General features: G+C 39.4%; 11 protein-coding genes across 22 annotated transcripts; 6 read left to right on the forward strand and 5 right to left on the reverse strand.

The window, feature by feature from the left end:
• Positions 1 to 10,379: 10,379 nt before the first annotated feature.
• Gabarapl1 (GABA type A receptor associated protein like 1) lies at positions 10,380 to 19,258 on the reverse strand. The gene is made up of 4 exons (XM_038320124.2): positions 18,912 to 19,258; positions 14,949 to 15,027; positions 13,828 to 13,946; positions 10,380 to 11,618 (listed from the first exon to the last, which is right to left on the reverse strand). The coding sequence occupies exons 1-4, from the start codon at positions 18,999 to 19,001 to the stop codon at positions 11,553 to 11,555; spliced, it is 354 nt and encodes a 117-aa protein (XP_038176052.1). The 5' UTR covers positions 19,002 to 19,258; the 3' UTR covers positions 10,380 to 11,552.
• A 12,051-nt stretch (positions 19,259 to 31,309) lies between these two features.
• On the reverse strand, positions 31,310 to 53,040 carry Tmem52b (transmembrane protein 52B). Of its 5 annotated transcripts, XM_038320755.1 has the most exons (9): positions 52,692 to 53,040; positions 50,196 to 50,326; positions 49,067 to 49,146; positions 38,363 to 38,511; positions 37,105 to 37,148; positions 35,328 to 35,366; positions 34,692 to 34,858; positions 32,685 to 32,943; positions 31,310 to 31,844 (listed from the first exon to the last, which is right to left on the reverse strand). In XM_038320755.1, exons 4-8 carry the CDS (start codon positions 38,444 to 38,446, stop codon positions 32,699 to 32,701), a joined length of 579 nt encoding a protein of 192 aa, XP_038176683.1. In that variant the 5' UTR covers positions 38,447 to 38,511; positions 49,067 to 49,146; positions 50,196 to 50,326; positions 52,692 to 53,040; the 3' UTR covers positions 31,310 to 31,844; positions 32,685 to 32,698. The 5 variants fall into 5 exon arrangements, with proteins under 5 accessions (XP_038176683.1, XP_038176686.1, XP_038176684.1 ...); XM_038320758.1 differs by lacking the exon at positions 31,310 to 31,844 and having other exon boundaries at positions 32,011 to 32,943; positions 37,105 to 37,242; XM_038320756.1 differs by lacking the exons at positions 31,310 to 31,844; positions 50,196 to 50,326 and having other exon boundaries at positions 32,011 to 32,943.
• On the forward strand, positions 46,149 to 64,892 carry Olr1 (oxidized low density lipoprotein receptor 1). The gene is made up of 7 exons (XM_038320753.1): positions 46,149 to 46,439; positions 49,424 to 49,525; positions 52,550 to 52,786; positions 55,903 to 56,139; positions 63,293 to 63,432; positions 64,040 to 64,155; positions 64,430 to 64,892. Exons 1-7 carry the CDS (start codon positions 46,355 to 46,357, stop codon positions 64,572 to 64,574), a joined length of 1,062 nt encoding a protein of 353 aa, XP_038176681.1. The 5' UTR covers positions 46,149 to 46,354; the 3' UTR covers positions 64,575 to 64,892.
• Positions 64,893 to 78,610: 13,718 nt separating this feature from the next.
• Clec7a (C-type lectin domain containing 7A) lies at positions 78,611 to 88,431 on the forward strand. Of its 2 annotated transcripts, XM_038320134.1 has the most exons (6): positions 78,611 to 78,774; positions 80,480 to 80,578; positions 81,540 to 81,674; positions 82,912 to 83,063; positions 85,231 to 85,349; positions 87,438 to 88,431. In XM_038320134.1, exons 1-6 carry the CDS (start codon positions 78,672 to 78,674, stop codon positions 87,562 to 87,564), a joined length of 735 nt encoding a protein of 244 aa, XP_038176062.1. In that variant the 5' UTR covers positions 78,611 to 78,671; the 3' UTR covers positions 87,565 to 88,431. The 2 variants fall into 2 exon arrangements, with proteins under 2 accessions (XP_038176062.1, XP_038176061.1); XM_038320133.1 differs by lacking the exon at positions 81,540 to 81,674.
• Positions 88,432 to 94,172: 5,741 nt separating this feature from the next.
• Positions 94,173 to 122,507, forward strand: Clec1a (C-type lectin domain family 1 member A). 2 transcript variants are annotated; one of them, XM_038318213.1, is made up of 6 exons: positions 94,173 to 94,397; positions 109,579 to 109,677; positions 110,988 to 111,164; positions 116,530 to 116,681; positions 118,578 to 118,696; positions 119,556 to 122,507. In XM_038318213.1, exons 1-6 carry the CDS (start codon positions 94,286 to 94,288, stop codon positions 119,704 to 119,706), a joined length of 810 nt encoding a protein of 269 aa, XP_038174141.1. In that variant the 5' UTR covers positions 94,173 to 94,285; the 3' UTR covers positions 119,707 to 122,507. The 2 variants fall into 2 exon arrangements, with proteins under 2 accessions (XP_038174141.1, XP_038174142.1); XM_038318214.1 differs by having other exon boundaries at positions 118,630 to 118,696; positions 119,556 to 119,705.
• A 2,978-nt stretch (positions 122,508 to 125,485) lies between these two features.
• On the reverse strand, positions 125,486 to 143,027 carry Clec9a (C-type lectin domain containing 9A). The gene is made up of 6 exons (XM_038318215.1): positions 139,450 to 143,027; positions 137,923 to 138,003; positions 130,977 to 131,123; positions 128,307 to 128,458; positions 127,039 to 127,160; positions 125,486 to 125,976 (listed from the first exon to the last, which is right to left on the reverse strand). Exons 1-6 carry the CDS (start codon positions 139,538 to 139,540, stop codon positions 125,844 to 125,846), a joined length of 726 nt encoding a protein of 241 aa, XP_038174143.1. The 5' UTR covers positions 139,541 to 143,027; the 3' UTR covers positions 125,486 to 125,843.
• Positions 143,028 to 143,486: 459 nt separating this feature from the next.
• On the reverse strand, positions 143,487 to 150,397 carry Clec1b (C-type lectin domain family 1 member B). The gene is made up of 6 exons (XM_038318217.1): positions 150,188 to 150,397; positions 148,815 to 148,910; positions 147,648 to 147,773; positions 147,352 to 147,503; positions 145,540 to 145,646; positions 143,487 to 143,713 (listed from the first exon to the last, which is right to left on the reverse strand). Exons 1-6 carry the CDS (start codon positions 150,249 to 150,251, stop codon positions 143,569 to 143,571), a joined length of 690 nt encoding a protein of 229 aa, XP_038174145.1. The 5' UTR covers positions 150,252 to 150,397; the 3' UTR covers positions 143,487 to 143,568.
• A 9,393-nt stretch (positions 150,398 to 159,790) lies between these two features.
• On the forward strand, positions 159,791 to 174,381 carry Clec12b (C-type lectin domain family 12 member B). 2 transcript variants are annotated; one of them, XM_038320759.1, is made up of 6 exons: positions 159,791 to 159,881; positions 161,066 to 161,164; positions 163,226 to 163,441; positions 163,879 to 164,033; positions 164,296 to 164,411; positions 174,231 to 174,381. In XM_038320759.1, exons 1-6 carry the CDS (start codon positions 159,791 to 159,793, stop codon positions 174,379 to 174,381), a joined length of 828 nt encoding a protein of 275 aa, XP_038176687.1. The 2 variants fall into 2 exon arrangements, with proteins under 2 accessions (XP_038176687.1, XP_038176688.1); XM_038320760.1 differs by having other exon boundaries at positions 174,318 to 174,381.
• A 12,418-nt stretch (positions 174,382 to 186,799) lies between these two features.
• Clec12a (C-type lectin domain family 12 member A) lies at positions 186,800 to 198,164 on the reverse strand. Of its 4 annotated transcripts, XR_005284340.1 has the most exons (8): positions 198,133 to 198,164; positions 197,627 to 197,751; positions 194,209 to 194,307; positions 193,484 to 193,672; positions 192,250 to 192,401; positions 189,459 to 189,565; positions 189,151 to 189,315; positions 187,187 to 187,324 (listed from the first exon to the last, which is right to left on the reverse strand). XR_005284340.1 is itself a non-coding variant. In XM_038319813.1 (7 exons), the coding sequence occupies exons 2-7, from the start codon at positions 197,715 to 197,717 to the stop codon at positions 187,156 to 187,158; spliced, it is 807 nt and encodes a 268-aa protein (XP_038175741.1). In that variant the 5' UTR covers positions 197,718 to 197,751; positions 198,133 to 198,164; the 3' UTR covers positions 186,800 to 187,155. The 4 variants fall into 4 exon arrangements, 3 of the variants coding, with proteins under 3 accessions (XP_038175741.1, XP_038175743.1, XP_038175742.1); XM_038319813.1 differs by lacking the exon at positions 189,151 to 189,315 and having other exon boundaries at positions 186,800 to 187,324; XM_038319815.1 differs by lacking the exons at positions 189,151 to 189,315; positions 198,133 to 198,164 and adding an exon at positions 198,097 to 198,127 and having other exon boundaries at positions 186,800 to 187,324; positions 197,627 to 197,678.
• Positions 198,165 to 204,497: 6,333 nt separating this feature from the next.
• On the forward strand, positions 204,498 to 213,456 carry LOC119807704 (C-type lectin domain family 2 member E-like). 2 transcript variants are annotated; one of them, XM_042054583.1, is made up of 5 exons: positions 204,498 to 204,831; positions 205,332 to 205,418; positions 209,782 to 209,969; positions 210,608 to 210,631; positions 212,546 to 213,456. In XM_042054583.1, the coding sequence occupies exons 1-5, from the start codon at positions 204,762 to 204,764 to the stop codon at positions 212,558 to 212,560; spliced, it is 384 nt and encodes a 127-aa protein (XP_041910517.1). In that variant the 5' UTR covers positions 204,498 to 204,761; the 3' UTR covers positions 212,561 to 213,456. The 2 variants fall into 2 exon arrangements, with proteins under 2 accessions (XP_041910517.1, XP_038175731.1); XM_038319803.2 differs by having other exon boundaries at positions 204,499 to 204,831; positions 210,608 to 210,717.
• Positions 213,457 to 260,298: 46,842 nt separating this feature from the next.
• Positions 260,299 to 266,705, forward strand: LOC119808068 (early activation antigen CD69-like). The gene is made up of 5 exons (XM_038320396.1): positions 260,299 to 260,426; positions 262,879 to 263,001; positions 263,955 to 264,154; positions 264,487 to 264,590; positions 265,773 to 266,705. The coding sequence occupies exons 1-5, from the start codon at positions 260,363 to 260,365 to the stop codon at positions 265,879 to 265,881; spliced, it is 600 nt and encodes a 199-aa protein (XP_038176324.1). The 5' UTR covers positions 260,299 to 260,362; the 3' UTR covers positions 265,882 to 266,705.
• Positions 266,706 to 288,358: the final 21,653 nt, after the last annotated feature.

Consider the following 288,358-nt stretch of genomic DNA (forward strand, 5'->3'; position numbering starts at 1 on the left):
CAACTCTTCCCCACCAGGCTTCAGTGGATTTGCAAAGTTAGGGGGAAAGTCTCTGTGGAAGGACCGGGCAGGGCTACATTAATGAGAAGGATGCTGTGACACAAGGGAGTAGCTGGTGATGCCCGCAACCCTACTGGGTTCCGAATAAAGACTAAACCAAGTCACCATGACCATGAGCGGGTATGAGAGAGACAGTGCGGGATTCTACCAGGAGGCGGTCTCAGACTGCTCCCCTGGACCTCAGGCATTTTATGTTCTAAAGAATGTCTTTCCCTGGGATTCCTCACAAAGCCCCCACCATTCCCCAGACCTCTTTGCCCTTGAGCTTTCTTTCCCACCTTCCCACCATATTTTACCCCCAGATCAAAACAGATGTTTCCAATGACAAGACAATCACAACTACCCACGTACTCACTTTTTTTTCTTTTCCTTCTTTATTGTTGTTGTATTTTAAGGCAGGAGTTTGTAACTGGAGAGAGCTTGTTCATTTCCCGGCCGCACAGAGACCCAAATAATCAAACGTAAACTACATTAATAACAGCATTGCTTGACCTATTAGCTCAGACTTCTTATTAACTAAGTCTTACATCTTAAATTAACCCATTTCTATTAGTCTGGGTATCACCTGATGAGGTTGTGGCCCATCGGTAAGGTTCCGGTGTCTTGAGTTACATGGCATCCATTGACTCTGCCTACTCCCCCTATATATCTCTTCCAACCTCGTTGTATTCTGCCCTGTCATAGACCAAAGCAGCTTTATTCATTAACCAATAAGAGCAACGCATACACAGAAAGACATCCCACGTCAGGATTTCACACTTTAACCCACATTAGAGAATCTGCAGTACTCCCTTCTCTCCCTTTCCTATCCACAAAGTGCTTTTAACCCCTCTCCCACAAGGTGCTCATCTGTGCTCATGGTTGAAAATGCCTCAGCTAATCAGGGGCTGCACACTATGGTGGACCCTGGTAACGGTACTGGGTGGTGACCTGCGGAAGCTTCTGCCTTTGACTCTCAGACCCATGTTGTCTACCTCCCGGTGAGATGACATCAGATAATGGAATCTTTTAGCAAGGAGTGGGTTCATTTTGTTTTCCAGTAATGGCAGGTACTAAATATATTCAACCTGGCAGGACACACTACATCTGCCCCTGTGTCAGATATTCAATTCTGCATTTAGTGTGACAGCAGCAGAAGGCAAAAAGCTGATGAATGAAACACATGATTTGTCCTCTGTCCAGTCTTCAGACCACAGATAAGAGTATAACCCATGTGCTGGTATTGGTGCCCATCCCCGAGAGTGTATTCCTCAAGTATTATTAAAGCTGTATATTTCCAAGTCAGCAGTGGGTTCTATGCTGTCTGTGGCTTCTCAGTCAGCCCGAATGGCAAGTAGATGTAAAAATTAGCCAATAAGAGGCTAAAACTATGGGCCAGACAGTGTTTTAAAAAAATACAGTTTCCATATAATTATTTCGGGTGTAAAGCTAGCCGGTGGCCGGGTGGCGGGACGCAGCCCCGCCGCTTCACACTACACCCTGAGGCTGGTTAGGCCTTCTGATAGCCTAGAACCAGAGGTCACTCTCTCCCAGGACTGAGAACCATGCCAGGAGTCCCTTTGAAGGGCAGGCTACTGCTTCCATCTGAGTTGCTTAGAACAGACAAGCTGGGGCACGGACAATCATACCCACAGCTGTGCGCCACTCTCAGGTGTTGAGAGGCTGTAAAAGAAGTAAGGGGTGGTCTGCAACCCACTCAAATCCTGGATAATCAGAATCTAGGTCCCTTCTGGTTAGTGGTCCTCTCAACACCTCCAACTCCTCCTATCAGACCCTGAGTCAGGGAGCAGAGTTCATCATTACTACTTTATTCTAAATTTCCATGGTCCACAAAAGGGCCTGGGACTGACTCTGTAACATGGAAAAGGAGGTAGGAACACGATAGAGACTCTAGGGAAGTGTAGGAACCAGGATTGGTGGGAGGCAAGAGGTGGGAAGCAAGAACTGAAAGACTCATAGTGAGGGCGGTTATAGGGTGGTGATGACTGGTACAGAGCACCCAGAAGAACAGACACAGGCTTTCCTTAAGCCCTTCTAAAGATATGTTTCCTTGCTGTAGGGTGAAGATATTTCCAGAGGAAGTCATGAGAATTCATCTGCACAGCTACCCTTTCTTTTCATAAGCCTCCTTTCTAACATTTTCTTTTTATCTCCTGGAGTTTTCATCTTGGACTAGATCCAGTAGGGATCTGTGAACATTTCATGTCCTTTTCATTCTGTGTTAATTGATTTGAGCCCTGTCTTAACACCATGTGCTCTTTCTATTGGTGATGGCTGATGGGATTTTGTACCTAACAGACAATGTGGCTATGTACTAATATCAAGTAGTGAGTAGGGAATGGCATAACCACATCTTTGTTACTGAGGATGTAAAGTTTTTACTCCTTTGTATATAACTTACCAATATCTGGGTCAGTGTGAGACAGACTAGACCAACAGAACTTTCTCTGTATTTGGTTAGGAGGTTTCTGTTTGTTTGTTTGTTTGTTTTTGTGACAGGGTTTCTCTGTATAGCCCTGGCTGTCCTGGAACTCATTCTATAGTCCAGGCTGTTCTCAAACTCAGAGATCTGTTTGCCTCTGCCTCCTGAGTGCTGGGATTAAAGGTGTGCACCAACACCATCAGTTTGGTTAGGAGTTTTAAGTACTCTTAATAATGTTAATTTTGTTCCCTGTCCATGACACTTCCTAGACATTCAGTGTGTCAAGATGAAGCTGAGTATTTCCATTCTAGACACTGGCTGTCAGAAATTCATTGACCTGGATGATGAACACAAACTTTGTTTTGTATGGGAAGCTTATGAGCACAGATTCTCACTACATGTTAAAGGAGTTTCCTTATACCCCAACCTTTGTGAAATATTGGGTGGGCTTTGGGAATATATATATATATATATGTGTGTGTGTGTGTGTGTGTGTGTGTGTGTGTGTGTGTGTATGCAGTCTCTTTAAACAAAATAATTAAATAATTCTTTGGAAAAAATCCCTACCAATGTGGAACAATAGAGCACAATAATTCTGCTTACCCCACACACAGGATTCTCATTGGTCTCCCCACACCCCATTGTACCAGGGAAAGAGAAGTTAAAGATTTACTAACTGGGCATACCTTGTCTCAGGAATAAAAAACCATACAATGGAAACAATCCAGATCCAGAGCCTGAGGTCATTTAAGGTAAGAGTTCTGTTAATGTTTTTTTTTTTTTTTTTTTTTTTCTTTTTTCTTTTTTTGGTTTTTCGAGACAGGGTTTCTCTGCAGCTTTTTTAGAGCCTGGCCTGGAACTAGCTCTTGTAGACCAGGCTGGCCTCGAACTCACAGAGATCCGCCTGCCTCTGCCTCCCGAGTGCTGGGATTAAAGGCGTGCGCCACCACCGCCCGGCTCTGTTAATGTTAATAAGTATAGAATAGTGCCTAACTGGATGGTTGGCAAGATCTGATCTGCCCCACTGGAACAGATTCTGTTAAGAAGTTAGACTGGCTTGATCCTGTCTGCCATATATAAGAGCATACATTGTGGGAATTAGAATGGTATGATATAATGGAAAACGAGTAAGATATCAGGACCTTCCCTTTTGAGAACATTTGAGGAGAATGGGCTCATATTATAAGGCAAAGTCACAGAGAAATGCAGATAGAAAACACTCAGTGTCTGTTGTGCCACATGGCATAAGCACCATATTAAGCCCCTCGAAGAAAGAAATTTGCTCTTATGGGTTTGTTTCTCAGTACTCAATGTCTGTTACCTCCAGACCACAAAGGCTGAGGCCCCGTAGGAGGAAGCATAAGAGGGCACCTGGTGGGGTTACTGAAACTTAGAGAACAATAGGCATTTAGATTCTTGATGAACTTACTGCTTTTTGCTTCAAGAAAAATGCAGTAATGATGTTTATAACTGCTCTCACACAAAACACATTAAGTATGCTTTCAATATCGCTTGTGGTTAAACTATAATGCAATTATAGAATACAGAAGCTGTAGTCAAATTTTAATAAACAGCCATCCTGATTTACCTTCAGATCTTATCAGTCTCCTTTCCTTTCCAACTCCACACATTTTCCTTGGGACCTGACCCCCGCTGCAGCTGGACTCCAGTATTTAGTAGCAGAATTATTTAATAAACTTGCTAACTTAATTAATAACTTGCTCTGCTTTAGGTGCTTATCATTTTTACCCAAAAGTCTCCAGAAAGCACCGTAAAAAGCAGGACTAAATCCTCAGTAGTGATAGGTAGATTAGGAACATACCCAACTGACATGGTCAAAAAAAAATTATAAGTAATTGAATGTACATTATTTGAGAAGTTTTAAGCTGAGAAGATGATAGTGAATTTGTTGTTGAGTAATAATATACCCTAAATAATTACGTGGTGACTGTTGTTGTATTTTATCTGGAGCTATGTTTAAATGTTGCTCTTCTTAAGTTATTTACCATGAAAGTTAAGCACTCATTTACGGATTGGTTAGATAACCAGGAGAAGAGATTCTCCCCATATAATAAATGAACAATACCTCAGGAGATTTAATGAGCACAGACTTAAGTACTTTATCTACATAATATTGGCAAACAGTGAGTCTATGTTCATCCCCTGTAGTAAAATTTTCCACTACTATTGGGTCATTGGTTGTTGACTAATTAAAGCAGGAACAGAGAATACAGAACATTCCTTATCAGAATATAAAGAAATAGAGCAGGGGCTGGAGAGATGGCTCAGAGGTTAGGAGCACTGACTGCTCTTCCAGAAGTCCTGAGTTCAATTCTCAGCAACTACATGGTGGCTCACAACCACTTGTAATGAGATCTGGTGTTCTCTTCTGGCCAGCAAGCATACATGGAGGCCGAACACTGTGTACATAATAAATAAATGTTTAAAAAATTAAAAAATAGAGCATAAACAATCTTTTAAGTCAAGGATAATAGTGTAATGTCCCTACAGAATCAGAGTAGGAGCAGGTGTCCCTGGATAGAGAGGCTCCCATTATATTGTTTTCATAGCTGCATATGCCCCTAAGATCATGTAACAGTAAAATTTTATTTTTCGATCTTTTATGGATTACAAAAATAGGAGAGTTTTAGGTATTAACTGAAGGTTCTATATATCCTAATTTCAGTTGTTTATGTATAAAAGTTGAGCCTGTTTTAATTTTTTTTCATGTAGTGTGAAGCGGCGGGGCTGCGTCCCGCCACCCGGCCGCCGGCTAGCTTTACACCTGAAATAATTACACGGAAACTGTATTCATTTAAAACACTGTCTGGCCCATTATCTGTAGCCTCTTATTGGTTAATTTTTACAGCTTTTTTTAACCCATATTTAGTAATCTGGGTAGCACCACGAGGTGTGGCTTACCAGGAGAGATCTTAACCTGCGTCCATCTCCATCTCGGAGAGGAGCAGCATGGAGACTCCCTATGGAGACTGCCTGAAGCGTCTCCACAACTCTACTTCCTTGTTCCCACAATTCTGTTCTGTCTACTCCACCTACCTAATTTTCTGTCTCTTAAAGGACCAAGGCAGTTTTCTTTATTAATTAACCAATAAAAAAAACATAGACAGATAGCTCTCCTCCATCATTTTCATAAAGGGCCCATTGATCATTCTATACTGGGTTATTTCTGGTGTGAGAAAAAACAATAATCTAAGCTCTGGGGCAGTAGGGCCCTAGTACTCATGCAGAGGCAGAGCCCACCTGCTATTCCTTGGAAGTTAGATGTTGAGTCAGACACCACACCACGCTTAAACTGGGAAGCAGAATGGTCCACATGGCTGTACAGAGCACTGATGGGACTCTTCAGTTCCCATCAGATCACAAGCAAGGGAGAGCCCCGTGCAAATGGCTAAGTGACCACAGGGAAGCTGGAACAGTCCTGGAGTCCACCTGGCCCACCATGCCAAAGCCTGCCAAGATGTATCCTACAGAGAGTTTCTCTCCCTTTTTCAATGATCCTCTTAAGAGAGTCAAAGCAATGTTACTACAGTAATAGGCTCTATTTACATTAGTTCCTATGCTCTTACAATTACCAACATCAAGGGTTCCTTGTTTAGAAATCCAAAGAATAAATTCTATAGTTACTTGGGCAGGTTGAGTTCCTCTGGATCTTAACAAATATCTCAGTGACTGGATACTATTCTTTGTCTCAGAGGACTAAGAAGAACCCATGATTGTATAAAATTCTTTGTCTCAGAGGACTGAGAAGAACCCATGCTCACTTTGCTCTCGGAGCTGTAACCTGTTAGGTGAGAGATCCAATCTCCTACCCACTGTTTCTATTTAAAGAAAAAAACTTTTATCTTCTCTGAGAGTTGAATATTTCAGGGTGGACACCAGTTGTTGGGGAGTTGCCACAAACACCACAGCCAGTAGAATGCCAACCCAGGTGAGGCAAGAAGGAAATTTGGATCAACATGACTCCATAGCCACTGCTGGCTCAAACTTCAAGAGTCTGACAGCAAGTAGTTTATTTTAGGTATATTTAAGCATAGCAAAATTTGGAGGGGGGGGGGGGAAGTTTCCTAGTGATAATTAACTAAATTCCAAGTGTCTTGGAAAGGAAGTGGTTTACTGGCCATCCTAAACATTAATGGATGGGAGTTGATGTGCACACAGTGTGTTTGTCTGGAAAATACTAGGAAGACAGTACAACGTCTGAAAAGATTTATGATATTCCGTCCTAGTGGGGGTGAAACAATACCAGTTTAGTCCCTCTCAGAGCTAACTTGCTGATGATCCTCCTGTGGCACCTCTAAGGACAAGCAGCTGTTATTGGTGCAGAGAATCAGCAGTAAATAGGGGGTCTAACTAAGAGTGTGTACTGCTGAGCTTCATATCAGGTCTTTCTAGGTGTCTGCTTCAGCAAACTCTGCCTCAGTTTCCCTGATCTTGCCACACCCTGCATTTTTCATCAGTAATGACTCTAAAAGGTTTCTGAGAGCTAAATTGTTGACATCAGTCATGGGCAAGCTTTTTTGTTTGTATAAGGATGTGCATAATGTGGATTCTAGGGCAGGGTGTGGGTATGAAGGGGAAAGGGGGAGTACAAGGATGTAAGAGGAAAGAGGAGTGTATAGCGACAGGAGGTAAATTTGACTGATGTATATGGAATTTAAGTGTGGAAGCGTCACAGAGAAAGCTGTTAAAATTAATGTATTCCAAGAAGGAAAACAATGTGTTTCGATCCAGAAATTAGCTATCCATGGATTCTCAGAATCATTTTATGATTTTAGGAGCTAAGTGTGTGTGAGAGCAGGCGCACACTGTCAGTTCTCTCCCTCCACCGTATGAGACCTGGAGATGGAACTCAGATTACAAAGCTTGGCAGGATGCACCTCTACTCACTGAGCCATACTGCTGGTCATGGAGTAACTTTAAAGAAATGTCTTCAGTACCATAAATGCACTATGGTTACAAACAGGACTGCAGTGCAGACGGCCCTGTAATGCTGATCATGCACAATACCGTAGGACATCAGTCACTGATGAAGACTGCATGCCAGCCAAAGGCATGGTAAAATGCATCATGCGATTACTTCTCAGGGTGACCACTTCCTGCTACTTCATCCATGGATACTGCTTTGGTCATGTGGTGTGCTTACCAAGGTCTGAAGTGCCCAGAACCAAAAAACTATTAGAGGTAGGGAATATAACACGACAGGGCAATCAAGTTCACACACACACACACACACACACACACACAAAGTCTTCTAGTTTGGGGGTAGAGACTATTGTGTTCGCATCATTCTTAGATTAGTTAGCTAGCCGGACATCTTATTAGGCTGAGAAAAACGAGCTGTTTTCTAGATGTTCCCAAGAGAACAAGCTACAGGCTGGACTTGGTCATATAACTTGCATTGAAAAAAAAATCTTGAGGCAAAGAGGGGGTAACAGGCAGGCAACAAGTACCACCAAAGAAGAAAATAATTACTCAGGATGCACTGAGGAAACAACTCACTCAGAACCATTTAAGGGAGAAACAAACCAGCTTCTGAAAATACTGAGTGGGTTCACACATCTGAAAAAAATAATGAAAACCAGCACCTGCTACTTATTTAAGTCTGCCGAGTGAGACAGACTTAACACAGAGGGCTGGGGATACATCCAAGTGACAGAACACTTACCTAGCACATGTGGGGTAATAAGTTCATGCCCAACACTGAAAAACAAATCACAAAGGGAAAACTAGATTAAAAATAAAAGAATTATCAATCGGGTTGTTTTCCAGAATGCCTGGCTATTTTCACTGTTGAGGTTGACTAGATGTTATCTCCCCGGACATGTACATCCACACTCCTGTACCACATAGCATGGCTACTTTATATGGAGTGATAATCTTCATGCTAATATTCTCAAGGGGTAGTGTCTCAAGGGTCAGGGCAGTGCCCAGGAAACAGCACATGACCCTGGAGAGTCACCTGGAGGCTGCTGTTAGCACGCCAGGAAGTACACTCATCAGCACATTACTTAACATCTTGTTTTATTATTTTGTAATCTTTATCTCTGAATAGGCAATACAGTCTATACCTTTAAATTGGTACAGAATGCTTGGAAGGAAGCAAGCAATTCAGCATTAGAAGAAAAGTAAACTACTCCTGGTATTCAGAAATGAGATTCCTCATGTGGGGCTGTGGTCCCACTGGGATACACAACCTAAATGTATCACCACTGAGCATCTCACGGTGGAGACTTCTAAGGATAAGAAGACCGACCAACTATTTTATCCACTAGGGAATCTGCAGCAGTGAAGGAACCAGTCATAAGAAAGGATTGCCCTTGGCAAATGTCAAAGCTTACCCTTGCATACAGTCAGACATTTCCAGGAAATACAGAACTAGACTTGTCTCTGATGATGTCACATGGCGTCTAAGGGAAAGAATTTGTTGGATGTATCATTTAAACTCCCATCCTGACACAGAAGATCTGGAGTCAGCCAATTAATGTGACATGGAACAGAGTCCAGGTTACCAGGACATTTCCCATGCTGCTTTCAGCTCAGGGAAAGCCAGCAAGGCCTTAAAGGCATTAAGCAGACAGAAAGTATGAGGTGCTAAGACCCTATGCTCAGGAAACAGGACCTAAACAGGACAATGGAGTCAAACTTAGTTAAGTAAAATTATGCATATATAAAATGGCACTGGTCTAAAATAGCAATGACACATCCAATAATTTTATTTTTATCTGAAAAAATCTAGCAAAAAAAAAAAAAAAGTGGAACTAGAAGAAGCTAGGGCCTTCCGGGAGACAGTCCCTGAATTTGAAGGTCCAGTTCAGCAAAGGCCTGCTGTGTTTCAGATGAACCTGGAGGGTGCAGGCTCTGCTGTGTGTGTGTCCTTCAAAACACTCAAGTTTTATTCCCAGGTAGTAGGTAATAGTTTCAAAAATAGTATTCATCTCAACAGCCCAAGCACTGGCCTCCTGTGGCTTGTCCAGTAATAGCACACTGCCATTTCTGTAACCACAGGCATCTATTTTTAAGGTCCTGATGGAAAACTTCAAACAACTTCCAACTTCTAAATTTTTTTTGTTTCCTGCTTCAGGCTTCCCTCTCCTTTCAATGCTAACTGAATTTTCTCCATCACTCTGGTGGGCAGGTTGGTAGAATCCTGGCATAGACCTATGACTTCCTAATTCCTTTCTAGTGACTCACTCATAGTTCTTAAAGATAAAGAGGAAGCCACCACCTAGGTGTGGAGTTCCCAAGAAATCAGAGGGAACCAAAAGGGACTGAGGGTTCTTCTGGCTGATTGTTCTGATTTTCAAACCCACAGCCTAGCCACACAGGCTTCCTGACTTGCTGAAAGACCTAGCCAGAAGACAATGAACTTGTTCTTGACCCCACAAGCCAAATTACTTCCTGCTCTGAAAGGTGTTAGCTTCTTGTGAAGTATAAAGGAGAGAGTAAGTTGTGTTTGGGACTAGCAGTGATGCCCGGAGCAGACTTGAAGGCTCAGCACAATCTTCTGAGGCACTTGTTCATAATTAGCAGCAGACACAGCTGCCAGCCAAATCTGGGATGAGGCCTAGACAGTTGCATCCCTAATTAGCACAGCACACAGCGCGCACCAGCCCTTCACTGTGAGGTAGGCAGACTTTAGCTTTGAGAAACACATGAAGCAGCGGCTGTGCACTTACTTGAGACACACCAGGCAGGCTACACTAACATTCACCCCTGGACAACAACTAAATGAACACATATACATCTGACTCTTACGTAAGTGTGCACTACCAACCCCACACCCACTCCCATCTCTTTGGAAACTCAGGTATCCACGCAATCCTCATTCACATGCAAACCAAAAGAAAAAAGGAAGCGACAATCCTGAACTCAGGTGGACTTTTAAGGTAAGCAATTATTTTATTTTCCTGGCCTGACATCATTGACTTCAAAGAATCGGAACCTGCAGCTGACAGAGCAGACGTACACATTGCTCCCAACAGGGAGGACGCTCTTCATGTGTTGAGATGAATTGAAATGTCATGTGTGAGCGCAATTCCTGCTCCCACCCCCCCCCCCACATAGCCCCTAAATGAAAATGAATAAAACTCCCCAAGAAACCCTGGAGTCGTCACTCCATCTTTCCTGAAGAGCAGATGGCATGGAGGCAAACCGCTGGCCAATCACTTAGCGTTCCAGTGTGTGTGAGACTGAAGAGCCCGCAGCAGGGGGAGGATAAGTGGCAGGTGGGTAATCTTGCTTACCTTGTGCCCTGAACCTTCCACATGTACACACACTGACCTGGCACATAAGAAAGCTAAAGGAAATGCTAGAGGACTGATCCTGAGGCTCCTGAAATTCTAAGGTTCTTATGGGATGAGGAACAGAGATGCCCAACCCCGAACTCCAGTTTAATGCCATTCAATCGACTGGCAATCGTAACCACGTTTCTGCACAACTCTATTTCCAAAAAAAACTCCATCTAAACATTTGTGCGAATGTCCACTGCCACAACTGGGGTGGTGCTATGACACCTGCGTGGGAGGAAGAAAAGGACCAGGAGAGGGAGGAATTGGAGACAGAGGTCAGGGGTCACAATGCTTCAATGACAGTATTTTTTTTTTTGGTCCCTTAGTATGGTCCCCTACAGCTCCTAAAGCATTTTCCCCCTTTCCCTATGTGGCTTGTTCAAATGCCAAAAATCAAACCTCTGCCCAAAGAGACAGGAGTTGCTGCTGAACTGTATTCTTCTCTAGTGGCCACCTTCCCTCCTCCCAACCCTCTGATGAAACTGCATGAAAACTCACAGCCAGCAAGGCTGTGAACGATGTCGTCCCCATCTGGCTCTGACAGCCAATCCAATCCAAGTTCTTCCTGGGCCGAGGAAGCAAAGAAAACTAACAATGGAGCTTATGAAAAAAAGACGACAGTGTGTGCGGGATGATGTTTTCCGAGGTCTTCACCTTGCGTCTCTTCCATGGTTGGGAGCCCTCCCTCTGGTTCCCCAAGTCCCACACGCACCCCACCCCTACCCCCAAGTCCAGGCTCTCCCATCTGCTGGGCTTCTGCCTCATTTTCCATAGACACTTTCATCACTGTAGGCCACATACAGAAAATAGTCTTCCTCGTGGTTGTCCTAAAAGGAGACAAGACAGTAGAAAATACTAAACATTCATGTTCATTGTCTCTATGATTCTGAGTCTTGCACGAACTTGTGGAGGAGACATATAGGTCATCATTAGCCCCCATTAAAAGAATGGAGGTACAGCCCAGGGGTAGAACACTCTCCTAGCATGTGTGAGGCTCTGGGTTCAAGTTCTAGGTCAGGGAAAAAGGAAAAATTTTTTAAAAAAAAGGAACAAAGAATTAAGAAGAGGTGTCAACTACATGCTGAGCTCTGGCTTCACAAAAGCAAGATTTATAGAGAACATATTATATTATCAACAGCAGAAAAATAACCATATTAAGCAAAAACATTCATTTTATAGTCATGGACATTTCCTTTTTTTCCCTTTTTTTTTGGGGGGGGGGGGTCTTGAGACAAGGGTTTCTCTGTAGCTTTGAAGGCTGTCCTGGAACTAGCTCTAGTAGACCAGGCTGGTCTTGAACTCACAGAAACCTGCCTGCCATTGCTTCCTGAGTGCTGGGATTAAATGCGTGCGCCACCACAGTCCGGCAACATTTCCTTTTGCAGTGGTCAGCAGTGACTACTGAGCCTAATACTGGTCAAAGTGCAATAATAAGCGATTGTTTGTCCACATATGGTTTATCTAAACTGCCCCCTCCAAAGTTTAGGGAATACTGTGGAAGAAGAGGAAGAATTTAATGGGGGCAGGAAGTCACTGGTAAGGTGACCATATTTCCATAAACACTCTTCCCATTGGCCTGGAAATGACCCTGGCTATAAGAGGTCTAGCTGACAAGAGAAGCAGCAGTAGGAGGGAAGAGAGAGGGTAAGGGGCAGGGACGAATGTGATTGAAATACGACATGTACAAGTATGAAAATCTAAAAAGCAAGTACAGTTCAGTGTGAGTAATAGAACCCTGAAAGCTGGTCTACATTTTCAGTAAAATTCTTTCAACTTGATTTTCTTTTTTGTTGTTGTTGTTGTTATGTTTTCAAAGCTTTAACAAACAAAATATTGGGAAATAATTCTTAACTTGGGAAGAAATATTATTTTATGGCTGGAGTAGGGGTGAGGCTAGTCAGTCAATAAAGTACTTGCTTTGCAAGTCAAGAGGACCTGAGCTCAATGTCAAGAACCTGGATAAAAATGGCATGATCAGTGTTGTGTGTTTGTAACCCCAGCTCTTGGGAAAGAGAAAGAGGAAGATCCCTGGTGCTCAATGGCTAGATAGGCCAGCATATTGGTACACCCTAAGCCCATGAGAGACCTTGTCTCAGATGGGGCACAGAGTGTTCTTGAGGATGACACCCTAAATTATCCTCCGACTTCCACCTGTGTGTACACACATGCGAGAAAAAAATAACAACAACAAAAAACAAAAAACAAAGAAACAAAACCCCTTCACTTCTAGCAAGGAGAGCATAGATATCACAAAATACAAACTGACATGCACAGTCACAGGGAATAAATGCTGTGGAATACAGGCTAGACCAGGGGCTCCTAGATGTGCATGTGACTCACTAATGGGGCACAATGGGAAGGCAGCACCTTGTGTGACAGTGTTCAAGGAGAAGTACAGTTGCAATCTTAGATCACATCATTTATATATGAAGTCCTAACTACAGCTTCTCCCCACTCAAATTCTCCCTTAATTTTACACTTTAACTCATTCACTTTATGTACTTAGACAATTGGAACTCTTTGTGGTCTTAGGTTTATTCTACAAAGAAGCGTATCTGGATGTGGTTTATATAAACCAGATCTGCAGAGTTTACGTGGGAACTAACTGTGATGGCAGAGCTCCCGGTTCAGACTGAAAAGGGGTCAAGTGTAGCTGGTGTTTCCTTTCTCAAGTCTACCGCTAGATGGGAATGACCGACAAACAGGTGGAGTGCACAGTTCACTAACAAATTATGCTTCCACATATAGAACGATGAGCTCCCAGGAATCCCTTGCTACCAAGAACTGCTCAAGCCAGAAATAAAGCACTATAGTCAGACAAGACTGAAAGAAGGAGATTTCAAAAGATTAAACCGAGAGGGTGCTCCATCCTGAAAGGACAAGGAAGGGGTATCTAATCTCCCAGCTTCACACTGATGTGTGTAAGAGGATCCCCATTAAAAACACCTCCTGCCCTACTTCCCAGGTGTGTTAACAAACCCTGGAACCAGAGCTAGGGGAGGCCGGGCTGCTTGGTATTGTGACCAAAACCATTACCTCATACAGCTGGCCCATGGTAGCACTCGTGGGAGGGATAGTGTTGTTGACAAAGAAGAATAAGGCGTCCTCAGGTCTCAGGTGGATCCTCTTCCGGATTAAGAAGTAGAACTGGCCAACTACATGAAGGAAACAGAGAGCAGGGCAAGAAAAGAAAAAGGACAAGGAAAGAGAAAATCTCAGGAAAACAAAAATCTACTGTGTCTATCCCCCGCTTTAGGCTAAATACAAGCTTTTCAGACCCAAATGCTATCTAAGATCCTTAGTGGCAAAATAGAAACTGAGGCCTGTATAGCCCCTGAAACAGCACAGTGGTACTGCTTCCCTTCCCCCTTATTCAGCCTCAGACACAAAGTCAGCACAGCAGCCCAGCCTAATGACTACTGTGAAGGAGTATGAAGTAGATTGAAGCATTCCTGTCAAACATGGACCCCCGAGGCCTTCCAGCTCCATTCCCACCCCAAGAGCTAACAATACGAAGAAGAGATCCACGGACTCTGGATATCCCAGCACAATGAGGCAAGTGTCAGGGTGATGAGTGTATTCAATGGTTAGCCTTTTCCTGCAAACAATGTAAAGGTTCTGGAAGGCTAATGGACAAATGCATGAAGTCCTGGGCAAATGTCTAAAAGAATCTGTCTAGAGTATCCTGAAAGTACCAGGCATTTCATTAAGAACAAGGTAAAGTCTAAATACCTGTAATTGAAAATAGAAGATATGCTAGGGTCTGCAGTTTTTAATCTCACAAACAGACCTACATTTAAGAGATAAAGCATTTAGATAGGAATCTCTAAAATGTGACCCTCCCAAGACACTGGGCTGGCTTTGGAACAAAACGACCTCAGGATCACCTTGGCTAATGTTTAATGTTATGTAAATTACAGACAATTGTGCCTTTACTCCACAGTGCTGCTTTGCTGAGTAGGAATAGGGCATGTGGGTAAGACGTTGGGAAATACCAAACAGCTGGAAACAAGGACAGGGTGTGCTCGTCTGCACAGGTCCGCTCCCTGAAGAACCCAGGCATGGTCACAACCCATTCGTTCACTAACTTGGATTTGAAATAAAGATCAAGAAAGCTTTGCCCGGAATGGAAGGTCAGAAGAGGAAAAAACCATTACCGGTGAGGTCAGAGGGCACAAGGTACTTCCTCTTGTCCAGATCAGGGACCCTGGCTTTGGGAGCCTTTTCCACAATGACCTAGAAGGAGAACAGGAGAGGGGATGAAAACTGAAGACCCTATTGTCTTTTTCTTTCCACACCTTAAATTTGCTCACACTATCTAGGTTCAATGTAATTTTTCAGCCCTTGCTTCCAATGTTCCTTGACTTTACACAACTACAAATTACCTATAAAGAACAGTAAAAGACATTTACCTTATGGCATTTTATTTAAGAATCAAACAGTTGTTCTGTGATTCTAGGATAGTCTAATGATCTGTTTGCTTTTTGTTTTTGTTTGTTTTTTTTTCCCCTAAAATACCACTTATGGACTGGGGCGATGACGTGGTGATCAAAGCACTGTATCTGAAGTCTGATGACTGACTTTAGATCCCTCAAATCCCCGTGAATGCCGGGAGGATCTGTCTGGCTGAAGTGGGAGGCTCGGGTTCGAGTGAGTAATGTGAAGAGCAACCAAGAACTGTACGAGACATCAACCTCTGTCCTCCACGTGCACGCATATCTGCACACCCTTACACACAAGCACACAGAAGGGGAAATGGCATTTATACACACACAAGATTACAGCTTCGATCTTCACTGCCTGCCAAAGGCCCCCGTGTTAAAAAAAGTGTTCCTACCTACCTTGGCTGTGCACAAGTAGTGGAAAGTTTGAGGGGTGGGACCTCATGGGAGGTTTAGGTTATTGAGCCCGCTGTGCTTCCATTATGATAGGTTGACTCGACTCACCACGGGCCCAAAGAAAGGGGCCAAGTGAGCGCAGACAGTTGCCTTCTTACCTTCTAGAAGTTTACTGTCTTAGACATTGCTACAGTGATAGCTAAGCCACACAGGCAACGTGGCTCAGGTTTTAATCTTTGTGAAAAAAATGTTCACTGCTATGTGAAAACTACTATGAATTTTTTAGAATAATGAGGGACACTTTCATAAAGCACTGTACCATTCAGCATTATTAACTATGTTAGGAGTTTAAGGGATTTTTCAATATCTACATTAAATATTTTATAACATTTTTAAAGATTATACATTTTGTAATGAAGAAAAAGACATAAAATCTTAGATGTTTATGTATTTACTTAGAAAACAAAATATATTGTAAGGATATTAACATTGGATTTTTTTGTTTTGAAAAACTCATCTTAGATGTGAGAAATGGGAAATACCAAAAAGCGAAGAAGCAGAAATAGACGCTGGACGAGTATCCCTAAATGCTATGTGGCCTTCAGGATGACTGTGACCTCTCTAGGCTTCTGCACAAGCTGTATCCCCCACCCCGAAATGCCTGGGTAGACAGGTGAATCCAAAGCTTCAAATTAAATAGAAAAGAGCTTGGAAAAGGAGACTAGAAATGGACCAAAAACAAGGAAGGAAAGAAGGCAGGCTACATAAGACAGAGCACAGGAAGCAGGGGGAGCCCTGGTATTTACCATAGGGACTCTGAAACCTGGCAGCTCCCACCAAGAGAGGAACTGTTTTCTCCATCTGTGGCAGGTGGCTCTACACCACAGGGCTGTTTACAAATGTTTAAAAATACTGTGTCCAGCAGTTCCTGCTATTACAGGTTCCTAGCACTCTGTTATTTTGAGATCCCATGACCCCCTCTTCCAAGGCCCACGTCTTCTGAGGCCAAGCTTAAGTTGTGAGTCAGACTGCCTCAGAAACTTAATGGCTTTTCTGTAAACACCTGAACGTAGCAAGATTTGAGTTCTGTGCCCAAGGTACAGGAACTCTGGTTACAACCCTGAAACAAAACCACATCTCTTGCCGGGTGGTGGTGGCGCATGCCTTTAATCCCAGCACTCGGGAGGCAGAGGCAGGCGGATCTCTGAGTTCAAGGCCAGCATGGTCTACAAGAGCTAGTTCCAGGACAGGTACTAGAAACTACAGGGAAACCCTGTCTTGAAAAACCAAAAAACCAAAACCACATCTCTGAAGCTAAGGGTATATACCCAGTGATACAGAGGCCCACCAGGCAAAAGGTTCTATCCCCAGTGCTGCGCCCTCCCCCACCCTAAACCAAATCTCTGGCATTTAGCAGAGTTCTTCTGTCACAACCCATTTCAGAGCCATGGGTTGAGAATCTCTCAGGATGAGGATCCATGAGATCTGAGTGAACTTTCCTTTGTTTATAAATTATCACTGAAATAAAACATTCAACATCAAGTCATAAGCAGGAGAATAAGGAACTAAAATATTCTGGGTGAGTGCAGTAACCAAATGAATGTGAAAGGCTTCTGGTTCGAGGAAATAGAGGGGCTTCAAATGAATTTGGAGACGGGTAGGTACACTTCACAGCTTGTATTTCTCTTAAAGTTCTGAATAACCGGGCATAGACATTTGCTTAAGTTTCCCGGCTGGCACTGGCCTACCAGCTGAACTCCAGATGGCACCAAGACTTAACCTACTTCCAGGACTCAACCAATTTGAGTTGACACTCAATTCTGGTTAATCAAACTGTACTACAAACTGGGGAAAGGCAGTAACCTGAAGGTCAAGGACCAGGAATGTCAGATCTTTGGGTGGTGACTTCACTTCCCTGTGCTTCAGGCTAACGTCTGTAGCACAGGGATTTTAGCTGTGTGATGTGAGCCAGTGACTACGCAGACAAGGCATTCAGAGTGCTGCCTGCTATGTGGTCCACGTGTCGTTTTAAAATACTAAGGGGGTGGGATTGACAAATTCAGAGAAAATTTTAAAGCAAATGAGGGTTTCTGTGGAGGCACAGAAATAACATGTGAAGGGCTCCATACTACGGAGACAAGGCTAGTGTGTTTCCAGCTTTTCCCTTAAGAACGTTGTGTGTAATTCTTGGAGAATGGTGAAATATTTAACTTCCTCCCTTCCTAATAGGAAATGGGGTTGAGGACTTTTTCCAGTTGGGCCTACGTTTCTTCTAGTAGCCATAGCTGAGAGTAGGACTGAGGAAGAAGCGCCCCAAAAGTACTTATGCATCCAGCTCTTTACCCTTTAAAGTTATGAGCGATGCAAATCTAACATCATTGCCCGTACATAAATAGAGAACGATTTTAAAGTCCCCTGCTCCTCTATCCACGTATCTAACAGTAATGTCGCCCTCGGCTTCCAATTCTGCTGCGCAGCCTTCAAAAGAGGAAAAAAAGCAGGCAAGTGGGCGGGGGAGGGAGAAAAGGAAAAACACCCGGATGCTGAGGGCTCCCTTAATATTTTTCTCCTTACTGCATGAATTAGGTTTTGGCTGTTTAAATCGAGGTATAATTCGTGGCGGAAATAGCCTCAGTCCTTGCTCTGGGGGCCCAAGGACCCAACCCATCAGCAGTGCAAGGCAAGGCCTTCTTTAGCATCGCGTGGCCAGGGAGACAGCAATGATGATGAGGCAAGCTGACTGTGGCGCAGAGAGCGTGACCTTGTTTGCAGGGCCCGCCTGGTGGAGCTCCCCGCCTCCTAATTCTAGGAAAAGGCAAGGCAGAATCTACTGACTTCTCAATTTTTTTCTCCTACGCTCAAGGAAATGAGGACGAAACTCGGATTCATGGAGAACCACGAAAGGCAGACATGGATGGGCACAAGGTTCACCGCACCTGCCACTCCAGGGTTGCGCCACGTTCTCTACAAACGCATCCGATCTGGGGGCTCCCAACCAGTGGCTCCCGCACACAGAGGCCACGCCACCTTCACATTCCCCACCTCCAAGAGAGCTGAATTCTGCTGAGTCACCCACCTCGCAGGTTGCGCTTTTGAGATGCCAAAGGTGTGCACAGGCCGCTTAGGATTGATTATGTAATTCCGGGGACCCTCCTGTGCCAGGGCCACCCGCTAGTACCAGGCTACTCTCCTGCCACAGGCCAGCGCCCGGCTAACCTCCAGCTCTAGGGCAACCAGCTCCCCAATTCCCCAGCTCGCCGGCCCCTACCCGCCCCCACTCACCGGCACCCGGTCCGGGTATTTCTTCCTAATCTTTTCACCTTCCTTTTTCCGATACTCGAAGGGATGGTCTTCCTTATACTGGAACTTCATGATGGACCGCAGGTTTGGGGGGGGCTCCCCGGACGGGGCAAGCTCCGCGCGCTGGTGAGTGTGTCTCGCGTCTGGCCACCCCTGGTCAATGTCAACCTTATCACAATCGCTCCACACGCGTCAGCTACCACGCGTTCGTCGCCACACTACGTGACTAAACGTCTGGATATCTCCCGGCCCGAAGGTAAAGGACCACCAGGTAAAGAAATCGAGAGGCTTTTCCAAGAGCTGGGAACACAAAAACACCAGGGCGGTGTTGTGACATCACGGAGCCCCGCCCCTATCCCGCCCCCGGCGCAAAGGATTTGCTCGATAGGGGTGGACAGAAACCTTGATTATTAGTTTGTGTGACCTTCACCCCTAAGTTTTTCTAAATCACTCTAACAAAAATCAAATATCATTTTTCTGTTTTTATTGTTCCTATTTTACATAGAAAATATTTTTAACCCAAATAATGCTCTAACAAATGTCTTCTTTCCTCCCCTTCATGTTTCTTGCTTGGTGCCCAAAACAAACACGCAGGAAGAAAATCCAGCTGTTTCCAGAGCAATGAGGGGCCCGTAGTCTAGTGGAGGAAAAGCGCCAGGCGTCACGAGATCTGTAGCCCGGAAAGAAACGTCCTGTGCTTGCGTTTTGACCTTTGCCTGGCACCCGTGGCTGGCCTGGGTTCTCCACCCCATCTCCTCCTCTCCACTCTGGCGTCCTTTCGTTTGGATCTGTGCCGGAACTGGTACTGAGACAACATAAACCGAGCGTGACTCAGGGATTTGAAGAACCCGTCAGGGTGAAGAGCATGATGTCATCATGGTTACAAGCCATGCCAGCGATGAACATCGGGCTTCGTGCACATTCAAAGGAGAGTTGAATCCATTCACTTTATCCTGTTCACCCATAAGTCTGGTCCTGGGTTCTTGAAAATACAGAGGTCAAGCAGTTTAGGTGACTGTGGTCTCCCCAACAGTACTTTCCTGGGGGCGGGGGGTATAACCTGCAGGACAGTTGTCCTGATGGAAAAACCTCGTGGGAACCAAAATCTCTAGTGTACAGAGAGGATCAGACTGCCCAGGCCTGGCACACCAGGAATCTTTGGATGCTGGGTCAGCCCTCTGATCCTACTGGTAGTGACTCTCCAAACCTATATTTGGGGAGCATTAGAAATGGTAAAGATAGAGGTCGGGGATGCTTTGTGTTGTTCAAATAAAATGACTTCTAAGTGGTACCAGGCAGCACTTGCGGCCAGACTTTTTACCCCTTTCAAATTACTCTCAGTGACTTGGCCTTCAAAAGCCCACAAAATAAAATGAGCTAAATTTAACTACCAAAACAAGAAAATGAAATGCATAGCCCCCTTCTGGTTTTTCTTCCAGGAATCTTTGAATTGTCCCTACATATAAAGACCAATGAGTTAATGCACCACATTGTTATGTTTATATTAATAATTTTCAGGTGTTTTTCCAATTGAAAATAGTTTAATACCCAGTTAGTCATTTTACGTTTGACTCAAATACAATTAAGTCTTTCAGAAGAAAACGTTCCAACCAGTTGAGATAAACCTGAGGATTAAAACAGTAATACTGTTGTTTTCTGAGTGACCTTCAGTGTTTTTTAATAAATGTACAATCTCAGTTAATTGAAGGGCAGTTTCTTCAGTCCAGTGACAATGTCTGCAGTGCATGAAAAATAAAAGGTGAAATATTGGTTAATCGTCTAAGGGTTTTCTGAATGTTAGTAGTTTACATTAGAATACAAAATGTATTGGGAGCAGGAGATATGGTTCAGTGGTTAAGATCACTGGCTGCTTTTCTACAGGATCAGGGTTTGATTTCCAGCAACCCCATGACAGCTCAAGACTGTAACTCCAGTTCCAGGGATCTGATGCCCTTTTCTTGCATCTGCTGTGCACTGCTTGCTCATGGTGCATACACATACAAGTAGGCAGAGCACCTACACAAATAAAACAAAAATCACTTGAGAAAGACAAAATGTATCTATTTCTACAATTTTACTATTTATCTCAGAAAGTGTTTAAAAAACTTTAAAGTGTTGTATAGACATAGTTTTAGAAATTAACAATCAAATAGATAAAAATTGTTTAAAATTCCTTTCTTCAACCAGACAAAACACAAGGTTAAAAAGATCACATTTTTCTCAGGTAGCCACTCCAAAGGCTTCTTGTACTGTTCTGGATTTTATGTTTATGAGATTGAAACTTTTTTAACTTCTTATGCATATTCCGTCATACAGAGGATTTCAGACTAGTACAAGCAATACCATCGTGCCCACTGCTTCAATTGTTTTCTTTCTATTTGAAAGTAAATTGGATTTCACATCTGACCATGAACATGTGGTTCATCATACTACATCTTAAAAATTGCTGGTACCTCCACAATTAGGTGACACTGCACAGAGTTCGTATCCAGAGTTATATGCCTCTCATCGAATGCATTTCATAATCCTCCTCAGTCACACACTGCAACTTGAAACTGAATATAAAGTTAAGCTTTATTTCTTCATTTATGATAATTTGTGTTATCATATATGTCTACAAATAAAAACCAGAATTAGGGTACTGACCTAGATGTAACTAGACATAAGTTAATGCAAATCATCAGAAAACATTCTTGTTAAAGACTTTTAAAAAGAAGCTTTGTTTTTGTTTTAAGTTTTAAGTAAATGGTTACCTACAAATTAAATTCTGAAGATCATGTGGCTGAGACTTGTTGATTCCCATGCCAGGAACCTTTCTTGCCCTTAATGTCTCCTTCCTAGACACAGTGAGCGCTCTGCTATCTCCCAGATGTGTTTAACACCATGAGGTAATGGCTTCCTCATTTTACACAGGGTTCTGCTTAGATTCGGGGAAGTATCTCAGTACAGGGGAGATGTTAACAACTCATGGACCTGCTTTAAAGTCACGATTGTCACCCACACTCATTCCTAATGGCATTCAATCTTGTTTTCATCACTTGTGGGTGGTGCAAAGACAGACTCAAATGCCAAAAACACGTGTTAAAGCTGCGTTTTCCCTGTGTCACACATTTTGCCTTATCCAGTTATCAGCCTGCAGACTTATGAAGAAAGTCTAAGTCCTTAGAAGTTCAATTCTCTGCTCTTCCACAGACAAACTTCAGAATTCCCTCCAAGATTGCCTATCCTCACAGGTCCCTGTGTACTTAGTTCACACTGGCGATGCTGCCTTCAAAAGCTAAAGGACATCCTGAAATTTAGGAGTTGGGGCCCAAAGAAAGGCTGAGGTCTCTGTGAGGTCTCTTTTTCATAAGGACACCAATCCCTGTTATAAGGTCTTTGCCCTCATGACTTGATCATCTCCCAAAGGCCTCACCTCTCAGTAACACTATTTTGATGAATGATGGGAATGGGGTCGGGTGGGGAAATTAATCAGTAAATGGATTTGGAGGGACATTACCAAATGGCCAACGTTCAGGTAGTCTCAGGTAGACACTAGATAAGGAAGACAAACTTGACACCCAGATAAAGTAAACAGATAGTTTGAGAGAGTCTTAACAGCATTCAGGGTCCTGGTTTCAGGTAGCACCCCTTTTGGAAAAGCTGTCCCTCACAGGCTTAAATAATCTCCAGTCATAGTAAAAGTCTTAGTCAGACCAGACTGGTACCCTGACTAACCAAACCAGCATTCTCTTCCTTTAATGGCTTGAATACCCCAGGAGGCAGCACCCCTCTGCCTTGATCTCCTCAGAGCAACCAGAGACCACCTGAGAACACACTGGAAAGCTTCTGGCGGATATGAAGAAATAAAGAGACACATGCTTCTCAATCTATGAGTCTATTGAAATAATGGATTCCCAAAATGGAGGTTTCCCCAGGAAACTCATGCTGAGAGCAAGAAAAGCCACCAACTAGAAGAGGAATTTGTAAGGCGAAGAGATTTCAAACAGTTCTAGCAACTTGTTGCATGACCTTCCAGGATGAGACTGAAACCAGATAACGGTGGTGGTGGGACCACACTTCAACTGGGATTCATTAGCTATACATATCTTGGCCCTCTATTTATACTTTGATCCTGAATAAGCACTTGAGGGATTTGTTGGAGCTCTTTGTCCCTCTTTCTTAATGTCTCCTCTCTGATTTCCAGTACTGATTTGACTCTTTTTATTGGCTTTTGAGGATGGATGCACAGACCAAAATTGGGACAGAGGCTATGACGCAAGTTTGAAGGAACAAGACACAATTTTGGGTTACCTGTCACTCAAAATGAGCTGACCCCAGGTAGAGAGGAAAGATGGATGTTCCCAGCAGTTGTTGGAGTAATTTCCCCCAGAACCGTTTTCATCTTCCAAGTCAGCTTCCTCTACTTTTTAATCTCCATTTGGTGAAACTAAAAAAGCAACTTGGGACTGTGTTTAGGATTTTCAGGCAAGTCTGACCCTTGGTAGTCCTGTCTTGATCACTTCAGGCACTTCAAAACACACTTCAGGCTTTGCTTCCCTGCTTCCCTTTCGATCCTTTTGAGTATTTTGGGGTTCTTTTAAACTATTTGGGGAGTTGCCATTTGGTGCTCTTCTGTTGAAAAGTGCTGGGGTACAATAAAACAGAAACACAGTTGTGGCTGAGGCAGCAGCCTTCCCCCGTCCATGGAAAAAAAACAGGTATTCTACGGAGACAGTGTCTATGAGTCCCTCTCCAGCATCAAGATGACAGGATCTCACTTCCTGCTCCACCACCCCTTCCTTGCCTCAGGTCTGTAGGGCCCGGGGCTACCCCTGCTGTTGGGGTTCATCTTGAGGACAATTTCTGGTCAGCCAGCTAAAACATCCTGTTTGTTCCTGTGCTCCCTCTGCCCTGCCTGGTGATTAGCTGTAGGGCATTGTTTACTCCATCTTGAGTGTGGCAATTTCCCACCTGCCTGGGGGAATCCCTTATGCAGCAGCTAGATATTTAAGGATTTCCCCAAGGTTGAATAAGCGGCCTTCGGCTGACCTCCTTTCGAATGACCCCGGTCTCTTGTGTGTTCTTTTAGTCTCCAGGCCCTTGCCCAGCTCAAGTATGGTACAGTGGCTTGCTAACTGTACCGAGAGGGTAATACAGAATCAGGCGTTACACATGTCTGGGAATCAGAGAGTTTGGCCAAGGGTTTATGCTATGAAACTTCCAAGATCCACAGAAAGCTATAAGCACCAACTCTCATATCACATAGGAAGTGTCTCAGAAAGAGCAAAGCAAATAAATGGTAGAGTCCATAGTTCATCTAAATCTTACTGTGCCTTTAAAATCTAAAGGAAATAGTTTTATTCCTAGAGTTTCACATCAAGCTAAACTAGTCTTTAAGTGTGGACATAGGTCAGGACACTGGTGATGGGGGGGCATCCAAGCATTTATTTCTCATGTACACATTTTCAGGAAATGGTGCCAGTGTACAGAAACCAACCAAGAGAGGAAAAGTCATCAGATAAAGGAAATAAAATGTAAGACAATGGAGGTGGTGTCTATAAGATAACACAAGTGACTAATTAAGGATATGTTAATACTCATACTCATGCACTACTGTAAGTTTGATTTGATTTATGTTCCTGTGGTAACGAGATGCAGGCATATGCCTTGTGTCACTATTTAATCATCAATGAAGTAATGAGAGCCCTGAACAATCAAGTGTCTATCCCAACACTGGGGCTGAGATTAAAGGATAGAGTCTGAATTTTAACACTCAGACCCTGGTTTCAGAATTTTAACCACTGACGATATTTCTCTGCTCTCCACTAAACTGTTCTGATCGAAATTATTTGTCTCGATATAAAATTTGTCTCCCTCAAATTGGACCTGGATTTATTGCTGTCTGGAGGAAAGGATAATTTACTTTACTACTTACACAGTCATTATGGAGAGAGGACCAGTAGTCAAGTGTAAGGAAGACTCTGGTTGAGATAATTTGTGTGTAAAGTGGAAATCGTGAGAAGTCTAGATTTCTGGAATGCCAGAGCCATTAAGCAGGAAGGATTAAGGACAGCATTCGCATTCAAAGGTTAACACCCAGAAACTGAAATGTAGAGAAAGGCCATTAATTTATGGCTACATTTAATATCTTAAAACAATTCCAGCTTCTCTTCCAGGATCCATTCTACTTACACCATTCTCAGAATTTCTATTATTTTCTGTAATTCAAACTTTCTTTCTGTTACCTATTTCTTATTGTTATTAATTTTCTTTTAGCCCTTACTTGTCACAGAAACTGTCCTTCTATTGCCCATTTGGTATTTAAATTTTTATTACTTCTCATTTTTGAAATTTGGATACTCATTTCCTGGTACTCTTTCCAAACATTAAAATTGTGAGGAATTCTGGGGTAGGAAGTGGTGCAATTCTGGATTGTCTAAGGTGTGTATGCCAATGCAAGGATGGTGGCCAACATTACTCACACAGAGCAAGTCAAATATTTTCCAGAGTTAACACTTGATACTTCTGGAACAACCCAGAAATCAATGAAGCTATTTTCCCATTCTGCTTGCTCAAGGACAGATTCTCCATTCTGGCTTTTTTTTTTTATTACCTTCTAGCTGATTGTATTTTAACCAAAGAATGGTAAAGCAAAACTCATGATCTCCAAACTTTGCTAAACAATGCATTGTTTGCTCTCTTTCCAAAGTCTGATCTATAACTGTTGTTTCAATGAAGCTGATCCTCTAATAAGGACCATAGAGCCAGCCACATGCATATGATAAACTAAATAAGAATCTATAGTACAGTTCCTAGCCTAGACCTGGACCAGTGGCAGGCCACAGCAGAGTAACTTGTGGTTCTGTTTGCTCCCCCTCCAAAGAGAGCTACTCCCTACAGTCCAATTCACCTCTCATACTCTCACTCTTCACAAAGCAGAGACTGTTGTCTTCATGGGAAAGATTATATACCTGTTTTAGGAATTCCCACACATAAATGCAAACTTCCTTGTAGGAATTAAGCTATTCTAAGCAAGCACTGTGTACCCCTCTTTGACAGCCAAACTATTGACCATGTACCCCCAAGAATTTGGACAGTTTCCTGGAACCTCATTATGGGAGACGAAAAGGTTAAAGAAGCCTAGCTCCAACCAGAAGGGGAACTGATCTTCAGTTTTGAAAACATACCAGACCACCACATAGGAAAGACAGGAATCCGGTGAGTAAAGGTAGGCCCTGATTACTTAGGTTCCAAATTGAACCTCTGGCCCTTTATTTAAACCTAAACTACATGTTAGAACCTGGAAGGTGGACTTGGGGTAGAAATTGGCTTATGAATGTCAAATGTTATAGCCTTCAAAGCCTAGGTTCTCACTGTTGGACCCTAGTATCCTATCACCGAGGAGGAGGAGTCGCCCCAAGAGACCATCTCTCATCACAGCTGATGTAAAAACATGAGGATTTTATTAATTCTGTCATGACAGGGTCTTCCAGCAGTCGGGAGGCTAGAAGACCCTGAATGTCTGGTACAGGCTATTTTTAAAGGGAAAAACCACAGAAGGAAGGGGTGTCTGGGGTTTGTTCTTTAACTATTATGATTTGCTTATTCAAAAAGACTATTACATAAGAAGGTGAACCCCCCCCCAAAAAAAGACATAGTAATCCTCCTGGATATTGGAAGTAGACACGATCGCCAGGCAAAAATTGGGAACTTGAGGGTGGGGCGAGACAGGGCCAAGGGAAGATGGGGAGAGAAAAGCGTGAAGGGGAGAATGGGGGGAGCTCGGAGGAATGGGATGCTTGGGATACAGGAAGGGTGGATATGGGAGCAGGGAAGCATATATCTTAATTTAGGGAGCCATCTGAGGGTTGTCAAGAGACTTGACCCTAGAGGGGTTCCCAGGTTTCCAGGGAGACGTTCCTTGGGCAGCTGAGGAGAGGGAGCCTGAAAAGGCCAGTTCCTATAGCCATACTGATGAATTTCTTGCATATCACCATAGAACCTCCACCTGGCGATAGATGAAGAAAATGACTGAGCCCCACATTGGAGCACCGGACTGAGCTCCCAAGTTCCTGATGAGGAGCAGGAGAGAGAACATGAGAAAGAAAGTCAGGACCATGAGGGGTGCGTTCACCCATGGAAACGGTGAGACAGAACTAATGGGAGATCACCAACTCCAGTTGGATTGGGACTGATGGAACATGAGACCAAACCAGACTCTGAATGTGGCCGATGGTGGAAGCTGACTGAGAAGCCAAGGACAAAGGCGCTGAGCTTTGACTCCTCTGCATTGACAGGCTCTGTGGGAGCCTTCTCAGCTTGGTTGATCACCTTCCTGGACCTGGGGGGAGTTGGGAGGACCTTGGTCTTAACATAGAGTAGGGAACCCCGATGGCTATTACAATAATTGGCTGGAGAGTGGTTGCCAGATCAGATGAGGTAAAGGGAAACTTCTGAGGGCCACTTTGCCCCTTCCCAGGGACTAAGTCAAAACATCAGTAACTGAGTCAACACTTAAGGGTTATCTTGCCTCTATTCAGGGAGATGGAAAGTTCCCAACATCTCAGTACGTGCATGCATAGCTGTTATGTCCTTGGTTCCCAGGGGAGAAGGGGGAAGTACTGAGAGTTGCCAGAAATGGCTTCAGAATTGTATTAAAGTTCTACACTCACCTACTGATGACTCCAGTAACAAGAGGAGCCTTGCACTGTCAGCCTCTCTTGGTCCGACTGTGTAGATAGGGACACTTTCACAATCAAGCATCACACTAGATTCAGTTCGGACTGTTTGGAGGAGCTGTATTTCGGATCAATGTGAAAGGAAGAAACATCACTGTGGTCACCTCAAGAAACTCCAGAGTAAGCAGTAGAGGATGCGGAGTAAATCTGTGATGTATTTGTGTGGGTTGGGAAAGCAAAGCCAGTGAATCTTCACTGATTCAAATTAGAGGGCAGAGTCTGAGAACAATCAGCCAACGTCCTTGTTTCCTGACTGATTACAACTTGAGCACAGCTAAGAATGTGGTTAAAAAAGAGAGATAATTACCATCATTTTACACACACCCCGTATTCTTTTTCACCCTCTCATCATTTTTATCTTACATTTTATGCTGCCTGATAGAATGAAAATCCTCTTTCCTCATACTTCATGCAAGGACTCAGTGGTGCATTACAATTTCTTTGTAAAACAGTGATCATGTCATGGTGCTCCCCTGCCAAAGAGATATTAACTAGTTCCTCATTGTTATCAAGTTCAATGTCCAGCGGGTCAACAGTGGCACACACCTTTAATCCAAGCACTGAGGAGGCAGAGCCAGGCAAATCTCTGTGAGTTCAAGGCCAGCTCAGTCTACAGAGTGAGTTCTAGGACATGTTCCAAAGCTATAGAGAGAAACCCTGCTTCGAAAAATAAAAAAAAAAAAACAAACAAAAATAATTAAAAAGAAAACAAAAGAAAAGAAAAATTTCAATGTTCAAATTGCTTAGCACTAATCCACACAATATGCCCTTTCTCTTCTACAATTCAATGCTTCCTGCCTCCCTTTCACTATGGCATAAATACCCTACATGGAAGAAGCTGCAAAGAAAGCAAGTGTGGCCAGGCGGTGGTGGCACACGCCTTTAATCCCAACACCTGGGAGACAGAAGCAGGCGGATCTCTGTGAGTTCAAGGCTAGCCTGGTCTACAATAGCTAGTTCCAGGATAGACTCCAAAGCTACACTGTCTCGGAAAACAAAGAGAGAGAGAGAGAGAGAGAGAGAGAGAGAGAGAGAGAGAGAGAGATCAGGTTGCTTTTTTGAGAAATTCCCAAATAATCAATAAAAATACTATGTTGAAAAAAAAAGAAATAATCAATAAAAATACTATGTTGAAAAAAAAAGAAAAAAGAAAGCAAGAGCAAAACGAAAGAAGACAATGTTATGGTTTTGGTCCCTGTCCCTTTAAGAGACAAGCCACGCCCATTCCCTCCCTGTCCGCTGAGGCAGGCTGATCTTCAGCTTCCGGTCTGAGCTTGCTCTCTTTTCCATCTTCCTCTCAGAGAGGCAGCTTCGCTTCTGCCTCTCTCCCCACTTCTCTGCTTCCCCTTCTCTGTCTCTCTCTGTCTCTCTCTATCTCTCTGTCTCTCTCTCTCTCCCCCCTCCCCCTTCCCCCTTCATAACTCCCCTGAATAAATATTCAACTTCACCATGACTCTGTCTTCTGCCAGCCCGCCATGTGTCTCCCTGCCTGGGACCAGCCACTGCTCAGGGACCGGCAGCCATCTCTGCCTGGGAATGGCTGCTCGCAGGGCCTGCTGTCTGCCGCCACATGGACTGCTACCACCATTTGGGACTTCATAGCATTTGCTGCTTGCCTACAGTTGCCACCTGGGACTCCGTAGCATTTTTAAAAGAACACAACAGACAGTAAAGCCGGGGAATGGTCACCTTGCATATGGTTCCAACTAATCGGCTCGCTGTGATGTGATGATCCTGTTCCCAGTACAACTCAAATCCCTGCATTTCTCTACATTCCCACCTGTGTCACAACGGAAAGCAGTTTTAATTCACTCTATTCCTCTCGAAGATTTGGTGATTTTAGTCTCTAACAAAACAAACTATTTTACAGACTATTATGGTTGGTCTTAGTTGCCAGTTTGACTTGATTGAGACATGTCTAGAGCTGTGTCTGTGTGTGTGTGTGTGGGGGGGGTGATTCAAGACAGGCCTGATGAGTGGCACAGTGACTGTATGGCTGGGGAAGACGCACTCGGAACGTGGGCAACACCTTCCAGTGGGCTGGTGGCCTGGATGAAAGCAAATCAAGAAGGGCAGCAGAGTGAACAAGCCTCTTCCTTTCCTGCTGTCTTCATGAGGCTGCCATCACCTGCTGACATTAACTCCAGCTTCTTCAGCCTTTAAACTCAAGTTCTTGTGTTCAGGCCTTCAGGAAAGTCTCATCATAGTCTCCAAAGACCTGAAGGATACTACGAATCATCAATTTATTTAAGGATGTAACATAATATAGTGTAAGCCGGGTGTGGTTGCTCATATCTGTAAGCTCCGATGTTTGAGAGGTTGAAGCCAGAGGATCTTATGTTTAATGCCTTCCTGACCTACAGAATAAATTCAAGGTTATTCTGGTCAACTTTATGAGACCATTTCTCAAAATAAAATTTTTAAAAAAAATGTGAGAGATGAGAATCAAAGTTTTCGTCGTACACATTCTTCTTCCCTGGCAGGCTCTTTGCTATTCTTGGCATGGTATTCCTTGAATAACACTTCTTGTTTTGAAAGATCCTGCTGTATTTTGCTTCTTTTGCAATGCAAAACACCATAGTAGTAGTCTTTCTAGGGAGGAGAAAGTACACTTTTATCAATGGGAATAAAAAAACAAACAAACAAAAAACACAGGAACAGGATGTGTAGTTGCTTGGGGCTGCAGGTTAGAAAGTTACCCAAAGGTTTTCATTCCCTTCTGAACCAAGCCAAGAGCCTACCTAGAATTAGTAGATTGACTGTGGGGCATGGGAAATGACATTTGAATCTATATCAAAAGGAATACAAAAGTTACCATAAAAATGGCATTAATGCTAGATGGCCCAGGAGGTATTAAAGACTGTGAACTTTGCTTTGATGAGCAGGGCTGTAAGATCTTTTTCCAGCATTGTTCAGTAGTGTAGGCATTGGAAAGAAATCATATAATTTCATTGAACTAAGACTTAAATTTTTAAAATGGTATATGAAACTGATTAAAAGGAATTAAGAACTTGAAACAATAATGAAAATGACTGAGGTGATTGGCATATGTCTTATGTTTAACAGAGAAATGAGTTGCAGGAATTTTAATGCCAGTCAAACTCTTAATGTGTTTAAATCTGTATCATATTGAACAATGAAAAAACCAAGGATATTGAATGGGGCATAGTGGTATACTTCTGCAATCCCAGCATTTGATCCTGGCTCTTAAGAGGCAGAGTTCAGCAGAAAATTGGCCTGCATAGGAACTTTGAAACGACCCTAGATTACACAACAAAGGACTATCTCAAAAGAAAAGATAAAAAAAAAAGAAAGTGAATATTTTGTGGACTGCATGATGACCGGATGGCTTGCCTGGTGATTTTGGGTAAAATAAGGCCTCCTTTGGTGCTACTAACAAGTTACACATGTCAACAGCTTCCCCAGGCACTCTGATTAGTGATTGAGGAGTTCTGATCACTAGCAGGTTACACTCATATACGATGCTTTTCTCTCCAGGCTTCAGTGAACATTGCAAGAATGTATTTAATGAGGTGCAGCTGCTTCCCTGGGTCTGCTCCTCTCCCCCAGAGAACCCCAGCTCATCACTACAAAAAAAGGAGGTTTTTCAAATACCCCTCTGCTGAGCATGTTACAAAGAATAACTTAGATTTTTGGCTGTTTATCTCAATCAAGGCATGTTTATTGATAAAATAAAATCACGTTAGGTATGACTTTACAATAACATAGCATACAGGCAAAAGGACAAACCAGAACGTAATACTCAATGGAGTCACCACAAGCTGCTGAAGAGCAAATGACAACAGAAAGAACAGTAAGAAGTAACTGACGCACACATACTTTACAAATCATGCCTTGGGTATTTGTGTTCTTGGTTGTGCACAATGATGTCTAATTTATAGATGAGAAAATCCCTCTTTCAAGATTTCAGTAACTTTCCTAGGTAGTTTTTGCCAGGGTACATCTCACTTTTTTTATTGTAATGACAGTATTATAGAAGGTAGTATGTGGCCAACATTGCTTGGCACTACTCACTCATCAGAGTGGTACCTTGGAAGGTTCTAGGCTTAGGGTAGCATTTAAGTACTTTGAGCACTGGAGAGGTGCAGAGGAAATCAATGGAGGAAGTGCATTCTCTGCTATAGCTCCACTAGATGGCAGTAAGGCCCAGTAGGAGTTGCTCTAGACTTAAATCCTAAAACAGAAAGAAGCAAAGCAATGCTTTTTTTTTTTGGAGTCTAAAAGGAAACACAAGCCTCTCTCTCTCTCTCTCTCTCTCTCTCTCTCTCTCTCTCTCTCTCTCTCTCTCTCTCTCTCTCTCTCCTCTCTCTCTCTCTCCCTCTCCCTCCCCCCCCTCTCTCTGTGTGTGTGTGTGTGTGTGTTTGTATGTGTGTATGTGTGTATACGTTTGCAGGACAAGGCTCTGAAGAGTTTCTAGGACCATTTCTGTTCTCTATACCATGTGTCACATTTGTGTGTAGGACCAAAGTGATAGAAAGGTTTTGACATGTGGCACAGGCTATTCTATAGTCTCTCCTCTTATTAGCACCCCCAGCCCTGCAATCTACAATGTCCAGGTGGCCATTGTTGTTCAGTATATTGGTGGTCATTTCCTAGAAGGAAAGATGCATGTGTTTGGTGTACTGATATCAATGACTGTGCCTGCACTGTGTTTCCCTTCAACGTTACTGCAGTCAAGCAGAGAGAAGAGCAATTTACAGTATCATTTGGTTAAAGGAACTGTACATGAATGCCATAGTTGAAGGATTTCAAGACACCTTAATATTCCCCTGCTTTGGTAGTAATCTACATAGCTAGAGGTGAGTTGCAAACTTTGACCATTGGATAAGGAGTTAGAATTCCAATTAGAAAATTGTGTCTCAAAAAAGCACATTGTTGAAATAAACAATGTCCTATTTGTGGACAGAACAATGTCTAGATGGTATCTTGAACCTTTCTGGGTGGTACAAAAGAAGGCATTCTATTTATCTGGGGATCGTTCTCAACTCCAGGATGTCTTAGATATTAGGAATACCATCAACATGCCCATCAGTGTGACGGGAGTTCCAGCTGAGGAGGGTCCTTCCCTGGGGGAGGCAGCTGCTTTTCCTCTGGCACTGAGGGTAAGTCAGGAGCTTTCGGCCCGCACCTTGCCACTGTGAAGCGGCTCATGCCAAGAGCTTCCTCATAGCCTGGGAGTGTGTCAAGGGAGGACGGCAGCTGGCCCAGGGAGCTGTGTGCATGAGTCACCGCCAGTATTCTCCGAGCTGCAGGGCCAAACACAGACTGAAGTGCTGTGAGGGAAGAAGACAATCTATATAGAGATGATGACATACAAAGGTAATGTCCTTAGACATGGGGGAATTTACATCAGACCTAACTTTTCTTTGTCTTTAACCTATTTCCAAATTCATTGTCACAACTTTGGACAAAGATTACAAAAATCCTTCAAAGATTCTTTATGACTAACTTTATACCCTGCAGGAGAGCCTGCTTTCCCACTATCTGAATAATCTGAGTTGCATTTTTATCATTCATCCCTTTTTTCAGGTTTTGCCTGTTTTGCTATGCTAGGAAGCAAGGCCACATCTTCACACAAGCTAGGCAGCACTATTCTCTTGAGTTCCACCCAGCTCCACCTTCAGATTTAAATCCCTTTGTACTAGCCTCCCAATACTACAATCTCAATTTTTTATTTTTTATTTTTCCTTTCCTTTTCTTCTTTCTTTCTTTCTTTCTTTCTTTCTTTCTTTCTTTCTTTCTTTCTTTCTTTTCTTTCTGACAGGGCTTCTTCGTGAAGTCCTGGCTATCCTGGAACTAGTTCTGTAGACCAAGTTGGTCTAGAACTCAGAGGTCTCCCAAGTGCTGTAATTAAAGGTGTGAACCACCACCACAGGGCACAAAAACCTCTTTCAAATTCGTATTCCTGCCATATTTGTCAATTTTTAGTCACAGGTTATGTTGCTCTTATGATAAGTGCCACAGTGTCTTATCCTCTGTCGTTCTATCTTGACTTTGCTCTTCACTTTTAGGGAAGAATAATTTCATAAAGAACAGACCAAGTAATGCAGGTCTGTAATCACAACTGTTTGAGAGGCTGAGTCAGGAGGATTATATCTTAAGACCTGCCTGACCTACAGTTGAATTCAAGGATAACCTGGTCAATTTACCAGTACTATTTCTTGAAATAAAAACAATCTAAGAGTCTGGGAGTTCACATAAGTAACATACTTTTCCAGTCTGTGTGCAATCCTGGTTTCTACTCCCAGCCTCACAAAAAATATAAGAAAAGCAAAGAAAAAGAATGCATCTAGGTGATGGTTCGCAATTGAATGTCAACATTTCTGAGGAGAAGGGGGGAAAGTAGGAGAATCAGAAGTCAGTCTTGGTTATATGAGACTCTACTTGGAAAGAAAGAGAGGAAGGAGAGAGAGAGAGAGACAGAGAGAGAGACAGAGACACAGAGAGAGACAGAGACAGAGACACAGAGAGAGACAGAGAGAGACAGAAACAGAGGGAGAGAGGGAAGGGAGGGAGGGAGAAGAGAAGAGAAGAGAAGAGAAGAGAAGAGAAGAGAAGGAGAGAGAAAGAAAGAAAGAAAGAAAGAAGAAGAAGAAGAAGAAGAAGAAGAAGAAGAAGAAGAAGAAGAAGAAGAAAGAAAGAAGAAAGGAAGGAAGGAAGGAAGGAAGGAAGGAAGGAAGGAAGGAAGGAAGGACAGAAGGAAGGAAGGAAGGAAGGAAGAAAGGAAGGAAGGAAGGCAGGCAGAGGACAAAAGAAGGAGGAAGGGAGGGAACAATAAAGGAAGGAAGGTGAACTTGGCTCTAACATTTTACTTTGTTCATCAATTTATTATCAGACAAAAAACTTGAGAATACAAGCATCAGAGATAGCCCAGGTTACACAATATGTTTCTGGCAATTAAAGTTGCTCTGAATTCCCAAACACACAATGCTAGCTGGCAGTTCTCCCTACACCTCCATACCTTTAGTACTTCTTTGAATCTGAGCCCCCTTTCTTGGTCATCTAAGTTGAGTGCACTCACATGTGATGGTACTCTGGAGAGTGCTGTCATGGTCAAAAGCAATGACGGTCACTTCATAGGGTGGTGGGGCCCCATCTTCCCCATTTTCTGGACGGCTTAGACAGCAGCGGAAGCATACTGAAGTCAGGCCGCACAGGAGAAGCAACGCACCAACTACCACCAGCAACCTGCAAGAGCCCACCTGTTAAGTCCAAGCTGTGATAAGCTTCTTTCCTGGCTCCGACATAATTAACCCTTAATGTATGATCTTGATCGCTATTCATCTTTTTTATGGTCTTAATCTTTGAATTTCATTTTGCATATATCAGTCATTAATTTTCAGCAAGACTGTCAGTCATGAGGGCAAAGTACTGAAGATAGTTTGAAGTAACTGCTTCTCACTTCATTGTGCAAAAGTATTTCTTAAGCGCATGCTGGTGGAAAGACACTATAACCCCTCAATGTTGATGAAGAGAGTATATTGAAATAGGAAACTATGGTGTATTGTCACATAGGTTAGAGGTGAACTAAGAAAACTTTACTGTGAAATACAGCTACACTTATATTCATACTAATACTTAGCATATTTAAAAACTGAAAAAATAACGCACCTGAAAAAGGAAGTCGCTTTGAGGGTATTATATAGCTAATACTTACCATATATACCAGAGATGCACCCAGTCAGTGGACAAGCAACTGTGGAGAAAGAATGAAGTTTATTATATTAAAAACCAATAGTGTGAGCTGAAATAATCATGTTGTTACATTAAATACTATGTTATAATCAAAAACATCAAGACAAGTTTCTTCTTCTTCTTCTTCTTCTTCTTCTTCTTCTTCTTCTTCTTCTTCTTCTTCTTCTTCTTCTTCTTCTTCTTGATTCACTTTGTAGCTTTGGGTGATCTGAAACTCATTTTGTAGATCAGACTGACCTGGAACTCACAGAGATCCTCCTGCCTTTCCTAGTGCTGGGATTAAAAGTATGTGCCACCATGCTCAGCAAAGACAATTTTTTTTTAAAAGTCCAATGTAACTAGTTGAATAGAGTTTAGTATAAAAAAGTGGCATTGCTGTGCAAATTATTTTCTGGCCCATAAATACTGTGTTAAAAAGAGTGGCTATGAAAAGATTAAGGAGCCTGAGGAAGGAAAAGAAGAGAAGAGAAAAAATTATAACAAATTTTATTTGAAAAATGGCATGATGAAACTTAATTCTTTCTAAACTAACATAAAGGAAAGGGAAAAGAAAATGTCCACATGGCTACTGTGAGCAGCTCTGTTGGAAATTGTCAAAGAATTTCGCATACACATTTCTAAGAAATAACTTGGAAAACAGACAGGAACATTAAATTTATATGAACGTGTGGCCAATGAAATGAACATACCAGGAAAATGTCAGTTGAAGGCATGAAAGAAGTCACATTTGTAATTTATATTTCACAAGTTCTTGCAACATCCTCCCCCTATGAAGGGCCTACCCTTTCACATCTAAGATCAGATGGGCACATGCACTGAAACGAAACAGGAAGGGAGACAGGGGAGAGGCCGGATTCACACTAGGAGAGCTAACTAGCTTGGGAGGTTGTAAACTTTTCTGTAGGGATGACAAGGAGGACAGCGTGGGAGAGACTAAAACCGAGAGTCAGAGGCAGAGAGAAGGAACATGTGTATCTTTAAAGATGTACCAGTTTTGTCATTAAAATAATAATTTAAAGAAACACTGTCCACTAAATGTGTATTTAGATCTATTCTTGCATTCCATCTTTGGCCACAGTTCCATAGAAAATGCAGTTTGTGTTTCCCCTGGAATAGTATATCATCTTGCTCCTTACAGTCATTATTTGTTCAAACCTTTCACTTCTATGTTAGACTCCACAAAGTGGCAGATGTCCAAATCCTCAAATGTCTCATAGCCAATAACAAATATACACATGTCAAGTAGTCACGGTGATCCTTATGCCTCATACCCCTCGCATCTGAGAGAGTTGGCTTCAGGGAAATGGTTCTACAGTGAATGTGTGTTTTTTCCTTAGCATGAACAGGATTGTTACATCTGGCCTCATTTGAAGTTAAGGATTTGAAGTGGATCTGCTACTATGGGAATCACCCTAAGATAAGCCAGCGACTGGCTGTTGAACTCAGTCTGCCCTGATGAATCATTGGAAAGCACAGTTAAGGAAGCCATTTGCAGGTCTCCTTGACTACATGTATCTAAACTACTTGTCCTACGCTGATGGGAAGACGGTCTCACAAAAAAGTGCTATTGGCCGGGTTATTCTGAGCACTTCGGATGACATACACGTCTGTGCGGGTGGGTGGTGTCCACTTAAGTAGAAGGGGAAGTCAGAGCTGTGTACTGACGTGTTAGCCTATGTTTCCGTGTTGGTGCTTTGTCTGTCTTTCCTTGCTCCCAGCTTGAACTCTCAGACACTTACTGTTCAGCGTTGACACAATTCTCCTCACATCTGGCTCCAGAAAGCTGTGGGAAGGAAATAATCACAGACAGGAAAATGGTCACATCTGCAGCCTTCAGCAGCCTGACAATCATCTCTTAGGGCTGTGCTCTCTCAGACCTAGTTGTAAAGACAAGGACATTGCCATAGGGTTGGTCTGCAATAGCCTGTGACATTGTTCATTCATTTGCCTATGGCTACTTCTCACAAGGCACAAGCTCCTTGCGAGGGCAGGGATCTGATATGTGGCTTGGATAGTGGCTGAGCATCACTGCCTTTGGGAATGATGGACAGCCCTTTATTTCTGTTTGTCACCCTAGAAATCGCCTGGCCCATCCCCTGGGACATTGTGATTGTCTTTCTTGTCCTTGCCCAGTTGAAACTTGGGAACAGTCTTTAATATATCAGTAACTCATCACACAAGAAGAGCAATAGAGGGACAACATGTTACAAAGAAAGAAGGGGAAAGATGAGAAAAAAAAGAGAAAGCCGAGAGAACATACAAGAAACAAAAAGTACTTTCATATATCAGTTAAGTTGTGTGGGAAACCAAGCAGACAGGCAGCTTCCTGCATGGGAATGTGATCCAGCTTAGTTTCTGCACTGTTTCTGTCCCTGCTAGATTTCCTACTGTGTGAACTTGGCCCTGGTGTTTGTCCAGAAACTGCATCTATCTAGCCTTTTCTCAGCGAACAGATGATTCACGGGCTTCTCTTTCACCATGGGGGTAAAATAAAGTGTTTAAAATATTAAAATAGTATTAAGGAGTCTTCTGGGGCTAATGAGATGGTTCAATGGGTAAGAGATTGCTGTTCAAGCAAGAGGACCTGAGTTTGAATCTTACCAGCTTTGTTAAAGCAGGATGAAGCAGCATGTTCCATCTCTGACTGTCCTAACTTCTGTGGCTCTTTCCATGGGCATTGTTCATTCTCTCTCTCTCTCTCTCTCTCTCTCTCTCTCTCTCTCTCTCTCTCTCTCTCTCTCTTCTCTCTCTCTCCCTCTGTCTCTCTCTTTCTGTCTCTCTCTGTCTGTCTGTCTCTCTCTGTCACACACACACACATAGACACACACACACACACACACACACCTTTGAGACTCCTCAGTACTAAGGGATCAATGTGTGATACTCTTTTCTCATTACATCTGTTTATTATCCCATCCATCTCCTCCCAGAATAAGTATAACTTAAAAATAATAAGCAAAAGAAAGGTTCTTCTCACCTTTTCATAGCTGAACTCACCTGGATGAAGTAAACCAGGACAGAGGTCATCACCACTCGGGCGCGGACTGCCATTAGGTTGAACACCTGGTCCAGAAGTGTCATGCTGGGTGCATCTGCTGTATCCTATCCATGCTCAGTGCCATGTGGATCTTTGTGGTCCAGAATGCCTAAAGAGAGAACTTTTCTCAGCAATAAATCAATATCCCTCTCCCTCTATTCCTCCTGCCTTCAAATTCCAGTATTCCACTCTCCTTTTCCCTTTTAGTTTCCTCTGCTTTCTCTAGTTTTCTTCACATGGTCTCCCCATTTGTTTCTTCTTCCTTTCCTTTTGGTTATCAAGCCTTTCTATGTATTTACTCTTTCCCCCTCTGCCCCTAACGGAAAGGCATTAAAGGACACATTTGTCCTCTGAATTAGACTTTTTTCCAGTCCATAATGAGAAACTTAGATTTGAAAAAAGGTCAAAGGCAGATTGCGAGTGACCAAATGCGTTCTTGTGTTCATCAGGGAACTGGTTACAATCTTGGCTCCTGGATGACCGCTAAAGTCTGAAAGTCATGCTGCCAGTCTCCCTCTGCCTCCTCTCCGTGTGATTGGCATCCCCCTTCTTGATCCTTGAAAACTCCCTCACTATGTTGATCATCAACCCTGCTAGTTCTGGGTCATTTATTGTAACCACTCAGCAGGACTGAGGGATTCCAAATGAGCCAGAAAGCCACCTGATCTTTAGAGTTGGAAACGGATTTAAAAACTAGACTCTCCGGTGCTATCAATCTTCTCAGTCCCCACTCTATACCAGTTTCAATCCATTGAAACAAACTGGACACACAGGCATCATTTATAAAACTGATTTCCAAGAAAACCCCCTCTGTTTCTGTTTTTCGTGACACCCAACCCTCTCAAAGCAGTACTGTGATGTTGTGACTTGAGAACCAGGCACAATATGTACAACTGTGGTTTCATCAACTCAGGAAGCTGAGGCAAGGGGATCATTTGAGTCTAGTTCAGTAAAATGAGGCTTTCTAAGGAAACAGTAAGACCTCTATCTCAAAAAACATACTATCCACAATAAAATAAAACTTAAAGTCATATTTAAAAATAAGTGCACCACAATGGAAAAGATAGAAAATGGTTATAAAGAAAATTCTTGTATGGAAACAGTGAATATCATGTGAATGCTTGACATTTAAGCAGGAATTCTTAAGCAGTGCAGAGTGCTAAGTAAGAACACGCAGGCTTAATTTACAATGATATGTCCATTTCAAAAGACTGAACAAAACCACATCTCAACTGTTTTCTAATTAATGAGGGGAGGCTGCAGGGTGGCATCCTGTTGAGGGGAGGCTGCGGGGTGGGCTCCTTCACACTCCGAGCCTCACAAACCCTATGATTACACTGTGACTATGTGATACAGGAATGTAGAATTTAAACAGTTTCCTTTTCACAGCTAAGGAAAGCAAACAGCGAGGGAACTCCCTGGTACAATGTTGGTCTTCCCAAGCCTATTTGTCTCTTTTTAAAACATAGGCTATTGAATGAAAAGTGTGTTCCAGATTTCCACAGAAGTTTCTGTGAGATGGAAGGACTTTTGAAGGGACCAGAAAGCGAGGCATTAGTTACAACCTTTTACTAGGCCTGGACCTACTGCTCCTAGTCATACAGTAGGGAGCACAATGGATGTTAATTAAACTTGCATTTGCTTTTGTTTAATAGAGAAAGGACAATCCGGGACAAGGAAGCCTCTTGCATAGAATATTTCTGTTCAGACACCATGTAGTGGAAAACCCCACGGATCCCTCCCTTTTCCTCTTCTTCTGGGAAAAAGCATAAACAACCATAGCTAAAAGCATAGCTCAGGGGGTTGAGGCAGCTGCTTGTTTAACCCCTTGTTAGCTGTTGGATTATGGACAAGGTCTTCCATTCTCTGTCAACTCAGTTTGATTTGATACAGAAAGTAATTTAGTTCTCAGCACCCACATAGTAGCTCATGAGCTGCAGTGGTTCCAGTTCCAGAAGGCTCTGACATTTTCTTTCCTTCTTGGGAATCAGGCAGATATGTAGTGAGTATATATACACAAAAGCAAAATACTCATAAAGATAAACTAAAAAATGGATGTTTATGATGCATACCACAGTTCTGGTAGCAAGCATTTGATATTAGTTAAGGTGTTTTAAATTTAGCTCTGTTTTATATGCGATGGTTCCTTCCAGTATGCTGGATCATTAATATCTACCCTGCCTATCCCATTTTTCTACCAGCCCTCTCTAGATTGCACTATTCCTTTCCTTGAACAGTTTCCATGGTTAACCCCACTATTATGTCTACCCATACCAGCCTTCACCTGCATAAACAGGTTTCCCAATTACTTTGACTTTCTCCCGGTGGCAATTTCTGACCACATGATTGTAATCATCTTTCTTGCCCCCAAGCTTCTTAACAGGCCTGAACAAAATAGGCTTCTGTTAATCACTGCCTTGTTTTTCTTTTTCAGAATTACTGGTACCATTTTTTTCCTATCCCCCAAGGAGATAAAACTTAATTTATTTTAATGTGTCATGCCCTGTGACACATTAGAATCACATCCTTTAAGTGGGAAACAATGGTAAAGGAAAGACCAGTCAGAGAAGAAAACTGAAGGTCTCCATGGCATAAGGATGGGGAGGGCATGGAGCTAGAGAAAATGGAAATATTCTTATTACCAACCTACATTACCCCATCCCATTAAGCTTGTGAATCATTACCTTGTACTCATGTTATAAAGAGCTGGGACCAGGGCCAGTGGGAGGTACCCATACACAGACCTCTTCACCCCTGCTTCAGGGAATTGTTATACAACCACTCTAACAAGTGTAGCCAAATAATTGCGAACTTGTGGTTCCTTTGATTATTCACCTTTGGCCTTGGCTGTCAGGTGCACCCTCCATGCTCTCCTTTCTTTCTATGCCTCAATTAAACAGAGGTTGGGACTATGGATACTTAGAGACACTAACATCAAGATGCATATGGCTGAGCAGTGGTTTGGCTCACAAACATGATTTCAGGAATAGAGGAGGCAGAAGTCAGTTTCATTCTAAAACCCCTGGGTGTTTCACTAGGAAGTGTCTCTGCTTTAGGAGCCAAGATCACAGCATAGGTACTGAATTCCAAGCTCAGAGGCATTGAAAATTAGTGACAGGATTAAACAGAAAGTGTTTCCACCCTTGAGACAGAGATTCATGTCTGACCTCAAACTTTTTATGTAGCTAAGAGTGACCTTGGCTTCTGATCTTGTCTTTACCTTCTCAGTGCTGGGATTACAAGCATGTGCCACCACTCCCCCTTAGCGCAGTATTGGTGATCAAACTCAGAGCTTTGTGCTAAACTTAGAGAAGTTAAACAACACAGAAAAATTTGGATGTCTAGTTAAGATGTCATGAAGCTCATTACTATAAATCGTGTGAGCAACAGTATAAGACAACACACACACACACACACACACACACACACACACACACACACACACACACTGAGTAGCGTTCCCAGCAGGGCAAGAAGTCTGTATACAGTTTAGCTGAGTTTATTGCTTGGGATTCTATAAGCTGACATCAAGGTGTCTGGTTAACAGCATTCTCGTCAGAAGGCTGTCATGGCAGAGGGCCCACTTGCAAGCTCTCTTAAGCAGAATGTATTTCTTAGTGGCTATGGGATTAGTGTAATCATACTTCAAAAAATTTAGTTGAGCCGGGCGGAGGTGGCGCACGCCTTTAATCCCAGCACTCGGGAGGCAGAGGCAGGCGGATCTCTGTGAGTTCGAGACCAGCCTGGTCTACAAGAGCTAGTTCCAGGACAGGCTCCAAAGCCACAGAGAAACCCTGTCTCGAAAAACAAAAACAAAAACAAAACAAACAAACAAAAAAAATTTAGTTGAAATATAATTACATAATTTCCCGCTCATTCCATTTAGTATTACTTGTATGAACATGTTTGACTGAATTCAGGACTGACCACTTCGTGTTGGATAATCAGTGAGGGAGCTCATCCATGGAGAAGTTTATTTCTCTCTCTCTCAACATTAGTATCACTCATGGAACCTTGAAAACACAGTGCCTAAACTAGACCTCAACAAGGACAATAGATGTGAAAGTGGGAAGCCTCAAAGGATCCCATTTATGGACAAAGAACTTTAGGCAACTAAGAAATGTTTCTTTACATTCTAATGATGAGTGTGGAGACAGACACAGGAGAAGAGAGGCTTCAGCACACTCATCATGCGCCTGAAGTAATTCCTTCTGCATGACCACCTGCATTCTTTGACCTTTGCTACATTTTAAGTTAGAGCACTGAGAATACATCCTCAAAGAGAAGCTGTGACACCAGGAGTTAGGGGTCATGGAGCATCCTGTATTCGTTTAAGTCTTTACAGTTTCTTGGAAACTTATCTCTGCAGATGTTTGGGAGCGAGAGAAAAGGTCGAGTGTGGTGGTGTGGCATCACCTTAATTCTAGCACTTGGGAGGCAGAGACAAGAGGGTCTCTGTGAGTTTGAACCAGGACTTCATAGTGAGACCCTGTATCAAGAGCAAGACACATGCACACACACACACACACACACACACACACAGAGAGAGAGAGAGAGAGAGAGAGAGAGAGAGAGAGAGAGAGAGAGAGAGAGAGAGAGAGAGAGAGAGAGAGAGAGAGAGAGAGGGAGAGAGAGAGAGAGAACAAGATAAACACATCAACAAGTGAAAAGATAAAATACAGTATTCTACATAAAGAAGGGATTCTAAGCTGTGCTGTAGTATGGATAAAACTTGAAGACACAATTTTCAGCAAACTAACTCAAACATGAAAAGAAAACTGACAGGTTCTTTTACTAACATGAGGTAATAGAGATTGAATGTCCTCCAAAGGCTCAAGTGTTGAAGGACTGGTTGCCAGTCTGTGCCCACTGTTAGGAGACTGTGGGACCAAAGAGAGGTTCTAGATCAGATCCTTGAATGAGACTGCCTACTTTCCTAGATCCACAAGTTGAGCATCTTTTCATGCTGATTTTCTGTCTCACCACAGGTTCAAAACCACTGGAGATAATTGACTATTGATTGATGATGTCTCTGAAACCAAAAGCCAATATTAACCCTTTCTCCTTGTGTATTCATTACCTCCGATACTTTGTTCAAGAATTAGAAATCTGGCACAAAGTACAGTATCAAAATTCAAAGGACAGAACATACAAGCTTGATTTCAAGGAGAAAGAGGGAGTGGTCAATTGAATGTTTCAGAGAAGAAGAATTGATGGAATGTGTGGATATGAAGACAGAAGTTTCTAAGATGAGATTGTTTCATGTGACTATAGGGGTTGCCTAGTCGAAACCTGCAGAGCTACCGAGAAAAATGAGGATGCAGAAGAATCAAGGGAGGGTCTAATTCCAGTTCAAAGACCAGTATGAAAACCAGAAGGAGCAGGTGGTGAAACTGAAGCCCAAAGGTCATATGTTAGAAAATATTTCATTACATGGAGGGGGATAGTTGCTTCTGTTCTTTTGGCCTTCATATTTTGAATGAATCCCTTTCAAAATATAAATAGGCCATCTATCTCTACTGATTGATTGATTGATCTGGTGTGTGAATTTTCATGGCAAGATGTGAACAAATTCTGTTCACCACAGATAGGGAAACAAGGACGGACCAAAGAATCCATCCCACCCTTCCCTCATCCACAAAGAAATGTTTGAATTCAGAGGAAATAGGTATATGGTATTAACCTCTATTCCCAAACATTTTGCTGAGCTATCAAGTGATCCAGACAAGGCAGGAAGTAGAATGAACCATCACAGGAACTGTGAGAACATTTTCAGCTAGAAAAGATGGGAACATTGTGCAGGTGGGTGGTGGTGACAGCTGTATGACAATGTGAATGGACTTAGCGTGACCTTAAGTGGTACATCTACAGTAGCTAAAATATCAGTCATTGTGTAGTTTATATTCTTCGTTATTGATAGTGTCTGAGATAAATGAGTCCCTGTGGGAATAATAAAGCGTCCTTCTCATTGCACTGCCATTTTAGGGTTTATTAATTCATCACTATAAGAAATGTCCTCAGATTCTCCTGAATCTTAGTGAAAGTGGAACTGAAAAGGCCACTTTGGAAACTGAGGAGTACAGTCAATTCCTGGCATTCACTCCCCAGCTAGGAAACAGGGGTAGGGAGTAGGTAAGGGAGGCATTGTTTTTTGTTTTTTTTTTGTTTTTTTGTTTTTCAAATGCAGATCTTGGATAAGGTTGTGTTGGCTCTGTTGGCTGTTTTGTGAACTGTGTGACAGAAGAAAACTTTAAACAGCAGAAAAGCTGTTGTCAGCTTATGCTGGATATCCTACACAGGAAGAGGGAAACCAAAACGCTTGGCGTGGAGGAAGGATACAGAATCATATACACTGTTAGGATTGGTGGTTTTTCCTGTGTAATTTCCTAGACGCCTTACCCATTCTCCTTTTATCCCTTTCCCTACTCCACTTTTTCTCTAAGTGGTTTAAAACAAAATTTAGCTACTGTAGAACTGTATATACACAAACTCCAGAAAATGTGTTTAGTAGGTAAGGGATTCTTTTTTTTTAACAAAGGCTCACACAAGGACTGGACTTAAGATAGGATCTCCAGAACTCAGTTAATGCCCATTACAGACTCCCCTGTCTGCAATCTCAACACTCCTACTGTGAGATGGAGGGCAGAGATAGGAGAGGATCATGGAATCTCTCAGATCAGCTAGCCTAGGGCATGCATCAGCAAATAAGAGACCTTTGCTTAATTAGTGGGTGACCAGGGCCTATCAACACCTGTGTTGTCCTCTGACCTCCATATATACCTGTGTTGTGCATGCATACAAGCAAATGTGTACACAAACACACACACATACACACATGTTAAAAAATATAAATTATTTCAAAAAGATATATCATTTCATGATGGGAAAACAAGTGAAGATTCCCTCTATGGACAGGTATAGCGGTTAAAATCCCAGGAAGTATTGGTCCGACTAAAACATATTCTATTCTGGCCAATGTAACTTTCCTGGATATAAGGATTAATAGTAGTTTTACCTATTATTTCTGAGATTTATGACTCACCTACATTTCTCACAATATCTTTTAAGTTCCTATTGAAAAATTATAATTCCTTTCTTTTGAGACAAGACTCACTATAATAACTTTGCTGTCCTGGAACTCAGTATTATAAACCAGGTTGGCCTTGGACTCGTGTAAATTCATTTGGCTCTGTACCTCCCACACTAAGTGCTGGAATCAAAGGTTTATGCCACTACAGCTGGCTATTGAAACACTATCAAAATATACATTATCCTCAAATCACAGACAAATATATAAATTCAATATAAGTATTTTTCCAAGATGACAGATTCAGGAGAAGATACAAAATCTTACTCTATTTAGTACCAAAGGGTTCATGCTGTTGTTGAGAGTCGCTGTGGTCAAGACTGTCCTTACTGAGCCCTATACCTATGATACTATGGCTAGAAATGGGAATCTTTCATGATTCATATTACATTTCTAATTGCCAATCAAAACAATGAAAAGTAAAATGTACTACTTATGAAAAGACAGCAAACAGCGACAATCTGCTTGAGTGAATCAGCAAACAGATAAATGTAGAAAATTAAGTCACATTCCTTTCTACAAACCTGGCTTGAAGCATGTGCTTCTTTGAGCTTCAAAGAAGCTTATCTGATAACTCTACAGTGTCTTTCCTATAATTGTCGTGAATGCTGCATTTTTGCCTGCTGTCTGTTTCTTAGGGAAAGGTCACGAAACAGGACTGGAATTACCATTCTCCCCACCCACAACAGACACAACCTAAGAATTCGTGTTAGCCAACTTTCCAATATGAAGCAAAGTCTCCCCTTCCTCCTGCGACGGTTGAGTCATCCCCTGCTAGATAAGAACAGCTACTTAAACTGGGCCAGAAGCTCACTCACTGGCAGTTGTTTGAGGTCCTTGACTGCTTCAGCTTCTCATTTTTGGCATGAATTTGGAAATGACTTTTGATGGCAAGATGAAGTCTGTGAACGAGCAGCCTGACCAGAAGTCATGTCATAAGAAGGCTAAAGGTACCAGGGATGGGTGGATGCTTAAGAATGCCTGCTTAGCTTAGAAATTCAAATTAAGTGTACGGGGGAAGGACTTTAAGAAGCAAAAGCATTAGAATATCAGGAAATACATGGGGCTAATAGCACTTATTTAGAAGAGCAACAAGTAGAACTCAAGCTAATAACTTGCCTTTTCTACATCTTCACTGTAAGCTGTTATTATCCATGCTATCTCTTTAGTGACTTCTCTGAATCATTATCCTGAAGGCTTCAAGAGTGCTGCTGACTATCTCCTTCCACAGAATGCGAGCCCAGAATCAGGATTAATGAAGTCACTTACTTTTTGTGGAACCTTATAAAGTAGAGCCAAAATCGTACCACAGATTCCCTTCTCTGCAGAATCCAGTTCATGAAAAACTGTAGGGAACGCTTTCATTCAGAGAACACAGTGATGATTTTTATATGTGTTGTTAAAGTACTGTAAAAATCTGAAGTGCTTTATGAACTATCTAAAACGATTCCGTATATTCAGTATGGCTGAGCACACAGTAGACTTGCTTTGAAAAGTTATAGTTTATGTTTGGCCGATACGGTAAATTGAACCACTCAGGTTTAATTGATAATCTCAAATATGTAGACAACTACAGATAAAATGCCTATTATCTTATAAAATTAAGAGAAAAAAAGCTGGGAAGTGGTGGTGCACACCTTTAATCCCAGCACTCTGGAGGCTAGAGGCAGGAGCAGGCCAGCCTGGTCTACAGAGTGAGTTCCAGGACAGCCAGGACTACACAGAGAAAGCACGTGTGTGTGTGTGTGTGTGTGTGTGTGTGTGTGTGTGTGCGGGAGTTGGTGTGGGTACGAAACATAAGAAGGGGAAGAAAGATAGACTGTGTCTGTAAACAAGACTGGAATCTTTCCGTGGGTAGACTAAGTGTGAGTATGGTGTAATTTAATATATGAGTGGCTGAACTAGCTCAGAGTGAAGACAGTACTGGGGGTTAGTAGTAGACCGAAGAACAGTTACACTAGCTTTTTGTGAAGAATTGCAAGTGTTTAATAGTAGATTCAGGAGATAATGTCAGTAAGTGATTTGTTCAACCCTTCATTCATTATTTGTGCAATAACTATTGCTTGCCTGACTTTTGCGATAAATATGACTAATTCCTTAAGGTCCCTGGTTAGATTAGAGACCTACTGTGAACTGTATGTATTAGGTACTAAATTTAGTAAGGAAGTATTTGTTTGTTTCTTTATTGATTGACTAAGGGTTGTTTTCTGACGAAAATCCATAAGTCAGGTGAATTAGACCACGAAAATTCATGTCGCTGAGATGGGGTGAAGGTTTCTTGTAGATAAAAGGAACACGTGTCTTCTTTTCACATGGGTGGCTCACGGGATTGGTGTTTTCATTTGAGCTGTGGGCATACAATGTTGAATGAGTCCTGGAGCGTGTGAAAGATAAAGGTGTTCTTACACACAGCTACATGGTACCAGGTGCCAGGATTAGGGAACCATTTGTAAAAGTTATTACTCCTTTCTATTGTCTCCCAGCTCACCACAAGTACAGAGACAGAAATCGTTGAGGCAGTGAATAAGCTGTGTTTCCTCCAGTCACAATTCCTATCTTTTAAGAAAAGTATCTATAGAGTCTAACAGAGATTATTAAAACATGAGAACTCTGTGAATATATTTGACCCTTGATATTCTTGAACATTTTCCACATTTATACTGAAATCTTGGTAATGCAATACTCCAAGCCTTGTGGTTTATTAGCATTACATTAAAGGCTTGTGTTTGGAGTCAGATCTAGTACTGCACTAGGGAGGCTGAGGCAAGAAAATTCACCAGCCTAAGGCCATCCTGGTCTACTAAGTGAGTTCCAAGGCAATGTGGACTACAAAGTAAACATTGTCTCAAGCAAGAACAACATAAAACCCAAAAATCTACCTTCTGAGTTTTATTGCATGTGTGCTCTCAAGCTAGTGACTGAAGCTTCTGGTTTCTTCTTTACATGGAAAGGAGAACATTATCAGTGTTCTGTTTGTCTTACAGGGGAGGAAGCCTAATACATTGTGTGTGATGTTTTTCTCTTGTGTCTGTAATGTCTGTGGGACACATAACTGTACATTCTCATGTCAGAGTTATGTCTGACATCAGAGCTGCATGGCTCGTTTTCATAAATAAGGTAACTTTTTCTCTGGAGATAATAGGCCTAGATACCTGAGCTTACTTCACGTCAGCCACCATCATTATCAGAATCCCAGCTGGAATAGCGTTTTTAGCTGACTTGCTACACTTCATGGAAGAAACATGATCCCCTGCCATACTGAGCACTTGGTTTTATTTTTCTACTTAATGTAGGGGGTTTGCCACACTTAACCTAAGCACAAGGCCAGCTATTGCTATCAGTCAAGTGCATACCAAGGCTTCGTTCCTAGTTTCCTTTGGTTAATAACTCTAGTTTCAAGAGGTAATTTTGTTAGAATGAAAATTGAATGGTATGATATCAGGCATAAAATTTCTTGAGGAAATCTCAGGTGACTGATTAAAATATTTTGCTTGATATCTGACAGCAGTTTGCACTATATTACTTAAGAGTACCCATACACATGTGTGTGTAAAGGTCAGATGTTACTTAGAAATACCTGTGTCCACGTGTATGCAAAGGTCAGTCTTTCTGCACCGTAGATGGAGTTAGGCTACACTGAGAGTTCTTCCAAGGGCACTGTGCATAGAACAGATGAAGTTAAAGCTTTAGAATCAAATATTTTGTGTTGGATGCCCCACTGAACCCCAGCTGTTATTTTTTCCCATGTCAGCCCATGAGTAATTTGCTTCAGTTCCACAACCATCCATTGGTCCACCTGCACATATGCAGGTCCTGTGAGGTTGGGCAGGGGGCTAAGACGTGCAGAGCACAGAGCAAAGACAGGATCCAGAGCCTAGCTTGATTATCTATCTGCCTTTGCTCTTTTCAATTTTCTGGTTCTTCTTCCCTGCAGGTTTGCTTTTTCTTTTGTCCCCATGGTGGTGCCCTGCTGCTATGGTTCTCATCATCGTTTGCCTGGGGTTATCAGTGACCCTTATTATACAGTGGATGCAATGTAAGTGTTAAAGTAAGGAACTGGGGGTGGGGGATGGGGGTGATGAACACATCTGGTAATAACTATAAGTGAGTCTAGGTTTAGACTTATTTTGGGCAAAATGCTTTGAAAAGAAGCCAGGAGTTTAATGTATATATTGTGTTCTTCCCTTTACTAGAGAGGAACATGGAATAGAGATTATTCACAGTAGAGTGTTTTTGTTTTGCTTCATAATTTCTCGGATGAGCCTATATGCATTCTAGAATAATTTGATAATAACTTGAAGGTTATAATACATAGGGTTATCTGAGCAGTCCAAGCGGAAAAGAAAACACATGTAGCCTCGTTTGGATGGATCTGATAAAATGTTAAAAATCGTAATTGCCTCCTTAAAGTAAGTAAAACATTAACAGCAAAATGTACTTTGAGTTTATAACATGTAGGAAACCGGAGATACTAAGAGGGAAAAAGAAGACACCAGAAAAAAGACCAGAGTGGCCAAGAAGGAAAGATAAGGTTGCTTCTGCATTAGCCTGCAGCTTTCAGGACTGAGTTACTCTGCCAGTCAGATTGGAAACATCAGGCCCCAGGAGCGCCACTTGTTTCCTGTGTGTCTACGTCTGTGCGATGTTTTGTTTTGTTTTTGTTTGCTTGTTTGTTTTAAATTGTCTGTGGGCGCCTGAGGCCTTACCTAATGAGGTGCAGGGGATCCCACTTGATGGCAGCAGTCTGAAGTGAGGTGTCCATCCCTATCCAGCAGACTCAGATCAGGCCTTGAAGCAGAGGATCAGCAGCCAGTTGCACTAGAACTGAGCTGAGTTCCTAAAACAGAGTTCATTTCTGCCTGGTTACACAGCGTTTGTTTCGTCCCCACCACCCCAAACTGTTCTATGGCTCAAATGAAATTTACTCTCAATGATACCATACAGAAATTCACAAATGTTTCATGCGTGGGTGCCTTAAAAATGAAAGCAAATGTCAGAGTTCCTAAATAAAATTAGGAAGTATGTGGTATAGACAGAGTGGGAGGAGCTAAAGAGGAAATAAGCAAATAAATTGCTAATGGCATTTCCTCCTGTGAATCAGAGTCTAAGGGAGAGGTGACTATTATAGATTGCCAATATTATATCTGTTCCATTATACTATTTTTTAACTTACTTTTTAAAATATTTATTTATTATGTATACAATATTCTCTCTGCATGTATGCCTGAAGGCCAGAAGAGGGCACCAGAACTCATTACAGATGGTTGTGAGCCACCATGTGGTTGCTGGGAATTGAACTCAGAACCTTTGGAAGAGCAGGCAATGCTCTTAACCGCTGAGCCATCTCTCCAGCCCCTTTAACTTACTTTTTTAAAATATATTTTTTTTCATTATACACACCAACCCCATTTCCCCTTTCTCCCCTCCTATGACTCTCCACATCCCGCACCCCACACTGCATCTACTCCTCAGAGGGGGTAAGGCCTCCCTTGGGGAGTCAATGAAGTTTGGCATACCAAATTGAGGCAGGACCAAGCTTCTCCCTCCTGTATCAATGCTGAGCAAAGTATCCATTGTAGGAAATGGGATTCCAAAAACCAGTTCATACATCCAGGATAAGTCCTAGTCCTATTGCCAGCACAACTCCCACCCCCAAACAGATCAAACAACATAACTGCCATCCACATTCAGAGGGCCTAGTTCAGTCCCATTCAGTTTCCCCAGATGTCAGTCCAGTATCTGTGAACTCAGGTAGACTGCTGTCTGTGTGGTTCTCCATCAAGATCTTGACTCCCATTGTTCATGTGATCCTTCCTCCCTCTCTTCAGAAGCTCAGTCCAGTGCTTGACTGTGAATCCCTGCATCTGCTTCCATAAGTTTTACTGGATGTAGGTTCTATAATAACACTTAAGGTAGTCACCAATCTAAGTATAGAGGAAGGCCAGTTCAGGCACCTTCTCCACTGTTGCTGGGAGTCTTAACTGGGGTCACCCTTGTGGATTCTTGAGATTTCCCTAGCACCAGGTTTCTCCCTAGCCCCATAATGCCTCTTTCTATCAAGTTATCTCTTTCATTGTTCTCCCTCTCCATCTCTCCCCCAACTCAGCCATCTCGATCCCTCATGTTTCTATTCCCCATCCCCCTCCCAGTCTATCCAAGAGATCTTAACTATTTCCCCTTCCTGGGGCCCTCTATGGGCATACTTTTTAGGGTCTTCTTTTTTATTTCTCTCCTTGTCATTACTTTAAAAAAATTATTTTACTTCCTTATTGTTTGAGAATTTTGTATATATATATATATATATATATATATATATATATATATATATATATAATCCATTTTGATCAAGCACTTCCCCATTCTTCTCCCAAAACCCTCCTTTTTCTCTGAATTTCATGTCTTCTGCTTTTAACTTTTAAACCACTTACTGCTGCCTGTCTGGGCATGGGTATAGGGCCATCTGCTGGAGCATAGGGAGTCTCACAGGAGTAACATCCGTGAAGAAAACTGACTCTCCCTTTCCAGCAGCAACCAGTTGCCAACAGCTCCTCAAGTAGGGGTGGAATCTGCGAAGCCCTTTATTTTTTTTTCTCCAAACTAAACACAGAACCCAGGGGCTTTAGCATGCTAACTAAGCTCTCCCCCATTGAGTTATAACCCTACCTGTCACCCCTTTGCCACACCGCTTTGTACCTTAATACCACTCCAACCATTACATTTTTTTTTGTGTATAAATCTCAACAAAACAAAAATAAAGCTGTTGAATTTTTTATTAAGAAATATCTGCATGGTTATAATGAAAATTGCAATGGATTTTCAGTTACAAAAACGCAATTGAATAGCTTCTAAGTCCATAAGTTCTGAATAAATTTCGGTAGTTGCCCACAGACTTTCAAGTACATTTGTTCTTCCATTGCTGTTCAGATTTATAAAGCATTTCTGTCAACACTTTCATGCTGTCAAAAGAGATTATTTGGGTCTGTGTTTTAATGTTCTGGGCATTCAGTAACAGTGTTTCTACTAGAGAGGAGAGACTGAGTTTTAATTCTCTGTGGTTTAGTATTCCAGGTATCCAACCTTCTAAAGCAATACCAAGCAAACCTTACTCACCAAGAACATATCCTGGAGGGACAGCTCTTAGCCCAGCAGCAGGCAACAAATGCTTCAGAGAAGAAATTCAAGGAAACTATAGACACCCTTACCTGGCAGCTGAAGGAGAAATCCAAAGAGCAGGAAGAACTTCTGCAACAGAACGTGAACCTCCAAGAAGCCCTGCAGAGAGCTGAAAACTTTTCAGGTACAGGACAGAGGCAGTGAGGAGGGGTGGTGGTGGATGTTCTGCTCAGTCTTAAATAGGTTTCACAGCTAGCGCCCCACGTATAAGTCATGCCTTCAGAATGCTCTACACAAGCTCTCTGCCACTGCCAATTATATCCTAGTCTGTGTTAAGTCTTGCAAACATCCGATTTGACGGAGCCCTCCTTTTCTTCCTTTTTTCTTTTCAATTTTCACTTTGAGATTTGTGTGCCATCCTGTCCCGTCATTGCCTTTGCCAGAGATGTGTTATTATTTCCATCCAAATACATCTTAATCGCTGGATCCCCTGTCCTTGAGAGTCTTCCTGTCATTGTAATTCCTTATCACAGCTCCTGTGTTTGCTCCATTCTGAGATACTGTTTCTTAAAAGGGCACTACGGTCTGTCTGAGTACAACCCATGGAGGTCATTTGACTTGGAAGGTTTAGGTAGGTACTTCAGGTTGAGCAAAAATAAGAGGTCTGGAAAGTAAGTTTGTATAGGAATCGAGATGACTCCAAGTGTCTAAAGGGATTTGGAATCTAGGGAACAGACCATGTAGGCAGAAAATGAACAGATTATGCTGTTAAGTTTTGTGCTAGTACAGGAACTTTCTACATTATTGAGTTGTTTGCACTCTGTAATCAAGCAAGGAATGTGCTTCTAACTACAGAGACAGGTGTGCAGAGTCAGACAACACTTTCTTGGGGAGTGCACGAATGAGAATGCTTTTTTCAGGATTAGAACTTAAGTGCCATTCAAAAGCACACTTCCCTACCTTTTTGCTTGTATGACTAACAGTTTAATTGTGCAGTTTTGTTAAGTAAAGATTATATAATCATGTATAGATAGCTACTTTATTTTGTATAGACAAAAACTATTGAGAGCAGGATAGATTTTAACAATAATGATAATGTGTGGTTTGATGTAAAGTTACTCAGTTTGTAAGTCTTTTCAGGTCCAGCATGGTGGATCATGCCTTTAATCCTAACATTGGGGAGACAGAGTTAAGTAGATCCCTGAGTTCAAGACTAGCATTATCTACATAGTGAGTTCCTGTCAGGGCTACATAAAGAGAATAAACAAATAAAAAGACAAATAAATCCTTTCAGTATTAACGGGGCAATTTAACTTTGCAAAAATAATCAGAAAATTTTAGAAAAACCGACTTTTGACTAGTGTCATGCTGGTGGCCATGTCAGAGAAGCAGTAGGTGGCAATTGACTTCAGGATGTTAACCCACCAGAAGGAGCATCCTTGATGGTGAATCTTGGATAGACAAGATCATAGACCACAGAGTGACTTTTCTTTTGCTGTTCCTTTACATATTTGCCCCTGCCCTCTTCCTCTGGTATCTGGCATGTGCTAATGGGTGTGGCAAGATGACCACTGCCTGTAATGTAGTATGTTTATCTCATGGAAACACCCTACTCTATTGCTGTTTTTTAACCTGTGGATCATTATGAAGATAATTCCTTCCTAAATTATACTGTCTAATTGATAATAGTAGTATTAGTTTATACAGAGTTCTGGTGATTAAAAATAGATACAAGCAATTGTCACACAGCTAGAGACTATGAAATTCACCTATGGAGCTGAATAGATTGCAGTTCAGGTTAATGATTAAGGAAAATAATTGAGTCCCCAGGAGCCAGACTGTCTCTTAATACTGAATGATGTATTTACAGGGTTTTTTTTTTTTTTTTTTTTTTTTTTTTTTTTTTTGGTGTGCATCATGAGTTGAAACAAAACCTTAAAATAACTTCAGAATAGATCAAAGGTTTTGGTAATAGCTTTGAGATAAAAAAAAAAACAGAAAACAATCTGAAGTTCACAAGGACACACAGCTGAATTATAGGTTCAACAACACAAAGCAACTTTCAATTGTTGCTAGTTGATGCATTTTCTTTGCTGGGTCTGCTTGGTAACCAAAGGATATGATTACTTCTTTGTGCCCATTTTTGCCCTCAGTCTCCTGATATAAGAAACTAAAGATGAGCAGGTGCATACCCCAAAGACTTAAAGTAGAACTGACTGATTCTTTTTCATATATAAAAGTTTACGTTTGTGATTCCTTTAAGTTTCCTCATAAGATTACCTTTCAAGGCCTGGAGAGATGGCTCAGAGGTTAAGAGCATGGCCTGCTCTTCCAAAGGTCCTGAGTTCAATTCCCAGCAACCACATGGTGGCTCACAACCATCTGTAATGGAGTCTGGTGCCCTCTTCTGGCCTGAAGGCATATACACAGACAGAATTTTGTATACATAATAAATAAATAAATAAATATTTAAAAAAGATTACCTTTCAAGATAAGTAATAAAGTAACTGGTCCTTTCTTTTTAACTGCAAAACTGCAGCCTGCCAGTAAGGACCTGACAGAGAATATCTTGCTTGCCTAAATGGTAATCTATAGGAAGTTGACTGGGTATGAATGTAAGTGGATTCTTGGATAATTTGCTTTTCTCCTGTTATATATAAAATGTTTACTCTTGTAAGGGATGTGGAAAACATGCTATTTTTACTTGTATCCATTCACTTGAAAAACATGATGCAAGCACATGGTAATTTTTATATATAAAATTTATATTTATATTAGTTTGTAAGATTTTGTTGCAATATTTAAGTTAAAAGAAAAAGAATAAAGATAGAGTTAAAGTGGGCTAGAAGGAAGACATCAAGATTGAGAGTTAGAAGTGCAACATCAAGAATGGTAGAGTTAAAAGGAACTAGAAAGGAAATATCAAGAAAAAGAGTTAGAAGGAAAGTTTCAAGAAGGAGAGAAGAAAGTCACCAGGAAAACAAAAAGTAGAGATGTAAAAGAAGAATAAAGGAAAGGTCTGAAAGCAACCATCAAGAGACTTGTGACTGTCTTTTTAGCTAATCCCTCAAAAATGTCTAGTACGTGCTAACACTGTGGATTTTCTTTTGAGCCCTATGCTGCAGCAGCCTATCAAGTACATTTATTCCTCCATTGCTGTTCAAATTCATAAAGCATTTCTGTCAACACTTTCATGCTGTCAAGATAGGTTATTTAAGTCTGTGTTTTAATGTTCTGGGTATTCGGTAACAGCATTTGTAATAGAGAGGGCAGGCTGAGTTTTAATTCTCTGTGGTTTAGTACTCCAGGTATCTGATCTCCTAAAGCAATACCAAGCAAACCTTACTCACCAAGAACATATCCTGGAGGGACAGCTCTTAGCCCAGCAGCAAGCAGCGAATGCTTCAGAGAAGAAACTCAAGGAAACTATAGATACCCTTACTTGGGAGCTGAAGGAGAAATCCAAAGAGCAGGAAGAACTTCTGCAACAGAACGTGAACCTCCAAGAAGCCCTGCAGAGAGCTGAAAACTTTTCAGGTACAGGACAGAGGCAGTGAGGAGGGGTAGTGGTGGATGTTCTGCTCAGTCTTAAATAGGTTTCACACAGCTAGCACCCCACGTATAGGTCATGCCTTCAGAATGCCCTACACAAGCTCTCTGTCAGTGCCATTTCTACGCTAGTCTGTGTTAAGTCTTGTAAACATCTAATCTGATGAAGCCCTCCTTCTTTTCTTCCTTTTTTCTCTTCAATTTTAGCTTTGAAATTTGTTTGCCATCCTGTCCCATCATTGTCTTTGCCAGAGATGTATTATTATTTCCATCCGAATGCATCTTAGTCATTGGCTTCCCTGTCATTGAGAGTCTTCCTGTCATTGCAATTCTTTTTTTTTTTTTTTTTTTTTTTTTTTTTTTGGTTTTTCGAGACAGACTTTCCCTGTAGTTTCTAGAGCCTATCCTGGAACTAGCTCTTGTAGACCAGGCTGGCCTCCAACTCAGAGATCCGCCTGCCTCTGCCTCCCGAGTGCTGGGATTAAAGGCATGCGCCACCACCGCCCGGCTTCATTGCAATTCTTTATACCAGCTCTCATGTTACCTTCATTCTGGTACACCATTTTTTAAATGAGCACTACATCTGTTTAAGTACAATCCATGGAAGTCATTTGACTTGGAAGGTTTAGGTAGGTACGTCAGGTTAAGCAAAAGTAAGAGGTCCAGAAAATGAGTTTATACAGGAATTGAAATGCTTCCATCTGTCTAAAAGGATTCGGAATCTAGGAAGCAGACAATGAACAGATTATGCTGTCAAGTTTTGTGCTAGTACAAAAGCTTTCTACATTATTGAGTTTTTTGCACTCTGTAATCAAGCGAGGTATGTGCTTCTAACTGCGGAGTTAGGCATGCAGAGTCAGACAACTGTTTCTTGGGGAGTGCATGAATGAGGATGCTCTTTTCAGGATTAGAACTTAAGTGCCATTCAAAAGCACACTTCCCTACCTTTTTGCTTATGTGACTAACAGTTCAATTGTGCAGTTTTGTTAAGTAAAGATTATATAATAATATAATAGATAGCCACCTCTTCATTTTCAGGCCCAGTATGGTAGAACATGACTTTAATCCTAACATTGGGGAGAGAGAGGCAGGCAGATCTCTGAGTTCAAGACCAGCACTGTGTACATAATGAGTTCCTACCAGGGCTATGTGAACATATCAAACAAACAAATAAATTCTTTCAGTCCTTTTAGTATGAAAGGAGTCATTTAACTTGTCAAAAATAAGCAGAAAGTTTTAAACAAACTGGCTGTTGACAAATGTCAAATATATATTTAAACCTTTTAGGGAGGTACCTTTCAATAAAATAAGGGATGCAACTCTTCAAACCAGGTTCAAGGGAAGGAGGCTTAAATATCAAAGAAGGGAGTGTTTACATATTCAGACAGTCAAAATCCCAAACAACAGATACAGCCATGAAACAGTTTTGCATTTATCAACTTTAAACTGTATGGAATTCAATCTATATAAGGACAATGAAGAATCTTCTCTTAGAGATGCCAGTCATAAACAATGAATTAGACACAGAACTCACATGCTTTTTTTCTGGCATATATTTTAGGCCTTTTGTTCCATTTTTTAAAATGTTAGATAGGACCAATTTAGTAAAGATGATGAATGTCTTTCTGATGATGAATCCAGATGAATGTCTGCCTTACTCATATTGCTTCAAGGAGAGTCTCTTGAAAATGTCTAATTCCTTGCAATAAACTTTCTCAGTCTCAGAAAAAAAAGAAAGAAAATACTGTAGTACTGAAATCTCAAGTGAAAAAAGTGATGCTACTTTTCTCAAATTTGAGGCAGCTTCTTTCTGTCTTACAAACAGATCAATAGAATGATTTGCTTAGAAGATTAGGAGAAGCAGAGTCTTCAAAAAGATAGATCTCTGCATTTTGCATCAGAATTGATGCTTGTTTTTTTTTTTTTAGCAACTATGCAAATGCAAATAGATTGATAAAATGGCAGGTTCCATGTAGGTCCCCAAACCTGGGCTCACAGCAGACTATTTCCTCAATTAGTTCATCCTCGGAGAAGTTTGAAAGGGTGTGGGCTACTGTGGCTGTAATAGGTTCTCAAGAGGAACAGGACCATCAGGATGAGTATTTACTAAGAACAGATTTTTTAGATTGGTTTGCATAATATGTCTGGGGAACAAATAATGGTTATCTCTCACTGGGTGGGTGGAGAATTTGGCAGCTGTTTGGTCTGTGAGGCTGGATGTCTTAACTGTTGCTGTCTGGCAGTGAAGGCCTGGAGTATTCATGGTGGTACTATTTTGTTCGTGCTATAATAAATAAAGCTTGCCTGAAGATCAGGGTGCAGAGTGAGCCACTAGTTAGCCATAGAGACCAGGCAGATGGATCTCTGTGACTTCAAGGTCACACTGGGCTACATTAAATTGTTCGAGTCCCAAAGTGAAACAGAGCCAAACAGTGGTGGATCATACCTTTATTCCCAGTATTTGGGAGCCACACAACTTTAATCCCAACACCACAAGGGAGGTAGTGTAAATTGAGACCTTGCTTATGTTTCTCAGTTGTACAGACCCAAATAATCACACAGAAACTATATTAATTACAACACTGTTTGACCAACAGTAATACTCCTAGCTAGCTCTTATATCTTAAATTAACCAATTTCTATTAATCTGTGTATTGCCACAAGGCTTTTGGTTTACAAGTAAGGTTCTGACATCTTTCTTCTTCAGCGTCTGCCTGACTTTGCCTTCTTTCTCCCTGCATTCAGTTTAGGTTTCCCACCTACCTATATTCTGCCCTGCTATAGTCCAAAGCAGATTCTTTATTAACCAATGGTAATAAAATATAATCAAAGCGTACAAACGAGAATTCCACACCAACTCCCCTTTACTGTCTAAATACAAAGAAAGGTTTTAACTTTAACATAATAAAATTATATATAACAAATCAGGTATCAAGCAATAATTACAGATACAGTATTTTTTGTGTCTAATATTTTATATCTAATTTATCTTTTATCATAACTAAGGGAAACTGGAACTGTACAAACCACATTAGCCTGGAAGGATTCCATAGGTTCTCATCTTCTGTGGAAACAAAAGTAGAACCTCTTTTCCAAAGTAACATATCCATGGACTCAATTTTTGAAGTCAAGATACCTTTGTGTTGGTTTAGCTTTGCAGCCACCATAACCAATTATCTCTCAGCAGTTATCTAACTAACAGTCAAAAAAGTCAAAGAAAGCATGATAATATAAATAATCAAGACTTTCTGTGTCTATTCCATCTTTATGTGGCTTATTTGTTTTATATTATTTTTACTGTCTCTTTAAAAGCTTTGTTTCATTATTTAAAACTATTTCTTTCTATAGGTGCCTATACTCATTTCCTTTTTATTTTTCTTAGGCCTACATACATTTTCTGAGGATGTTATGACCCTTCCAGAGGTTTATTTCTGTAAAAATCTATCTTCATTGCATATCTGTAATCCTTTTTTGATCATTGTTGTAAACTGTAAAGAAAGCATGGCTAGAACCAGAGCAGCTGCTTTGGTTGTTGGTTCTACTCTGCTCAGCTTTCCAGCCTGACAGAGGTTCTTTTACCACCAGCTCTGGGAGCCATGTTTACCACCCCAACTCTGGGAAGTAGTTGGCTCATGCTTCCACCAAATAACTTGCAGCATGCTTCCCACAAACCCCATTCAAGTGCTTGTAACAGGACCTCCTGAAAGATCCAGAGCCATTTGTGTTACAAACAGGAACCAGGAAGCTGTTTCTTAAAGGAGCCACACAGTTTTTGCTGCTAAAGCTGTCAGGAAGCCTTCTCTTAAAGGAGCTGTGCCTCTGCTCCCCAACAACAAACTGAGTCTGTTTAAAACCTTCAGCTACCAAGAAGCTCCAATTGACTCCCATTCTTGTGGGTCTAGAAGCCCCCCCTTTTTAGCCTTTATGTGGATATTCTAGCCAAATGTTGGGGTTTGATTATGTGAATAGAAACTGCACTTATGTTTCCTGGCTGCCCAGAACTGAATAATCATATAGAAATGAGATTAATTACAACACTGTTTGGCCAACAGCTCAAGCATATTCCTAAATAACTTTTGTATCTTAAATTAACCCATTTCTATTCATCTGTGCATTGTCACAATGTTATGGCTTACTGGTAAGATTCTGGTGTCTTTCTCCTTCAATAGGTACAAGGCATCTTTCTGACTCTGCCTTCTTTCTCCCTGCATTCAGTTGAGATTTCTCACCTACCTATATTCTGCCCTGCCACAGGCCAAAGCAGCTTCTTTATTAACCATTGGCATTAAAATATATTCATAGCATACAAAGGGGAATCCCACTTCAAGGTGGAGACAGGAGTGATATGGCTGGGCAGAAAGAGAAATATAAGGCAGAGGAGACAGGAGCTCAAGGCATTCAGTCTGAGGACTTGTAGAGACAGGATACCCCATTCAGTCTAAGGATTTCATAGAGGTAAGAACTAGTGGCTGGCTGCTCTGCTTCTCTGATTTTTCAATTATCACCCCCTAATATCTGACTCTGGGTTTTCATTACTAGGATTGGTAAGAATTTTTTTTCTACAAGCTACTGAGCTTCACTCTATTTTTGAAGCTAGAAAAAGCTTGTTATAATACCAGGGAACGAATGCCACCATGGAATCAATGAACTTTCCTGCAGAATAAATGCACACAGGCACAAAGGAAAATGTCCTTCTTTCTCTGTCTCTGTGCTGACACAGGAAAGGGTCACCCATATTTAGGGATGTCCCACTTCAGGTAATCTGATCAAGAAAATCCTTCACAGGCAGGTTGGCTTTTAGTTCATTTCAGACCCAGACAAGTTGACAACCAAGGTAATGAAGAGCTCTATCACAGATATTAAATACATGGTCAACATCAGTTTCAAATCCCTGATTTCTTCATCGTCAAATGAAGACATTAGTGGAGTCAATCTCTGAGTTTCACAAAGCTTAAATGAGTTTACATATTTGAAGGACTTCCAGCAGTTTGTGCATGTGATAAATAATATCTACATTTATTAAACTTTAAATGTAATGGTAGATGCAATATGATGTTACACACACACACACACACACACACACACACACACACACAGAGAGAGAGAGAGAGAGAGAGAGAGAGAGAGAGAGAGAGAGAGAGAGAGAGAGAGAGAGAGAGAGAGAGAAATATAGTTGATTTTAATACCACATAGAGAGGCATGCCTTTCCCATTTTGTTATAATATAGGCAAGTTGTCTAGACCTTTTCTTTAGTCCACAAAACCTGATTAATTCACATTTACTTACTGTGATGGGGTTAGACAAATTATGAAGGAAGTTTCACACTCTGCTTTAAACTCATACATGCCTTTTCTATTTTACTTTCTGCTTTCATTTTTCCAAAAACTTCCTCTTCTATCCTTTATGTACACATTTTTGTTGTGCTATATAGATTCTCACTCTGTAGCCCAGATTGGCTTAGAACTTAGTATTTAGACCAGATTCGCCTTACACTCAAGGAATTCTTCCTGCCTTATTCTCCTGTATGCTGGAGTTGAAGGCAAGAACTACTCTATTAGGTCTACATTTGCCTTTCTGGTAAAGCTTTCTAGTATAAATTTATCAGGTGTATTTGTGTTACAATGAAAATTGAAATTATAGTTTAACTTTTGTAAGGACTTTCCCCCATTTTGGTTACACTATAGAGCAAAAGGCAGTTCCTTATGTGTCACCACCACAGTGAGGCTGGTGGTGACCATGCTGATAATCCGGGAGCTGTCAACACACAGATGTTGATAACTTTGCCTACTAGCTTCTCCCAGAGGTGGGTTTGCTGGACTCCCTAGCAGATTTGCTGCTGAGAAAATCTTATTTACTGAAATCGAGAATGCTCATTTTATACCAATACAACATTCTACCTGAATCAAACTTGTCCAAACAAATGTGAGTTTCTACATGACAGTAAATTTTCTAGCATGAACATGTTTAAAGAAAGAAAAAGAAACAGAGAGAATTAACTGTAGTTAAACATTTTACTTAGCCGAAGCATGTGAAATATTAACTATAATTAAATTATATTAAATTATTATATAAAATATATAATTAAATTATATTAAATTATTATAATTAAATTAACTATAAGGTTCTCAACAGGCTAGTCTGTTCTGATGCATGGTTCTGATGAAGCTCTCTAAATCACATGTGTACTTTAAATGCAAACACAGGTGACTGCAAACTTACCTCATTTCAGAAACTAGTTTTTTAAATGCATGTCTAGCTTCGTAATAACAAAATGGCCAAAGAAACATCCATTTCTTTAACTCTTATTTTCCTAATTTCAAAAAATTTTAAAAAAATATCAAATTCCAAACTTGCATACAAATTTATTCCTTAAGAAGGGAAATAAAGCTGGGTGATGGTGGTGCACACCTTAGGAGACAGAGGCAGGTAGATTTCTGTGAGTTCAAGGCCAACCTGGTCCAAGAGAACTAGTTTCCAAGACATGCTCCAAAGCTACAAAGAAACTCTGCCTCAAAAGAAGAAGAAGAAAAAGAAGAAGAAGAAGAAGAAGAAGAAGAAGAAGAAGAAGAAGAAGAAGAAGAAGAAGAAATAATGAAATGCTAAATAGGAAGTCAACCCAGTTTACTAAAATCAGCATGTTTTAGCACTTCTTCTGAAGCACCCTCTTCTTCCTTTATAAACATAAAAGACAGAAAGAGGAAGTGGGAGAAGTCGGAGGAGGGGAAATCATAATCAAAATACCTTGTATGAAAAATATATTCAATAAAAGAAAAATGTATAAAGGGAAATAAGGATTGGAAAGTTGGCTCAATTTTTAAGAGCACTGACAGGTCTTTCAGAGAACTTAGGTTTGTTTTTCTGCATCCACATAGCATCTCATCACTGTTTGCTACTCCAATTCTAGTGGATTTGATGCTTTTTTTCTGGCCTCTGAGAGTATTACATACATGTGTTGCACATATATGCATGCAGGCAAAATACCCATACACATAAAAGAAAAATAAAATGTAAAAAATGATTTAACAAAATGGAAACAAAGATTCTGACCATTCTGGTATCTGTAGAATGTGGGTATCATTCTAAGGAAGGACTGAAGAAATGCTTTTACTCAGAAATCATCTGTTCTATTAATACTTCCTAGGTCCTTGCCCAGAAGACTGGTTATGGCATAAAGAAACCTGTTACCTGTTCTCTTCAGAGTCATCTTACTGGACAAAGAGCCAAGAAACTTGCCTGTCTTTGGATGCTCAGATGCTACAAATTAATACCGTAGATGATCTGGTGAGTCATTTGCGGTGATGATGATCAGGCTTAGGTTCCTGGGAAAGTGTCTTAGAATTTTATTGCCCTTCATGGATGCCATGATCATGGCTGTGGCTCTGGCCCCCGGCAAATGGCAACTTTTAGAAGGACAAATATTTAATTGGAGCTGGCTCACATTTCAGAGGTTTAGTTCATTATCAGCATGCAGGAAGCATGGTGACACACAGGCAAGTATGGTGCTGGAGAGGAGCTGAGAGTTCTACATCTAGATCCACAAACAGCAAGTAGAGAGTAACACTGGGCCGACTTGAGCTTTTGAAACTTCAAAGTCCGCCCTTTGTGACACACTTCTTCCAACAGAGCCACACCTACTCCAACAAAACTCCACTTCCACTCTCTATGAGTCTCTGGGGACATTTTCATTCTAACCACGACAGGGAGGAACACTTGTTTAAGAGGGAAAATAGCTGTTTTTCTGTCTGATTGCATACTTGGCCTTAGGCATATAGGATGTGTGGTCTCAGTAGGCTTCTGAAAACACTGTCATTAAACCACCAAGGGATGCAGAAGATTTTTTTAATAATTAGTTTGATGAATCTAAGGTCAGAGTTGTATCTTTCCACAGAACTTCATCTCGCAAGCAACTTCCCATTCCACCTCGCCATTTTGGATGGGATTGCACCGGAAGAAACAAAACGAACCCTGGCTGTGGGAGAATGGTTCTCCTTTGCGTCCTCACCTGTAAGTCCATTTTTCCTCTTGGTGCACATTGTGAGTGTTCTATTCCTGACTAGACCTGTTTTGAAGCCACTGTCACATGCGACATATGTACTCTTCCTGTCAGAATGAAGAGTAGGGAATCAATGAAAGTTCCAAGAGGATTTGCTATTTTCCCCTTCAGACCTTTGCTGGCATTTCCTCTCACATTATTGCTGATTTCAAACTCTGAGACAGGATTGGTTTCTAACACAATGATGCTATATGTCATTTCCCCCCCTTTTCTCCCCACCTGCAGATTTAAGATCAGGGGGATTCCTGCCCAGACGCATCCATCAGGCACCTGTGTGTATATGCAAGAGGGAGCTGTTTTTGCTGACAACTGCATATTAACTGCATTCAGCATTTGCCAGAAGCAGGCAAAGCTATTGCTAATGCACTGAATTTAAAGATCATGGAAGAACAGGAGAAGACCTTGGACTGTTGTTATGAAATTTAAGCTATTCTTGCTTACTTGAATGCAAATCATGATTTCCCTGACAGCTGTCAGCAAGCTACTACCTTCAGTTTACCTCAGCAGAGGCAAGGACCAGAAGCCAAGACTGGGGATCCAGTTGGTTGACATCTTTGTTTCAAACGTTGTGAGTTCAATTGTTTATCCACAGCTTTGCTCTTTCAAAGCCTCCCAGTCAACTTGCAATCCTTCATCCCTTTCCTGTTTTAAATGATGACTCCTGCTTGACCTGAAAAATCAGTGTCCTATACCTCAGAGTGACTTTTGGAGCTGCATGGAAGGCAGAATATAGAGACCCTGCTAAAGTGCATTCAGAAGGCTCAAGAGGAAAGTGTGTCTGAGAAGCAGCATGCAAAGAAATAGAACAGAGGAAAAGCAACACTACAAGCAGGGACTTATGTCCCTGTCGAAACCCCAGCTCGATCTTTGTAACTGTGGTCCATCTCCAAACTGCACCATTTACATGTTTGCATTTTTAAATTTTATTTTATGCTTGTAGGGGTTTGTCTACATGTATTTCTGTGTGCCACATGAGTACCTGATATCATTGGAGATCAGAAGTGAGCATACTGTCCCCTTATAACTGGAATTTACAGATGGTTGTGAGACATTATGTAGGTCCTAGGAATTGAACTTGTGTCCTCTGTAAGAACAGCCAGTGCTCTTAATCATGAACTACCTCTCCAGTCGCTGTGATAAGTTCTTGCATAAGTTATTTCTTCATCTTTTCTTTATCAAACAAGAGTATTGTGAATTTAGCCCTGTGAAATAGTATTGGTTAGAATGATATATGTTGGCCCAAAGCAAAACCAGACTCTTTTTTTTCCTTTTAAATTACACATCCTTTGTAGACAACTTCTCCTTGATCGCTATGCTATGATTCAGAAACGTACATGACCAAAATGGAAGAAACTAAGTTTTGGGACAAGTTCTTAGAGCAATATGAGTTGGATATAAAAAGCGTTCTTTTGGAACAGATGAACTTAAAAGCTTCTATTTTCAAAGCTTCCATTCTCCACACACTTCACAGACCCTTCTACTTCAATGAAAGCGTTCCGTTGTTTTAGGCCAGCAATCGTGTGTGTGTGTGTGTGTGTGTGTGTGTGCGCGCACGTGTGCATGTGCGTGTGCGTGTGTGTGTGTTTATATGATGGCTGCATCCTTGGGAAGATGAGACGTATAATTTTTCACTGGCAGCTTTGCTGTGTAATGAACTTACACTAAACTGAATTTGTAAATAACATAAACTGTGGTGATCATATCACCAGAGCCAAGGTGATGAACATATCTGTCACTTCCCAATGCCTCCTCCCTAAAGCAAACACTGATCTGTTTTCAGCTTGCATTTCATAGAGTTTATTTTAATGTCAGGGTCTCACTATGTAGCTCTGGCTGGCCTGGAACTCACTATGTAGACCAGGATGATCTCTGACTCAGAGTTTCTCCTGCCTCTGACTCCCAAGGGCTAAGATTAAAGGAGTACACTGCCACCCATAACTCGTACAGTTTATGTGAATGGAATTACCTGTTATGTGTTTTTGGTCCAGGTTTTTTATTCACTTGATGCTATTATTTTGGTAGGCATATATTTCCATCTCAGTGTTTTCATCAGTTTCTCATTTATTTCCAATGTTGAGCATTCCACTATGGGTACATACTGTTCATTGTTTATCTTTGTGCTTGTTGATGTCATCTGGGTTGTTTAAGGTTGGGTTCCCTTACTAATAAAGCTACTACGAATGTCCATGAGCAAGTCTTTGTGTAAACCCAGGATCTGATTTCTCACATAAGCACCCACAAGTGTCATGTTCAGTTCATGCAGTACATAGATAAATGGTTAGTGATTTGAGAAACTGCTGAACATCTTTCCAAAGTTAAGGCACTTCACATTCCCACCAGGAGTGTAGAAGTGAACCAGTTCCTTTTCGTCTGCACCATAACTCAGTATGGTCAATATCATCACTTTAACCAATCTGCTTGAAAATTTTAATTTTTAGATTTTATTTTGTCTGTAATAGTTCTTTCCTTGCATGTATGTTTATGAACCACATGCATGCCTGCCACCAGAGGAGGTCAGAAGGGGGCACTGTATCTTCGAGAACTGGAGTAACTGATGATTGTGAGCCATCCTCATGGTCATGGGAACTGTGTCCAGGTCCTCTGGAAGCACAGTCAGCTTTCTTTCCTCCTGAGGCATGTCTCCAGCCTTTTAGCTACTCTTATAGGCATACCACCATGTATAGTTGTGGTTTTAATTTGAAGTTCTTAAGTTGCAAATAATCTTGTATTTATTTTCATGTTATTATTTAACTAGCTGTACATTTTCTATGATAAAATAACTGGGTACATATTTTGAGAATTTTGTTTTCTTGGGTTTTTAATCTGAGGTATTCACATATTGAGAATAAAAACAGCCTGATATGAAACAAAAGATTTTGTTCGTTTCTTAGTTAGGGTTTCTATTTCTGGGAAGAGGCACCCTGAACACAGTAACTCTTATAAAGGAAAGCATTCAATTAGGTGGCTTATAGTTTCAGAGGTATAGTTCGTTATTATTATGGCAGGACATGGTTGCAAACAGGCAGACATAGTGTTGGAAAAGGAGCTGAGAGTGGAGAAGGAGCTACATCTTGACTGGCAGGCAACAGGAAAAGGTTTAAGACACTAGGCATGGCTTGAGCATATATGGGACCTTAAACAAAGCCTGCCTGCACAGTGGCACACTTCCTCCAACACGGCCAAACCTACCCCAACAAAGGTACACCTCCTAGTAGTACCACTCACTATAAGCTTATGGGGGCAAATATGTTCAACTACCACAGTTTGTTTATTTGTTCTTTTAGTTACAGGCTGTCTTTTGTTGTTTTTTGAAATAGACGTCGCAAAACAGACATTTTTAATTTTAATAAAGTCTGTTTCGTAGTGATATTTTATTTGTAATTTAATAAGTAAAGGTTGCCCAAAGATCAGAGAGTAAAGCATCCACACTCAACTGCCATACCGATGAGGCAGTGGTGGCACACATCTTTAATCCCTGTAGCTACATTATTTGCCATAGAAACGGGGCAGTAGTGGTGCATCACTTTAATCCCAGCACTGGAGAGAAATTTAAAATGGGAGGAGACAGGTTTCATTGTCAGTCTTATTCTGAGGATTTCTAGAGGCAGGATCACCATTTTCAGACTGAGGTAGAGTTAAGAGTCAGTGGTTGGCTGCTTTGCTATTCTGGTCTTCAGATTGAACCCCAATATCTGTCTCTGGGATTTTATTAATAATACATCATAGTTTTCATATTTCAGCCATTATTTCTACATACTCCCTGCCTAATTCAACACTATAAAACTTTCTCTTATGCCTTTTGGTCAAGAAAGTTTTCGGTTCCAGGTTTTATACCTTGAGGTCTATGACTATTTTGGATTCTTTGCAGGCTGTGCAGTAAACTTCCTAGTTTGGCATGTGGACATCCAATTGGTTCAACAGCTTACATATAGGGTTGCTTTTGTCCCTTAACAGTGCTTTACTCTTTTCACATGTTCTGTCCCACTGGCTTCTCCATGTGTTTTCCTACCATGACCTCTACACTGTTTTGAATACTATACTTTCATAATAAACTTTGAAATCATGCAGTGATGAAATTTGAACTATATTCTTATCCAAAACAGTTCCAGCTGATTTGTGCTACTGTATTTCCATATTCAGTTTTGAACTGGTTCATCAACTCCATAAAAACTTTTTTGGTTTTTTGAATCTATAATTTTAGGAGAGCTAAAACCTTAAAATAGCTAATTCATAGCCAGACATGGTGATATACACCTTTTAATCCAGCACTTGTAGGCTGAAGCAAGTAACTCAATCACTATGAATCTAAGGCCATTCAGGACTGCAAAGTGAGATCCTATCTCAAAATAAAATAAAATAAGTGAAATAAAAAGAACATTGATATCCAAACAAAGCACGTGTATCCACACATTCTACACATTCTTTGAGCTCTCTGGACAATGTTTTGTATTTTCTGTACAGATTTTTGCACATTATAGACTGCCATTATGTATTTTATACTTCTCAAATTACTGTAGGTAAAATTGTCACGTACAATTTTGATTTATAAGTATTTGTTGTTAGTGTTCGAAAGCAATGGAATTTATATTAGTGTACTCTGAGGCCTTGGTAAACTCGTTCCATTGTTCTCAAAACTTTCCTTCATATGCTGCTGGAATTTCAGCACAGGTAATAAACATACTCAGTACTTCATGCTTTCACAAACATCTACATTTTGACCTTCACCTTAGGTCACTAAACCTTAAGCATGGTGTCAACTATATGGTTTTTCCTAAATGGTTTTTGTCAATTTAAGAAGTAAGTTACTTCTTAAATAGTTTTATTTTATAATAATTTGTGTGTTTCTGTATGTGTACATGTGAGTACATGTATACTTGTGTGTGTGTGTTATGTGTCTGTCCGTCTGTCTGTGTGAGTGTGTGCATTATACATTTGTTTGTGTGAGTAGATGCATGTTGTGTGGGTATGCTGGTACATTCAGATGCCCACAGAGACACTCTCTAGTTCATGAGACAGAGTCTCTAGCTGAACATAGAGTTTACAGATTAAGTTGGCAGGCCATAAAACCTAGATATACTCTTATCTCTGCTCCCTACCCTGCCACAGCCAGTTACAGGCACATGCTAGCACACCTAGTCTTTACACAAGTGCTGGGGATCTCAACTCTGGCAGTCATTTTCTGTGCTATTCATTTTTATCTCAAGATAAAGTTTTTCATCATGTGGTATATTTTCTAAAGATTTTTTTTCTATTATTCATTATAAGCATGGTGTGTGTGTGTGTGTCTGTGTGTATGGATGTGTGTGTGTGTGTGTGTGTGTGTGTGTGCATGTGTGTTTGTGTCTATGTTGAGAGCAGGAGGTACTCACCCGTGCAGATGCAGGAGGATGCAGACCTGATGGTGAGACTCTTCATTCACTTCCCTTTCTTACTCTTGGAAAGGTTCTCCCATTGGACATGGACCTTCAGTTTTATCTAGACTGCCTGCCCCGGGGAGGCTCCAGGGATCCTCTTGCTTCTGCCCTCCTATACTGGAGTTACAGGCCAGTGACATCTGCTGGGGATCCAAACTCAATTCCCTAGGTTTTCATAGAAACACTTTACCCCCATAGCTACCACCCAGCCTTCACTGATACAGTTTTTGTGACAAATAATTTACCATTGCCACCCCCTCCTAAGATTACTTCTTTACTGGGGAATGATAAGACAAAACCAAAAGATCAAGCATGCAAAAAACAAAAACAGAACAAAACAGCAGTAACAGGGTGCTAGCACTATACAACTCAGTTTGGATTCAAGCTCACTTAGACCATGGTCACAATCCCTAGTGAGGTGCCTGAGAGCACCAAGTCTGGGAAGGGGATAGTAGTGAGTCCAAGCCAAAAGGAAAAAAAGGTAGAAAGGGATCCCCTAGGTTTCCAGATGTTGGTACTTGCATTTCTACAGTGACTGTGAAGATTGACAGACCATTAGCTCCCTCTGTTTTCTCCCTCCCTTCCTCACTCCTCTCCCCCTTCCCTTTATCTTCTCTTTTCCCTTTCCTTCCTTCCCCTTCCTTGACCTTGGTCTGTATTACTAATGAACTATGCTGGTCCTGCACAGATCTCTCAGCCTTTGTGTTCTTCCTTCTCTCGTACTAGCCTGGGAACTTTTGGTGTCTTTGTGTCTCCAAAGCCCTGAGTTCAGGGAGTTTCACAAAATCATCTTACAGTCCTGCCCTCTCGGTGACCTGGCCACATTCTAAGCCTTCTAAGTTGTATAATCACAGAGCCTACTTTGTTTCTTTTCCATCTTTCTTACTGTTCATCCTACCTTGCTATTCACCGTTTTGAAAATGCCTACTCCATGTACTGTGTCTATTTTCGTTTTGAATGGAAGGCATACACAATACTCACCGCGCCATCCTGACTTTTGGCAGAAGTCCAAGGTAAATATATATTTATGTTGGGGAGTGAGCACTGAACAAATGTATCCAGTTGAAAACATAAATAAGCTGAAAAAATAAACTAGCGTCTAAGACTGATGGATGAATTTCTTAACTGTCTGGTGCAGTTACTGTTCCAAAGCTAATGATGGAGCTATCTTCGGGAGCCACGCTGCTGCCATATAAATCCTCACTGCTGTTCACACAATCTTCATAGACCCTTTCCAATCATTGCTAGAGCCTCTTTTCTGAAGTGGTTTCTCTGATCTAGGATATCCTGGCTTTCTCTCTCAGTTCATACACTGAATACTGATCCCAATTCTTGGCTTTGCTCCTGTTCTTAAGATTATTTAAATCAGGTTTCAGCTACAGTTCTTTCCCTGTGGCCCGTTTATGCCCCAGGGTTGAGATTCTTCTTTTACATTTTTAAAGTGGAACTAAAAACACATACTTGGTGGAGTGTAAGCAGCTTGCAACTTTTTAAACATTTATCCTTTTTCAGAGAATGTTTGCAGACTGCTGGTGCAAATTTGTTGTTGTTTCCTCATTTATTTCTTTAATGAAAAAGTAAAAAGAGCATGCTGGCTTAGCACTGGCTCTGACGTCAGCCTGAGTTCAGATTCAGCTGCTGACTTCCTCAGTTATAAAGGGAACTTACTGACCATCGTGATGCTTTCACTTCTTCAGGTGAAAAACAAGACTAACATCCCTTGCTACCTCATAGCTATCTGAGAATCTCTAAAGTTTATGGAGTGCTTTTAGTGCCTAGAATTTGATGAGTTCAAGAGATCTCAGCTCTCTCTACTATTTCTTTGCTGGTTTTGTCTTTATAGCATCCTACAGATGTTCTTTTTTTTAGGAGATTCTGAAACTTTTATGCATGGTGAGCAAATAACCTAAAGATATTTACTTGGGCTTAGCACTATGTATAAATGTTATTTTGGAGTCTTGTATTGCAGTGTATGCTATCTTACACAGTGCACGCACACACACACACACACACACACACGCACGCACACACTAATGGGAAGCATCGCTTATTTTTTATTGTAGCTTACGCTGGGATTTCTTAGGACTTTACAGGACATTTGGCTCAATAGAGGAACAGATGGTATACAAGTACGCATGTCTTCAAAGACTGAATTGCCTCAGAGGATTTCACCCAGCAAAGCTGAGTTGCTCTGGCTAGTAACATGAGCAGAACAAATGCACTTTCCTGGATCTACCACTAGTTTATTTTCATAACTTTCAAGTAAGTTGAATACATTGTACATTTTAATCTTGAAGCTATTCTTGGGAGGCTGAGGGAGAATGATTGCTGTGAATTTACCGACAGCTTGGACTACCTAATGAATTCTAGGCCAGCCTGGGCTACAGAGTCAGACTCTGTCTCAACAAACCATATTAAATAAAAATAAAGTATTGAATGTCTATATTTTAGTATAAGGCTACTTATTTTTTTAAATTAGCTTTATTTACTTTCTCTGCATTTTTGGTTCTGTGTGGGCACGTGCCGCAGCACACATGGAGGTCTGAAGACAACCTGTGGGAGTCTGTCCTCCTCTTCCTCTCTAGAATGAAATTCAGGTCATCAGACTCGGCAGTTGAGTCACCTCACTGCTTCTCAAAGGCACTATCTTTGTACCCGAACCTACGTTGTAAATCCTCTCAAACTTTCCCCTTCATGTCAGCGTCACCCCATGAGGGGCAAAGTATTAAGAAGTGGATGACGTCGTCAACCACAAAACTGACAGCGTTCCGGTTTTCCTGGAACAAGTAAGGAAAAAAAAAATGAGAGTGGAGTGAGGGTTTGGCTTGTAAGGAATGATGCAGTTTTGTTATCCATTGACTTGTGTGTGGGCTTGGAGTAATCTGGGCTTCTACAGTTATTAAGCTGCCTTTGGTTATAACATATTGAAACTTAATGGTCTGTGTTAAGGTTCAGCCAACAGCTGCATGCCTCAGCACTGCCTAAGTTGTCTAGCCTCATTATGAGCACTCCCTGCAGTTCATTTATAATTTAACATTGACAGAATAAGCAAATCAATAGCTCTATGAATAATTTAAGCCCCAATAAAACATCCCATAACACTGGCAACAGGAATCTATCTCAATATAGTCATATGTGTCAAATCATCTGATTTTGCTAAGCTGTTTGTTAAGATTGCACCTAAAGCACTATCTCGCTTGGCTTCATTTTCAAAGTTAAATGGTTTTAATTTAAAAAAAAATCATTATTATGTTTTAGAAATTATACAGAATGCTTAATATGTGATTTTAAAGCCCTGCCTGGAGCACCATATGGGAACACATACCTCCAATGTCTAAATTCTGGACGAAGAAGCAGCATGAGAGCTCTGAGTTCAAGGCTAACCTGGGCTACGTGTCCGTGTGTCCTGGCTAGTTTGAACTGTCAATTTGACATATCCAAAAGTTATTTGGGAAGAAAAATTTTGCTGAGGAATTGCTAGATCAGATTGGCCTAGCAAGGCAGCTTGTAGGAGGGCTCAGCCCACAGTGGGCAGCACCTTCCCTAGGCATGGGCTCCTGAACTGCATAAGAAAGCTAGTAAGCAAACAGACAGCAAGATGCATTTGTTTCTCTCTGCCCATCTATAGCTGAGATATGACTAGTTGCCTAATTTTCTGCCTTAACTCCAAATCAGTGATGGACAGTAGCCTGAAACTCTAAACCAAATAAACCCTTTCCTCTGCTAAGCCACCCTAATAGCAACAGAAAGAAGACTAGAATATTGGGCTACAGTGTAAGACCCTGTCTCAACAACAGAAATAGCATTTGGGATGGAGAGGCTGGAAAACTGTGAGCTTGAATCTGTCATGGTCTATACAGTGAGTACCAGTGTCATGGTCTATACAGTGAGGACAGCCAAGGCTGTATAGCAAGACCCTGCCTGAAAAGCAAAACAAACAAAATCTGACTATATATTTCAGTAACTTAGATAACAAAGTAATTGTATCAAATATTTTGCTTTTCTTTTATTCAAATCAGCCTTGAAAAAAAATATGGATCAGAATTCTTTCATTCGTAGTTAATTTATTCATTCACTCACTCACCAAATGATTGTTTAGTGAGAATTAATTCTAAAGAGAACCTTCTATAACATGAACAGTGTAGACAGCAATAGAGATACACAGAGACTATTTCCATGTTTCTCAGAACTAGTGCTGAGGAAGAGAAATAATTTAAAATAACTACATTGATATAATTGTATTCAATTAACAAAGGGAAATAATTACTTTAGATCTTTGGAACTGATAATAAATAAGACAATTACAGACAAATATTTTTCAGCATCAAAACTTGTAAATTGATAGCAGAGATTAAAAATTAGAAATAAAATAGGCATACACAGGTATGGCAAAGAAAGCCACATACGTCTAAAACAAACAAAACCTTCTAAAACCCATGACTGTGAAGAGGAAACAGCAGCCGTTCACCCCAATTCCGGTTCTACATGCTTAAATTCTGCAACTTTACTCTCCCCGCCCCCTTCCACCACCACCACCACTCCCATAGCTGATGAGGTTTAGTTTCTATTTTGGCTTGAAATTCCTAAAACAAGGCTGTAGATGGAGCCATCACTTTAACTGTTGCTGTGAGATTTTGCTAAACATTTTGGTTTATTCCTTTCAGCCTGGCTTAGACCACATTTCATAGGCAATCTACTCTCGTTCATCAGTTTTCTCTCTTTTTTTCAGCGTACAAGGATCTTGATAGATATTTTTTTTGCAGGAGGAATCCAGCACAGAAACCGAAACACTTGAAAGTCACTCAGTCTCTCTACAGCAGGTGCAGAAAGGATACTACCACCCGCTGTGTCTCTGGATCCTGAATTTAGAAGCTGCACCAGGGATTTATTTACACTGTGATTCGATGCCTGCTCCTGTCTCTAAGAACACCAAGTGAATCTCTGCCAATATTTTAAGCTCAGTTACTTTCTTCTAAATAAAACTGTGTATGAAATCCCTACATAAAGGGCAAAAGGCTCCCGGGGTGCTGCTGTTGACTCAACTAGGACAGTCCAGAGACCTTCCTGGGGGCTATCTGGCACTACATCCTTCTTTACTATGAAATTAAGAGCACAGGAAGTGAAAACCAAGCATCTGCCTGATCAATGGACTGTTAATGATATATTGAAAAAGTGATTGCAATGGGTGGGTGCGGGAGATGCACCGTGAGCAGAAGGATGAAGGACAAAGTACAGGTCAGCCAAATCCCAAAAATAAATATGCAGGAAAAACCCACTCCACATCGTCCATGGATACCCAAACATCACACCATATTCGAAAACCGTGACACAGTTATGACTTTTAATTAAATGTAAGACAAAAGTTAAAACTAAATGAATTACATACATATTACCACTAAGAATACAAAAGTTAAACAAAAATTATATAAATAAAATGCTTTCTAGTGTTTGGTATTCTTTCTTCAATCCCACCTACCTTCCCCAGGCAGTTTAGAGACACCCAGCTATAATATTAATATGCATATAGAAGCAGGAATTGTTGAGAATTCAGCATGATGACTTCTAGGAGCAGGATGATTGTTTTCCTGTCTGGCTCCAAACACTGTGCTGGACATTGAACTTAGAATACATGGAAAGACAGAATGTTCTTCCTTTTCAGGGTTATAGACTGAACCATACAATGCCATTAACTGGACCAGACTACGGAGTTCACGTGACAACAGAGGAGATTATATGTTATTGCTTTTGGAGCATTATCATTTATCTTTATATCAGGTATAGATAAATGATTTTTTTTAGAAGTGTCTCTCAATGTGTAGCCCAGGCTGGTCTTGAAATTGCATTCCTCTCACCTCAGTCTGTCAGTTGCTGAGGTTACAAGTATGTGACACCAAGCTTAAGTTAGTGGCGGATTCTACAGAGTGAAGTAGGAAAAGTAATAAGGGAGAATAAAGTGTAATGACACCTATGTATGGAGGCTTCATGAAGTCCACTATTTTGTATGCCAGCCTAAAAATGAGAAAAAAGAGAATTATCAACTGAAGAATAGTAACTGTTACTGATATTTTAAAGTATCTAACTGTTACTGATATTTTAAAGTATCTTTTCTTTGATATTTATAGACATATAAAGTATAAATATGTTTATACATTAAGTCAACATGTATTCATTGAAAACCTATGATGAATAAAAAATTCTTATTTTCTTAGGAAATATTACTGTGACTAACACGAGTAAGGTTCTTAATTTTTTTTCTTAATCTGTGTCTGGTTGTGTGGCTGGCCCCTGGCATCCTCCTCTTCTTCCCCTTTTCTCACTCCTCATTACTCTCTTTCTCTCAAGCCTGGATTTCTCCTCCTGTTTATTCTCTCTGCCTGGCAGCTCTGCCTATCATTTCTTTTGCCTATCTATTGACCATTCAGCTCTTTAGTAGACCAATTAGGTGTTTTAAGCAGGGAAAAAACCACAGCTTTACAGAGTTAAAAAATGCAACATAAAGAATGCAGCACACCTTTGCGTTTTCAAACAAAAATTCCACAGCACAAACAAATGTAACACTGTTGTGGTATCTTGTTTGTACAAGATAAAGCTTACCTGAAGATTAGAGGGCGGAGCTATCCAGTAGTTAACCATGGAGGTTTGGAGGTCTGTACAGACAGACAGGAAGTGATATGGATGGGCAGAGAGATGAATATAAGGAGATAGGAGACAGGATGTCTGCCTCTTGTCAGCTGAGGAGATAGCAAAGGTAAGAGTTGATCGTGATTTGCCCCTCTGTCTCTCTGATCTTTCAGCATTAAGCCCAGTATCTGGCTCTGGATTTTTACTATTAAGATCAATTAGAACTAGTGCAGCAATTACACATATTAAATCAATGCTCCACAGCACTCGCTGAGTTTAATTAATTAGTGACAACTGAAGAGAACTGGGCAGGGGCTAGTAGCTTACATTCTCTTTTCTGCGTTTCGTGGAAAATGAGGATGTTCCTTCCCTCTAGACACTGAAAGAGGATCTCCGTCTCCCTCTTTCTCATATGAAGATCTTATGGCCTGTGTCAGGGGTGATCTTCCTCTTTGTATTGTTTCTCAGATGTCAACATGCCTTATCTTGGGGTACAATGTTCTACATCTCATCACACTGCTTCACAAAGATTGTAGAATGAATTGAATGGCTAAGAGGTATTGGAAATAGAAAAGACCCCTATACAACAACTTTATAAACAGACAGTAAGACTGTTGTAGCAGACAAGGAAAAGGGCAGAATCTCACCTAATTACTGTCCACTAAGTGCTCTATCATCTCCATCCTTGTTAGACCTTGAGAAGTACTTGCTCGTTATTATATAACGACTGCTCCTAACTTCACTGGTACACCTGGAAAACCCACAAGTAACTTTAGAAGGCTTTATTCCTAGGAAGGATGGGTCCAATAGGTTCAGGTACCTATACATTCAAGCTTGATGCTGGTAGTGTTGCTAGCTTTTCAAGTCGAGCTGACTTTGCTATTTTGTGGTGAGGAAGACTGATGAATGTTTGAAATCCTGCCTCAAAACGCAAAACTAAACAACAACCAACTTGTCAGTTGGTGGAAGGTGAACCCACTCTTACAGCAGTTAAGTATGGAGTTTGTAATACAGTATCTTTTCTCTGACCTTGCTGTAACAAGTCCACTGCTCTGAACAGTTCCTCAAGGGCAAGCATTCAGGGACATCATCTTTGCTCTCCCACCTAGTGTCTGTGAGTTGGAGGTGCATACATTGCTTCAAGGTGTACCACTGCCTCGTGTCATAAAGATGAGAAGTTCCTGAGTTTAACAAGTGCCATGGACAAGCCCTGGTGAAGACTCATTTTGTCTACCCCTTCACCCTACAACTTCTTCTCATTAGCACCCTCCAGCCTTGAAATGGCTTCGGATTTTGTTTTGTGGACTCTGACTTCAGTTAATATTAGACCTTCTTCTCCATTGCAAATAGTAATTCTTCAATTAATCTATCCTCATTACTTTGATGTCCTCCTTGTTTACCTATGGCATTAATCAAACGATGGAAATCAAACCTTTTCCAAATTGAACTAATTTGATCACTTTGCATTAACCTGTGAATTGAAAGAAAGAGAAAAATTTCCAGACATGTAGCCTTAGGTTTCAGACTTAGATTGTCTGAAACTATCATAAACTATGCCTTGCATTATAAGAATCCAGATGTGCAAGGGCAGTGCCACAGAAAGCAATGGCAAACCTTAAAGAGAGAGGAGACATTGTTCCAGTTCCTTGTTCTAGTTTTAAAATTCCCATTGTCTGAGTATCCATGTCTTTTTCTTTTCATTTGAGAATAGTAGAACTAACACACATTCTTACACAGAATTCTTAGAGGTCTGAGATGAAATGAGAAAGCACATGTGCTGAATAGTACCTAAGACAGAGTAATTATCAATAAGTATTTGCTACTATATATTGATAATCCATGGCAAGCCTCAGAGAGAATCATTTGTTGTCTGTTGCTGGAATAATTTCCTTTTTATCCTTGCCTATGGTTTCCTTCATTAAGCAATGAGTTTTTGTGGATAACCCTTCTGCAAGCATTGCTGGTTCCTCAAGTTATTAAGTATTTAATATATATTTAAGGAATGCACACATCCAAAGATGTGTGCACACATCCATAGATGTGTGCATGTAAGCAGAATTCTAAGAAACCAATGATGAACTCAAGGAACCAAATTTCTTAACAGTTTACATAGGCCATACCAATTAATTGTGTCAACTTGATGGGGAATGTAGTTAAACACTTTAAGATACCAATCTATGTATCAGTCGTAGTATGTATCAGCTTTCTTTAGAATTTACAGCCTCAAAAACAGGATCTAGAGGCAAAAAATGGGAAATTACTCCAACGTGGTTTTCATTTCCTGCTTTGGGCACTGGCTAGACTTCTTATGCTGAACTCCATAAACCTCAGCAAAAAGCTGTTTCAGGGTTTGGTTAAGAGATCCTCATCCTGGAAGTTATTTAATTGGAAAGAACATTCAAGTGCTGTGCCCACTGAAGCCATACGAAACAATGAAATATCACTCTCATCCAGAGAATCTAGATGAAGATGGATATACTCAATTAGACTTCAGGACTCGAGGCATCCACAAAAGACCCGAGGGATCAGAGAAAGGTATTCATTTTTTTTTCTGCTTATAGAACCTTCATTCTTATCAAAAGAAGTAGAGATGTGGAGAGACTTCTGATTTGAAGGTCTTCTTACTGATACACAGACACACAGACACATGCACACACACACACAAACACACACACACATTGATATGTAGTTTTTAAGATTGCTGGAAGTCATCGGAAGATCCTTTGCATGATCATCAAACTGATTTTTCTGGAAACTACTCAACAATGCCCACAGATTGCCTTTGATTTCTGGCAGGAAACAGGACTATTCTATTCTACAGTCACGGAGGCTCTATCAGTGGGAAGTGGGGCTGGCAACATGATAGATAAACAGAGACAAAGGAATTTTAGTGAGTTGTTTGGTGCTTGTCTTATAGTAAGTTGTAAGGGGGCCAAGAAACTCAAAATAGTGTAAACGAACCTGTACAATTTTACAATATATAGTGCCAAAGGGGTGGGGGATTAAATCACAGGGGATCGCATGGCAAATAAAAATTAAATGCATCTTTAGTTAAATCCAAAGAGTAGCCAGGAGTCACAGAGTTTTAGATCACAAATCTGATATACTTTTATGGGAATAAACTTATTTGATTTTTTAAAAACTAGTTGTTGGTATATCAGTGATGAAAATCTTACGCTAGATGAAAATGTTCCATTAGCAGGAGGGTAGATCTTAAAATGGGAACAGTACAAGATATAAGGATGCTAAGGGATCTATCTCCTCACAGGGTGGGTGCTTTACTCTCTTTCTGGGTCTCCTATTGGGCATCTCTGTGACTTGAGCTACTGCTGTTGGTGTGGTAAGTGTAATACAAAATCAGTTCACTGTTGTCATTAAGGAAGAAGTGACTCACAGATTCTGACATCACAATTTGCTTTCTTCTGCTTTTGGGTGCTCACATTATGCAATTATTTTCCACTTATAACCACTTACACAATTCCTTTCTTGTGCAATTTGCTTAGAAGATGGTAGAAAAAAATTGGGTAACGAAAGAGGAAAGGCTTATGTGCTTGTGCTGTGCAAACTACGAAGTGCTCACAATCGCTGAAAAGAGTGTTTCTGTGCGTGCTGAAAAGGGTATTTCTGTGCATTTTTACATAACTTACCTCCAACAATAGTATTTTAAGTTGTTATTGATCCAATTTCACAAGTAGAAATAAAAAAATTAAAAAGAAGGGGATGGAGAAAATAATTTGTCCAAATGGTGTACCAAATAAATGAAAAAGGAAAGCTACCCTTAATAATTGGTTCTGTTTCTCCTATAGAAAGTGGTTCACTCAATGAGCAAGTAGGATTTCAGGGAATGAATAATGTGCAGATATACAGAGTAGCATGTGAACCTGTGATTGAGGACTATACAGATGGCAAGGCATAGACACAGAGTTTAAATCCTGTGGGAAGAGGTTAATTTTAATTTTTAAAAGCTAGCTGCTGGTATATCAGTGATGGAAAACATATGCTAGATAAAAATGTTCCATTAGCAGGAGATAGATCTTTAAATGGAAATAGTATAAGATATACAGGATGCTAAAGGATGATAACACAGCTGAAGCAATTGAAGAAAGAGATATCCTTAAGCTGGGGGACTAGACTATACTGGCTGATGATTCCTTTAGCACTGTCCCCATTTCGGTGTGCTGAGCAATAAAAGGGCTCCATGGACTTTCCTTATTTTCTTTCTCATCTCTCTGCCTTGTAGGAAGCCAGGCTTCATCTCCTCCTTGGCGGCCTATTGTGGTGGCTTTGGGAATCCTGTGCTTGGTTGCACTAGTGGTTGCTTCAGTCCTGGGTTTCCTAGGTGAGTATGGATGAGGGAGATTAATGACAGTCACAGACAATTAATCTGTACATTATTCCCATTGAGTTCTTGCTATTCATTTCCATTTCACATATAGGGGAATGGAGAAACTGGAAGATTGACTATTTCATTGTTATAAATTAGTGGTGGTATCATGAGTAGAAATGTAGATAATCTGCTTAATAAAACATATGCTCTTAGCTATATTGCTCTACTATTATACATGAATAGCTTAATTTTTAAACAGGAATTTAAAGAATAAGTTAATGGAGGGAATTTGCAGAGCTGAAGAAAGAAACACAGTATGCTGTTATTTTTCCTAGGACATAATTATATTAAAGGAGCTGTGTGTAAGGTTATGAGCCTTGTGATATATGGAAATTATCTTACAGATGATCTTTACTAAAAAATTCTTGACTCTACCAAGTTTTGCCTGAGGCACTTAAAAAGAACTAGAGTTATTTTGTGAAAGATGAATAAACCTCTTTAGGTTTCTATATCACATGAATCCTGTGTCAATACAGTTGTATGATACCTTCCAAAAGTTTTCATTGCTCATAATTAGTCAAATGCTTATTAAGTGCAAAAAAATCTATGTGTTATATGTTGGGTAATTCTTAAAGAGCTTCCCATTTTAATAATAGAATAAAAAGGGAGTATTATTGTCATTGAATTATTATTATTTCAAAACTTTTATAATTCCACTTAGATCTATGTAATTTTCTTCTTGCTACCTTTTTCATAGAAGTTACTAATTTCTTTCTATATATAAGATCAATCATCCATGAATCAACCATCAGACTCATATTTTATCAGAAACATATCAGTAACATTGATTTATCCTTAATCATAGATATCCCCTATGATCTTTCATAAAATTTGACTGCTGGAATTTCAATTTTCAAACACAGCAGAATGACTTTCTTTTTTCTGTTACTATTATTGTTCGTGAAATATGAAGCATTTTGGAGATTCAATTCAGGGAGAAATCCAGAGGAGAAAGAAAACTTCCCGTCAAGAAATAAAGAGAACCACAAACCCACAAAATCATCTTTAGATGAGAAGGTGGCTCCCTCCAAGGCATCCCAGACTACAGGCAAGGCCTGAACTAATGGAGCAATGGAATCCTGGATTCCAGAGGTTCATTTCCTGGTGCTGAGACATGGGGGTGGGGAAGATGTTTGCATCCAATAACAGTTTATTCAAACCAAACATGAACAAATATCATTCCTTAGCATAACACATATCCTGTCAGATGCCTGTTATCACAAGTCCACAGCTCTTGCAAAAAGGATCAGTAACTGTTTTTTGTCTCTGGCTATGTGTCGAGACCTACTGGATATAATATAATTTTACGCAAAGGAAGATACAGTGTTCAGTGCCTGTAGGGAACTGATATTTTTACAGTGACATTGTTATAATAAGATAGACATAAAGGAAAAAGAATGTCAGGGGGAAAGTGAGGAAGGGACACTGAAGACAAGAGTGTGAACACTAATAAGAATATACAGAACAAATGGACCTGATGCATACATCACTGAAAACTCTGGTTAAATGCATTCAATTATATCTTTGAATTGATTTTTTTTCTAGCAATTTTTCTGCACTCTGCCTGTGTTTCTGATTAGGTCACAATTGATTGACAATATTTTTCCTTGAGTATTCCATCTCTGGACTTACCTACTCACCATTTTTAGTTAATGAAACATAAAAGAGTCTTCTAAATATAAATAATTACATTTATGCCCCTTCATAACGTGAATTGGGTGAACTGGAGCTGCTGTGTACAGCAATTGATTTGGAATATATTTGCTTTAGGGAGGAACAGTAGAGAAAAGGAGTCTAGTCTAGGACGGGATTTGAAGTAATGGAAGAGATAAGTTTGGTTGTCAACTTAAACACAGTAATTACTCGATTGATTTTAGATTAAAATTTTGTTATGTGTATGAGTGTTTTGCTTGCATGTACTTCTGTGTACTTCTTGGATGCCTGGTTCCCTCAGAGGACAGAAGACTGTGTCAAATCTCCTGGAACTGGAATTGTAATTGGTTGTGAAATGTCGTGTGGGTGCTAGGAATTAAACTCAGGTTGTCTGGAAGAGCAGTCAGTACTGTTAACCACTGAACCAACCCTTCAGTCCCTAATTTCAATTTTTTAATCAACAAAAGGATTTTCATAAATTTTGTAAAACTACAGTCTAATTTGAGTAAAAAATTAGATATGTGTTAATGATGTATATGTTGATGAAAACTCATTATTAGGTAATCATGAAAATGCACTAAAAGAATTAGTTGGTACACAGTGGACATTATGATATTATCTTTTCTTTCCAGGACATTTTTCTGGGCCTTGCCCCCATAACTGGGTCATACATGAGAAGAGCTGTTATCTATTTAAGATGTCACAAAACTCCTGGGCTGGAAGTAAGAGACATTGCTCCCAGTTAGGTGCTCATCTACTGAAGATAGACAACTCAAAAGAATTTGTAAGCACAAACTTCTGCTATAACTACCTGTGGTCTACGTTCAGCAGAGCAAGAGAGATTCTTGGAAGATCAATGTTAATATCAATGTTCTATGTAATCACACAATTATGCAGTAGGCATGGAAAGTACATAATACATTAATTTTAATTAATTAATTTAAAAAGGGATCAAATTTTACTTTAAAATAAACAATTTCAAGTCTTGCAAGGTAGCAGTTGCTGCCAAAGTTGACCTGATTTTGATCCCCAGCATGCATATAATGGAAGGGAAAAAAACGACTTCCAAAAATTGCCCTCTGACCTCCACATGAGCACTGTGGCATGCCACACAACACACATGCACAAAACAAGTAAATGTAAAAATATTAAAACAAATAATTTATAATAAATTTTTATGGTTGCTTGAATATAATAATATGAGTTCTTAATTTTTGTATATTTACACTTCAATTTTCAAAGTTGAAGTACAGGTGAAAAAATTCCCCACTTGTCATTTGAATTATCAAGAAAGAAATCAACAATGATAATATACATTTATGAATTGTTTGTTCTTTGCAAAATACTAAGAAAGGCAAAGAGGGGTTTTTTGTTTTTTTTTGTTATTTTTTTTTTTGAGACATGATTTCCATCTTAGCCCAGACAGACCTGGAATTCACTATGTAGCCAATATTGACTTCAAATTCCTTCTAAGTGACAAAGAGGTTTAAAAGCTAATACTACTATACATAGTTGAAAAGAGAAGCAAGAGTTGTTAATAGTTGAACATCATGTAGTAATAACAAATAACCTGAGAGTTGAGAGGTTGCCCTGTTAACAAGAAATTGTGTAGAAACAGAAGGACTTACCATGCATGTTGTAGAAACAGGAAGAGTTATCATGCATGTTGTAGAACTAGGAGGACTTATCATGCATGTTGTAGAAACAGGAGACGAACCATACATGTTGTAGAAACAGGAGGACGTACCATACATGTTGTAAAATCAAGAGGATGTACAATGCATGTTGTAGATAGAAATGGGATGATTTACATGTGTGTTGTAGAAACAGGAGGATGTACCATGCATGTTGTAGAAGCAGATTTACCATCCAGAAGACTTTGATTCAGAAGAACTGTGAAAAGGGAACAATGCAAAGCATCCCACAACACAGTCCATCTGTACACTCGATCTTCACCACTCCATTTTTATCAGTCTATAATGCTATATCCAATAACTGCAGTTCTTGCTAAAGTTAACAAAAGCAGGAATATAGCCAAGGAAGAGAATCATAGTAGAAATCCACGTGGCCTCTAATACAAATCTGTAATTGGCAAAGAATCATCTCATCTCTGTGACCAATTCAAGCCTTCAATGAAACCTGAATTATTTATTCATAAAATGTGTAGTTTATGCAGTTCTGGGGATGTGATCTGTGGTAGAGTGCTTACATGGCAATTTCCAGGCTCTGGGTCTTACTCCCAGCACGGTGTTTCTTGACAAAGCTAGTATGAATTTATATTTGCAACTTGTGCAAAAATTAATGGCCTATTTCCCATGAAATTTTCAGGGAGCTGGACCTCATTTGATGTTGTGAGGTTTGTTGATTGGGGTGGAATATTGATATAATAAGCCTGTTTTTCCCTCTTGGTTTATAAAAGAACTTATATGTATGTGCACATGTGTGTGCAAATGTGTGTGATGTATGTGTGTGATGTATGCATATGTGTGTGCACATATGTGTGTTGTGTGTATATATGTGTGTGTGTGTGTACTGAACCTACAGAGCTAGGCTCACAACCAGCTAGCCTCAGGATTATTCTGTCCTCACCCCAAATAGTACAAGAGCTAAAGACATGCATGAATACCTCTGGTTTTTAACATGGATATTGAGAATTCAAACCCATGTCCTTGTGTGTTTTCAGCATACACTCTTTCCCACTGAATGATTTCCTTAGCCCATATTATTTATGAATATTATGAATCTATTCTTAATGGGAAGATTGACAATGGCTTTAAAATGAGGAAGTACATCTTTCTGGACATTCAATGATATACAAAGATTGACAGTCCTCTCTCAATTGTCATCTTACATTACATCCCTTTTTAAAAGGACTCATTTGTCTCTAAATGCCTAGAGCATTGTCTTGGGTTTCCCCTGATGTGTGTGTATGTATTTTTGTTTTATTACAGGAGTTCATTGAAAGCCAAACATCTTCTCACCATATTAATTCATTTTGGATTGGCCTTTCCCGTAACCAGACCAAAGGGCCTTGGCTCTGGGAGGATGGCTCACCATTCATTCCCAACTCGTAAGTTTCTGTGTAGGCACATGGAAGTCTACCATGCAATTAATAACATGTTCCTCTGGTCATACATGAGAAAAAGGACAAGTTATGGTGGAGGGGGAGGGAGAAAGGGAGCTGGGAATGGAAAGAAAAAGGTGGAGGAAGGATGTAGAGAATGGTCACCTGATGCTGCTGACTCAGGTCCAGGTGAGGAGAAGCGCTGCTGTTAAGAACATGCATGGGCTTTGAGGTCAGACCTCACTCTGAGGTAAAAACTAACCTACTCACCAGACATGTGACATTAGAAAAATCTCCATACTTCTTTGTGTGCCACTTTCTTTATCCAAAATTGAGGATAGAAAGAGTAACTCTCTTAATTCAATTCAATTTAATTAATTTTTAAAAGATATTTTGATTTACTGATGCTCCCTTTTCTTTTTTATCACTTCTTGGTTAATGTCAATTCTCATATTATTTTTTGTCACCTTCCGTTTGATTTCTTTGAACCAAATTGAATTCTCTCTCTAACTTCTTACATTGGATACTTATTATCTCCAGTCTTTCATTGTTTCATGGTCATTCAATTCAAAATGCTTTCTCATTTCCATTGTAAATTGTTCTTTGATCAATGAGTTACTTAGAAATAAGTTTCTCAATTTACAAATATACCTGTGCTTCTAACATTCTTACTTGTCCTTTAGACTTCATACTTAGTTCCTCTGTGATCAGAGAGCATACTTCACGTGTGGACAATTTCCTCTTCCAGTGCAGGATTTGTGTTGGGAACACCCACATGGGTCCTCCTACATTCCTTTGAGAATTTCACTTGACATTTTGAAGCCATATTAATAGGTATATGTAGACTTAAAATTGTTGTATCTTTCTATTAAATAACACGTCTCTTCTCTTCCTTTCTTCCTTCCTCCCTCCCTCTCTTCCTTCCTCCACCCTCTTTCTTCACTTCTTATTATGATATTGAATTTTGTTTTGACCTTTGTGTTTATTTCTCATAGTTTTCCAGTTTACCTGTTGCTATTTGACACGTGATTTATTTAAATTTTGTTGTCTATAATTTAGCTTGGTTCTTTTGCAAATCAACTCCTGCCACTAATTTGCAACTCTTATTTTGCTTAGAATAATGTCAGTACTAATTATTCCCCCCAAGAATCCACTTAGCACAGTTATTTTAAGATCTGTACCTGCTAACTCTGTGTGCAGTTTATTTTCTCCTGTGCTTCATTCATGTTGGTTTTTTTTCTTAAATACCTAATTGTGTTTGACAAGTGTTTATTAACATTGCATGTTGAACTCCTTAGAGTTTTCTGTATCAATCTAAATTTCACAAAGTAGCATTTAATTTGCTTCCTGTAGGTACTGGTGAGAAGGCAAAGCCTACTCCCCATCCCCGGTGTCACATCAACAGTACTTAGCTACCTCACTTCTACTGATCCAAAGAGATTCATGAACAATCCACAGAACGTGCTTCTTCCTCGTCTGCAGTCTTTATTCATCTTGATTTGTTTTCCAGCTATAAGCATGGAATTAGATGATTCTCTGCAAATTCACAAAATGGACTTAACATTTTAAAATATTACTGCTTCTTAGATTCCAGCGTGGCAGTGACTTAATCTGTGCTTCCAAACTATCTGAATGTCAGGGATTTTTTTTTTCAGAAAATCCTGATTAAAATTCTCCCCAAGGCCTGAGTCAAGGTGGTGGATCTTAGCCTCCATCATTTGCAGAGCAGAATTTCTCAGTCTACCAATCCCAGGGTCTAGAAGAAGCAGGCAGCAAAGGGAAAGGGCATCAGGTGGTGACTTTTGCACTACGGCCCAATGATGTTCCTTGAGTGTGACTAATTGGCATGGCTCTTTATTTTAAGCACCTATTAAGAGTAGCATTCCTTAGGGTAAAATCATTTTCTTACCTTAATTATAGAGACAAGTCAATTACCATTTAAAGATAAATACAACCTAAATTACAGATTCCCTTTCTAAGAATTTAGATGCCTCAGAAGTGTTTTTAGCAATGTCCTTAAACTTTCTGGCTCCAATAAAGATTTTTCTGGGTCTCTGGTTATTTTAACTGCCTCATTATATTTTCTTTTAACAGGTTTCAAGTCAGAGATACAGCTTCCCAGGAAAGCTTACTGCACAACTGTGTATGGATTCATGGGTCAGAGGTTTTCAACCAAATCTGTAATATTTCCACATTCAGTATTTGTGAGAAGCAACTATAAATGTAAGAATGGAGATGAAGAAGAGATAAGAATGTGAGAATGTAGGGATGGCACACACACACACACACACACACACACACACACACACACACACTTTGACCACCACCACCACCATGACCACCACCACCACCAACAACAACCACAACAGAACAAGAGAGACAAATATTGAAAATCAGAGTGAATAATGAAATACTATGAGATCTTGGTAAATTTTGCCTTCAGCTGAGAACTTGGATGAAGAAGCTGAGGCTTCTGTACTTGCCAGATGCATAAAGAGAATAGTATTATCTTCCAGTTAGTAAGCCACAAGACGTGGAGTGAGGCAGCTAAGAAATACAGAGAATCAGTGAACATGAGGTTCCAAGACCCAAATAGAACAATCACAACAAAGCCCCTATATCTGTCAAGGAATATTGCAGTGGAGGGGTAGTTGAAGACTTTAACAGCGAGAGGACAAGGATGCCTACTGCTAGTGTTAAACAAGATTTGTGTGATGATAACTTTAGTTGATATGCCAACATTGATTTAGAAATTTCACAAGGTCCCACCTTCCACATAAAAGAACTAGAGGTGATTTATGATGCAGAAAAGGGTGAAGAGATCTTTCCAGGAACAAGCTTCCTGATGAGATACTGAACCTCAAGAAGTCAACACTAAACACATGTACAAACCAGTAACACTAAATGGACTAGTAGGCTATATCATATACCTACATGTATACACACACACATATGTTACTCAAAATTGTTACTATAGTGTACACTGTGTTTGTGTGATTTGCTCAATGTCTAGCAGTACATCAGACATGGGTAGAAGGTAAAATGTACTTCTAATTTGATAAGTAAAGAAATGAGGGAAGAAAATCTTCACTATAAATAGAGCTGTTATTTCATCCACTTTATCATGATTAAAGTGATCATCACCCAAAAACAGAGACTCTGACTTCTCCCTTGACTCGATAACCCCAGAGAGACTGCCCACCATATCTCTGACAGCAGAACCTGGTGCAACGTGCTATCATAGAGAGGCTGCACTTACAGGAAACATTCTCCTTAAATATTATATTTTGAAAGATAAATTGTATCTGATAGTGGATATTTAAAAAGCATGCAATCAAGATTAGTGTCTTGGAGCACAGAACATGTTTTGTCTTTTTCATGACATGCTATTTTGCAGTTAACAACTGATTCTTTTAGTCATTTCCTTTCAAAAGGATGATTGGAATGTGAGCATGTTTCCTGCTGTGATCTGTCTTGATAGCTTCTAAGCATCTCCATTAACACTGCTCAGATTTCCAGTGGGGATTTCCAAGTTTTTGTGCTGGGGACTCATTTGCAGTTTCCTCAGGCTGATTCATATGTAGGAAGAAAATTTTGCTAGGTCCACTGAATTGCTCACTTGAAAATGATTGATTTTATGTAACTTTCACCTAGATTGCAAAACTGTTTATTCAAGTATCTCTGGCCTCTGAATAACTTGCCTATGTGTAGCAATCACTAACATAATTTGCCTTCTCCCCAAAAGGGTTAATTAGTTTGATACTAGGTAGGGAATATGTATACAAGATATTTCTACATTAAAGCATAAATTTGGATTCTTGAAGATTTTGAAAAATCTGAGGAAAACACATTTTTGTGAAGTTTGCACTCATCTTTTAATATTCAAATTTGAATCCTCAAAGTCTGAAAATACTATAGAAGGGACAGAGATAAATCTAAAAAGGAACAGAGGTAAGTCTGAGAAGTGTGATTGATTGGCTCAAGTAGTTAAAGCACAAGATGGGATTTAGAGAAGACTTGAACATTGTGTATATGTACACATGAGCTCATGAGTATGTGTATATGTGTGTATGCTCACTTACCTGTGCACACGTGGAGACCAGAGGTCATCACTGTCACCCACTATCACTCTCCATCATCTTCTTTGTTGAGACATGGTCTTACTGTCTCATGCTGGCTGGCCAACCAGTTCCCAGATTCACCTGTTTCTCCATCTCACCCAGCTCTGGCAGTGCAGATGTGGGTCATTGTATGTGGTTTCTATGTGAATTCTCATACTTAGACAACATCTACTGAGCCACGTTCCCAGTCTAATGTGAAAATTTTTTAATTTTCGTTTTGATTTGATTATTGTTTTTTACTGGGCCCCTGGAATTGGACAGATATATTGAAGAAACTGTCATCATAAAAAAACAAAACAAAACAAAACAAAACACCTAAGTCTGGATGCTGAAATCAAGATTTCCTTACCAGGAACAGGCAGCTGAGAAATCCCCTAGTGTGTAGATAAAGGATCAAGTAGAACCAGAGCTATGGTAGAAAGGAAATTGTTCAAGGTAGTCCAGGGTATACTCTTACCTAGCATGCTGACAGTTTGTTTACATGAGAACTTACATATCAATGTAAATATGAACAGAAATGCACGTATTTGTCTAAGGGACAGATTTGTGACAGCAACTTCTGGCTGGACTCAAGTCTGAAGGATGAATTCCAGATGGTTAAATTTAAGGAAACATCTACTGGGGGAGTCCTGGATTTCCTTGCCTGGAGGAGTTGTTCCTAATGTTTAGCTCTATCTCCCTACAGTGTGTTTCAAGCTTAGCAGGGTAGGTTTGTTAGACTGCTGCAGTGGATGAGCTAGCCAAGGCAATACTGGGAATTCACACTGGTGGTGACAATGAGGGAAAGCTGGCAGACTGACCAATCCAGCTACGAGCCAGGCCTAGAACCAGAACAATGAGTTGGCCCACCCCAATTTCCACCTCAACTATGAACTGCTGGAGCATGTGAAGTGGCTGGACCTGCAGGTCTAAAGTTGCAGAATCTCCATGACACAAGACAACAACAGGATATTGAAGAGGAGTCCCAGTGAAGGCCCAGTCATGAGGGTGCAGAAGAAGGCAGAGGCCCTTGAACCAGACCAATGACTCATTTCAAAGAACACTCACAAGTAAAGATGTATGGACCAAAAGGTATACTGTTTGACTCACTATGTCACACTACAGCTTCCACAATGAGACTTTTGTTTGTTTTTTGGTTTGGGGTTTTTTGTTTGTTTGTTTTTGCCTTAAAATTTATTTGATTTGGGGGTGGGGAGGGAGGTTGCAAGGGTGGAGGATGAATATGAAGGGATGGGGAGAGGAATAGGATCCAGATGGATGATGTGAAATCTATAAAATGTTTTTTTCTTTTTAAAATTTATTTATTTATTAAAAATTTCCACCTCCTCCCATCCTCCCATTTCCCTCCCCTCTCCCCCTCGCTCTCCAGTCCTAAGAGAAGTCAAGGTGCCCTGCTCTGTGGAAAGTCCAAGGCCCCCCCTCCATCCAGGTCTAGGAAGGTGAGCATCCAAACAGACTAGGCTCCCAAAAGCCAGTACATGCAGTAGAATCAAAATCTGGTGTCATCATTGGCTTCTCAGTGAGCCCTCATTGTTAGCCACATTCAGAGAGTCCGATTTGATCATATGCTTGTTCAGTCCCATTCCAGCTGGCCTTGGTGAACTCCCATTACATCAGTCCCACCGTCTCCATGGGTGGGCGCACCCCTCGCTGTCCTGACTTCCTTGCTCATGTTCTCCCTCCTTCTGCTCTTCATCTGGGCCTCAGGAGCTCAGTCCAGTGCTCCAATGTGGGTCTCTGTCTCTATCTCCATCCATCACCATATGAAGGTTCTTCTTTATCAATGCCTTCTCAATCAGCCCCCCATTTCAGCCACATTCAGAGTCCGGTTTGGTGGCATGCTCATTCAGTCCCGGTGAGCTCCCATTAGAACAGGCACACTGTCTCAGTGTGTGGACCACCCCCTCGCGGTCCAGACTTCCTTGCTCATCTTCTTCCTCCTTGTGCTCTTCAATTGTTCCTCTGATGAGGGACTTTGTCTCTATCTCCATCTGTCGCCAGATGAAAAGGGTTTTTTTTTTTTTGTTTTTTTTTTTTTTTTTTTTTTTTTTTTTTTTTTTAGATCTAATACAGTCATGTCAGGTCTCTACTAAAACCTCTCATTGATTTCTTAACATGTTTCAGAATAATAACAAAATATAATAGCAAAAAAAGCTTTTTAAATTGTCTTTAAGACCTCATTGCTCTAAGTCCCTCATCCTTTGAGGTACCTCTGGCCTATCTACTTCTCCAGTCAGGATGCTGGCTTCTCTGTGGTGTCTCGTCCCATCTGCATGTTTCCATCTCAAAATCTCTGTGATTTCTCTTCGCTCTTTGAGTGAACCTCACTTCTGTCTTATTTCCCAAGTCTGCACACATATCACCTCCTAAGTGAATGAGGCATCCTCTGGTTACTCTATGTCAAATCATCAGCCTTCTTACATTACCTTTCTTGAGTTCCTTTGTCCTTTATATATTTGCCTCAACATTAACAGCAGTCAAACTTTCTCCATAGGATACAAGTTTTAAAGGAATCAGGGGGTTTTGACTCCAAAAGACTCTACCTACAGCATAGCATGCTTAAAAACATTTTCATTGTTGTTGAAATAAATGTGTAAGAAACACAGTACAAATTTCAATATATGTGGTCAAAAATTAGCAAGGTTCTGCATGAATAACTGCAGTTTGGCAAACAGTTCTGGTTACTGTTATATTGTTTCATGAGAAACATAATTAGCGGAAACCCCTCTTATTTTCCTGCTCTATTTGTAATTTCTCTCCTCTTACACACCCTCACTCTGCCTCCTTCTTTCCATCCTCTTATTTTTCCTCCCTCCCTTCTCCTTCCATCCTTCCTCCCTCCCTTCCTTCCTTGTTTCCTTTCCTCCTTCCCTTCTTTTATTCTCTTTCTTTCTTTCTTTCTTTCTTTCTTTCTTTCTTTCTTTCTTTCTTTCTTCCTTTTGTTCTTTCTTTTCTTGTTTTTACCTTTCACAGAGTCTTTCTATAAGTCCAGGCTGACTTTGAACTTGTGATCCTGTTGCTCAGCCCCATGAATTCTAGGGTTACAGATGTGTACTACCACAACTGCTCTGTGATTTTTTTTAACATTCTAGCTTCTTAATACTTCATGTCGCAGTGCACCTGCGGCGAGCGAGCCCTGACCAGCAGGGAAAGATCACCACCGACACAGGATTCTTCTCTGATCACACTTTAATGAAGCGCTGCTTGGTTGAGGGAGAGCTGGAAGCAGGGGGCCCCGAGCCGGGCTGGGTGACGGCTTATATACAGGAGGACGGGGCGTGTCTACTGATTAGGTGACGTGGCAGAAAAGGATTGGTGGAAACCTGTTGCTAGGCAGATGTGGCGCGAAAAGTTCGCGCCACATACTTGTTTACTTTAGCCCTCGGCGCCATCTTGTAATGGCGAAATGTAAGTGCGGCCGCCACATGCACCCACCTTGACCTTCAGAATTCTTACTGCCTCCTTCCTTCCACAGCATCCCAATACTCAACCCAACGCAAACAAACAGACACAAGTCATTCAATAAAGGGTTCCCGTTATTACTCCTCTTAAATATATAATAATAGGGTGAACAACATACAGCTTGAAACATGTGCTAATTCACAATCTATAGTTTCTGGTGGTCTGGTATAGTCTCTGTCTTAACTCTGTTTCAACACTAAATGATACTTAGTGTGCTTGTCTTAGACATTAACACACACACACACACACACACAAAACGTTTACTTTTGTGACATCACTCCTTCCCCCATATGGTGGCTGCAGTTTAGTACTTAGAGGATGCATCCCTCATCTCACTACTGAATTTGTCAGCACCTTGATCTTGAACCAGAACTATGAGAAATAATTTTTCATTGTGTATGAATTCTGTGGTCTTAGGTATTTTGTTGTTGTCACACCAAAAAAAAAAAAAAAAGAATTAAATTGTACTGATTCAGGAGAAGTTGTTGGACACTGAGACAATTCTCTCATTTCTTGTCTTGACTTAACAGATGTAAGCACACATTGCTAGTTGTCTTCCCAAAGTTGCACAGTGGCTAGTAACAGTGATGTAAGTGGGGGCTGCTAACAATGCATGGCATTGCTCACCATCACAATGATCCTGGTGTGTTAGAAAATGGTAAATCAAGTCCAGATACTGTCAGAAGAAAGAGCCTGAAATTGACAACAGGAGAGAACTTTCAGAACTAGTCTGACCCTAACCAGCTTTGTGACTTCTAAAGAGATAATTCACCTAGATAGCTTTCAATTTCTTTCTGAGTTAAATGAAAGAATTGAATCGATTGGATGCTCTCAGGGGGTCTGCTGCTCGGGCTTCCAGTGAATGATGCTTTGCACTCTGCCTTGGAGACAGGCAGGGGTGTCTTCTCCTTCCCTAAAGGTACAGGTGAATAATCAGCTTGCGATGCATGCTGGGTAAGAAGCTGTGTCCATCTCTGATTATGCTTTAGTGTCAGAGGATCCAGAGAGCTACGGTGAGGGCTCGTCATCCGCAGCTTGCAATTGAAAGACTTGTAAACAGATACACACGCGATCTGAAAAAAAATGCAGATATTATAATAACTGTTCAGGGACCGCCCAGCCAGAAAACACAGCGATTTCCCCTCAGCCAGACCAACTTGGCATTCTGAGTACAAGCTCACAGGGGAGGGGCCGGGCTTCTCCACGCAGGAACTGGAGTCAGAGGCTTCCCCTGCTGCCTGCAGGGAAAGAGACCATTAGGAATGCCTCTCAGTAACTGGTTTCCTGAGATATCTGAAGTTAGACACACAGCCTGGAGCAATCTGAACATATCGCCCCCGCAGCTCTGCAGGAATCAGGATGCAGGCCAAATACAGCAGCACGAGGGATATGCTCGATGATGATGACACCACCATAAGCCTGTATTCTGGAGCTTCCACTGTCACCAGACGTGCAGATCCCAGGCATTCAGGTACTTACTCCTGTCTTCTAGAGTCCACGCAGACCAGTGCCCTGAAGAAATTCTTGAACTGAGGCCCTTTTCCTAGGCATATGCAAAGCAGAGGGAAGGGAGGGAATCTAGGGAATCTTCCCATGGCTTATAGTAAGGGTTATCTGCACTTCCCACAACTTGTCTGCACGCATGTAACATTTGAAAATGTTAATACACACACGGGTCTGATTCTCTAACATGCTATCGCTGGTTCAGCAGTTTGCAAGGAAGGGATATGGATTTTACAATTAGGTATAGGAGGGAAAGATGAGACTATACCTTAAAGAAACATCTGTTTCCTTTTCCTTTCTCGCAAAGGCCAAATAAGTCCGGCTTGTTGTTGTCCATGCGGATTGTCACCTGTGATGTGATTTGGAAATTTGGGTTAATCAGAATGACCATTTTGGAGGGGGGATGGTGGCGGGAGTGGTGAGTTTTTAACTCTTGACTTTAAGGAAGAAATTTCCAAGCGGGCTAATTAACGTGGGCATTCGTTAGAATTTCTGCATCTTGAATCTGCAAGATTTTGGAGGAGTCATATTAGCCTCAGGTGTTGGTTATATCCTCTGTGATATCATGGGCAACAGAAGTAAATTCTTCTTAATGTGTCCTCTTAAGTCTGAAATTCAATGATTTGGTAACCTAAAAGGGAACTCAGATTCATTTGCATCAAATTTCTCGCACCCCCCCCAACCCAGCCCTTTCTTTTTGAACATAGAGTCTTCCTCATGATAGGCAACAGAATAACACTGAGAAACACTGTGGATTCCTTTTAATCAATGTGAGACAGCAGTATCTCACAGTATCTCACTATGTCCCCCACTGACGTCAAACTTGCAGCCTTCTTATCTCTGTTTCCCCAATAGCTGGATTATAAGCGTGCATCACCATATTCTGCCCACTTTACTCTGTTGAGGTTAGAATATTGACATGATTGAATCATATTTAGAAGACATTTGATTTCGTTTATGTCTTACTATTTTCTTTACTGTTATTTGCCTTATGACAGAGTAACATTTTTCCTTTTCCAGTCATTTTTATAATTCACACAAGTACTTGGGGACCTTTTCTGGTTGGTCTACTGGGGAGACACATGACTTTGTTCTAGAGCAAACACCCCACTCTGTAGTACAAATAGATAGCAAGCCATACGATCAGGTTCTGATACCAAGTAAGCCACTTACCACAGTGTGATCTTAGTCTCTTGGGGCTTTGGTTTCATTGCTTATAAGACATCAATGATGGGAGGTGGATTTTAACACATATGTTGTGCCCAGGATTACTTTAAGTACCTTATGCACATCTGTTCATATTAACTTCAGCTAACAGGGAACAGATGTAACACAACTTTACGAGGCATACAAGAATATAAAGAATGATCAAGGCAGACACTCTAAAATGTTTTCCTCAATATTCCATCCTTTGCAAATTCCTGGAGGGTTCTGTTTAACACTTTTGGGTCACTTTCCATCAGTGGAATCTAATTCCTGGCTGTGTCTTCAAGATGTTTACTTTCCCTTGTGACCAGATCCAGGATTTCTTTACTTCTGTAAACCAGGACACATTTTTGTACTGCTCTCTCTTTTATCAAATGACTTTCAGAGTCCCTCCTTTTCCTCCATAAAGTCATTTCATACAAATGTACATAAAATAATCCTTTTTTATAAAAGATTGTCCTCCTGGTGCCTACTTGTATGGTTTCTTGATTTCCTACTAAACTACACAAAGAGCTGCTTAAAGGATATTGGGGATTTCCAGCTTCCTTGACTAGGAGCTTAGTGGTTACAGGAGGGAGGAGAGATGCTGTAGGATGTGGGTGACGCTTCAGGCAGGGCTGGAAAGGCCTTCCTCCAAACTGTCTCATGAACAATTAATTCACAGGGCCATGGTCTCAAGAGGACCATGTGAGATTTTGTTTTTCATCTTAGCCTAGAGATGGACTAATGACCTGCATAAGCAGGAACAGTGTGTACAAATCAGTACCTCGAGATTAAAGGGTGGAGACAGAGGTGGGGCAAGATGAAACACTGGGTAAAACATTTGGCAGCCTCTTTGAAAGAAGCAGAAATTGAAACAGTGGGAGAGAAGGTTGCAAGGAAATGACTCAGAGTCAAACATCTGGAAGAGCCTTCCTGTGTGATATGTTGATTTCATCTTGCGATATGCAAATATTTAGAGGAATGCCACAAAAACTTTCTTAGGAAAACATATTTGATAAACCTCTGCTATAGAAACAGCAGTAGAAATCATATTTCTTTTTTATGGCAATTTCAGATTCAATATAATGCTGTGGCAAAATATGAGCAGGCATTTTTTGAAACTGTTTCATTTGAACTAATAGGAATAAACACTCAGGTAATTTTGAGATTTTAATGTTACTCATATAACAGTCATGCTTGTCTAAAAATACCAAACAGTTAAGAAGACAGAAAGTCAAGATAAAAGAAATAATTGCTCACACAGTTTCCACAAATTCAAAGGCCAGCCACACAGTACATAATATGATAGATGCTCAGCTATGAGCCATGAGGGAATCTGGCTCTTAACTCAGCCTTATATACAACATACTATCTTGGAATGTTTGCATGAGACACATGAAAGCCTAGTCATTTATGTCTAGGGAGCTAAAAGAGACCCTGAAAGATCTAGAGAGAGTGGTCGTTGGATTGAGTTGATCTTAGGATTTTCTGTAGTATAAAGAAGGAGGAGTGGGAGTGTTCAAACTTGAGGATGCTCTACAGAGAGAGACTTATGAAATGAAAATGAGGAGGACTTTAATGAATGCTTTGTTTTCAGAGAACTGTGTGTCGTCAGTATAACTGAGTTGCAGAGCTGAGGGGTGGCTATGGGGAGCAGATCTGGAGAGCTAAGAAGGGTCTTTTAGGCCATCTGAAGTGTTTTAGTTCTGTTCTGTAGTTAAAATGAAATCAGTGGGGGAGAGAAAGACACAGAGAGACAAATGGTGTGTTCTTAGAAGTATCTCTAGGCTATGCTGAGGATGGGCGAAAGGAGAATTCGTGGACCTGAATGAAACAAAGTCTGTTTTATCAGTACTCCTGGTAGAGGTAAAAATCTTCAACTAAGGAAGAAAGTAGGAAGGAGGGGGAGAGGGCAATTGGATAGACACTGAGGGGAGGAGCTTCAAGGAATGATTTTGGTTGCCTGTGAGGAGCCAGGAAAAAGAAGTCAGTCAAAGGTTGATTGAGTACTGCCAGGTGTGGTGTGGGAGGTGCTGTCACAACCTGCAATAAAAACTGCAGTAAGAACCGAAGGATGACAAATTCAACCTGAGTTCAAGGGTCTGCAAGGTGAAATGTATTTGAAATTGGGTGAATACACATATATTTGAACAATGTGGGTTCAGGCTAAAACTTTTGGGCTAAATATATATGTAGTCATTATTAAATATATATTAGTCATTATCAGGAGCATGAAAATGACTAAATCGTTTAAGTTATATGAATAGAAATTAAAATTGATATGAGCGAATCAGATCACCAAGGGAGGAAATATTAAGCCATAAATCTAGAAAACAAAATGGACTGGCGAGGAGAGAAGCCAGGGAGTATCAGCCACAGGGCCTGGAGAACAAGAAGGCCAATGGGGGGCTACTAGGAAGTAGTAGTAGAGACCTTGGAAAAAGGACTGACAGAAAGAAGCATTGGAACACAGGGAGAATAAACTCACAGTAGTGGAGAAGTCAATGTCAAGCAATAATGGAATGCTAAAAATAATAAACACTGCATGTCATTTAAGAGGAGACTAAGCACAGTTTGTTATATCAACAATCAGGAGAAAAATAGGAGTTTATTTAACATCATAATCATCATTTTTTTGAGATTGATACTCTCTACACAGCTGAGAATGATCCTCAACTCAAATGCTTCCTATCTCAGCCTCTTAGGAGCAGGAATCATTTCTGTGTGCCACCACACTGGTCAGGCTATTGATTATTTCATAGCAATGTGTAAAAAACAGGCTGATGATGAAATGAAAATATCTATGATTTTCCCATTTCATTTCTTTCTTTTCTTTGAAGAAAATATAATGTTATTGCAAGGTGCCACAAGATTGAATATGACATTTTTAATTTAATTTCTAAGGTGGGAGACATTCTAATGACACTGTAAACAGAAAAGAAGCCTAGGATGGCCAATCCACCTGAACAATATCAAAAATAAGGGAATGATCTCATAGAAGGATCAAGACTCCCACTGAAGTAGGAATGCTATCCTACCAAAAGGATAAAAAACAAACCCTCAATTAATGATACTTAGAAAAGCACATTTAAAAATCAATTTGAGTTCTGTTTTGCTCTACTCTTATTATTGCAATATTGTTGTAGTATTTTTCAGCTTTTTAGTTTCATTTTTACATATCTGCATTGAAGCAATAAGGCACAAGTCACAACTCCATGGTCTCACACATCTTTTAGGCATACTCACTAAATATGAAACTCCATGGTAGACACTGGGGAGGTTCTATTTATGTTTTTATGAGGTAATTGAAACCACAAAATAATCAAATTCGGCAGTTATAAGAAAAGTACTTAGTGTTATTGAAGACATGTTGGAGACCGCATAAGGAACTCAGTACTAAGCAGGTGATTGCTCTGTGCATCCTAAGAGAAGGTGTCAGTTTCCCCAGATCTACAAGGCTCAGCCTGGATTTGCCAGAAGAGCCAACTGGAACATTGGGTGACTTTTCCACTCGTGGACGACAGTGTGGAGGTGACATTATAAAGGAACAACTAGCCTGGTACAAAATGCAGGCAAAATTAAGACAAATAAGAACTTGGAGGAAAAAATATGGCACTAATTTTGTATTAGGATTAGTTCAGCATAAATTGAGAGTCATGACAAAACTTGTTACTAAGGGTTATAAGGGATTATTCAACTGAAGATTGGAAATCCTCAGAAGAAGAAATGGATGCCGAGAATTTGAGAAAGGAACAAAGGTTTAAAAATAGAACCAATAGTGTGGAGTGCTTGCTAATACATTTTGTTCTAAAATGATTTGGGGAAAACATTTTTTCTGTAAAGAAAAAATAATTTTATCCCTTGTATTTTATGAAATTAATCTTTTTGGAAGAATGGAGAAGAATGCTTTATAATCCCAACAGACAATCTGAATGAATAAATGAGAAGTTACAAACACTCAGACACTGGAGCCTTTTATAATTCCAAATCAAATTTACAGAAAAGGTGAAATATTAATGTAAGAAGTTAAGAGAAGGGTTATGATTGACAGTATTCAGTGGATTGCACTTCAGGCTCCATTGTTTCTCTCTGCACATACTTAGGAAGAAAGAAAGTACTGGACAACCATATTCCTATCTAAATAAGGATTAGGTGCAGTTATACACTTGAATAACTTGGGGCAGCTTCAATGAAATACAACAGTATATACAATGCAGTCACTATTATTAACAGTGGCTCTGCTTTTCTCTCTAGGTCAGCGAACATTCCCCAGAGCAAAATGTTGCCCACCTGCAAAACAGAATAATAATCTCTATTCTAGAAAGTGTTCTTGAAAATAGATGAGAAGATTCATGTAAGACATTTATCTTGGTGATTTAAGAATTTTAGCAGCCATCAGTAGTTTTTGTTTGTTTGCTTTTTTATTGAGACAGGATTTTGCTAAGTATCCAAGGCTGACCCTTAGCTCACCATGTGGCCTCTGAGGGCTGCCAAATTACAGCAATCCTTTCGCCCCAATTTTCCAAGTACTGAGATTAGAGACATGTACCATCATGCCTGGCTTGGTGATTTTATATTTAAACTATATTGCAGTAATCGAATAACTTTATTAGGTTATAAAATGACCTTACTCATAGCTTACTTAAGAATGCAAGTGCATTTCACTACAGATTAGAAACTCATTGATATCCTGAAATATTGTGTTATTAGATGTAAATTCTTCAGCCTGATTCCTGCCTAGTCATCCCATGTGGCAAGAATACCCAGGTCAACCATCTGCTCTCCTTTGTAAACAATAGGAAGGTTAGCATCATTTACATGCTTGCATGCAGAGAGGTGAAAGTCAATCTAAAAGATCTAAAAGTTAATTTAATTGTCTCTCTGGTGTTACTTCACACACACAAATTCATGGAGAGGTCACTGTGTACAGTGGGTGATAACTAAGAAAAAAAAGGCGTTCCAGAAAAGACAACATTTAAATCTAAAAATAGATCCCGAAGGCAGAGATGGGCTAGAAATGCTCCATTCTTGAAATCTGTCAAGAGTGTAGTGGTGTGAAAGGCTCAGAAAGCAGTCTTTAAAATATTGTGCACATCAGTAAACATGTTTCTCTTGGATTCCTATTTCACCAGGAATGCACGAAGTACAGGGCTAAGCGTAATGAACTCATCCTAGCGCTGCTACAAATATCCAGTATGGCCTTCCACAAACTGCTGAAGTTAAATTCTGTTTCTTTTCCAGCTTCTAAGATGCCTTGTCCTTTGGGGGAAGGGTCTACCTATGGCCTTTATTAAGTGATGTCTGTTTCTTTTCCTGTGTGCTCTTGATTTGTGGGAGTGTAGAGGCTTCCTCTGCTGCCGGATGAAGAATAACTAAACAAGTGTGGCAATACTCTTCATCTGCCAAGTTTCATGGAGCAACAAAAGGCTTTGTATTCAACACTTGACAATGGCACTCTAGACTTTTATAGCATAACAATATTAGGCGACTCAGGAAGATGGTGTTCTCAGCATTCCTGGGATGTTTATGTCATTCTTTGACCTATCCGCACTTCTTTCTAAACACACCACACAAGACAGCATAGGAATTCTCCTCCAAAACCCAAACTACAAGAAAGCCAAACCCAAATTAAGCACCTCCCAGGCAGTTTATTTTTGTGTAAAATATCTTTTAAGGAGGAAGTTGTCCCTAGAGAGATGGTTTTCAGCATTGTTGGGAAAATTTGGGGGAGAATTCAGAAGCTTTAGACTTACATCAAGAAGAAAAACTGCCAGAGAGGAAAGCAACATCCAGAAAAAAGGGAAACTGGCAAGTTCATTGCCATTCCATCGTGGAGGCTTGGTTGCAGAAGCAGAAGCAGGGCAAACACAGGGAACTGAGGTAGAGATAGTCTAAGGGTTGCAAGAACACAACAGAAGGGTTCTATGAGTAGAGCATTATTGCAAGAGCAGGGCACTGGAAAACAAGAGCAGGGTAGGAACTGACTAAGAAGGAGTGTATTCTGGGATTTTGTCCTAATTGCAGTAAAGCTTCTAGAAGTCATTAAATCAGGTTAAATCATAATGAAAGTATTATAATCTATGAAAAGTACTTTAAATTTCTTCTAAATAGAATTTGAGCTATCTATTGATATGATTATTAAGAAATATAAGTCACATTTTAAAATATAAAGCAAAATACACCCACAAGGCTTCTCTCTGAATTTTGACTTATTTCCTAAATATAGGAGGATGGGCATCATATTTTCAATGTCCATGCTATCTTTACTGCTTCACTTTGTGCCTAGAATATATACTACAGAGGATATCTCTAGAAGGAAGTAATTCTTTCTTCCTATTTTAATTTTATTGAAAATAGATTTTGGCAGGGCATGGTGTTACATGTCTTTAAATCCCAGCACTTGGGGAGGCAGAGGCAGGCAGATCTTCACTAGTTTGAGGCCAGTCTTCTTGCAAAGCAAGTTCCAAAACAGCTCAGGCTGTTATAAAGAGAAACCTTGTTTTGAAAAAACAAAAACAAGAAAAAAAGAAAAAAATAGATTTTTCTCATACAACATATTGATTACAGTTTTCCCTCTTCCAATTCCTTTTAAATCCTCCCTCCCCCCATATGAATCCAAACCCTCTCTGTCTCTCATTAGAAAACAGTCATCTAAGTAATAATGATAAAATAAAATAAAACCCCAAACAAACAAATTGGAATAGGAGAAAACAAACATAAGAAAAGGCTCCAAACAAAGAGCACAGGAAACACATATAGACACATAGACACATACATTCACTCACATAGGAATCCCATAAAAACACAGAACTGGAAGCTGTAATGTATATGCAAAGGACCTGTAAGCTAAATAAGAAGATGAGGAAAATGATGAGGAAAAAGGAGTAGGAAAAGGAGAGAAAGAAGAAGAACAACAAGAAATGAAGAACCAGAAGCACAAAAACAACAAGAAGAAATAAAATAAATATCCTGACTAAATTTTATTAGACAAAGAACCCCCAAAGTGGCTGTTGAGCTTGTTTTGTGTTGGCCATCTACACACAATAATCATTTAATTTCCTTCCACAACTTTGTTTTTTCGAGGTGCATACCTAAACCTGTGATTAATTTTGTAAACTACATGATCAAGGAACTCAGGCCTAACCTTGGATATAGGGATGTAATTGTTTTCTTTGATCATGAGCCTGTTTTTCCACAGGCAGGAGTCATGGGCCTATAATACATGAAACTTCCTTCTTATTTTCCATCTTCTGCCAACCTCACATCTAACAAAGGGGAAGGTGACTTCTAGCCTATTTTTGCCTTATTTGTATCTCTTATTGGAACAATTGACAAAATAACCTAAACCATTTCCCTAATCATTGCCTTAGCCACCTGTATCTTTTAGGGTGACTCAGAAAGTTCAATTAAATCATTGATTCAACTAAGCATCATTGCTCATTCGTCTTCATTATGATCTTGCAGGCAAATTGCCCAGGGAAGAGTGGGATTTTCTCCTGAAATAATCACACTCTACTAGATACATGGAGCCTTTCACATTGTAATGAAAGGGATTACCATGCCAAATACAGCAGACACGTGATAGCATTAAGCAGGAGGAAGCACAGCAGAAGCAAGGGGAATTTTGGAAACAATCCTCCCAGAGCTTTGCCTCTCCTGAATGTACCAGTCACAGCTTTGCTATCTGGTGAAGTGAACTCCATAAGTTCTATTGCTGACTGCAGCTGCTCTGACATGGTCACTGACAGTAAGGATGGGGACATGTATGCACTTCTCATCTCAGTGCTGGAATCCCATTTGGTGCAGACCCACACATGTCCTGTGTCTGCTGCCATAGTCTTTAGTTCATATGTGCATTGGTTTAGCTGTGTTTACAATTCCTTATTTTCTTGGTGTCCTCCATTCCTTATGGCTCTTATATTCCTTCTGCCTCCTCTTCTGCAAGGTTCGCTGAACCCTGAAAGGAGGGATTTGATGGAGCCATCCCATTTAGGACTGAGTGTTCCAAGGTGTTCCATCCTTTGCACACTGGCTGTGGATCTCTGTATCTGTTCCTATCTGTTGCAGGAGGAAGCTTTTCTGATGACAGCTGAGGAAGTCACAGATCTATGAGTATAGCAGAACGTCATTAGAAGTCATTTTATTGCTGTGTTCCTTTAGCAGAATAGTAATATTTAGTTTTCCCCTAGATCTCTGATAGATCTTGTCTCAGTTTCTTAGCCATCTGAGCGTTATTGGGGATGGGTTCTATCACATGAATTAGGCCTGAAATCCAATCAGATATTGGTTGATTACTGCCATAGCTTTGTGCCACTATTGCACTAGTGAACCTTGCAGAAATGTCATCATTGTAGATCAAATGGTTTATAGCTGGGCTATTGGTGTTTACCTTTCTCCTTTTGTAGAGTGTAGAGTATATTCCAGTACCATAAGCACTAGTCAATATGGGAGAAGGCTTTAGATAGGACTTTTTTCCCAAACTGTCTACGTTCAACAGAGTTGTGTAGGCATTATCTTCAGCAATATGGCCTTACCATCAGTTTGTGGGGAGCAACCAATAGCCTGGATTGTTTGGGGTTATTTATTGGGTCAATAATTCTATCAGATAAAACGCATTCCTGGTACTAGCAGCTTCATTTGGTGACTAGAGATTTCCAATTGGAGCTGCATTTCCCCAATTAGTTGGCGATTTTATTTAGATTTTTTTCATATGTGTATATATTTTAGGAAGCTTTCAGTCTATTAAATTTCCATATTATCCCTCAACTCTTATAGCTGTCCCTCACTGTGTTGTGTCCTTTGGCCCCTCTTCCCACTCCATCCACATTTAACCCTTCTGTTCTAGTCCCCCCATCTTGTCTATTTCTAACTATTAATTTCATTTCTCCTTGCTAGGGATATTCATTCCTCCCACCTACTTAGTCTATATCAAACTTCTGTGGTTATATGGATTGTAGCTTTCTTATCTAATACAACATGCAAATAAATATATACCACATTTTCTTTCTAAGTACATGTTACCCAATCAGAATAATTTTCTCCCTAGACCTGTCCATTTATTTGCAAATTTCATTTCATTTTTTAAGCTGAGTAATATTCCATTGTTAATTATACCACATTTTCTTTATCCATTTATCCAATGATAGACATCTTGGTTGTTTCCAATTTCTGGCTATTATGGATGAAGCAGCAATGAACATGGTTGAACAAGTACCTCTGTGGTGAGATTAAGCTTTCTTTGGGTATGTGCTCAAGAGTGGTATAGCTGAATCTTGAGGTATATCTATTCTCAAATTCCTGAGGAACTGACACACTGATTTTATAAAGACTGTATAAGGTTACACTCCTACAAGCAATGAATAAGCATTCTCCTTACCCCACATGCTGGCCATCATGAGCTGTTATTTGTTTTATTAATCTTGGCCATTCTGACTGAGTGGTGGATGAAGAAATTTCAAAGCAGTTTTGATTTATGCTTTGCTAATGACTAAAGATGTTGAATACTTTCTTAAGTGCTTCTCAGTCACTTGTAAATTCTTTTTTTTTGAGAATATTATGTTTAGCTCTGTATCCTACTTTTTAACTGGATTATTTTTCTTGATGCCTGTGTTTTTTAGTTCTTTATATAATTTGGATATTATCACTCTATGGGCATGTAGTTGGTAAAAATCTTTTCCTATTCTGTAGTGTGCCATTTTGAATAATGGTGGTTTTTTTTGCCATGCAGAAGTATGAAATTTAATACAGTCCTGATTATTAATTGTTGATCTTAATGCCTACAATAATGGTGTTCTCTTTAAAAAAGTCTTTTCTTGTGCCATTGAGTTAAAGATTATTCCTTATTTTCTCTTCTATCAGACTTAGTGTATATGGCCTTATGTTGAGCTCTTTAATGCACTTGGAGTGGAGTGGATTTTTGTGCAGTGTGATGAGTACGGTTCTATTTGGATTCTTCTACATGCACTTGTCCAATTTGACTAGTACCATTTGTTGAAGATGCCATCTTCTTTTCTTGTGTTTATTTCTGGCTTTATAAAATTCAAGTGTCCATAGGTGTATCGATTTATGCCTTTGTCTTCAACTTGATTCCATTGATCTGTATTTTTTGTGCCAATACCATGTTGTTTCTACTCCTATATCTCTATAGTAAAATTTAAAATCTAGTAATCCCATGAATCCAAGGGAATGGGAGATCTTTCCTTCTTCTGATGCCTTTCTCAATTTCTTTCTTCAGTGTTTTAAAGTTTTTATTGTACAAGTCTTTTACTTTCCTGGTTAGAACTATACCAATATCTTATTTTTTGAGGCTATTGTGAAAGGTATTGTTTCCCTGATTTCTTCCTCCATCTCTTTTTCTTTTGTATATAGGAAGGCTACTGGGTTTATACATCAATTTTTCAGACTGTTACTTTTCTGAAAGTGTTTATCAGCTGTAGGAGTTTGCTGGAGGAAATTTTAGGGTCACGTATGTCTACTATCACATCATTGATGAATAAAGTTATATTGACATTGACTTCTTTCCTTCCTAATTATGCCCACTTGACCTCTTTTAGTTGTCTTATTGCTCTAGCTAAGAATTTCAAGTACTATACTGTACAGATATGGAGAGAGTGTACAACCTTGTCTTGTTTCCGATTTTAGTGGAAGTGCTTTGGGCTTTCTTCACTTAGGTTGATGTTGACTGTGGATTTGCTATAAATCACATCTTAGTTTGAGTTTTATTTCTTACATCCCTTCCCCATTATCTCCAGGACTTTTACCATAAAGGAGTGTTGGATTTTTGTCACAGGCCTTTTCTGCATCTAATGAGATGACTTTGTGGTTTTTGTCTTTCATATGTTAGATAACATTTCTTGATTTATGTATATTGAACCATCCCTGTATCTCTATGATGAAGCCTACTTGATCATGGTAGATGATCTTTTTAATGTGTTCTTGGTTTCAGTTTTTAAATATTTAATTGAGAAACTTTGCAGTTATTTTCATCAGGACCACTGTTCTGTAATTTTCTTTCTTTGTTGAGTCTTTGTGTGGTTTAGATATCAGGGCAACTATAACCTTGTAAAAGGAATTGGCTACTGTCCCCTCTGTTTTTATTTTGTAGAATAAGTTGAGGAATATCGTAGTTAGATTTTCTTTGATATTCGGTGAAAGTCTATGCTAAACAGTCTGGGATCATCTTTTTTTTGGCTGAGAGTCTTTTAATGACTGGTTATATTTGACTAGAGGTTATAAATCTGTTTACATTGCATATCTGATGTTGATTTACTCTGATAGGTCATGTACATCAAGAAAAATCAATCATTTCTTTTAGATTATTCCAACTTGGTGATGTAGGGGTTGCTAAAGTATTTCTTTATGATTCTCTGGATTTCCTTGGTATCTGTTGTTATGTCCTTATATTGTTTCTAATTTTGTTATTTTGAATCTTGATCCATCACCTCTAATTAATTTAGATAAATGTTTATCAATCTTATTGATTTCCTCAAAGAACCAACTCTGTTTTATTGATTTTTTTAAAAAAAGTTTCTTATTTCTATTTTGTTGATTTTTATCCATGAATTTTATTGTTTCTTGTTGTCTGTTCCTTTTGAGTGTTATTCCTTTTTTGTTGTTCTAGAGCTTTTAAGCATATCACTAAATCACTAATATAAGATCTCTCCAATTTTTTTTATGTGGCCACTTAGTGCTATGAGCTTGCCTCTTAGAACCAACCATTCATTATTTCCCATAAGTTTGGGTATGTTGTGTTTTCATTTTCATTCAGTTCTAAAATGATTTAATTTCTTTTTAAATTCTGTCTTGGTTAATTTTTCATTCAGTAGTGAATTGTTCAGTTTCCATGAGTTTGTAAGCTTTGTGTTGTTTCTGTTGTTATTACTATCTAGCTTTAATAGTCAGATAGGATACAGGGTGTTATTTCAACTTTCTTGTGTCTGTTGAGACTTGATTTGTGTCTTAGTATATGGTAAACTTTGGAATAAAATTCCATGAGCTACACTACAGAGAAGGAGGTATATTTGCATGTCTCTGTGTGTTTGGGTGCAAGTTTCTGTAATATCTGTTAAATTCATTTTGTTTATGATGTCATTAATCATCAGCATTTTTTTTTTGGTTATTTAGTTTTATCTGGATGACCTGTGTATTTTTAGTGAGTGTGAGATAAATAAAGTTTCCCACTATCAATGTGTGAGGGTCAATATGAGAAGGCCAAGGAAGGAAGGGCCATAGTCAGTGATCTGCTATAGAGTTGGGGATAAGATTGGAAGTTGGAGTTGGAGGACAGGAGGGACAGTGAAGATGGCATGCCTAACTCCCTGGCAAGTGTTGGGAGCAGTGAGACCCCAGATCCTGAATTTCTTGTTAACAACTTGTTTTCCTCTGATCTGAGTGCCTACAGCTGCTCTGAGCACGAGACCTTCAGGAGTTCCTGATGGCAGCAGAGTGGTTTCTGGTGGGCTTGGCTGGGGTGTGGCTATCTCTATATAATCTGAACACAATAAAGGGGGCATTCTTGAGGAATTCAAGGATGATCCGTGTCACTGTCTCTCTGTCGGTGTGTGTCTGTGTATTTTAACCTCCAGCCCCCTTGCCCGAAGCTCGGTAACAGGGTAAAAGTGCACCTAAGGCAGACACGGGGGCGTGGTGCACAGCAGGCCAGTGTGACTGGGTTTCCAGTGTGTCAGACATGAACTTGTATATGTTTGTGTCCTGTTTTAGAACCTGACTTGAATTCTTAATTAGATTGAACATAGATGGCATAGAGTTTTCTGGATTTACTCTGGTTTTGTTCTGTTCTAGTCACAAAGCCCAGATGTTATATGCACTGGAGGAGAGTTCAAATCTGTCAGCTGCCTTTGGTCATAACCCAAATATTTGACCTCACCAGGTGAAAGGTCTCCTGGGGATACAGTGGCTACTCTACTGTGACAGGTCAAACCCATGGAAACAAAGTCAAGAAGAGGATACTGGTAGTCCCTAGTGTTTCCTTTTCTGGTTTTGTTCATTATTTGACTGGTATGAACTTGGAAATAGCTACATTCATCTATGAGAAATGATGGTTGTGTTCCTTTATAACTTAGTTTGGGGAAGATGGAAGGCTGGTAAATGAATATGTAACATTCTTACAAATTAGGATTCTTATGGAAAAAAACACCAAAAAGAAACAACAAACCATAATTTCTGACCATGAGAATGTCATTGTTCCCCCTAAAGAACCATAGGTGGAGCACTGGGGATAGGGCATATTTTACAAAATTGAGAACAAATTAATTACATGATTTTTTTTTTTGATGCTGTAAAAAGTTGCTCCTTGGTAAGATTTGGGGTTCCTGGGTTTTGAGGTATTTTTGTTGTTTTTGGGAACACTAATTGATCTCTAACTCTAATGAATTCCTTTTCCCCCTACCTCTACCTACACTGCTGGGATTATAGGTGTGCACCTCCATGCCCAGACTCATGTCAGGCACATGTAATAATCTTTACACTCACATTTTCCTTTTTGTCTTTTTGTTGTTGTTTATTTGTTTGTTTTTGAGTCAGGCTCTCACAATGTAACCCTGGCAGGGCTGGAATTTGCTATGTAGGTCAGGCTGGCCTCCAATTCATAAAGAACTTCCTGCCTCCTGGGATTAAAGGTGTGTGCCACCACACCTGGCCTCTACAGTCAGAGTTTTGACAAGTTATAAGGTTCTAAAGACAACCATTTACATGTCATGATAATACATAATGACTGTGCAGCAGGCCTCAGGGAGAGATCAGAAGTGGTGGGGCCTTTGAATGAACTAGATGTAAAAGTGAGGCCTAAGTGGGTTTGTGGCCAGGTTTCTAAGGACAGGGGGTAAAGTCCTGACTGCCTTCATTTTGCATCTAGAAGGCTCTCCAACTTTGTGACTCAGGGCGACTGACTTTAATCCAAGAGAAATTAAAGGCCACCCTTAGTTTCTTTTTGTTCCCTGCAGAGAATGAGACTCCCTCTTCAGTTTGGCGCCCAGTGGCCCTGACTCTGCTGACCTTGTGTTTGGTGCTACTCGTTGGCCTGGCAGCCCTGGGCCTTGTGTGTAAGTCTGTACTTTACCCTGGGGGAGGTTCCTGGTTTCTTGGTTTGTCCAGGAGGAGAATCTCTTTCTTTGAGTTTCTTAAAACCCTAATTCTGGAGCTTTATCCTCTTTCTAAAGACAATTGTTTAAATGACTAGGAGTTGAAGTATGGAAATACAGCAAGCATTTTTAAGTTCGAAGAAAACGTGTTGTGGGGGACAAATATTGTATCCGTTTACATGTCCGTATGTAAATAACCGCTTTGGAGAGCATGCACTGTTGATCTCTTTACCCCCTGCTCCAGTGGCGCAGCTCTGGCGGCTGCTGTGAGGACACCTGGTGCAGTGGACTGGTACAGGAAAAGTGGTTTCTGTGCACATCCATCCTCTACACAGGAGCAGAGAAGAACTGGGTCTCTATAGTTGTCAGAAAGGTTGGAAAGTGATACAGTTATCTTGGGGGTGGGAGATGCGTGAAAATCAAACAAGGAAAAAACCTTCCATTTCAAAGCAGCAACAGTGTGTTCCTAGATCTACTCAGTAAGAATACATAACCCCTTCCTTAACTGCTGAAGGTGACCCCAGGCAAATGCTATACAGCAATGCAGATTAGGGTTCATATAGTGATTTTCTTTGAAGCAAAAGTTAAATTTATGAGAAAACCTCTCTTAAAAAACCAAAAAAGTTTAAATTTATGAACTTAAATTTAAAAATTAAAAAGAAATGCTATTACTTCTTTCTACCCTGAAATTTATATCATCTTGTTACAGCACTATTTTGTAATCACCTTTTTTCCTTAGGAATGTAAAGTAGCTCTCATGATTCATGACAGATTTCTCTAGATTTAGAAAACTGAAGTTCAATCTGTGTTGAAATTTCTTTTCAGCTAAGTGACACTAAAGATATTACTTGTCCTCACATACACTAACTACAGGTCTACAAAAATATGGAAAGGAGATCTGACCAATGTAATAATGAAATGAACTATGGATTATGCCATTTTCCAATATTCAATATAACAAATAGTCAATAGATGAGTATATTTACAGTTTTAGGTTGGTTTTAGGTTTGGCTGTGCATAAAATACTTCAATAGTTAAAACAATTTAGTATTCGGCTCTTAGCTTCTGAAATTAAGAATCACTATTTTGGATTCATATTTTCAACAGAGGTGTATAATATATATTCACCTGAGATGATACAATGCCATTGGATGTGGCAATGTGAGCTCTCCATACTTAAGCTGTTAAACTATGTGCTTTATTGCCTTCCCACGGTGTGGAAATGCAAACAGGCAATGAGCTGTCCAGTCTGACTTGGTCACATGACTTAGTTTTTCAGTTCTACCAGCTCTCCAATATCCAGCAAGACAGCATCGCTGAAAAGGATGAAAGGCTGGGGAATGTATCCCGACAGCTGCAGTCCCTCCAGATGCAGAACAGGAGACTCATAGAAACTCTACAGCATGTAGCTGTAAAACTGTGTCGTGAACTTTACAACAAAAGTGGAGGTAAGCATGCCCCTGTCTCCCTGGACCATGGAAACTGTTCTATCTGGACTTGAACTTCCCATCTGGGCAATTAAAACAATGTATTTTTTAGAAGTGCTTTTCCTTCCATCTTAATAAACAGTTTGAGCTGCATAATCATGATGAGACATTGGGTTATAATTGCTTACACACATCTGTGTCACCGTATGGGAAGGGATTCTTCAAATTTTGACATTTAAACTAGGAAAAGAATAATTTAATTTAGAATAACCTAAACAGCACCATCATCAACTAAACACAGGGACATGCCTCAGTTACACACTGGCACACTCTGGTCATCGGCACACACTGATCAGGCACAGTGAAAGTGTTGGGGAAGTTTTAACTACAATTTCCCACTATTTAGACTTATGCAGGCATTCGTCTCAAAATTCGGATAATTTGAAATAAATCACAGTTGTTTTTGTTCACTCTGGCTTTTTCCTCCATCAAGAAAAGGAATCTTATGAAGAACCAAGGGCAAAGACAATGACAGTAATGGGCAAAGCCAAACTACCACTATGATAACTGTAAACATTGTCTCAGTGCCCCCTACACACTCTGCCACCCACGCTATCTATTCTCCCATTCTGAAAGTTTCATCCTCGTACACTATATTCAAGTCAGCCCTGTTCTTTGTCCTCTCTACCACACAAGCATAGGAAGAAATCTACATTCTGCAGCTCTGCTTGGCTTCTCCTTTATGAACTGTAAAGTACCCAATTTCATCATCATCTCTGCCCACACCACTTCCCCTTTAAGCAGACAGTGAGTGAATGATTTTCTCAGTAAACAGTGTCTCAAGGCACACTTCTCTAAGTGGTTCTTTTCCATGTGAGAAGTGACCTCATTTACCATAATTCTCTCTTTTCTGTTTCTCTACCAGACCAGTGGATTTTTTTTTTTTGATTCTACATTAACAAAATATCCAGGTATCTCTGAAAAAAAATGGTCCCTGGAATTCTCATCTAGCTTTAAAAAAACTGCGAATAAACCATATTCGATTTTAATATAAGGTGATAGGAATACATGCTGTGAAAAAAGTCTGGGTCACAGATATAAATTGACTAATATCCTCTGTGCTCAAATTCTAGTAAAAACACACAAACAGAAAATGACTACGTATTTTGGATGATTTTCCATGTGTCATAAGACTGACTGACCCACCCAAACAGTGGTGGCATATGGCTTTAATTCTAGTCGTCAGGAGACAGAGACAGGAAGATCTTTGTGAGTTTGAGACCAGTTTGGTCTTCAGAGTGAGTTACAGGATATTCAGGACTACATAGTGAGACCCTGTGTTAAAAAAAAAACAAAAACAAAAACAAACAAACAAACAAACAGAAACAAACAGACAAAACTGACTGGCTTGCCTGAGAGTGATGCCTTCTTGCTGCATTGACCATGTTGTAGCTATTGGCACATGAAGCCTTCTACATAGACAGGGACTGAGAGGAGGATCTCACAGAGTGCCAATGCTGTTTGAGATTTCTGTGACCACTATTGTTTCACTAGCTCTACATACATACTCAGAACAGAGCATCTGAAAGCAGCCCATCTTCGTGGCATACATTCATCTAGCTAATCAAAAACATGCATTTCCCCTGAAATATGCTCATGCGTCTATGCTTGCACATATAACATGCACGTGTGCTGTGTCTTGGGGAATTTTTTTCTTGTACTTTTAAAAAATGTCTTAGATTTAGTTGTTTGATTTTATGCATATTAGTGTTTTATCTGCATGTATGTTTATGCATCAAGGGCATACTTGGTGCTCTTTGCGGGGATCAAAATAGAGTTGGAGCCTTTGGAATTGGAGTTACTTACCACTGTGAGTGCTGAGAATCTAGACTAGGGCCTATGCAAGAACAGCTGGTGCTATTAACCACTGAGCCACCATTATAGCCCCTTACTTTTATTTTTCCAGTTGCTTAAGTAAAGTTAAACTAATACTAAGTCAGAACAATGTAGGATTCTTTCTATGTCTTTAGATCCATGGTATCACTTCCTGTTTCACACAACATGTTCAGAATTTACTCTCTCTCTCCTTCCTACCTGATTATCTCTTTTTTGAAATTATTACTTTTGTTTCCACAAATGAATGAAAACACATAGTATTTGTCTTTATATGCTTAGTTTTTTTTCAGTTAGTACAATGTTATCCAGTTCTACGAACTTTTATGTAAGTAGACATGATTTCATTGTATTGCAATAGCTGATAGTACCTGTTGCATATATGTGCTTTATTTCTTATCCATTCATCAGTCCATGGACAATTTGGCAGTTTTTCTTGGCTACTATGTATTGTGCTATAATAACTGTGGGAGTAAAGATATGTATTTAATATCATAGTTTCATTTCACTTGGATACATTCATAGTCTGATAACCAGGTTACATGTTCGTCATAGTTTGGTTTTTTGTTTGTTTGTTTTTTGTTTTGTTTTGTTTTTTGGTTTTTTGAGACAGGGTTTCTCTATAGCTTTGGAGCCTGTCCTGGAACTAGCTCTTGTAGACCAGGCTGGCCTTGAACTCACAGAGATCCGCCTGCCTCTGCCTCCCAAGTACCGGGATTAAGGGCATGCGCCACCACCGCCCAGCTAGTTTGGGTTTTTTGAGACATCTCTATATTGTTTTCTGTAGTGTCTGTACTAATTTACATTTTTATCTACAATGTGTGAGAGTTTTTCCTATGTTTCTTTTGAGCATTTGTTATTTTCCAGTTTTTAATTGATTGTCATTGTGACTCTGGGATTTTGTGGTTTTCATTGTGGTTTTGATTTGCATTTTTGTAGTGATTAGGGACAATGGGCAGCGTCTAATGTACTTGTTACCATTTGTGTGGTTTTTTTTTGGGGGGGGGAGAACGCCTCCTGTATCATTTATTCATTTTTTATTGGATTATTTGGAGGAATTATTTTAGGGTTGCGCTATTACCCATTTAGAATGTTTTTCTTCTATGTGACTAAATTGCATACATGATCTTCAACTCTGAAGGTCGTCTCCTCATGCTATTGTTTCCTTTGCTATGAATGTAGAAACATCTCAGTTTGATAGAATCACATTTATCTACTTTTTCTTTTGTGGTTCAAGCTTTTGAGTTTTAATCCAAAATCTCTATCTACAGCAATGTCTTGGCAGATTTTTCTTCTTTATTTCCTTGACATAGAAGAGACATAGTTCCCTTTTGTACACTTAAGACCTTGATCCATTTTGAACTGATTTTCTTATATGACAAGAAACATGGGTCTAGTTTATTCTTCTTCATATGGGTATCAGTTTTCCCAGCACCATACACTAAAAACACTTTTCACTAAGCTATGTTCTTTGTGCCTTTGTTAAAGCTGAGGTTGTCTGTATGCATAAGGATTGTTTGCTGGATTCTCATTCACTGTGTTCATTGTAATTCTTTTGACTACTCAAATTTTAACAGTAGTTTGGTACAAAATTGTTTGTAAAATCATGCTGCCCTTGATAGGTTTATACAAGCCTTTTTATATGAAAAAAGGGAACTTCAATTGAGAAAAGTAAGACTAGCTGTGACCTTAATTAGTGATTGATTGGGGAGGACCCAGCCCATGGTGGGTAATGTCATCCCTGGGCTGATGATTCTGGGTTATATAAGAAAGTAAGCTGAGTAAACTAAGAAAAAGCATTTCTCCATGGCCTTTGCATTAGTTCCTGCCTCTTTCTTCCCCTTCTTTAGTTTCTGACTTCACTGCTATTGATGATGAGTTGTTATATGGAACTGAGTAAAACTGTTTTCGCCCCAACTTGCTTTTTGCTCATGGTGTTTCATCACATCAGAAACCCTATCTAAGCACATGTCAAGCAAGGTAGTACAGGCCTGCAATCCCAGCTACCAAGGCAAGAAGGTCACATTTTCAAACTAATACAGGGATATAAAATGAATTGAAGGCTAACCTGGATCACTTATTAAGTCCCTGTCTCAAAACAAAAAGGTTAGAAAGTGTAGATGGAGGCTGCTTGGTTGTTTCCCAGCCGCCCAGACATAGAAACTGTATTAATTAAAACACTGCTTACTCTGTTAGCTTAGACTTCTTATTAACTAACTCTTACATCTTAAATTAACCCATTTATATTATTTTATATTTTACCATGAAGTTCGTGGTTTACTGACAAGGTTCCAGGATTTGTCTCCTTCGGCAGCCACATGCATCTCTCTGACTGACCCCACCTTCTTTTCTCCTCTGTCTGCTTAGAATTCTCTTCTTGCTCTATTCTGCACTGTCATAGGCTCAAGCAGCTTCTTTATTAACCAATGGTAGTAAAACGTATTCACAGCATACAGAGGGGCATCCACATCAAGAAAACATAGTATATGACTCAGTATTTAACCTAAAGTAACACAGTGTTCAAATCTCTTATCACCTCCAAAATAAAATAGTGATACAACCATGGATATGATTAAAAGCCCCTCCCACATGACTTAGCTTCAAGATCCTGACTACCATAATACGCATGATACTACTACTCATGTATGTAACAAGTACCCATGTATCCCATCTTACTCTCAATTTATGTACTTGTTTGCCTTTCAAGTGCCCACACACACACACACACACACACACACACACACACAAAAAACAACAAAACACTTGTGCAGGAAGAATACAAGGAACCTACACTTGAGAATACCTGGCAAACAACGTGAAAAGAGGAAAGACTTGCTTAGCTTCTAGCTTCAGAGGTTTCAGCCCATGGTGACAATGAAAGCCACTGCAGGACAGTTTACATCATGCACACCATACTTGAAGCAGAGAAAAGGGCATATGCAAAGAGTAATACATATGATATAGCCCCAAGAACATCCCCCAGTGGTTGATTTCTATCTTAGCCCCTATTATTTTTATCACCTCCTATTAATGCCACGATATTTGAAACCAATCAATAAGTCAGTCCATCAATGATATTGAAGCCCTCGGGATCCGATCATATCACCAAAGCTCGCCAGCTCAAAATTACACCCCCAGTGCTTGTGAGTCTATGGGAGGAATTTTATATTCAAACCATTGCATAATCATATGAGCCATCTCAAGAAGGACCATTCTATTCACATTCTGCATTGCGTAGACACAGAAGTTTCAGTCATTCGTCACCAGATGCAATACTCCATAGAAGCACTATCTTTTAATTTTTCACTGAATGTTTAACACTGACTATAGATCATTCCTAGGGTGGAGTGGGTGGATAGCACAGGTGTTCACTCAGATACCTAAGAGATACAAATTAGTTTTTGGAATATCAAACACTATTTCCAAAAGAGGAAAAAAAATAGCAGATCTAGGCAGAAGATAATTAACCAAAGTTTGTTTGTTTTCTTCCAAGGACACAGATGCAGCCCTTGCCCAGAGAAATGGAAGTGGCATGGGGACAAATGTTACCAGTTCTATAAAGAGAGTAAAAACTGGCAGGGCTGTGAATATTTCTGCCTGGCTGAAAATGCCACCATGCTGAAGATAAGCACACAGGAAGAGCTGGTAAGTTCCTGAGCCTCGGCATTTGAAGGAGTCCCCCAAAAGAACAGGGCAAGAACACGGTAAAGAGTCAAGTTTCTGACCCACAGATTTCCACTCTTGCTCACAGCGAAGACCAAGTCATACTCCAATTGCTGCAAATGATCCCTGAGATGGATAAAAGCTGTGTTCTCTCCAAATACCTACTGCACATAAATATGAGAAGTAGTTCATATTTCAGTTGACTTCCTCTTCAGTCAATGGGCAAGTAGAAAATGTCCTAATTTCTTTTTCTGAGATGGAGTAGAAGGAAAATAATATTGGTACAATCTAAGAAAAATGATAATATTACAGCCTGTCTTTCCATTAAAAACGTTAAAAATATTTTAATTGAAAAAATATCCCATCAAATAATTGTCGTAAATTGCACACACACACACACACACACACACACACACACACACACACACACCTCCTCCTCCTCCTTCTCCTCCTCTTTCCAGAAGGTTGATCAAGGCAAATATAAGAACAGTTGTGACTTATTTAGGTGTCTCTGGAATCTCATTGACCAACAGATTTTTTTGGCACAGATGTGGAACTGGGATTTTTTTTCAGTGCTGTGAATTGGATTCAGGCCTCATGAATGCAAGGTAGACAACCTACCACTAAGCTACATCTTAAGACTTGTTGATATGTGCCTTTTGTTTGATAGCCTATGGTGTCTGGTGGAGGCACTGCCACCATTACTGGACAACTCCACTTAAACACTTTTAATATGGACATGTATGTATTTTAGTAAGGTATTAGAGTCATAGATGTGTACACAGCATTTTCAAAGGTCACTAATTCTAGTCTACCCTGTCCTCCCACCTGCATCCCATTTAACCCTTCCTGTTCCATTTCTCTCCTTCATACCACTGGCATTCTATTTCCTTTTATGTGAAATGTCCCAATGGCCTCTTACTAGTTTCTTGCCTTCTCTGAGTACCCTAATTTAAATACACATATATAAAGACTCAGAGCTAACATTCAAATATGAAGTAAAGCATACAATGCTTGTTTTTACAGCTCAGTATTGGGAAAGGAGTTGCCATATATTAGCATGTAGAAATGTATATTTTTCTCTTCTCTTTTTGTGACAGGTTCATATTATCCTTCTAAATCTCCTTTACTTCTTTTTACATTAAAGTATCTCCATAATTTTATTCTGTTTATAACAATTATTTCTCTAGTTTCATATTAACAATTTTTTCCATTTTCTAGAATAATTTCACTTATTTTAAAAATATTTCTCCCATTTGTTTTTGTTCTGTTTTAATTCATTAATCAAGAGTAATGACAATAACATTTAGTGTTTAATCAGTTAATTAAAATTAAATTATTTTTGGAGACAAGCATTGAATACAAAGCTCAACGGAAGTTAGGCAAAAACTGAGCCAGCTGAGCCGTATTTCAGACCTCCCATTTTTCCCTCTGTCTCTCTGTATCTCTCTGTGTGTTTGTGTCTCTGTCTCTCTGTCTCTTTCTCTCTTTCCCTCATTTATTTTTAGAGACAAGGTCTCACTTTGTACCTGTGGCTATCTTGGAGTGGGCTATGTAGAGAAGGCTGCCTCAAACTCACAAAGATCTTCTTGCCTCTGCTTTTTGAATGCTGACATTAAAGTTCCTCTCATATATCACTTTCAGTTCCTCTCATATATCAACTTTGTGTTTAATCTTATACATTAAGAATAATTGGTCAACTAGTTTTATTGGTTGATACGACTCCTATTTTCATAATGTCAATGTATATTCCATGCTTACTAACACAAAGCATATGGTTTTGTCCCTTACTTACTGGTCAAATTTCTAATCGGCTTTATGACAAGTGCCTTGTACTCCTGGTACAAAGCTAAACATTTTCTTGTGTGCCTTTCACAGGATTTTGCCATGCCTCAGAGCTACTCTGAGTTTTTCTACTCTTATTGGACAGGGCTCTCCCGCAATGGCAGTGGCAAAGCGTGGCTGTGGACAGATGGGACACCTTACTCCTTTGAACTGTAAGCCTTCAGAGAATTCTGTGTGAGAGGCATTTAATAAAGACAGATTAGCAGTGATTATGGAGCATCTGTTTTGTACTGCATAGTGTGCTTGCAGGTGGATGCCCAGAGGTGCTTGTGTTGAAATGGCTTAGAAAACAGAGGGGAGAGAGAGAAGGGAAGGGTTATCAAATATCATCAGGTGGTTTCCTGACTGATTTCAGTAGTGAATGTCTAGGAGTCACTCACTACTGGGTTGTTAGTGATAAAGAGAGAGAGAAGAAAAGGGAGAGGAGATCTCATTTGGATGAATAATTAGAAGGAGACTCAGATGTATAGTGGTCATCCAGGGTCATGTAATCTGTCAATAGCCAGGGTTGAGTTATTGCCTCAGAGAGTTCTTGGCTCTCTGCACTTTATCATGCAAATTAAAATATTTTATTTACTACGGAAGCATTTAGAGATGGTGTGCATGGAACTCCATGGCACGGATATATGTAATTTCTTTAGGAAAGTTTGTTATATTTAAAGCCTTGTTGAGTAGATTTAATTCTTTGTGTATGGTAAAACATAACATAATAATGCAATCATTTGTATTTTAAATTAAATAAACTGAATACTAATTATCAGTAAAATCAGAGAGTGCTTCTGCTTTATCTAAGAACAGTTTGTGTTGCTTTGAGTAGTCAGTTACATCTACGAATAAAGTGGTGACTGAAGGGTTAAAAACTGAATTCATTGGCCCCATCTCTCTGGCAAAGACATCCTGGGGATAGAGATCATGATCTTTGTCACCTGAGGGATGCATTTTTATTGTTTCTAGATACTTCACTTTAGAAATAAATTCTGACCAAATTAAATTCTCTTTTTCTTTTCTAAGGTTTGAGATTATAATAGATCCCAACAACCCAAGGAACAGGGACTGTATGACCATCTTCAATGGAAAGGCTTTCTCAAAGGACTGCAAAGAGCTGAGGAGGTGTGCCTGTGAACGGATGGCAGGGAGAGTGGTACCTGAGGTGTTCCAGTAGGTGCCATCAAACATTGAGCAGAGGAAGTCAACAGGAAAGCTTCAACCACCAGCCAAAGGTCTGAGTCAATTGCGGCCAAAGCCATGGACAGTCGAAGTTTTGGGAAACAGAGAAGCAGCTGCTGGGACTGGTACTTGAGAGGTTCTCCTCTTTCTGGCTCGGCATCATCCATACCTGAGCACCGGTTCTTACACACATTTACCTGTCACAAAGATTCTTATGAAGCACCAATTAGCCTCAGTAGACTAGAGCATTGTCCTCCTTGATTTACAGAAGGCTTTGAGCTGTCTCTCAGTGACTATTCTCACCCTGTTTCCTATGTCTCCTTTACACTAGGAAAAGAGGCACATAAGAAAATAGAGGGGGTGATACGAAGCCACTCACTGTGTGTGGTGGTGTCTACACAAGTCTTGTTGTCTTCCAGCTCTCAGCACTTGGACAGTGGAGGCAAGACATGAAAAGTTTAAGGCCACCCACAACTACACAGAAAGGAGGCCATCCTCGGCTGTATGAGGACCTCTTCTCAAACAGCAAAAAGGAACAAAAGAACAAGAGAGTTAAAAAAAGAAAGAAAGAAAAAAGAAAGGAGAAAAAAACAAAGCAAAACAGAGAATAGAGAAAAGGGAAGTGGGGTCCTTTGGGGTCCTTTGTCCTAATAGGAAGTCCAAGAGAAACTACCAGACATCCCATTCCTGTGCTGTTATACACAGCTAATCCTTTTTGTTTCCAGTTCACACTTTGCCTTTCCCAGGTTCTCAACAATAGCTTCACCCGCTACACTGCTGGTCATCTTTCCAGCCGAACTGGCTCTCATTGTGTCAATCTTTCCCCAATCATGTTTCCTAGGATGATCTCACCTCTCATATAAGTTAGAACTACTGTCCCTGTACTCCAACAAGGAGACTGGAGAGAAGTTTAGTCTCTTTAAATACACAGATAATAGTTTGAATTCTTCCTCCATTCCATTTGAAACATGTTTATACCTTTCAGGTACTGAAGATTTAATAATAATACGCGTGAATAATGTGAAATGGGTATGGTTTTAGAATGGATTTGTGACTTAGGGGAAAATCACCAAGGGAACGCTTTTCACTACTGTGTTAACAGACTGTTTGACTACTTGTGCCTTGACCATTGGTGAAGCCACTCTGAGGCTATTGTTTATGGGATATCTGAGGATAAGAAAGTATACAAAACATTGTCTTCAAAAGGATGGCTGTATGATATTTCTAAAGTGAAATGGTTGTGGCAAAATCACGACATCGATGTTGGTCTGTTGAGTACCTGAGTTGTGGTAGACCACATGATATCTAAACAGGAGTTTGAGGAGAAAGAGAAGCTGTGACGTTTACACAGCCAAACTCTTGACTAGACATTAGCTTCTCTGGGTGATGACATTCAAAGCCATAATGGGAGTTGTTGTGAATAACACTATGTCAACTGGATTCATTGTTTATAGAGAAGCCAGCATTATAGGGTTGACAGCACCAGTATCAGATGTCACACTCTTATTTTTCAACAGTAAAAACTGGGAAACATCTATTTCATGGTGAATTTACTAAATTAGCCCTTTTGTAATGAGAACAATTCTGTATTTATTTTCATAAGACTTAATTTGATAACAGTCATTTATCTAAACATGACTGATAGGCTGCTTAAATTTTCTTTTAGATTTCCTTCCAACTAGTTAGGGGGTTTCTTCAATGATAAATGAATTCTGTGCAGGGTTACTGTATCAAGTAAACAGAATGTATTCATGGTTAGTTTTAAAACTTGAGGGGTTTATGTCTCTCTTGGTTTGATTTATTTATTGAGCAAGTCACATCTCTTCATGTAGCTGATGAAAAAGTTGAAATATTTTTTTTGGTTTTTTCGAGACAGGGTTTCCCTGTAGTTTCTAGAGCCTGTCCTGGAACTAGCTCTTGTAGACCAGGCTGGCCTCGAACTCAGAGAACCGCCTGCCTCTGCCTCCCGAGTGCTGGGATTAAAGGCGTGCGGCACCACCGCCCGGCCCAAGTTGAAATATTTTTAATTTCCCAATGACATTACTTAAAATGAAGTAAATGTGAAGTTAGTCTCATAATGTAGGTTGTAGTAGAAAATGTAAGGTAAATTAAGAAAATATTTAAAATGGTTTAGTAGTCCTTGTTTAAATATAGGGTAACACAAATGCAGATTCTTTATTCATTAAAGATAAAAAAAATTCTCAAATATTTTCCATAATTAACAAAATGATGACTGTTTTCCTGCTCAGTTAAAGTGACTAATACAAAAACTTAAAAAATAAAAAAATAAAGGTGAAATACATTATTAAGCAATTGTTGTATAAACCTGCAGAAGGAAACAGGAGTCAGCAAGAGAAAGTCACAAACTTTGTATACTTAATTGTAAACAAGGACCATGATTCTCATTTAAGTTTGACTCTAGCATTCTGGACTCCTGGAGAGAAGAAGACATCTGTCTCTCTAACTACTGTTGACTGATAAAGTCTAGCTATCTAGAGGGTGAATAGCATTCTTATTTGGAATCTGAGATCTCAAGCAAAATGTTTTTTCGGGGGAAAAAAGGAAGAAATTGTATTTAAAAAATATATTTTCTCGATCTTATTCTTCGTTATTACCCTTAGTCCCCCTTTCTGTACCCAAGCCTGATAATATTGATGTTTGATAATACAAACATCCCAAAAGATGAGAAAAGGGGGTATGGTACAACATTGCCTCTACAAACATTTAAGAAACAAGAATCAATCATAAAATTAATTTTAAGATAAGGCTTGCTGATAATAAAAAATGGAAACCATATGAACTGGCTTTCTCAGGATGAGAAGGATGAGAAGACATTTTTGTGGTCTCTTACTGTGTAGGTAATTATGAAGAAAGTGCAGGAAGACTCAAACAGGGACCATGGCCTTTCCCATAGAACATGCTCCCTTGGGTACACAATGAGCTATTTCTTTCCTGAGGATATTGAACACTCTCAGGACTTATCAGCAGGAAACAGGTCAGGAACCTGGTGACAGCAGGAAGTTTGAGAAGGGTAATGGGGGAATACAAACAGATTACATACTAGGTACAAGAGTTGAGTGCTTGCCCTGCGGCCAGCCTTAATGTTTGGGAGTCAAGTGCAGTTTTTGAAAGTCACACAAAAAGTACTGTGTGACTTAAGATACTCAAAACTTACTGTATGAATAGATCTTTAGATTTTAACAACAAATTTATTAGTCTATTAATATTTCAGTATTTTATTGGTGCATTTAATGTGCAATACTATGTAGCAGAACCTGTTTCCAGTTGCAGAGGAATTATCATTTTTCTCTTTTTTAATAAGCTCACTCAGTGAGATGGATTAAAAGTACATAATTTATTATTGATAGGATTGGGATCTGTTCCTTTTATGGCTAATTACCATCAATGAGGACAGGTATCCTGGATCACTAGCAATCTGCACTGAGAACTCTCCCAACCTCTGCATCTGTGTAGGTGCAACATGACTGCCTCGGACATCGTAGACTCCTGTATCAGCTGCACTGTAGATAAATCTCAGGCTTGTAAATACAGCATTATATGTATACAGGATGTTAACATCAGCCAGAGGATGTTTGCATTTGGTTTCCTTGTACTTTTCTGAGAAGAATTGTCAGTGCTTCCCATCCTTTCTCGAAACATAGCCTGGTGACAAGCCTTTGAAGAATCTCAGAGACAAACAGTCTTTACTGTTAAAAATCACCATTGTTGCTGTTTTCCAGATTAGTATATTTAGCTACCAGCTGCCAGCTGCAAAAACCACACAGCCTACAGCTTCCACAGTCTCTGAGCTATTTATTCACCCAGAATCAGCAGAAAGGTAGAGAAATTTCTTTTTTGAGTGTGTGTGTGTGTGTGTGTATGTGTGCGTGTGCACGCTTCTACCTTTTAAATGCCATGTCAAGGTAAAAAAACAAAAACAAGACAAAGGCACAGTCTTCTCATTGCTACAGCACCATAGCCACTGAGAAATGAACTTCAGGTTGAAGGATGCTTAGCTTCATTTCAGTAATTTCTGCTGCCTCAGTAAATCAAGTTTTTAAAATTATTTATCTGTTATGCCATTGTAATAAGAAGGAAGGGATAAAAATCTTGTACCTCTCAGCGTCTTCTTGTCAGAATGAAAGAAGATTAAACACAGCCACATTGAATTAGCAATTATTTATTGAGAGCATGCTATGTAGTAAGATTTAGAGATGGCACATGGTCGACAGAGAATATGATAATAACAATTAGCAAATTTTTCCTTCCTGTAAATGGCAATCATTTTCATGTCAACTTTCCTACCTAAAATATGATTTTCTGTTGTCTGCATGTAACATTAGGGTTGCATTCTTAAGCAGTATTTTGAAGTGACTCGTACTATAAATTTATAGTGGGGAAGTTGGGGCACAGAGGCAGGCAGTTGAAAGTGCCAGGTTGTTAATCTTGGCATCGCAGACTGTGAGCTGTTTGACTGGTAAGTGGTGGCATCAAAGGTGCCGCCTACACTGCAGGGCATGCTGGTGCTGATATGTTGACTATCCCTTCACCTATGTGGAAGGTTCCTTTCCCAGTAGAATTTTGCAGCCTGAAAAGCACAGTCTACAGCTAGAAGAAATCTTCATTCTTTCTGAGACAGACCAGAAAGAGTCAATGACTCTACAGCTTTTGGGAAGGAGTTAAACCTGCTAAATGATATTTTGTAAGTACTGTTTAGTGCTATTAAAATCGTAATATATTGGGGTTTTAGTAAGTCTTTATTGTAAATAGGCTTTTGATTCTTGTGAATGATTCAAGCTATCAGCCAGCCAAGCAGCCTCTTTACTAACAACTGGTCAGAATGACTTGCTGGCAGTCAAGAGGTTTGGGTGCTTTATTCTGAGGACACTCTAGCTGCTGTAGAGGACCACTGCCTCATGGCTGAAGACAGGGTCCAGTTGCAATGCACACATAGTTGGGACAGCCTGTGGAAAGCAGCATTCTTTGGCAAACGGCAGATGGCCAGGCCTATTCTGCTGCTACTCCCACTCTGGCCACAGAGGGAGCACTTCCAACTTGTAGTCCCCAGGGAAGACCTGTGAGTGTGTAGAGTCTGTGCTGTCTTGTCTATTAAGTGAGCTGAGCACCAGAAGCAGCTACTGCTCTTCAGACACCATCACCAGGGCACAAGTAATGGGCAAGAGACCAGCAGAAGAATTCCAGAGAGGGGTCATGGCAGAAAGGATGGACAGCGGAAGCAGAGAGACACAGAAATGGTGGAGTCAGAGACAGTAAAAGAAAAGGCAGAAAAGCAAGGCTGAGTAAAGACAGAATGCTGTGGCCAACCGGAGAAGAGAAACAGTGGGCTCGGGGAAGAGCCATCTAAGAACTATAACACTAGTGAGAGCTGCCTGCTGCTACTGACTACTGTCTGGTGCTGCCGCTGAAGGTCAAGGATTTCAAAGACAGCTAAGAGCTGGAGCCAGTGCTAATTAAAGTCCAGAGCAATAAGCCTCTAGCCTGCACACCCAGATCCTAGAACAATAAACCCTAAACTCCAAGGGTTAGGAACTGTAAGCCTCTATATCTGTGAGGTCAACCCTTAGACCTTGGGCCTCAGAGGAGTAGTACCAGCTCTGGAGGTACGCCATCCTGCTCATTTCTCTCTAAAGCTGAAGGACCCCGGGCATATGATTGGTGGTACCACTACAGTGTGGAAATCTCTCTGAGTTTTCTCAGAGCATGATCATATGGTATACAATTCCTGGAAGTTGATCTGAAGAAAACTCTATCAATTGTTATGTATAGTGGTAAATTTATTTATTAAAAAGCAAATCAGGGGTTACTGTGCAAACTCCTACAATGATGGCTAGATTTCTTTGTGGTATTGATAATCATTTTGGGCTTCCAAATAAACAGGAAATGATTTTCTTTTCTTTGTTCTCAATGGGTCAGGTCTTCTGTAGCTCTAAATCAATTTTCTCCTCAGTGCAATGAATAAGTTCAACTGAAATCTGCAAAGCATTCAAGAATATTGCCACATGTAAAAATAAAAGCAGTTTGCCTGCGTGGCCTACACACCAGTCTTCTCTTACATTTGCTCTTTGACTTCTTCCAAAGCTTTGTGCAGCAGAGGTGGCTTTGAGATGTCTTTCAGATGCAGGATCTGAATACATTCTTCTCACAGATAAAGTATCTCCTGCTGCTGCAGTTAGCCAAGAAGAGGGAACGGTCTTTGAGGTATCCACAGGTCTGGCTGACTGATGACTGATTCTCTGTTGGCAACCTGAAAAAGTAAGTTAGTTTCCCAGGTTACAGGTTACATTTGAAAATTACAGTGGTATTTGACAAGGAAACACTCCAAAGATGCCATTGGTTTTATTTTAATTTACTTTAATGAGGCATTCTTCTGTGGTGGTTTTATCCTTCAAATAATAGCTACTTAGTTTTAATAAAAATACATTGATGATATAATTTGAACAAACAACATATAAAGAAACCAAAGTTATGTTTACATAAAGGTAGTTTATAGCTACCATGTTTCTCTTGACTCAGTTTTGAAATACCTGATTGTGTCCACCAATCTCCATTCCTATCTGGAAAGTCCAATATAAAAATTGCACAATAGTTACTACAACCCCTTGACCAGAATCTCTCTCAGCTTTGTGACACAAAGAATGTTCTTGATACTGCATTTTGCTGATCATGTAGACACTTGAATTATAATAAGAATTTTCTAGAGAATGATGATGGGGAGCTGATGAAGATTTACGAGTTGTGTTAGATAGTTTCATGTCAAATTAACACAAAGGCTAAAATCATCTGAGAAGAGGGAATCTCAGTTATGAAAATACCTCCATAAGATCAGGTTGTAGGCATTCCTGTGAGGCATTTCCTTAATTAGTGATTGATGGGGGAGGCCATAGCCCATTGTGGATGGTGTCATTTCTGGGATGGTGGTACTAGATTCTATGAGAAAGCAAGCTGAGCAAGCTCTGAGGAGCAAGCCAGTAAGCAGCACCCCTCCATGACTTCTGCACCAGTTCTTGCTTTCAGGTTCCTGCCCTGTGTGAGTTCTTGTGCTGATTTCCTTCCATGATGAACAGAGATATGGACATGTACACCAAATAAACTCTTTCCTCCCCAACTTTGCTTTTTGGTCATGGTGTTTCATCACAACAATAGAAACAATAAAACCAAGTCATAAGCATATTAGTTATAATTCTAATCAGTATCCTCTAAAAGTGTCATAATTCTATGTCTTCCAAAAGAAACACAAGATACAGGGTAAGCTTTTAAATTTCTTCCCAATCCTAGTTTTCCCTGTAGTGTCTCCTCATACACTTACCAGGCAGAGGGAGGAGAGGAACCATCTTGCCAGAACCAAGATCTGCTGAGTCCCTCTTGATACACTCCCACCCAGTATTCAACTCCTCTTCTGAGCTTCCACAGGCTGCAGACAATAAAATCCTATAAAACACAAGGCATAAACTCTAAGTGCAGAAAAGGAAGCAGCAGCCCCAACCCTTGGGCAATATAATGCCTGGTATTTGGTGAATCAGAAATGAGTGAGAGCGTAAGTGTTGGAGAATGAGAGGAGACATTAAAGTGAAGTTGGACATGCACACACACTCGAGCAGATACAGAGTCTGGCAGATAATAAAATCAATTGACATTTCATCATCAAAAGGAAAGATCTGCTTGCTCCTTCACCATGGCGGCCATTTCTCCCCCACTAAATCTTAATATGTGAAATTTTGCGGATTCTAGCCACAACTCACTGTGACCACATTTTGTTACATGAAGCATGTTTTATTTTGTCATGAAATTTTTAGAGAAAGTAATTTTTAAATAATTATCATAATGTCATTTAAAGCTTCTGGAGTTGCTGCGTGATTTTAACATTTCCCATTGTTCTTATAAGGCTGAACTTCAGGTATTGGACATTTTGTTAGGGTGAGAAAGGTCTAACTATGAGTTCTACTTCAGATATTCTATTTAAGGACAGAATGGCTTCAGCAGGCAGTGTACTATTTATTTATCAAGATCCCAGTAAGCCAGGTTAGTAACCTTAACATTTCACTTATCGAATGCTCATTCTTATTAAACCAATTCATTTCATGGCATCAGTTCAGGTTTTATTCTTTGTAACTTTTGCTTGCTTTTGAGTCAGGGTTTATTCTGATACACAGGCCTCACACTCGAGTTCCTCCAGTCTCAGCCTTCTATGTCCTGGGTTTACAAGCATATGTCATCATATATTTAAGCATAATACATTTAAAAACATCTGCAGTTGGCATGTATACGTACATGGGGAGCATGTCACAGCTCTGTCTTCCTCTTCCTCCCTCTTTCTCAGTCAACTAAAGGCATAAACTACCTGTATTCCTCAACTTATGAAAAACCAACCTCATTTTCACTTCTCCAGCTGAAGGGAAAGGGAATTATGTGAATCTCTATTTTGCCTCGTTATTTCTTATGCTAAAAATATACTATTTTATATAAAAATGTACTATTTCCACTGCTAGGGAAAATTAAGGAGACTCTGTACTTCATTTCAATGAGTAACATGGTATTTTCAGAACCATTTCAGAGAAATCATAGAAGAGTCTTTACCATTTCTTCTTTGCTGTCTATTTGAAGGAGTCTTGCGCCCTCCTTTGAACAATTTTCCTTGCTGCCATTCCATATTTTCCAAATTTGAGAAACATAGTAACAACTTTGTCCATTCTGAATCCAGTTGTGTGGACAAGGGCTACAGTTCTTACCTTCAAAACATAAACAGTTCCTTAATAGTCATGAATCACAAAATTGGCATCCCAACTCCCTTAAAATAAACAGACGGTACCTGTGATGCAGCACCTACCCATCCAGCTTCTCTGAGGCCGAGCACAATATGATTTATGTAATTTCCACTTAAAAGAGTTCTCTGAAAATTGGTTTCAGCTAAAAATCAACGTGGGGATGGCTTCACTTAAATCTTTCCTCCTATATCAAAAACTGATCGATTTTTTCCCCACTGAACCATTGACTAGGATGAGAAGTAAGCCTTGAATTGATTCTTTAATTATGAGACTTAAGCAAGAAAATGTTTCATATATGGAAAGAGATCAATTAATATATGAAAAGAGTGGCTTGGAAACAGTTGCATACTGAACATATAAAGAAACAATGTCTTACTTCATTATAATTGAGAATTAGCCTTCAATATTTCATGTGCTTTTTATGGAACATGTCTTAAGAAAGAATAAACTCCCAAAGGACAGTCAGCGACCTGCACACAGAGGAACTAAACAGCACAGATTTGATGAAAGGTTCTAGCATAGTCTTATGAAGGGAAACAGAGAAACACAGAGAACACTGGTTACTAGAGAGAAGCACTCCATGTGGGGTGAGAAACACTTCATAAGCAGTTTCCAAGACTGAAATGATACTTTGAAGATTTGTATATGACTACCTTTTGAGAAAAACAATAAAATGATTGATTCTTTTTTTGTAACTGTAAAAATGCATATTGCCAATGAAAGAGCTAGCAGAGAAAATATCTTACTTGCTAATCTAAAACAAGTTGCTTAGTGAATATATGTGAGTCCTTGGAAATATTTGTTTTTTTTTTTTACCTATAATACATAAAATGCTTAATCATGTAAGGAAATGGGAAACAAGCTGTTTTTCACTTCTACTCATTGTAATTATTCACTTGAAAAATAAAAGGTAACCACATTGCAATCTTTATATTGCTTTAAAGATTCTGTGGGGCTCTAGAAGCTATAAGGGAAAAATATAATTAGAAAAAGACATCAGGAGAGACATAGGAGGGATACATCAGAAAAGAAGTTAGGAAAGAAATAATGAGAAGAGAGATCCTGAAGAGGTATGTGTGTGTGTGTGTGTGTGTGTGTGTGTGTGTGTTTCTTTTTCACCAGCCAAGGGAATTAAGTTTTATTCCCTCAGATTAAAAAAGTCAGTCGAGTTATTAGTTGGCCAACTGCATATCTTTCCTTCAGCTTCTGAGCTGCTGAAAGCTGCCCTTTACAGCAGCAAATTTTTATGTTTAGCTATTTGTAATGGAGTCTAAAGCAGGAGCCAAATGAGATGAATTGAGAAGTTTGGAACTAGAATTGAAAATAGGCCTAGATTTGAATGACTGAGTGAAATATATTGCTGATCCTTAAAGCCCTGCTTAGGAATCACACACATTCCACTTGATCTTGCTGTAAACTTTGTTTCGCAGAACGTTCAAGGGATTTCAGTTCTTTCAACATTTCATCGGAAGATGTAGAAGAAGCTGAACTAACTGTAGAGCAGCAGAAACTACATCATACTTGCAGCTGTGAGGGGACAGAGAGAGCTCAGAGCTATGACTCTAAGCAACATAAAGTGTTTAGATAATCTTTTAGGACAGGAACTCTGGACAAACTAAATGTTTTTTACTTGACACCAAAGAGAATTTCAACACAGTTTGAAACAGAGCAAGAGATTATGAAAGGTATTTTAATATAGACTTTAATAACCATGTTAGGTAAAAGAGAGGCACTGGGACAAAAGTAAGAGCCACCTGAAAGCATGGGTGTGGGTTTCCCTAAGGCTGAACTGTCTTAACTAAGGCATACCCAAGGACGAGCAATGGATTCCTCAAAGAGAGCCAGAGGTAATTGTCCTCACACAGGGTCTTCTCTCAGCTCTGCTGCCTCTACAATTACAGCCCAAAATATCTCTAAGAAATCTTTGCATTTTGATAAGGGAGACTATCAGGTGGCTCTGGAGGTGCCTTGGGTAGAATTACAATCTGATAAGGTAAAAACCAGGAGCTACTAGGGCTGCACAGTTCAGTAAATGCTCCTACCCTGTTAAGATTTCTGTCTGGTTCCTAGAAAATTGCAGGTATACAGCTGAGAGTGAAAAGTGGTAGTTAATGGCCCTGGAATTTGCTTCCCTATGGTTGAGAAGTTATAACCCGATTCCTGGGTAAGGACCTCCTGTCTCTTTTCATATCCTGATTATTTTCCATCTTTCAGACCTGTCACGGTACTCACTCCAGACCTTAACGATCCATAGAGAACAGGCTACACAAAATTGTTTCTTTTTTGTAGATGCTGCACACATTGGCTCTCCACTGAGATCACTGTTATCAACTGTTCGATGATATCTAACGACTATCATCCCAGCACTTAGGAGGCTGAGGCAACAGAAACACCACAAGTTGTAAGCCAGCCATCATGAGATCTGGCCAGCCTAGTCTATAAGACAAACAATGCAAAACCACACTGATCCACTATGAAGTACCTGAAGGGGGAGACCTTTGCTGCAAGGCTTGGCAATTTTTCATCTGCAGGGTGTAGTTTCTCTGCCACTCTGTGAGGTTCTGCAATGCTTTTTCTTGCTGGATGAGTATTTCCTGCTGACTCATTGCAAGAGAGGACACCTGGAAGACTGTGACAAAGGTACACAATCCTCATCAAACACTGACATTTTACAGGGAAGTAATCCCCAAACAAGAATAGAAGAAAACAAACAGTGAGAATGAGAACATAATTTTGCTGGCTTTTGGATTTTGTTTAAAATTACCCAAGAATCAAGTATTACAAAGGACACACACACACAAAAACAAAAAAAAAAACCAAAAAAAACAAAACAAAACAAAACAACAACAACAAAACCTCTTGGCCATTAATTTTTCTTTTGCTTACCCAGTTTCACTCCCTAAGAGCAGATAAAATTATTAAGTTCTTTAACACATTTTCCCAGAGATACATTAACTAAAATAAAATCAATATAAAATTCCTGTTCAACATTTTATTCAAAGGGTGATATATCCTGTTTACATGCTGGTGAATATTTGGTTTTTATTACTTATTACTTTTATTCATTTCCTTAAGTACACAAAAAGCTCTCACTCATTGACTCATTATAACAGGGTAGGAATCCACTGTGTTGATGTGTCATGAGTTCCTTCAGCAGTTTTGGGATACTATTTTAAAAATTAACTAAATGATTGATTTTGCTTGTTTGTTTTGCAGAGCTAAGAATTGAACCTAGGGTCTCAAGCATGTTGGACAAGACCACTATGATTTTATTATCAAATAGCTAATCCTCTTGAATGACAAGGAATGGGGATGCTGTATAAAGAATCTTAGTCTTGGGGCTGGGGAGAGAGCTCAGTTAATATAAATTGTTTTTGAGTTAGCCTGAGAACCTGCGTTCCCAGAACCTGTGTAAAAAGCTGGGTGTGATGGTGCACACTTATAATCCCAACACTAGCGAGATGGAGATATTTGAATCTCTGGAACTCCCTGGCTGGCTAGCATACTCTACTTGGCAAGTTGAAGGCCAAAAAGAGACTGTGTGGTAATTAAAAAAGGTGGAGGGCTCCTGACGAATGATACCTAATATTGTTCTCTGTCCTCCACACATATGCAACCGAATCAACATAAACTGGTATGAGCACACACACACACTCAAGCACAGATACAAATCAACACACATAAAAGAATCTTAGCCTTGCCTCATTTTACACATTTTAAAGCTATTTTTAAGGTGAGAGGCTAGCTGCTGGGTGGTGGTGGTATATGCCTTTAATCCCAGCCCTCGAGAGGCAGAGGCAGGCAGATTTCCATAAGTTTGAGAACAGCCTGATCTACAAGCATTAGTTCCAGGACAGGCTCCAAAGCTACAGAGAAACCCTGTCTCAAAAAACAAAATAAACAAATAAAAACAAAACAAAAAGAATGAGTGGCTGAATCAAAATTTTGTGGATATTTAATTTTCATTCAATATTTCTGTTACCCTCCATATATGCTGTTTTACAGTGTTTCAAGGTTATCTGTATTTCCGGCTCTCCTTCTGTTTGAGACTGAAATTCTCTTCACAGATGTAAGTAATTGGATGTATTTTCTTGTCTGTGAAATGTGTGATTATAGCTGTTGTAAACACCACACCTTCCATTGGCTTTCTAGTTCTTTCCTTTGCTTTTTTCGTGCTGTGAGAATTAACTAGCAAGCCTGGAATCAGGCTGAGTAGAGAGTCTCAAGTTCACACGGTGATGACCTTCAGACAGGATATGATGCAATCTAGGTAATGGTGTAGCCTGTAACTGTGGGACTGAGAATTTGGGAACCAGACTGTGACAAACTTGTCTGCATTGTTTATTGATGACAGCATGCCAGATGACTTGACCTTGGTTTTAATGAGACCCTGAGAGATGCCTTCTGCAGGTTGTCTAGTCTCAGCAAAATTCTGTCTTTATGATCAGCAAAACATTAAAAAATCTCCAAGCAAGACTCTGGATTTCCTTGACACCACAGTATTCTGGGCAAACACCAGTGATTCTGGAGCCAACAGAAAACCATGAAATAGTGGAAAGAGAGCCAGGGGAAAGGTACTGTCTCTCTGTGCCCAAATATCCACCTTTCTCTCATGTATCCCATGCTGGCCTCAAACTCACCATTTTGCCAAGCATGACCTTACACTTCTGTTCCTCCTGCCTCCTCCCCACATTTGCAGGGAATGCAAGCCTGATTCACTATTACCCCTAATTCCTATATCCTTCTAATAAGAGATTTTACTGTCAATATCCTTACTTCTGTGCCATTAAGTTGTACTCTTATAATGTAATAAACTTAATTTCTTTTAAAATTCTCAGTAAACAAAAATATTAGAGCCTGTTGTTTTGGTCCTGTTGGTCTCTGTTAGCAATCAGTCCAGTGCCTAGAAATTTTGTTGGCATATCACAGTTTCAAAGATTGATTTTGGTAAGCTATAAGCTACTATGTACATTTTATAGTTTGACATTTGGCTTGATTTATGGTGACTTATTTACATAGCTGAAATTTTTTTATTCATTTTCCAGTACACTGTCATTTTTTATTTTAGGTTGCATATTTTAGATAAAAAGACTAGAAAGGATGTATTGTAGTATAGAATTTAAGTTGGAATAAACAATGGTATTGTGAGCAAATATGTTAGTTTAGATCTAGCAAGAATCATTAGTTTAAAAAGTGTAAATAATTATCATTATGCTTAGATCCCTGGTAACTTTAGTTTTACATGTGAAACTATAATCTCATGTCTATATTGGTATATTTACACTTTGACATATTTAGGATTGATGTCATTTTAGCTATGAGGTATGATGTCAACATTTCCCAGATGTCTATGCACTTTTCCTGTCACTTGAGAGTAACTACCACCCATAACCACCCATACTCTCTTAGCTGCCACTTTTAACTCACAGCAAATGTCTAAGTAACTGACAAAGGGGAGGTCGTGGAGGAACAGAATGGATCAGATCATAGCAGCTAGGAAGCAAGGAGATAGTGCTGACCCTGGAGAGCTCTTTCTTCCCCATCCAGGCTTTCAGACTAGGTAATTATGCTTTCCACATAAAGAGTTCCCAGTTACTTAATCCTGTTTGGAAACACTTTACTGTTTTCAATATAACCAAGTGGACAAGATTAAAAATTACAACACTTAGCCTAGTCTTTCTGTGTTCCTGTCTCTTATTCAGTTTTCTGTGTTTTGCTATCATGTCTTTCACACTTAAAAAAAAAAAACAAAAAACATTGTGTGTATTTCTTCTGCTTTATCTTCTAGTTAACCAAATTTTTATCAGTGGTAGTTTTCAGTGTTAGGTACAAAACCTGGGACCTTGTGCTCATTGGAAAAGCTGCTCAACCCTTCACTCATTTTGCAGTTAAGTTTATATATTAAACACTTGGGTGTGGGGAGGGCAGGTCACTGAAGTTGCAGTTTCGTAAGACACACAAAAATAATCACTACGATTGAATGAAAGACTCTGATTCATTTAAATGCATACATTCATGTAATAAGCCATTTCTACAGTAAAGATAATGAATATAACCTCCACAGAGACTTCCTGTCTTATTTTTTAATTAGAATTTTATTTTGAGGCAGTTAAAGTTTCATATGTAGTTATACGAAACAATAGAAATCAGGGTGGCAGTTTTCAGAAAATTGGGACTCAATCTACCTCAAAATCCAGCAATACTACTCTTGGGCAAAGAATGCACACTCACACCACAAGGACATTTGCTCAACGGTGTTCATAACTGCATTATTCATAATAGTCAGAACCTGGAAACAACCTAGGTGTCTCTCAACTGAAAAGTGAATAAAGAAAATTGGTACATTTACACTATGGAGTACTACTCAGCGATAAAAATGATATCTTGAAATTTACAGACAAATAGATGGAACTAGAAAAAAAATCACAAGTGAGGTAACTTAGAACCAGAAAAAAAACATAGTATGTACTCACTCATATGTGGATATTAGACACAAAGCAAAGATAAACAGTCTACAACCCCAGAAAAGCTAGATAATAAGGAGAACCCTAAGCAAGACATATATTATTCCCCCTGGGAAGGGGAAATAGACAAGACCTCCTGAGAATTTTGGGAGTAGTGAGAGGGTGGGAGAAGGGGAAGAGAAAAGGGAAGGTGGGAAGAGAACATGAGGGAATGGGATAGCTGAGATGGGGGGGACAGAAAGAGCAAGGAAAGAGGTATCTTTATTGAGGGAATCATTATGATGCTAGAAAGAATCCCAGGAATCCACAAGGATCACCCCAGCTAAGACCCTAAGCAATAACTTAGAGTGTATCTGAACTGGCCTTCCACTGTAATTAGATTGATGGCTACCTTGTCATCATAGAATCTTCATCCAGCAACTGATGAAAGCAGATGCAGAGATACACAGCTAAGCACTGGACTTAGCTCCCAGAGTCCATTAAAAGAAAGGGAGTAGAGATAATACGAGCAAATGGGTCAAGACATGATGGGGATATGCACAGAAACACCTGACCTGAGCTAGTGGGAGCTCACTGATTCTAGACTCAGGGTGATGGAACCAGCATAGGACCAAACTAGGCCGTCTGAAAGCAGGTGACAGTTGTCTGTCTGGGTCAGTCTGTGGAACCACTGGCAGTGGGACCAGAACTTATCTCTAGTGCTTGAACTGGATTTTTGAAGCTCATTCTTTTTGGTGGGATACTTTGCTCAGGCTAGGTATAGGCAGGGAGCATGTGCTTGGGCCTGCCTCAAACTGATATGTAAGACTTTGTTGACTCCCCATAGGAAGTGTTACCTTCTCTGAAAAGTGATGGTGGCTGGGGTGGGGAGAACAAGGGAGGACAGGGAGGGGTGGGACAAGTGGGAGGGGTGAGAGGAGTAGGAGGAATGGATGAAGTGGGAACTGGGATTGGTATGTAAAATGAGAAAAGGTTGTTTTAAGATAAAAAATTGAATTAAAAAAATAATAGATCCTATCAACTCCTAGCCCAATTTCCACTCCATGATATCATCTTGAAAAGTTCAGTATCACAACTAGAATATCAGCATCAATATCAATATTAATAACACCATAGCATACCATTTCTCTATCACCATGTAGATCCAATACATTGAGCTTTTATGAAGCCAATCCATTCTCCTCTTGTCCTTACTGCTCCTTAACACTAACATGTTCTGGTTCAGTGATTTTGTTATTACAATGATGTTATAGAAACAGAACCTTACATTCTGTATGTTTTTCTTTCCCACTTAGGATGCTGTCCTGGATATTCATCTGGACAGGTGAACAAATTATGAGCAATAGATTTTATTGTTGAAAGGATTTCTTTGATATTATTTACCACATTTTTTAGCCACTCAATCACCAAAGGACATCTTGGTTGTCTTCTTGTTTAGTTCTTACAAATCAAGGTGCTATACACAAGTGTGTTTAGGCTTTAGTGAATGAAAGTTCCTGAGGTAAGTGTTCGGAGGTGCAAATGTTGGGCTGTGAGAAGTCAGGTTTTAATGAAACCATTTCCCTGTTCTTCCACAGGCTGTATCACTGTATAGTCCTGCCAAAGATGACTGGTGATTCAGCTTCTCAGACCCATCAAACATGTTATGTCGCTGGCTTATAATTTCTGCTTTCTGGTGTGCACAGTGTGTCACACTGTGGTTTCAGCTTGTTTGTCCTAATGGCTAACGATAGTGAACTCTGTTTTTATGCTTCCTTGACACTTCCTTAAATTCAGCATGGAAAGGCATTGTCATGACATTCATTTTATCACTGAACGACTTGGTTTCTTGTTGAGTTCTGAGAGCTTTACTGACTCAAGTATGTGGTTTGCAAATACTGACTTTTTCTACCTTGTGTGCTCAGCTATTTTTGTGTTGAACTAGGTGCATCTCATCAACTTTTCCTTTTATTAATAACTCGTTAGATGTTAAATCTAAGAACTCTTTACACACTTGAAGAATGAATTTCTTCTTTTTTAAAAGTACTTGATTTGGGCACTACTTAGAGTTAGGAGTAGAAAAATAATGTTCCTTATTTTATTAATAACCTGGTATATAAAGGGATTGAAATATAATCATCTTCTTTTTAGAAAGTTGAGATATAGTTTTAAATTCTAATGAATTTTACTGGGTGAGCCGTATTTCAAGTCACTTCTGCTTTGCTTATTATGCTTGGGATGGCATGGGCTGCATCAGATGGTAATAAGACAGAAGAAAGGGAAATGAGACTTGTCCTTGGAGTTTCATCCTACATAGGAAGCAAATGCTTGACCTTTAATGGTGTTGGAATTGTAGTTAATTTACAACAAGTTAGCAATAATGACTGAACAATGTCATTTCTTGGGTAACTGAATCAAAATAATTCTAAATCTCCCAAACAAAGTTATTGGGTATACATTATGCCACACATTGTACCTCAATGATGAGTTTGAAATATGAAAATAGACAGAAAAGACACAAGAAAAACTGATCTCTCTGGAAGTCTATACACTTTGCAAATGATACTCAAATGGTGCTGGTTAACTTTTGTGAGCACACATGCAGAGTGCATGTGCATATTATAAATTTAATATGCATATTATTTTTAGAAAACTAGATATCTCTGTAAATGGTTTGTTAACCTGTTTTCATGGGAAGCATTACATAACTACATCTCTACATCTTTACTAGTGGTTCTAGACAATTTTTTAAATTAATTAATTGGATTCTTTTACCAGATTTTTCTGCATTACTGTGTGAGCTTCCTCTAAATATAAGTCAAAGTGCCTTTTTAGCTTTTATATACATATAAATAGTTCTTAATTAATTTCTTTATCCTTTTACACATCTGGACATCTGGACTTTTTACATAATAATACAGCTATACACAATTCATAACCCATCCTTGAAAACAAGTAACTTTGAAAATATGCTTTTGTACTTACACTTGATGCCCAAGAAAATGGAGGTTGCTAATAAGCCCACACAGAACACACAGGAAATCACTGTTATGACGCAGCATATTCCTAATTGTGGAATCAGAACAACGACAAAAGTTAGAGAAAGCAGTTGGAAGGATGGGTAGAAACAATGTCAGGATGAGTAGGAAGGATTGTTCCTTCCTAGTGTAGAAATAAAAAGACTTGAAACTATCAGGAAAAGGAGAATCTTTGCTTCAGTTCTCTCAAATAAACCTTATAGCCTTGCATGCATGTGAAATACTCAATTCACTAGACAATATCATAACTCCGTGATCCTAATGTACAATATTATGACTTTAATAAGCAATTACATATATCTATTTGTTTATTTACTACCTAATTTTTTTCAATAATCTCAATCATGGCAACTAGGTAAGTTTAAGTTCTTTTTTTTTTTTTTTTTTTTTTTTTTGGTTTTTTCAAGACAGGGTTTCCCTGTAGTTTCTAGAGCCTGTCCTGGAACTAGCTCTTGTAGACCAGGCTGGCCTCGAACTCAGAGATCCGCCTGCCTCTGCCTCCCGAGTGCTGGGATTAAAGGCGTGCGCCACCACCGCCCGGTGCAAGTTTAAGTTCTTAACATCAAGACTCTCTTATCTGTTTTCAGAATTTCTTGAACATGACTCATTAAACTATTTTTAGTTTTAATGAGCAGTTTAGAATATTAACAAAAAATTTCAGCTCAGTTTTCAACTCTCAGAGGAAAGGTGAGTGACGTGGCTTCTTAAATTATTCATATTAATCAAAGAAAAATAAAATGGATCCTCACATGTTGTGATAGACCAGATAATGCCTTGCCTGGGATGACTCTGGGTCATCCTTGAAATGGTGCTCTATGTGACAAAAGAGATTCCGAGGCTAGTACTGGATTGGGGATCTGGTATGGGGAAGTCAGCCTCAATCAGTGAATTTGCAACAAGTCAGTACTAAAGACTTAACAGTGTAACTACTTGGAAAAACATAATAAAGCACCTTTAAAGTCCACCAAATTAGTTGATGTATGATATTATATGTGACATCTAGTTGATGAATTAAAGAGATGACAGTAAAAATAAAAACTTATCTATTTGAAGATATTCTGCGCTATAGAGTTTTAAATAAAAATACCATAAGATATAGAAATAGGCATTAAATAATAAAAACATAATTGCATCCGCATGAAGAATTTCTTTTCTAGTTTTTCAACTGTTCCCTACATTTCTGGTATTTGTCAGATAATTTGCTGAGCATTTCATGCAAAAACTAAAATAATTAAAATTGTATGATTTCTTTTACCTATTTTCAAACTTGAGAGAGAGAGACTATATCATATATCCTGAGCCCAGTGCCCTTTTTCATTTTCACCTGTACTCGTTCATCCATTCCAGTGAACGTATCAGGCATACTAGAATGCTCTAAAGAGCTTATCTCAGATTAGAAGAACAGCCTTGAGTTCATCACAGAACACACATAGAAAAACTGCTAGTTTTCTATTACTTATTTTGAATATATTACCTGAACATTTGCTAGAAGACAGACATTTCTGAGAGGCCTCTGAGGGTGGACTCTCCCACTGAAGAGAGCTGTATATCTCCTCTTCGTGCATGCTGAAGGTGCTTGGAGTAGTAAAGCAGCCTACACAGAAGCCTGGCAGAAAGACCTCCTCTCGCGATTAGGAGTAGATTGGTACAGAAAACAGAACTGACTACTTTTTCACAGCTGTAAAATGCACTGGAGATTAAGGTGCAGGGTAGGAACATCACCCATCATCATCCAGAAAGTGGAAGCTTTAAAGCTTAAACTTAAACATAACTCGATAAAGGAAGAAATGAGAGTGTACTTAACTCAAAATGGCTATGGTCAAATTATACTGTTGCTCTGACTCCCTTACAGTAGCTGATGCTGAAGATGAGATACGCAGAATGAACTTCAGTCTGATGTAGGATATGAAGCACAAAGATCACTCAGGGAACAAAGATAAAGTCAGTCCAATCTAGGCAAACCAACTTGTACATAGCTTTTGGGTTTCCAAAGAAGGAAATGTGGAAGGGATTAAATCCCTAAATTCATTTCCAACCAGTCTATTGGTTAGGATAATACTGACTGCTAAGATAAGTAAACTTCAAAATACCAGTCAACACTGTGATTGTTTAGATCTCCCTTGTAGTTTGTCCCCAGGGATTGTGGTTGACAGAGCTCTCTCCCAGACGAGGCCTGAGTTATTTCCATATTCTTGAATGCTGGAGCTGTGTTGAAGGGAAAGAGGAGGTGACAAACCCACACTTGTATCTTGAAAGCAATGACCTAGAAGTGATATGAACCACAGCACCCCTATCCATTGCATTTCCACATTGGTCATGGAGATTGAGTTTGCTTGGGCAGCAGCATCTAGAGGTAATTTTACTCTTGGAGGAAGAATCAGTTATTTACTGGACAGATAACCATTTTCATCACATCCTCTGATACAGCATTGGTACTGAGAAATTTGATCCCTTAAATATCATTTATCTCTAGGCCTTTTGTCCTTACGTCCAAAGGTCACTTCTCAGTAATTTATAGTCCATACTACTTGCAAAATTGCATGTTCTTTTTTATTTTAGAGTCTCAGTAGATCAATTGTTCTTCATCACAAATGGCACACTCACGAGGTAATGTAAGGGAACTCAATAATAAGACTACTGTTTGAGGAAAGGTTAATAATAAAGCCAAAGGCATGGTAATAAAACATGCATTGTAGAACTGATGTCAACCGTGACCTAAAGCAAAAAACAGGGTGCACATTGGCACTTTGTGGTCTGATCTGCCTCACTAGAGCTAGGGTCTGGGATGCAGAACATCAAAGCTTACTAAACCAAAATGTGTAGTGAGTCTGAATTATACATCTGACCATGTCTCCATGTCTCTTGGAGGCTGAGTTTGTCCAGAAAATATATTCTATTTACTTGTATTTAGCTTCCTGAGACACAAAGGGTAGGTGGGATCATTAAGGACAAATGAAAAGCGTCCAGCACATTCTGCCAACATTTTCTGTGCAGTTCCTATTCTGAAAACAGAATGACTGAACTTCAAATAAACCTTTGCATATGCTAAATTCTTCCAGGAGGAAAAAAGAGGAAGAAACACAACAACAAATTATATCACAACTAACTCCGGAAACCAGAGCCCCATCAACTGCTACTCATTTCTAGTTTCTCTTCTCATTTTATCAGCACTGAAACCATAGCTTGGATAGATCCAGTATTTCTCAAGACATTCCACTCCTGGCAAATTTCTACAATTCATTGGCTTCTCCCAACAAAAGATCCATATGCTACATGTAGAGCTGCTGTTCTTGGCCGCTTGTTTGTTTCAGATAATATTTATTGTTTATCATTCATTACACTCTTAACAGACATTTTAAAGTCCTATCATAGGAATTACTTCCTCACTGCAGCTCTGTGAGCCAGGAAGGTTAAGTTGGCTGTGACTTAGGGTACAGAGAATTCCGTCCATTTAGTGAGTTTTATGTTCAGTGTTTGAGATGGAATGATGGGATGCTCTGGTTGTCGAATCTGGACTGTTCTCATTTCAAAATATGGTTCATACATAACTAATAAGGAAGAAGAGGTCTTATAGGTAAAGTGTGGTTGGTTTCACCTTCTGTGTATGTTTAGTTTAGCAGGGCATTAAACATGTTCCCTCTAAACCTGCGTGTGATGTAGTAATAAATAAATATGTCTTTTCCAATGCTAAGAAATGAAAAATGCTAAAGTCTAGGCACAGGGTTGATGTTTGGATAGTTTCTGAATTATTAGTTTCCACTTGGTTTCTGTAAATAGACAGTTACAATCAAGAAGCTCAGCCCTGAATTCCCAGCTACAGAGAAAAGAAGAAAAAGCCAAGACTTTCCATCTTGCAAGGCTAAGATCTTGGCATTTGCTATCAAGAAGTCAAAGAAATTCTATTGTTTTTCTGTAGCTCAGAACTCTATTTCCTTATGGAGAGTCGAAAATAAACCAAGGATTTGCTGGTTGGTATAGAACTGTGAAACTAACATGTATTTTTTGAGTATTGCATGCTTGATGCTCTGATCAATATTTTATATAATTACATCAAAGATCACCACAATTCTCTTCTGGATAAGGTAACTGCTCACTACATAAGCTAGGGAACAGTGTTAAAGAGACTAAATCATTTGTCCCAAACCACACAGGAGTATGTGTTTAGGTAACATTTATTGAAAGGTACTAGGAGCTGAAAGCTTACAACAGGGTCATGGGAATGTTTATTAAAACAGGTTTCCTTGTCTCCTCAGCCTTCTGAGCATGTTCAGTTTTCACAGAGACCTCAGTTGAGATGAACTGTATTCATGATCCTATTTTGTCATGACAAACAAAGGAAGCTGTTGGGGAGAAAGCATGACTTTTGCCTCTTATCCTGTTAGAGGTGCTTCCTCACAGGCCCTATAAATACTTCTGAGTTATTCAGCAAACACCAAACATAGAACCATCAGGAAAAGAACCAGATAAAAACTTTTGCTTCTTCTTCTGCCTTCTGTACACTGTTTTGTCAATAAATATTTACTGGTTTTACAAACCCCATGAGGTCTTCCTCAAATCCAGCTTCCTTGTGTTGTAAAGAAGGTGACTACTCTTGAGAGAAAAGGGACGTGAACTGGGGAGAGTGAACGTTTGTCTCCTAGGATGACTTCCTTGAGTCAGGGACATGCTTGGTGCTCGTCACAGACAATGAACAACCAAGTCATGGAGACCATATTCATGGAGTTCCTGGTATCAGTAGTCTGAAAACTTCTTGTAAGTATATAAATTATACAGATAATTGAAATTGTATGGTCATTATATAGATATGACTCTGAAGTTTATTTTCGATGAAATATGTAAGATAGCCAATATCATACCATTTTAATTTATTTTAGCATTTATACACACACACACATACACACGCTCACTCAGGTTTATCCTCCAGCTCCCAAATCAACCTATTTTAAGTATGAGAAATGGAAGTTAAACAAAATACAAAATTGCTTCATTAGCTAGGCACATCCCTTTAACCACAGCATTAGGAATGCAAAGGAAGGCACCTGGTCTACAAAGTTAGTTTCAGGACAGATAAGGTTCCAAAGCAAGGTCCTGTCTCAAAGATAGATAGACAGATAGATAGATAGATAGATAGATAGATAGATAGATAGATAGATAGATAGATTTCTTCATAGTTGTTCTTCGGTTAAGGGGTTATACCATACCATTTAAACTATTGTAAAGATTCAATCTGCATTATTTCTACTATCCCATGACATGTTTTTAACTATGATATTTTACACAGTGCTGCCTTTTGTTTTCTATTCTAAATTTAATTTTATGTGCGTGTATTTGAAGATACAGTGGATTACATACAGGATGTTAAGAAAATTAGGGATGGAAGGGAAAGAAGAAAGTTAATAAAATGGGATACACTGAAAAGCACTAGCTCTGTTCACTTGATTTTTTTTTTTTTGGTGTGCAGAGAAAGACCAGATATGTGGTATAAGGATGATATAAAAACAAAATAAACAGTTTTATGACTGGGGAATTCTTTCTCCCAGATCTTTTATTTCATGACCAACCACTTATCTGAGATCCTGTTCATTCTTCTTTATTAAAGCAGTTGGTCCACTCTTGTCAAGCCAGCCTTCCTCTCACACATTAAATAATGTCTGTCCTCACAGGAAGCTGGATGGATTTTCCCATTATAAAGATAAGCGCAATTCATGTTTTCTCTTGTATTCCCAGAAAGATCAATTCTGTAAATGAGAAAGAGTGCACTTTAAAAAAAAAATGATGAGTACTTAAGAAAGCAAGGAACATGCATGTTTTGCTGATCAAACTAGAGGCTTGAGGTGGGTAAAGAAACAGCATTTGTATCTTTGAGAAACCCTTTGTCCACTGCATACTTGAAAAGTTCAGTAATGACAGTACAGTGTAAGTCAGGAGAAAGTCAACATAAGTACAAGAAGAGTCCAGAGAAGGAGGCACATCATGTTCTGACAGGCCAAGCAAAGCTTTATTTACAATTTAAAGACAGTATTGGGTCAGTATTGAAATAAGATTAGATTTTACATGAGCCGAGAGGAAATAGGATGTTTTTATAGAGACAGCAGCTAGCTGCATAACATGGGAAAATCCTTAAGAAGTAAGATGGGCTAAGTATTGTAGAGCTGAGAACTAACAGCGCCTGGTAATTGAAAGTTTGTCTCTATTCCCCAAATCATTGTTTACACTGAGAGACAAGGGAAGTATGTTTAATTTACTTGGAAGACACCTATGGACACCAACCAACGAGTTGTCAAAAGGGTTTAGTGATTAAGGAGGAGGAAAAACAAAGTCTCTTCTTTTTAAAAACTCAAATTCCAATGAGGCGAAATTGGTAAGATGCCCAGAGATAAGCAGACAGGAAAATGTCATAAAGTAGTGAGAGCCATGAGGTAATAAAACAGTAAAGAGAAAACAGGGCAGGTGTGTGCCAAAAGCAGCAGGATTTAGTGTGAGCCATTAGAGTTGATCTCACTGAGAAAGTGGCCTTCAAATACCCTTGACCAACAAAGATGACTTGGTCATGGAATTTAGGAGGGAAAAGGGAATTTGACTCCTTGAGAATTTAGAGAGAACACCACTTTCCTGCAATATTGTGAGCAAGGTAGTAAGCAATGAGTGATAAAAGTTCAAGGTTTGCAGGAGGTTTGTATGTATTTGTGTGTTCTGGAATTCCCTGCAAGGTAAATAATAAATATATGTTGGCTTAACTATTTATTTTCATAATGATAGAATTGTATAAGCTTTGACCATAAGTTCTAGACAGAGATAATGTAGTGTTGTTCAAAATAAACAAAAGATGTTGAAATTCATGATTAGAGGGCCATATTAAGAGCCAGCAAAATGGTTCAGTAGGGAAAGGTGCTTACTCGCAAGTCTGCTGACCTATATTTGATTTCCAGGACCTACATGGTGGAAGGAGAAAACCAACTCCCTAAAGTTGTCCTCTGTCCTACATTCACATACATTGTGCTATGTAAATTCTCTCTCTCTCTCTCTCTCTCTCTCTCTCTCTCTCTCTCTCTCTCTAACACACACACACAATAAATTTTAAATTTTAAAAAATTAAGGAGAGACAGAGCCATATTGAATAACACAACTCTTAATGAGATGGGGTCATTTGCCTACAATGCCATTAGAAGGGTGGAGCCTCATTGTATGATATTAGAATTGCCTTGTGATCTACAATGTACTTGATTTGTGGAGATCCATAGGACAAAAAGATACTGAAAATATCCTTGATGTAAATATTCCAATCATTAAATAATGAAAAGGATAAATTTATTCTCAAAGCACAAAAAATCAACCAATTTACACACACACACACACACACACACACGCACACGCATAAAGGGAGAGAGAGAAAGAGAGAAAGAGAGAGAGGGGGGGGAGGGAGAGAGAAAGAGAGAGAGAGGTTAGTCACATATGATTGGCAGCTACAACCTGCAGCGGGGTAGTCAGGCAACTTGTGTTCAACAAGACATATGGTACACAAAACTTTGTGCAATGCCTTCTAGCTGAGTTTCCAGGGACTTACATATTCTTGGGAAAAATTGAGCTATCTTCCCACATCCAGTCCTTATCAGAGTTCTGGCGTGATAATCCAATCCAACGGGCCGAAGTGATCCTGCTCTTGATGTATTCCTATTGCAAACAAATCCATACTATGGTAAGTGGCTGCACAGCACTGCGCACTGGCAGCAACACAACTTCATGAGAGAAGCCTTGAGCAAACATCTGGAATTGCACGGCTATGTTGACACTAATGGGTTATATTTCATGTCTAGAATTTTGCTAATTTGTTTTGAGATATTAAAACATTTATAGAGTCATGAGAAATTGTATTAAACAGCTATTTTTCTAGTCTTCTTGGGCTTTTATAATTCATTTTTCTATTTCCTATCAAATCAAAATTGGAGTCCCAGGGAGACATGATTCAAGTTAGGGTGAATGCAACAACTACAGATGGCAAGAAGCAACATGATCTTGATAAGATTTGCATTCCCTGAAATTAAGTTCTTGGATTTTATTGATTATCTTATGCATGAAAATATGAATTTGTTTTAGTTGGACGGATAAAGAGAACTATAAATGTGTTTCTTAAAGGAATTAGTAAACAACATGCATATACCTTTCCAAGTTTTCATTTTCCTGTGCTTTCTTTCTCCTTTGAGATAGATTCTAACTGTGTAGATCAGGCTGGCTCCAAACATGTGGTCCTAGCTTTAGTTATGACTACATAAGCATGCACCACCAGATCCGGCTATGATTTACTTTTTCCTGCCTAGTTATAACTTGCTTTTTGTTAGTTAGTTTGTTCCATTTTTTTTGAGACAGCGTTTTTCTGTGGAACATCCTTAGCTGTCCTGGAACTCACCCTGTAGACCAGGCTGGCCTCAAACTCAGAGATCTGCCTGTATCTGCTTCTTGAGTGTTGGAATTAGAGGCTGCCCAACTACTCTTTTTTTTAAGTTTATGTTTTTTTGTTTTACTGTATGTAGATTAGGTCCTAGAGTGGTTCCAGTACACATGGGTTGACTATTAGATGAATGGATACACTGCCCAAGATATTTCTCCTTTGGACTTGATGGGAAAAATCCAACTAATATTTAACCTTAACTTTTTCTCCAAAAGTGATATTACTTCTTTGTTATGTTACAGATTTTCAAGTGGTACTGGCCTGTAGTAATCAGAGCCATGATAAGTTTTATGTCTCCAGTTAATGCTTTTATAATGGAGTTGGCGTTCTAGAACTCACCTGTTTTGACTGAGTAAATTTATTTAGTGAACTTAATTTTTTTGTTTGGTTTTGGTTTTGGCTTTGATTTTTGAGACAGGGTTTCTCTGTGTAGCTCTGGCTGTTCTGGAACTCATTCTGTAGACCAGGCTGGACTTGAGCTCAGAGATCCACCTGCCTCTGCTTCCCTGAGTGTTGTGGTTAACGGCATGTAATTCCACCGTCGGTCTTAGTGAACTTAAATTTTATACTTCTCTGTGAAGCTGTGTTTACAGCATGGGGCAGAAACTCATGCAGACTGGAATTAGTGTGATGGGAGCATCCCTTCTGACTTGTCCTGCCTGGCCCACTGTCTACTTCTGCTGTTATGGAGGCACACACAATCCTATCTTAACGAAACACTCTAGTGATATTTTGGAATATGACAGGATTGAATGTTTAACCTCTTTATTTGTTGTCAAGCTTCCTAAATTTCTCAGAAGAACACCAACTGCAAGCAATTAAAAAAAAAAAACAAGAAAAAAAGAAAAACAAACAAACAAACAAACATTCATTGCTTCCTTTGAGAGCTTTCTCCTTCAAGTCCCAAATTTGACATAGGACCCTCCTTACCACAGTCTTCTGGCTGGCAGCCTTCACAAGCGTTGCATTCTGCTCAGTACAATACTGCTTGCTCTCGTCCCACGTTAGGTTACGTCTAAAGAACCCATAGCAGCTGTCTCCATGATATCTCCACTTTGTGGCACAGGGACTGCACTTGTGTTCTGAAAGGGAGACCGATTTTGGGACTGTCAGAATCTGGCAGAAGCTTTTCCCAGGTGCAGCGTTCCTGCTCTGGTTGGCCTCCTTCCGGTTACCATGACAGACACACAGGGCTCGGAGAGATGACATTTCCAAGCCAGACTTACCGAACGTGTTCTTTGTCTTGAGCTCTGATTGTTTAATCAACTCTTGGCAGACTTTCTTGGCCAGTTGTTGCAGAGTGGCCGAGAGACTTTCCTTGTCAGCTAGCAGGTACTTTTGCTGTGTGACTGCTAGATGTAGAGAGGAGATAAATTACCCCTGAGTCTCAAGGTCGAAAGATGATGGCAGGGTTCGCCGGTAAACTTTCATGTCTATAAGTCTGCCAGTAGTTGAAAAGTTCACCAGATACGCAAAAATCAATAAATAGTGAAAAATGAAATATGAAAAACCAAGCGAGGGCTGTATGAAAGAGCATATGAATTAACTGAGGATGAGAAAGTCCTGAGGCGAAAACACGTGACTAAGGCAGCTGTTCTGATAGTTCCTAAGTGGGCTTCACAGAGATGTGAGAAGCCTTACGTTTGCATTCTGTTCTGCATATAATAATGAATTAATGCATCTAGGAATGTGTGGGCGGATGGCTGTCCTAACTGTGTAGAAGTTTATTGAAATTCATAGACTTTCAGCCTGCTTAATTTAGCTGTGTGGTTTCTTATTTTGAGTTTTATAAAAATGGTTTAAAATTTTAATTAACTAATAGAACATGAAAAAAGAATACATATTGTTATTATGGCACTTAAAATGCTTTTTATATCCATTTAAATAAAATTGAATAAAATTTTCTAAAATCTATTAGAAACAAGAGAATAAATGAGTTAGCAGCATACATTATGGCTTGACCTCATAAAGTCTTATGATTAGATATTAATGGATAGAAAACCAGTGTTTCAGTAAATAAAATGGGATGGGACAGATTTTATGTACAGAGACTAAAACAAACAAGATTTTACACAGGAAGACACAGCTTTATTGATGAAATTAGTAAAGTTCTGGATTGCCTTTGCCTTAGATTAAACAAGGCAGAGAAGGAGAAAGAAAGGCAGCTTTAATCCATACTCAGTGCATTCTGAAAGATTTTAACTAACAAAAAAATTAAAAGGAGCGCTCCCTTCTGAGTTTTCCTTTACTGGGGGTATATCCACAGTTGCATGCAGGACGATTGGAGTAGGTGACAAACAGATGAGACAATTAGGAAGCTTAGTAGAATATGCCAGGAACTTCTGGGTAGTGCTTTCCTCAGATCAAAGCCCTGGCAAGGAGCCAATACTTACACATGATGCCCAGAGCCACGAGCCCAACAACCAGCCCCATGGATGAGATCAGCAGAATTAAAGTCATCACACGCCACCAAGAAGAAGCAGAGTCAGCTGTGGGAGCAAAATAAAGATGCGAAAGAGAAGACAGTCAGGCCACCCTGTGCTTCTCGGGATTTTTGAACTATCATAACCAGCATTGCAAGCTATGACTGAGAGAGCAAACTTACAGCCCCATACTTGGGTCACGGAGGCAGAAGGATCAGGAGTTCAAAGCCAGCTTTTGCTACATAGCAAATTCAATGCAAGTCTAGGCTACATGAGACCATGTTTCAAAACCCAACTGAACTTGGGCTAGTGAGATGGTTTAGCAGGTAAAGTACTCATCACCACATACACCTGACAGACTGGGCTTGATTCCTAAAATGCAGGGTAGAAGGAAAGAACCTACTTCTGAAAATTGCCCACTGATCTCCACAGGGAACATGTATACCTGCTAATATGCACACTCACACATGCACACAGCATGGGCTCTCAAGTGCACACATACACACATTCACACAAACACATATTCATACACATATAATTAAAGCAACAACAACAATATTGTTGGCTATTTTGCCTGAATTCCCTTGGTGTCCATTTTCAATGAGAATGGCCTACTTTACACAATTCATCCATCTCTGTTCCCCATAGACTATTCTCTGTATATTCTAAAATATAATTCCCAGGGCCACATGTATTTCTTTCTTTCTCCCCTCTGCATCTTCATTCACATAAACAATGACTTCCATTGGAGACTGGTAGAGAACTGGATCTCCTGGTGTTCAGAAATTTGAGGTTTTAAAAAAAGTTAAAAACATTTTATTTTTATATTTTGCATAAATACTTATTTACAAAAAGTTTGCCTATTAAATAAAATTATTACTCAATGACTTTATATCATTTTAAAGAGAAGAAAAATTAAAAAGTTCACATTAAAAAGTCCTTCCCTCCATAATATTTTTTGAAAAAAAACCTCATTTTTTTTCTAAGCGTGTTCAGTGACTACTCACTCGTGCCCAATCATATGAATGACAATGGAATTTAAAGTGTGAAGGTATTTGTCAGACATTTGAGTATTCAAACTGTCCTTCCCTTTGTCCCACTAGCTGCTAAGCCCCAGCATTATATGCTAATAGTCTTAGGACAACATCCCTTCTTCTATTCTTGTTGCCTGTATTCTAACCATGTCTTCAAAAGCCTCTGTAGACCCCACTTATTTGCTTCAGAGACAGAATATCATTCAGGAAAACACAAATAAAATTAAGCCCCTTGTCCCCAGGAGAGAGAACCTAGGGGAAGGTAGTAGTGACCTACTAATGTCCACATTGTTGATTGAGGTTTCTTACCTGAGCTGAGAGTTGGCTTTCGGGGCTTAATGTTCAAAGTGATATATCCGTCTTCATCCTGCATGGCTCCCCTTGAACTGCAAATGAGCCCACAGTTCAATGACTTTGTAAAACTTGCCCAGTGTCCACTCTTATCATTTCAGTGCCTGCCAGAGTGGGTTCCCCTCTCCTGGTGGTGTAGAGTCATGTGCATAGGGACAATTCGGTTTTGTTTTGTTTTGCCTTGTTTTCCAGGAAGCCCTTTCATGGATGTTCCGAGATACGTGGACTTGAACCTAAAAACAAAAATAATAATAACTTGTGGTGAAAGGGTAGACCTGGGGCTCATTTCCTGCTTTCTTATCTTCAGTTCTGAGTGAAGGGATGTTCCACCATGAGTATCCTGTTAAAGAACAAAAAAGTTCACACTTCATCTTAACCCTAGGAAAGTTCAAACAATGTCACTTAAGTGAACTGATTCTTTATAAAAACCCATGGGTTAAAAATAACTGTGGATATACAGCACATCATACTGTGACATCAAATCTAATATCGAATTATTAGATCTGATGTTAAAAATAAATGCTTATAATCCTACATTAAAAGGAACCCCTCCTCATTATGACCTAGAATTCACTCAGATTCTAGCATCTAATATAATCAATTTATTTTTTTAAAAAAAGATTGAAGATTCCACATGGGATAAACCCAAAATTGCTTAGTCCTAGACACTGAAGGAGAAAAAAAAATCCAATAATTACATAACTTGTGACAATATATTTTCCTTAGATAATATTTCACTTCAAAATTAATTTCTTAGATTTAAAAAAAACTAAATTTCAATGATATTCTTTGATTTTGAGCATTATTTTGGTCAGCAAAAGAACTTTTATGCAGAAGAGGGCTGTTTTCCTAAAACTCTTTCAATCACAATGTGATGAACATTCCATCACTCAGCTCTAAGGAAATGGGCTTTAAAGAATTACATTGGCTTATACTGACACCGGCCACAGAAGCATGTTACAGAGCTAGCCAAGGTGCTTACTGTAGGACTGTTGATGTGAGTGTTGCCCATTTTAACATTAGGTTAGCACTTTTGTGATCTTATAGCAGGTAACTGTAAAGCATCCTGCTCTCAAAGCCCCTGACACTTGACATTTGTCTTAGAAGTGATCACATCACTACCCTTCTGCTTTATTAAGAGAATCCAGTCTTCACATTTCTACATAGAAATCATACAGAACCTTCTGGCAGGTGTTTACTTGCCCATGTTCCCTTTGATGTCTTTTATATGGTTTTATTTCCTTTCCTCCTTGCTACCCACGTCACTCTGAATTTGTTGTCTATTTACTGAAAAGATATTGTATTTTGAAATACCTTTTCCCACACTCCTCAAATGATTTCACAAAGCCAGAAAATGCTCACTTATGGATGTTGCTGGTTGTTCAGTTTCTACCTCAGCCAAAGATTCTTCTTCTTCCCAGCAGAGGGTGATAGATAATTCAGTCTTCCAGAAATGTAGCAGATCAATTTGAACTCTTCCTTCCTTTTCTCATATCTATCACAAACTGAGTTCAAGGGTGTTTTATTCCCCTACTGCCTTATTTCAGTGTTTGTACTTAATTATATACAGAAACAACACAATTGAATGAATAATTTCAATTTAATAAAGAAAAAAGTATGTACAGAGCTTATGATTCTAAAGACCCTCTTTTCAGTAAAGTTTCACTCCATTTTTTGTGGGAGTCCCCTCTGTGTGTTGCCTGTATTGGTTAATGAATAAAGAAACTTCCTTGGCCTGATAGGGCAGAACTTAGGTAGGTGGAGAAGACAGAACTGAATTCTGGGAGGAAAAAAGCAGAGTCAGGGAGAAATGATGGAGCCACCGCCAAAGTCAGACATGCTGAATCTTTGCTGGTAAGCCACTGCCACGTGGCAATATACAGATTAATAGAAATGAGTTAAATCAGTATATGAAAGTTAGCCAATAAGAGGCTAGAGCTAATGGGTCAAGCAGTGTTTAAATAAATACAATTTCTGTGTGGTCATTTCAGGACTAAGCTGGGAAGAACAAGCGGGCCCCCTTTGCAACACATTTTCTTAGAAATAAAATTAATCCCTTTGAAAAATTTAATCAGGTAAATAAAATTGAATGTGCAACTGCGTACTTCAAGGACATAGAGAATTGTGGTACACAGTTTTTTATTAATTAATATAAACCTTAAGTAATTAAACATAATAATTAGCTTGCTTAAAGAAGTTTCCAGATTCTCTTGAGTCTTGGAGAGCTGGAGTCCTATTTATTCCTTTAAAACAACAGGGGGCCAGGTTAACTTCACATTTCAGGTCCATTAGTTCATGGAACTGCATATTTAGCAACAAAAGAAGACACATCTGGAGTGGTTAATCCTGAGCCTCAGACCATAGGATGATACCATTTCCTGTAACCAGGGTTTAGGCATTTCTATTGATTTTTTTTTCTGCTTTCACCTTGTAATTTGTCACGGCTGTTTGGTTCCTCGTTTACTCTAGCCACAACCTTCTTCTCTTTACATCTATATTCCACTAAATAATAATCTGGCTCTATGTGTATTCTATCCTCCTTCCTCCAGGCATAGAACTTTGTGTTATGTGCATATGACACAAATATCGAGAACTCCAGGATCAAAAAAGTCTCCAAAGACATTTAGACTTAACTTTACTCTCTTATATGAACATAAGCTAAGATTTATAAGAAAAAATAAAAGAAGTACAAAGAAAAAGAGATAAGCCATTTTCTTCTTCTTTTCTTTTACAAAATTCAGAGCTCAAATAGATATTTCTTAATCACTCTATAGTATCAACTACTCTGTTGATATTTCTTATCTCCACTTACCTCCTCTTTTCTTCATTCACAAAACAGTAACACAATCATGCCACCATGACATGTGCTCAGTTATGTTCATAGCAGCATTTTTTGTCATAACCAGAACCTGGAAACAACCTAAATGCCCCTCGACCAAAGAATGGATAAGAAAATGTGATACATTTACACAATGGAGTACTACACAGCAGAAAAAAATAATGACATCTTGAATTTTGCAGGAAAAATGGATGGAGCTAGAAAACGTCATTTTGAGTGAGGTAACCCAGACATAGAAAGACAATTATCACATGTACTCACTCATAAGTGGTTTTTAAACATAAAACAAAGAAAATCAGCCCACTAATCACAATCCCAGAGAACTTCGACAACAATGAGGACAGTAAGAGAGACATACATAGATCCAATCTACAAGGGAAGTAGAAAAAGACAAGATCTTCTGAGTAAATTGGGAGCATGGGGACCTTGGGGGAGGACTGACAGAGAGGAGAGAGGTAGGAAGGGAAGCAGAGAAAAATGTAAAGCTAAATAAAAATCAATAAAAAAAAGCAGTTGCCCACTGAAAATCTGAAAAAAAAAACAAACTAACAAAAATAAAACAACAGAAGACAAAACCCTTCCTTCAACATTCAATGATGAAATTCTTCTTTGGAATAAAAATTCACCCATTTTCAGAATCTAAGAAGCATTGCATTGTGTGAACTGTTTATTTATTTTACTAATACATCTAAACCATACTGATTATCTACAAGAAGTGAGTGCTTAGCAATTCATGGTAGACAATGTGATGTTGGCCCTCAGGCACATAGTCTTGCAATTTGACAACCTTTTTTTGACATTGATAATGTCTTCTTCAAACCCACTACACAGCAGTCCACACTCTTGTCCATTATTCACACATAGTTATATTTTTTCATTTAATTTCTTCTCCCCCCCTCTCTCTCTCCATCTCTCTCTCTCTCTCATAGTAAAGGAAGAGTATCCAATCAGAGAGCCTTGTAAGTAGCAGACTAGCACTCTAAACACTGAGAACACTTCCAGGTTGCATATTCATTTTTATACACATGAACTTTTTTTAAGAATTGGGAATTCTCTATGATTTTACTTAAAAAGCGACAGCATCTCCTCAGGTTTCATATTGGTTTTAGCTCATTAAAATGTCTTTCAAGTTCCGTGTTATCCAGATGTAGCACCCATGTTTATGGAAGAAGAAAAAGTAACAGATCGCAGAATCTGAGTGACAAGGTGGGAATCAGAAAAGAAGACAGTGGGAGCAACCTTGAGGCTAAGACTGACCAAGATACAGTAGCAGTATGGGGCTGTGAAAAAGAAAAAGACAACAAATTATGAGGCATTGACCACTGTGGACATTAATAACTTGCCTCCAGATGAACACAGTATTTTGTAGCTGATTATCAGGTACTTTCACTGCAAAGGTAAAGGCCTTTCACCAGTGTATTCCCTTCGGCCACCACCCCCAGCTCCAATCCCTACCCTTCCCCCTCAGTCTCCCATATTAAAACTGCTGGCTAGCCTTTGGTTTCTTAACTTTGTGCACACATATGAAATGTTGATAATCTTTGGAAAATGATAAGATTTCCTATTGTGGGAAACAAAGTCTAAATAACATTAATTCCTTACTTTTTCAGGAACCTTGAACACGTGGATTTAAATGAGTTTTATTAGAAAGTTGGTGAATTTATGCTAATTATCAGGCAAGTGAGGCAGAGCACTGGTTACATAACAGAGAGAATGAAGAAAACACAGTAGGCTGTAGCCATCCTGTAAGGTTACCAGGAATATGCCTAAAAATCCTGTCTAAGTACAATGCTAATTAAAGGCAAAAATCACAAAGAACGGAAAGGAATAGGGAATGATCATAAGGCAAGGAAGACATCTGGATAAAGACATGGACAGTTGAGTAACTATGTTGTAATTGAGAAAAAGTCCATGGTCAAGCATGTTTTAAGTGGGGCATTGTGCCGGACTGCATTGAGATATAAAGTGTTAAGTCAAAATGAAACCTACATGGCAGAGATAATTAATCCAGTCACTATCCAAACCTGTGAATGTCCCTGCCACTGTTCTGTTTTCTGGGATCAAATAGACAATGGAACACACAAGTTGTGTGTGGAGAGTGGTGAGCACACAAATAAGCAGAGAAATCAGAGAGCAAGATAATGTCTCACCATCATGCTGTGAAAGAGGCTGGGAGGGAGGTGGCTCAGTGGGTAAAGTACCTGCTGCCCAAGCATGAGGACCTAAGTTTGATCACCAAAACCTACTGAAAAAACCAGGAGCTATGGTGGGCATTGGGTAACTGGCAAAGAGGTCAGACATGAGAGATAGGCATATCCCTAGAGCTTATGGGCCAGCTAGCCTTACCAATCAGTGGCCTACAGAACTCATAGAGATCATATCTCAAAAAATAAGGTGGGGAGCTGTTGAGGAAGATACTAGATGTCAACCTCTGGCTTTCACTTGTATGCACATGTATGTGGACATACACGCACACATACTTACATAAACACATCACAGAACTGCACACACAGTGCTCTGAAGGAAGAGAGATCTCTGTAATAGAACGCAGCTGGTTGAACTCTTTGGATTAGTTTATTCAAGTTTCACAGCATTTCAGAAACTGTATGAGCTTCTTCCATTTTAAGAATTATCTACATTACAGCAAATTTACCTCAGCTGAGAGGAAGGGGGAAATAATGGCTGCTTCTATAGATTCTTATCAATTATCCTTGCTGTAGGTATTATATGTATGCAAATTTTACTAGTAAAAAAATAGATAGACTTGGTAGTGAAAGCCTTAATAACACTACTGTAAAGAATAAGGCAGTCAGATAGTAAATTTGAGGGTTGTCTAGACTACACAGGGAGATCTTGTTTAAAACAAACAAAAAAACAAAAAACAAAAAGTAAAATTAATGAGACATTAATTTACATAAAGAAGGTAAAAGGGTGTGTAGGTTTGAGTCAGGATTTGATTAAGTGGGTATGCATTGATAATCCTTTATTTAAGATAGTTTGCAATTAGGTTTCTTTTTTCATTTTTTGTAGTTCTCTTTATTCAGATTATTATTATTATTATTATTATTATTATTATTATTTTAATTTATTTTTCCATTCAAAAATTTACACTTCCTCCCCTCCTTCCATTCCCCTCTCGCTCCCCCACTCATCCTCCTCCCTCCCCCTCCCTCCTTAAGAGAGGGCAGGGAACCCTGCCCTGTGGGAAGTCCAAGGCCATCCTCCCCCTACATCCAGGCCTAGGAAGCTTTGCATCCAAATAGTCTAGGGTCCCCAAAATCCCGTACATGCAGTAGAAACAAGTCCCAGTGCCTTTATCAATGGCTTCTCAGTCAGCGCCCACTGTCAGCCACATTCAGAGAGTCCGGTTTGATCGCATGTTCATTCAGTCCCGTTCCAGCTGGATTTGGTGAGCTCCCATTAGAACAGGCACATTGTCTAGTGGGTGGACCAACCCCTCGCGGTCCAGACTTCCTTGATCATCTTCTCCCTTCTTCTGCTCTTTAATTGGACCTTGGGAGCTCAATCCGTTTGCTCTGATGAGGGTCTCTGTCTCTATAACCATCCGTCCCAGACAAAGATTCTATGCCATCCTCTATGTATCTCTGTCTCCTCCTTGTGGCCATTTTTATTTCTGATTTTATGTTCTTGTCCCTATTTCCTTTGGGTACCTCTGGCTTTGATCTTTAATTTTCTTTATATAATTCTGAATTATTGTGGACACTGTCTGGGTACTAGCTACTCTAGTCTGTTCCCCAGCAGTGTTCTCTGCTGTAGACTCAGTATATGAGTAGAGTGATTGCTGAAGAACTCAGAGAGGGTATTACTTCCTAATACACAAACTAAGTATTTATTTTAATGCAAATAGACTTCTATATTTATAGCTGAGTTCTATTAGTTATGGATGTTATGCATTGAATTTATATAAAAGAAACAAGGCATGTTGAAGGTGATTCTAAGTGTCTTGAGGATTTTTGGCAGAGTTTTAATGTGTGTTTGTGTATGTCCCTGCCTGTGTACACATGTGTGCAGGTATCTGTGGAGTCTATAAGAGGATGTCAGATCTCCTGGAACTAGACTTTTGGGAACAACCCCACGTTCTTTGAATGACCAGCAAGTGCTCTTAATCACGGGACCATCTTTCCAGCCCTGTGGCATATTTTTCTGATTAAATTTGTTATTTAAGAAACCCTGTCTAGAAAAATAAAAAAAAAAAACTAAAACAAAAAAAAAACCAAAAAAAAATTTAATACATGTATATAATACATTCAAATCACCCAAAGTCCTATGATAGATTATTTCCTTCTCACTCCACCAACATTCAAATCCTCCTTAAAGGTCCACTTCCCAAATTCGTGTTTCTTTGCTTCATTTTGGAACACACTTAGTTTAACCAGACAAATGACCATGGACATTTTGGCTGAGGACCTGTGAGCATAGAGTTCTTGGCTACTGAGATGAAGAAACTCATTTGTTTCTTGATACATTAAGTTTGAAGTCTTATAATATATCTAAATGACTTGGAGATAGGCAGCAGGACAGGGTCAATGGCTAGATGTTTCATCCCTTGTCACTGGCCTGGAGGGGTTCATCTAAGGATGAGTTTAACAAAGAGGGCCAAGAGCTGAATGCTGGCACATAACACTTCAAAGCCAATCAGGGATGTGTCTTAGTTTTACTTCCTAGTGCTGTGATATTTAAGGTTTTTTTATTTCATTAGGTACATTCAGGTCTCCTAATACAATTTTCTCCATTTTCCTCATAAATTGCCATATTCAGGTTTTATTGCTGTAAAAAGACACCATGACTCAAGCAGCTTTTGTAAAGCAAAACATTTGCCTGGGACTGGCTTATGGTTTCAGGGGTTTAGTCCATTATGGTCATGGTGGGAAGCATGGCAGCATGCAGGCAGACACAGTGTGGAAAAGACAGCTGAGAGCTCTACATCCTGATACTCAGGCAGCATGAAGTGAACTATCTTGAGTTTCTAAGACCTCAAAATCTACCCCCTAGTGACAGACTTCCTCCAAGCCATGCCTACTATGATAAGGCCACACCTCCTAAGAGTGCCACTTCCTATGAACCTAAGAAATATAAATGAATGGTAGCTTAAAGAGACTTCAGGTTCTGTGACCATTTAGACATCCTTGAAACTAGTGACCACATAGATACCTGTTTATATCTGTACTGTTTATTCCACAGCTATAAACACCCTCTTTTTTATAATATTTATTTATTATATATACAATATTCTGTCTGTGTGTATGTCTGCAGGCCAGAAGAGGGCACCAGATCTCATTACAGATGGTTGTGAGCCACCATGTGGTTGCTGGGAATTGAACTCAGGACCTTTGGAAGAGCAGGCAATACTCTTAACCACTGAGCCATCTCTCCAGCCCCACCCTCTGGTTTTTTATGCTGAAAAGACATGTTTTCTGTAAGAGTTTTGACTTTCCTATAGGCGGAGTGGGGTGGGGAATGACTGTGAGCTGTCTTCAAGGCTCAAAGGACCTAAAGAATTAGAAGTGTAAGTGTGCCTTTGCCTCCTTCTGCCTACTTTTTATCACTTTGATGTGAGATTCCCCTTTGTATGCTATAAATATGCTTTATTACCATTGGTTAATAAAGAAGCTGCTTTGGCTTATGTCAGGGCAGAATATAAGTTGGCAAAAAAAAAAAAACTAAACTGAATGCATGGAGAAAGAAGGTAGAGTCAGGCAGATGCTATATAGTTGCTAAAAGAGAGAGAGATGCCAGACATTACTTGTAGGCCACAGCCTCATGGCCATACACAGAATAAAAGAAATGGGCTAATTTAAGGTGTAAGAGCTAGCTTGAAATATGCCTAAGCCATTGGCCAAACAATACTGTAATTAATATAGTTTCTGTATGATTATTTGTGTTTGGGTTGCTGGAAAGCAAAAACAAACAAACAAACAAACAAACAAAAACAGACTCCATTTACATCACTTTCAATACAGCAAGGCATTGTTTGAAATGATGTTTGTACTGGGTTTTTACCCAACCACATCGACAGGAAAGGGACTCTCTCCAATACCCAGTTTAAGCAACCTATAACTTCTTTCTCATAACTCAACAACTTCCCATTGCTAATTCTCAGTCTTTCTCCATCTCTGTGTCTTTCTCCAACGCGCGTGCGCACATACAGACACACACACACCCACACACCCACACACCCACAGATACACACATAGATACACACACACATGATGTGTGCACGCGCGTGCTTCTTATTGCACTATCCAGGGATGTAGGACACTGCTATCATCACTCTCTTTGGAATCTGATACGGCTGAGGACAAACTAGATCCATTATAGAATTAACTCCCCTTCCATACGTGCATAGAATAAAACTGGATTGTTTACTGATTATTCAAACATTCGGAGTTTTCTAAGGACCATGGGAATTCCAACACGAAGCCTTAACTCCTGCTTGCCTACAAACACATCCTCTTGGCTTCACAACAAGGAACAATGCACGACAGTTGAAAACTGGCAACATTCTAATTCTTAAGGACAGTTTCTGATTTCTCTCACGCCACAGACAAATACACTTTCATTCTGTCCTTACAGAGGAGCAATAGGGACTGTCTTGTGTCAGTTATTTGTCTGCGTAAAAGCCATCTGGCCTTGAAGAGGAGCTGCCTGTACTGGGCCTGAAGATACGGCAACATTAATCTGTAGACTCACTCTCTCCTATGATGTCTGATGAAGTGACCTATGCCACGCTTATGCTCCAGGACTCTGCGAGAGTGGGCAGTCATCAGGATGGAAATAACCTGAGAAAAGAAGGTAAGAGCTCAGAGGAAGCACATTATAGACTTGGAAATGGCAACTGTTAAGTATTTTGAGATGTGAGCTTTGACACTAAAATGGAGGGGAGAGCATGCAATATAATCTCCAAAATAGAGACAAACAGTCCTTGGATAGGTCAGCAGAACAAGTGTCCTTAAGAGAATATGAACGGCTTTCAAGACCAGTGTGAGCCATATGGAATTACTGTCATGAAGCTCTTCACTGCAGAAAAAAAAGCGGTTATATCAGAGATTGAGTCTTGGAGTGAGAGATTTCTATTTATAACCATCCTTGACTCTAATACCTTGTTAGCAATGACAGAGAGATGTTCTTATATAAACCAAAAAGGATTCTAAAGTAAGTAGAGAAAGATTTGCTAGTGTGTGCAATAATTTAAGGAAGGAGTCATGCATAAATAAATCACAAGTGAACAAGATCCACCTTTTTCTTTTATGCTGTTTTTAATTTAATGACATTGGAACCTAAAGTACAACTCAGATCATTTATCAATAATAAATTCATTCTATACATATCATTATTGAAGTGTAGTTGTAAAATAAAGTAAATAAATTACAATTTCTGCAGTTATGTAGATGGAAATGCTGAATTTCAAAGAAGCTAGGTAGTTTGTCTGAGTTTATTTAATTGTGTGGTGGAGAGAGTCTTCCATGTCAGCTTATTCCTTTATGCCAAGCTGGCAGAAATGCCACGTCTCTGGAGTCAGAGACATCATTAAATTTATAAAACTATCTTCACTTCCAAAGGTTGCGGTACAGTCCTAGTTGTTATCCTGATTCATATGAATTGCTTTTTTCTGCTCCTTGGATTTCTTCTTACAGTGTGTGTGTGTGTGTGTGTGTGTGTGTGTGTGTGTGTGTGTGTGTGTTAGGGGTACCTAGCATAGAGTTTGTGGTGTTTTCCAAAGGAGAGATGATGATGCATATCTGTTCTGTTCTGTCTTGTAATTGCCATTCTAACCTTTGGGGAAAGAGGTCAGGTGAGTCCTATATGTGCTAGCATACTCACCTAAAAAAATATTGTGTGAGAGATATTTTTATGACAAACATGGCCCAAGAGTTGCCTGCTGGTTTTAATATCGAGAAACTTCCTGGGTGGGGAAAGCAACCCCAAATGTAACAGCATGCTATGGTTCTACTTACTCATCCCCCACTGGCTTCTAGGACACCCAACTCAATCCTCCATTTGGAGAGGAGCTGCCTTGAGCCTGATGACCCTCTGCCTGGTGCTGCTGATGGGACTGGTGACCTTGGGGATTATGTGTAAGTAAATTTGTATTAAACAAAAGAAAAACAATTAGAAAATCCTGGCGCAGTATGCAAATTCAGGAAGGACATGGCTACTAGTATGCTAGATTGATTAAAAGAGATTAATCATCACAGACACTAATGTCTCCCTAGCTCTTTTCACTTATTTTCTATCTAAACAATTTCATTGATAGTTACGACTTGGACATATAAACACAGGGTCTTCCAGACACTTCTCTACCCCAGATCCGTTTCATTCTCCACCACACCTTCAGAAACACCGGCAAGAGTCCTATTTCTTTGCTGTGGGAATTCTACCCCCCAGTTATTTTTGTCTTTTGATGAACTAGATCATACTGTGTGCAGACTCATCTTTTCTTAGTTATTGGTTAAAACTGAGAAGCTCTTTTCTTAACAGACATACCCATTTGATATTCTCCATGAAAAATAGAAAAGCAACCTGGAGATGTATTTGCAGAAGGACATGCACTTTGTTTATCTTGAAATTTAGCAGATGGCTAGCTAAATCTGCCTACCCATCACCTTTCTGGGATACGAAAGAATTAAAGTGGCAGCAACAACCTGACTTGCCTGAATGAGGAAAAACACACAGAGAATAAGACAAAGGGTGGGAATTACATCATACCTAGCAGGCAGAATTGTACCGTGCATGTATCTTACAGTGGATACCACTCCCTAGCAGATCCTAAGAGAAGAGTCTCTTGACTCACGTGCAGTTGCAGGTGGACTGAGTAGGGCATTGTGCCTTATGGTAAATGGAAAGCCATCCTGAGAAGATGCAGATTATAAAATGCTAAGTGTGTGGAATAAAGAGCACTGATCTGGTCAGCACACACTCTAAGGTGACTTGTAGTCAAAATTGTATTGCAAGATGCTGTATGAGTTACTCTCTCTTGTTGATGTGACAGTAAAAGCAGCTTAAAGAAGGAAGGGTTTATTTTGGTTCGTGGTTTAATTAAGATGGAATACAGTCCCTCAGGGTGGAAAGTCATACAGTAATTGATCACATTACATCAACAGTCAGAGAGCAGAGGGAGCTGAATGCCATGTTCAGCTTGCTTCCTCCTTTATATGCAGTCTAGGTTCTCAGTCCAGGGAGTGGTGCTACCCACACTTGGGGATTATGAGGGGTTCATGTTTAGTAAAACCTCTTTAGAAATGCCTGTACAGACACCTCCCAAAATTTCTCTCCTAGGTAATTCTATACCCTGTCACATTGAAAATAAAGATTAATAATTACAGACACTAATGTCTCACATGCTCTATCCATTTATTTCCTTATATGAAAGAGTTCAGTGATAGTTATGATTTGAACATGTAAACACAGCCTAATTATTTATCTTGTTCTTAGGAAAAGAAATCAGATGCTCCTGTTGAGGTAACAGATGCTCAGTAGATGCTGCTAGGAGAATATGCCATTTATCTTTAAAAGATGCACACCCAAAAACAAATTCAAGTGAAATAATGTTGACTCATCATGAAATGAAGTCTAATTTGTTTTTTGCAAAGTGCAGTGTTTTTGCTGCAGCAGTTGTTACAGTGTGCTGCTGGGTCTCTGAAAGAGCTTAATAAAAATAAAGGTGTTTTTAAATAAATACATGGATCCAGAACTAGAAATTGTTAGAATGGTCCAAAACCAATCTGGAATTATTGGCAAAACCCTGCCAAGGATTAAAGAAAGAGAAGACAAGGGATGGGGGGAAGGTGGTGGAGGTTGAGCAGGAGGATCGTATGCCCTCTACAAGGAAGGGAGAGGAGAGATGGAGAGGGAGGAAAAGAGAAAGAGAGGGAAGAAGAAAAAGGGAGGAAAAGAAAGAAAAAAGAAAGGAAGGAAGGAAGGAAGGAAGGAAGGAAGGAAGGAAGGAAGGAAGGAAGGAAGGAAGGAAAAAGAGAAAGAAAGGAAGAAGAGAAAGAAAGAAAAGCAGGGAGGTAGAAGAGGAAGGAGGAGGAAGGAGGGAAAGAATCCCCAGTGACCTGGGGATCACACTCTTATCTTATCCTGGTGGCCTTGTGAGCACAGCAGGAAATGTGCACTTGTCTCATTATGTTTTACAGTTTTACAGATGTCTAATGATATTAACTCAGATTCAGAGAAGTCAAGTCAACTTCAGAAAATTATCCACCCACAGCAGGACAATTTGTCTGAGCCACTGAACATCTCTACAAAGGATCCCACAGAGGACTCTCTCCAGTCCCAGATCTCTGCCCTCCTGGAGAGGCAGGGACAGATGGCTACCAAGCTCTGCAAGGAATTCCTCACCCACACTTCCGGTAATTTGACTTACATCTGTAAAAAGGCCGAATCAAGTCTGTCACTTTGATCAAAGTACCCATGTGCAGCACAGCCTCGTAGAAGTTGAGTCCTTTAACAATTCCTTGACCATGCCATCCTAAATTTATGAAGGACAAGGAAATATAGATGTTTCCTTAATATTTTGGAAAACACAGGAGAATTTTATAATCATTCCTAAATGTTATCAGCCTAAATACTTAAACCTCTCTCTCACTTTATCGGTCACTTTTAGATGCTCTGGTTATCATAAGATTATTAAAAGCCTGGATCTGCAAAGAGAATCTATATTGTCCAACCACCAGCCAGGGTTACTCTGCTGCCACTCCGATCTGTTGTCTGTGTGCATGACTTAGTTTCCAAAGGCTTCTGCAGTCACTCCACAGAGTATGTACTTTCAATATAATTTCCTTTTCAGACCATAAGTGCAATCCTTGTCCTAAGAAATGGCAATGGCATGGAAACAGTTGCTACTATTTCACAGTTCAGGAAGAGAAATCCTGGAGTGACAGCAGAAAGGACTGTACAGACAAGAATGCCACTCTGGTGAAGATTGACAGCATCAAAGAAAGGGTATGACTGACTCTCCTCCCCAGGGTATAGAAATTACTTACACAATGTAATCTGTTACATGATAAGAAACTAATGGATTTCGAATGAGAACTAATAAATGAATCGAAGAACTGGGCATGAAACCCAAGACACAGCACATGCTAAGAAAGTGATCTAACCACTGAACTATCCCCAGACAATAAAGGAATTTAATGTTTTTTTTTTCATATCTCCCCAAACCAGCAGATGGCCTCTTAGTTGTTCTGCTTTCTCCCTCTCCCAGGATTTTCTTCAGACACAGCCGTCACTCACTCTCTCATTCTTTTGGCTGGGCTTGTCCTGGAACTCAACTGGCAGGCACTGGCTATGGGAAGATGGTTCGTCTCCCTCTCCAATCCTGTAAGTATCTAATTGTTCGGGCTGGAGGATAGTACTTCCAGCCAGTGGATGGAAGCCAGTGTGTTTGTGCTGTTGTTTGGAGAAAAGAACTAGTGTTTGTTTCATCTACATGATGGTACTATGGGATAAAGTCTTATTTTCTTAAGAACAAATTTTGTTCTGTTTTAACTTTAATATTTAAAAATTATTTTTGTATTTATCTATTTGGAGAGATCAGGGTTGTGTGGTTCCAGGGAAAACATGTGGAGGTCAGAGGACAACCTGCAGGGATAAGTTCTCTACTTCCAGTCTATGGGTTCAGGAAACTGAACCCACTGTTTAAAAGAGAGAGGGTTGCAGTAGGGAACACATTGAGGGATGGTAAGCAATTCCATCTATTTGTCAAGCTCAGAGCAATGCACTAAACTTAATGCACTGTCTAGTTGCTTTGCTTATTAAGCATGTACATATCATAATATGTTCTAAGTGCTTTGCAAATATATACCTTAGAAGGATGCACTTTCACATCCCCATTATATAATAAAAATATTATCATAGCGAAATTTTGTGACATGCTCAAGGTTGCCCAGTTCAAAGGTGATCAAATCAAGACTGAATATTTTAGATACTCATTCACTCAGCTATTTTATATTCTAGCCTTTACAACCTTCAAGGGCGGTGTTTGCCATAAGGACACACATTTAAAGATTGACATAGTACTCATATTAAGTAATTGTTGGCTATTTTTTTTGGTTTTTTTTCTCATTTTTTTATTCAAGATTTCCATCTCCTCCCCCTTCCCTCCCCTCCCTTCCACCCATACCCCCACTCCACCCCTCTCCAAAGACAAAGAGCCATCAGGGTTCCCTTCACTATGTTAAGTCCAAGGTCCTCCCAGCTCCCCCTAAGTCCAGGAAGGTGAGCAACCAAACTGACAAGGCTCACAGTGAGCCCATCCATGCTGTAGAGTTCATGTTCATTGCCATTGTCCTTGGTTTCTCAGTCCTCCTCCACCGTCAGCCACATTCAAAGAGTCCGGTTTGGTCCCCTGTTCCATGAGTCACATTCCGACTGGACTTGGTGGTCTCCCGTTAGATCTGTTCCACCGTCTCAATGGGTAAAAGCACTCCTCGCGGTCCTGGCTTCCTTGCTCATGATCTCCCTCCTTTTGCTCCTCATCAGGACCTTGAGAGCTCAGTCTGGTGCTCCTATGTGGGGCTCTGTCATTTTCTCCATCCAATGTCAGGTGAAGGTTCTATGGTGATATGCAAGATATTCATGAGTATGACAATAGGATCTGGACATTTCTGGCACCCTCTCCTCAGCTGCCCTAGGAACTAGCTGGGGGCGTCTTCCTGGACACCTGGGAACCCCTCTAGAGTCAAGTCTCTGCCAACCCTAGAATGGTTCCCTTAACTAAGATATATAATTCCTTATTCCCATATCCACCCTTCCTATACCCCAACCATCCTATTCCCCCAAGCTCTTCCCATCCTCCACTTCACCCTTTTCTCTACCCATCCCCCCATCCCCCCATCCCACCCAACCCCCATGTTCCCATTTTTTGTCCGGCAATCTTGTCTACTTCCAATAACCAGGAGGATAACTATATGTTTTTCTTTGGGTTCACCTTCTTATATAGCTTCTCTAGGATTTTTTACGAATTATAGGCTCGATGTCCTTTATTTATGGCTAGAACCCAATTATGAGTGAGTACATTCCATGTTCCTCTTTTTGGGCCTGGGTTACCTCGCTCAGGATGGTGTTTTCTATTTCCATCCATTTGCATGCAAAATTCAAGATGTCATTGTTTTTTACCGCCGAGTAGTACTCTAATATGTATATATTCCACACTTTCTTCATCCATTCTTCCACTGAAGGGCATCTAGGTTGTTTCCAGGTTCTGGCTATTGCAAATAATGCTGCTATAAACATAGTTGAACAAATGCTTTTGTAATATGATTGGGCATCTCTTGGGTAAATTCCCAATAGTGGGATTGCTGGGTCCCGGGGTAGGTTGATCCCAAATTTCCTGAGAAACCTCCACACTGCTTTCCAAAGCGGTTGCACAAGTTTGCATTCCCACCAGCAATGGATGAGTGTACCCCTTACTCCACATCCTCTCCAGCAAAGGCTATCATTGGTGTTTTGATTTTAGCCATTCTGACAGGTGTAAGATGGTATCTCAGCGTTGTTTTGATTTGCATTTCCCTGATTGCTAAGGAGGTTGAGCATGCCCTTAAGTGTCTTTTGGCCATTCGAACTTCTTTTGTTGAGAATTCTCTGTTCAGTTCAGTGCCCCATTTTTTAATTGGGTTAATTAACATTTTAAAGTCTAGTCTCTTGAGTTCCTTATATATTTTGGAGATCAGGCCTTTGTCTGTTGCGGGGTTGGTGAAGATCTTTTCCAGTCAGTAGGCTGCCTTTTTGTCTTAGTGACAGTGTCCTTTGCTTTACAGAAGCTGCTCAGCTTTAGGAGGTCCCATTTATTCAATGTTGCCCTTAATGTCTGTGCTGCTGGGGCTATACGTAGGAAGCCGTCTCCTGTGCCCAGATGTTGTAGAGTACTTCCCACTTTCTCCTCTAACAGGTTCAGTGTGTTCAGATTGATATTGAGGTCTTTAATCCATTTGGACTTGAGTTTTGTGCATGGTGATAGACACGGATCTACTTTCATTGTTCTACAGGTTGACATCCAGTTATGCCAGCACCATTTGTTGAAGATGCTTTCTTTCTTCCATTGTGTGCTTTTAGCTCCTTTATCAAAAATCAGGTGTTCATAGATTTGTGGGTTAAGATCTGGATCTTCTATTCGATTCCATTGGTCAACTTCTCTATTTTTATGCCCATACCAAGCTGTTTTCAATACTGTAGCTCTGTAATAGAGTTTGAAGTCAGGGATGGTAATGCCTCCAGAAGTTCCTTTATTGTATAAGATTGTTTTGGCTATCCTGGGTTTCTTGTTCTTCCATATAAAGTTGATTATTGTCCTCTCAAGATCTGTGAAGAATTTTGATGGGATCTTTAAGGGGATTGCATTAAATCTATAGATTGCCTTTGGTAGTATTGCCATTTTTACTATGTTGATCCTCCCAATCCAAGAGCAAGGGAGATCCTTCCATTTTCTGGTGTCCTCTTCAATTTCTTTCTTCAAAGACTTAAAGTTCTTGTCAAATAGGTCTTTCACTTCCTTGGTTAGAGTTACCCCAAGATATTTTATGCTATTTGTGGCTATCGTGAATGGTGACGCTTCTCTGATTTTTTTCTCTGCTTCCTTAGCCTTTGTATATAGGAGGGCGACTGATTTTTTGGAGTTGATCTTGTATCCTGCCACACTACTAAAGGAGTTTATCAGCTGTAGGAGTTCTTTGGTGGAGTTTTTTGGGTCGCTTATGTACACTATCATATCATCTGCAAATAATGAAAGTTTAACTTCTTCCTTTCCAATTCGAATCCCCTTGATCCCCTTGTTTTGTCTTATTGCTATTGCTAGAACTTCAAGTACTATATTGAAGAGATAAGGAGAGAGTGGACACCCTTGTCACGTTCCTGAATTTAGTGGTATGGCCTTGAGTTTCTCTCCATTTAATTTGATGTTAGCTGTCGGCTTGCTGTAAATAGCCTTTATTATATTTAGGAATGACCCCCGTATCTCTAATCTCTCCAAGACCTTTATCATAAAGGGGTGCTGAATTTTGTCAAATGCTTTTTCTGCATCTAATGAGATGATCATATGTTTTTTATCCTTCAGTTTATTTATATGATGGATTACATTGATAGATTTTCGTATGTTGAACCAGCCCTGCATCTCTGGGATGAAGCCTACTTGATCATAGTGGATAATTTTTCTAATGTGTTCTTGGATTCTGTTTGCCAGTATTTTATTGAGAATTTTTGCATCGATGTTCATAAGTGAGATTGGCCTGTAATTCTCTTTCTTGGTTGAGTCTTTGTGTGGTTTAGGTATCAGGGTAATTGTAGCTTCATAAAAGGAATTTGGCAATGACTGTTCTGTTTCTATATTATGAAACACCTTAAGGAGTATAGGTATTAGGTCTTCTTGGAAGTTCTGGTAGAATTCTGCATTGAACCCATCAGGTTCTGGGCTCTTTTTGGTAGGGGGGTTTCTGATAACAGTTTCTAATTCTTCGCGACTAACAGGATTATTTAGAGCATTTACCTGGTCCTGGTTTAACTTTGGTATATGGTACTTATCTAAAAAAGTGTCCATTTCTTTTACATTTTCCAATTTTGTGGCATACAGGCTTTTGTAGTAAGATCTAATGATTCTCTGAATTTCCTCTGTGTCTGTGGTTATGTCCCCTTTTTCATTTCTGATCTTATTAATTTGTATGTTCTCTCTCTGCCATTTGATTAGTTTGGCTAGCGGTTTGTCAATCTTGATGATTTTCTCCAAGAACCAGCTTTTTGTTTCATTGATTTTTTGGATTGTTTTCTGTGTTTCTATTTTGTTGATTTCTGCCCTCAGTTTGATAATTTCCAGTCTTCTACTCCTCCTAGGTGAGTCTGCTTCTTTCTTTTCTAAAGCTTTCAGGTGTGCTGTTAAGTCTCCAATGTGTGCTTTCTCCGTTTTTTTTTAAGTGGGCACTTAGTGCTATGAATTTTCCTCTTAGCACTGCTTTCATAGTGTCCCATAAGTTTGAGTATGTTGTGTCTTTATTTTCATTAAATTTAAGAAAGACTTTAATTTCTTTCTTTATTTCTTCCTTGACCCAGGTGTGGTTCAGTAGTTGACTGTTCAGTTTCCATGTGTTTGTAGGCTTTCTGGGGGTAGCATTGTTGTTGAATTCTAATTTTAATCCATGGTGATCCGATAAGATGCAGGTGGTTACTAATATGTTTTTGTAACTGTGGAAGTTTGCTTTGTTACCGAGTATGTGGTCAATTTTTGAAAAGGTTCCATGAGCCGCAGAGAAGAAGGTATATTCTTTCCTGTTTGGGTGGAATGTTCTATAGATGTCTGTTAAGTCCATTTGGTTCATTACCTCTATTAAGTCTCTTAATTCTCTGTTAGGCTTCTGTCGAATTGACCTGTCCATTGGTGAAAGAGGAGTGTTGAAGTCTCCTACTATCAGTGTGTTTGGTTTGATGGTTGCCTTGAGTTCTAGTAATGTTTCTTTTATATAAGTGGGTGCTTTTGTATTAGGGGCATAGATATTCAGGATTGAGACTTCATTCTGATAGATTTTTCCTGTAATGAGTATAAAGTGTCCCTTTCCATCTCTTCTGATTGATTTTAGTTTGAAGTCAACTTTGTTAGAAATTAGTATGGCCACACCTGCTTGTTTCTTAGGTCCATTTGCTTGATAGACCTTTTCCCAACCCTTTACTCTGAGTAGATGTCTGTCTTTGTGGTTGAGGTGTGTTTCTTGTAAACAGCAGAATGTTGGATCCTGTTTTTGTAACCAATCTCTTAGCCTGTGCCTTTTTATAGGTGAATTGAGTCCGTTGATATTAAGTGATATTAATGACCAGTGGATGTTAACTCCGGTTGTCATTTTTTATTTGGTAGTAGAGATTGTGTGTTTCCTTTCTTTGAGATGTGCTGGTGAAGGGTCACTAGATGTCTGAGTTATTTTGGGCAATGCTGGACTCCTTTGTTTGTGAATTTCCTTCTATTACTTTCTGTAAGGCTGGATTTGTGGCTATGTATTGTTTAAATTTGTTTTTATCCTGGAATATTTTGTTTTCTCCATTTATAGTGAATGAAAGCTTGGCTGGGTATAGTAATCTGGGCTTGCATCCATGGTCTCTTAGTTTCTGCAAAACATCTATCCAGGACCTTCTGGCTTTCATGGTTTCCATAGAGAAGTCAGGTGTTAGTCTGATAGGTTTCCCTTTATATGTTACTTGACCTTTTTCCTTTGCAGCTCTTAATATTCTTTCTTTATTCTGTATGTTTTGTGTTTTGATTATAATATGGCGGGGGGATTTTTTTTTTTGATCCAGTCTATTTGGTGTTCTGTAAGCTTCTTGAACCTTAATAGGAATATCTTTCTTTAGGTTGGGGAAGTTTTCTTCTATAATTTTATTAAATATATTTTCTGGACCATAGAGCTATAATTCTTCTCCTTCTTCTACCCCTATTATTCTTAGGCTTGGTCTTTTTATTGTGTCCCAGATTTCCTGAATGTTTTGTGATGAGAATTTGTTGGATTTGCTGTTTTCTTTGATCAGTGCATTTATTTTCTCTATGGTATCTTCAGAATCTGAGATTCTTTCTTCTATCTCTTGTATTCTGTTGGTTATGCTTGTTTCTGTAGTCTCTGTTCGTTTACATAGATTTTCCATATCAGGCTGGCCCTCGGGTTGTGTTTTCTTCCTTGCCTCCATTTCAGTTTTCAAGTCTTGCACTGTTTCCATTATTTGTTTGATTGTTTTTTCATGGTTTCCTAGGATATCATTTACGGATTTACTCAACTCTTCAAACTTTTTGTTATTCTTCTCGTCTATTTCCTTAAGGGAGTTTTTCACCTCCTGTTTAAGGGACTCTATTACTTTCATAAAGTCAATTTTTTCTACTTCTTCTTGATTAGTGTGTTCAAGTCCTCCTGTTATAAGTTCGTTGGGTTCTGGTGCTTTCATGTTGTTTTTCAAATTGTTGGAGGAATTCTTGCATTGGCGCCTGCCCATTTCTTCCTCTGAATAATCCCCTTTGGGTCTTCTTTTAGAAGTTCAATTCCCCCCCAATGAATTCAATTAACTCACCCCAATGAATGATGGATCCTCTGGCAGACTGTTAGGTCTCCTTGCAGGCCAAGCAGCTCGCTGACAAAGGGCCTACCTTGCTACAGGCAGGCTAATGAAGGAGGGGACCTCCCACCGGCCTGGGTGCACTCAATTCCAGATCCCGGCGCCCAAGGGCTGAGCTGTGGGATTTTGTGGCCCCAAAGACGGGAGGATGAGGCGGGGTAGGGGGTTCTGGGTGCAAGCTGGGAAGGGACAAGAAGAGAGAAGCAGTATCCGGAGAGAATAACCCCTGCAGGAAGAGCAGGGAGTGTGCAGGTGGGGGTGGGAGAATTGGGGATTGTCTGTGGTCCCTCTCTGGGCAGCTGCCCCGTTCAGGCACTCACTCCTCACTCACCCCAATGAATGATGGATCCTCTGGCAGATTGTCAGGTCTCCTTGCAGGCCAAGCAGCTAGCTAACAAAGGGCCTGCCTTGCTGGAGGCAGGCTAATGAAGGAGGGGACCTCCCACAGGCCTGGGTGCACTCAATTCCAGGACCCCGGAGCCCAAACAGCAATTGTTGGCTATTTTCTCATAGAAAGTAAGTCTGTACTACCTGATTTGTTTCGGGATTAGCTTCAGAGGGCAGACCACCAATTAGGTTACATGCAAGCATCCTAGGCAAAATCTACTGTCGCTGAGTCTCAATAACAGTGTTGAGAGTACACTTCAAATCTCTACAATTTTAGAAATCAAAGCTTTGAAACTATTCAAAATTATAATAAAATAGAAGTCAGAAAATAAAATTCAAAGTCTTGCCCCATCTGATCTTCTGTATTTTTCAAAAGACTCCTAAGAAAGAGGTTCAAATTCACTGGGATCCAGAAACTCAGGTGCCGCTTGAAGTCATGCTGGGCTTACAGAGGAAGCCCACGTGTATGGAAGGGGTGGGTATTGCTGTGGGTTGGGAGAAGAAAACTAGTGTTTGTTTCATCTACAAAATTGTCCTATGGGATAAAGCCTTATTTTCTTAAGAACAATTTTACTTTGTTTTAACTTTAATATTTAAAAATATTTTTATATTAATTTATTTGGAGAGGTCAGCATTGTGTGGTTCCAGGGTAGACATGTGAAAGTCAGAGGACAACCTGCAGGGATAAGTTCTCTACTTCCAGTCTGTGGGTTCAGGGAATTGAACTCAAATCACTAGGCTTGGTAGCAAGTGGTCTTACCCACTGAGCTATCTCACAAACCGTTTTTTGTTTTTGTTTTTGTTTTTAAAGCAAGGACTGGAAAGACCACTCACTGATTAGGAGCATGTACTACTTTTACAGAGTACCTGAGTTCAGATCCCATCACCTACAAAGTGACTTACAACCACCCTTAACTCCAGCTTCTGTAGATTTGGCCCGCTCTTAAATCCTCTGAGGGCACCTACACTCATGCATGCATAGATACACAGATGTACACATAAATAAAACAAATTAATCTTTCAAATAAATAAATAAAAGAATAAAAGTTTAAAAGAGATCATGGCTTCAAAATTTTTGAAAGACTTTAAAACAAAGACAAAAATGTCAAACGTCCTATATCAAAACTTTAGTTAAATAAAATAACTGTGCTTATATTTTCACAATCTGTAATTTTTACATTAAATGAGATCTGATATCACTCATATCTCTCCCACCTCCAAGTACTCAAGCTACCCAACTCGCTCTGCTTTTCTCTTCCATGTATATTTTGTAAATTGAATTATAATCATTTCATTTTTGCTCAGAACTGCTTGGTTTCAGCTGTGGCTCACCAAATGCCTTGAACAACAAATAATTAAATGTTTATTATTTTGTCACTAAAGATCCACTCCACAAATACTTTTCTAGGACTTTTCCTATTCAAACATATCTCTCCCAGGCTCTTATCATCATTACCAGCCATGTTTGGTTAGTTCATTTTCACACTAGTAACAATGACAAAGGCTCCCTCAAAACAACACAGATGACAAGGACATTTACTCCTTTACAAAGCAGAGTAATCGGGTGGGCAGTGCTCACAGCTGACAGAGGAGAGAAGGGCTATTAGACAGAGATTATCCAGGACTGTGACCCAGCACCATGTAAATGCAATGCAGTTCCCAGGTTAGAATGTACATTTCTCTTCTCCTATGTGAATGCAGTCATTCATCTATGGGCTCCTGTGAACATGGAGAGGAAATGATCTATGTCTGGCACACAGAGACCACAGATGATCATCATAAGTCATTTAGCTGTCAAATAACCCAGCTCTCTATACCCATTCTAGGAAGACTTCAGGCTTGTGCAGCCTCTTCCTTGGATCCTGAATAAGGACTCTCTGACTTAGATATATTCAAATAGTAATATTTTATAGGCTTAACTCTGAGGAATAAAATAACATGATATCCCAGGGTGCATCACTTGGAAAAAGCAGTGATTGTAACACACATTTAGGTTTGAGCCAAGAAGCTGGACTCAATTTCCTGATGACCAAATCCCATTAGTAAGTCATTAATTTTTTTCCTCAAATTCTGTCTTGTTTTCTCAAGTGTGTAGAAAGCATGCATAGTTGCTTTTTGTATAGAAAACATAACAACTTTTTACATGGTATTACTTTATCATTTTAGTTTTCATACTAAATTTTAAAATGGCAAAATAAACTATTGTTTCTAATGTAATCTTCATGGGGTGAATTCCGTTAGTGGAATTCCATATTACTGGCAGGAAGAATAATTTTTGAGTCATATCTTAAATATTTTTCTATTTTATTAAATTTTAATATAATATATTCTGATCATGGTCTTTCCAGCCTTATCTCCTCCCAGCTCCTCCTCATCTCCCCACTCATCCAACTCTACACCTTCTTTCTCTCTCTCTTTAGAAAGCAAACAGGGCAATAAAAAATGTGAGCAGTGTCAGGCATGGGATCCTCTCATGGAGCAGGCCTCAAGTTCAATCAGATAGTGGTTGGTTACTCCCACAACTTTGTGCCACTACTGCACTAGCATTTCCTGCAGAATTAAATATATTCTTATTAAAGAAATATTTTTCCTGGGATTTTTCCTCTAAGGATGACACTTAATTTTAATTAAATTTCATATATAATATTTTTAACTAATTTTGAATCAATTACTTTTCAGATTTAGTGATCAGGAGCACTCCAGGTTCAATGGATCCAGAGGTTGTGCTTACTTTGAAAGAGGGAATGTTTACATTTCTCGCTGTAGTGCTGAAATTTATTGGATTTGTGAGAAGACAGCTTCCCTGGTGAAGATTGAAGATTTGGATTGATTGACTTTTCTAAAGAGTATCAAGAAGTGAGAGCCTGTTGCAAACCCAAGCAAGAAAGGAGGAAGCTTTGGTATTTGAGACAAAAACTGAACAAAAAATGATTTACATCAACTAGCGCACAGGCAAACTTACTTCACGGAACATTCCCCACTTCACTGTCTGACCCTCTGACCTGGTGTTTTCATTATTTCTGTCTTACAGTGATCCTAAGTACCCGGGAAGTAACATGTCACTTCACGCTGCCTCTCCATAAACACCGTTCCTTGTTTACTCTTACATATGTTCACACACAGACTTGGTATTACTGGTATTATTTAAATATTAACCTCCAGACCAACATGGGCCTCTGTAATGGAGCAGGTTCTAGAAGACCCCTGTTATAAAGACTTCCCAATTCTGTAGAGTTTTGAGGAAGCCCAAACTAAAGCCCTAAGTATTGTTGACTTAGAAATATTTTACACTTTTAGAGATTGTCTAAACAGCTAATCAGTCTCCATGTAGAGATTAACTATTTTTTGTCTTCCTATCAAACTACACTACCAATTCTTATAACTTATAGACTAGATGAAACAGGATGAACACCACATCTTAATATTTTCAGCATTTATCTAAACTAATAATATTCAGGCTATCAATTTTGTTATCTTGGTTCTATCGAAATAATAAAGATGTTTATTCTCTTATTATTAGTATGATATTTCATTTTATTTTCTGTGTGGATGTATGTATATCATGCGTATATGTGTGGATATGTGCACATGTGTAGATAACTGTACCTGTGCATGTGTGTGGAGACCATAGGAGAGCATTAGGTGTTTTCTTCTATCTCTTCCCACATTATCTTTGATCTAAGTTCTCACCCTGAACCTGGATTTTGTGAATTTTCTTTTCAGCCAGGCTGTAAGCCAGCAATCTCCAGTCTTCTTCCCACCTCTGCTCACTAGATGCTGGGCTTACAGGTATGTGCTTGACCATACCTGGTTTGTTACTGGGGTGCTGGGATCTGAGCTCCCATCCTCATGTTTGCTAAGCAAGTGTTCAGCACCATGAAGACACCTCTCTGATACTGTTTTATTTTCACAGAGAAATACTGGAATATTATTCAAAGACATGCTACCAGAAAAATTATTCTTTAAAACTTTCCTGAAACAGTTTGATTACGTTCCTGTAGGAGATAAATGAATACTGTAAATCCAGGCATCAGAAATTTTTATGGAGCAAAATTACTGATTTCAGGATATCACAAAGGATACGGTTTTGATTTTTCTCTTCAATTAATTATTTACTAATTATACATACTTATCATCAAAAAAGAATAATAATTAACTTGTACTACCAATTTTGAGCACTGGCCTAAAATTTACTGGAAACAGTTGTATTCTGAATATTGTAATAGCTCATTGAAACAACTTCACAATACTATGCAGTAGCTTATTAATCTTTAAAATGTTAAAATTATGACCTCATTATCATATTATATGTATCCAAGGAAACTCTAGAACAAGGGAATAGGTTCAGTGTAAATATTGTAAGTATTTTAAAACACAGGTTATTACTTTCATCATCAAGTAAGTGCAGAGAAAATCCCAATTCTCACTCAGAATGACAAGTGAAATATATATGTGCTTTATTCTTCTATTTCTCATAAGCAGGTTTCTGTCACTCACTCAAAGTAAAATTACTCATGAAACATAAAAACTCTGCCCTGATTCCCACACATTTGGGTTTCTCTTTATTCCCATGGGAAAGCTGATTTCTCCTTCTTTCCCTCCATCTCAACCCAAAGAATCTGCTATTTATAAGCTAATCATCCTTACTTGTTATTTTGTTCCCATAGAGGCTATAATTTTCTCCTGGCATCTCTATCTCTTCATGCTTATCTCACAGTCACTTGTACTCTTATACTCATTTGAAAAGAAACTTTGTCTAACCTCACAGACACCCTGGATTTTGGTAAGATCAGACCACTCAACCCATCTTCCCTGCATCTTGTTGTCACCACGCAATCCCCAGTACCCTTTGCAGCAATAAGGATATACAAAGTCGGGGTCTAGTGACTACCAATTAGTCTAGCTGTTATTTCTAGCACCACTCCCTGTGTGCCCTTGAGTAACAGATTGTTCCAGTTCTTCCAGCCTATATTCCATCCCCCAAAGTGCTCTGCATAGTTCTCAATACTGATGTTCTTCTTCCATGGAGATGCTCAACATTGTGCCAGTTAGGTTTGCTTGCTTGCTTTGTCAGTTTGACACTACCCTGGGTCACCTGGGAAGGGAAACTCAGTTGAGAAAATGCCTTCATAAGACTGGCCAGTAAAGAAGTCTGTAAGACATTTTCTTGTGTAATGTTTGATGTGGAAGGACCCATCTCACTGGGAAGTGCCACTCCTGGGCAGGGGTCCTGGGTTTTATTAAAAGGCATGCTAAGCAAGCCATAGAGAACAATCCAGTATGCTGCAGTTTCCATGACTCTGTTTCAGTTAATATTTCCAAGTTCCTGCTTTTGGTTTTGTAATCTGTAAGGACAATAAACCATGACCGTTAGGTCATGGTGAGTTTACTCTAGAAATAAAAAGCAATCTTTAATACTCTATCTAATGTTTGTTCCAGGATAATCATCTGTGTAGAGAGAGACATTTTTTTTCATACAGCCAAGAATCAGCTCATGGGAATAAAAGAGCAGGGGCTAAGGGCCAGAAGTAGGTGGTGGTCACACCAGGAGATCAGCCCAGGCAATTTCTAGAGCTGGGACTGCTGCACATGGGTTGTTTTTGTTTCCTGTGTCCACTGTAAGATGGTGGCCAGAAATGAGGTAGACAAAGACAGAGTCCTTGCCCATTCATGTTCCGTAATCTTTATTAGTTGAAATTGAAAACTATGCAGAAACAAAAACAAACCCCATAGGAACTGCTTTAAAAGGTCATTATTTCCAGTTAAGTAACTGTGTTTCCAAGAAAATTACCACCATGAGTAAACTTATGTGGGAAATCCTACACCTCTTAGGTTTGATTTAATATTGGCTTAGTTTTTTTTCTTCTAAAAATGGGTGAGCATGCTTTAATTCACAATGTATATACTAGTTTGTTGTATATTAACTGAATACATGCACAAGAGACAGAGAGAGACTAAGAGAGAGAGAGAAAGAGAGAGAGAGAGGGAGGAGAGAATTTCTTCAGAAAAATTACTTCTACACTCTTATGTCTTGTCTTTACCATCAGCTCTTAGACAGAATTTAATTCTTCAATGGTAATTAGTCTTCAAGATTTTTATTTTTTGTTTCAAATAAACAGAAGGACCATGAGTTCAAACCAGGTGGGAACACACAAGTTTGAGGGTATCCTGGACTATATAGCAAAATCCTGTCTCAACAAACAAACAGATGGTTTTACCAGTATGTATCATAGCATAATAGAAGGAAAAAGTCAGAAACAGAGTGAAGATTTTTATGAACACAGCTGAGCCCACTGTGGTGTGAACTGGGTTCTTATGACAAAAGCATCAGTGTACAGCAGAAATAAAATTAGATCACCATAGAAAGAAATGGCTGGCATCTCATTTCTGCCAGAAAGGAGTTTTGGTTGTAGCTTTTCATGATCATATATGTTCTTAAACAAGTTTGGGATCTGATATTTATTATACTTTGGATTTTGCTCCAAGATCATGTGATTATTGAACATAAGCTAGAAAGGGTTTTTAATTTAGTAAAGTAAAAATTTCTATCAATTCACTAAATCTTTGTACTGAAGGTCTGTCTTCAAAGCCTCATTGGCAAGGTCAAAAACAGGGCTGTAAAAATCAATAAAGATTAAGAAAGCTTGCTGTAGAATCATGGAAACCACATGTGTCCCTCAGTCACCCAGTTATCAAGCCAGGCTGACTATACAGATGGGAGGAAAAACATGCAATTCTGATGGCCTCTTCTGGCATCCTTCTGCACACACACACACACACACACACACACACACAAATTTAGAGAAAATAAAAATGATGGTTTTTATATTTACTTTGTAATTCATTTTTAATATTTTCTGTATTTAATGTTCTGAGAGCCCTTGGAGTTTCCAGTTATTTAACCTGAATATGCCTCAGAAATGCCCTTAACCTTTATAGACATGCTTTCCATTGGATTACATTCATTTGAAACTTCTAGTTTTACAATTTATGATGTATAAATAAAGTATAATAAAACTTTCGTTTTAATGGAACATCATTTGAATAGTGGGAGTTCTACATTTTTCTTTTTTGTTTGTTCTTTTTGGAGGTGGGGCAGACCTGATCTCATGTACAGCAGATTGTTCTTGCAGTCGCTATATAGCTGAGGATCCACTTGAACTTCTGATCCTACTTGTAGTAAGGAGCTGTGGGCTGCATTCCCACCCAGCTCCCAGCTGCCTGGCTAGCTTATGCCCTGAAATAACAACACACAAACTGCATTCATTTAAACACTGCCTGGCCCATTAGTTCCAGCCTCTTACTCACATCTTGATTAACCCATACCTAATAATCTGTGTAGCACCACACCAGGAAGATTCTAGCGTACATCCATCTTGGGCCGGAGCTTCACTGAGTCTCTCTCGCTGAGGAGAGGCACAGCAGTCTGGCTCAGAGAGCAGAGGCATGGCGATTTATTAACTTCCCTTCCCAGCATTCTGTTCTGTCTACTCCACCCACCTAAGGGCTGGCCAATCAAATGGGCCAGGCAGTTTCTTCATTAACCAATGAAATCAACTCAAACAGAAGACCCTCCTATATCACCTCCTTCCTCCACTTTCAGAATTCTGGGGCCTCACAGACTTCCTTAGTTTGTCTTTTGTTGCTGTGATAAACATGGTGACCAAACTTTATGCCCTGGTCATAGTGATGTTGCTGTGCATAAAATCGATTTTCTCCTTGCCTAGCCAAAGGTAGTTTCATTTAAAAATGCAAGTCGAATCCATATAGCTAATTAAATATTGCTTCCCAAAAGTGTGTGGCTTTTTGGGAAAATCTTCAGAAGTTTCTAAATGGAGAGACTGTAGATGTCTATGAAACCAACTGGGATCTAATAGCAAATCCAAATATTCAGAAGAAAAAGAGCCACCTGTAAAGTGAAGGATCACATGCTGAGAGGACCAGTAAAGGTTCCTGTTTGCTTCATTTGAGGGGCATAGGCCTCCCTGTGTAGCTGAGGCTGGCCCAGAATTCAGCTGTCCTCCTGCATCAGCCTTCTGAGTGCTAAGACTGTAGATATGTGCCATCCTGCCTTGTTGAGTATTGTTCAATGTCATCCAAAGTGGGTAAGATTGAATGGGAGTGGCCCAGAGACTGCTGTACATGGACACCAGGTCTTCTATTTCTGGCAGAGTCAGACTTAAGTGGTGGTATTCCTTAAGGATCCTTAATCCCTCAGCTTCCTTTCATAAAACACCAGGGTACAATTCTTCCATATCACCACAAGGTGACAGTATGCCTTCAGGGATAAAACTGGTCCCTGCCAGCCTCAGGAAGGTTTTCTTTGTTGACATTCTGGGTGACCAGATTCTATGATAACAAGTTATTCTTACCACAGTTGTTCAGCTGCTAACACTAGAAATTGTTTTATGAAGCAAATTTTAGAATAGAATCTTGTAGAGGCCCAAAATATGTGAGCCTATTTCCACCTTGACCAAAGGTCAGAAAGTTGGAACTTAACTCTCTCTATTCCTTCAAAGTTATAGTGTTTCTACCTCAAGTAAAAGTGGTGTGTAGATTCAGATCAGAGGGTTCTGCTCTCCCAAGGCTATTGTCGACAGGTGTGGCTAATATCCAGACTCTTTATTTCAGGAATAGAGAAGTAGCTATGTTTCTATCTCAAACTTTCTAAGGATCCAACTAAGGTGCCAGTTGCCTTAAGAAGATAACAAGGGATTCCACTCAGGGAGTGGCTTGCCTACAGAATGTTTTGATCTAGGGTATAAGTATGACTTTTTTTTCTAGTAACAGAATGTTTAACTATGAATGTAGCCCACAACCTTCGATTGGTATATTCATTTTCTTGTATGTACTAGAGGCTGTGGGCCTTCAGCTTTGTCCAGATCTTACAGAAGTTCCATCAAGTCTTACTCTTGGTTAGTGGTCCTTTGGATAAGTCTCTGAAGGTTGTAAGACTGTCTTCAATTGTAAATCAAAGCCTGGAGCTTCCAAAGTTAGAGTTTATTTTATGGAGTCCAGCTCTTTGGTGACAGAACACAGGAGAGACTTTAACAGCACACATAGACTCTTACATTTCTTACATTAGCACTGGACGAAAAAGCAAAGCTTTACCTTAGTCATTAATTTCTGCAAATTCTGCAAACATTAGAAGAAACTGGAAAACATCAAATTATTTAATTTCTCTATATGTACCATAATGCTCTACTATACTAACATATTTTTGTCTTCTGAAACTCACGAGACTATTGACACTTGGTTCCAGGTCACAAAAATTTATAAGCATTTTCCAAAATGTGTTCTGTCAGTGCACTTGGCAGCAGTGAAACTGAATCCTAGCACTTTTAAATCTAGACTTCTGAATCCAGAGCAATGAAACTGTGGACTAAGGGGACTGGGATGCATCTCAAGATATCAGCAGAATTTGGCAGCATTGTCCACCATGTAGTAATGGCCTTTCAGGTATGAAAGTTTCCAAGACTGAGAGAGTTCATTGATTACTGCTCCATTGTTCTGAAGACCAGAGACCAGGCAATGTGAAGCAAGGGAATGTTCCTGCAAGAAGACCCTGAGAAGTTGTTGCATCAGTCTGTGAAGAAGCATGTAGTCTCACTGGAAAACCCTAGGATGTCAGAGATGTTGGAATCATGGGACCATCTATTGAGGAAAGCTATAGGCATAGAGTAGAGGCATCCCAGTAGAGAGACTATGTTAAACTACAGGCAAAGGAGCTAGAGCAGCGTGGCTACCCAAATATGTAGATCCCAGAGCATTCACTACTGCTGCCAAGAGGAGCAGCCTCCAGCAGCCCGGGGCTCAAAGAGGATTCACAGAGTCGGTGTACTAAGACTTTTTTTTTAACTGAGGGAATATAAGAATGAACACACACACTCTCTTGATTGCTTCCTTCTAACTTTTTAAAATTCCTTTTCTTATTTTTTTTCTGTATCTTTCCTTCTCTTATTCTTGGTGCTTTTCTTCTAATTCATTTTATTTTTTTCCCTTAAAGCTTATGTACCCCAGTAAATTCTTTTAAGCAATATAAAAATTACAGTGTGGTTATAATCTATTTTTCAAGTGAAAGATTATAATGAATGCAGGTAAAAAATGTGTTTCCCATTTCCATTACTTTATTAAGAAAAGTCATCCCAAGATACCACATGCATTTATATCTAACATTATAGATTAGCAGAGTATGAACAAGCAGTTCTTTTACTATCCAGCTGCATATTGCAGTTAAAAAGAAAGGACCAAGCATTTTATTATTTATCTCAAAATGTCATCTTACAATAAATCTTAGAAAAATCACAAATCTAAACTTTTATATATGAAAATGTACCAGTCTTCTATATTTTAAATCTTTAGGGTGCACGTCTGCTCATTGATAGGTTTTTATATCTGGAAGTTGGGGGCAGAAATGGGTTCAAGAAACTAATCATCATTTTTAATCACCAAGCAATCCTAGCAAAGAAGTACATCAGCTATTAGTAATCAGGATGTTTTGTATTTGATCCCTAACCTAATGAATCCATCACTCAGTTATGTGTCCATTCTAAAGCTAGTGAGCTTTAGATTGCTTTCACCTCGAAGGTTTTTACCTAAGGTTTTCACCTTGAAGCTATTGCCAAAACATCTTAATCTAATCTGAAGTCATTTTAAGGCTTGTTTCAGCTATGACATATACCAAAACCTGTGAACACATCTCCCAACATTAATATTAAAAGAATTTAAATTACCTGAGCAACTGGGACTCAGTCGTTTTTCTTAATTATTAACCTAAGGTACAGTCTATATGATTCCTTAACAGAAATTCATGTGTTCTAGCTGTGTGACACTTTCTTGTTTTATTTTTTATCCTCTGCAATCTCTGCTTTATCAGGGGCAGGGGCAACATTTGTCCTACCTTTACTTATGATAATTTTTCCACTAAACTCACTTTTATCTTAACTCCTTACTGTATTTATTTTTTAAAAAAACCCAACCATCAAAATTCTATTTAAACTAACACTATTATTGTATAAAATCATTGCTTCAGTTGAACAGTACATGTTAGAAGGAAATCATCTTCATAATAATCTACAGGTAAAATTGCCCAGTAGAATGAGAAATTTCCAAGATAGTAGATGACCATACTGCATTAAGTCAATGGGGATCTAACAATGCCCATTCACACCATGTCAGTTACCAGAGAAAAATGGCAGCAGCAAACATGCAAAGACACAGCAGTGATAAGAAACATTCTAGGGCCAAGGATCTTGGGGACCTTGCTTACACAGGATTCAACCATCAGGGTTTTGTTTCCTGGTGGGCCAGTCCCCTGAAGTCAATTACTATCTACTGCTCCTCTGACATTGCTACCAGCAAACTCACCATGCTCTCCAGATGTTGGACAAGGAAATGCAGGATTTGCTATTTTCCTGTTGGGTTTGGGTCTTGCTTTGGCTTGATAATTCCATGTTAAGTTACTATTCTTTCCTTTAGGAAGGGAAATGTTTGTCCTAGGCCATTGTATATTGAAAGTATGTAACTTTTTATTTTATTTTAATTTACATAGAGTTAAGAGATTGTCTTGAATTGAAGAGAAGATTTGTACTTTGGATTATTCAACAGTGTGGGAACTCTTCATGACTATGGGGACTTTGAAACTGAACTGAGTGCATTTTGCAATCTGAGATGACCATGAACCTCCAGGGGCAAAAGGAGTCAGGATATGGTTTAAGACTGAAATGTTTTGGTGTCAAATTGGTGAGACGTAGAATTGTGATGGTAATATTTCCTGCTAAACAGAACCTATAATTACCAGAGAGGCAAGGTACTGGGCACACCTGTGAGGGATTATTTAGATTAGATCAGCCTCCAGCCATACCTGCACAGGATATTCTAGAGGAGGTTAACTGAGATGAGAAGATACATTTTAACTGTGGCGGTATCACTCCATGGGCTGGGATCTCTGATGGGATAAAATGGGAGAAGCAATCTGAGCATGAACATCTACTGCTCTCTGTCTCTTATCTGTGGATGAAGTATAACCAGCTACTTCAAGTTTCTGTTACCCCAACTTCCCCATCACTGTATTCTCAGGATGTAAACCAAAATAAATCTTTTTTTCTCTAAAATTGGTTTTGTCAGACATTTTGTTGCCCCGAGGCACACAGCATTCTATTGGTGTGCTTGCACCATTTCTCAGATGTCTTACTAAGGTATGAAAATCTAAGAGAGTGCATCTAAACTAACAAACTCTTCCTTAGCCATCTGTGTTTCTCCACCTTGATCTTCCATGTAGATTTTCTCTATTTTTTTTTTTTGTGGCACATTAGGCATGCCTATTATCTTTTCCTTCCGTTAGGAGACTGAGAATTCCATACCCAAATGATTTGGTTATGTAACTTGTGGTCATGAAGTTGGATTGGTGAAGATTTGGAGATGGGACATGCATGTTGACTGATAGTGTTAAGTCTGGACCCTGTCCTCAAACAAAGAACATGTTATCTACAAGTGTAAAGGAATAATTCTTTTCTGGAATCTTTGGGGACTCAAAGAAAGTCAAGATATTGGAAGTCAATAAAAAAAGGTGGAAGATGTGGGAGCCTGTGTAAGAAACCTGTGCATGTTCTGTGAACTACAGATGTGGCAGGGTGTGGAATGTTTTCCCCATGCAGTTGCCTTCTAGAAAGAACTGCATAAACCGATAAGTGGGTGCACTTGAAAGCAAGGGCATGAGGAGGATGCCCTTTCGTGTCCACATTGTCTCTGTGGAGAAAGCAAGGCCGAGGCAGAATATTCTCAGCTCTTTTCACATCACCAAAGATGATGAGACAGCACAAAGTATATTCCCTCCTATACTTTTATTTACTTAAACTAGATGCAAACATCACCTTACATTTTGATTGCCTTGATAATAAAAATTAGAAGTGCTTTGTTTGTTTGCCCTACTCTTGAACTCAAAAGCTCGGAGTCCCCTATGTCCCCACACAGACCTTTGGCATCTTCTTCAATCCACAGAAACTTAGCCTCACTGACCAGGGTGGGTCAACAAAGGATGTTCCCATTTATTGAATTCCCAGCATTGATCTGATTCTGTACTTCATTCAGGTTTGATTTTTAACATTCATTGGTGTTCTGCCTTTCATATTATTAAACCCCATGAGTGATCCTTATTTTTCTTCAATTTTTTCATTAAATGAGATATGAACTTTTTCATTCACCATGCTGGCAACCCTTACTTTGGGGGAATTTTATCTCATTTCTTATTATTCACTTGTGGTCCTCCCTTTTATTTTTCAAGGGATCAAGAAACAAGGTTGCTAATGGTTCCCCAAGTTCCCTGTCCCATGTGAATTTTACCCATGGCTTTCAAACACCTAATACATCTCTTTGAAACATTCTTGACTCCACTGGTTCACCAATCCAGAGAAAGTTTGTTTGCCTTTTTACAACATTTATATTATCTAGCTTGACAATATTTTTCTTCTAACACAGTGATGGATTTCTCAATACCCCACTGGGCACCAAGCTTTTCATGCCCCAAATCTCATTTTAGCAGATACTTTCTCAGACCATTTTTCTTGGTTATTATTTCAGGTTTGGTTCTCTGAAAAATGCCCTTTGATCTTTAATGGACATTGACTTGCATGGGTGTTATTCAAAGCATGTTTTTAGATTCAATTTCTCATGGAGAAGAAAGAAAAGGAGAAAATGGCCAGGGATATATTCTCAATAAAGTATTTGGCTGTCTCTTTGGGAGCGTCTGTAACGAGACATCTGCTTACAGGTCATTGAATATTGAGATCCCTAGGAAAGAAAATGGATTAAATTGGACATACCTTTTGCATATATATATATATATATATATATATATTTTCTGTATTCTCAATAGTTTTATTAATATTTTGTGTTATGGAAGCTGTTAAAACAAGACTGCATTTAAATTTTATTTCCAGTTGTTTATACATATGTTTGGGTTCTGTTGAAATTTTATCCATTGCCTTTGATATGATATACTATTTAGTGTAGCAATTAAAACCTATATTGGTTCAGATGTATATAATTATATTATCTGCAAAAGAAATCTTTTATTTTAGTCTTTCCCTATTTTCAAATTTTATATCCCTTTTTTCTGCCTTATTCCACTGCTGGGTTCCATCTCTTATTGTTGAATGAAGTGACTGATGAAGTTCATTCTTATTTTGTTTTGAAAGTAGAAATATGTTTTCCCTTACTAGAGCAATGGTGATAATTTCAACATCAGAGTATTTGCTTATTTGTGTGTTGTTTATTTTATATCAAATCTTGATTATCTTTGAGAATTCTACTCCTAGCTTCCTAAGTTTTACTATAGCAAGGCTTAAAGTATTCATCAAATGTCTTCTGTGTCTATTGAATAACTTATTTTTCCCTCCAAACTTTACTTTGAAAATGCTAATACATTTTTTTGTGGGGGCCAACCATGATAAGCTAAGTATGGGCAGCTCACCCAAAGGAAGTTCTTTGCTTCCAACCATTATCACCTGGGACTCTGACCATCAATGAATTTAAATGGAGGCCTGAGTCTCAATAGTTTTACCCTGAGACAATGCCTGGTTGCAGGAGAACCACAAACTGAGATTACCTGACTTCCACCCAAGAACAGGAGGTTCAAAGGAAATGCCTGGCATTCCAAGCACTGTAGATAGGAACACCTGCCAGAACACTCACCAGGACACCCTAAACAAATTTCAGCCAATCAGGGGTCTTAAAACCTCAGAAACCCCTCACCCCCAACTTTACTACTATAAAATCCTATTCTAATTGAGCTCAGGGATCTGCAGATATTCCTGTACATTGGATATGTGAAGAGACCGAGCTTGCAAACTTGATTAAAATAAAGGCTCTTTGCTTTTACATTTGGAATTCGGTCTCCTTGTTGGCTTTTTTGTGGGGACTTTGCGGATTTGGGCATAACATTTTAATACAACTTGTTCATATATTATTCTTCCTATATGTTCTCAGACATAATCTCCTCTGAGGCTGAAATTTGTCTGGTTCATCTTTGGCAATAAAAGGCAAAATAGGTTTTATGGTTTGGTGTTCAGCATATGTGTGCTAAAAGAAAGTACATGGTGATAAAGCTATGAATTAGTTTTCTGACAGTCAGCAAAGGAGGCAAAGAAATCTGGAAATAAACATTAGGAGAAGCAGGAGATGTACACTGCCTAAACTTCCTCTGTGTCTTAGCTACTCCTCAACTTCTATGACAAAACACCATGACCAAGTAACTTATAACAGAAAGGGTTTAATTAGGGGCTCGTTGTTCTGGAGGATTATAGTCTTTAACCATTATGATGGTGAGCATGACAGCAGGCAGGTAGACGTGCTTTGAGCAGTAGTTGAAAGATAACATCTCAATTCACACAAGACAGAGAAAGAATTAACTGAAAGTGGGGTGGATTTTGGAATACTCAAAGTGTGCCATCAGTGAAGTACCACCTCCACCAAGGCCATACCTTCTCTTCCTTCTCTAACAGTTGCACCAACTGGGGCCCAAGTGTTCAAAATATGAACCCATGGCGGCCATCCTCATTCAAACCATCAGAGCAGGAAAGAAGCTGGAGATCAGCAATTGCAGTAGCTATTTTCTTTCCTCTGGAAGGTCATTCAGTACACTTTCCACCTGTACAGTGCTGGCTGTCTCCACACACATGGCATATTTCTTATTAGTACAGGGTGAATAATAAACATAACGTCCTTCTATATGTCCACAGTACATATGACTTAAGTCATATGTGCTTCTTTCAAATCTGTAAGAAAAACATAAGTTCATTTGGCAAGTTATATTTTGATTAGACTCACATAAGAGAATTTTCAACAAAATGATTATTTCTTTTGTCTATTGTCTAAGTCAAATTTGAGCTGATGATTGGAGTACATATAAGTGATGTGAAACCCTGTGTTCTCAGCTTCCCACATCTGGAATATTTTCTGTCATTTAGTTCCAGACTTAACCTCTCTTCCCATTGTTGATATGATTTACAATAATACCATTTCATAGGTTTCTACCTAACTTTCCCAGCAGTGAAACTTTGGCATTATCATTATCAAATGTTTTAATAAGAATGACCAAAGCTAGAATAAACCTAATTTAGGAAATATTATTAAGTCCTACATCATCTCTAATGTGGCATTTCCTTCTAACAATATCTTGTGTACTCCATTCTGGTTAGTAGTTTATGATGAGTAATCATAAATACATAAATTAAAAACATTATTTTCTTGATAAACATAACGTTGATTTTTGAGTCAGTACATAATGGTCATCAAACGACTTAATGAGTCAATTTGGAGAGCAGAAGAAGCCCTGAGTGTGCAAAGGCTTAAGAGGATGTGTGTATTTGACATGACCTGGCCATGTTGAGGATCATGGCATCAGCCCCACAGTAAAACGGTCCTCCTGGAGTTAGGCTCAACGCGATGGGAAAGCCTTCATCTAGTTCATGTGCAGTTGCTGATAGCGTAGAAAATGCCCACCATAACGTTTTTCCTCTAGATATTTGTGGCCTAAAGAGTGTTCCCCTTCCAAGACTGTTCCTATTGAGATCAACTAAACCTGCTTCCTTGGTTTATCTTTATGAAATAACAGCACCCCTGCCATCTAACACTGACTTCTGAGGTGCCTCAGCTTTTCCACCAGAGAGTCCAGATTGCCTGTGTGTTCATATGTGCCTGCCTTTTCTTCATTCCCTTACCACCTGAGTCAGGTCCATCCCCAAGGTAGCACAAGGATGTAGCAAGTTAAATTTTCAAGAATGAGATTTCCAGGGAGCTGGAGAAATGGATCTGTGACTAAAATGGAGATTCCAGTGTACCTGCGTTCAGCCCCAGCTAACAGTGGTTCACACGCACCTATAACTCCAGCTCTAGGGTATACATTGGGGCTGCCATGGGTACCTGAAATCGTGTGTTAATACTCAAATAAACAGACATACAAGGAGAAACATAATTAAAAGTAAAATATGTGTTGAAAAAAGTAGCTTTTTCTATGATGTCAAAGTAAACATCTCTATCTTCCAGAAAAAGTCCTCAAACAATAACACTGAGAATAACAACAAAATTTCAGACACACACATACAAACACAAACACCACATATGTGATGATTATTTAATAAGTGTGTGATAATATTAAACATCCATGTCTCTTATTCTACCTTCTTACTGTAGCAGGAGATCCAGTAGTGCTTTGGACTGCCCTTTGTGACTGTTACCTTTTGTGATAGCTGCCTTTTGTCTGAAGTGTTTGAATCTTATCTGAGTTCTTACTGAAGGGTTCAAAGCCTCTGCAAACTGTGGCTGCAGAAGAATGCAGAAAACAGGAGGTGCTGTGACTGAGAATTGCTTTGGCACTGGTTTTCTCCTTTCACACCAGTGGCCTCTGAAAATATAGATGTGCTGTACAATAATGTGTATTATGATTTTTGTCTCTTTAAGAGACAAGGCACACCCATTCCCTCCCCCATCCGCTGAGGCAAGCTGATCTTCAGCTTCTGCCTGAGCTCGCTCTCTCCCCACTTCTCCGCTCCCCCCCCCCCCCCCCCTCTTCACACCGGCTGCCCTGCTCTCCCAAACCCACCGCGTGCTGTCTCTCCAGCTCGCCACATGGTGGAACCAGCTTTCTTGGGACCCGCCGCGACCTGCCCAGGGATCTTGTGCAACCCGCTCTGGGACCAGCAGCCATCTCTGCCTTGGGACTGGCTGCTCACAGAGTCCGCTGCCTGCCTACAGCTGCCGCCTGGGACTTTATAGCATTTAAAAAAAGAACAACAGTTGCCTTTAAAGACATGGTCTCAGATGAAGTTGCTGTGAAAGGCCCTCTGCTAGGCTCCTAAAGAAATGTGTCCTTTCAAGTCTAACCATAAAAATCCAAGAACAGAGACTTACCCTGCAGAGAGGAACATGTTCTCATTCAGTTCTTCGTAATGTAGTGTCTTTGTTCTGGGCGACAACCCCAGCCAATAACCTTTTAGGTTCTTAGACTTTATAAATTCCTAGAGAAACAGAGATGACCCGTTTAATAAGCTGTTTCTTATAGCTGTACACTGCCTCACAGGATCACATACTGCAGGCTGCTGTTTCAACATTATAGTTTTGCTGTAGCATGTCAGCCCTTTTTCACAGCACAGTTTCCGGTCTAGCAGGAAGAAAGCTGGGCCTGCTATGTAGACACAGGAAAGAAGGAAACTCCAGTACTTGGAGGCTGATGTAATCACAGACTTGTGTTGTGACAGAACATCCTGCAACTGCTCAAACGGTAAAAACCAACACCACCACACGCTAGTTAGGACCATGGGTGACCCTGGTAACTACAGACAGTCATTTGCTTTATCATTATGGTCTGATCAACCTTGCAGAAAGTGCAGCTTCCATTATGCATCTGATACTACAACATACCCATCTTTACCTGCCCTGCATAAGAACAGAAAGGGTTAACCTGAGTTCATTCCAGAATCTCCTCCCCTCTTAAACACATGAGTATCTCTTTTCTCTGTAGTGGCATTTGAACTGTATTTTAATAAATAAAGACTGCCTGAAGATTTGAGAGTTAAACAGACCCACTGGTTAACTTTACAGACCAGATTATGGTAACACACACCTTTAATCTTAGAAGCCATAATGACACAAACCTTTAATCACAACAGCCACAGGAGAAGCTGGGTGGTGCATGCCTTTAAGGACTGTGGTGCATGCCTTTAATCCCAGCCCTAGAGAGGACTATAAAATGGGAGGAAACAGCTCTCAAACTACAGTCTCCTGAGATTCCTGGAGGCAGGATCACCATTTCAGACTAAGGTCAAAGTAAGAGCCAGTGGTTGGCTGTTTTGCTTTTCAGATCTTCAGGTTGAACCCCAATTTCTGACCTTGAGCTTTTATAATTGTACTTCATTTCTCCCAGTAAAACGTCTCATAAAATAAGCCATCCAAACGCCCAGGGATGAGACTCTCTCTTGAGAAGCTCAGCTTCTTTCTGCTGGTTTATTTTTGCTTTCTAATAAAATGGTTCAACTTTTCACTCTCTGTGTCAGAACTTGGCAACAGTGGGTTGAAGCCTCTGAGACCTCTTCTGCCTTCACCACGGGTGACAAAAGGACTGATGATTCATTGAATCACCTTCATGTAGGGTCAATGAAAAGCTAGCAATTTTCGAGGTCTAAGTATTTGGGTAGTGAATATTCAATCTGGGACAAAGGAAGCGGTTAATAACAGCAAGCTGAACTTAGCAGAAAAAGAAGTATATCTCAATAGACCCAGGGAAGAGCAATAACCACAGATTCTAAATTAGCACAGAACATTTTACCCAGTTATATCTGCTTTTCTGTTAAAGACAGACACTTTTTTTTTAAAAAATATTTATTTATTTATTATGTATACAGTATTCTGTCTGTGTGTATGCCTGCAGGCCAGAAGTGGGCACCAGACCCCATTACACATGGTTGTGAGTCACCATGTGGTTGCTGAGAATTGAACTCAGGACCTTTGGAACAGCAGGCAATGCTCTTAAACTCTGAGCCATCTCTCCAGCCCCAAGACAGACATTTCTTAAAAGTAAATAATTATAAATGATTACTTGAGAAAGGTCAATGAGACAGAATGGTTCGTCGAATTCCCTTCTCCTATGAAAGATGGCAAAGATTCTTGTGGTAAAGAAGCTGAACCACTTAGGGGATATATTTTTACTCCAAGATGAATGACTACAATATAGGACCAGCAGCTCACACAGGTAATTCCAGAACTTGGGAGACTGAGACAGTAGGATTCCTATGAGTTTGAGATAAGCCAGAGCTACTGAGTGAGATTTGTCTCAAAAGAAAGAAAGAAAATAGTAAAGGATTACGATGTGAGAGACCAGAACTCTTTATTAATACATGTAACAGAAAGACATTATTTAGATCAGTAGTTCCCACTATGTGAGTCACTATTCCTTTGGAATCGAATGACTCTTTCACAGGGGTCACCTAAGACCATCAGAAATTTCAAATATTTGCATTACAGTTATAAAGTAGCAACAAAAATAATTTTATGGTTGAGAATTGCCACAATATGAAGAATTATATTAAAGATGTGCAGCATTAGGAAGGTTGAGAAGCACTGACAGAAACAAGTAAGTAAGCAAACTAGAGGATTCACTTATCATTAGTTCTCATAACTCTGTGCAATGTGTCTGCTTAACATGTGCCTCTTCTCTGTCAACCCAGTATCCTTATTTAACAAATATCACCCTATTTTACTTTATCTGGCTTCTTTCCATAGTAAATAAAAAATATAATATATTGACAATAAAGAAGATTGTCCTGTGTGGTTTTTATGGGCATGGGGAGCCTTAGCCATGATGGTCACACTTTTTGTCTTTGGATAGCTACTCTGAGGACATACACAGAAACCTGTTACTACACTTCCAACTTGAAAATAACAGACTTGAGGATTCTAGGGATCCCTGATCTACCCACCTATGCTGCAACTTCTAAGATTTTGATTAAGCTAAAGCCCGTGTGTTTTAGCTTGACTGTGATTTCCCTGAGATAAATGTGCAACTTCCACTCCCCTCCCCATGCAAGGAAAACAATCCCGAGTCTTGAGTGGATCACTGTGTGTCTTCCCAACACATCCCTCTTCACCCCATATTCTATGATGTGAAGTGATTCCTTTCAGAGGGAACAGAGACATGAAACCTTACCAGCACACGCCTGTTCTTAATCTTCAGCAGGCTGCCATTCCGAGCAGAACAGAGCATTTCACTCACTTGCCAGGTTTCATACTCATTACGTTTGGAATAACAACTGTCCTCATACCATTCTGAACCCTTTGGACAAGGCTTGCATTTGTGTTCTAGAAGGAGGACAGAGTTTTATAGGTTTGCGTTGAACACCCTTGACTACTATTCCTTTACTGTTTTTGACCTTGATCAGATTTACTGTGTTTCTTCTCTTTAGGTCAAGGAGAAAGAAACCAAGTCATATGCATCCCTATACATCAACTTGGAACATGACACAATACTTGGGCAAACACATCAAGTACCTGGCCAGATTCAAACATGTTGTCCATCATTAGGAACCTGGATAGTTTTTCTTTTCTTTTCCTTTCCTTTCTTTCTTTTCCTTCCTTTCTTCTTTCCTTCCTTCCTTCTTTCTTTCCTTCCTTCCCTCCCTCCCTCCCTCCCTCCTTCCTTCCTTCCTTCCTTCCTTCCTTCCTTCCTTCCTTCCTTCCTTTCTCTCTCTCACATATGACTCTAAAAATTAATCACAGCAAATGCTGTCTTGTAAAACCAGGTTTACAGAGCCAAGTCAGTCTGGTTTTCTCCAGCAAGTGTTTCTCTAGCTTTCAACTTCTGGAATATTGAAGAGGCACCTTAGAATCACGGGAACATAGTTTAGCCATAATAACTTCAAAAGCATTGGAAGGCAACACTTCCTTCCTTGCTCGGTGCATCACCTGAGATTTCATTTCTTTGCCAGGATCTTTCACCCCTTCAGCACAAATTGAAATTTAGGAATGAGATCATGTACAAAGAGGCACCCTTCCCTACTTACTACCTCCTGAGCTTTGGGCCCAGTATACTGTCTGGTGCTTCATTATGTAACTGTTGAACTTTGTTAAGTTGGCAGTCTATTTATTTGTACTTTCATGTTTTTCCCCTAACTAGGGGAAAATATCAATGACTCATTTACCAAACACATTTAACTCTTTTGAGACAGGGTTTCCCTGTAGCTTTGGTGCCTGTCCTGGAACTATCTTTTGTAGACCAGGCTGGCCTCGAAATCACAGAGATCCACCTGCCTCTGGCTCCTGAGTACTGCTGGTATTAAAGGCGTGTGCCACCACTGCTCGGCTAAGAAAGTGATTCTTAAAGGACCCTAAGGTTTAGTTTGTTGCCCAAGGAATAGTTAGTTTTGAGAGCAGTATAGGGTTACCTGGTTTGTTTTTATACAGTTCACGACACAGCTGGGTGGCTGTCTTTTGCAGCATGGCCGAAAGGTTCCTGATTCTCTTGGAGCTGTTTATATTGTGCATCAGCTGTAGGGAAACATTTCTCTGAAGTTCTTCCCTGATGTTTTGTAGTTGATTTGATTTTATCATTTCTGTCTCCAAAGTTGTATAAACTCCAGGATTTTTTAAAGACAGAAGGAGAGAAGAAAATAGTAGATGGTTTTTAAAAACTTATAAATTCTCGGTTATTCTTTCACCTTTAGAAACTTGATGAGGTTTTTTCCCTTAAAAATAGCACTAAAATATTAAAATGATAGGAAAAGTCTTCTCTATAGCAGTTAGTGGAAGGGATAGAGTATACGTCTATGAACTACATTATAAGATCCTCTGGAGTGTAAAGCCTTAATTCGAAGAATAAACATTGGTTCAAGAACTCATGGCATTCTAAATCAAGCCAAAAATATCTAAATAGATACATGCATTTATAAATACATATAAATATATATGCAGCACTGCTCAAACTCATCAGGTTGAATTTACATATTTATTTATATATCTGTGTAACAATAATAATTAAACACTAAGAGGCTATAAATTTGAGAAGGAGCAGGCAAGGGTATGAGAGTGATTATAAGAAAAAGGGAGGAATGATGCAACTATACTTTAATTAAATTTAAATTTTCTTTTTAAAGAATGATGTGATACATACACAAACCTCCTAAGACCCCCAGTCCAATGAGCAGCAGAATGCATAGAACAGTTAGAATCAAGACTACTTTATGCTGTGAATAGGAAGGGGCAGAAGGTACTGTGAAAAGAAAAAGAGCACAGCGTTCAAGAAGCAGTTCACACCTCAGTTTCATTCATTCATTCATCCAGTCACCCATTCATTCATTCATCCTCTCATTTCTTTCCTCCTATGTATTTTCTTTAACAAAAAAGTAATTTGCTCGAAACACAAAGACATTAATTTTTTTCAAGAATAACCAGATAGGAAACCATAAGTAAGGCATCATGTTTTACTTTAAGATCTTTAACTCTGCTGTCTTACTGCTCAGGTTTTTTTGTTCACTAAATGTCTCAAATTTCCTACTAATAAGATCAAGACAATGAATGAGAAAAAGTCTCATAGACAAAGACATTAATCCCTAGACAGATAAAAGATACAAAAAAGGAAAGAGAAAATTTATAAAATAGAGAGGAGGAAGAGAATGGAGAGACTTCAGGCAGAATGTATCCTTGGATACATTGTGGCAAGTGTCTGAAGGCTGAGGGAAGCCAAGTCAGTCTGAGGAGCTTCTTGGAATGTAGAGGTGAGGCTTTACAGGCAATTCCAGCTGTTAACACTTTCCCCTCTAACGCCAAGGGTGGGGCTACTGAGTAGCAGAGCAGGCTCTCACTAGTTATGTCCTAGCATTCCTCATCAGCACCCTGATTTGCACTTCTCATTACAACTTTTTCAATAAATCCTAGCAAAACATTGTGATGGAATGATTTTTTATTATTTTCTGAACAAAGAATGACAGACTAGACCATTTTTCCTAAAAGTAACTGTGAATTACTGGTAAGGTATTCCATGATTTAAATTATTACCATGTATGAGTATATGAAAAGACTGTTTGTAGCATGAATAATAAAAACTCAGAGATAAAAATTTGGGTTAAACCTGAAGATCAGAAAAGCAAAATAGTCACTGGCTCTTTCCTCTACCTCAGTCTGAAATGGCGATCCTGCCTCCAGGAATCTCAGAATGAGGCTGAGACTGAGAGCTGTCTCCTCCCGTTTCATAATCCTCTTTAGTTCTGGAATTAAGGGTGTGCACCACTACTGCCTGGTTTCTATGGCAACTAGTGTGGCTACTGGTATTAAAGGTGTGTGTCATTGCTGTCTGGTCTATAAGACGGGTCAGTGTGACTGTTTTACTTTTCTGATCCTCAGGCAAGCTTTATTTATTAAAATACAAATGAGATGCCACTACAACTGTTTTAAGAATGTAATTCAAGAATTACCTAATATTCTTACCCTGTTCCTGAAATTTGTCTTATATCAACAGTTAGTAACATAACAGTGTTGTAAAATCTCACAAAAGTGACATGTAAAATATAAACTTGATTTCTTAATATTTTGTAAAAATTGTCGTTATTGAAAGTACTATAAATATTGTTCCAGTCTTTATCTGAGGCTTAAAAATCAAGCTCTTGTGTTATCTTTTGTCAAAATTATTTTCTTACTTATGATGTATTCAGTTATTTAAAAGTTATCAGATGTGTGCCATTTAGGTACTAGACACTGCTGTGGGCTGCTCATAAAACAAAGTAATAGGGTGTGCAAGTTTATGCTGTCGTGCAGATGCATTTTAAAGTGACAGAAAAGAAATAGCTAAATGCTTGATACAGAGATAGATGATAGATAGATAGATAGATAGATAGATAGATAGATAGATGATAGATAGATCGATAGATGGATAGATAGATAGATAGATAGATAGATAGATAGATAGATAGATACATTCGAAACACTTTTATTTTAGAAAGTATGTGGTCCAGATGTCATGGACACGGGGAAGAGATGTGCAGAGCTGGTGTGAATAACATGAGAGTAAGAGTCCCCAGCTCTTTGACTCTGGTTTAGGGGGTGTTTTTATGTGTGGAACAGAAGGCATTGAGAGTGGCTAAGGATTGCTCTGTATGAGAAGGAATGCTCAGGAAGAATCCAAAGCTAAGCCAAGCCTGCCTGTGGAGGAGAGGACAAGTGCGAGGGTTGGGGAAAGGTCACGAGCAGATACTTGGAAGTCATGGTACTGGAAGCTGAAAGGCATGAGATGACTTAGAAATGCATATTGTGGCAGAGAAGAAGGAGCCCTGGAAAGTGCCTGGGTGTGAGCCATCAAAGAGAACAAGCAAGAAGTCAGGACAAGCAGAACAGCAAAACCAGCTCAACGACAGGAAAAGTGAAGATCAGGAGGTTGTGTCCTGGAGAACTTCCAGTGTGAAGGAATTTCACTCAGGTTTTGGTGTGGTATAAGGGCTGGGTTGAGTGTATCATGTTGTGTTATGTTGTATTGAAAGTAGAACCCCACACAGGCTAAGCAAGTGCTCTAGCACAAAGCTCTTTCCTCATTCTCTTTTTACTTCTTTTTAAGACAGGATCTCACTAAACTAACTGCCTGAGTTAACTTTGAACTCACTCTACAGCTAAGGCAGGTCTTGAATTTATAACCCACCTGCCTCAACCTCTTTAGTAGTCGAGATTAGAGAATTGCTCCTTCAGTGCTAGCGAGGAAAGTAATTTTAAAAGAGACTGGTTAGCATTATGAAAACAGTAGGGGAGTATAGCAGTGAAAGATGAGGCTATGAGATAGCTTAGCGGGTGAAGGCACTGGCTGTGCAAGCCTGACAACTTGAGCTAAATCCCTGGTGGTAATCTAAATTTAAAACAAAAAATAGAGATCCAAATGCTAGGATAAAACAAGGAAGCCCCAAAAGACCATGAATAGAGCAAGCTCCATGAACAATGAGGAAAGAAGTCAGATAAAAAATATTGTCTCTGGATACAGACATATACAAGCGCACATAGACGTGCACGCACACACACACACACACACACACACGTGTTCTCTTCTTATTTCTCTTTATTCTATTCTGCAAACATTTTACTTTTCAAAACTATAAAAAGAGTAACATGTAAGTCCATGACTTTCCTGCACAATGTATAATCATAGTTCCATGGCTTCATAAAATGAACACACACACATAAAACAAAACAAAATAAGAAATCTTCATACTAGAACACCAGCATTTCTACACAGACAACCCCTGTCTCAAAAACAAGCAAACAAACAAAAAACACCAGCATTTGAAAATACGACCCTATCCCTTGTACTGAGTTTAGTATTTTTTTTAAATATTGCAATGTAAAATATAGAGCGTTTTGTTGCAGTGATTTATGCTGTAAGGAAAAATATGTTTATAATCACTTTGAATAAAATAAAGAAAAAATAAAAAGCATAATTAAAATAAAAATTAATTAATTAAGTAAAAAGCTTAATTAAAAATTCACTCTGAATTATTGCTAGATTTGAAGTGTGGGACTATAGCTATTGCCACAGCCTTGGCTCAAAATCTTACCTTTTCCACCACATTTATCAGATGTCTGCAGATTTTCTTTCTTATCAGAGTCCTGAAATTTGAGATCTACATAAACAATTTCTTCAGACATTGATGAATATTCTAAGAAAGCTCCAAAAATTGTCCTTAGGAAAAGGTGAGAGAGAGAGAGAGAGAGAGAGAGAGAGAGAGAGAGAGAGAGAGAGAGAGAGCTAAAGGCTGAATGAGTCTATCTGAAATTTTAATTTTCTCTGTTTAAAATGAAGCTAACTTCAAAAGCCAGAATTTCTTTTTAAAAGCTCACTGTGCCAATCTCTCATATATGTGCCCAAGAGTCACAAACCGTCTGTTGTTTCAGACAAGAACAGGCACAAGTCAAAAGAGGAAATATCTTTCTTCCTCATATTTCTTCCTTTTTCTCATTTCTAAACAAAGTAATTTTTGAAATCGTGTTTGGATATTATTAATGTTGTGCAAATTGCAAAACTTACTCTAACCACATGGTGCAGATACAGCATAGGATTTACCTGCCTAGCACGGAAATAATTGGAATGATTCGGTTCTCAATTGCTTACTGATACAACCACAGAGGACATGCACGGTGCTCTGTGTAGAACGGTCAAAGTTCCCTGAGAAAGACTGGTTTATTCAGACCTGAACATGCAGAGATGCCATGCAGAGAGTGAGAGATGAAGGAGCATGCTCTCTCTCTCTCTGATGCAAATGTTCTGGTTAGATTAACAGGAGCTTTTCTTCCATTGCTGGAGAGGCAGAAGTAGGTGAATCTCTGTGAGCTCCACGTCAGCCTGTTCTATATAGTGAGTGCCAGGACAGCCAATACTGTAAAGAGAGACACTGTCTCAAACCACCACCACCCCTGAAATAACTAATTAGCCAGATAAATAAATAAATAATGTGAGACACCACTACCACCGTGTAACTGGTAAATGAATGAGCTCAAACCTGGTAATATTGAGTCAAAGCCATAAGCCATGACCTGTGTGTTAGGCTGGTACCAGTTTCCTTCCCCTTTTCAGTGGCTTTTTGAAGCACCTCATGTGGATTGAGACTAAGTGCAGAAGGTTAAGTCTGGTTTTAGGTTTCCTGGCCTGTAGGGCTGTTGATGGAACCCTCAAACAGATTGTTCCTCTAAGCATGTGAACTTCCAATTGGAGTTCAGTGCCCTTGGTTCATTTTAGCAAGCAATATTTTTAGTAAACTCTATTAAGACCAGAGCAACTTGTAAAAGTTTTCTTACTAGAGACTGAGATTTGCATATCAGTTTTATCTCAGGGTGTTAAATTTTGACCCTAGTAATTTTAATCATCTTTATTTTTATCAGTTTAGTTATACCTATAACATCTTTCTTTAAGTTTTAATGCCCACAACCTCTTACAATATATTTTAACTCTTAATTTTGTCTTCATCTCTTTATATTTTGAAACAGTCTTTTAGTATTGAACAAAAATTTTAAAATTTAGATTATGAAATCCTTTTTCATCTAAGTGCATTTCCTTTTCCTCCAAACTTCTTTACCAAAATTACATTTATATTTCTAACCTGTTGGGCCAAAATTATCTCAGGGCCTGTAGCTTGAGACCTGTAGAACAGAAAAAAGCCTGGCTTGAGTTTGAAGGATAGTCTCAAAACTATTGAGTGGGGGTAAGACAGCAAAATCTAGGTAGACACCCCTCCAGCCAAAGGGAGGGCTTGGCTGTATGTCATTGCCTAGAGGTACCCCCATACCACACAATGTCACTTAACCTATATAAGCTGACACTCACAGTAATAAACTGAGTTCCTGCTTTGACTCAACTCCATATCACATCTGATTGTCCTGTGTTGTGGGGCTGCAGAATGGGCAGATAGGGCACTCACCTTTAACTGGGGAATAAGGCTAAGGAGGCCTCCCACTAACCTTTATATCTCATTTTCTTACTCAATGGATCCTTTTGTATTGTGATATTTGTATCAATTCTGTAACAATTTCAGGCATGCATGCAATGTATTTTGATCATACTTGCTCTGCTGCTGCCCCCAACTCTTCCAAGATATACTCTTACCTCTCCAATGCCTCTCAGTTTCCTCTCTTTACTCCCCCAACGTAGCATTATGGATTGAAAAACTCCTTCCTGTCCCTCATTATTACTCTAGCCCTCTATTCAGCATTCTTGGACAGGTTGCCAAGTCTAACTGGTAGGGGCTGTTGGAGTATTTGCTTTATTTCATTGTTCCTTTAAACTACTTAGTTTTCCTACAGTTAGAAGTGAATGTGGGTTAGCGTAACAGCTCAATTTTTGTAAGCACCCACCTACAAGCCAATATGATATGAAATAATCACAGATCTTACATAAAGACAAATCTCAAAGACAAGGTTTTAGAGCTTTTGTTTAGCTTTATCAATTGTGAGTTAGACTGTTGCTTTGATTTTCTACTTTGTGGTATCAATAATCTCAGGTCTGTACTTTCAAAGGTTTGAATTTTGCCAGAATAAAGTGGATTTACATTTTAAAGAAGTAGACTTGGAGGTTAACCTGGTCTTTAATAAGGCTCAGGGACGTCCTCAGAAAAGGCAAAATTCCAGCACATGGAGCGACCATGCGTCTAGTTTCCAAACTAGAGAGCAGAAGGGGAGATACCTTCACTGTCAGAAATAGGCCTGAACTATATTTTTCACTTGCTCTCAAATTCCATTTTTCAAATTGGCAACAATCTTTTATGTTTTCTAAGTAACAGAACAAAGAAACTATTAGTCAACAAACTTTCCAAATACAGTAGGTGAACATATTAGGTGGGTAGGTTCCAGCAACTTGGGGAAATCTAAGGGCCTAAAATGCTGTCTGATGATGTTCTTAATTTAGGGTCAAGACAGGTTAGTATTCTTTTAGTATACTACAAAAGGCTGTAAATGATGATCACAGGACATATGTGGCTATTTAAGGAGTTAAAATACACCAAGATAATTTGTCTCTGGACTTGCAACATTCCCACCACTCCCCAATCACTTCCAATTCTGCCGTGTCTTAAAGGTCAAGGGTCCAAATACCCTAGGCCAAGGAACTATATCACTAGCAATAATAGGTCTCAGCACTTGCAGTCTGAGCTACAAAACTATCCTCTGCTACATGCTGTTGCCTGCAGTCATCATTTACTACTTCTTTGAGTTAAGTTTTCACTTGCTGTTGACGTCCCAAGCTACGAACAACAGGGATGCCAAACACTAAGACTCTAAGTGAAGCACTGATGACTGAATGTCCCTGGGTCCTAAGGCCTGGAGCATATTCCCAAAGCTTGGAGTTATACAAGCCTCTGAGTCCGTCAGTCCAGTCCACTAGCTTTCAGGACCTAAGAGCCCAGAATGGCCACCAGGGAGAAGTTGTTTCTTGACTACCCATGATGCTGAGTACACAATGCGGCCAAGCCAGCTGATCCAGAGCACAAGGAGAAAATGTTCCTTTTTGTTCAGGGCTCTGGAGGTTTCAGATGATGGCTGGATGGCAGCATAGTCTAGGTGTGAGGGTGAGGCACAGCTTCACAGTAGGATTACGGTAAAGCAAAACCACCCACCTCAGAGGCAGAAAGCTGAAAAGCGAAAAGGATAGGAACCCTGTCATCCCCTTTCAAGAGAAACTTCCAAGGACCCTACCAGCTCCGTACTCTGCCTTTCATACATTCCTCTGACTCTCCCTAATGCCACCCCGAGGGCTTAAGTCTACAAAACATAGGCCTTTCACAGGCATTGAAGATCTACTCCATAGTGTAAGGAAGAACACCACTAGCAAGGTTTCTGCAAAGTAAGCTTCCTGTCAAAAGCAACACCATAGCACCAGCTTCTAAATCCAGGCTGCCACAGCAACATGAAAGCAACACAGGTGTGTGTGTGCATTATACAACAGAACACTTGGTACAGCTGTGACCATCTCTGCGCTTTGCAGAAAGAACTAGAGATATGATGGAGACAAAGGCCCCACCAACTCTGTGCCACTGCTTTTTGGATGTTTCCAGGCAACCAACTTTACTCCAGACCAAGTTCTAACCATTGCCACAAGCTATTGCAGACCCTGCTAGAATATTATATCACACTTTTAATAACTGCTCTGCCAGGGAACTGGATTCTAAATCTCACACGGTGTAGCTATCAACAACCAGCTATATTTCCTTTGTGTCGAAAACTATTCTTTCTAAAGTAATTTGTTTCAAAATATGAATGTAGAAAAGCATTAGCCAAATGAAGGCATAGGAGATGACTAACATAAAGGCTTTAAATAGTAATATGATAATGTTTAGTGTAATCACAAATTATTTCCTCATGAAACAAATGAGGAAAAAGCTCTAGAAGATAACATTTTATTTTTGAAAGCCATTTGTAAGATTGAGATATATTTTTAACTTTCTGCTTCTTTTTCACTTTTCCAAATGAAAGTACTGAGGTTTTGGTGGAAAAAAAAAAAAAAGAGCTGCTAAGCAGTAGCTCTCAGCCACATTCACAAAGGGTTTAGTTTTGCAAGACTCTGAATAGATTAATCACAGCACAAAGGAACCCACAGTTTGGGAGATAAATAAGCAAAGAAAGAATGGTAGTTCATGGCCAGGTATCATGGCCCACAGCTGCCACTGTAGCACTCAGATATCTGAGGCAAAACACAGAAGTTCAAGGCCTGTGTGGTGATTTGAAAGAAAATGGCCCCCAAAGGGAGTGGCACTACTAGGAGTTGTGACCTTGTTGCAGTAGGTGTGGTTTGGTTGGATGAAGTGTGTCACTGTGGAGGCAGGCTTTGAGGTCTCATATATGCTCAAGATACTGTCTAGCATCACAGACTGCTTCCTGTTGCCTGCAATATGTAGTCCTCTCAGCCCTTTCTCCAGCGCCCTCTGTCTACATGTCATCATGTTCCACCATGATGACAATGAGCTGAACCTCTGAACTGTAAACCAACCGCCCCAACTAAATGTTTTCTTTGTAAGAGTTGCTGTAGTCGTAGTGTCTCTTCACAGCAATAGAAACCCTAACTAAGACAGCCAGCCTCGGCTAGATGGAGACTCTGTCACCAGAAACAGACAAACAACAAAGAGAGTCAGATTCCTTCGTCCATGAATAATTTGAAATCACTCTCAAGTGTATTTTTCTTTGTGAGTATGTATGTGTGCATATGTACATGCATGCCTGAACATGTGTATATGTGGGTAAAGAAAGTAGATGACAGCCTTGAGTAACATTTCTCATGAATCGCCCACCTTTTCTTTTAAGACAAGGCCTTGTATTGACTTGCAACTCACCAGCTTAGCTTGGCTGGCTGGACAGAAAGCTGCCACAACCTGCTCATCTTTACCCCCCTAGTGAGTGGATTACAAAAGCATCCTGCCTTGAGTGGATTACAAAAGCATCCTGCCACCATGTCTGGCTTTGGGTTCTGAGGATCAAACTTTGGCCCTCATGCTTGCAAGGCAAATACTTCACCAACTGAGGCATCGCTCATCCCAACCCATCTGACTCCACCCCTGTGCAAAAAGTATCTTTATAAACGTAAATTTCCATGTAAAAACTCTACCTTCTTCTACCAGAAAAGCTACGGAGGAGGAGGTGTGCCACCGACTTCCTTTTACCTAGTGTCATTGGATGCACTAGTCACTACCTTGTCTTTCAGTTTTCCTTGGGGAGAGAGTGATATACCTGAGAGCCTGTACCTGTGCTATGGAGGGCCCTTCCTCTCACCCATGTGCTTTTGAGGGTTTTCTAGCAATCTTCTCATCTGTAGAAGGTTCTCCCCACATGCTGTTATTCATCTTTTGGAGGCCTGTAAATTTTCACAGTTAGAAGTCCATCACCAAGTACCTTAGCTTCAGCAGCTTCAACTTTACACACCCAATAGTCATTTGTTGGGGTCTCAGCTGAGGGGCTGGCCAGAAAGGAACTCTGTGACCATGTCTGTGAAAGATGGTCTGGATGACTGAGGGTGAGAGTCATAGCTGACCATGAGTCATATCATCCCTAGGCAGATGGACCAGGGCTGTATAAGAAAGCTAGTTGAACATGAACTAACATGTGCTGACATGTGAACCAGCAAAGCGCTGACCAGTAAGCAGCGTTCCTCCATGATTCCCACCTCCAGGTTTCTCCTCCATGTTCCTGCCCGAATTTTTACCCTGACTTCCCTCAGTAGTGGACTGTGGCCTGAGAGTGTGAGTGGAATAAGCCTTTTCCTGCCCTGAGTAGCTTTGGGTCAGAGTGTTTTATCTCAGCAACAGAAAAGCAAACTTAAGACAGTAAATCTTCCTGCATAGGATCACAGGTGTGTGCCACTGCATACAAACCATGGGACTTCTCCATGTTTCTAATGTTTTAATTACAACGGACCTAAAATGCTCCTTGTAGCAGTTTTTAAATCCCCCAATACACATACGAGGAATAGTTTCAATGTTTGGTGAGAAATTAAAAGTCAACAAAATTTATAATTCCCCCTTCAATTATTGAAATCTGTAGGTATAATTCCATTTTATGCTGGAATCTATCATAGGTCTCTGTGCAGAGGATAGTGCCTATGTAGGAAACAAGCCTTAATTTACCATGAAAGCACATAAAATCAATGGTTTTGCTTTGCCAAATTTCACTATACAATCCACATGACAATTGAAAATACAAACAGATATTGAAACACAAAACAAATAATGCACGAGAGAATAAGTGGAATTTACAGTTAGTTGAAACAATCCCGAAGATACACAGATATATCAGATTTGAGATTTGGGGGAGATTATACAAAGTCCAGGGAAGGGCGAACCATGATCTGCTGACTGGACGGCAGAAGGTTGAGTTGATGCCAATCAAGCTTCTTCCCGCCCCCCCGCGGTGGTTGCTAGCCAATCCGGGGCTGCTAGCAGACACCGTTGAGGTGTGTCCCGCTGCCGTTACTCTCACAGAGGAGCGAGGACAGGGCCAGTGAGAGATCTTTTGGCCCGCTGGATCCGAGCGCAGCTTCAGTGCCAAACCATCAGGCTGGAGTGCTGCTGTATCATCTGTCCATCAGTCTTGCTCCGTCCCTTACCCCAGAGAAACTTGGCCCTCAGAGTCCAAAGGTTTGACAACGGATATGATTATCAGTTCTCTTTTTGTCCTAAGAAATTTCTCTGCCTCGGTAGTCACTGGAGCGCCTTCAAGATGATGGTGGAAAATTTATACAGAGCATCCCAGACAAGCCATGTATCTGGGCATCATAGGACAACGTTTGGTAAGGAGATGACAGGGTTTGTTTGCAGGCTAAGACTGGTAGCCTTTGCTTAGCCTGTGAGGCAGAGGGTACTCAGGTGGACCTTAAAAGAAAATGATCGCTGTCGTCATCTACAAAACAAAGACTCAAAACTAAAAGGAAAAAGGAACTCTACCTTTCCACCAGATCCGCCCTTCCCTAGCTGCAAAAGGAGACGTTCCATTAGAACAAACAACCAAAACCACAAAACGAAACCAAACCCTCTGGGGAAGGCCGGAACTGTGTTTTTGTTCTGCAAACCTTGCTGGAGAATACACCTACACCTCCCTGTTCTTGGAAATGACCCTTAGGTGCAAAGCTACTCCTGAGCACCTTTCCCCCTTTTCCAAATAGAGCAAAGACTGAGTTGTGAATAGGACACAGAGAGTATGGATTTTTTTGTTTGTTTGTTTAATGGGGGTTTTGTTTGCTTGCTGTTTTTCCCTGGTAAATAGTGACCTGTCTGTTTGCCTTATGTGCAGATGCGAAGAAATTGCTGACCCTGTGGACCCTGCTATGTGGTGGTGTTGTTGTGCTTCTTTGGGGGTTTTTCAGTTTCCCTAGAAAATGTAAGTGATTGGTTTCGGCTGTCCGTTTGCCTCCTAGAAAAACAGTCTTTGGATAAATATGTATTGCACCCAATTACCTCTGGCTCATCCCAAAAAGGGACTTCATGCCTAGAAAGGGTTTTTATCCCCCTCTCCAACTGGGCAGCGACAATCGCAAGCCATCAGCTGTGGGTGAGTAGAGTAATTACTTGGCGGAAGTTTGTTCAGTTTGAAGCAGGACGAAAGTGAGTCCTGGTGGTCAGATAAAGCCTTATCCGGAGTTGGGTGTGTACTCCACGGTGAGATCTTGTAGGCTGGGTATTCGTGTCAGAAAATCGAACCAGCTGTAATGGCGGTGGAGGTAAAGAGCAAAGTGAGGTCATGCTGTGCTGCATTTCCAGAGTGTGTTAACCTTTACTGCTCCCCGTGAGTGTGTGGAACCTTATTCTAACAGAAGCAATGGTGGGAGACACCCTCCCCCCCCCCCCCCAACCACCAAAGAGGTTTTCCTGACAGCGGGGTGTCCAGATTCTACGCTAGACCCTGTATTGTCCTACTCGGTCACTAGCACTGCCCTTTTGTCTCCCATATACCATTGTTGTTCATACAACATCGTTATCAGCGACATAATAAAGGTCACAGCTTATTCCCAAATGGAGTAAAAACAAAAAATTCTCCTTAGCCCCTATACTTGCTATAAGTGCTGCTTATGTTTGCTACTTAATACAGAAACCTTCTTGAAATCTTTTCTGTGTTTTTGTTTTCCTCTCCCTACTCTGCTCCCTGCCTGCCTTTCTCCTTTCCATTCATCCGTAGGTCCTTCCTTTCTCCAGGGCTACGTGTATTCCAAGCACATGATCTACCACCAACAGACTACATCTGTAGCTCAAATGGCTAAGTTTTTCTTAAACATGATGGTGTTTAGAGTTCAACCAGAGCCTTGCTCGTGCTAAGCATGGGCTCTTGCCATGGAATTAAACCCAAGTGCCCTTGCTTTTCAAACTTTCTACTAAATCCACTTTGATCAGGTTTCTGCTTCTTCTTTTCTCTTGAAACCTGTCGTTGTTTACCAAAAAGTTAGTGCCACTACTTAATAGCCATCATCTGTTCAATTTTACTTGACAATACACATTCATTTTGTTTTTTTGTTTTTTTTTCATTTTTTTTCATTTTGTTTTTTTAAAAGATTTATTTATTAATTATGTATACAACATTCTGACTCCATGTATACCTTTATTGCAGAAGATGGCACCAAATCTCATTATAGAGGCTGTGAGATACCATGTACTTGCTGGGAATAGAACTTAGGACCTCTGGAAGAGCAGTCAGTGCTCTTAACCTCTGAGCCATCTCTCCAGCCTTCCATGTTCATTTTAAAAATTATTTTTCGCTTAGAAAATTTCATTCTATTATACAATGTATTTGGGTCATAGCCATCTCCTTTGTACCATCCACAGAAGCTCCCTTCCAATTTCACGCTCTTTGTTCTGTTGCTGTGATAATTGATTGAGGGGATCCTCAATCCAATTAGCACTGCCTATATCTAGATATGGACAGCCTTCTTGCAGCCATGTCCCCAAAGGCAAGTCACTCCCTTCTCTGTAAAAGTCCACTCTCAATCCAACAAGCATGGGCCTCAGAGGGAAGGCCTCCCTAACTCATGTTGGAATTTTCACTAACTTGATATTGAGAAAAATCTTTTCAAAGCAAGCAGTGGTTGATGCAGACGTAGGTAATAAATATGAGGACTCAGCTCTGGATAAATCGTCTATACCACCCTCGCCCCACCCAAGGCTCCTATCACAGAAGGCTGAAGCTGTGACATTGGTGGACGGGGAAGAGAGCTGTACATTGTTTACCTTTTGCTGGCATCAACTCAGATGACCTCTAGTTCTTCACACCATTTAAAATCCCTTCCTAAAAATAATTCCATTTGGCTTTCAAGTCCGTATAGTCCTACTGCTTCTGTCCGGCCTACATCACGACTGACTTTATTTCCCTTACTCTTTCCTCCTTTCCCCCTGCACGGTGTTCCAGTATGTCTCTTCATGCACCCAGTCTTTGAAGCATTGTTGTCCTTCTGAACAGGTCTCAAAGTTTTATGACATAAATACATCTTTAATCTGGGATGCTTTTTGAATTCAATCATTTAAAAAATAAAATCTAACTACTTGCTTATCTCAAACTTAATAGTGTTCCTGCTGAAATATTTCTCCTCCACCTCGTGTATGTGTGTGTGTGTGTGTGTGTGTGTGTGTGTGTGTGTGTGTGTGTGCAAGAGTGTAGGTTCCCATAGAAGCCAGAAGTCAGCCTTGGAGGTCTTTCTTCAGGATTCATTCACCTTGTTCTAGAGAAAGGGACCTCTCGCTAGGACTTGGGGCTCAGGTTAGGTTTAGCTAGCCAGGCATCTGCCTCTCCACTGCTGGGATTACAAGAGAGTGTCACCACACCTAGCTTTTTCTGTGGCTTCTGGAGATTGAGTTCAGGTAGTCATCCTTTAATGGCAAACCGTGTATTAACTAGTTGTGGCCTCACCCTGAACTCTTCATAGCTCTGTGTTCTCTTGTGTCCTTTATGGTCCTCCTCACCAGGGAACAGTAAATATGTTCTAACTTCAAAGTCAAAAGCCTTATGTACTTTTTATTCCTTTCTTTCCTGCTTTCCAAATATAATCAGTAAACTGCCACTGTCCTTTCATTGAGCCAAATGTGAACTCTCTCTTAGTCACTTGCCAGTTAACCAGCCAGCACCTCATTTTCTTCTCTGATGTTTGTCTCTCTTCTCCCTGTGATCTCTTAATGCAACTGCATAATACACTTTCTAGTATGAGATTTTTACATTATTTTTTCCTACTTTGATTTTATAATAAAAGTGAATCAGATTTGAACTGGCCACATTTCATGGTCCCATAATCACATATGACTAATGGTATCCATATGTACAGAGTTTATTTTTAACAATTAAGAAAAATTATCAGATCTGTTGACAAATTTTACATGGTTTTTTATTCATTTAGAGCAAAGGCTTATGAATGGCTATGCTGCCCTTAAGGCACCTAGTCATCCTGAGCTACTGATGTCCTGTACTACTGAATCCTTCACTTAGTCTGTAGGAATGTGGGCATCTTCATTATTTGGTGAACAAGCCAGGCATGCTCACCTTTTCCCATTGCTTAGAAAAATGTGTTCTTACGCTGGAGGCAGACTTACCTCCCCAGTCCACCTTTCTTCAGGTACTAGGCATCACCTGTGTCTAACCTACCCTGAATGTTGTGCAGTCATACTCATCCCTTGACCTGTATGCTCTTCATGAGAAACTATATGGTTTCAGGTATGCAACTTACATGAAAACGAAATTTTTTTTCATGGTATATTTATTTTTGTATTCCTAGAACTACAAAAATATAAATGTCTGCCACAGGGTAAGTGCTCAGTTGGGGTGTAGTTGGATGTACAAATGAAAGAAAATATAAGCTAGCAGATGAATTATAAAACTGCATTTCTGATAGTTCGGGTTTTAAGCCAACTGTTTGATAGTAGTTGTATATTTGAACCCAATATTTTATGGTAAGTTGGGTTTTTTCCAAGTAATTTCAGTGAAATGAGTGTCTTTGCTGTGCTATCACATCAGGTTTTATGTATACAGAACCTTACTGCAAGTTAATGCTTCCAAATGAGTAGTCTCCCATTCATAAGCTTGAGTAGGAGGCGGTCACTTGTTTGTTTTTCCAGTCTTAGGGTAAAAAAGTACCTTAAACACTTTCTCTCAGGGTTAGTCACAAACAAGTAAATTCATATATCCAGTGCTGTGAGTTAAGGAGAAAATGGGAAATGGCGTAAAAGTTAAATTTCAGTGTTTTCCCCTTCTTGAAATTTTTTTCCCTAAAACAAAGGACAAAGTTATAGCTTCAACTTCTGAGGAAATGCTGTTTCTGAGAAACAACTGAGTATCAGATAGGCCAACAGGAAAGGACCAACTCTTTGATATTATGACTAAAGAGGAATCCATTAGTTTGTGGTAAAATATCTAAGGTGCCATATCCAATTATAAGAGATGTGAATGAGTAAATAAATTCCAGTTGTATGAAAATACCAGAGAAAGATTTGTCAGGGGACTTTACATTTCTGGAAGTTGCTCATTACTATTTTAAGTTACATGGAGATCTTAATTCTCCAGTGTTTTTTTTTTTCTCTCCTGCTGTGCTCTTGGTTGATCTGTCATCACAGAGCAAATGACTAAATTCATTTAAATGTCATTTCAGCCATTTGACTGAAATGAGATGTGGAAGTGGAATTCCTTTCATCAGTGTGAAATATAGGAGACTCTTTTACAATGACAGACTCGCTTTTCTCACAGTGTCTTTCGTGTTGTGTGTTCATTTCAGTTGGAATCACAAGAGTAACAAGAAATAAGACGTGTGATGATGAAGCAAAGATATGCATGAATGCCTGGCATAAAATTAACCAGAACTGCTTCTTCCTTATCCAACATGAAAACTCATGGCCCGTTGCAAAGGAGACCTGTGGAAACTTAGAAGCAGACCTGGCTAAATTCAACACCAAGAATGAACTGGTTAGATTTCCAAATGAGCATGCCCAGTAGTTAAGACACTGGTCTTTTGCCTTTGGGGAAGTTGGAGCACAACAGGGAAGACAGACAGCTAGAAATACAGAAAATATGAAAATTACACAGCATGTTAGGTACAATCAAAGTGTTTATCACTTCTACAAGACGGTAGATTGGAGAAAAGTTCACATTTCCTTGAAATGATGACATTTGAGCAAAGAAATAACATCAAGGGGATGAAATCTCTGGGGAAATAAATCACCTGCAGCACAGGGTTAAGATAGGTAAATGCCTGGAATAGTCAAGGAACTGAAAACAGACAGGCAATCAGCCTGTCTTCAGTGGAGGAATGAGTATGGGTATGACCACAAGGGGCTTGCAGGCTTTTACAAAGACTTTAGTTTTTTACATTGGGCAAAACAAGGGGGTGTTTCAGAATTAGGGTCAAAAGTGCCACATTCTAACTTCAGTCTTAATAGATTCTCTCTTTCCAATAACAAATATAAAGATGGGGCTTTAGGTACTTGGCTACCTGCAGGGCCTGTGGTAAGAGCATGTGGGACTCAGACTAGGGCAGTACCTTTTCACACACTGAGAATAAGACTTCTAGATGATGTTCCTGATAGTGTTCTTCTTTATCACAGGAAACTTTGATGAGCCTTATGAAGGTAGGATCTTCATACTGGATTGGACTGAACAAACAAAATTTGGGCAAACTCTGGCTTTGGACAGATGGAACAAAATACAATGATTTGTAAGCCTTTGTGAAATTGACTTAGTGTTAATTATAAATCATGGTCAAAATTCTAGCTCTATAGACAGCTACATCTACTGTTTCTTTAACTACATTTCCTAACCAGGGCCTTCAGCAGATGCTGAGGAGAACCTTCAGGCAAACTGGTGGTCTTTTGGGAGCATCTGCCCTCTAATGCCACTGTGTATTTCTGTGTGTTTAATTGGATTGTACCTATCTTCCTTTCATTCTAGACTTGATAAAAGTCTAGGCAGTTTAACTCTTTCCCGAGTACAGTTTATGCTTGTGTGCCTGTGTATGCTTGTGTGTGTGTGTGTGTGTGTGTGTGTGTGTGTGTCTTTCACTTCTCATTGGTAAAGAGTGAGTATCCGAAGATGTAATGATGGCTACATTGAAAATTCCAAAACTTCTCTGCTGTCCCAAGTCTAAAGAATTAATTGTATCCTTAGATTCTATTTTTTTTCTGGAAACATTTAAATTTTCCTTAACTTCAGAGTGGAATGATTCTGTTTTTCACAGAGGCGCCTCAAACTTTCACACACTGCATACCTTTTTCATGGCAGGTGCTCACTCTGCAGTATTAATATTTTGTACCTCACCAAAAGAATTTCCCCAACTAGGAGAAGTTTCCATGATCATACTATTTATATTTAGGTTGAAAACACACAGTTACTTGAAAGCAACAATATAACCAATAATTGTGGTTTTTCACTTGAAAACCAATATAAGAAATCTATGATGCAAGTTAACTTTGAGCACAAAACACAATTCCTGTGGTGTTTTCTTGAAAAAAAAAATACTGACAGTTTAAGATGTTATACATTTTCATTTAAAAGACATTTGAGGGAAAGGTATGAGCTGGTGGAATTTGGTGTGTTACTTTGCCATTTTCATTTAAAAGACATGTGAGAGAAAGGTATGAGCTGGTGGAATTTGGTGTGTTACTTTGCCGGGGTCACCACGATAAATGACACAGACTGAGCAGCTTACGCAACTGATCAGGAGTCTAGAAGTCCACAGTCAAGGTGTTGTCAGGGTCTGTTTCTTTTGACCTCTTGCTTGGTGTGTAGGTGCCTGACATCTCATTCTGACTTCCAGTGCCTCAGCCTGTGCACACACTCAAGGAAAGACCTGAATCATTTGTATTTCAAAAAGCATCAGTGGCACATGGGGTAGGGAAGTATAGTTCAGTGGTAGACAACTTACCTAGCAATGCAAAGGACCCCTGGATTCGCTCTCAACATGGCAAAAGAAAAAGAAACACACTCAGATTATAGGATTAGTGTTTATCCAAAAGACATTATTATGAACCAAGGATGGTGATGTGCCTAGAATCTAATTTCAAAAACATTAATTTTAAAAAGATCTTATTTAATCAGTCCTTTTAAAGCTTTATATTTAAATGCAGTTACCTTCTGCACCCCTGGGAAGTAGGCATTCCACTTACGGGATTCCCATAACAGTAAATAAAAAAATGTTCCCCAAAATGTGAGTTACACTCTTCCCGACACCATCTCTAAATGCCTAATCTGATGCTTTAGTCATTTTCATCACTGACATAAACTGAACAATCTGACCGCTCTCTGAAGGATTATGATAGTTTTCCCTTGTTGGCAGCATGGAGTGTCTGGCTGTGCTGGTGAGGGGTGGACTCACATAGTACCTCCCCAGCAGAGTCCAGAGGTTAAGTACGATGGACAATAAGAGCTTACTTAGCATCCTCTCTTCACAGAGAACATTTGAACTGTGATCACTGTAGTTTAGATTCATTATATGAGGCTGTGCTGAGTCTGATAAATAAAGATGCCAACCCTTTGTTTTGTTCCAGGAAGAAAATTCATGATTATGGAGACTGTGCCTTCCTGCACAAACGGGGCATAGACAGTACCACCTGTGATGACCTGAGAGACTATATCTGTATGAAAGTAGGCCAGTGTCCTTGAAGGTTTCTTCCGTCCAAAACAAAATGAAGAACAGTATCTTATATTGTGCGTGTTAAACCCATGGTAATGTGTTTTCCTTCCCATCAACATTGCTTTGAAATCTAATTTGACTGATGAACATTTCTATAAATTTTATCTTCAACGAAATAGTTATTAAGAAGCCTAGAGAGAAAGCTAAGTTTGAGATGGTACTGCTGAGTCATCAAAATTGGTGGGTTTGAGGCTATGGGAACAAAGGGCCTTGCTTGGAATTTATTCATTGTGGTGGATCACACGGGAGGGCAGAGGAAAAGAGAAAGAAAGATCCTCTGCTTGTCTGAAATTCGTTGAAATCTGAATAAAGGAGAAAGAAGAGCTGTGAGACGAGATGAGCTGGGGAGTGTTTCATTTGCCCTCAATACAAGGTTCATGTGGAACTGTGAATGAAGGCATGATGGGGAACTATTCTGATCTGGAGCCTTGTGTTGTCACTGGAGACCAAGAACCTCTCAACAGGTCTCTAGACCCTCAGTCAAACTGCTAGACTGAAGGACTAACGATAACCTGGATTTGTTGTTACCATCGTTACAGAAAGAGTGAAAGGGGGCAAGTTTTGTCATGAGTCACTGTGAACATGAGCAGTCGCAAGTAGAGAGAAACTCAAAGGATGAACCCTGGTGACCTCGAAGGATCCGTAGAGATTAGCATGGATTCCCCAAAGCTGTTTCACTCAGATTCTGGATAATATTGAAATGGTCTTGAAGGAAAGAGGGAGAAGAGGTTAACACTGGTCATCATTAAAAATCTCTTCAACTACCACAGGTCTCTTCTCATATATGATCCTAGGGTTTGTGTTATATGGACATGCATGTGTGAAGATGTACAGGGCATGAACCCAAAAAGGGACTATGGGTGGGGTGAAGAGCTCTGAAGACAGGGAGAAAGTAATTGATGCATGTGACATGAGACCAGGAAGACCACCAAAAGGAGTGTTGGGACCCTCAGGAGGATAGGTGGGTGACTTTCATCCACTCCCAAACTTACTCCAGTGATGGTATTCAGAGCAGACCTCACATACATATTGGATCACACAACACTGAATTATTTTCTGTATTACCGTTTTCCTTGAAGTGCTAACCAGAAACCTTAGAATAGCAAAATCATAATTGGCCTGTTGTCTACAGCCATCTTTCACTACATTCTCCCTCTCCTTCAGATATAGTTTCCTACCCTTTATACATTTACAATATATAATGTTTAGCATCTTGACACTCTCCTGCCAGAATGATATTGTTCATGCTCAGCACTCTCAAGTTCACTACAGTTCCAACTCAGTGATGGTCATTCAAAGAACATTGTAGCCCTTGGTACATTATCTTATCAATGACCAACACTTTTCTTTCTTTTTCTAATTAGAGTTTGCTGCACTGCAAAATGTCATATGGTTTATTGTTTTAAACTCAGTTTTCAGTTTTAACTCATCTTCCCAGAATGATTCCAGAGACATCCTGCTGTTTTATCTCTGTACATTTATCCTGAGCACCCAGAATATATTAAGCACATGTCTCTATGTTGTTAACTAAAATGATGGAGACGTGAGTGTATGCAGATAGGCATTTCCAAAAAGTAGCAAGTACTGTTTGTTTACATTGTCATACTAATTATTGGCAAATGCAAAGGACTAGTTATCTGATTTTAATCAGTGTTTTCCAATAGGATTCTCAAGAACTACATATGGTAACCTATTTGAATATTGGGCTTAATTTAGGAATTGGGCCTGCCTCATCTTTACCTGTATAATTTACCTGACAGCAATTTCTTGGTAACTAGCCTACTTCATTGTGAGAGGTAGAATTAGAAGGCCATTTTTGACATTCATCTATGACTTCAGTAATAACATTTTCATTTAAAAAAACCTCAATATTCTGAACCAGAGAAATGGAAAACTGTAGTTTTTCCATCTGTGAAACAGCTTTGTAATAAATCCACTATGTAAATTGTAGATGGAGCGGCGGGACTGCGTCCGGCCACCTGGCTAGCTTTACACCTGAAATAATTACATGGAAACTATATTCTTTTAAACACTGCCTGGCCCATTAGTTTTAACCTCTTATTGGCTAATTAACCCATATTTAGTAATCCATGTAGCACCATGAGGGGTGGCTTACCAGAAGAGATCTTAACCTGCATCCATCTCGGAGAGGAGAGGCATGGCGACTGCCTATGGCGACTCCCTGAAGCGTCTGCCTTCTCTTTCCCACAATTCTGTTCTATTTACTCCAGCTACCTAATTTTTCTGTTTTATTAAAGGGCCAAGGCAGTTTCTTTATTAACCAATGAAATTAACACATAGACACTCTTCCATCATTTCCCCCTTTTCTGTTTAAACAAAAAAGAAAGGCTTTAATTTTAACATAGTAAAACTATATATAATAAAGCAGTTATCAAGCAAGAATTACAGTTACAATATTTAGATCTCTTTTATCTTTTATCATTACTAAGGAAAGCTATAACTATTTATTTTTTAACTCCATCAAAGATTTTAGAAGGATATAATATTACCTAAGTAAACAAGAAATGTGTAACTTTTAAACTCTAGAAATGACAGAGAAAATTCGCTGCCTGGACAGTCACCCAAAGTTCCTCTGTATCGTTGGGGCATCCATTTTTGGCCTTCAGGCCCATAGTATCCATCAGACATTTCCATGAAGCAGGAAATTTTAAAGACAGTTTAGTCAGTTTCTGTTGTGTCCTGCAGAATGTCTCGCAGACTTTTTCATGAATCAGGAACCCCGAAAGACTATCTCATCTTTAGGCAAGATTAGCAGTCCTCTCTCTGCGGGTTCTTTGTGTCCAGCTTATGTAACAGTCCAGGTAAGAGCAGTTTCTTGCCCAAATGGCTAACAAACTCCATAAGGAACCTCATTGATGTCCATCCTCCTCTTGAAGTAGATTGGTGCTGCCAGGAGCAGACGTGTTTCATTGTCATGAAAAGCCCTAAGTTATTAAAACATCTTAAATGTCATGTTCTATAGTCTTTGAAAGATATGAAGAATGTCTAATTGAAATATATCTCTATATATTTAGAAAATCTAATTAATATAACTACAAGCTTTATTATTATTGATGATTATCCAGTAACAACCTATATTTCCTAATTTTTTTAACAGTTTTTAAAATGAATTACATAATCAAAATACTTTAATCAATATTAGAAATTTTGTTATAGAAATATAACAAAATTGACCTTAAAATCCATACCAATGTAAATTATATCTATATTATATCCCCTTTTAAATGTAAAAGAACATGTATAAACAATATTTGGGAATATGGGCACAGTTATTTCTTTCCAAACTGCTTTTTGCTGAGTGGGGGCGCTGTTATTTAGGTCTTTCATGGTATAACCTGTCTGCTAGGTTCATCTCAGTCAGCAATTTAGTGAAGTAATTTTTTGAAGATGTTCATAGCAACTTTTCAGGAGGGCATGGTCTATCATACCATATTGGGATAGAAGCAATCCATAGAGTGTCATCCTCTGTGAAAACAAAAGAAGACCCTCTTTTTTAAAGCATTATGTTCTTAGATCTAAATTCTGAAGACATACTGTTAAGATGTCCATTTTGGTCTAGCCTGGCAGCCCATATAATGAAATGTCTTTCTGTGTTTAGTTATTTTATAGTCAAAAATTTTAAAGAAAACATAATAAAATATATAATCCAGACTCTCTGTGAATTTTTTATTTTTATGTGGCTTATTTTTATTCTATCATTTTATTTTATTGTGTCTCTTTAAAGACTTTACCCTTTTTTAAAGGTATTAACTTTTTTTATATATTTTTTCTCTCTCAAGCCTATGTACATTTATTTAATATTTTGAATCATTTAAAGGTCTTCTATGTCTGAATCCGTCCTATTGTGAATCTGTAATTTTTTTATTATCCAGGAGCATTTCTTAAAATGCTAAGCATTTCTTAAAAACTTAAGTCGCACCATGTAGAGGTAATATGGTACCACATGTGTCCTGTCCAGCCTAAACCTTAATTGTGCTGTTATTATGGTAATTACAATAGATCCTGTCTGAGATCAGCACAGTTCAGCATGGCGGAGCAGAGCCAGAGCCATTCCTGCTCCTTTCTCAGTCATTTGGTGCCCCTGAGCCGCATACAGTTCCAGGCACATAGCAGTCCAAATTGGAGTCGCATTTAGCAGTTTAATTTTGAGACTGAACATGCAGCATAGAAACTCTTTTCATCCAAGTTACAGCCAAATCTGACACGCAGAACAGCAGAGCACCGGGTAGCCTGGAAACATCTCTCTGTATGGCCGCAGAAATCTGCCATGCTCTCCCGCCTTATCAAGTCTAATTCTGCCGTCTGCCCAGGCAGGAAGAGCTGAGCCAAGTGCATGGTCTCAGCTACTTTCCTCCTGATCCCGAGCGGGAACACAAACATCCAGTCCTATAAAAAGCCATTGAAATGCTTTAAAGCCAGAGTTTGCAGTGGCAGCATAGCACCAGGATGCCACATTTTAAAATGACTCAGCTTTTTCTCTGCCGCTATTGCCAAAACAGGAAATCTCTCTATGGCGGCACGTCCTAGCAAACAGCAAAAATCTGTGTTAAACTCTCTCTCTCTCCTTTATTTAAAGTCCTCTCAGGTTTTTAAGTGGATTTAGTCACCATGTTGGAGCGCCAATCTGTAGATGGAGCAGCGGGGCTGCATCCCGCCACCCGGCTAGCTTTACACCCGAAATAATTACATGGAAACTGTATTCTTTTAAACACTGCCTGGCCCATTAGTTTTAGCCTCTTATTGGCTAATTAACCCATATTTAGTAATCCGTGTAGCACCATGAGGGGTAGCTTACCAGGAGAGATCTTAAACTGCATCCATCTCGAAGAAGAGAGGCATGGTGACTGCTTATGGCGACTGCCTGAAGCGTCTGCCTTCTCTTTCCCAGAATTCTGTTCTGTTTACTCCAGCTACCTAATTTTTCTGTTCTATTAAAGGGCCAAAACAATTTCTTTATTAACCAATAAAATTAACACATAGACACTCCTCCATCAGTAAATTCTCATGACTCTTATTTCTGTTTCAGAAGTTTGAGGGAGTATCCTAGGGTGTAGCAGGGAGGCCGCTTGTTGGTTCCCAGCCACTTAGCCCCAAAATAATCACACAGAAACTGTATTATTTAAATCACTGCTTGGCCCAATAGCTCTAGCTCTCTTATTGGCTAACTCTTACATCTTAATTTATCCCATTTCTAGTAATCTATGTATCACCACGTGGCTATGGCTTATTAGCTAAAGCTCCTAGCTCGGTCTCCAGCTGTTCCATGGCTTCTCTCTGACTCCTTCCTTCTTTCTCCCAGAATACAGCCTAGCTTTCTGCACCTAGTTCTGTTCTTCCCTGCCATAGGCTCAAAGCAGTTCTTTATTCATTAACCAATAAAAGCAACACATAGAAGGTCCTCTCACAGCACTAAGGTCATAGAATAGGTTTTAATTTTGTTTATTTTGAAAGTATGTACAATGTTTTGGGAGAGTTCAGTGTAGAATTTCATATCTTCTATAATTTAGTGTTTAATATATAAGCTTTAATTTTTACAGTTTTTACAAATATAATCACCCCTAGAGATGTAGAGAGGAATTCTACTAATATAGGACTCTGTCCTCATGTATTCAAAAGCATGTGTTTTTATGTGTGCCCTAAATAATGTGTATATATAAATGTGTGTATACCCATATGCTATACATTAATACCTATGTATTTATATATATTAGTGTATTCATAAATGCTTACACATAATACATGTCCGTGAAATTCATGCATGAAAACTGACATAAAATAAAACTTGAATGTCTACAATAATAGATAGCAAGGCAGATTTCAGTTGAATTACTGAATATTAGTGTGCATAAAGAGATAAAATGACAAACACTAATAAGAGATTTTAAATACATGAAACAGACTACGACAAGGCTCAGAGGATGAAGTCCTTGCTACTTGAGTGGCAACCTGAGTTTAGATCCCCAGAACCTACACAAAAGCCTGGAAGGCATGGTACCTGACCTACAATCCCAGTGATCAGAAGGTGGAGATAGGGGAGTCACCAGAGAAAGCTGGGCAGTTATGTAGCTCAATTAGCAAACTATTGGTTCAAAAAGGGAGTTTGAATGGAATATGTCCAATCTAGAAAGAAAACTGACACCAATTCTGGCTTGCACATATCCTCACCCACATGCTCCACACTACACACATATGCAAACACGCATATGAATGCACAAAAATTAGAAATAAGAATATATGAAACAACTGGAGAGATAGCTCAGCCATTGAGTGGCTTTTCCTCCAGCACCCATATAGTGGCTCACAGCTTGTAACTTCAGGTCCAGTGGACCTAATGCCCTCTTCTGGTCTTCTCTGGTACCAAGCATGCACATGCCCCACAGGCATACATGCAGGCAAAACACCCCAACACATAAAAATTGTTAAAAGTTTAAATAAATACATGAAACAAAAACTGAACTGAAAGGAAAGATAGACACACAGTCATAACTGGGAACTTTAAATCTCTTCTCTTGGTAACTAATATATTTGTAGAAAAAGAGATTGAATAACATTATCAACCAACTTTGATAAAGAATGTTCTACCCAACAATAGCAGAGCTTAACTTTTTCAGGGTCATACAAAAATTCAAGTCAACCATATTTGGGTTACCAAAAAAATTTCAGCAAATTTCAAATCCTTAAAATACTACCCTTGTCCAGAGTGAAACAGAGATAGGAAGGGACCAGTAACGTATATTATACCTAGAAGAGCCACACCTAAGCAGAATGTGAAACTACTCTCAAAGACAATGCTTAAGAATGGAAGAATCACAAAGTATTTGTAGTTGAATCAATGCAAAATATCACCCTGAAGGATGAGGTTAGCACAGAGCAAAGGAAGCATTGGGCCACTGATGTCAGAGAGGAATAAAGACCTTAGATGGATCTAGGTGTCCAAAATAAGTGGGAAAAACTAAATCCAATGCAAAAGACAACAGGGCTGGAGGTGAAGTAAAAACAAATGAAATTAAAAACGGAAAAAAGTTTGTGTGGTAGTCTGAAATTTTCAGTAATGTTTAATAATATCAGGACAGGTAAAAAACAACAACAACAACAAAAACCTCAGAATACAGGGAAAATTTCCAAACTGCCAAACATCAACAAAACTCTACACCAACATAGTTAATGGTAGAAAATGAGTGCTTTTCTCCAAAAATTTTGGTCTTGTAGCCAGCATTTATTGTGAGAGCTATCTCTGTAATCAGATGAGAGAAAGAAACAACACAACTTTAGTTGTGAATAAAGTGGCCTCAGGTCAGGTGTCATGAATGCCCATGTAGAAAAGCCTAAGAAACCTAAGAAGTCAGTCAACACAGACAAATGAACAGTTTTCCCAACTCCTGTGATCTCAACAGAGTCGACTACATTTCTACTTTCTAACAACAGACAACTGGAGAGCAAAATATATAATACACTTTACACTGGAACAAAAACTAAACATTTAAGGGCACGATTAGCAATGCTTGCACAAAATCTGCATGGTAAACACCAAGTGTTGCACATACAAATAAGTGAAGCCAAAATTAATGAAGTAGGACTCACATTGAGGACCACTTGTCACTAAGATGCCAACTTTCCCCAAAGTGGAAGGAATTATGCCGTGGCTCAAGATGAATGGTCTGAGGACAAAGCATGTCTTCCTTCAGCATCTTTTCCTGTTACAGGCTTCCACTCATCAGATGGGACTACTCAGAGGAACCCTGTCTTGAAAAATAAAAGAAAAAAACATTCTTTTTAAAACTAAGTTTTTTTGTTGTCAATGCAACCATGGTTTGTGAACAAAAGGACACTCTATTTTATGTATGTATTGGTAACCAATATAATAAAAAAGCAATGGATAGTTTTCATATAACACAAAATCAAAAATAATATATGATTGTGTATGTTAAAGATGTTTTGTTTCGTCTATTGCTGTAGCCCACGCTGTAATAAAAGTCATGAAAAACCTCTTGCTTCAGCTTCCCAGGTGATGGGATCTAGGCATATGCCACCATATCCGACAAAACCCATGGTTAAATGCCACCACATCATGCATAAGAGCAAATTTCAAAAACAAATCACCAAGTCCTTTCTTCCAGTTTGTTGATGTAAGCCTTCTGCATGGTTGTAAGTGCTGAGTGTGCTGCTTGCATGCATTGATCTTCTCAATAGTAACAATACCTAGAATTTTTTCAGATATTGAAAGTATATGAAACCATAATTAGAAGAAAGTGGTGCCACAGGGCTTAATTTTAATGAACCTATTTTATGCATGTATCATAATAGTTTAAGAAACATGAACTAGAAGCATTTGTAACTCTTGTTTTTATATTCTCAACATTTCTCAGCTTCCATGCATTTGTTGAGAATTCCATGTAGGTATCCAGATCAGGAGGGAGAAGGATTGCAGGGAGGGCTATAAAAGCTTGCTGGCTGTTCCTCACAGAAGTTTATCTGGAAAAAATAGCTCCTTGTTGATGCTTCACATGACCAGGAGGGGGCACCAGCAGGTCAGAAAGCCTTCCATAACCTCACTGGGGTTGTCAATCTGTGTTCAAAACACAAAGTCATTAAGTGGTGGCTCTTAATTCAGCAGCTTTGAGGATTCTGCAAACTAGGCCAATTGTGTCCTTGAGGCATAAAGAAACTATAAATTCTTTTTATTTCATATTGATTCAGCATTTTCATTGATTTGGTCTTTGCATCAGGACTGCCACATACTATGTACCAAAATGTCTCTGGAAAAGTTTTATTTTTTTAACCTTTGGGAGATTATCTTCTCTTCCAAAAGTTACTAAAATATTTTATATTTGATGAGGCAAGTGAGGTAGCTCTACTAATAAAGGTAAGGTCTCTGAGCCTGACCACTTCACTTGAGTTTGATTCTTGGGACCCACAAGATGGAAGCAAAGTGTGTGTGTGTGTGTGTGTGTGTGTGTGTACATAACACACATACACCTGAACTTTAAAAGTCCAATATTTTCAGTTTGTCTTTTTTATTAAATGTTGTGTTATATATCAAACTTATGACTGAAAATAAGTACTAACCCTGTGGTATCAAAGTCAATTGTCCTTAGGTGCATCTAGTTTATTTGTTTCCTTCTGTTTTGAGACAGGGTCTCACTGTGTAGCACTGGCTGTCCTGGAACTCTCTGTGTGAACCAGACTAGTCTTGAACTCTCAAAGACTCGTGCTTCCTCTGCCTCCCAAGTATTGGGACTAAGACCATGCTCTACCCTGCCCAGCCCATGAATAATGTCTATTAAGTACTGTGCCAAAATAAGTGCTTCTAAACTCTGCCTGGAGCCTCTACATAATGCTTCCTATCTTGCCTAAGGATTCCTAGTCCTAAACAAAGCCTCTTTCCCATTCAACATGTAGCATGAATAATAACACAGAGAGATATATTGGGGTTCAACCTGAAGATCAGAAAAGCAAAGCAGCCAGCCACTAGCTCTTACCTCTACTTCAGACTGAAATGGTGATTCTTCCTCCATGAATCCTCAGAATGAGACTGAGCTGAATGAGACCTGTCTTCTCCTGTCTTATATTATTCTCTAGTGTTGGGATTAAAGGCATGCACCATTACTGCCCAGCTTCTATGGCTACCTAATGTGACTACTGGAATTAAAGGTGTATGCCACCCTTGCCTGGCTTGTAAAGCTGACCAGCCTGTGTGGCTGTTTTACTCTCTAGTCTTCAGGAAATCTTTATTTATTAATATACAAATAAAATATCATTACACATGCCTACTAAGAGAACAACGTTGAGCATGCCCTTTAGCTCAATCAAGAGTAGAATTATGGTCACTATTACTATGGTGGCTATTTTTGCTCATTCACAACTGTCTTGTGAAACAGTTGCCAAATTGTCACTCAGACTGTGACTGCATTTGTAATTCTTAGGTTCTCTGTGTCTTTGATCTCCCAGTGTTCAGAAAGAAGCACCCAGCAAGCCGGATTATTTTATTCCCATTTGGGGACAGTACTGAGTACCCAGTATTTGGAAAATGCTATGTAAGTGCTCTACCATTGAGCTACATCCCAGACTAGATAAAATTATGTCTGTATACTCCTTCCAAAAGTTTGTTGAAATATTTTTTTAAAAAATGACTGAAAACCTCTTCATGTTTTATCAACTATCTACCTATCTATCTATCTATCTATCTATCTATCTTCATCATCATCATCATCTATCTATCATCTATCTATCATCTATCTATCTATCTATCTATCATCTATCTATCATCTATCTATCTATCATCTATATCTATCTATCTATCTATCTATCTATCTATCTATCTATCTATCTATCTATCTATCATCTATCTATCTATCTATCTATCTATTTATCTATCTATCATCTATCTATCATCTATCTATCTATCTATCATCTATCTATCTATCTATCTATCATCTATCTATCTATCTATCTATCTATCTATCATCTATCTATCATCTATATCTATCTATCATCTATCTATCTATCTATCTATCATCTATCTATCTATCTATCTATCTATCTATCTATCTATCTATCATTTATCACCTATTTTATTTTACTTGTTCCTTCTTTCTACACATGTATGTTATGTAACTTAGGGTTCCATTGAAGTGGAGTGATATCTATGATTATACCTGACAATATCAATCAAATTTTTGAGCTCATTGACATAAGTATGAAATAGTTTGATAAAGAAAACTAGAGAATACCCACAATTCAGCAAAGAAGAGCTTGGCGCTTGATTATTTGGGGCCTCACAGGACCAGAATGATGAAAGAAATGGATATAACAGTGATTATGATGAGGTTTCAGATGGAAATGAAGATTCTATTAAAAATGAAACCGTTGACCACATTTTTACACCATGACAACAATAATTTGGCTACACTCAGCATTCTAGTATGGAGAGGAAATATACACATACAGAAAATCTAATTTCCTAGACTGATTTTTATTATTTTAAATTATGTACACGTACATAGATCATATATGAGAATGTGCATCAGAGTGCAGGTACCCAGCAGGCCAAGTGTATCAATTCCCCCTGGAGGTGAAGCTGCAGGCAATTGGGAGCTACCCAACAAGGGTGCTTAGAAAGTCAAGTTTTCTTGATAACTGAGTCATTTCTCCGGCCTAACCACCCCACACCATTTGTTTGTTGTTTGCTTTTTTTTTTTTTTTCCTTTTCTGAGACAGGGTTTCATTATCTAGTCTAAGATAGTCTGGAACTACCTAGCCCAGGTTGCTCACAAACACATCACAATCTGCCTGCCTGAGCCTTGAGTACGACCTGAGGATTAGTCAGGAACCTTTACATCTGTGTGATACTCCTTGTGAATTCTCTCATTCTTCTTCTTTTAAATTACTTCAATTATTTGCTGGATTTGTATTTGCTTTGTATCAGAGTATTCCTTGATTAGAATTGCAAACAATCTCATTAAGGCATGTCTGAATTTTTGATGAAATTGCGAGTGCATAAGACCTCCCAAAATACCCTTCACATTTGCGACTTCTTGTTTCTAAGAAAAGAACTTAAATGATCTTCTGATAAATGACATAGGTTTTGTGGTAAAATGAAAAGAAACTGAAGAGGAAGCTGCCACGTGAGGTAAGGTTTACATCCTCATTTGGTCATAAATGAACTCTGAAACTTTAATGAAAAGTAAAAGGTGAATTTTCTAAAACCAGCATAGAAAAACAGTTATTCCAATTTTCAAGGAATATATATATATATATATATTAATTGAAATATGGTTTATTATATAATTGGTTAGCAAATTTTATTATTTACTAAATTAATGCTTGCAACAACCTTGTGTGGTTACATCCTTTTGAATGACTTTGCAGATAAAATGAGTTACATGTGAGGCTTGCCCTTAAAATCACACAAAGCAGGGGCATGATTTGACTGTCTCATCTCTCATAGTTGGATCTTTTAAATAATTGTTGTGAAACATAGAACAAAAATGATTATGATTTCTGTATTTAATCCTGAAAAGCAAAAAACACATTTCCTGTTTTGTCATAAATTTAATAAGAGTTTGCTCTATTGTATTTCTGGGTATGAAATGCTCATTTATTTTACTATTTAATCACATTCAACTCAGTTCATCCCTCAATCAAGCTGGTCATTTGTTTAATATAAACAACACACACACACACACACACACTTTAACTACTATAGTCGGACTTACAAAATTTGCTCTTTTAGATATTTCTTGCTATTTCTTTATAAGAGAAAAATATTAATGTAAAAACTATGGTTAGTAGAAGCTGTCAATGAGATCACATCCTTCCTCTGTTCAAAGTTGCTACCTTAAAATGGGCAGATGGAGTTGCTGATGAGATAAATTAAAATCTATAGGTGCTCACCTTGTTAAATAGATTTATTTCCTTTTTTTTTTGGCCTGAGACGTTGGTGGTCCCTATAAATCTGGCAGGTTTCACAGAAACCGATCATTTTCATGTGAATATTGGAGAATGAAAACACCTATGGCATTTATTTCCCAAATGCTAGATTCATGGAACTGAAAAAGTAGATGCTATTGAATTTATGTTGAGGAAAGTTCTGCGTCCCTCTGTCCCTCTGTGGCAGTTATTGGTATTGCTCTAGGGAGTAAAGATTACATCATTATGCAAAGAATCAACCTGTCACAGGTGACACCTCATTGTTTGTTAATCTGTGTCTCAATATTTCTTCTTGACTGCAGGTCAAATTACTCAGAAAATAAAGGAGGTTTGCATTTGATATGGAGGTTTGCATTTGATATAGGATACAAATTAGCAAGGGGGCGCAAAACCAACACCTGTGGGTGAGAAAGACAGAATTGGTTAAATAAAGATGTCCCACAAAGGTCTTAGCTAACTAACACCACTGGAAGCTCCAGAGGTAAATGTCATTCAAGTTTAGATAGAACATAAGTGTCTGGTCTTTTATCATCCCTTATGTACCAAGCCTTTTGAGAAAGGATAGAATGGCAAGGAAAATGAAGGTGAAGGTAAGGGAAAGGATTCCCTCAAAGAATCAGATTGAAGTTTCTCAGCTGACTGTCAAGAATGCCAGTTCAGTTAAAGTTGTCTCTGAGGGTTGTTTTCATGCACACAATGTCATTCTACACAGGGCTTTCAAAGAGGAATGCCAAAATGACAATGAGACAAAGTCTATGACCATCAAATATAGTCTGGTTTTTGTCCCAGTTCTAAAACTTTTTTTGTCTAGTCAATCCTTAAGAACCTTTATGACCCCTAGCTTCACCTTGTTGTGATCCTATCCAATGCACCTCTGGAGCCAACCTGTACTCTCATTTACAAAAGGAAAAAAATAGTCACTTAACAAAGCTTTGGTATTCAACTTTAAAGCCATGTGTGTCTGTTGCTACAATACCTACAGATGGTCTCTTGGGATGGCCACATTCACAATTGGGAGCGTTTTACCCTTTGCCTGGGCACCTCTCTATTATCTTCTGTGCTTTAAGTCTATCTTAAAATGTCTTTCTAATAAACATCAGCTAGGTTTCATAGTTGATCCTCTGAAATCCTTTTCTGCAGCAAAGTCAGGAATCTCTGCTGCGACCTAAGATGAGTACAGTTTGCTCTGAATCACCCTGCCAGGCAACCTGGATGATGTTTCCAAAAATGAGACTCTGATCACAGTTAATCACTAATTTTATGACACTAAGACTGATTTCTTGCCGTCTTTAGAATGATTGTAAATCAAATAGATTTATTTAGGTTTGTTATCGGTTTCTATTTCCTGCCTCATTCCTCAGATGCAATTCCATCTTATGAAACTTCTTTCAATTTCACTAATGAGTGATCTTCCCTTTCATTTATGAGAATTGTGTTGTTTAGTTTTGTTTTTCTTTTTTTTTATTTCTAGGCCACAAGATCCTCAGTAGATAAAGGAACTTGCTACCAAGCCTTATGACCTGAGTTTAAGACCTTATCCCCAGGAACCACATGGTAGAAGTGGACAGACTCTTGGAAAGTTGTTTTCTGACCTCCAAAAATAAAACCTCAACACAAAATAACGAAGTGGAGGTTAGAGAAATGACTCAGAGGTTAAAAGCACTTGATTGCTCTCGCAGGGTCTTGAGTTCAAATTCCAGCAATCACATGGTGGCTCACAACCATCTGTAATGGGATCTGATGCCTTCTGGCGTGTGTGAGTACTCATACACATAAAATACACAAATAAATTATTACATAAAATACAGTAGCTTAAAATTTTAATATTTTAATGGCTTATTCATGTGACAGAGTTCTGTCAATTGTCTACTTCTTGTCCTATATATTACTTTTTGCACAATGCTATGCTTAGATGAAGGCAAATTCCTCTCTTTGTGTTCCACAGAATCACTTTCTTCCATCAAAACCTAAGCCACACGCTATCACTGTCTATTTCCATTCCCCAGTCCCATCTTTCTCAGCCACAGGTGCTGATTTGTGACTCCTTCCTGTACACACACTTTTAATTCGCAGTCATTTTCCCAAGGAACTTGGCACACAGCAGGCGTTTATTTGAGAAAAATGAGTTTCCTGAAACTGTGACTTGCTCCCATCCCCCTTACCTCAGCTTCACTTTAGCTTTAAAAACAAAAGAGTTTACAACTACAGTACTTGTGGGAACCAGCAGCCTACTGGGCTTAAGAGGGGGCAGAAAGGGGGCAGGACTTCAAAAGCCTCTTCTGAGACTGTTCTCATTTGGACTCTTAGGAATTCCCCCTAGAAATTCCCACCTGTAGGGTATTACTCTACTTCATCTGAGCTATGGTATGAACAATCTTTTCCCCCTAGGGACATCTGTCAAAAACAGCACCAGCTGCCGAGCCGTGTAGCTTCCTGAAGCGGTGCGGTGGTTGGATACAGTTTGAATACAACCCCCACGCCCCAAAGCGTTATGTACTAGAAGTTCAGTTTCCAATGCTCTGAAATATTTTAGAAGTGGAATTCTGGTAATAGGTGCTGACCTTGGACGAGTAGTTCTCATGGGCACCTATGACATTTGAGTAAATTAATGGATCCTGGCCTCTGACACTGTCTGTCTTCTTGTCTTCCATGTGACCATTCTTGTACTTGCTTCCCCCATCATGATGCCATCTGCTCCGAGGTTCACAAGCCAAGCCAACAGAGTTACTTGATTCAGATGGCCAGCCCCTGCCTCTTTTCTTTCCTTTTTTTTTTTTTTTTTTTTTTTTTTTTTTTTTTTTTTTTTGGTTTTTCGAGACAGGGTTTCTCTGCAGCTTTTTTAGAGCCTGTCCTGGAACTAGCTCTTGTAGACCAGGCTGGCCTCGAACTCACAGAGATCCGCCTGCCTCTGCCTCCCGAGTGCTGGGATTAAAGGAGTGCGCCACCACCGCCCGGCAACCTCTTTTCTTTATATATTAATCAGTCCTGGGCATTCTGTTAGAGAATAAGAAAGCTAACTAACACATGTGGGCAATAATCATTGAACCAAAAAAATTCCGATGGGAGTAAGATGTGCTTAGAGGGGGTCTTTAAAATTTCAACATTATTGCTAAGAATAATATACGCTTGTATAAATCAGTATACATGGCCAAAGTAAGCTTGGAAAGACCCTAAATTCCCCCTCTAAGAATGTTTCTCAACAGAGATAAAGACAAAGTTTTCAGATTAACTGTTTTAAATATAAAGAACTAAAGAAAACCATTTCTTAAGTAATAAAAGAATGTATAAGAACGATATCCACCACCCAAAAAGGGATGATTTCTCACTGGGTAGCTAACCATGGTGCAGATATATACCATCTTGGGCAAGGTAGTGCTCACCTGCATTCCAGCACTGTGACTGAAGAGGTGAGAGCATCCCTGGGAGTTTGATGACAGCCTGATCTACAGAGGAAGACCCAGGTTGGTGTGAGCTATATAGTGAGATTATGTTAGTTGTTCATGGATTCTTTTAAATAACCACATGGAGAGAGAGTTGCAAAGCAAAGAGAAACTCAATGACAGATTTGAATGGGTCGAGAATTAAAATAGATATTTTTTGAAAGTAAGAATAGATTAACTGAAATTATCAAACCTGGAAAATAGAAAAGAAAACATAATTAAGAAATTAATAGCTCTGAGAGATGTGTGATAGTAGCTTACATGTCAGCATATGCATTATGAACAATCTGCATCATGTTTCTAAGGAACAGTATTATCTTGGTGTGCATGATATTGTTAGGCACTTTAAAAAACTTAGGCTTTAAGAACAGGCTTACAAAGTGTAGTGTGAAGCGGCGGGCTGTGTCCCGCCACCCGGCTAGCTTTACCCAAAATAATTACACGGAAACTGTATTCTTTTAAAACTCTGCCTGGCCCATAGTTTTAGCCTCTTATTGGCTAATTCTCATATCTTTCTTTAACCCATATTTAGTAATTTATGTAGCACCACGAGGTGTGGCTTACCAGGAGAGATCTTAACCTGTGTCCATCTCGGAGAGGAGCAGCATGGAGACTCACTATCGTGACTGCCTGAAGCGTCTCTCCAACTCTACTTCCTTGTTCCCACAATTCTGTTCTGTCTACTCCACCTACCTAATTTTCTGTTCTTAAAGGGCCAAGGCAGTTTTCTTTATTAATTAACCAATGAAAGAAACATAGACAGATAACTCTCCTCCATCAACAAAGTACTTGGTTTCTATGTGACATTTTCATATACTCTCACTTCATGTTCCTTACCCCTTTCAATACCAGCCATACTTAAACCATTCCAACCCCGATGTTTTCCCTCCCCACTTACATATCATATATATTCTATTATCCCCCTCTGCTAAGAAATACCCCAGCTAATGGCCCAATTCTATTTTCCCAGATTCTACAGGAGTTGAAAATTGAACTAACATGTCCTGTGAGAAAGAATGTGGCATTTGTCCTTCTGATCTGGTTTACCCTAATATAAACTTTTCCAGTTTCATCCATTTACCACAAAATTTTATTTTTCCTTATAGTTGAATTTAATATCTTGTGCACATGTACCACGTTTTCATTAACAATTCGTCAATTGATAAAAAGCTGCGCTGGTTCTATCTCCTGGTGATGGTGAACAGAGCAGCAGTGAAGATGGTTGAGGCTCTATCTTCATAGTATGATACAAGGTACTTTGGGTTCATGCACATGAGTGGAAGAGCTGGATCATGTGACAGTTCTGTCTCTAGGTTTTGTTTTGTTTTGTTTGAGTAATGTCAGAGGGGTTTCCAAAAATGTACCAATTTACAGTCCCACTAACAGTGTATTTGGGTGTCCATTTTCTCATGTTTATACTCATTAACAAATTTATTTTCATCCTTAATCAGAGAATCTTATCTTTGTAATGAAATCAGTAGATGAAGAGACTTGTGGCTGCCCAAAGTACTGAGAGTAAATGTTGGTTGAGTTTTCAAGGAACATCATGGGAAAAGGGGTAGAAAGAATTTAAGCCCTATAAGAGTGAGGGCCACAAAATATTATCTTTTGTGTGTGACGTGTGCTTTGTAATCATGGTTTCACAGTAACTGTGGTTACATATATAGGACCTGCACAAGACTTAACCTGTCAACAGTTAGTCATGGATCAGGGAGGGGTTCACAGGGCCTATCACTCCCTAATGAACCATTGGCTACTGATGGGTTCTGGGGGTGGAAGAGCCATTGTCTTCAGCTGCATACCTACTAAGGATTCCACCAGACTTCGATGGATATTGGGGACCTCTGAGTATCAACCTCAGTGTCCCCTCAGGGTCAGAAGACTTACAATAAGCACAGGACTTAGATCTGAGGGTGAAATGAGTTTTCTACTATGTAATTTCATGCATTAGTTTCCTTCTTCTGCTGCTGCTGCTCTCCTCTTAGTCTGTAAATTTTTTAGTTTATACAAACACAAGCAAAACAAAGGCAATTCTTTGAGCTTGCATGCCCCTTTATATTTGAAGATCCCAAATGTGATCTAAATGAAAGACTCCTTTCCTGACTGCGTGTCCTGTCAAATGGAAGATAGTTGCAGGGAGGTGGTTTCTAATGTATCTCAGGGAACGAAGCGGAGATTAGACTGTGGGAATCAATGTTATTGCCTGTGTGACTAAATTTCACACTGGAGGTCCCACAGAGTGGAAGGAGGATGACCCAATATACCAGTACATGGGAAAGAGTTGTGCCCAATAACCCATACTCTGCTGAATCTTGCACCAAGGGAGAGTGCTTATGGCTTTACAAGAGATTGACTGTGAGAATCAGTCTATGTGCAAAAGGAGGTAGGCCCAGCACCTTATGAACTGGGTTTGCTTCTATCAGAACACATTTGTTCGTGTGTGTCAATCTTCTGTCTTATCAGCTAAAATCTCACTGTGTGATTCCTGTGGACTGCAGCAGATGGGTAGTTTGAAATTCACTATCACACCAACATCACTAGTTAAACTCATAAATTCAGTAGACCACAAAGAAAAGAAAATGACATGAATATGAGGAAAGGATACCTATAGAGGAATAAGAGTTGACAGGGACAAGAGGGATATGAGGGAAGATCAGGGGTGAGAGTACTCAGATTGCATTATACACATGTACAAAATCATCAATCAATAAATTTAATGAAATTTATCAAAAAACCTTGATTGGTCATGATGATCTGCCTATGACCACAGCACTTAAGAGGCAGACACAGGTATCACTAATAATCTGGCTAGTTAATATGGACCAGTGAGTTCTGGTTCACGGAAAGAGTTTGCCTCAGCAAGGTAAAAATTGATCAAGGAAGAGCCCACTATCAATCTTTGGCATCCATATGTGTGTTCATACATGTGTATGTATACTCATGCTCATACACCTATCTACACATATGTGAACACATATACCATACACATACACACCCCAAAATATAATTTTGGTGGAAATTGCACAAAGGAAAGAAGAATGAACATAACAATTGAAATTACATTTGTATCAATCTGAAGTAGACTATAATAAATTAAGACTAATCATAATCTTCAAAGACTAAAAGGATGGAGGAAAATCACTTCCAAGTGTAGTAAAGTGAAGCATAAGAAATACTTATATGCTAGAAAATGAAAATCTATTTCATTTGAGAGGTGAATTTATGGAACATAGAGGAACAACAGTATATAAAACATGGAAAACACGTTTCAAAATGGCAGATCTAAACACCTTCAAAAAGTTCTGAAATTCTATTTAATGTAAATGTACTAATATGTTCAATCAAAAGCACAGGCTGGATAAATTAATAAGAATCATGATTCAACAAAATGCTGTATATCAGAGACACATTTTAAGTAAAAAGTATAATTGTTGGTATAAAGAAAAGTGATATTATTAAAATAGTGAAAAGAATGGTGGGGTGGTATGTTAACATCAGATGAACAGTCTTCAAAAAATATATTGGTAGGTTCAAAATGACACTTCAAATAATGACGAAATCAGTATATCAGAAAAGCATAATAATTTAAACATAACGTATAAAATTTAGCCAAATTATCTGAAGCAAAATCAGGCATAACTGAAGGGAGAGAACAGTTGAGCAACAAAGGCTGTATAGTTTCAGACCTCTTTCAGTAGTAGACAGAGTGAGACAGAATGTTGTAGGGAGGCTGCTGGTTTGTCCCAGCCACCCAGAATTAAAATAATCACACAGAAACTGTATTAATTAAAACACTGCTTGGGCCCTTTTGTCTGGGCTGCGACCCTGGGCTGCCTGGAATCCCTGATCCTGTCCACTGACATTCCATCTGAACTGGTGAGTGAATGCGGACCCTGGGGCAACCTGCCCTGGAAGAGAGCACAGACCCCCTACCCCCACTTCCCTCTGCAGGCTTGTGTCTGTTTCTCCCGTCCCTGTGTCTCCCAAGCTTTCCCTAGTGTTCTCAGGTGTCCTGCTCCTGCTCTAAGGCCATCCACCCAAAGGGGTCAGACTCTGGCCTCCAGGCAGGTCTGAGGATTCCTGCGGAGGGGTGCGGGCTCCTTCAGATTGTGCTGCCAGGTTCGCTGTGTGGTATTCCACCAGTTCAGTTCCATCTGAACTGGTGTCCTGCTCCTGTTCTAAGGCCATCCACCCAGAGTAGTCAGACTCTGGCCTCCAGGCAGGTCTGAGGATTCCTGCAAGGGAGTGCGGGCTTCTTCAGTTTGTGACGCAAGGAATAGGTCCACCTCTGGCACTGGGGAGATCCAACCAGTTTCAGTCACAGCAAAGATTGGTCTAGGACACCAAGCGCCTCCGGGCTCCTTTTGAAGGAAGAGATGGGCAGGCGCCAATGCAGGAGTATCCAACAACATGAAAGGCAACATGACATCACCACAATCCAGACATCCCGAAACAACAAGAATTGAACACCCTACCCTAGAAGATATAGAAGAAACCGACCTTAAACAGTACTTTATGAAAATAATAGAGGACCTTAAACAGGAGGTAAAAAACTGCCATAAAGAAATGGAGATGACAAACAGAAAGGTAGATGAAATAAATAAATCACTCAAAGATACCCAAGAAAAACAAGAAAACAAGAAAAAGCAATCAAACAGGTAAGGGAAAGAGTACAAGACCTGATAAATGAAATGGAGGTATTGAAGAAAACACAATCTGAGGGACGACTGGAAATGGAAACTCTGAGTAAACGAACAGAAACTTCAGAGACAAGTATTTCCAACCGAATACAAGAGATGGAAGAAAGAATCTCGGACTCTGAAGATACTATAGAGGAAATAAACTCACAGATTAAAGAACTAAACAAATCTAACAAATTCTTAACACAAAACATTCAGGAAATCTGGGACACCATGAAAAGACCAAACCTAAGAATAATTGGGGTAGAAGAAGGAGAAGAATTACAACTCAAAGGCCCAGAAAACATATTCAACAAAATTATAGAAGAAAACTTCCCCAACCTAAAGAAGGAGGTTCCTATGAAGGTACAAGAAGCCTACAGAACACCAAATAGACTGGATCAAAAGAAAACATCCCCACGCCATATAATAATCAAAACACAAAACATACAGAATAAAGAACAGATATTAAGAGCTGCAAAGGAAAAAGGTCAAGTAACATTTAAAGGGAAACCTATCAGAATTACACCTGATTTCTCAATGGAAACCATGAAAGCCAGAAGAGCTTGGATAGATGTGCTACAGACACTAAGGGAACATGGATGCAAGCCTAGACTATTATACCCAGCAAAGCTTGCATTCACCATTGATGGAGAAAACAAGATATTCCAGGACAAAAACAGATTTAAACAATACGCAGCCACAAATCCAGCCTTGCAGAAAGTAATAGAAGGAAAATCACAAACCAAGGAGTCCAACAACGCCCACAATAACTCAGGCATCTAGCGACCCTTCACCAGCACAACTAGAAGAAGGGAAACACACAAACTCTACTACTAAAAATGACTGAAGTTAACAACCACTGGTCATTAATATCACTTAATATCAATGGACTCAATTCACCTATAAAAAGGCACAGGCTAAGAGACTGGATACAAAAACAGAATCCAACATTTTGCTGTTTACAAGAAACACACCTCAACCACAAAGACAGACACCTACTCAGAGTAAAGGGTTGGGAAAAGGTTTATCAAGCAAATGGCCCTAAGAAACAAGCGGGTGTGGCCATACTAATTTCCAACAAAGTTGACTTCAAACTAAAATCAATCAGAAGAGATGGAAAGGGACACTTTATACTCATAACAGGAAAAATCCATCAGAATGAAGTCTCAATCCTGAATATCTATGCCCCTAATATAAAAGCTCCCACTTATGTAAAAGAAACACTTCTAGAACTCAAGGCAGCCATCAAACCACACACACTAATAGTTGGAGACTTCAACACTCCTCTCTCACCAATGGACAGGTCAATCAGACAGAAACCTAACAGAGAATTGAAAGACTTAATGGAGGTAATGAACCAAATGGACTTAACAGACATCTATAGAACATTCCACCCAAATAGGAAAGAATATACCTTCTTCTCTGCGTCTCATGGAACCTTTTCGAAAATTGACCATATACTTGGTAACAAAGCAAACTTCCACAGTTACAAAAAAATATTAGTAACCACCTGTGTCTTATCGGATCACCATGGATTAAAATTAGAATTCAACAACAATGCTACCCCCAGAAAGCCCACAAACTCATGGAAACTGAACAGTCAACTACTGACCCACACCTGGGTCAAGGAAGAAATAAAGAAAGAAATTAAAGTCTTTCTTGAATTTAATGAAAACAAAGACACAACATACTCAAACCTATGGGACACAATGAAAGCAGTGCTAAGAGGAAAGTTCATAGCACTAAGTGCCCACTTAAAGAAAACGGAGAAAGCACTCATTGGTGACTTAACAGCACACCTGAAAGCTCTGGAAAAAAAAGAAGCAGACTCACTTAGGAGGAGTAGAAGACTGGAAATAATCAAACTGAGGGCAGAAATCAACAAAATAGAAACACAGAAAACAATCCAAAGAATCAATGAAACAAGAAGCTGGTTCTTGGAGAAAATCAACAAGATTGACAAACCCTTAGCCAAACTAATCAAACGGCAGAGGGAGAACACACAAATTAATAAGATCAGAAATGAAAAGGGGAACATAACCACAGACACAGAGGAAATTCAGAGAATCATTAGATCTTGCTACAAAAGCCTGTATGCCACAAAATTGGAAAATGTAAAAGAAATGGACAGCTTTTTAGATAAATACCATATACCAAAGTTAAACCAGGACCAGGTAAATGCTCTAAATCGTCCTGTTAGTCGTGAAGAATTAGAAACTGTTATCAGAAACCTCCCTACCAAAAAGAGCCCAGGACCAGATGGTTTCAATGCGGAATTCTACCAGAACTTCCAAGAAGACCTAATACCTATACTCCTTAAGGTATTTCATAATATAGAAACACAAGAGTCACTGCCAAATTCCTTCTATGAAGCCACAGTTACTCTGATACCTAAACCACACAAAGACTCAACCAAGAAAGAGAATTACAGGCCAATCTCACTCATGAACATTGACGCAAAAATTCTCAATAAAATACTGGCAAACCGAATCCAAGAACACATTAGAAAAATTATCCATTATGATCAAGTAGGCTTCATCCCAGAGATGCAGGGCTGGTTCAACATACGAAAATCTATCAATGTAATCCATCATATAAATAAACTGAAGGAAAAAAACCATATGGTCATCTCATTAGATGCTGAAAAAGCATTTGACAAAATTCAGCACCCTTTTATGATAAAGGTTTTGGAGAGATTAGGGATACAAGGGTCATTCCTAAATATAATAAAAGCTATTTACAGCAAGCCAACAGCTAGCATCAAATTAAACGGAGAGAAACTCAAGGCTATCCCACTAAATTCAGGAACACGACAAGGCTGTCCACTCTCTCCTTATCTCTTCAATATAGTGCTTGAAGTTCTAGCAATAGCAATAAGACAACATAAGGGAATCAAGGGGATTCAATTTGGAAAGGAAGAAGTTAAACTTTCATTATTTGCAGATGATATGATAGTATACATAAGCGACCCCAAAAACTCCACCAAAGAACTCCTACAGCTGATAAACTCCTTCAGTAACGTGGCAGGTTACAAGATCAACTCCAAAAAATCAGTTGCCCTCCTATACACAAAGGACAAGGAAGCAGAGAGGGAAATCAGAGAAGTATCACCTTTCACAATAGCCACAAATAGCATAAGATATCTGGGAGTATCTCTAACCAAGGAAGTGAAGGATCTATTTGACAAGAACTTTAAGTCTTTGAAGAACGAAATTGAAGAGGATACCAGAAAATGGAAGGATCTCCCCTGCTTGTGGATTGGGAGGATCAACATAGTAAAAATGGCAATTCTACCAAAAGCAATCTATAGATTCAATGCAATCCCAATCAAGGTCCCATTAAAATTATTCACAGAGATTGAGAGGACAATAATCAACTTTATATGGAAAAACAAGAAACCCAGGATAGCCAAAAAAATCTTATACAATAAAGGTACTTCTGGAGGCATTACCATCCCTGACTTCAAACTCGATTACAAAGCTACAGTATTGAAAACAGCTTGGTATTGGCATAAAAACAGAGAAGTTGACCAATGGAATCGTATAGAAGACCCGGATCTTAAACCACAAACCTACGAACACCTGATATTTGATAAAGGAGCCAAAAGTACACAATGGAAGAAAGAGGGCATCTTCAACAAATGGTGCTGGCATAACTGGATGTCAACCTGTAGAAGAATGAAAGTAGATCCATATCTATCACCATGCACAAAACTCAAGTCCAAATGGATTAAAGACCTCAATATTAATCTGAACACACTGAGCTTGGTAGAGGAGAAAGTGGGAAGTACTCTACAACAAATGGACACAGGGAACCGTTTCCTATGCATAACCCCAGCTGCACAGACATTAAGGGCAACATTGAATAAATGGGACCTCCTGAAGTTGAGCAGCTTCTGTAAAGCAAAGGACATTGTCACTAAGACACAAAGGCAGCCTACTGACTGGGAAAAGATCTTCACCAACCCTGCAACTGACAAAGGTCTGATCTCTAAAATATATAAGGAACTCAAGAGACTGGACGGTAAAATGCCAATTAACCCAATTAAAAAATGGGGCGCTGAACTGAACAGAGAATTCTCAACAGAAGAAGTTCAAATGGCCAAAAGACACTTAAGGTCATGCTCAACCTCCCTAGCTATCAGGGGAATGCAAATCAAAACAACTTTGAGATATTATCTTACACCTGTCAGGTTGGCTAAAATCCAAAACACCAATAATAACCTTTGCTGGAGAGGTTGTGGGGTAAGGGGTACACTCATCCATTGCTGGTGGGAATGCACACTTGTGCAACCACTTTGGAAAGCAGTGTGGCGGTTTCTCAGGAAATTCGGGATCAACCTACCCCAGGACCCAGCAATTCCACTATTGGGAATCTACCCAAGAGATGCCCAATCATACAACAAAAGCATATACTCATCTATGTTCATAGCAGCATTATTTGTAATAGCCAGATCCTGGAAACAACCTAGATGCCCTTCAGTGGAAGAATGGATGAAGAAACTGTGGAATATATACATGCTAGAATACTACTCAGCGGTAAAAAACAATGACATCTTGAATTTTGCAGGCAAATGGATGGAAATAGAAAACACTATTCTGAGTGAGGTAACCCAGACCCAAAAAGATGAACATGGGATGTACTCACTCATAATCAGTTTCTAGCCATAATTAAAGGACATCGAGCCTATAAATTTGGGATCCTTGAGAAGATAATAAGAAGGTGAACTCCCAAAGAAAGATATAGTAATCCTCCTGGATATTGGAAGTAGACACGATCGCCAGGCAAAATTGGGAACTTGAGGGCTGGGCGAGACTGGGCCAAGGGAAGATGGGGAGAGAAAAGTGTGAAGGGGAGAATGGGGGGAGCTCGGAGGAATGGGATGCTTGGGATATAGGAAGGGTGGATATGGGAGCAGGGAAGCATATATCTTAATTTAAGGAGCTACCTGAGGGTTGTCAAGAGACTTGACCCTAGAGGGGTTCCCAGGTTTCCAGGGAGATGCCCCCAGTTAGTTCCTTGGGCAGCTGAGGAGAGGGAGCCTGAAAAGGCCAGTTCCTATAGCCACACTGATGAATTTCTTGCATATCACCATAGAACCTCCACCTGGCGATAGATGAAGAAAATGACAGAGCCCCACATTGGAGCACCGGCCTGATCTCCCAAGGTCCTGATGAGGAGCAGAGGGAGAGAGAACATGAGAAAGAAAGTCAGGACCGTGAGGGAACCTCCAGCTGGCGACAGATGGGGAAGGTGACTGAGCCCCACATTGGAGCACTGGACTGAGCTCCCAAGGTCCTGATGAGGAGCAGAAGGAGCGAGAACATGAGGGAGAAAGTCAGGAACGTGAGGGGTGCGTTCACTCATAGAGACGGTGGGACAGAACTAATGGGAGATCACCAACTCCAGTTGGAATGGGGCTGATGGATCATGCGACCAAACCCGTCTCTCTGAATGTGGCCAACAGCGGGGGCTGACTGAGAAGCAAAGGACAATGGCGCTGGGCTCTGATTCTTCTGCATGGATGGGCTCTGTGGGAGCCTTCTCAGCTTGGTCGATCACCTTCCTGGACCTGGGGGGAGTTGGGAGGACCTTGGTCTTAGCATAGAGTGGGGAACCCTGATGGCTCCTTGGCCTTGAGAGGGAGGGAGGGGAGGTAGGGGTGGAGGGAAGGGGAGGGAAGGGAGAGAAGGAGGGGAGGGAAGGGGGAGGAGGAGGCGATGGAAATTTTTAAATATAAAAAAAATAAACCATGAGAGAGAAAAAAAAATGACCGAAGTGAATTCCTTTCCCGAGTGTAAGAAAACATGTATTTGGCTATCCAAGCATGGCTTTCTCATTACAGGAGATGGAAAAATTCTATTTATTTGTGATTTATATGCCATTTGCTGCTGACAACGTTGTACATGATAAGAATTCCAATAAAAAATCAGTTTATATTGTCACGAGATTAGCCATTGAAAAAAATAAATAAATAAAACACTGCTTGGCCCATTAGCTCTAACTTCTTACTGGCTAACTCTTACATTTTAATTTAACCCATTTCTAGTAACCTGTGCATCACCTCAAGGTTGTGGCCTAAAAGCAAAGTTTCAGCACATCTATCTCCAGTGGCGGCTCCACAGCATTTCTAACTCGGCCCTTCTTTGTCCCAGCATTCAGCCTAGCTTTGCCTGCCTGCCTAAGTCCTGCCTTGCTATAGGTCCAAAGCAGTTTCTTTATTAATAGTAATCATAGCACACAGAGGGGACTCCCACATCAACAGAATATGAAAAAGAGGATAGACAAAGGAGCATACAAACCAACTGGATCTAACAGACATCTCCAGGAAATTTTAGTTAATAAAAGACTCTTCCCAAGGTAATATGAAAAATTCTCCAAATTGAGGACCTATTAGGTCAAAATAAGTTAAATCTTAATCAGTTTAAAATGACTAAGTGTGTTCTTTGCCTAAAATGAGATAATATTTGAAGTCAATACTAACATGGTATGTAAAAACATAAGCATGAGGAAATTAAATGATATAGTTATAAATAACTAGTGAATCAGAGAAGAAATCATGAGATAAACTATAAAATACTTTGAAATGTATAAAAATAAGTACACAAGATACACAAATTATGGACTATGGAGAAAATCTCATCAGTAATGAATTGTTTAAAATATATAGATATTTACGATCTAGACTTTTGAAAAGAAAATTAGAGTCAAAAATTAACTTTTTATTTTGGAGAACTAGAAAAAGAGACAAAATAAACTCAAAGCAGTGTAAAAGGAAGACAAACAACAGAGAAACCATTCTAAGAAAAACTATGTTGTCTCAGAGATCAACAAGATTGATAACGTTTTTTTTTTTCTAGAGGGGTCATGAAGAAATGAGAGCATAGACTGAATTATTAACTGAATGGTCTGTTAGTCTGCATACTCTGAATTTAGAAAAGCATTGTTATTTTGTTTAGTGTAAACCTGAAGTGCCTATTTTCATGTTTGGCACCATGTAGGTGCTCATTAAGTGTGTGATGTGTGAATGAATAAATGCACTAGAGTGTGGCTCAGGGAAGCTCAGTGGGGGCCAAAGAGATGGTTCAATGAGAGAAGGTGCTTGTCACACAATCTGGTGACCCGAGTGATCCCCAGACTTCTCATAAAGGTGAAAGGAAAGAACCAAGTCCACGCAGTTGCTCTTGCTCTCTGACTTGCACCACACACACACACACATACACACACACACATACACACACACACACACATTAATGCACACATGCACACATGCATGCACACAAACACAACACATTTGCAGGCACATACACATACACACAAACACACACTAATTAAAATGACATCCCTAGACCCAAGCATTATCAATAGAGGATTCAAATTGCACCCTTTTATGCTTTCCTATCCAGAACTCTAGCCCTGCATGCTGAGACACCCATTTGATCTTTTCTATGACAAGGTTTTAGCCCTGGTGTGTATGAAGCTCTTTTTTGTTTCCTCTTTATCTGATCCTGCTACTCCCCACCCACTTCTTTAAACTATATTCATAGGAGACATCTCTACAAGACTTGGAGAGCAATTCAAGTTATCTGATGTGGTTTTAGAATTTCCTGTTAGGAAATTTAGACAAAAGTAAGTTAGGAACACTGAGTTCCTAGACTTGAGTATGAAGATCAGTAACAAATACATCTTTGGGGTAAACATTTCAATTATTTTGCAGGATTTTCTCCTACCCAGTAGGCAACTCCCTCCTTTATCTTCAGCAGACTGAACCTGTTGTAAATTTTGCTCAGTTGACAGAGTCATATCAGACAAAGATCTATTCCTTTCCTCGAGAACTTCATACTGTTTCTTGATGTGGTTATTGTCAATCTGAATTGTTTTTGAAATTACCTCAACCATTTGGAAGTTGTCTCTCAAAACAGTTGTGCCCTTCCTTAATTTTTCAACTTCTGCCTTAAGAATCCTGGATTCATCCTATAAGGACTCTATCATTTTCCTATTGTCCAACCACGTTAAAATGAAAAAAAAATAAAAATAAGAAAGATACCAAGCCCTGTAAATATCCAACCAAAGGAAACCTCATTTGCATCGCTCCATAATTCAGTCATTGTGCAATCAAACAAGCTATAAAAATTTTCAATGGTGATATTATCAGACATTTTCAATCAGATCTGTATTTATTTTTATGTATTTATTTATTTATTTTTAATCGAAAGAAATTCTACCTTTAATGACCGTTGCCTGCCGGTAGATGGCGGGGTGCACCTGGATCCACGTGGCCGAGAAAGTCAAAGATGGCACCGGGAACTGAGGCGATGCAGGGGCGCTGAGAGACGGGCAGGGGAGGGAACTGCACTGAGAGGGTGTAATCTGCAATCTGCACAGCTGGCGAGGAGGGGGGGTGGCCTGAAGCTCTGGGCAGGCTCGCAGTGGGACCATGAGACTGGGCGCAACTCAGACCGGGCGCGGCTTGAGCCTGGGCTCTGTCCTCAGCATGTGCATGCGCAGGCAGTTGAGACGCAAGCAGCTCCTGGGGGAAAAAAAACTCTGCGTGAGCGACCCCCACAGTGCAAAAGCTGCACAGATGGGAGTTCTCCTGCCATGGTGGGGAGGGGGGAAAATCCGCTAGCCCCACGTAAGGGAGAGGTAAATCTAGTCAGCAGTCGTTAAACAGTGGTGGCTGACCAAGCTCACTGGGGCGATGGCTGAGTCAAACAAAAACCCAACGCCCTGTGGCTGGCATTGGGATCAGGAGCTGAAGGCCCTAGTTGGATGCCAAAGTGTAGTGTGTGTGGTCGGCCGGCAATGGGAAATAACCAAACTAGCCTTATCTGAAATACTCAGCTTTAATAAAGGGAGGAAATGGGAGAAACTTACAGAGCCAGGGTTCCAGCCAAGAGCAGGGAACCAAGAGAGAGGAGCTTACCAAAACACAGATCTTTTAAAGGTATTTTGTGCCCTGGAGGGGTCATGCCCCTCAGACAAGGGATTGGTCAGCTACCCCATCACAAATATATCTTTGGGGTAAACATTTCAATTATTTTGCAGGGTTTTCTCCTACCCAGTAGGCAACTCCCTCCTTTATCTTCATCCCTTTCCATGGTCCCACTAGGATTCAAAAAATAGGAGATTCCAACCTGAAACTCAGAAAATGGAGCCTAACTGGGTCAGAAGATCATGGTGGCATCAATTCTATGACATTAACTGAGTTATAAAAGGCCACTAAAACAGAATAGATAGTATCTGTTAACAACAAATTTTCAGGGGTCTGGAGGTGACTCATTAGGTAAGATACTTGTACAGCATGAGGGCCTGAGTTTAGATCCTCAATACCACACAAAGCTGGGCATGGTGACATCTATGTTATCTTGTAACCATACATATAAGGAAGCTGCAATTTCCATATCTACCAGGGACCAAGAAGCAGCTTCCCTGACCCCAGATGTCCACAGAGTTTGAGCGGGGAACCTGGCAAGAAAAAGGCCACAGTCACCTTTCTACCCGTGAGAGGTGTCAGAGGAAGTCAGCCAGGACACAGTTTAAGAACTGTCTTAGGTTTTCTATTGTTGTGACCCTATGACCTAAAAGCAAGTTGGGGAGAAGGGGTTTTGGCTTACACTTCAATATTGCTGTTCATCACTGAAGGAAGTCAGGACAGGAACTCAAACAGTGCAGGATCCTGGAGGCAGGAGCTGATGCAGAGGCCATGGAAGGATGCTGCTTACTGGCTTGTTTTGTATTACATGTTCAGTCCACCTTCTTATAGAACCCAGAACCAGAAGTCCAGAGCTGCTACCACCTACTGTGGGCTGGGCCCTCCCCCGTTGATCACTAAATGAGAAAATGCCTTACAACTGATCTCATGGAGTCATTTCCTCAACTGAGATTCCTTTCTCTGATGACTCTAGCTTGTATCAATTTGACACACAAAACAGCCAGTACACGGACTATGGGAGGGTACTGCAGCAGAATAGCAGGGGCATATTTCCAGCTGATATCTATATCTATATATCTATATCTATCTATCTCTATTTATCTCTATCTCTATATCTATCCCAGTTGCATCAGAAAGCTATAGAACCTTTAGGAGATGGGGCAAACTAGAGGAATTGGTCATTCTAGGAAAGTCCTTAGAGGACCATTACCCTAACTTTTCCCTTCCATATTCTGTTTCCTAATCATCAGTTATATGAGAAGTAGTCACTCTATAGACTGCTGTGGAAGACATAGTGCCTCCCCACGATACACGGCATCCTCTGATGTCATGAGCCACAGCAAACCTTTTCTTCCTTAAGCCATTTCTGTCAGGCATTTTGCCAAGAAAAGGAAGCAGGTATATTGGGTTTCAGTATTTATACACACATTAAACACACACAAACACACACACACACATTTATTACTCAAGAACCAGAAAGTATCTCTACCTGAATGAGCAAAGACAGCTAGAAGACCACTACTGAGAATATAGTTGTAAGGATGAGTTCAGATATGGAAGATGCTACAATAAGTTAATTAAAATAAAACAACCACCATACAAACACTTTAATAAATAATTGTGGATACATTCAAATAAAAAACACAAAATACCCACAAAGAGGTTTAGGATCTAAAAGGACAACAAAAAATTGTTCTCTAGATGAATTGCACCAATGCAATATCTTGATTACAGGGGCTGTAGATACTGCTCAGTATTTCAGAGCCTGCACTGCTCTTATAGAGGACCTAGGTTCAGTTCCCAGGGACCATATGACAGATCATAGTTAGCTTTTAACTCACATTCCAGGGGATCTGATACCCTTCCCTAGTCTCCATAGGCACTGTACACATGTGGTGCACTTTCATACATACAGGCAAATATTCAGATATATATTTTATATAAAATAAAAACAATAGACAAAAACTTAAAAATATATCCCAGTTATAAAAATGTACTATTGCTTTATAAGATGTTGCAATAGGTAAACAAGGAGCATTTAATTCATTTTTTGTCATTTCATAAAGAAACAGAATGAGTTGTGATCATATGCACCGCTATTATAGATCATATACATCTCCTGTCGTCTCTCAGTCTTGCCAGCTCCATTTTTCTTCCCAACTAGAACCTCTCCAACCCATGTCTTCTTTTTTCTTTTAAAAAAGAAGTGCAGGTAACCACTGCTGCTGTGTTCATGATTGTTTCAGCCATACCAGACCCAGCAGAGAGCATCTTACAATGATCGTCTGCATCTGCCAGCTCTCGCAATTGTGTGGTCCTTTTTCTGTGGTGCTTCCTGGCTTTCAGGGGGGTAATAGAAATGTCCCTCTTAGGGAAGAGCTCTCAACAGTCAATTTGCACATTTGTGTGTCTCTGCACTGTTCATCATCCTCTGCAAAAAGAAGCTTCTCTGACATGAATTGAGAGTAGCACTAGTCTATGGGTATAAACCGAAATATTTAGGAGGCAGCTAGGCTACATGTTCATTTGGCAGAACATCAGTAGTCTTGCCATGTACCTCTGATGGGCAATCAAGAGCAGTGGCAATAGTATCTACTGTTTAGTCAAGGTTAAAGTTTATTTCACTCAGGATATCACCCTTGAAATACCTTCTTACAAGGAGTTTATATTTTTAGTTTGTGCAGTAATAGGTTTCTGTGTAGTTTTTCCATACAGATTTTGTTTTGGCTAAATTTTAACCTTACCTTTCCCTATATTTTTATTCCTTTTCCTGATTAAACATTCATCCCCTGTTTTCACATCATATGTGTTTTACTTTCCCACAGAAACCACAACACACACACACACACACACACACACACCACACCACACCAAATTTTTTCTACTCAGAATCAATTTATATTTCACATGGAATAATTGAAGTCACTAAGCAATCTTGGGGCTAGGATAATAAGTCTACACTGAGAAGAGAAAGCTGAAGTTCCACTGAAGAAGCACTCCAGTGTCTAACTAGTCAACTGTCCATTGTGCAGTAGGTGGTTTTCCCTTCTCTGCTTTTTGTAACTACTAAATATTATTCTATTGATTCAGAATAATAACAGATTTTAATTACAGGCAAATCAGGCCACCACACTTAGTGAAAAAGCATGTCAACCTACAGACAAACTTATGAACATGAAATATCACTAGGACCCTTCAACTTAGGTTACCATATGTGATGGCTCATTTATTGTTGCCTTATTGAACCAGCAACTCAGTGAGGGATTGTTTAGATTAGGTTAGCCTCTGGGCAAGTCTGTGGGAAATTTTCTTGACTGGTTTATTTACTGTGGGAACTCCCAACCTAAAAACAATTCCCCTTCTCTCTTCTTTTGACTGTAGATATGACTATTTGCACTAGACTCCTACCTTGACTTCCCTGCCATGATACGTTGTGACATAAAATTGTCAGCTAAACTAAGGCCTCTTACAGACTACTTCCCTCAAATACCAAGTTTCAAAACCAAATTCAAATCAAACCAAACAAATTAATTAAAAAATGAAGGAAGAAATACAGCAAGGGAGAGAGTTTTTAGAGATGTTCAAATTAGAGATATTCACTAAGGTAAATGTGAACCCCAATCCAGTACAAATTTTACTCACTGTATCATAAACACAGTAACCTACAGTTTCAAGGCTAATATCTTCATGTAAGAGAGAACATTTGGTGTTTGTCTTTCTGGATCTGGGTTATCTCACTCAACATATGTTTTCCAGTTCTATCTATTTACCTGCAAACTTTGGTATGTCATTTTTCTTTCCAGCTGAATAGAATTCTGTTGTGCATATGCATCAAGTTCTCACTTACTACTCATCAGCTGATAGACATCTAGCTGTATATACACAAAGGACCTGAAAGGTGGTAGGGGGAATGCCCTGACAACTGTGAAACAAAGAACCTCCAAATATACCACTGAATACATTTTGCATTGGCCTTTTACTGTTGGGCACAGTGCTTAACCTTAAGAGTGATTTGTTTTCCCATGAGCTTCCCTTGGAAAAAAAACATTTTTTTAATCTTCAAATGCCTATCAGTTAGTGATAACTTCTGGTTAAGTGATGCATGCATGTGTCCACTTATCCTTTCATCTCTAGGGCCCCATCCAGTATAGAACCATGCCAGCCCACACATGTTACCATAGTCTCTATGTATTCATATCTGCACCAGACCTGCTTTGTCTAAAAGACATTGATTACTTGGTTTCCTTCATTCCTTTTATATTCTTTTTGACTTGTCTTCAACAGAGTTACCTAAGTCATGAGTGTAGGGGTTTCATGGACACATAACTTTTATAGATGAATGTTCCAAAATTTCACATTCTTTGTATATCCTCAGAAAGTATATTTGCTCCCATCTACTTCAGGAGAAAGCTTCTCTGATGATGTCAGAGGGAGGCATGGATCTATGAGTAGGCAAAATGTCATTAGGAGTCATTTTATAGCTATGTTTCTTTAGCAGAATGGTAGTATTTGGATTGGTAGGATTAATATAGCAAAAATGATCATCTAACCAAAGCAATCTACAGATTCAATGCACTCTTCATCAAAATTCTGAGAGAATTCTTCCACAAACTTAAGTGACAATTTTCAGCTACTTGTAAGCAAAAAAAAAAAAAAAAAAAAAAAAAAAAAAAAAAAAAAAAAAAAAAAAAAAAAAAACCAAGAGAGCTAAAATATTCCTGAATGATAAAAGAACTGCCAGCGGTATCACCATCTCCAATCTCAAATTATACTACAAAACTATAGTAATAAAAATAGCATGCTATTGACACAAATACAGACACAAAACACTAAGTTTACATACCTTGGCTATCTAAATTTTGATAAAGATGTCAGGAATACACTATGTAAAAAATGCGGCATCTTCAACAATTAAATCATGTTGGTCAAATTAGAAGGCTTCATGTAGAAGGACACAAATAGATTGATCTTAGTACTCGACACAAAACTCAACTTCAAAGGACCTCAACATAAGGCTAGATGCACTGAATCTGATAGAAATAAAAGTGGAGAATAGTCTTGAATTCATTGGCATGAGAAAAGATTTTCCAAACAAAACACCAATAGTACAAACAACAAGAACAACTAATAAAGGGAAACTCATGAAACTGAAAAGCTTCTACATGGCAAAGGATACCATCATTCAGCTGTAGTGGAATTTCATTTGTATCTTAATAAATAAAGATTGCCTGAAGATTAGAGGGTAAAACAGCCCCATTGGTCAGCCTTACAAACCAAGCAGTGGTAACACATACCTTTAATCCTGGTAGCCACATTAGTTTGCCATAGAAATTGGGCAGTGCATGCCTTTAATCCCAGTGATGGATGTCTTTAATCCCAGCCCTAGAGAGGAATGTAAAACGGGAGGAGACAGCTGTCAGACACAGTCCTATTCTGAGATTCCCGGAGGCAGGATCACCATTTCATTGTGAGGTTGAGGTAAAAGTCAGGGACTGGCTGCTTTGCTTTTCAGATCTTCAGGTTGAACCTCAGTTTCTCTCTCTCCAAGTTTTTAATTGACCTTCATGTAGCCAAAGTGGCAAGCTTCAATATGGAAAAAGATTTTACCAGCTAACTACATGTCTTATAAAGGGATATTATCCAAAATATATAACAAGCTAAAAAAATAAATAAACCCTGGACATCAAGAAAATAAATAACACTACAAATCTAAAAAGAATTCCCAAAGAGGAAACTCAAATGTCCTTTGCTCTCTTGATCTTAGTCATTCTGATTGGGCTGAGTGGAATCTCAAAGTGTTACAATTTGCATTTTACTATCGGCTATGGATGTTAAACATTATTTAAAAAGTTATATTTACTTTGAAAGTCAATAAATCTGTTGATATCAGTAGACTATGATCCGATTGTGTTATTTGTGCTCACATTGCTTAGGTCAGTTTAGTTTGTTATGCAGTCTGGATAGTAATCCTCTGCCAGATTTTCTTCTGGTATGTAGGCTGTCTTCACTCTATTCTAGTTTCCCTGGTGGAACAAAAGGTTTTTAATTTCATGATATACCATATGCCAATTATTGTCCCAGAATGTATTTAGAAAGCATTTACCTGTGTCTGAATCTTGTAGAATACTTTCTATCTTTCTATGGCAGTCCCATTCTAGAGGCACAGAGATAATTCAAAATATATAAACCAATGAATGTAATTCATCACATAAGTAGTCTCATGAAATCACATGATTACCTCTATAAATGCAGAAAAGACACTTGACAAAAATCTAACATTTCTTCATTAAAAATGCTACACAGTCGGGCAGTGGTGGTGCACATCTTTAATCCAAGCTAGCCGGTGGCCGAGAGCAGGGCGGTGGGAAACCGCCCGCAGCCCCTCACTACAGAACAGAGGCAGGAAGATTTCTGTGAATTCAAGGCCAGCCTGGTCTACAGAGTGAGTTCTAGAACAGGCTCCAAAGTTACAGAGAAACCCTGCCCCAAGAAACCAGTATATATATATATATATATATATATATATGTGTGTGTGTGTGTGTGTGTGTGTGTGTGTGTGTGTGTATGTATATACATACATATATATATATATATATATATATATATATATATATATATGGATAGGGGAAAAATACCTAACATTATAAAGGCCGTATATGACAAACCCATAGACAACATAATTCTCAATGAAGAAAAACCTTGAAACATCACTACTAAAATCAAGAACAAATTTAAAATGTTCACTTTCTCCATTCCTACTCAAGATAGTCATTAAAATCTTAGCTTGAGCATGAGATGAGAGAAGCAAATACAAGGGCTACAATTGAGAAAGAAGTAAGAGTAACTTGTGAGCAGATATGTGATTCAATGCTTAAGTGACCCTAAAGATACCGCCAGAAAACTGATGAATGACTTCAGTAATATGGCAGAATACAGAAAATAACATATAATCATCAGTTTCCTTCCTCTATACCAATGACAACAATATTTAAAAAGGCAATTAGGGTACTATCCCAATTACATTAGCCTCAAAAATATAAAATATTTTGAAATAATCCTAACCAAGAGTGAGAGGCCTTTGCAATAAAACCATTAAAGCACTGGATAAAAAAATTGAAGAATATACTAAAGATTGGAAGACCTCCCATGCTCATGAACTGATGAATTAGAAAACCTGTCAAAAGCAATATATGGATTCAGTGCAGTCTCAGTCAAAATTCTGTTGTCACTCACCACTTAAAAAGTAAAAAAACAAAAACCCTCAAAATTCAGAAGTTAAAAAAAGAAAATAAATCAGAAAACCAAAACAATTCTGAGGAAAAACAACACTCTTAGAAGCACCATCATTCATGACTTTTTTTTTTTGTATGATTTCCAGTGTCCAGGCTACTGGCAGATAGGGCATGGGGTTGGGTATAAGTCGTTAATGGTCACAGTCAATCTCTTTTTTAAAAAAATAAGGGAGATATGATATAGAGATGAGTATTTTACATTGGTATGGATCTTGGGTGCTCTCCCAGAGGTCCTGAGTTCAATTTCCAGCACCCACATAACTGCTTACAACTGAGTGTATCTGTAGTCCCATGAGATCTGATGGCCTCTACTGGTGTGCAGAAAAAACACCCATACATATAAATAATTAAGACAATTTTTTAAAAAGAAATTATTTTCCAAGTATAGTATGTTATTTTTGAGTTATATGTCCTTAACAGTTACAGAAAAATAAATTGTCCTTATTCCTTCCTATGTCAATGGATGACACTGAACACAGTGGACTTGGGAGTGTGACATTTAGTTACATTGTTGAATACAGTAGTTTAACATATTTCATAATACATTATTATGATTCTTTGTATCTTCTTTAACCTTGAATACTCGTCCCATACCCAAGAAATATTCCAATGCCTGTGAGCTCCACAGTGGGTCCAAGTGTTGGACATCTTCCTCTCAGGTTTTCTCTGTGTATATAAATTAAATACTCTGTTCAAGTCACCTATCAAGCAAGAGACAAACACAGAGAGACACATCTCAGTCACTTAGTTTCTTAGGCTCTGACCTTTCTGGTATTCCTGTGCTGTGTTTGCCATCTTCACACCATTTTCTCTGAGAGTCATCCTCAAACATGCTCTGCATGTGCGAAGTGCCCAGAACAAATTTTTGGAATGATCTCAGGCATAACTAAACACCATGTCTTTTTGATGATATAGTTCTCCTACACAATTCACTTTCAAAATCAGAGTTCTCAGAGTCCAAGTTTGTGTGCACATGAACTTTACGTCTTATCACTACAAATCAAGAAAAAAATATATCAACTCACACTTTCCAATTTGCTTTTGTGTCTGAGGAAATGTTCCGCAGAAGAAGAAAGTAAGAAAGCTTGATGAACTCAGAGAAGACTGGAAATTGCTGAGAACTGGAAATCCCCCACTTACTCATGGCCACCTTACTGACCCTACCTGGTACCCATATCAAAACACATGCACACACACACACACACACACCTGTGAGGTGAAAAGAAGTGATACTGATATACAGAATTTGAATTAGTTTAATACAACATTACAACCTGAAAATCTGGTCCATGAGAAGATTACAGACTTTCCGGTACCAACTTCACCCACTAAAAGAAAAAAAATCATTTTAAAATATGATGAGCAGGTTGTCACCGGAAACTGCCTCAGGTCGGAAGTTTGTGGTTTCTTTGAACATGTACCACTAAGGCAGCTGCCGTGATAAGGACTGTACACGCTGCCTTCCTGCTCCGCTTTGCATCTGCCTCACATGACATCATTTCCCTGCAGAAACCCCCTCCGGATTCTTCATATAAGGTCACACATGAAGGAGATCTACACCGAGCTTTAGAGTCTGAATGACCTCTCCCAACACTTGCCCAAGCCTCAGTAGCTCTGAGTCTCTGTTTTCTCAATTATGAAGTGCTAATAACAACAGAGATGATCATATACATATGGATATCGTTTCATTTCAATATATTATTCACATAATGAAACCCATATACTATTTCTAAAGAAATGGAAAGGTCAGGGATGGTGGCACTTTGTGGTGTGACCAGCTTGGGCTAAATAAGGAGCTCTAGGTCAGCCAGAGCTACATAATGTGAGAAAGACTGTCTAAAAATATCCCCCAATCAAATAAAAATGGGAAGGTGACTAAGACCTCATTGTCACATATGCCATGTTTTATAAAGATATTGAGAAAGAATTAAATCCTTTGGGACTGATTGCTCAGAAAGTTTGTTCTGAATGCAAAGGAAGCAACTGAAAATCCAGATCCCTACACTATTCCCTGACTCTGCCTATTTTGTTCCTTTTGTTTAACAAGTCAATTTTAGTAGTGTTACCAGAAAAACTGTGGCAGTTAACAAGCCAGCACCTCTTGGTAGTTCAATGGTGGCTTTTAATAATTATAGAAGGACAGCAGACATGAGTCAGACAAGAGCTGGTCAACCTCTACTCATGGGTCCCTCCCTTGTAAGAACTAAAGACGTTTTCCATTTCAAAACAAAGGAAAGGAGAGGAGAGAGTGAGGATAAGGGTAGTAACAAGGGTTGAAAATGGTTTATGACAAATTTTGCCACAAAGTAGATGCTTTTGAAGATTGTGAAGAATAAGAGGGCCAGAGGTATCCAGGATGCCCACCAACACATCTCTTCTTAGTAATTTTTTTATTGTTATTTTTCTTGGTAATGACTTCATTCTCCCACTCACATGAGTATTGACTTCAATAAAATACTTTGGATATCCTTTAAAAGCCAAGTAGGGGTAAATGATTTCATAAAAAAGGGCAAGCGTTTGACTAGGGAGACAGACTTGTTTGCAGAGATGATGTGCGGTATTAAATATAAACAAGAAGGTTAGCCACAAAGACCCATCTTGGAATATAAAGAACCAAAGAAAGAACATGCCCTCCAGAGGGAATGCAAATTTAACCTCCTTAAGCACAAGGAGAAAGTCAGTACAGTTGACCTGTGCAGAATATGAGGGGAAAATGAGAGATGAGAAGTACCTGCTTAGAAAACAAAATCATTTTAAAATAAGGCTTGCCTGCCAGACTGTCCTGGAATATTCAGATTTTGAGAACATATCAGTGTTATAATGTTTAAAGATATTTATCAAATTATATACAATAAGAAGTCTAGTTATCATTTGTGACTAATGGCATATATGTGAAATGTATATAAACCACATTGTACATAACAAATAGACATAAATGCATACATAACTATGCATGTAGAAGATCAGTGCAGTTGGTTGTGGTTAAGGAAGCGAGAAACCTAGAGCACTGGAGTGAGAATCTTAGCACGAAGAACTTGCTTAGAGGTGACGGACGAGGTTGCAGCAACTTCCTCTGTCTGCCCAAGTTCCTGACACACAGCCGACATGTTGTATTGCATCAGCAATGATGCTGAGAATTTTTGATTATCGTGTGCTAATGCGTCTCCTCAAAGGAAAAGGCTTTACACACCAGACTCCCACTGCATAATACAGCAAATAACCCTAACATCTATAGAACATTAATTTTCCAGTTCATGTTTGTTCTTCATGTAACTCTCAGAAAATGCTGAAAATCATTTTGATTTGCAGGTGACAAAGCCAAAAATTAGTAGCGTTGTGTAGATTTCCCACATACATACTGTTAACAAAGACTTGAACTTAAGACTTGTATGTATCACTCAGCACCATTTAATGGGTTCCTTCAGTGTTCTAGGCACTATTAATGTATCAAAGATCCCCGATAAACAGGGAAAATAAGTCCCTGGCCATAAACACCTTTCTCTCTTGAAGTTGGAGACAGTAGCTGACAATGATTTTAAAGGCTTTCATAAGAAGAAGAACTAGAAAGAACTAAAAACAGAAGTTTTTTTACATGATGGTTAGGAAAAGTCTTGCTGTGGAGGTGATATGTGGTATTAAACATAAACAAGAAGACTTAGCCATGAAAAAAAAAAACTGAGACTATAAAGAACAAAAACAAGAACACTCCCTCCTCAGTGAAAACAAGTTTATCTTCCTTAAGGAACAAAATGAAAGTCAACTCATTTGATCTGTGCAGAGTCTGTGGGAAAGTGAGACTTGAGCGAAGATTCTCTTTTTGAAAAATTTATTTATTTACTTTGTTTATCTGCTAAGCTGTCCAGGAATATTCAAATCTCAAGGGTAGTTAGTACCTAGTTGGGGGAATTAGATTTCACCTTTCATGGTGTAATAGCTGATCTTCATTGACAGGTTGACTGGATTTGGTTGCCTAGAAAACAGGGTTCTGGGTGTTTCTGTGAAGGCATTTCCAGAGAGCTTCAAATCAATCAGAAGACACACCCTATGGGCTAGAGAAATGACTCAGCCATTAAAGTCTAGGTTTACAATCAAAAATATAAGAGAAGGCCCACCCTAAATATTGGTGGTTACCTACCATGGGTTTGGGTCACAGAGTAAAAAAGCCAAGTAGACTGAACACTGAACACCAATCTCTCTCTCTCTCTCTCTCTCTCTCTCTCTCTCTCTCTCTCTATATATATATATATATATATATATATATATGTGTGTGTGTGTGTGTGTGTGTGTGTGTGTGTGTGTGTGTGTTTATGCATCCACAGTGTCTCAGTGTTCTGGATCCTCTCATATCAATCATCATTCAAGAAAATAACCCACAGACTTGCTCATGGATCAGCCTGGTTGTAGTATTTTCTCAACTGTAGATTCGTCTTCCCAATTGACTCTACCTTGGGTTGATATAAAACTTGCCAGGACAGGGTGCATACTAGAAAATGTGAACATTGAAATATAAAATTTGTGTTAATCAGTTCTTTGAAAGTCCTCCTTTGCTTGAGGAAAATGAAGAAGGCTAAAGTAATTGGAATATGTGTGTTTGTGTGTATATATATATATACACACACACATGTCATACACAGTGATATATGCCAGAGTGTGTATATATTACATACATTAAATACACTGATATCAAAATATATATATATATATATATATATATATATATATATATAATCAGAGTATATTTAATACATGTGTATGTGTATATGTGTGTGTATGTTGTGACCAGACACCTCATCCTTCTCTTGTTATTTCCTTCCTAACAAGATTGCCTATATATTTTTTCAAACTATGAGCCAAAATTAACCCTTTATTATAGTGTTTCAGTCATGTATTTTGACACAGTAAAGTAACTAACACATGTGAGACTCACCAGAGGGGAAAAGGCAAGTCTTATTGAGGGTTGCTATTGCTGTGATAAGCTCAGCGATCAAAGGCAGCCTGGGGAGGAAAAAGTATATTCCATCTTCAAACTTCCAGGTCACAGACCATCATTGAGGGAAGTCTGATGGAGGATGGTCATCTGTCTATTTGTTACTTTCATTGGTTAATAAAGAAACTGCCTTGGCCCTTTAACAGGACAGAAAATTAGGTAGGCAGAGTAGACAGAACAGAATTGTGGGAGAAAGAAAGCAGAGTCAGGCAGACGCCTCAGGCAGTCGCCATGCTTCTTCAACTCAAGACGGATATAGGCTAGAATCTTTCCTGGTAAGCCACCACCTCGTGTTTCTACACAGATTATTAGAAATGGGTTAATCAAGATGTGAAAGTTAGCCAGTAAGAGGCTAGAGCTAATGGGCCAAGCAGTGTTTAAAAAAATACAGTTTCCATGTAATTATTTCGGGTAAATCCATCCAGGTGGCGGGACACAGCCCCACTGCTCCTTCTACAGAAGTCAGAGCAAGGATTTAAGGCTGGAACTGAAACAGAGACGGTGGAATAATGTTGTGTATTGGCTTACACCCCATGGCTTGTTCAGTCTGCCTTTTTATACCATCCAGGACCACTGCCCTAGGGGTGGCACTGCCCACAGTATGCTAGATCCTCCTACAATGATCATCAATCAAGAAAATAACTCACAGACTTGTTCATGTGTCAGTCTAGTGGTGATATTCTCTCAATTGAGGTTTCCTCTTCCCAAATGACTCTACCTTGTGTTGATATATAACTATCCAGGACAGGGTACCTACTAATAAATATGAATACTGAAATATGAAGTCTGTGTTAGTCAGTTCTTTGAAAGTCATATTTGCACGAGGAAAAGACAGAAGGCTAAAGCAATCAGAATGTGAATATGTATGTATGTATGTATATATAGCAGAGCATGTATATATTATATACATTATATAGACTGCTATATATCAGAGTGTATGTGTAATATATATTTCTATATATATACGTATTATATATTTTTTATTGCTATGGTAGAACTCACTGACCAAAACCCACTTGGGAAAGGGCAACTTTCTTTAGCTTACACTTCCTAATCACAGTTTATCATAAAGAGAAGTCAGAGCATGAACTCAAATCAGGAACCAGAAAGCAGGAACTGAAGTGGAGACCTTGGATGAGTGCTGCTTACTGGCTTACTCCTCATGGCTTGCCTTCTTATACAATCCAGGATTACTTGCTCAGAAGTGTTGTCTTCCAATATCAATTATTAATCAAGTAAATGCCCAAAGGCTTGCCTATAAGCCAATCTGATGGAGGCATTTTCTCTGAGGTCCCTCTTTTCAGTTGACTTTTTTTTCAGACTGACAAAAACAAACAAATACAAATAAACAAAAAACCTAATGAGAACGAAGAATGAACTACTCCTATCCAGAATATCTAGCAGGTCCAGTGGCCTACTATGGCTAAGCTGAGATTAACAAGAGTACACAGTACATCAATTAAAAACAGATGAGAGAAAATTGGGACAAAACCACATACTATGACTTTTCCTGGGGTCACATAAGTAACATTATTCACTCCAGAGAAAGCATCAACAACATATCAAGGAAATTACTCTATCCATGTTCAACTTGGTGAACCTTTGAGGTACGTGGTTGAGGGTTACTTTGAGATACATGGGTGAGGGTTTACTTACTTGGCATAAGTGGGCTCAAAGGCAGTTTTACCACACTACACAACCCAGGCTTGTTGTGACAATCCTCTTCCCTCTGTCTCTTAGGTGTAATATCCCTAGTTACTACATCTGACAAAGACTCCAATAATTTAAATCAAGAAATGGTCTTTTCTTTTATCATCTGGCTATAATGGTTCTTGGAGATCCACACAGGAATCTTGTGCTTTAACTTTGCTCTATGTCCTTGATTTAGAAACCTATTGCCATCATAATATCCCGAGGAGGAGCTCAAAGCTGTAAATTTCTCTTTCTAGACCATGTAGATACCCAAGGAAGGGGACAGGAAGAAACAGAAGTCTTAAGTCTGGGGTGCACTGCTTGTTCAGATGGTTTGGAGGATTGAAAATCTAGAGATCTTTAAATCATGAATTGATCATGTAAAATTCCATCAATATCAACCAGATAGATACTGATCAAGGTGCTTGTTGCCAAGTCCAAGGACCCAAATTCTATACCTGTGACCCACATATGGTAGGAAAGAACTGGCTCCCAGAAATTAACCTCTGATTTCAATACACATGACTTGACACATTCCTTACTCTCCTGCAATAAATCAATACATGTAATAAAAACATTCAATAAAAAGGTAAAGTAAGTACATTGCTGTGGCATGAAAATGGAACCTGCATCATGCATCTGTCTCTGCATCTGCCTCTGGGTGACAACTGCAGACAGACTCTTTCCTCTCCCAGAATTCTCATGTTCTCACTGCCCCACCTCTGCTTCCTACCTGGTCACCCTGCCTCTACTTCCTGCCTAGCTACTGGCCAATCAGCATTTTATTAAACAGAGACACAGGAAGTCAGATACAGAGCATGCAAGATGTGACTACCTCACCAAAAAAAGGTACCAAGCCACATGGCTAACACAGACAAGTATTATGGGCTAAGATAAGTTTTAAGAGTTAATAAGAAGCCTGAGCTAATAGGCCAATAAGTTTATAATTAATGTAGATCTCTGTGTAGTTCTTTGGAACTGAATGGTGACAGGACCAGGCAGGACAGAAACCCCAGTCAACAAAGGGCTGCTGAAATGACTCAGTGGATAATGAGTCAAGTCTGATCCCCTGAAACTACATAGTAGGAAAGAGCCAATGTGACTCTTGCAAGTTGTCCTCTGACTTCCACATGTGCACTATCTCTCTGTCTCTGTCTGTCTGTCTGTCTGTCTGTCTGTCTGTTTCTCCCTCCCTTTCTCTCTCTCTCTCTCTCTCTCTCTCTCTCTCTCTCTCTCTCTCTCTCTCTCTCACACACACACACACACACACTCAGGTTTAGGGCTGGAGACGTGCCTCTTCAATGATGGTTCAGCAGTTCAGAGTGACTGCTGCTCAGTTCCCAGCACTCTATCAGGAAGCTCACACTACCTGTGACATCAGCTCCAGGGAACCTTCTGGCCTCTGTGGGAACCAACTTAAATATACATGACCCACACACACTTATACATAAATGCATAATAAAAAAAATTTAAAGTTTAACTAAAGGTAAAGAAATGCTTTTTAAAAACACATTTTGTATATTTGTGCTGCATTTTGTGCTATTAACCATGTCAGAGAAGCAGCAAGTTGCAATTGAAGTTCCAGGTGTCAACCCACCAGAAGAGAATCCTAGATGTGTTCATAAAGTCTCAAAGTTCATCACAGCTAAAACAAAGCTTTGAAAATAACAAAGTTAGATTAAGAAGTTTTAGTTAAATAACTTTTAGGTAAAATTTCAATAAAATAATCTAAAGTTTTAGAAAGACACATAGTTGAATACATAATTCTTTAAGGTCAGGGAACAAGAACAAAGCAGCCCAATTATTACTAGATGACATACTCTCCTTGCTAGGTTTGGTTGATGACCAAAGGTGATGATTAATTCCTTATACCCATTTCTGCCCTCGATCTCTTATATAAAAATATATTTATATAAGATTGAATGAATATGTATCCTAAAGATTTTAAGTAGAAATGACTGATTCCTTTTCATATATAAAAATTTAGGTTAGTGATTCCCTTAAGATACCTTATAAGATTGCTTTACCATTCAAGATAAGTAATAAAGTAATTGGCCCTTTCTTTGTAACTGTAAAATTCAACCTGCTAATAAAACAACTGACAAGAACATCTTGCCTGCCTGCATGGCTAAACTATAAAAAGTTGCTTAGGTATAAATGTATGTGGGTTTTGGGGATAATTTGTTTATCACCTGTAAAACATAAAATGTTTAATCATGGGAGGGAGATGACAAACATGTTTTTAGCTCTAGTCATTCACTTGAGAAATAGCAAGCAACTATTATGACTCTTGTACTGCCTGGAAGAGTCTGTCCGTGTATAAAAGCTGTGAAGAACATGAGAGAAGGAGAGAAACTAAAGAGAGAGAATAACGTAGAAAATTATCCCCAGATAAAAAAGTCAAGCCTCGCTGACTCCATGGATTCCTATCAAAGCCCTGTGCTATTGGAGGCTGGCCCCCAGAAAGCGTTAATTTCACCGTTAAAGAACTTAGTTAAGGACCAGCTTATAATAGAGGTTGGCTGTGATTCTCGCTGCCTTAGAGTTTTTCAATACTGAGGTCTATGAAAACCTCTTCATCCCATTCAACAGGCATGAGTTAGAAGAGCACCATTCTTGGAGTTAATGGGTGTGCTCTCTCATTGCATCTAGACCTTTCTGCATGTCACTTGGTACTGAGTTAATTAATTACCAGAAAGCAAGGCAAGTATACAGAGAAAGAACCACTAAGAAAAACCCTAAAGACCTAAAGGCCCTCCAAAGGTGGGCTTCTGGGCAGTCTTGTGGGGAGAAGGTTTCTGTCGGAAAGGGAGAGGGATAGAGGGGGTGGACTGAGGCCAATGTAAAATTTCTTCTCGGCTGTAAGGAGGTTCTTGGATTTTAGGGCACTTTCGGTTAGCTGAACGTCCTACCAAGACGATACGGCGGACTTATAAACGCCACCCCATCTTCTGCGCAGGAAAGCTCCCGGGAATAGAGCGGCACAAGGGTCACCATGTACCTCTCTGTGTCTCAAGCAGCGAATGCACCCACTGGCTCGTCTCAGCTGTATGCATGGCAATTTCCAGCCTACCTGAGCATAGCATCTCCAGAAGGCTTTATTCTGCAAACCAGACAGCTTTACTCCAGGAGTGACTGTGATCTTTGGGCACCAAGGTCATTAATCAGAATCGTGTTTTTATCCTTTTGACCCTCACATGAGAGTCACCAAATGGAAACTTTCTCTCTTTGTTTTGTGCTGTGCTTAATAACTTACCTGGATGAGATTGGTATGATGGGAAGATACAGGAATCAGAATCACATTTCAAATGTCAGAGGCCACAGACACCTGAACTAAATAACCTACAGGATGGCGGGGGGATTACAAAAAGCTGTGCTGCAGAGAAGCAAAGAAGTCTGACAGTGGAGGATGACAAGAAAATGAGCAAGGGACGATGAAATAGATAACTGAAGATAAACAGTTTTAGAACACAGCGAGGAAGTTCCAGACCACAAGCTTTCTGTTTCCTGCACTAAAGCAACTCCTGACTAAACGACACTTGAAATAACTAGTCCCTGAGGGGGAAAGAAGTGAATATTGTACTTTAGAAATTCATAATTTCCTGAATAAAACCTGTCCAAATTAGAGAAAGAGCCATGAGAATACAAATTTTTAAGTCCCTACTCAACAGTCTACCTTCTGGCCGCAAGCAATACTTGGTACATAATGGATAGCCACATGTACAAGGAAATGCATGAATAGGATTACAAAAGAAGTTTGCCCTCTCTTCCAATGTTTTTTCCACATCAGATACAGCAATCTCAAACCTTTAACTTTGTGTGTAGATGATGCTACTTCCTAAGTTATTTGAATTTTCTTCAAAAAATTGGAAAAGATGTCTTTAATTCTGGGAAAATCCCATTTATCTTTTTCTCCTGAGGCTAGAGTTGTGAGAAAGCGCATTTCAGACAGCAGGGAAAACCCACAGCTCACCACAACAACACAGGGTGAAGTATCTGGGCCACTGGAGCATAAATTAAAGAGAACTGGCAGATTTGGACAAGTAGAAGGGAGGAGGAAGGGGTGGAGCCAGATTAAGGAGTTATAAAGGCTGAAACGCCTCAGAGACCAAGACACTGGCAAGACAGCTTCAGCAAGGACTCACTGTAGACCTCCTGAGATACGCCAGCGAATCTTGAGAAGAAAAAAAAAGATGAATTCTGAAGACTGCTCCATAACAGAAACTAGCTCTTCACATCTGGAGAGAGGACAGAAGGGTAAGTCGTGTGATTTCTTACATTCTGATGTGATCTCTACATATGATGTAAGGGATAGAGTGCAGAACGGAGAGATGGAAATCTTTGGAAACTTGGTTAGGGTCTACTTCAGTCTGTAAAAGAGAAACCAGCTATAGGTAAACACCTCTCCTGCTGTAAGAAGACAGAATACCTGTGTGAGAGGGAGCCGTACAAGTTTCAGAAGATCTTTAATTGACTTTTCCTTTGAATCGATTTATATTATTTCAACTATTAAATGTCAATGGAAAATTATCTGCCTTAGCCTAGTTATTCTCCATCATTTTTCCCATAACCATCTGTCCATAATTCAGAAGCTCTTACCCCTCTTTATGAAGGGCTGCTTTCCACATGAACAGTTACGTTCTTGGTCTTTTCTTGTATGTTTGCCTGCTTTCTGTGTGTCTTGTCTCTTCACTTCTCTCACCATGAATCCTTCAGTAGCTGAAAGCACACAGATGTCCAGTCTCAGAAAAAAAACAGATTTACGCACCCAAGACATCTACAGTGTCATGTGGTGATTTGTTAGGATGTAGCCCTTCTCTTCTTTCAAATGTCATCTTCAGCCATGACATTGTCATTGGAACTCTATTCTTCCATTTTATCTTATTTCTCTTGTTCAATGGTTTACTTCAATTTCCATAACAACTATCAATTTTTATCATTTTTATTGAAACATGAAATCCCTGCACATTTCCCTCTCTTCTTTCTGTCTATTCTACACGCGCTATGCTTCCTATTGACAGAATTTCTCCATTCTGTTTGTATCTGAGTGATGAGGAGCCTTCAAGCACTTAGCACTTGGGAACTCGAGTAATTTCTAAGCAAGAACTATTCAGTTAATCAAGAGACATGCTTTCCCAACACAGCCAAGACAATTGGTGAGGAGGAAATTATTTTCTGAGTGCTTCTTTGTCATGTTGATTTATTCTTTAAAAGAAGCCTCTGTTATCTTTAAAAACTCATCTCTTATTTGAGATCATGAAGTCAAGTACAGATAAATAGTGTGCAATATTTTAGAGACCTAAATCACCAATACCTGTGTGTCTCACTTGAAAGGAAAAAAAATAAAATAGACAATAATGAGACTATAAATAATAGTGGAAGGAAAGAAAGACCTAATACAGAAAATCCCATCCTGGCATGGGTCAGCCACATCTACCCTTGTACGTTTAACTTATGCTATCATTGCTATAACCTTAGCAACAAAGGAATCAGCAGTCTCCTTTTGAGCGATTGGAAGGTGGAAAATGGGTGGATCTGTTTTCAACCTCTCTGTTAATGCACAGGCCTCAGAAGTGTGCTGTTAGTGGGGATGTTTTATTGCCTAGGTGACGCGTAGAACTGTGGTTAGTATTGACCCTCAGTGATGGAAATCAAGTGTCACGTGGGAGTTTGTCTTCACACTGTATCCACCAGGTGGTTGATGGGTTGAGCTTGCTGAGATCTAGGTGTTGTTTTGGATATAGATGTGTTTGCTGTGGAGCCAGAGTTATTGATGAATTGAGTCCAAACAGTGTGACTGGCTATTATATGTTGAGAAGTGAAACTAAAGCCATCTCTGAACTTACCACTCAACTGCCAAAGACTACTTCTGAAGATAATTGTGTATGGGTGTGAAAAGGAAGGCAGGAGAAAACAGACCCTGACTGCATTGATAAAGGCTTCTCTTAGAACACCTGAAAACAGATTTTCACTGAAGCGGGTAGAGGGGACTCCTAGAAAATGCACAAATTGATGATACTCGCCATAGTGTGCCTCCTCTTTAAGCTTATCTGTAAGGAGATGTTTTAAGAAAAAAAAAAGAATTCACAAATTCCAAAATCCAGTCTACAGAAATACTCTTTCAGTTGTAAAACATCTTCCTCATTGAATAATTGTGCTTTTGTAATGAGAAAAAAAAATGAGACAGGTTCTTACCTTGCAGACAAAGCAGCTGCAAACTCACTATTCCCCTCTACCAGCCTCCTGAATGTTGGGATTACAACAGTGGAAACTGATTATCACTGATTATAATGTCATTCAAGGAGTCATTTAACGCTGCAGTTTCTGTGAATTTTTTTTTTAAATCATGCTGGTGAATTTGGGAACTTACAAGGGCATTCTTGTGGTGCCACACTGTTTTGAATCTCGAGGGCTCATCCTGCAAAAAAACAAAATCCAAAATCTGAAGCCAAAATTTACTTCTCCCTTTCCAGTCACCTAACGTGCTAGAACAGACATATTTCTTCCTGTCCAGATGCTGACATTTCTGTTGTTGTTTGATTGTTTGTTTGCAGTTTTTGTTGTTGCACTCAGAATTTGTTAAAGTTGACTTAATATTTTATATTGATGGGACAACATATTACTGTTTTTTTTAATATTATATTCCTCAAGAAATAGCAAATGCTCTATCTTAAAGCCTAAATTTGTAACCATTTCTCTTCCTTTTCAGATCATGGCACCAGTATACATTTTGAGAAGCATCATGAAGGATCCATTCAAGTTCCTATCCCTTGTGCTGTGTTGACCGTCATCATCATTACTTCCTTAATTATAGCTCTCATTGCCTTGAGTGGTGAGTCTATACTTCACGAATTCTCTTATAGCCTGCAATAGTAAGAATTCACATATAGCAGAAATGAATGGGTCTCAGCCTGATCTAGTTAATCAGGCCTTCTGATTGACTGAGAAACATCTCACACACCAGAAATGGTTCGTTTTATGATCATCATGAAATACAATCTATGCTCCCTGAATGATGGCTGTAGCAATTTTATAATCACAAAAGTATCTGATTTATATATCATGTGAAAGAGAGCATGTTTATATCTGAATAGACATTTAATTATAAAAAATGTGGACTTTTCATTCATGTTGACAAGAAAAAGAGTATCTAACCTATAGATGGACCAAAAAGTGGCCAATAATTTTATATTTTCACTCTTATCAACCGACTAGAAACTGAATTATTATAACAGCTAGAACTCCCAGAGCCAGCTGGGTAACGCTGTACCACCATGCATGCTAAGACGCATCTATGCCTTTCAAAAATAAGAAATGTTACAATTTGAAGAAATACCCCAAACCATCCATCTTATTGTATTTTTAATTGAAAATAGTTCATATAGTACTTCATGATCACACTTTTTTTTCTCCACCTCCTCCCAGACATCCTCGTGTACTTTATCTTATGCTTAAAATGAGTCCTTCATTCTTCTGATTCCTGTGTGGGGTTATTGAGATTCTAAATGAGTTTTGAATCTAGAACTTACAATATATGTCCCCTTTCCCTTAGCCTAAATGTTATTTTTGAGATTTCCCCACTTTCCCGACACTTTCTGGTATAATGACCAATAGAACACAGCCCTCTGCTCACATCCCTTCCTGTAACGACATTGGACACCAGACAGATGATAGCCGAGGTCTGATTTCTTCTCCCTAAGAGCAGAGCATCTGCTAGACTAGGTTTACCTGTGAAGAGGGTTTGGTGTCTTCTCTTACTAAAACAAATGATCTTACTGTCCACAGTGGGCCAGTACAATTGTCCAGGCTTGTATCAGAATTTGGCATCATTGGACCACCGTGTTGCTTCCTGCCAGGACGAGTGGGTTGCATACCAGAGGAAATGCTACTTTTTCTCCACCACAACCAGCAGTTGGGCCTTGGCCCAAAACTCTTGTTCTCAAGATGATGCTACACTCGCTGTAATTGATTCCGAAAAGGACATGGTAAGATTCACAACTGATTTCATCAAATGCTGCTGATATTTTGTTTTTTGGGTTTTTTTTTTTGTTTTTTATAGATTATCTTTAGTTTTGCTGTGTTCTCTTCTAAGTGGAAACTGAATACCTATCTCACATGTAGGAAAATTTAGTCATAGGTGGGTATATGAACCATCTAAAAGGTCAAAATGAGAATTTCTGTATAGTCTTTCAGCATGGTTTAGTTGCCTAGTTTCAGAGATCAGTGATTCAGATGATCACAGCAAATAATTATCAGCTTTATCCTGATAATAAACCTGCTAAGTCAGGTTTGTAATGTGACTTCATTGTGCTTTAAGATATTTCTGAAGCGACACGCTGGAAGACAGGAACACTGGATTGGACTGAAAAATGAAGTTAATCAGACATGGAAATGGGCAAATGACAAAGAATTTAACAGATGGTAAGTCACAAGAAATCTCTGTCCCTTCTAGGCTGACACTTTAAAAAAATAATAATAATAAAAACCCTTTCTTCTTTCACTTTTATTTCATTTTACTTTTACTCCCCCTTTCTTCTTCTTAAGTTCTGTTGGTGGTGGAGGATCAGCTCTTCATCACACAGCTTTGATCAATTCTCCTGTGTGTATTATGCTCCTTGGAATTATTTAGAGGCCCCCTTTATTATTAAAAATCCCTCAAAAACTTCTATGAACTTTGGATTGGCAAACACTAGTGTGAGCAAGAGTCTTAATGAGTTTGGGCGTGGTTCAGGAACAGTTCTGGAGATGGTCAAAACAGTTGTTGGGAAAGAATTACATATTTCACTTGCTTTCCCAGTTCAGGGACAAAGGATCATAATTTAGTGCCCAATTATAAGTGTCTATGAATCTGCGGAAAGCTCCCCATAAGCAACAAAGACACTCCTGTTACCCATCATTAAGTTATATTTAAAGTTTTGAGGGGCATTCTACAAATTTTGTGTTGATCTTTAACATCTATAATCTCAGAATGAATAAATCCCTCACTCTCTTAACATTTGTATAATAACTGATACAATACCAGTATTAAAATCTATATTTCTAAATTGAGCATAATGGTGTGCATCTTTAGTCTCAGTTCTCAGAAGGCAAAGGCAGGTGAATCTCTGTGAGCCTGAAGTCAGCCTACTCTAGTAGTGAGACCCTCTCTTGAAAACAAACAAATTGTATTTTTGGTAAAGGGACTTTTAGTATGTGTTCCATGGTTGTATGCCTACAGCTACAAAGGAATACAAGAAACCACTTATGATCTAAATAAAATAGCAGTGCTTAATGAAATTAGTTGTGATTCTTACCATTCCCTAAGCCCCCTAAAACTGTGCTTCTTGAAGGATCTATGAACTAAAAATGATTTTGAACTGCTCACCCACTAAATCAGAAAAGTAAAGCCTTTAGCTCTATCTGCTTTCTTCATCAAGATCTTCCTCCCCTCTTGTCTGTTATCTCTACATATTAAGCCCAAGACTACTTGGTTGCAAGACTTGTGTTCTGTGCTTCCTACTAAAGGAACAAAGAGAAAAGGCAGAGGTTACCTCAAAGTTTATTCTCATGTAACTGGCTGGAAATGAGGACTGGAAATAAATATGAGTCTTTATGGTTTGACAGGTTCAATCTGACAGGGTCTGAGAGGTGCGTGTCTCTAAACAGCACAAATATTGCTACTGAGGACTGTGAGAAGAACTTACACTGGGTCTGTAGCAAGCCCTCCAGATGACAAGGAAGCCTTTATCTATAGATGACTGTGCCATGGATCCACAGGACAGTTGTGTGACTGGATGCTACTCTATGGTCAAATTTTTCACAAAGACCTCACAGACCAACTTCACATCATCCTGAGACTCTTCCAGATAAGACTGTGGGACATGACGGAGAGACTCCAGGATCTGTATTGGAATATTCCTTGACCATGAGCTGAAAAAGTCACTCACTGATGAATAATCATATCAAAAAACTGAGAGGACAACTATGAAGCCTCATAGATGCACTTTATATTTTAAATCTAGAATGAATAAAATGACTAGCTTTAGAGTTACTATTTATTGCTGAGTGGCTGCAACAGCCAGTGCCTTTATGCATTTGCACTATTTGAAAGGATTTGGGTGGTAGTAAAAGCTGAATGTAGATATGGAAAAATTTGGCCGATTAATGATTTTCTTAAACTCCGAAAGTATTCACAAGTAGACCAATGCTTAGGACACCAAGCTTTGCAGTAGCTTCCTCTATTTACGGACCTTTGTCACATTATTTTGTCAATTGTCTTTCCCCAAAGTGTAAGGATGACCTTTTCTTTAACTTTCTCAGTGCAGGCAGTTCACTTTCAATGGTACGTATTTCTTTGACTTTAAAAGTCTTCCTTGTAGTGAAGAGACAAAAGCACACCATATGAGAAATATTTGTAAAGCATATTTCAAAGTGCTGGAAACAAAGTGCAATATGTGTCATGGCAGATCTCTGTTAGGACCTACATCATGCGGATTGACCTTTGAATGATTCCAATCTTGTCGAATAACCTATTTGTGTCTTTCCCAGTCCATAAGATCACACACAGTACTTTGTTCAACATATTTCCTATGTGCAATAAAATGTTTATGTATTTGTTTGTATTTTAAATCTCTATAATTTTAAGCTGTTTCTATGTATGTAAAGATATGTCAATAAAAGAATTGACACAGTGGTTTCCAGAAGTGCTCATTCAAACTGCATTCAAAATTATGATGTGTTATAGCATTGAACTCCTTCCAAAGTGGGATCTGTAAACCCATAGGTTACTGCAGCTCACAGGCCTCACCAGAGCTTCTTTATGGAATGGGCGGTGGTTAATACAAAGTCTCCAAACTGGTCAGAATGTAGAGAACAGACTGTGGAGTGCTCAGTCACAACTAAACACTCTCCCCAGAAAGGTTCAGGCAACCTCATGGAATAGGGGAAGAAATATGGTAAGAGCCAGAGGGCAGGGAGGAGTGAGACAAAATAGTGTTTGGGGGTCATGAGAGGACCACTGTACTCATAAATTCAGAGCAGCTGTGCTTCCTTGCACAAGACCAAACCTACCAACATCCCAACAGGATGGAAGAAGGGAATCATCTCTCCTAGCTGAGGAGCTATTGACAGTTGACGGCTGCTAGGAGAGGGGCAGTCAGTTTTTACTCACAAATATGTCCCTAGTAATTGACTATGCTCCAGTGAATGACCCTATAGACATGCATATATGAACAGCACTAATTAGACCCAATGGGATGCAAAAAATAAAGGGAGTTTATGATATTTGAGGAAGTTGGAAGAGGAGGTGGTTGGTGAATATGATTGGAATACTTTGCATAGATGTATGGATTACTCTAAAAGTAACTGTAAATTACATCATATTAGAAAGAAGAAAGCAATATAATGCTTTTTAAAAGTTGTCCTCATAGCAAAATCCTAGCTTATGATATCTTTTTATTTACATATGCTAAATTTACCGTGTGAGTAATAGATGGCTTTAGAGGGTTATTACAGCCAGGAAAACCTTTGATCAGTCCCTGAGCTGTTTGATGAACGAATGCTGCAATGTCACCCTTTTTGACATTTAAAAAAGAATGACCTTTTCAGTATGTGGTAATCCCCATGAGATACAGAAAGCAAGAAGTGTTTAGAATTTTTAATGAAAAATAAGTTGAAGTTTATTAACCACTGAGCGCCTCAGTTCCACAGCTATGAAATAAAGCAGGTGGTCTCCCCACTTGAATGTTCTATCATGAATAACCACAGCCTGAACCTGAGTCATTTTGAAAAACAGTCTTTTGATTTGCATGGTGTGGATGTGTAAGTGGAAATGTCACTCTTGAGAACCACAGGATGAAAACCAGCTGACCTAAGTCTCATTTCTGCCATCCCCTGGCTAGCTAGCTATTTTAGAATTAGAGATTGAGCTGAAACCAATCAGAAACTTAGTTGACACAAATGACCTTAAAACAGGACCAAGGTCACAACAGTCAGTTGATATATTGAATGCTAAAAATCTTGCATGTGATGCCGGGTGGTGGTGGCACATGCCTTTGATCCCAACACTCGGGAGGCAGAGGCAGATAAATCTCTTGTGAGTTTGAGGCCAGCCTGTTCTATGAGAGATTGTTCCAGGACAGCCAAGACTGTTACACAGAGAAACCCTGTCTCAAAAGAAAAAAATCTTACACATGAAACACTATATCAACAAATTTCAGTATTGTATAAAGTATCATTTATTTTAAGCTTGTGTACTTCTACATAGCATGCTTGTTTATTTTCTAACAAACTTTTAAAGATTCATTTATCGAACACGTAGTACTAAAGTTAAAATATCCAACAACTGATGTTCACTTACATGTATATGTTTGTGCCTAGTCTTGTTACATCTTGTTATCCTGTGTTCAGTTGAACCCAGTTTCTGGGTTCCTGCTCTTTTCTGAAGGGAGATTGAGGAGCAGTTGATGTAGGAGATAGATAAGGTATGTGTGTGTGTCAGGGGAGCTGGGAGGACTGGAGGGAGGAGAGGTTGTGGTCAGGATGTAATATATGAAAGAAGAATAGATAAAAAGAAAAAATCCAACAAATGCAACATTAAAGTGTGTAGAGTTTTTATCTACATTGTGAAACAGGCAATGAAATGAATGATTATGGTATGATTATGGCTGTGACAGCAATAACATAGGATGCCATTGGAACCCCTTTGAAGTACAGAACTATTTTCTACCACAGTCAAACTGTCAAATTTTACAATAAATTTACAAGCTACACTCACCTTAAGTGATTGTGGTAACATGTTCTGAAGACCTCTATCAGTGTTCTGTGTCTTATTTTGATTTTTCCAGAATAATTTTAGCTTCTTCCTCCTCATAGTGAAATACACCTCCTGCTTACTCCACATAACTGTAGGGATAAAGAGTAGACATGAACTGTTCTTGAAGGAAAAAAAGTACCATTGAAATGTTCATATTTAGTAATTCAAAGCTTTTTAAATATCACATCTATGAGGTGCCACCATGGCTGAAATCACTTGCTGAGCAAGTCTGACCACCTGAGTTCACGCCCCAGAAACCAAGAGGGAGGAGAGGACTAACTCCTGAGAATGCCCTCTGATCTCCACAGGTTAAAAAGAGTCTTCTGCAATATCATAATGATGTTTTATAAACTGATTCTCAAATTTCATTATCCTGAGAAGATTTGAAATATAAATTTGTAACTGAAATTAAAATGAATATGAAACTCTAGGGGGATTTTGTTGGAAAATGTAGCCAGAAGGACAGATAGAGGTGGTATGATTTAGCTTAGTTTAATTTTTGGAAACCATTTATCAAAAAGCCATTGAATGATTGATATGCTTTCTGTGATATGACTACTTTGGAGAGAAAAAGAGAAAGTTAAAAAATAATCTTTGATGTGCAAGGTCAATTTCTAGTAAAAATCAGAAACCACACACTTGATCAAAACTAATGATTCAGTTAATTAACATGATTCTGAACATGAAACTTTAAATTTAAAAATCAGGACTGGCAAGATGCCCCAATGCCCAATGACAAGTGTGTGCTCACACACATACAGCATACACAGCATAATAAACAAAACATTCTGTGCGTGGAGTACAGTGCAATATAGAATCGTGCACAGCTTCCCTTTCTTGCTATGAATCAGCCACATTTCTTTATATTTTCTATTTACACACCTCAGATTGGCTTCAAGTCCCCATGCACCCTACTGTTTGCCTCCCAACAGGTGCACCACAGACATTTGGGTGAAATGTTGGCTTCCCTGGTATGAGCCAGCTGTTCTGCTTCTTTCTAACAACTTGTTTGCATTTGCCTATTCCATTGCTCTAGAGACATCTGCAGAGCACACAGTCTGTGATTTATCTTTCAACATTTTCCTCTAAAATCAGATTTCAGTCCAGCCACAGGTGAATTCATGTGCACCTCTATGCCCCGCTGGGTTAGTTTTGCAGGTGGCCAGCGACACCTGTGGGCAGGTTATGCTTATTGCACCCAATTCAGCTAATTGAACCACAGGTAAGATTTAATATCCTAAATATAGATCACATGTTGCTAATTTAAAGGGGCAATATGTCAATCTAACCATCCAAGGTTTCAATAGCCTCTTTATTTACACCATGTGTGAGTTTTTACAATACTTAAATGATGCCGCTTCTACATCACTACTTTTGTTTCTGGGGAATAGTCTTGTACTCAATATTTTTTTCGTAAATATATGGTTTGACAATAGGGCTAGGAATAAGGCATTTTTAGAAATGGCACAGTCTTGGGGGCTGGAGAGATGGCTCAGTGGTTAAGAGCATTGCCTGCTCTTCCAGAGGTCCTGAGTTCAATTCCCAGCAACCACAACCATCTGTAATGAGGTCTGGTGCCCCCTTCTGGCCTGCAGGCATACAAGCAAACAGAACACTGTATACCAAATAAATAAATATTCTTTAAAAAAAGAAATGGCACAGGCTTTTCAGACTGAAACTACACTTCTCAGGAAAGATGTTGGAAATCTGAAGAAGGATATGACTAACTAACACAACTCAGTAAACTGAGAAACTTTTGGAAATGGTACAGACTTATAGTAATTTATTTAAAAGAAGATTCAGTACTCTAGAGAAGGAAACAGCCAATTTGGCACATAAAACCCAATCAATGACAGTGGGTGCTAAAACATTATTTGAGAGAATTCACATTGTTGAGTGTATTAATCGGACTCTGTCAAAGAGGTATGACAGATTGATTAATAGAATGTCTCTCCGGGAAGGTAATATGCATGCCATAAAGATTATGTCCAAGGATGAGACATTATCTCTACTGGACAGAATTCATACCTTGGAATCCTCAAGGACATTAGAACAGAACACTGGACAGGAGATCCAGATATTACAAAAGGCAGTGGTAAACAGATTTGAAAAGATTGAGGAAATTATCAAATTTGATGACCAGGAAAAAAAGTTAAAAAGGAAAATTTAACCTCGTTGGTACGTAAAAATCTCCAGGATAGCTTCCCAGAGTTCTGCCTTTTTTTCCACTAATAACATCAGAAAAAGTATCTGGCTCCAAGTACTCTAAGTTTGTCAAGGAATATACATGGGAGCCCATACATATGACTGATCTAAAAGAAATTAAACAAGAAATTGTAGCTTACAGAATACATTCATTCTTTGTTAGGGAAATGGTCAAAATGTGGGCTTTCAGTAGTTAAGCCATGCCTCAAGATTAGGCTCAGTTAATCTCAGCAGTCCTAGAAAGTGGACCACAATTTCTTTGGAGGTGCTTTTTAAAAGAGGAAGCAAGAATTTTAGAACAACAAGAAAAAAAAAAAAGGACTTGAGATTTCCCTAGATCAAATTCTAGGTGAGGGACTTTACTCTGATCCTCAGGATCAAGCTCTTTATTATGACCACACCTTGTTCCTATGTACCACAGCAGCTTTAAAGACTTGGGACAGGATTCAGTAACTAGTAAAGAGAGATGAATTATGTCTTAGGGTTAAACAGGGTCAGAGAGAAAATTTTAGTGATTTTTTTTGCAGAGACTAACTAGGGCTATACAAATAGGGGTAACTCACCCAGACGCTAGACATATTAATTATTAAATTTTTGGTTTATGAGAATTCCAACATTGAGTGCGAACAGATCCTTGGGCCTTTAAATATCAGATCAGCACCCATGGATGAATGAGTCTTAAATTACAACGAATCTACCAGCCCTTGGAATTCTCCTGTATTTGTTGTTAAAAAGAAATCTGGAAAATGGAGAATGGTGACAGATCCAAGGGGTATCACCAAGGTTATTCAGCCCATGGGCCCTCTATAATCTGGAATTCCTCTGCCTTCTCTGTTACCAAAGAGATGGTCTCTCATAATTATTGATTTAAAGGATTGTTTCTTCACTATACTTTTTCAAGAAAATGATAGAGAAAAGTTTGCCTTGACAGTGCCTTCTTATAATAATTCTCAGAAGACATCAATGGACCATCCTCCCACAGGGGATGATCAATATCTCCACCCTGTGCCAATACTTTGTCAGCCAGACATTGGAAATAATACATAAGCAATTTCCTAGGTCTATAATCTACCATTACATGGATGACATTTTGTTATCTGATTCAAATACAGATCTTTAGAAAGGATGTTTGAAGAAGTAAAGAAAGTCTTGACTAAATGGAGACTACAAATTGCTCCAGAAAAGATTCAAAGAAGAGATTCTCTTAATTACCTAGGTTACAGAATGGGCTTACAGAAAATTAGAAGACAAAAGGCACAAATTAGGAGAGACTATTACGGACTCTTAATGACTTTCAAAGATTTTGGGAGACATTTCTAGTCTACGACCAGCTGTTAGGATAGTACCTGATCTAATAATTCATTTAAACAAAACCTTAGATGGTGATAAAGACTTGAATAGTTCCAGAGAATAAACAGCTGAAGTGGAAAAGGAATTGGCGATTGTTGAGTAGAAATCACAGGAGGCATGTGTGGATAGGGTGAATCCAAATCTTAATTGTATTCTAGTCATATTGCCTTCCAGAATTTCTCCTACAGGACTTTTTAATGCAGAATAATGATATTATCTTAGAATGGATCTTTTTTTTTAACCACATAAACCAAGTAAAAAATTATAAACCTGTGTGGAAAAAGCCTCTGAATTAATTATAAAAGGTAAATTGAGACTTCATCAATTAGCAGGTATAGACCCAGCAGAGATTATAGTGCCTTTTACTGCTGATGAAATAAAAAAAGTTATGGGAAGAGAATAAACCCTGGCAAAGGGCTTGTGCTAAATTTTTTTGGAGAAATTAATAGCAATTATCCCAAAAGTGAGAGATTTAACCTTTTAAAGAGAACTTCTTGGATTGTTCCCCAAATTGTACATGATACCCCAATAATAGGAGCCTGTACATTTTATACTGATACAAATAAAACACGAAAGGCAGGATACAAATCAGAAGAATTAAGTAAGGTGGAACAAAGACCTTATAATTCTGTCTAGAAGGCAGAATTATATGCCATTCTTATGGTACTAAGGGATTTTAAAGAACCTATCAATATAGTTATTGATTCACAATATGCAGAAAGAGTTGTCTTACATGTTGAAACTGCTGAATTTATACCAGATGATACGGGATTGACTTCATTGTTCACCCACGTGCAAGACATAATCAGGAATAGGCTTTGTCCTATATACATAACACACATCCAATCCCATATGGGTCTGCCAGGTCTGCTAGCACAAGGTAACACAGAAATTGATCAATTATTGATTGGAAGTGTGTTGCAGGCCTCTGAATTTCATTAAAACATCATGTCAATAGCAAAGGTTTAAAGAAAGAGTTTTCTATTACAAGGCAACAAGCTAAGGAGATTATAAAGAGGTGTCCTACTTGCTCTTTTTATAATCTTTCTATAACCATTGCCTGCAGGGAGTAAGCCTAAGGGTGCTCAAAGGAATGAAATCTAGCAGATGGATGTGTTCCACCTTCTGGAATTTCGTAAATTAAAATATGTACACCACACCATAGACACGTATTCAGGTTTTTAATGGGCAACTGCCTTGAGCTCAGAAAAGGCTGATTTAGTAATCACACATTTATTGGAATTTATATGGCCATCATGGGCATTCCTGCACAAATAAAGACAGACAATGGTCCAACGTATGTACTTAAGAAAATGAAACAGTTTTTTGCTTATTATATATAAAGCACATTACAGGTATACCAAATAATCCTACAGGTCAGGCAGTGATAGAACAGTCAAATCATACTATAAAGGATATGTTGAACAAACAGAAAGGGACAGAAAATATAACAGGAAATAGATTGCATATTGTTTTATTAACCTTGAATTCTCTTAAGGCTAATGAGGAAGGGACAGCAGCAGCAGAGAGGCATTGGGTAATGGAAAGAACTTCTTACCTGAATCAACCATGTATATTTTAAGGATGTGTTGACCTCACAATGGAAACCAGGAGATGTGCTGCACTGGGGAAGGGGTTTTGCTCTTGATTCCATGGGAGACCAAAAGCTATGGATATTATCAAAACTAATAAAGATTTGTTTTCAAAAGGAGAAAACTATTCAAACAAAGAAATGACAGCTCATCCACAATGGTGATAACCAGGCAGGTGGTAAGGAAAGCCATATAAGGTTGGGGCAGGGTTTTGCTCTTATCTTTGCAGGAAAACTACATGTCATCAAAAATTCAACCTGGATTTTTGAATGCTGACAAATTGAAAAATAACTATCCATTAAGGATCATCTAGAAAACGGAATATGGATTATTTATAATGGTACTGGTTACACTTACATTACACACACACACACACACACACACACACACACATTCAGCTGGTTTTGGAGTTGGGCAATGGCTCTGTACTTCTTAAAATCCAAGCATTTTGTTAAAAGGAACATTCAGAGTTTCTGTTTCATATCAGGAGCCATGTGGTATGGGGACAGAAGGAGAACTTTAGGAAAAAGTTTACCTTCTCCATACCTATTTTGTCTATATCATATTCTTCATTGTATGTATATTTATATGAATGGTATTTATGTTTTCCATGATGAACAACAGATTTTCCTACAGATCCTTTTCCTGCTGTAATCTTTGAGGTTTCCAGGAAGAAAATAGGGTACCACAGTAACACTACAACTAGTTGTGATGATATCATGATGTAGACAGCTCTATTATAAGTACCAGCTGCTGAAATGGTGCATCTTTTCATATTCTGGACAGAACTCCAAATGAGAACTTTGAAAAAAGGAACCTATTGACTGCTACAAAATTGCTTGTAACTACACTAGACAGTAATATTGTAACTTAATCACCACTTAAGTTTTGCAGGATCCCATTATGAGGACATTACACCCATGATAGTAGGAAGCAATTCTAAAAGATGATGCCTCCATCCCAAAAAATTTTTCCATAGGGTTGGGAATACTGTTTAAGGGTTGTTGACTATTACTTGTACTAGATAGAGGGTTGGGGTGAAAACTATGTTTGTTCAAAAAGGGGGGATACTAATAGTGGGTAATAGAGTGAATACTTGTGAGACATTATTTATGGATAATTTACATTGATATAGTTTCTGTATATTGATACAAGTTCAAATTATATTTGTTACTTTTGTTTACATTATTTATACATATATACAAAGTTATTTTGTCAGATTGTATATATGCATGTTTCTACCTTGGTTTAGAACATTTTGTATCTTGATAAAACTTTTAGGGTATATTATCATATTGCATTGTATATTACTCCTACCTCTGATCAAGATACAGGTATTAATTATTATAGGTCAATTGTTGTTTATGTTTGTTGTACATACAGTAAGATCAATTCGATTCTTTAGATACATAGAGATTATATTCTGTATAGATAGGTACTCTTCAGGATCTGTGGAACATGGCATTTAAATAATTTAGGGTTCTGTTGACATGAGACATAATTGCTTCTGACAGCACCATTCTATTCCCGAGAGAATGTTGAGCACCGAAGACACTCTACTTGGAGCTTGTTTTCATCTTGGCAAACTGAGCTTTGGGCAAGGAACTGACAATGCCTCAACCACTGACAAGTTACATAGTATCCGGAAATGAATAAGCAGGACTGTCAAATCTTGCCAAGACAGGGTAAAATGGTTTTGAAAATTTTCCTGCCTCTGAAAATAGTCTGTCAGTTACACTAGGCCTTAGCCAAAGTTGGTTGCTTCAACGTTGCAAAATGAGACTTTGGGTGATTGCTCAGCTAATTGTCTCCATCATATATTGCTCGGTTTGGAAGCTACTTGATTGTACTTCCTGCCTGATCAAGTAATATTATCTCCCTTCTCAGGCCTTTGATGGGGTTGAAGATTAGATAGTCATAGTTATTGTACCCTTATGATCTAGGCAAGCCATTTCCCACACAAGACTTAAGACTCCATAGGATAGAATGTTTATTAAAACATTTAGTATATGTTCCTTGCTTAATATTGTTTATGCTGGTTGCAATTCTAATTATGGTTGATATCTGTTCCTAGTGTATATAGTTTTGTAGTGGGTTTGAAACTCTCTTATTTAAACAAAAAGGGAAGGTGCTGTGGGAACACATTCTGCTCCTTCAGCCAATAGCCTTTAAGATAACAGCCCACTTGGGCTTGGGCTCTTATAGTTTAAAAAGCAGTGGGAACCATGCACCCACTCTCTTGCTTCTGGCTCCTGTTTTGGCTGCTAGACTCTGTTTCCTGTTTGCACTCAGAGGACTGTTATATAGGACAGCAATTTGTAAGTTTTCTCCTTAAATAAATAACCCTTTTATTATCCATAATTCTGAATTGGTATGGGATTGTTTATGACATCAAAACACTACCTGGAAATAAAAGCCATTCAGTGGAAGGAGAGAATCAATTCCTGAAAATTGTCTTCTAACAACCACACATGTCCTCCAAGTGCTTACATACTCATATACACAAAATAAAGTTGAAAATTTATTGGAAAGGATGAGTGACTCCGAGTAATAATAATGTTTCATAATTGCTAAGGGGTAAATTTTAATGCTTTAACATCAAGAGGAAAAAATTGAAGTGATGGTTGCATTCATTAGCTTTATTTAGTCATTGCACACTGTACATCATGTAATGCATTATATGTACATCATACACATATGTGAAAATATCTATCGGCTGTTGGTTCTTTTTTGTACTTTTGACTCTTTGCTCTTATGAGCTTCCAAATAAATAATACATAGAGTCTTATTCTTACTTAAGAATGCCTGGCCTTAGCTTGACTTGTTCTTGCCAGCTTTTCTTAACTTTAATTGTCCGTCTGTCTTTTATATTTGGGTTTTTACTTTTCTCTGTTTCTATATAATTTTACTTCTTATTCTATGGCTTACTGTATAGTTCTGTTAAGATCAGATGAGCATCAAGTGTTTTGCCTCTTGGTTTCTTTTAACCTTTCCTTCTGTTCTTGCTAGTGTTTCTCTGCTCTGATTTGAAAGCAACATTTTCAGATGTGTTTTCCAGTTCACAAATGACCTTGTTCTCTTGTCTACTTTGATAACTCATCCGCAGAGGGGTTTGTTTTGTCTGCTGAGTTTAGTTGAGGAAAGTTTTTACTATGTAGCCCAGCACTGTCTCTAATTATTATTATATATGCTATTATTATTATATAATTTTTCTAAGCTTGCCCTCAAACTTACAATTGCCTTGCCTCAGTCTCCTGAATGTTAGAACTACAAGTGGCACTATACTGATGAGTTTCTGTTTCTATGATTATGATTATAGTTTTCAATCCTAAGAAGTTACCCATTTTCAGACTTTCTGGTTAACTTTTGATAGTCTTATCAAATGAACACTTTCTTTTTCCTTAAAAAGTATGTAAACATCATTATTTGTAATACATTTATTATTTGAATTGATAAAATTCTATGTGATGAAGACTGCTTATTGTATTTCCTATTAACAGGTTGACATTTTGGCTTGTTTCCTGAAGTGTTTGATGATTTTCTTTACTTCAGTTGACTTCAGCCAATGAAAGCTCAAGTGTGATGGGAAGGGGTACTGAAGATTTAAAGCAGGGCCTTGGATACGCTGGGTAAGCACACTGTTCTGGAATAAAATCCAAAGCTCAGCTAATGTTCTTTCTAACAGAAAAGAGGGAAGAGAGATTTCTGTCCCAGAGGAGGATGTATGTTCAACCACAAGGGGGAGGATGGAGCCCCCACTCTGAAGTTCTGAGTCCTATCAAAGATTAATGGGGAGGGTGGCCAATTACAGAGTTGCCTTTCATCAGTTCTAGAAGTTAGTTTTTGTATTCTAGCACTGACCTAAAGCAGTAGCAACCTTGAGGGCAGCTCCACCTTTTTTTCTGTCCCACATATACCTCTGCCCTTCTAAGAGAGTACTTTCTGTCACAGGTTTCCATCTCTTCTTGTAAGTTCTAAGGTTTGAAAGCTCTTTGTCTGGTTATTCTAGATGTATTGTAGTAAAATTATCTTCAAAGAAGAACTTCCCCAACAGTGCATTCGAACATGTTCAGATATCATGAAGGTCCTAAACTATGAGATTCAGATTGCTTAGGGACTGGCCTATAAGAGTGTTTCTGAAGAGGTTTAACTGAGGAGAAAGTACCCATCACAAATGTGGGGAGAATCAGGCTATGGGTTGGTGTTAAGAAGAAGAAAGTAAGAAAGTGTTCATCCCTTTCTGCTTCCCATTATTGATGTGACAGCTGCCTCAACTCCTACTAATACAACTATAGAGTTGGTCTTCCCTACATGATAGGATATGCTGTCAAATTGTGAGCCAAAAAAATCTTTTCTTTCATTCTTGACACTTCCAAACATGTATGTAATGCAATGTATTGTGGTTAGATTCACCCCATTACTACCTGGTACCCCTCTTCCTTTCCTTCTGAATCCTTCTTTTCCCTTTTGCTATACCTTTAGAGAAAGTGACATCCCTTCTTGAGAAATGATTAGCTCCACAGGAAAGGTTGGGGCCCTCTCCACTCTCCATGATGGAAAGTGGGGTAGACTTGTGCAGGAATCCCCAGTGCTTGTGTTCATGGTTACAGTGGCAGTGTCTCTCTGGTTGGCAATTTTATGACACTCTTTCCCATTCCTGTTACTCCCTTCTCTGTGATTCTTCCCTGGCCCTTGCTTGTGGGGGGAGGGGGGAGGGGACACGGGGGATGTTGTACTGATGAGAATCTGGTAGTAACCATCATCCTGGATTGTTTACTGTTCTTGATGGCCATACCAACTTCTGCAATTCCTCCAATACTAAGGTGTTGCTCCTTGTTTATCCCCTTGGTAGAGGCAGTTCTAGAGGCCTCTCCTTGGACTTTCCTATGTGGTAGCTTTCACTTCATGGATCAGAAGTCAAGTCAGAGGCTCAGTCAGTTGCTGAGTATGTTTGTGCCAATTATTCATTCTGCCCTTGGTGAGCAGCTGTAACATGGGGATAGGAATCCCACTGGGCAGGCTGTCAGGGAGGCATTAAAGTCCTAAATACATTAATTATCAGGTATCCAGGGACTATGACTCTGCTGAGTGGAAAAATGGGACTTTTGAATATTCTGGTGGCCTTGTAAGTTTGATCAGTGTCCAGTTGTTATAGAATATTATTTTAAGATGTGTTACACTTGTTTCTGCTGTGGAACATTTGTTTAATGATGTAGAGATGTGTTGCATTCTTTTGTGTTACATTTGTTTTACTCTGTGAAACTGTGTTACTTTGCCTGTCTAAAATACCTGATGGTCTAATAAAGAGTTGAATGGCTAATAGCGAGGTGGGAGAAAGGATAGGTAGGGCTGGCAGGCAGAGAGAATAAATAGCAAAAGTGAAAAAGAACAAGAACAAGGAGAGGAGAGCACTAGGAACCAGTCAATCAGCCACATGGCCAGCCACAGAGTAGGAGCAAAAGGAAGATATACAGAAGTAAGAGAAAGGTAAAAGCAAAGGGTAGACAGGATAATTAGACAGAAAAACTGATTAGAAATAAGTTAAGCTAAGGCTGGGCATTCATAAGAAATAATAAGACTCTGCATTTATTTGGGAGCTAGGTGGTGGGTCCCCAAAGACCAAAGAGAAAAGAGGAAAAAAAAATCAGGTAATTCCCAAAGTCCATTTGTCAAATGTACAAGTCACCCAAGCAAATTTCTGTATGTCTGCTTGTAAAAGGGAGAGAAATGGCTGTAAGTTTTTCCAGTTAAACAATACCTTTCCTCAATAGACTCAGCTTAACCAGAGGGTTCATGGTGTAAGATCTGTTGAGGCTTAAAATCTTAGAGGCCTCTGCCGTGTCACAAGATTTTTCCTGGGGAGACATAGTAACACATTTACTTTGCCCAGGCAGGAAATTCACAACAACCCAAAGCACGGATACCATCAAACTCCAACTTGGTGAGCCACTGAGTTGTATTGGGATTACTTATGGGAGTATGGGTGAGGGGTTACTTACAGGAACAGAAATGACTCAAAGGCAGATGCATTACCAAAGCCCACCCTGGCATGGGCAACAGCTCACAAAACTGGGAACCTGGAGCACACTGCACAGCCTACAGTCAGCTCCACCGACTGGAGAGTGCTGGTCTGGTCTGAGTCTTCTTTGTAGTTTTACTCCTCTGAGATTCATCTTTGCAGCTCAGCCTTGTCTGGGTCTTTTTGCCAGGCCAGCTTTTCTGGGGCTCTGTCTTCTTTGTAGGTCATCTTCCTTCTGTCTTAGGGGAGCTCTCAATTTTTATTGCTTACTGTGGCAGAGAGGGGCTTAGTGAATCTGGAGAGTTTCAGGAACTTCCTGAAGCTAATTTGAATAGTTTCAATCTTGGAGGTAACTGCTTCACAACAACCTCCTGAGGACTTTACCAAAGCCCAATACAAATTGGAAAGTGGAAACACAGAGGGAAATAGCCAGAGTCCTTCCGAATACATTGTTATAATAGGGGATCTCCGTTTCGCAGGAAGATGCCAGAACTTCCATAGCTACATAAAATCTGATTATGGCAGAAGATCAACATGGTCTAAAGTAGGGCCTGGTACTTCAAAGAAAACTGCTAGACTAGACACTGAGGGTACAGACACCAGACTGTCAGCTAATGAAATTTCTTCTGAGAGGCAGAAATGAGGGTACAAGGTGACCAACAGAGGAAAAGTCCAGAGGGTCACAATTCCTCCTTCTCTGAACTTTTACAATACAACTTAAAATGGTTTCGTGCCTGTGCTGAGCTTCCTGCAGACTTTGCGGAAATTTCTCGAGATTGTGTCTAAATTACCCTTACTCCTGTGTGTCCTGTAATAAAACCAGGTAATACATACTCTTCCCAGCAGATGGGGCCACTAAACAACAGTTTCGAATATTTCCTTTCTTAAATGTACAAGTCACCCACGTAAATGATCGAAAGTCCGTAAAAGAGGGGAGCAGACTGTGTAAGTGCAAAATGAAGTTTAGGCATTTCTCATATTATTGTTAACAGTTTTCTGAGTCACTAAGAGCAACTGCTTACATCTCTGGACAAGCATCAACTGCTACATTCTTTCTGATACAGCTGAGAAAGGGGGAGGGATGGTATCGAAAGAGAAGACATCACACAAGCAGCTTAGGAAACAAAAGGAATTTTAAAGTGTTTTTTGATTTTGTATTTTATTGCCAGGTGTGGTGTTGCACTCTGTTAATCCCATAACTTGGGAATCAGAGGCAGACAGCTCTTTGTGAATTCAAAGGTAGCCTGCAAGTTCCATGGCACATAGAGATACATAAAGAGAATGTGTCTCAAAACAAATCAAACTTTTTTGTTTTCTTTGGATTTGTTTTTTTGGAAGGGTGGATTTTGTTTTTGCAGTGCTAATGATAGAATCTGGGACCTCATACATGCCAGAGAAGCACTTTTTTTGAGCTGTATCCCTGACTCAAATAATTTACTTTTATTTGTTTTTCAAATTCTGATCCCAGCAGAAGCAAACTTGTAGAAAAGTAGAGCATCCAAGCATGAGCCAACTTGTCTTCAGGGCTTAGAAATAATAAGAGAAACATGAAACAAAAACTGGGAGCAGGATGGGGGGGGAGTTAAATGTTCAGGTCCCTGTACCCAGGCAAGCTGTGCTGAAAAAAAACCTGAAAACTGGGACAAATCTTCCAAATACTACTGGGAACAGTAAAGAGGATTTTATCAAAAGGAGCCAATGTGCTAGCAACAAGATTTTGCAGTGAGGCAGAGAGTGAATAACAAGAATAGCTGGAGATTTATGATCAAGGAGTGGGTCAGGATCTGTTAACAGAAATTAGATAGAAGGAAGCATCAAGGAGAAGGGATATATGGTAAGTTTGATCTTCTAGGGTTATTTTCAAAGGTGACCAGTATCTCATGTTTTTAGATACCAAGAGCAGAAATTTTCACGAAGTCAATTTACTGAGATTCTTGAAATTCTACAAGGACAAAGAAGGAACCCCAAGGACAGATACAGGCAGGAAAGATTTAGAGCTTTGACCAAAGTGTTAGTCGAAGGACAGAGTCTACCAGTTCTTGTCTTTGAAGAATAAAAAAGGGATCCCAATACTAAAAACCATAGTAATATAATAAACTTATTGTCCAGTTCCCCCTACCTAGAAATTCATCATATTGCCCTCTTCTAAATATACTTAAAAACTGTCAAACTGACACCTGGAGAATTAGATTGCTAAAATAAGAAGAGTGGTAGCAGGATCCGGATAATCTTAGCTATGCTCACTCAGAGATGGAGAAAACAGAAAAGTAAATAAATATGCACACACGGAGATAAAGGCACCTCAAAGCCCACATGGCTACACTGAAGACATTTATGAGAAAGGATTAGCCTCTTGCCCTACAGAGCTGAGTGAGAATCATTACTTCAAGTTCTATGAACCATGACCACTCCCAACTCTTCTGACACCAAACAAGGGAAACTTTTTACACTGATGTCTTCAAATTCAGAACCATCACCTAATGATTCAGTATGATTCTGATGCAAATGTCCCAGACAGCAATGGCTTCTCACACTTCTGACCAACAAACTAAATCACAGGTTCTCATAGCTCCTTCCTTTCATTCTTTTTTTTTTCTCATGGTTTATTTTTTTTTATATTTAAAAATTTCCATCTCCTTCCCTCCTCCTCCCCCCTCCCTCCGCTCCTCCTCCCCCTTCCCTCCCCTCCCCTCCACCCATACCTCCCCTCCCTCCCTCTCAAGGCCAAGGAGCCATCAGCGTTCCCCACTCTATGCTAAGACCAAGGTCCTCCCAACTCCCCCCAGGTCCAGGAAGGTGATCGACCAAGCTGAGAAGGCTCCCACAGAGCCCGTCCATGCAGAAGAATCAGAGCCCAGCGCCATTGTCCTTTGCTTCTCAGTCAGCCCCCGCTGTTGGCCACATTCAGAGAGACGGGTTTGGTCGCATGATCCATCAGTCCCATTCCAACTGGAGTTGGTGATCCCCCATTAGTTCTGTCCCACCGTCTCCATGAGTGAACGCACCCCTCACGTTCCTGACTTTCTCCCTCATGTTCTCGTTCCTTCTGCTCCTCATCAGGACCTTGGGAGCTCAGTCCAGTGCTCCAATGTGGGGCTCAGTCACCTTCCCCATCTGTCGCCAGCTGGAGGTTCCCTCACATTCCTGACTTTCTTTCTCATGTTCTCTCTCCTTCTGCTCCTCATCAGGACCTTGGGAGCTCAGTCCGGTGCTCCAGTGTGGGGCTCTGTCATTTTCTTCATCTATCGTCAGGTGGAGGTTCTATGGTGATATGCAAGAAATTCATCAGTATGGCTATAGGAACTGGCCTTTTCAGGCTCCCTCTCCTCAGCTGCCCAAGGAACTAACTGGGGGCATCTCCCTGGAAACCTGGGAACCCCTCTAGGGTCAAGTCTCTTGACAACCCTCAGGTAGCTCCTTAAATTAAGATATATGCTTCCCTGCTCCCATATCCACCCTTCCTATATCCCAAGCACCCCATTCCTCCGAGTTCCCCCCATTCTCCCCTTCACACTTTTCTCTCCCCATCTTCCCTTGGCCCAGTCTCGCCCAACCCTCAAGTTCCCAATTTTGCCTGGCGATCGTGTCTACTTCCAATATCCAGGAGGATTACTATATCTTTTTTTGGGGAGTTCACCTTCTTATTATCTTCTCAAGGATCCCAAATTTATAGGCCTTATGTCCTTTAATTATGGCTAGAAACCGATTATGAGTGAGTACATCCCATGTTCATCTTTTTGGGTCTGGGTTACCTCACTCAGAATAGTGTCATTCTTGAGTTTATTGTGGCAACTCATTTTTTTTTTGTAGGTTGTTTACTACAAAGGGTAGCAAAAGAATACAACTGAAGAGGTAAGGAGGTCTGTAAAGATTCCACACCTGGGGAATTCCATCTCCATGGGATATGAGAACCTCAGATCCTGCCTTGCCTGCCTTGTGATGCATTCACTATTTAGAAGCTCTCTGAATCTAGTATAAAGGGTTTAACTTGTTCTGGTGTTGGAGACTGAACTCAGAATCTCACATTTGCCAGGCAAGGACTCTAACCACTGAACTACATCCTCGCTGCACTTAAAAACTTTTCTTGAACTAAAGATCTATTACATGTCCGTAGTTGATTAAATCGTTGGCCATTGGTGACGGGTACAATCTCCAACTCTTCTTTCCTTCCTAGAGCTTAGGGGATGAGCCTGAAAGTTCAAGTGTTACAATTATACTGTTGGTTCCTTAGGACAGTAGCGTCCATCCTAGAGTCCACGGGGCCACTAAAGTCACATTCAGGCTCAGGCTGGCTTACATGAGATTGATAGAAACAGCAAAAGATGTTTTTCTCCTACTGTTTGGGAAATTCCAATGACTTTCAACGTTCTCATGCTAGAAACCACAATGACAAAATACTCTTTTAAAAAAAAAGCTGCTTCTTTCAATACTCAGCTGATTTAATGATTAAAAAGTTCCAAGAGCTTTAGATGAGCCACTGAGGATATAAAGATTGAGATGAAACAAACCTACTTTTTAACATTTCACAACATCCTGGATAGCTTTTACACATGAATCTCCCACAGCACAATGGTCATAATACAGAAATGTAGGATGAGTATGGATTTAATAATATATCTAATATCATGGTGGCCAGGAAACAGAGACAGGGAAAGAATAGGGGTTACAACATTCCCTTTAAAGGGTACCTCTGATGTGGGATTCCTTTCTGTATGCTGTATTTATAAATGAGTGAAGAAACTGTCTTGGGCCTGGGCAGCGAGGAATAGAGGTAGGTGGGGAAAACTAAACTGAATTCTGGGAGAAAGAAGGGGAGTTAGTGAAAAGCCTTGGAGCCACAGCCAGAGACAGACATGCTGAAACATTGCCAGTAAGCCAATACACACATTAATGGAGACGGGTTAAAAATAAGATGTAAGAGTTAGCCAATAAGAAGCGAGAGCTAATGGGCCAAGCAGTGATTTAATTAATGCAGTTTCTGTGTGATTATTTCAGGACTAAGCAGCTGGGAACTAACTAGCAGCCCTATTACAATACACTTCACCTCAGTGGTCTACTTTCCTTCTATTAGCCTCCATCTTCTAAAGCAGTATTTCTCAACCTTCCTAATGTTGTGATCCTTTAATACAGTTCCTCATGTTGTTTTGATCTCAATAATGAGATTATTTTGTTGCTATGTCATAACTGCAAGTTTGCTAGTGTTATGAATCACAATGTAAATACCATCTGATATTTGACCCCTCAGACACATGGGTTGAGAACCACTGTCCTAAAAGTTCCTTACCTCCCCTGAATCACCAAAGGATGGCTGGACTTTGGTCTTCCCTTCTTCTGGTTGTTGCATGGAGAACTTGTTTAACCTGAAGTGAGTATGATATTAGCTATTTTGTGGAAAATGCCAACTGTGGGTACCAAGCTGTTCAGACTTGTTATAAAGAAAGAAAGAATGTCACCTGGAGAGATGGTTCAGCAGTTAAGAGTGCTTGTTGTTTTTGCAGAGAACCTGAGTTTGGTTACCAACACCTAAATGATAGTGCACATCTATCTATAACTCCAGTTCCAAGGGATCTGAACTTCTTTTTGGCCTCCAAGGTCACCAGGTTTAGACGTGATACACAATATACATATAAGCAAAAATCTCGTACAAATAAAATAAAATAAATCTTTTTTAAATTTTAAAGAAAGATATTTTTCATGTGCTTTGTCTATATTCATTGAGATGATTGTTTGATCTTTTATCATTTTATTTTTCATTCTGTTAATGTGTTGTATCATTGATTAGATCCCATTTGTCAAGCCTTATTTATATCTCAGGCATAAATTTTACCTCATTATGATGCGTAGTCATTTTAACGTGTTATTGAATTTGTCTTACTGGTGTTCAACAGAGGGTTTATATGCCTATGTTTATCATTTTTAATATTAGGGTTGTGAGGCAGAGGATCCCTAGGGCTTCCTGGCAAGACAATCAAGGCAAATGGGTAAGCTTCAGCTTCAGTGACAGAACCTCAGAAAACAAGATGTCTTTTGTCGTAAAAATGCAAGCCAGGCTGGATGGATTACTATAATTTGAGTGCTAGGGAAGTGGAAACAAGAGGATTGCTGCAAGATGGAGGACAGCCTGAGCTCCATAGTGAGTTCCAGATCAATCTGGGCTAGGGTTAGATCCTGTTTCAAAGAGTAAGAAATAAGTTTACAATGATGCAGCTCTTTTTTTTTTTAAATGAAACTGTGGGTTTCATTAACTGCGACAGCCACTACTTTCCTGGCCACCAGAGGCCTTAGAACCACCTTCTGTTGTTGTCACAGCACAAACTTTCCACTGTGGTCAGCTTTGGGGCTAGTGGTCAAGTTCAGCAGAAATCTCGGCTTGATCTGACATCAAGAACTGACCCAGCACTTTCAAAACATTCACCTTCACTGTTGTAGATAACAATTATCAAAGAATGTCATTTACCTTTTAATTATTTTGAAGCATGATTAATAAAATCTCAGAGAGAGAAACTGGGGTTCAATCTGAAGATATGAAAAATAAAGCAGTCAACCACTTGCTTTTACCTCTACCTCATTCTGAAATGGTGATCCTCATTCCTCAGAATGAGACTGTGTCTGAGAGCTGTCTCCTTCCATTTTATAGTCCTCTCCAGTTCTGAGATTAAAGGTATGTACCACCGGGATGAAAGGCATGGACCTCCTGGTTTCTATGACAGCTAGTGTGGCTACTGGGATTAAAAGTGGATGTCATTGTGGCTACTGGGATTAAAGGTGCATGTCATTGCTGGCTGGTCTATAAGGTCGGCCAGTGTGGCTGTTTTACTTTCCCAATCCCCAAGCAAGTTTTATTTATTAAAATACACTACATTATTTTTCATTTTCTATGTGCTCAGTGAGCCACATTCTCAGAAATCAGGTCAGCCAACAGTTCTACCTCGGTACCAGCATTTCCTCATACCCTATTCTCTTTCCAAGCTACATTTTCATGAACCAGAACCATCTTATAGGCCCCAAAATCATTGATGAAGCATTTATTCAAAATAGTTTTGAATGGATTTTTTTCTCACACGAGTAACCAATTCTTCCGTTATGAACACCAACTGGATAGCTAACGATCCAATTACATTTTTACATTAATCACCGAATACTATTGTCAAACTTCACATTATAATGAGCTTAAAGTTCATGCCCCCAAATTTGAGCCCACTTCAGCTTCCAACTCCAAGTTAGTTTTATCTCAGTTTAGAATGCCCCTTTCAGACTGGCCTGTGGGAAAGCCTGCGATGCATTTTCCTGACTGATGCTTGATATGGGAGGGTCCTACAGTACCACCACTGGACTGATAGTCCTGAGTGTTATTAGGAGGCAAGCTGAGAAAGCTATGAGGAGCAAACCAGTAAGCATCATTCTCCCATGAACTCAGGCCCCCAGGTTTCTGCCCTGTTTCTGCTCCTTCCCTAATTTCCCTTAGTGACTGTTGCCCGGAAGTGAAAGATGAAATAAACTCTTTCCTCCCTTAAGTTACTTTTCGTCATGGTGTTTTATCACAGCAATAGAAACCTTAATTAAGATACATATTTCTGGCCAGCTGATATGGTTTCTATATTTCCCTTCACCACATCATTTCAATAGAGGAGCTGTGTCTTGTATTTTGCTTGTCTTTGTGTGTTTCTCCTCCGCGACTACTGGCATTGGTTTCATTTTCACTCCTTCTGTCCCTTGTGCATGTTTCTGTGCAAGTTACAGGTGGACTTGGCGCCCTGACAAAGCTCTAGCTGTTGCCCCTCCCACACTGCCAGCACCCTTCCCCCAGCATGTACTCTGTGTGCACCCTTCGTATATTTTCCCCAGCTAGGCACAAATCCACAGCCACTACTTTCCTTGGTTGCTTTGCTAGTGATGGCTAAGAATCCATTTCTGAACTTTGGTCACTGGATTGAGTTAAACAGGGATTCAGATTTCTTTGGAGTATGGGAATGTTGAAATAACATTTTTTTCTGTTCTACTATATTATAAAGATAACTCTGAAGTTGAAAAGTTTTTGTCTTATGTCAAGTGAGAAAAATTAGATTACTGGTTTCATCTAATTGCCTAAAACTTTTTCTAAGATTTATAAATTTAATGGATATGGTTAAAAATCAGTAGCATCTGTAACAAAAGTTACACAGCATTAATAATTAGAGAGCTACATAGGTAATCTTAAAACAAAGACCTAATCTATCCATGCCTATAGTTT

Source organism: Arvicola amphibius, chromosome 2 (assembly GCF_903992535.2).
Source record: "Arvicola amphibius chromosome 2, mArvAmp1.2, whole genome shotgun sequence".
In the NCBI taxonomy this organism is placed as follows: Eukaryota; Metazoa; Chordata; class Mammalia; order Rodentia; family Cricetidae; genus Arvicola; species Arvicola amphibius.

Excerpts from the sequence above, each read along its gene's own strand:
- Gabarapl1 (XM_038320124.2), bottom strand. The coding sequence starts at position 19,001 with ATGAAGTTCCAGTATAAGGAAGACCATCCCTTCGAGTATCGGAAAAAG. Across the intron at positions 13,947-14,948 it reads TGTGCCCTCTGACCTCACCG|TTGGCCAGTTCTACTTCTTA; the intron begins GTAATGGTTTTT and ends TCCTTCATGTAG. Across the intron at positions 11,619-13,827 it reads CCATGGGCCAGCTGTATGAG|GACAACCACGAGGAAGACTA; the intron begins GTAATGGTTTTG and ends GTCTCCTTTTAG.
- Tmem52b (XM_038320755.1), bottom strand. The coding sequence starts at position 38,446 with ATGACACTTCTGGACCAGGTGTTCAACCTAATGGCAGTCCGCGCCCGA. Across the intron at positions 37,149-38,362 it reads TCCTGGTTTACTTCATCCAG|CTTTCTGGAGCCAGATGTGA; the intron begins GTGAGTTCAGCT and ends TCCTTCCCACAG. Across the intron at positions 34,859-35,327 it reads GTGCATCTCTGGTATATATG|GTTGCTGGTGGTAGTTGGTG; the intron begins GTAAGTATTAGC and ends GGGCTCTTGCAG.
- Olr1 (XM_038320753.1), top strand. The coding sequence starts at position 46,355 with ATGAATTTGGAAATGACTTTTGATGGCAAGATGAAGTCTGTGAACGAG. Across the intron at positions 49,526-52,549 it reads TATTATACAGTGGATGCAAT|TATTCCAGGTATCCAACCTT; the intron begins GTAAGTGTTAAA and ends TCTGTGGTTTAG. Across the intron at positions 52,787-55,902 it reads GAGAGCTGAAAACTTTTCAG|TACTCCAGGTATCTGATCTC; the intron begins GTACAGGACAGA and ends TCTGTGGTTTAG.
- Clec7a (XM_038320134.1), top strand. The coding sequence starts at position 78,672 with ATGAAATATCACTCTCATCCAGAGAATCTAGATGAAGATGGATATACT. Across the intron at positions 80,579-81,539 it reads TTCAGTCCTGGGTTTCCTAG|CATTTTGGAGATTCAATTCA; the intron begins GTGAGTATGGAT and ends TGAAATATGAAG. Across the intron at positions 81,675-82,911 it reads CAAGGCATCCCAGACTACAG|GACATTTTTCTGGGCCTTGC; the intron begins GCAAGGCCTGAA and ends TTTTCTTTCCAG.
- Clec1a (XM_038318213.1), top strand. The coding sequence starts at position 94,286 with ATGCAGGCCAAATACAGCAGCACGAGGGATATGCTCGATGATGATGAC. Across the intron at positions 109,678-110,987 it reads GGCAGCCCTGGGCCTTGTGT|TTTTTCAGTTCTACCAGCTC; the intron begins GTAAGTCTGTAC and ends CACATGACTTAG. Across the intron at positions 118,697-119,555 it reads ACACCTTACTCCTTTGAACT|GTTTGAGATTATAATAGATC; the intron begins GTAAGCCTTCAG and ends TTCTTTTCTAAG.
- Clec9a (XM_038318215.1), bottom strand. The coding sequence starts at position 139,540 with ATGCACGAAGAGGAGATATACAGCTCTCTTCAGTGGGAGAGTCCACCC. Across the intron at positions 138,004-139,449 it reads GTCTTCTAGCAAATGTTCAG|GAATATGCTGCGTCATAACA; the intron begins GTAATATATTCA and ends TTCCACAATTAG. Across the intron at positions 125,977-127,038 it reads TCCTCTCCTCCCTCTGCCTG|GTTGCCAACAGAGAATCAGT; the intron begins GTAAGTGTATGA and ends TTACTTTTTCAG.
- Clec1b (XM_038318217.1), bottom strand. The coding sequence starts at position 150,251 with ATGCAGGATGAAGACGGATATATCACTTTGAACATTAAGCCCCGAAAG. Across the intron at positions 148,911-150,187 it reads AAAGCCAACTCTCAGCTCAG|CTGACTCTGCTTCTTCTTGG; the intron begins GTAAGAAACCTC and ends TTGCTCCCACAG. Across the intron at positions 143,714-145,539 it reads TCAATTTTTCCCAAGAATAT|AATTGATCTTTCTGGGAATA; the intron begins GTAAGTCCCTGG and ends TCTCATTTACAG.
- Clec12b (XM_038320759.1), top strand. The coding sequence starts at position 159,791 with ATGTCTGATGAAGTGACCTATGCCACGCTTATGCTCCAGGACTCTGCG. Across the intron at positions 159,882-161,065 it reads AAATAACCTGAGAAAAGAAG|GACACCCAACTCAATCCTCC; the intron begins GTAAGAGCTCAG and ends ACTGGCTTCTAG. Across the intron at positions 164,412-174,230 it reads TCGTCTCCCTCTCCAATCCT|ATTTAGTGATCAGGAGCACT; the intron begins GTAAGTATCTAA and ends ATTACTTTTCAG.
- Clec12a (XM_038319813.1), bottom strand. The coding sequence starts at position 197,717 with ATGTCTGAAGAAATTGTTTATGTAGATCTCAAATTTCAGGACTCTGAT. Across the intron at positions 192,402-193,483 it reads ACTGTATAAAAACAAACCAG|AACACAAATGCAAGCCTTGT; the intron begins GTAACCCTATAC and ends TCCTCCTTCTAG. Across the intron at positions 189,566-192,249 it reads TTAAGAACAGGCGTGTGCTG|GAATTTATAAAGTCTAAGAA; the intron begins GTAAGGTTTCAT and ends CTGTTTCTCTAG.
- LOC119807704 (XM_038319803.2), top strand. The coding sequence starts at position 204,762 with ATGATGGTGGAAAATTTATACAGAGCATCCCAGACAAGCCATGTATCT. Across the intron at positions 204,832-205,331 it reads GCATCATAGGACAACGTTTG|ATGCGAAGAAATTGCTGACC; the intron begins GTAAGGAGATGA and ends CCTTATGTGCAG. Across the intron at positions 205,419-209,781 it reads TTTCAGTTTCCCTAGAAAAT|TTGGAATCACAAGAGTAACA; the intron begins GTAAGTGATTGG and ends TGTTCATTTCAG.
- LOC119808068 (XM_038320396.1), top strand. The coding sequence starts at position 260,363 with ATGAATTCTGAAGACTGCTCCATAACAGAAACTAGCTCTTCACATCTG. Across the intron at positions 263,002-263,954 it reads AGCTCTCATTGCCTTGAGTG|TGGGCCAGTACAATTGTCCA; the intron begins GTGAGTCTATAC and ends TACTGTCCACAG. Across the intron at positions 264,591-265,772 it reads GACAAAGAATTTAACAGATG|GTTCAATCTGACAGGGTCTG; the intron begins GTAAGTCACAAG and ends ATGGTTTGACAG.